We start from the raw sequence: 243,793 nt of genomic DNA, 5'->3' as shown, positions 1-243,793 counted from the left end.
CTAGCCCTGGGTGTGAGGTGCCAGGCCTGGAGAGCATGCGGAAACGTGAGGAGGACACTTAGGAAGGTCTCCCAGGCATTCGGGGGGGAATAAGAGAGAGGGGGGAGGGGAAGACAGCTCAGCTCAGGGACCAGGCAGAGACTGGGTGACTTTCATCATCAGTACCTGCTGCAAAACCAAGCCCCAGGGTAACCCGCACACTTCCTGGGTGTGGTGTTTTGTCCCATCTGGTGGCACCAAGACCAGAGAGCCTAAGAGTCTGCTCTACAGGCAGCTGGCTTTTAGCTCCTGCACTAAGCTCCAGAGGTCCCAGGTTCGATCCCACCCACCAACACCCAAGGTCTGTCGGCATTACACCAGGTCAGGGCCCGGTTGTGCGAGGGGCTGTGACAAGTGACAGAGACCCTCCTGCCCCAGAAAGCGCCTGCTCCGGGAGTCAGAGAGGCCAGGCCTGGTGGTGGGGTGGGGGTGGGGTGCAGAAGTCCCTGCCGGCCCCATTGCAGCCGGTGCTGGATCGGGGGTCTGTGGGTCGCACCACAGAGGGTGTAAAGGAGGAGAAGGTGGCACCTTTACAGATGGGGATGAGGATTTTCCCCACGCACGGGGGGCAATGGGGGAGAGCAGCCAGCTAGGCAGCCCCACCTCCGAAATCCTGGAAGAGTGGGCGGGGCCAACCCGAGCAAAGAACTCGCCTTCGGGGGGGGGGGGGGGGCGGCACGGAGCCAGGAAACCGCTGAAGGGGGGACAGCAAATAAATGGTCACAGAGCGGTGGGGGTCAGGCTCCTAGGTGGGGAACAAGGGAAGTGGACAGGCCGGAGGAGAGAACCCTGGACAGCGCCGGCTGCTGCAGGGAGGCAGCCGAGGAGCCAGCGGGCAGGCCCTGCGCAGGCAGGTCAGTGCCATGGCCTCCTGCGTGCCGATGGGGAAACTGAGGCACAAAGTAGCCGGGGTGTGACTCGCCCCGGGCCAGGGAGCCAGGCAGTGGCAAAGCGAAGGCGAGAAGAGTCCTGGCTCCTAGCCCCGCTGCCCCCAAAGCCGGGAACAGCCCCCGAGTCCCGGCGGCCCGGCCGGGGCGGGCCAGGGCGAAGCTCAGCCCGGCGGCTGCCCGCTGCCCGCCGCCCCTGCGCGCCGTGGCTGCGCGGCGCTGCGCCCCCGTGCGCTCGCCGCTCCATTTCCTCCGGCAGGCCGGGCCTGGGGGGAGCCTGCGCCGAACCCCTCCCTGCGCAGGGGCCGGGCTTGCGCCGCTTCCTGCAGGAGCTGCGCCGTGGGAGCGGCGGGACCCCGGAGAGCCCGGCCCGGCCCCACGCTGGCCCAGAAGGCCCTGCCCGCCTCGCCGCTGAGGATGTCCCGGAAGGCGCCGCGGACCGAGGTGTGCGCGGACTGCAGCGCCCCAGGTGAGGGCTCCGGGCCTCCCCCGGCCCGGCCTGCGCGCACGGGCTCGTCCGCCGCCGGGGGGCTGGGCAGAGCCGGGGGGCAGGCCCCGCTCCGTCTGGCTGGGGACCCCCGCCCGTACGGGGGGCTGGGAGCTTGTGCGCTAGGGACAGAGGGTGTCAGACCCCCCCGCAAGCCGCTCCCCACTGGTGCAGGGCTCTCGGGGGGCGGGGCAAGGGGGTGCCTGGAGCCCCCCCTTGGCTCGGCTCGGGTGCAGAGCAGCTGGGGTCTCTGGGGAGGGGGCTCCCGGTGAGTGCCAGTGCTGTCCTGGGCACTCGCTCCCCCGACACTGAGCTGCAGGGGGTGGCCAGGGAGAGCCCGGGCACCATCGCACCTGCCCCTCTGGCAGCCCCACCCCGGGATGGGGCTCTGCTGCCCGTGTGCCATCCGCAGGGTGGGCCAGCAGCTGGGCTGGCTGGTGGGTTCCACCCCCAGGGACGCCCTGGGGCAGGACTCGGATCCCTGTTCGTGTTTTCCAAACCGAACGGTGCCCCCCAGCCCCGAGCCCTGTTCGGGAGCTGGCCCCAGTCTCCCAGGCAGGATCCCCCGGCGTGGATTTGGTTCGGGGGAGCGTGGCGGGGCAGAATCGGGCCGACACTGGCTCCTCGCGCTGGCCCCGGCCTGGGAGAGAAGGTGCATTTCTCTGCTGTGGTGCCCGGCAGTCGAACAGCAGTGAGGTCATCGGAAGGACTGTGGTATCCGAAGGCCTCGTGCCGAATGAGTGTGTCCGTTTGTCCGTCCATCGCACTGCCCGGCGCTGGGCCGGAGCGCGGCGTGTCACGAGAGACCAGGTCGGAGCTGCTAGTGGTACCTCCCCTCCTGCGACGCTGCCTCCAAGCCATGGCGGCGCAGGCCCCAGGCCACAGGGTCTGTCTTGCCAATGGGCATAGCTGGAAGCATAGTCCCCCATGGCAATGGAGACTTGGGGGTCCTTCCCTTCGCTACAGGAGGGTCCTAGGCCCTGCGAGAGCGCCAGCTAGCCAGCTCAGGCCTGGCACAGATGGGAAGGAAGATCTCCCGTTAGCATGGTGCCTCACGTGTGCCAGGGCGTGTGTGGGGTGGGAAGGGGTGGAGGTGCGTGCCGCAGTGCTTGGCGGTACAGAGCACCGGGGGCTGGCCCTGGAGTCGTGCCCCAGTGTCTCACGCCAAGGCCGAGCGCAGCAGGGATTCCTCACTGTGGAGCTGGGAACCAGTTCCTTCAATCCGTATCCACGTGAGGAAATGAGTTATAAAATCCGGCGGGGCCGCTTCCTGCAGACAGGGGGGCCCGGCGCGTCCCCGGCGGGAGGTGGGTGTGTGCGCCCGTTGTGAGCCTGGCCTCGGGGTGGGCAGGAGCTGTCTGAGTGCTTGGCACCCGGGCACAGTGGCATGTGCGTTCCCAGCCCACTTACAGCACAGCGTGTCTGTTGCCCCCTCCCGTTCCCAGAGGCAGTTCCCCTCCCGGGGAGGCAGCTGGAAAAGGCCAGCAAGCACCAATAGAGGCCCTGTCCTCTGTAGGTGCAGGGTCCCTCTGGGCACCCCGGGGTGCTGAGTGTTCCCGCTGGCCCCTGCAGTTCAGTGGGATACTGCGGCCCTTGCTGGCTCTGGTACTTACACAGCCCCGTGCGATCTCTCCTGCCCCCTGGCAAGCAGGGCTTGTACCCCATCGTACAGCTGGGAACACACACGGCAGCTCCCTGGGGGAGCAGGACTTGAACCCCCGGCCCAACCTCACTCCTGAGCATGAGCTTGCTGGTGCCTGGGTACCCCCGGCAGAGGTGGGATGTGGGGTGCGGGGGCCCTGCCCCGTCTCCTCTGTGCTACGTGCAGCACGTACTTGGCTAGGACGGGCCTGGGGTGTGCGCGAGTGGGGGGCTCTGGGGGCTCCTGAGCAGGTGCCCAGCGCTGCCGACTGCCAGGTGTGGTGAGGTGGGAAGAGGACACCCCCTGCCGGGACCTCCTCCTCCTCCGGCTACGCTGTCATGGACATGCCGGGGCAGGAGGAGGTGGTGCCCAGGGCCTGCCTGGCTGTCCTGGTGCTGGGTAGCACCGGAGCAGGCTGGGGCAGGGAGCGCCAGCTACGGCCAGGCCATGTTTCCAGTGGCTCAGGGTGGTGACCATGGGGCCAGCATCGTCTCCCCTGCAGGGTGGCAGAGGTGGTCTCTGGGATCCTACTGCAGCCAGAGGGAGCTGCATGCTGGCCCCTGGGGGTCCCTGCTGCCCCTGCTCTGTGGCCTGGGCAGCTCGAGTGGAGATCCCAGGCGAGGTGTGGGATTGGCCATGCCGGGCCGGGGGCTCCTGGCCTCAGTCCCCCGATGGCAGCGCGCTCTGTTCACGGTGGCGGCCGCGAGCCCAGAGACACAGATGCAGCCGGTCTTGCTGCCAAGGCCACTTGTTCCTGTGCCATCTGCATGCCTGCGAGGGGGGGGGCATGACACGCTGGCTGCGCAGGGCATTTGCCTCATCCCTCATACTCCTCCTCCGCAGACAGCCAGGAGAGGCTTGCGTCCTCTGGCCGTTGCCTGACACTGACGGGGGCCTCCGTACCCCTTCCAGGTAGCTCTGGGACCCCCCCCCCATGCCGCTCGCCCAGCAGCTCTGCCCCCCGCCCCGGGGAGCAGGGCAGAGGCTGGGGGCAGGGCTGGGGGATGCCGCCTGGGTGCTCCTGGCATGGCGAGTCAGCAGCGCAGCTGGGGCCGGTCCATGGGCCAGGCTCCTCTCCAGCGCAGTCAGGAAGGAAGCATGGGGGGGCCTGCTCCATCCGCAACAGCCAGGCTTCCTCTGCAGGGACAACAGGGGAACTCGGCCCTGGGCCCCGGTGCCAGGGCTGGGGGGAGGCACTGCTGGGAGGCTGGGCTATTGCCCCCCACCCCCTGGCATTCGGCTGCAGGCCCCGTGGTGGGCTGGGTGTCCTGTCACCCCCTGCACCCCGGCAGGCCAGGCCCCGTCCCCATTCGGCAGAGGTGGCAGCCCATGCAGAGCCGCAGGTGGAACCCAGGAGTCCTGCAGTGTCCACTATGCCCCCGTTCCGGCCTGTTATCCAGTGTGGCTTGGCAGGGGGGTTCCCTGCATGATCAGTGCCTGCCCCACAGCGTCTTTGCAGGGCTGTGAGGCTGGGGGGGCCCAGGCCTGGCTGCCTCTGGGGGCCGTCCCTCCCCGCTGAGTTGGTGTGAGTCTGGCTGGGCGGGGCTGCCCCTCTCTCCCACTGGTGAGCCGGCCATGTGGCCATCTCCCACGTTGGCCAGACCACGCAGTCTGAGCCCTGGCAACCTCCTGGCTTCAGCCTCCGATATGCCCGCGGCTGGGGAAGCTCATCGCTAGGACCCTCTGCCAGTGGCGACCCCAAGCTGCCTCGCTCGGGTGGGCTCCTCTGGCCCCCGCGCTCATGAGCATTGAACCCCCTTGGCAGCAGGGCAGATGGCTCTTCGGGGGCAGACACCGGACTGGCCGCAGCACAGGGGTTCCCAGCCTGGCAGAGCACCTGGCCTGGGGCAGGGGCGGGGACTGACGGGGCAGGAATGTCCCCTGCACTATCCCAGGGCTTTGTCTGGCACCCCGCCCGGAGCAGCAGGGCTCCTGGCCCTTCCCTGGACCCCCCCTCTCTCAGGGCAAAGGGCTCCTGGCTTTGCCTGTCAGGGCTGGGCCACCTTGGCTGTCCACCTGTGTTACCGTGTCCCGGGGGGCTCCCCTTTCCCTGCGACCAGCCCGTCCGGGGGGCCCTGCCGACGGGGGGGATGGGTGCATGCTGGCTGGTGCACCGGGAAGTGGGGTGTGAGGCTCAGCCTGTGCCCAGGGGAAGCCTGGCTCATGGGCTCCTGCCTCCCCCAAACGCTTGGGAGGCGCCAGCCTGCTGTTGGCGCTCCCGCAAGTCAGTGGGTCTGGGGGTATTGCAGAGCTGGGGCGGGGGGCTGGAGCTGGCACTGGCACTGCTCCCTCCTCAGGTTCCTTCATGAAGAATTTACCCCCTTCCCATGACCAGACCAAACCTCTTCCCCCAGCCCAGCGCCGGCCGGGCTCTGGGATCCGGCTGGGCTTCCGCGAAGGCTTTGTCCTGGGCTAGTCAGGCCTGTCACGGCCACCCCTGCCAGCCCCTTCTCACAGCTCCCTCTCTGCCAGGATTGGGGCCCGGTGCCAGCGCTGGCTCCTGGCCAGGTTGCTGGGCTGGGCCGGGTGGGGCAGAGCACGGGGGCTCTGGCTCAGTGCCTGAACAAGCGGCTTCCCCAGTGGCTGGTGGGCCAGCCCGGCGGTGGGTGGGCCCGTGGCTGTGCCGGGAGCCTGCGGACGGCCCCTGTGGCTTGTACCTGACTGGCCCAACTCGCTGGGATTTGAGCCCAGCAAGGGGCTCTGAGCTGGGGCTGCAGCTTCCCCAGTGCCCAGCCCGTGCTAGCCGCAGGTGCACCATGGTTCTGGGCTGGGTTGGGTTGTGGGGCGTGGAGCTGCCTTCTGCAGGGCCCGATGCCGACGGGGCCAAGGGCAGGTGGGGGTCAGTGTGGACAGTGTGGCTGGACAGGGGGTGATGGCAGCGCGGGAGCTGGGCTGGGGTCTTTCCCCTGGGCCCCCGTGTTGGACTGGGGCAGCCCCTGGCTGTCTAGATGTGCTGGGGTCCGTGAGCTGCTCCGGAGAGCTCTGTCAGGACCCCAAGGGCTGCGCTCGGGGCTTGGGGGGGCCATGGGAGGGCAGCCTCCCCCTTGCTCTGGCTCTCGGGAGGACACTGTGCCCTTGGCTTGTGACTCTCTCCTGTGCAGCAGCGCGGGGCAGATGCAGGCCTGGCTGGGGGCCGGAGCCACCCGCCCGCTGAGCAGAGCTCCAGGCAGGGCACCGTCACCTACGCTTCTCCGGCCGGCCGTGGGGGAGCCCTGGGCGCGGCCCCCTCGCCCCCCCGAGCCTGTGGGCGGCCTAAGGCAGCTCCTGCCTCCAGCTCAGTCCCTGGCTGGCTGCCCGTGCAGGGTGCTGGGGCTGCGGGAAACCTTGACCTCCTCTTGCTCTGCCCCCCAGCCTGGCAGAGGCTGAGCTCAGACCACCCCCCTTTGCTTTGCAAATGGCTGATTTGAACTTTGCAAGCAGCATTTGCATAACATGTCTCTCCAGCTCCCAGAGCCTGGGGAGGGCGGCCAGACTGGGCCCCACAGGAAGGGACAGAGACGGGGGCTCCACGGGTGCTGTCCTGCAGATTGGAGCAGCTGGGTGTGTGTGGGAGGGAGTAGTGGGTTGGGATTGTGGGGCACTGCCAGAACTGTGGGGGCTGGGCTGTGGGGTGGGATTGAGGGGCAGGGCTGGGGGCAGAGGCAGGGTGAGGATAGAGGGGCCGTGAGACAGGGCTGGGGGGGGGAAGGGCTGAGATAGAGGGGCTGTAGAGTGGGGCTGGGGGCCACTGGGCTGTGATAGAGGGGCCGTGGTGCAGGGCTCGGGGGGCACGGCTGGGATAGAGGGGCTGTAGGGTGGGGCTGGGGGGCACAGGGCTGGGATAGAGGGGCTGTAGGATGGGGCTGGGGGGCACAGGGCTGGGATAGAGGGGCTGTAGGGTGGGGCTGGGGGCCACTGGGCTGTGATAGAGGGGCCGTGGTGCAGGGCTCGGGGGGCACGACTGGGATAGAGGGGCTGTAGGGTGGGGCTGGGGGGCACAGGGCTGGGATAGAGGGGCTGTAGGGTGGGGCTGGGGGGGACAGGGCTGGGACAGAGGGACTGTAGGGCAGGGCCGGGATAGAGGGGCCGTGGGGCAGGGCTCAGGGGGCAGGGGCAGAGCTGGGGGAGGTTCCCGCACAGGACAGCGGGGGGGGGAGGCCCCTGGCGGTGTTCAGGGCACACGCACGTGCCATGGCAGGCGGGGGCTGGCCCTGGCTCTAGTTCTCCCAGGGACCTTGCCGCAGCCGTTGCGACCCCTGGCCTGGCTCTGAGGGAGGTGGCCGCCCCACCCCACAGTTCCCGTGTGACCTGCCCCGTGCCCTAAGGAGAGCCCCCATGGGTGCAGCCCCCAGTGCCACCCTAACCAGGGACTTCCCTTGGCTGCCACCCCCCTTCCCAGGAGCCTAAGGGGACACCCCTGGGAACCTGCTCTGCTCCCCGCTGGACGTGGGGCTGCAGCGGGCTGGCGGGGGGGGGGGGGGGGGGGGGCGCTGACACAGGCTGCAGGAATCAAGGCCGGGCGGCGGAGCCGGGAGGCTGCCAGGGACCGTGCCGGGCACAGCTGGGCCGGCCTGGCATACGGCCGCCAGCACAGAACTGCCTGGGGGCAGAGTAAATGTCTCCTCCTCCCACAGTGCCTGAAAGCCCCTGCCATGAGCCAGGCCCCCTGTAAACACCAAAGAAAGGTCGGGAGTGAGGGGCACGGGCAGGGCTGGGCAGGGTGGGGAGCCTGGGGCTGGGCTAGCAGGGGCTGCGGGTTGGGAGTGAGGGGCACCGGCAGGGCTGGGCTGGGGGTCGGGAGTGAGGGGCACCGGCAGAGCCTTTGCGTGCCCCTTAATGGTCGAAGAGGGCCCGTCTGTGGGGCTGGGAGGGTGGATTCCGTGCCCCCCACCCTAGGCCTGGCTCAGTGGGGCAGTGCACAGCGCCGTGGGCTGGGTGAGGCCAAGCCCGGGACAAGTTGTTGGCTGCTCCTGTCACGAGGGTCTCAGGACCCTGGGGGAGCAGCTGCATGCTCGGTGCCCATGCTGGGCCACCCTGCTCGTGCCCTGCCCTGCCCCGGGGGGTGCCTGCCGGAGCTGATGGCCGGCCCTGCCGCGTGTGAGAGAGCTGGGGCGGGTGCTCCCTGCAGCCAGGCTGGGCTCCCTGTGGCGCGGGCCGTGTGCCCCTCCGAGCGGGGGCAGGGGAGTGGGCTCTGAGCCGCAGTGCACGGCATCTCAAGTGGCCTTTTGTTCTCGGGCCGAGTGCCGGCGCCAGGACAAAGGGCTCCATTCCGGCTGGGCTGGGGGGAGGGGCTGGTGTTCCCATGCGGGCTGTGGGGCGAGCGTGGCACGGGAAGGCTCTGGGGTGGGGCAGGGGCAGGAGGGGGCAATGGGGCTGTTCCCCGGGGAAGGGGCAGAGGTACAGCGCCCTGGGGCGGGCTGCCTGCTCTGTGGCCCCTGCCCGCTGGCCTCCCCTGGAAGCTGGCGGAGCGGTGGGCGCTTGGCTGCCAGGCAATGGGTTACCCCAGCTGTCCAGCCGAGGTGCGCTGAGCCTGGGCCTCGGGGCTGGCCTGCTGGGGGGTGGTCGGGCACAGCTGGGAGCCTGGTGCCGTGTGCGCCAGGCACATGGGAATACTACTGCTGCTGGCCGTTGGCACGCCCGGGCAGAGCTCTGTGGGGTGGAGCTGATCCCAGGGGCCCAGGGAGAGGGCAGGGGCTGGGCTGCTGCCCCGTTGCTCCCCGTGTATTCCCTGGGGGCAGGGGCGAGGCGGGTTTCTTTGCCCACAAAAAGCTGGTACCGGGGTCCGAGCACAGGGCTGGGAGCCATCCCCCCCTCCAGCTGCTGAGAGCTCCCCCAGTGCGCTGCGTCCCGCACCCGGGGCTCCCCACACCGCTCTGTGATGCTGATGCTGCCTGGGGGCCCCCCGGCACCTGGCGCGGCCCTGAGGGAGCGACACGTGGGCGAGGAGCCGGGAATAGCTCTGTGTGTGGGAGGCTGCCGGGTGGGGGAGGGCGTGAAGCCGGCTGGGCTCTGAGCTGGCAGAGCTGCTCTGGGATTGGGGTGCGGGCCCGACTGGGAGCGCTCCCCCCTGTCTGCTGTGAGGGCCATGAGTTCAGCGAGTCACTCGTCTGCCGCGGGGGGTACCGTGTGCGCCGAGTGGGGGGTCACCCCGTTGTGTCCATGGAGAATACGGGCCCTGAGAACGGGGCAGGGGCTCCCAGCAATCCCTGTGCCCGCCGCGACCTTGCAGCCAGTTGTGTCTCTGCCCAGAGCCCCCTGGCGGGGCAGGGAGGGGGAAGCAGGCAGCTTGGGTGGGGGGGCTGAGAGCACATAGCTCCTGGGGGGCTGCGACTGCAGCAGCCCCCTGGGTTTAACCCGGGCAGGTGCTCGACCGGAGCGGCTCTGAGCCCTGGCCTGTGACTAGGCACCAGTAGCCAAGTGGCTGGTTTGAGGGGATGGGCCACGGTGGGCATGGGGGGCCTGTCCCAGGCGGTGCCAGCTGTGCCCAGGGGGCACTGGGCTGCTCCTGCTCGGTGGCTGGCGGGCTGCGTGGGCGTCACTGAGTGCGCACTCAGCCCCTCCATGCCCCCGGGGATGGCTGGTGAGTATATAATTCCTGTGGCCATGCAGCTCGGGGCGCCTGGCTGTGCACTGGGGTCGGGCAGCGGGGGCTGCTCTCTGCCCTCCACCGCACCCCCCTCCAAGCCCCGGGGCCCCGGCAGGGTCGGCCTTCCAGGGAGGCTCCTGGAAGTGATGGTGGAAAACCTGAGGCCTGTCTGAGCCAGCGGGGAGCCCCAGCCGAGTGCTGCCCTGGGGCTGGCACCTTCTGCTCGGCTTGGCCATGGGTGGATGCCCGCTGTGCCCACTGGTGGGTGCGCAGGGCTCGTCCCCCGGGCCTGCAGAACCCAAGCCAGTGCCCCCCTCCCCGGGCCTGACGCCCCTGCAGACCCACACTGCTCCCTGCCTGGCACCGTGCCTGCCCTGCCCCCCGGCTGGGCTAGGCATGGCTCAGCTTGGCCCCCCCATGGGAGCGGGCCCTGGGCAGGATGAACAGTCCCTGCTCCCAGGCCGCCCCAGGCCTGGAGCCAGGTTGCTAGGGGAAACCTTAGGGTTTCCCTAGCTACGGCTGAGCCCCTTAGCTGTAGCTAGGGAAACCTTAGCAACCGTCCCCATGGCAGCCGATGGCGGGGAGCAGCCAGACGGGCCCTGGGAAGCTCTGGGCAGGGGCGGGTGACTGACACCCCCAGACAGCAGGGTGGGAGGGGTAGGTGCCCTGGAGGCGAATAGCAGAGCAGCACGGGGGTCGGGGCGGGGGGGGGGGGGGGGGACAGTGCCTGGGGCTGTCTGGGCTCTGCACCTGGGGGAGGGGCATCGGTGCTCCCCCGCTGGCATATGCTCCAGCTTCTCCCATGCTCTGTCCGCTGGAGCCCCCTGGGGGCCCCCCGCCCATTCGCTGCACTTGTGCCACCCCAGCGTGACACGCCCCAAGCAGCTGCCCCCTGGGCCTGCTCCAGCTCCGGGGGTCGGGGCTCTGCTCAGGCAGCTTGGCCCTCTGGCTGCTGGCCACCCACCCTGGGGCCTGGTGCCTGCTGTGAGTCCCTCGGTGCTTCACAAACCCTAATTAAACCTCACACTGAGACGGGACTTGTCCCCGGTCACACACTGAGTCAGTGTGAGAGCTGGGTAGAACCCAGGAGTCCTGGTTCCCAGTCCCTCTGCTCTAACCACCAGACCCCGCTTCCCCCAGAGCTGGGTAGAACCCAGGAGTCCTGGCTCCCAGGCCCCCCACTCTAACCCACCCCCCTCCCAGAGCCAGGGCATTTATCCCTTACTCACCAGCTTGTCTGGGGTGCTCTAGGCCTTTGTGGCCGAGTGCCCGGCTGGCATTTACCTGGTGCCCACCCTGGGTCTCCTCACCTTTGGGGCGAGGGCCCAAGCGCTCATGAGGAAGGTCCCCTCCTGCCAGGCTGGGCCACCCACCCCAGCCGGTGCCCTGGCCTGGCCCAGCCACCGAGCCCTTGGCAGGTGTTCCCGGTGGGGGCCGGGGTACTGGCGTGTGCCAGGCCTGCGGGAGGGGCATCTGACCCATCTCCTGCCCCTGCAGACCCTGGCTGGGCCTCCATTAACCGCGGCGTGCTGATCTGCGACGAATGCTGCAGCATCCACCGCAGCCTGGGCCGGCACATCTCCATCGTCAAGCACCTGCGGCACAGCCCCTGGCCCTCCCCGCTGCTGCAGGTGGGTGCCAGCAGTGCCCGGGGGGGCACCCCGTGGGCGGAGGGAGGGGCGCTGGGGGTCTGTGCGGCTCCCCCTGCCTGACACTGCCCGTGGGTGCGCTGCCTGGTGCAGCGTCTCTGGGAGCGGCGGGCTGGTGGGGCTGGTGCTGGGATTACTCCGCGTTCCAGCAGCCGCGACTGGTCCCCTCCCGCACTGCCGGCCCTGCCTCGCCAGTGGGTTTGTGCCCACGGCTTGCTGGCCTGAACCCGCCTCCCCCACCTTCCCGCTGCTGGGGTTTGGTTCAAGTTATTTTTATTGTGTGGATTTCTAGTGCGGATAAAGTCAGTGACCTTTCCCCTTCCCCACCCAGCTCTGCTGGTGCCCCTCACTCCCGCCCCGCAGCCCCTGCTAGCCCAGCCCTGGTGCCCCTCACTCCTGCCCCAAAGCCCCTGCTAGCCCAGCCCTGGTGCCCCTCACTCCCGCCCCGCAGCCCCTGCTAGCCCAGCCCTGGGGCCCCTCACTCCCGCCCCACAGCCCCTGCCAGCCCAGCCCTGGTGCCCCTCACTCCCGCCCCGCAGCCCCTGCTAGCCCAGCCCTGGTGCCCCTCACACCCGCCCCGCAGCCCCTGCTAGCCCAGCCCTGGTGCCCCTCACACCCGCCCCGCAGCCCCTGCTAGCCCAGCCCTGGTGCCCCTCACTCCCGCCCCGCAGCCCCTGCCAGCCCAGCCCTGGTGCCCCTCACTCCTGCCCCGCAGCCCCTGCCAGCCCAGCCCTGGTGCCCCTCACACCCGCCCTGCTAGCCCAGCCCTGGTGCCCCTCACTCCTGCCAAACAGCCCCTGCTAGCCCAGCACTGGTGCCCCTCACTCCCGCCCCTCACTCTCGCCCTGCCAGCCCAGCCCTGGGGCCCCTCACTCCCGCCCCGCAGCCCCTGCCAGCCCAGCCCTGGGGCCCCTCACTCCCGCCCCGCAGCCCCTGCCAGCCCAGCCCTGGGGCCCCTCACTCCCGCCCCGCAGCCCCTGCCAGCCCAGCCCTGGCTCTGCAGCGACAGAGCTGAGGTCTGGCTGCTTGGCTCTGTGGGTCGGGGAGGTGCGTGGGGCAAGGGGCGCTGAGCTGGCGCGTCTCTCCCCAGATGGTGCACACTCTGGCCAGCAATGGTGCCAACTCCATCTGGGAGCACTCGCTGCTGGACCCGGCGCAGGTGCAGAGCGGGCGCCGCAAGGCCAATCCCCAGGACAAAGTGCAGTAAGTGTCCCCCGGGGGGGTGGGGCGGGGCTAGCCCGGCGCGGTCTCACCCTGTCCCCTCTCCCCAGCCCCACCAAGTCCGAGTTCATCCGGGCCAAGTACCAGATGCTGGCCTTCGTGCACAAGCTGCCCTGCCGTGATGACGACGGCGTCACGGCCAAGGACCTCAGCAAGGTAGGGGCCCGAGCAGCGGGCGTGGCACCGGGGGGCCTGGGGGTGCGGTGCCCTAGTGGGGTAGTGCTGAGCACCGGGGCCGGATCCCGAAGGGGAATGCCCAGCTGTGGTGGGAAAATGTCCACCCCTCTAGCCCGCCGTGCTGGGCACGGTTGGGGGCAGGGGTCCTCGGTGCCCTCCAGTGGGCGCTGGGGTGGGACTGGCACTGAAGACTCGTGCGTTGGGCACCAGTGGGCCCGGGTTCGAGTCATGCAGTGTTATGAGGGTGTCTGGGGCTGCCCCCTCATGCATGTGGGTTTCCCCCACTGAGACCATCCCAGGGCAGCTGCTGCTGTGAACAGAGCCAAGCCCTGCTGGGCCCTGGGCCGGGGCAGCCCATCAGCGGGCTGGGGGGTGCCAGGTTTTCTCCTCACCCCAGCTCGGCATGGAGCAACCAGCGGGCCTGGATCCCAAGTGCCATTCGCTGCCCGGCCCTGCCCCTCCAAGCGAGGCAGGTGCTGTTCCAGGCCCTGAGACCCTCCCAGGGCTCCTCTCTGGGGCCAGGCGGGGGGTGGGTGCCGTGCCCCAGGGCGGTCCGGCAGGTTCCCAGAAGGGCGGCGGGATGGGAGGGCAGCTGACGCTCCGCTGTGTCTCCTCTAGCAACTGCACTCGAGCGTGCGGACGGGGAACCTGGAGACCTGCCTGCGCCTGCTCTCGCTGGGCGCCCAGCCCAGCTTCTTCCACCCGGTGAGGCCTGGCCGGGTGCCTCTGCCCTGCAGCGGGGAGGGGAAGGGGCGCGGGCTCTGGGCCGGGCTGGCTCAGGAGGGCAGCAGAAGTCTGGCCAGGGGGGTTGTGGTGATGCCAGGTCTCCGTTCCTGTGCTGGCACTAGGTCAGGGATCTCAAACTCGAATCACCACGAGGGCCACGTGAGGACTAGTACGTCGGCCCGAGGGCCGCATCACTGACCCGCCCAGCCCCTGCCCTGCCTCTTCCCACCCCTTCCCCGCCCCCATTCCAACCCCTTCCCCAAAGTCCCCACCCCAACTCCGCCCCCTCCCTGCCCCTATTCCAACCCCTTCCTCAAATCCCCGCCCCGGCCCCGCCTCTTCTTCACCTCCTCCCCTGAGCACAGGGCTCCCCGCTCCTCCCCACTCCCTCCTGGAATGTGCTAAGTGCCGCCAAACAGCTGTTTGGCGGCAGGAAGTGCCTGGAGGTAAGCAGAGGAGTGGGGACATGGCATGCTGTGGGGAGAGGGAGCATGGGGTGGGGAGCTTGGCGGGCTGCCGGAAATAACCCTGCGGGCCGAGTGTTTGAGACCCCTCCACCAGGTGGCTAGGGCAGGCCTGGGTGCCAGGGGGCAGAAGCTTGGCATGGTGCCGGGGTTCCCGGTTCACTGCTGGAGCAGGGGGCACCTCGTCTCAGGCCCGACACCAGCCCCAGGCCAGGCCAATCTCTAGTCCAGTGCCGCACTGCCCGCTGCTCCGGGAGGGACAGAGACCCATGACCATGTGGGGTCTGGGGAAGGCTCCCTAGAAAGAGAGTGGCCAGTGAGGGGGCCCTCAGAGCCAGGCACCCTGTGGTTTCCATTTTCATTGGCAATGGGACAGCTCACTCCCGACCTGCAGCCCCCTGCTATTCCCAGCCCCGTTGCCCCTCACTCCTGACCCGCAGCCCCCTGCTAGCCCGGTCCTGGTGCCCCTCTTGTGGTTTGGTGCGATGTGCCAGTTGCCCTTGCCTGACTCTCCCTTGCCCTGCCCTAGGAGAAGGGCACCACCCCACTGCACGTTGCTGCCAAGGCTGGACAGATCCTGCAGGCTGAGCTGCTGGTGGTGTACGGTGCTGACCCTGGGGCGCCCGATGTGAACGGCAGGACCCCCATCGACTACGCCCGGTGAGTGCCAGCGGCTGCCTGGCAGGGGGACCCCGGCTGGCTGCCCTGGAGAGGTTTCGCACGGACCCTGTCCAGTGATTACAGCAGCCCAAGGGCAGTGCAGGGGCGTCCGCGTGGGTTGCTGGGGCCTGGAGCCTCTGCCGGCCACAGCCTTACACCAAGCGCAAAGCAGCTGAGCCAGTGCCCGCAGCGGGTGACCTGCGGGCGCTTGGCTGCCCTGCTCCTGGTCTGAGCTCTGCCCTCCCCCTGCAGGCAGGCGGCCCAGCACGAGCTCGCGGACCGGCTGGTGGAGTGTCAGTACGAGCTGACGGACCGGCTCGCTTTCTACCTGTGCGGCCGCAAGCCGGGTGAGTGCAGGGGCCGGGGGGAGCCCTGGGCGGGCAGAGAGCTGCGGGGGAGGGGGCCACGCCCGGGGAGGGCAGGGAGCTGGCGGGGGGGGGGGTGGGGTGGAGCTGAGCTGGAGGGGAGGGGCCATGCCCCAGGGAAGGGTCTGAGCAGGGGGAGGGATGCGAGCGGGGGGGGGGGGTGTCGCTGGGGCACAGTGAGCAGTGGGGCAGGCGGGTGCTGCGTGTGGGGCTGGCATGGGGCCCATGGGGGGCTCTTGCTGGAGCTGGGAGTGGGGGGGCTCAGCCTCCGGGCCAGCAGCGCCCAGCTAACCGTCGGTCCCGTTGTTTTTCCAGACCACAAGAACGGGCACTACATCATCCCGCAGATGGCCGACAGGTGAGCGCCCGCCCGCCCCGCTGCTGGGAGACCCTCCCCCACATGTGAGGGAGGAAATGCCGCCACCCTGTGGGCACTGCCGGAATTGCACCTTGCTCCCACTGATCACCTCAGCCGCCGAGGGGCCTGAGCCGCGCAGGGGGTGGGGAGGGGGCAGCAGCGTGGGTCTCCCCTCCCCCGCTAGCCCGCACCTTCAGTGCATGCTGGGTCGGGTCGACAGTCTGGGACCTGGCCCCCCTGCCCCTGAGTGCCCTGCCCTGGCGCGGGGGCACTTGGTCTCCACGGTCCCCCAGGCCTTGGCCCCACTGGGGTCCTGCCAAGGGGCAGTGCCAGCACCCCCATGCTGCCGGAACGACCCAGCCCCTGTGCACAGGAGACGCAGCAGCATCACGCCCCCCCCGCATCAGCGCCCAGGGGCTGGCAGGTGCTGGACTGGGGCAGGGACGGTCCAGCTCCCCATGGACTGGGGCCTGGAGCCTCCTCGCAGGGAGGCAGAGGACCCAGGGCCTCCTGGCAGGGCTGCAGCTGGGGTAGGCGCTGGACTCGCCTGCAGGGAGCACTGGAGGAGAAGGGGGCCCCTGCAGGCCCCCCGGGCCCCCTTTTCTGGTTCCCGTGGCCAGTGCCAAGCCTGCCACTCTGCTCCCCTGTGTGTGTCTCTTGAGTGGTCCCTGGCATGGGCGCAGCCCGTGGGGCAGACTGGTGGCTGTATGCCCCTGTGTCTGCCTGTGAGAGCGCTGCCTGGGGGCTGTGGGGCAGGGCAGGCATGGCTGGTGTGGGCGTGGCTATGACAATTGTGGGTGTGGCCTATGTGGGCATGACCGTGGCTGTGGGCGTGGCATGCCACTCCTGCTCTGACTGCGTTTAATGCCCTCCTTTATCCTGTTCTCCCCTCCGCTGCCTTCTCCGGAGTGCAGGGCGCGCCCCAAGGGCACGGCGCAGAGGTATTGTCCCCTCCGCTCTTGTCTCTAGCGTCCGGGTGCGACGTGCCCCACGCCGCTGGGACCCGGCTGGGCGGCCCCTGCCGCTGGGTCTGGCCTTAACGTGCCCCCAGCTGGTTCAGTCTGTAGAGTGGCAGGAAGGGATTGATAGAGGGGGAGAGCAGGGGGCATGGTGTGGGCTCCCCACCTACCCACAGCCCTGCTGGTCCCCCTCACTCCCGACCTGCAGCCCCCTGCTAGCCCAGCCCTGGGACCCCCCCCACCCACCCACAGCCCTGCTGGTCCCCCTCACTCCCGACCTGCAGCCCCGTGCTAGCCCAGTCCTGGGACCCCCCCACCCACCCACAGCCCTGCTGGTCCCCCTCACTCCCAACCCACAGCCCCCTGCTAGCCCAGTCCTGGGACCCTCCCACCCACCCACAGCCCTGCTGGTGACCCTCTCTCCCGACCTGCAGCCCTCTGCTCTCCCAACCCTGGGATCCCCCACCCACACACAGCCCGGCCGGTGCCCCTCATTTCTGACCCACAGCCCCCTGCTATTCCTTTCCTGACCCACATCGCCCTGCCTGTGCCCCAGGACTAGCCATTCGCCGCGGTGCCTGGTCCGTATGTCGTGGCTAGGTGAGCTGAATGCCATCTATGGCTATGCAGCTCACCCCATTGCCTGAGGGTTTGTGGGACGTCGGCTGGCAGGGGGCACGGCCCAGCAGTGACCCCTCTTGCTTTGTCTCCCCCCGCCCTGGCCATGTGCAGCCTGGACCTGTCTGAGCTGGCGAAAGTGGCGAAGAAGAAGTTACAGGCGGTAAGTGGGGCTGGGGGCTGGGCCCCGCTGTGGGGCTGGGGGGCAGGCCAGGCCTGGCCTGGCCTGACCTGCAGCAGCCGCCTCTTGCAGACCAGCTGCCCTGGGACAGGGCTGATCCCAACCCCTGGGAACTCCCCACCCCCCATGGGGCCCTGCTGCCGAGGGGGCTGGAGCTTGCCGAGACGAGGGGCTGCTCCGACTCCACCCCCCCATATTGCCCCTGCCCCCCGTGACCCGCCCATCTCTGCTTCCAGCTCAGCAACCGCCTCTTCGAGGAGCTGGCCATGGACGTGTATGACGAGGTGGACCGCAGGGAGAACGACGCTGGTGCGTGGGGGGGCGATGCCAGGGCGGGGGGTGATGCTGGTGCATTGGGGGATGGGCGATGCCAGGGCAGGGGGTGACGCCAGTGTGAGGGGCAGAGGGTGAACGATGGTGGTGCATCGGGGAAGGCGGGCGATGCTGGGGCGGGAGCAAATGGGTGATGCCAGGGGAGGGGGGTGATGCCGGTGCATTGAGGGGGCAGGCGATGCCAGGCCGGGGGTGGGGCAATGCTGGGGAAGGGGGGTGGAATGATGCTGGCGCTGCGTTGTGCAGGGATGGGGCTTTGGGGAGCCAGGGATGGGTTTGGCCCAGGCTCTGTTCCCAGCAAGGAGCCCCCCATGCTGTAGCCTGGGCCCTGGGGTGCCATGTGTGGGGCTGCTCCTATGGGTGCTGAGGTGCCCACTCCCTATGGAAGCCAGTGTCAGGGAGTGCCCAGACCCCTCATCCCCCCCCCACGCCCAGCCCAGCTCGGGTCTGGCTGTCAGCCCCAGCCCTGTCGTTCCTGTCCCAAGGGCAGGGCCTTGCTGTCCCAGGCTGGCTGGTGCAGGGGGCGTGCGGCTCTGGGATCTCCCGGGGGCGGGTGTGTTACTGCGCATGGCGCAGCCCTGGGCACTTGGGGAGAAAGCTGCCCCCCGGCGCTCTCGCGTGCTGGACTCGGTGCTTGGCAGGGCAGAGGGGAGCAGACGTGTCCGTCGGGATGGGTCTATCCCCAGGTGCCCCCATAGTGGAGCTGGGAACAGACCCCAGGCTCGATTCACCAGAACACACTCCCCCGGCCGCCTCCCTGGCACAGCATGGCCGGCTGGCAGATTCCTCGGCTCTGCCTGGCCGTTGGGCTCCCAAGGGGGCGGTGGCTCTGCCAGGCGCAGGCGGGGATCCCTCGGTGTCTGGGTAGCAGGATCCCAGTGCCCGGGGCTTCACCCGGCTGAGTCTGGCCTGGAACGCTGCCAGCGCAGCCCCAAGAGGTGCCCAGCCGGGCCTGGTGCTCCCCCCCAGCTTCCAGGGTCACTCGGCTGGGGGCGCTATGGGGGGCTCCAGCTGTGATGTAGCTACAGATGCTGCTGCCCCGAGCTTGGGGGTCGCAGTGTGGGGCCCCGTCACAGAGCGGTCTGCACGGGTGGTGCCAGCGGGCCCCAGAGACCATCCGCCCCTCCCCGGCCTGGTGTGCACTGGAGGGGGCAGAGGTGCTGGGCTGGGCGCCGGTGACCGGAGAGGGCAAGGCTGGTACAAAATGCCTCCGTCAGGGCCAAGTGTCCGCAGGGATCCCTGCCCCGTGCAGCCCCCAGTGCCCGCCGGCTTGCGTGGGGGAGCCAGCGCTGCCCCGGCCGACAGCTCTGCTGTGTGAGCAGCCGGCGGTGGGGATCGGGAGCTGGCCGGGGTGCTGTGGCAGGGTCGGGCGCTGGAGGGCCCGGGAACTGGATAGGCCAGGCCATGGTGCCAGCGCCCGGCGCAGGGTGCCACAAGCCAGCCAGGGTCGCTGCTGCGCAGCGGTGGGGCCCGCCCTTCCCGGGCGCGGGGGAGGCGGGCGCTGCTGGGGCCTGGCTGGGGATGTGGCTCAGACACAGAGCAGCTGGCTCCCTCCGCCCCGCAGCCGGGAGCTGGGCCCGCCCTCCTCATTCCTTGGCAGCCGCTGACGCCCGCCTGCCGGCTGGACTGGGCGGGGGGGCTCCTTGCTGGAGTTCCTTCAACAGGCCGTGGGCTGCGCAGGGCCGCGGGGGCCGGGCAGCCGTTGGGCAGCGCTCGAGGTGGGTCTGGGGGGTCCCACGCAGGGAGTGGCTGGCTGCACCCCTGCTGCTCCTTCCCCCGGGAGGCCCCAGCCGGCAGGGCCCTGGCCGGGGGCTGGGAGCAGCCCTTAGGGTGGGCGGGTGTCTGGCGGGGGAAGGCTGGGGGCATTTCTGGGCTCGGGCTTGCGGCTGGCTGCTCTCTCCAGGGCGGAGCTGCTGCCCTTGCCCCGCATGGCCCTGGGGAGCCCATCTCCCTCGGGGCGGGGGGGGTTGCACAGGGTGCCCTGCAGGCGATTGCCCGGGTGGAGGCTGCTGGCACCGCTCGGCGGAAGAGCCCTGGCTGCTGCTCTATGCTCAGGGCCGACTGCCATGGGGCAGCGCTGTCGGCTGGGCCGCGCTCCCCCCCCCCCACTTCCCAGCAGCACAGCTGTGCCCACAGGCACCCGGGGTGGACGGGCGCTGGGCTCTGAGCAGAGCTGTGCTGCGGGGTGTCCGGGAGAGGGGTGCAGTGAGCCCCCAGCCTGGCTGGGCCGCCACGGGGCCGTGCTTGGAGCAGCCAGCCAGAGCTCGCGCTGGGGTTTGGCATTGTCCCGATGGCACTGCCACATCGCTGCATGGCTCGTGCCAGACTGGAGCCGTGCCCAGGCTACCGGGAGTGCCCGCTCCTCCCTCCGCTCCGCGAGCGGCTGCGGGGCGTGCGCTGCCCTCTCTGGGCCCTGGCCGGGGGCTGAGCCAGCAGCCTGTACGCTGGGGCTCCTTCCCGGCCATGCGGCGAGTCCCAGCCCAGCTCTCAGTGGCTTCTTTGGAGGGGTCCAGCCCCCTGCAGGCAGAGAGGGGGGAGCCCAGCTCTGGGCGAGTTGGCCCAGGCCCCAGATGCCCCTGGCACTGGGGCCTGCATTTGCCTGACTCAGCAGTGGGGCTTCCCCTTCCCTGTGCTGGGGGCTCCTGCCGTTCTGGGGATGCCCCCAGCTGCACGGGTGCTCCTAGCTGGCAGGAGGGGGTGGGGGGGTGCCTGAGCCTACCCCTGGGGGGTGGGCAACAGCAGCCTGGCTGCTGGATGGGCCAGCTCTGGGGCTGGCTGGGGGGCTCTCTGGAGGGACTGGGGGTGCCGGGAGAGATAGCGAGGTCACCAGGACTCCTGGGTTCAAACCCTGCTCTGTCCCTGGCTCGCTGCCTATGCTGGTCCGGGCCTTCTCTGGGTCTGTTTCCCCCCAGTGCTGCGGTCCAGTGTGTCAAGCTCCCGTGGGGCTGGGGCTGCGTCCTGGGTGAGCGTGGGTGGGGGCAGGGGCATCGAGGTGCCCGGTAACCGCTGCCCGTCTGCTCCCTGCAGTCTGGCTCACGACGCAGAATCACAGCACGCTGGTGACAGAGCGCAGCGCTGTGCCCTTCCTGCCCGTCAACCCCGAGTACTCCGCCACGCGCAACCAGGTATGCCGCTCCCCCCTCTGGCTGGCGCTGCCCGCCCCTGACAGGGATAAGGGTCACACCAGCCCCGACTCCTAGGGCCTGGCACCTCCCCCATGCCTTGGGCCAAGGGGCTCAGAGGGTCCCCTTTGCATGATCCCAGCTCTGCAGTGCCCCTCTCTGCCTGCCCTGGGCTCCCCCTTTCAAAGCTCTGCAGTGCCCCTCACTCCCGACCCACAGCCCCTTCAGGCAGTGCAGGTGTGCTCGCTGTCTTGCCCCCGGATCAGCCTGACCAGGCCTGCTTGTGGCTGCCCTGGGTGCTCGGTTCAGGGCATCTGGCCAGGGCAACAGAGCGGCGGGCCCCAGGGGTGCTGCAGCCCATCTCACCCACTCTTCCTCCGCCAGGGGCGGCAGAAGCTTGCCCGGTTCAATGCCAGGGAGTTTGCCACCCTCATCATCGACATCCTCAGCGAGGCCAAGCGACGGCAGCAGGGCAAGAGCCTGGTGAGCCCCACAGGTGAGTGGAGGGGGGGGGAGAGCCCCACGGGGGAGGGGGAGGCCAGGGAGGATGGTGGCGTCCCGGCTGCCCGGGGTGGAGAGGCGGACTGGGCAGAGGCTTTCTCCTCGCCATGGCAACCCGGCTGGGGGGCAGCATGACTGTGGTGCCCCAGCACTGGGCTGGCATTGGCTGGCCGTGGCTCCCTGCCCCAGTGCACTGTGGGTGCTGAGACACCGAGACCGCCGTCTTCCCCCAGACGCCGTCGACTACCCGGTGCGGAGCCAGAGTGACCCAGACGACCAGCACGACTACGACAGTGTCGCCTCTGACGAGGACACGGACCAGGAGCCGCTGCGCAGTGCTGCCCGCAACAACCGTGCCCGGGTGAGCCCCCGCGCTGCCCCCCTGGGCACCCCTACCATCCGCCCCGCAGCCCCCTGCGAGCCTAGCTCTGGGCTCCCTGTGACAGGTTGGGTAGCAGAGACCCCCTTGGGACTGTCACCTGATGTGCTGAGACTACCCCGAGCCCATTTTCCCTGGCACCTTGGCACTGCAGTACCCTGTCTTGTTGAGCCAGACACGCCAGCCTGCTGCAAACACAGCCCAGGTCTGAACCACGTCCCCCAAAAGCTGCAGGTTACCTGAAAACAGCTTAAGAAGTGATCCTGTCTCCAGCACCCAGACACCCAGTTCCCAATGGGGTCCAAACCCCAAATAAATCAGTTTTACTCTGTATAAAGCTTATCTAGGGTAAACTCATAAATTGTTCGCCCCCTAGAACGCTGAGAGAGATCTGCACAGCTGTTTGCTCACCCAGGTATTAATTACTTGCTCTGGGTTAATTAATAAGTAAAAAGTGATTTTATTAAGTATAAAAAGTAGGATTTAAGTGGTTCCAAGTAATAACAGACAGAACAAAGTAAATTACCAAGCAAAATAAAACAAAACCAGACAAGTCTAAGCCTAATACAGTAGGAAACTGAATACAGATGAAATCTCACCCTCAGAGATGTTCCAATAATCTTCTTTCACAGACTAGACTCCTTTCTAGTCTGGGTCCAATCCTTCCCCCTGGTACAGTCCTTGTTTCATCTCAGGTGGTAGCTAGGGGATTTCTCATGACTGCAGCCCCCTTTGTTCTGTTCCACCCCCTAAAATAGCTTTGGCACAAGGCGGGAATCTTTTGACTCTCTGGGTCCCCATCCGCCTCCTAAATGGAAAAGCACCAGGTTTAAGATGGATTTCAGTACCAGGTGACATGGTCACATGTTCTGTGCGACCCCTCAAGCCTTCATTCTTCCCAGCCTGGCTTGCAGGAAGGCCTGCAAGCAAACAGAGCCATCCATAGTCAATTGTCCTGGTTGATGGGAGCCCTCAAGATTCCAAACCACCATGAATGGCCCACACTTTGCATAATTACAATAGGACCTCAGAGTTAAATTTCATATTTCTAGTTTCAGATACAAGAATGATACATTCATACAAATATGATAACCACACTCAGTAGATTATAAGCTTTGTAATGATACCTTACAAGACACCTTTTGCATGAAGCATATTCCAGTTACATCATATTAACACTCATTAGCATATTTTCATAGAATCATATGGAGTGCAATGTCCCACTCCCCCGCAGCCCCCTGCTAGCCCAGCCTGGGGGTCCCCACCCACTCCGGCCCCCCGAGCAGCCCCAGCCAGTGTATCAACACCGTGAATCAGTCTCCCCAGGGGCTCCTTCCCGCTGCTCTGGAAAGGAAGCTGGGTCATCTCTAGGTGTCCTGGTGGGTCCGAGCTGGGGCAGCTGCTGGAGTTGGGTCAGGCTGGGCCCAGGTTCTTGGCCTCTTCTCTTCCTGGCTCCTGCCTGGACCTGGGCCACTGGGTGGAGAGCTCTGGAGGGGGCTGTGGGCGGGCACGGGATGCCTGGAGCCAGGGATGGCACTAGGGGGCCCTGCTCCCTGCTGCCCTCAGGATACCCATGGGGCGGGCAAAGCCACTGCAGCTCGGGTCCTGGGGGGAGGAGCTGGTGGGTGCCTGCTGTGCCATGGCCCTGCTCCTGGACAGGCCCCATTTGGCAGGTGGCCTCCGGTGCCGGTGTGGTGCACAAGGTGGGGGCCAGGACTGGGCACCATGGCTAAGGGGCAGAGTGGCTGGGGCCAGGCCGGCGCGTGCCGGGCGCTGCGGCCGGGGGCAGGCGGCCGGGGGTGGCGGCCGGGGCAGGCTGGGCGCTGCGGCCGGGGGCGGTGGCCGCCGGGGCAGGCGGTGGCGGCCGGGGGCAGGCGGCCGGGGTAGGCCGGTGCGGGCCAGGGGCGGTGGCCGGCGCGAGCCCCGTGCTCAGCCGCTCTCCCCGCAGAGCATGGACTCCTCGGACCTGTCGGACGGGCCCCTCACGCTGCAGGAGTACCTGGAGGTGAAGAAGGCGCTGGCAGCCTCTGAGGCCAAGGTGCAGCAGCTGATGAAGGTGAACAGCAGCCTGAGTGACGAGCTGCGCCGGCTGCAGCGTGAGGTTGGTGCTGGGCACCGTCCCGCCGGCTTCCCGCCCGTGTGCGGAGTGAATTTTGGTCTGTGGCGGTGGTGTGTGGCGGGGGTGGGGCCGAGGGGTTCGGAGTGGGTGCAGGGGTGAGGGCTCCGGGTTTGGGGGGCAGGAGGGGGCTCCGGGGCTCCGGCGAGGAGAGAGGACTCCCCCCGGCGCGCTCTCCGTGCTGCAGCACCGGGGCTGGGCTGTGCCTGGGGCCGGGCCAGTCACACCTGGGGCCAGGCCGGGTCACCCCGGCCTCGGCAGGTCTGGGTCATGGCAGAGTTGGGGCTGGGTGGAGGGATGCCCCAGCCACGGCAGGTTGGGGGCTGGGCTAGGTGGGGGCCGCGCAGCTTACAGGGGACTTAGGTGCCAAGGTGGCCCCGGCCTGACGCCCCCAGTCGGGGTAAATCCCGCTGAGGGAGCACGTCTGTGGGCCAGTGCTGGGGCAGGAGGGGGCATGTCCTGGGGGGGGAAGGGGGATGTCTGTGAGCCAGGGAGAGTGGGTGTGTCTGGGCCCAGTGCTGGGGGGCATGTCTTTGGGCTGGGGAGGAGGGGGTGTCTGTTGATCTGGTGCTGGCAGGGGAGGAGAATGCAAGTCTGTGGGCCCAGGGCCATGGGAGGGCATCTGTGGGGCTGGGAGTGAGGCAGGAGGGGCATGTCTGTGGGCCTGGTGCAGGGGCCAGGGGTGTGGGGGGGAGGGGCAGGGGGGCATGTCTGTGGGCCCGGGGCAGGGGGAGTATCTATGGTGCTGGCCCATGGGAGGGGGCATGTCTGTGGGTCTGGTGCCAGGGGCAGGAAGGGGCATGACTGCGGTGCTGGGGGGTGTCTGTGGGGTCCTGGGGCGGGGGGGGCGTTTGTCTGGGCACGGTGCCGGCGTCTCCACCATGCGCTGCTCCGTCCCTCCAGATCCACAAGCTGCAGGCGGAGAACTCGCAGATGCGGCAGCAGCCGGCCCCCGGGCATGCGGTGCCGGCCCCCAGCGAGCGCTCGGAGCATGGGCATGGCGTGGCCACGGCAGCAGCTCACCGGCGTGACCGACAGGCCTTCTCCATGTACGAGCCGGGCTCTGCCCTCAAGCCCTTCGGACAGCCCGTGGACGAGCTGGTCGGCCGCCTGCAGCCCTTCCACTCCAGCGTGAGTCCTGGGGGGTCAGGGCCACGCCTGTCCCAGGGTGTCCCCTTGCTGCAGCATCCCTGGGCACCCCTTTCCTCACCTGGGTGGCATTGCAGCTCTGTGCACTGCTGCCTGGGGCCCGGAGCCCCCCGCCCTGCTCCGTGGCTCAGGCTCCCACTCCAGGTCTCTGCCACCGGGTGCTGGGGGGAGCCAGCCAGCATGCAGGGCCGAACAGGGGTTCCCCTGGGTCCCCAGCTGCGAGATCAGGGCCCTCTTGACAGCAGCATGGCCTAGAGGGACCAGCCCCCGGACTCCTGGGTCCTAATCCCAGCTCTGTGTGAATGGGGCCTGTGCCGTGCTGGGCCGCACAGCGAGTGCCGATGCTGCTTGTCAGTGGCCACAAGGCAGCTGGACTCCCCACGGTGGCATCTGAGGGGGACAGGCTGGGCATGTGGGGGCTGAAACTCGGTGCTCTGCCTGCCTGCCAGACGGGGTGCTGGGCATGGCACTGACTGGGGGGACTCTGCGCCCGTGGGACCGACTCACCACTCTGGGGCACGGAGGGCTGGTGCAGCCCCGCTGGTGGTGGGGCAGGGCACTGTTGTGAGGCAGCTCCCAGCAGCCTGGGCTTTGGGGGGTCGCTGGGCGCCAGCCTGGGGGTAACGTTTGCTGTGTCACCAGGAGGTGGAGGATGAAGCTGTGTACTCCACGCACATCCCGGCCAGCGTGTACCGGGTAAGGGGGCGGGGGGGCTGGAGGGACTCTGGGACTGGCTTCCTGGGGGGGTCATGCTCCCCCTGCTATTCGTGCGATACACGGCCCCCTGTGCCTGTGTCAGGGGAAGCGAGCGCCCCCCCGCCCCCGGCACTGGCCCTGTGGCGCTGGAGAAGCGTGCATTGCAGTCTGCATGCCCGGCCGGCGCGTGTGCCGGCTCTGTCTCCCCCCAGGGAAGCCCCTGTTTAGCTTCGAGCCCTGCTGCCCGGCCTGTTACGCACTGGGTGGGGGTTAGCTTGGGACCCCCTAGTGGGGCGGGGCCCGAGGGGCTGCTGCCAGCGGGAGCCTCGGTGCAGCCGGTTGGGACGGACGCTGTGGAGCGGGGGGAACTCGTCGTCGATTGGGAGTCAGCCGTGCCTCGTGCCAATGGGCTGTCTGTCCGTGGGAGCGGCTGGAACTGTGATTCTGGGGGGCTGGCACCTTTCGTACCCACTCGCCCCAACTCTCCCTGTCCTCTTGCAGATCCGGAAGGGGGTGTCTGCCTCCTCGGTGCCCTTCCCCCCCTCCTCCCCGCTGCTCTCCGGCACGCAGGACGGCGCCCGCCACATGGTGATGTACTCGCTCTGAACCGAGGGGGAGGGACCGGCCCTGGGGCAGACTGGAGTGGGGGTTAAGCCCTCAGTGCTGGGTGGGCGCATTGTCCCTGTGCCCAACACTGGGGCAGATCCCAGCCCTGTGCCCGGGGCAGGGGAGGGCTCTGTACAGGGAGCCCCATGACGAGGCTTCCATTGCGGCGTTCCCCAGCCTCGCGGGGGAGGCTCCAGGAGCCTACCACTGGGGGGAAGGGGTGTCATGGACCCCGTGGGGAGCCGAGGGTGGAGCCTGCACCTGACGCTGCCCCTTCTCCCCTCTAGACCAGCAAGCTAGACCGGCACGGCAGTGGGACTGACAGCGACTATGACAACACGCAGGCTGGCGAGGCGCTGCTCAGGTCAGGGGCATGGCCGGGCGGGGGGCCAGGGAGCTGCTGCTCTGGGCAGGGGCGGGGCCTGGTGGGGAGGGGCGGGGCCAGGGAGCTGCTGCTCAGGGGAGGGGCGGGGCCTGGTGGGGAGGGGCAGGGCCAGGGAGCTGCTGCTCAGGGGAAGGGCGGGGCCTGATGGGGAGGGGTGGGGCCAGGGAGCTGCTGCTCAGGTCAGGGGTGGGGCCAGGAAGCTGCTGCTCAGGGCAGGGGCGGGGCCTGGTGGGGAGGGGCAGGGCCAGGGAGCTGCTGCTCTGGGCAGGGGCGGGGCCTGGTGGGGAGGGGCGGGGCCAGGGAGCTGCTGCTCTGGGCAGGGGCGGGGCCTGGTGGGGAGGGGCGGGGCCGTGGTGCACTTGGCTGCTCTCCAGGCCCAGTGCCGATGCTGGTGGGCAGAGCGCTGGGAATCCCAGCCAGCGTTGATGCCCAGCCCCCTGGAGCAGCCTGGGGCAGGTCTCCTGGCGAGCGAACGCCTCCCATGGCCCTGGTTCGTGGCCTGCTGCCCCTGACCCAGCTCCGTCCCTGCAGCATGGACGGGAAGCGGTTCCTGGACCTGGGGAAGGACGACGAGTTCCACCACGAGCTGGAGGCCCTGGACGGGGAGCTGGACCCTGGGCTGCCCAGCACCGAGGACGTGATCCTGAAGACCGAGCAGGTCACCAAGAACATCCAGGAGCTGCTGCGGGCTGCCCAGGAGTTCAAGCATGACAGGTAGGGCCAGGCAGGGGCTGAACTGGGGCTGGGGGTGTTCAGAGCCATAGGCACTAAAGAGCTGGGCCCCCCTTTCCTGGCCAGGTTCCCAAGTTCCTTATGGTGGGGGAGGGACTGGGGGCTGGATCCTGCCAGCCAATGACCCCCTGCAGTTCTGGTTGGTCTAAGGGCTCTGCCTCAGTTTCTCTCAGGCTGCCCATCCCCCAGAAGTGGCTGCATTGCTGGGGGGAGGTGCTGTGCCCGGGGGTTGGGGTAGGCTGCTCCAGCTCCCAGCTGCTGCTACGGGCATTTCCTCCACTTGGTGTTGTCTGGGGGTTGGGTGCGGGAGCTGGAGCCACCCGGCGCCCCACTGGGGGTGGGGCTCGTGCAGTGCCATGGCTGGGCCAGGCCTAACGGCTCTGCCTTCTCCCCAGCTTCGTACCCTGCTCCGAGAAGATCCACTCCGCCGTCACCGAGATGGCCTCGCTCTTCCCCAAGGTAAGAGGGGCCTGATTCCCCGGCCACGCCTGTTCTGTGCCCAGCTGCGGCCGTGTGGCTTGGGTTGCACCCCCATCCCCTCCCCCGGCGCCCCTGCCTGGCAGCGGAGCCCAAAGGCCTGTCTCTGCCTTGCTGCAGAAGCCAGCCCTGGAGACGGTGCGCGGCTCCCTGCGGCTGCTCAATGCCAGCGCCTACCGGCTGCAGAGCGAGTGCCGCAAGACCATCCCTCCGGAGCCTGGCGCGCCCGTGGACTACCAGCTCCTGACGCAGCAGGTCATCCAGTGCGCCTACGACATCGCCAAGGCCGCCAAGCAGCTGGTCACCATCACCACCCGCGAGAAGAAGCTGTGAGGTCTGGCCCCCCCCGGCGGGCGGCTCCCCTGGCTAGGACGTGGGGCCGGGGACCAGCCAGCGCAAGTGTCCTTAGTCTGCCCACGGGACCTGAGCACGAGCCATTCCTGGCCCCCCGTGCTGCCAGCGTGGGGCAGAGCGCAGCTCTGGCCGTGCCCCCTCCCCCCACACTGCCAGTGTCCCAGCGTGGGGCAGAGCGTGGGGCAGAGCGCGGCTCTGGCCGTGCCCCCTCCCCCCACGCTGCCAGTGTCCCAGCGTGGGGCAGAGCGCGGCTCTGGCCGTGCCCCCTCCCCCCACGCTGCCCGTGTCCCTGCATGGGGCAGAGTGTGGGGCAGAGCGCGGCTCTGGCCGTGCCCCCTCCCCCCACACTGCCAGTGTCCCAGCGTGGGGCAGAGCGTGGGGCAGAGCGCGGCTCTGGCCGTGCCCCCTCCCCCCACGCTGCCAGTGTCTCAGCGTGGGGCAGAGCGCGGCTCCGGCCGTGCCCCCTCCCCCCACACTGCCAGTGTCCCAGCGTGGGGCAGAGCGCGGCTCTGGCCGTGCCCCCTCCCCCCACGCTGCCCGTGTCCCTGCATGGGGCAGAGTGTGGGGCAGAGCGCGGCTCTGGCCGTGCCCCCTCCCCCCACGCTGCCAGTGTCTCAGCGTGGGGCAGAGCGCGGCTCCGGCCGTGCCCCCTCCCCCCACGCTGCCAGTGTCCCAGCGTGGGGCAGAGCGCGGCTCCGGCCGTGCCCCCTCCCCCCACACTGCCAGTGTCCCAGCGTGGGGCAGAGCGCGGCTCTGGCCGTGCCCCCTCCCCCCACGCTGCCCGTGTCCCTGCATGGGGCAGAGTGTGGGGCAGAGCGCGGCTCTGGCCGTGCCCCCTCCCCCCACGCTGCCCGTGTCCCAGCGTGGGGCAGAGCGCGGCTCTGGCCGTGCCCCCTCCCCCCACGCTGCCAGTGTCCCAGCGTGGGACAGAGCGCGGCTCTGGCCGTGCCCCCTCCCCCCACGCTGCCCGTGTCCCTGCATGGGGCAGAGTGTGGGGCAGAGCGCGGCTCTGGCCGTGCCCCCTCCCCCCACGCTGCCCGTGTCCCAGCGTGGGGCAGAGCGCGGCTCTGGCTGTGCCCCTGCCCCAGCCCCTCCCCCACGCAGCAGCGCCGGTGCTGCCCTATGGCCGCTCCCAGGCGGTCACTGGTTCTGTCCCCAGCCGCGGCGCGTGGCTGCGTGTGCCCCTGTACATAGCCCCTCGTTCCGTTCTCCCGGCCCAACCCGCCATCAGCCAAGGAACCACTAACCGGGCAGCAGGGTGCTGCCCGGGAGCCCCTCCCCGCCCCCCTGTACAGTGTGTGTAGCTGTCTGTGCTGGGCAGAGGAGCCGCAGCCCTAGCGGTCTCAGCCCCGATCCGGGAGGGCGCTGCCTCAGCATTACACTGGAACCGGAGCCCTGCCATGGCTGGCGCCCGGCATGTTCTCCCTGCGCGCGTGAGCCTCAGACCCCCAGCCTGCGTAGCCACCACCTCTCCCCCTGCACGGCTGCTCCGGGGCAGGCCCCTCGCCTCATGCCCCCCGGGCCCTCCCCCACTGCCCCAGGATTTCTCTCTACAGCCAAAGTCCCCATGCCATGGGAGCGGGCACCCTAGGCGGGCATGGTTGGCTCCTACCCCCTACAGGAGCTGGGTGCCGGGGGAAGGGGCGGAGGAGAGTCCAGGCTGGCTGGGGCCTGTACGGCCAGGTGTGTACTGTACATTTGGATCAAATAAAGATGTGACTGTGGCCCTGGCTCCCCCCTGTCTGCCGGCTCCCCCCGGGGCAAGCGGAGCCCCCGGCAGCCGCTCTCCAGCCCTGCTGCTCGTGCAGCCCCTCCGCCCCGCAGGAGCAGCCAGACCCAGCAACTCCCTTAAAACACTTTATTCAGCAGAAAGCGTGAGCTGCGGGTGCGGGCCCCTGCCCCTCTCCGGGGAGCTGGGCCGGGGGCCAGAGGGGGGGTCAGAGCCGGCCCCCAGCTCGTCGGCGCTCTCACTCGGTGCCCCCTGGAGCAGCAGCCGTGGCTGCTGGGGCCGCTGCCCCTTCTTGGGTCTGCTGTGGGCCGACAGGAGCCGCCTCTGGAGACGAGCTGCAGAGACAGAGTGCAGTCAGGCCCCGCTGGAGGGGAGGGGGGGCTGTGGCCCTCAGCAGGTGGGGGGGGGCTGTGGGCACTCACCGGAGAGGGGCTCCTGCCCCGCGTCGCCTGGGGCCCAATAGAGGCTCTGGCTCTTGCGGAACGTGCGGTGGAGCCGGGTGTACAGGACGGCGAGTGTCGGCACCACCAGCAGGAAGGTCAGGGCGCTGGCGGCCCAGGCCGCTTCCTCCGTGCGGGGCGTGGGCACGTAGGCGTGTGGGGCCTGCCCCTCCGGCATGGCTCCCTGCTGGGCCACGGTGTGGGGCTGCTCCCCGCTGGGACACAAGCATCCCAGCTGCCCAGGGCGCTCTTGCAGGTGGGGCGTGCTCTGGGGCCCTGCCGGGCGGTGCTGGACCGTTGCGGGGGGCAGAGCCCCAGGCCCACTGACGCCTCCAGGAGCTGGGCTGGCCTGTGGTAAGGTGTCTGTGGGTGGCAGCAGGGGGGCTGACGGCTGCCCAGCTGTGGCACAGGTGTTTAGGGAGTGGCCAGAGGGTGGCGCTGTGTCTGGGCGATCCCGGTCACCTCTGGGCTCAAGGGTCACCCCACCCCCTGCCTGACTGTGCCCAAGGGCCACGCTGGGTCCTGGGAGCTCTGGTGTCGGGCTCCCTGAGCTGTTCCTGCTGCTGAAGCGTGGCTGGAGGTCTCCCTTGGGCACCGCCAGGGCCTTTTCTAGCTCCTGGGGAGCTCGCCAGGCTGCCCTGGGCTTCCCCTCCACAGCGAGTGAGTGGCGGGGTCTGGGGCACTTCAGCAAGGCCTGGGGGGCAAGAAAGGTGTGTGTGTGGGGGGGGGGGGTCAGAAATGGGGAGAAGCTGCTGGTTCCCCTGTAAGACTAGGGCCAGCTCCCCTGTTTGCCAGGCTGGCAGTGCCACCTTACTACGGAGGGGAAGGGACGAGCCAGGTACAGCTCGCAGGAGGCCTGGGTGCCAGGCCCCACTGCCCGGGGGGAGAGCTGGACTGGGACTCACATCCCCTCCACTAGGGGAGCTGCTGGCTGCTGGCCCCGAGACCCACTCCACGTGGCCGTGTTCTCCTGCCCACACTATCTGCCACCCTGCACACCCAGACCCTCTGGCCGCTTTTCCTCAGCCGTCCACAGCCTCCGCCAGCATGGCACCCCCCACGGCCAGCACCAGGCGCTGGGGCCAGGGGCAAGTGACCTGCCCCTCACAGGCATTGGAGGCTCCAGCCAGATTTAACAAGGGGTCTTAGTAATGAGTTGGGGGGATGCAGCAGCTGGCCATGGGGCAGGTTTTCTAGATCATGTAACGTTTAAATGATATTGGGCATCCAGTCAGGAAAACCCGTAAACACACGAAAGGCCAGGTGCCGTCAAATCCAAATTGGCAGAAAGCTTCTAAATACAATTGCTAATGTCCGTCTGGAGTGCGAATAGTTCTGGTCTGGTAAGTGTGGGAAATATTTAGCCCCAAGTGATATATCAGCAAATACAGTACCTTGCTGTAAACTGGGGGCTAGGGACCTGTCAGCTTATTGGTGGGCCTCAGAAAGATAATGGAGCAAATAATCAATCAGTTTGTAAGCAGCTAGAAGGTAATCAGGTGATCAGTCAAGAACAAATCATGTTGAACTAACCCACTGGCCTCCTTTGACAGGGAAACAGCCTTGTGGATGGGGAGCGGGGACTGGTAGATCTCGACTTTAGTGAGGCTTTTGGTGCAGTGTCACGTGACCTCACAAGCAAACTAGGGAAAGAGCCTAGACAAACCTACTCTCCGGTGGGTGCAAAACTGGCTGGAAAACCGCTCCCAGAGAGTCGTTGCAGTGGCTCTGGGAGGGCAGAACGAGTGGGGTCCCGCAGGGATCTGTTCCGGGTCTGGTTCTGTTCAGTGATTTAGAGAACGGCGTAGAGAGTGCACTTCTAAAGTCTGTGGACGATACCAAGCTGGGAGGGGTTGAAAGTGCTTTGGAGGATAGAATTAAAATTCAAAATGATCTGCACAAACTGGAGAAATGGTCTAAAGTCAAGAGGATGAAATTCAATAAGGACAAACGCAAACTTCCACTTAGGAAGGCGTAATCAGTGGCACACATACACAATGGGAAACGACGGCCTCGGAAGCAGTGCTGCGGAAAGGGAGCTGGGATCATAGCGGACCACAAGCTAAATGTGAGTCAACAGTGTGACGCTGTTGCAAAAAAAGCGAACATGATTCTGGGATGTGTTAGCAGGAGGGTTGTAAGCAAGACACGAGAAGTAATTCTTCCGCTCAGTGGAGTATCGTATCCAGTTCTGGGCGCCACATTTCAGGAAAGATGTGGACAAATTGGAGAAAGTCCAGAGAAGAGCAACAGAAATGATTAAAGGCCGAGAACACATGAGCTGTGAGGGAAGATTGAAAAACCTGGGTTTGTTCACGCTGGAGAAGAGAAGCGTGAGGAAGGGACAGAAGAGTCTTAGGTATGTAAAATGTTGTTATAAAGAGGAGGAGGATAAATTGTTCTTGTTAACCACAAAGGACAGGACAAGAATGGGCTTAATTTGCAGCGATGGAGATTTAGACATTAGGCAAAACTTCCCAACTGTCAGGGTGGTTAAGCACTGGAATAAATCGCCCAGGGAGGTTGTGGAATCTCCATCATTGGCAATTGTTAAGAGCAGATTAGACAAACATCTGTCAGGGATGGTCTAGATCAGCGGTTCTCAACTGGGGGTCCGTGAGCCCTTTCAGGGGGTCCATGGAATGCCACCGCTGAAACCTGGTGCCCCAGTCTCAGTGCCCCCCTGCAGGGCTGAAGCCTCGAGACCCGGTACCCCCAGACGGGGCTGAAGCAGGGAGTGGCACAGAGCTGAAGCGCCCCCCCGCAGCCGAGAGCTGAAACCCTGAGCTCCCCCCCACTCCCCCTGAAGCCGGGGTTGGCTCATCACGGCGCTAAGGGGTGTGGGCTGCTCTCCTGCTCTTGCTGAAGCTGTTCCGCTAATTAAATAATTACCCAGTAACTGGGCCAGTGCTTGTGTCAGGCTCGCTCTGTAGCCCAGGGGTTTGGAGTCTCACGCAGGCTGGCGGAGAGCTGGGTTCGATTTCCCCTCGGCCTGGTCTTTGGGGTCTGGGCTGTACTGAGGGGGGGGTCCCTTGGCTGCACTGATGGGACTGTTCTGCTTTACTTAAGTAGTGTTTGGGCCGGGCCAGCAGTCAGACTCATGCCCTAGTCCAGAGGCTGGGGACTCGTCTAGGCGGTGGGGGATCCTGGTTCTGCCTGTTAAAGGGATTTGCAGGGGGATTCCCGGCCTTCCAGGGCAGGTCTCAACAAGGGGTAGCTCTCTGGCTTTCTCTGTACAATTTATTGGAGCATAAGTTTTCGTGAGCTACAGCTCACTTCATCGGATGCTCATGCTCAAATAAATTGGTTAGTCTCTAAGGTGCCACAAGTCCTCCTTTTCTTTTTGCGAATACAGACTAACACGGCTGTTACTCTGAAACCTGGCTTTCTCTGGAGGATGCTTGTCCCAGAGAAGGGGAGGGTGTTTGAAGAGGGATGTTCCCCTCTGAAGCTGCCTGGGAGGTGGGAGGCCCTAGTCCAAACCCCTTCACACAACAAGGGATGCGGCCGGGGGTCTCCTGCCCCTGGGGGAGTAACCTAGCCCCTGGGGACAAAGGAGGGTGCACAAGTTCTGTGGGGCTCAAAGTTTAAGCAGAGGTGACAGAGCTGCTCAAATGCCTCTGTCCTCAGCAGAAGTGAGACTCGAACCCAGCTCTCCAGCATCCCAGCCAAATACCCTCCCCACCGCCCTCCGGGGGGCTGCTTGTTGGGCACCGATGCTTTAGGCCAATTAACATTTAATGAAGGAGGACAGCACCCTTTGTTTTGGCCTAATTAACATTTAAGTAAAGTGGAACAGCTTCATGAGGCCAGACGGAGGGAGCCTCGCCTCAAGACCCCGCATTAGGGCAGTCACTTGCATGGCAGGGAGATGGCTGCTCAAAGCCCCTCCCAGGAGGCCAAGTGACACTTGAACCAGATTCTCCCCAGCCTGGGTGAGCCCCCCGCCCCCCCCCCCCCCCCCCCCCCAAGTATAAAGTGATTCTCATGGTGTCTGTGACCCAATTATTATTTAATTAAAGTGGAAGAGCTTCAACAAGAGAAGACGAGCAACTGCCATCAGCCCGTCCCTTAGCGCAGCAAATCGGGCTCTCACGTGGGAGACAGCAGTTGTCTGTTCAAATCCGTTCTCGTCAGGCAGCAGGAGGAACCGGACCCAGGCTCACCCCTGCCCCCAGTGGGTGCCCGAACCACGGCGCTAAACCTTACAAAGGAGGCCAGCTCCTGCCTGCCTGCCCTGTGTGGCCTTAGCCAGAGAGACAACCAAGAACCAAGCAGTGGCCCTTGCTCAATGTCGCTGGCAAGATTTGAAGGTCGCTAACTGCAGTCCAAGCCAGCTGCTGCTTTTCAGCCTACGTCTCGCTGGTGTCGTCATTGTACCGGGGTAAGAAGCAACCAGCGCTGGGTCGTGTGCTTACGAGCGGTTTGCTAAGAAGAACAAAAGTGAGAAACTGCCACCACCACTGGCCTCCGGCAGGCAGCCCCGGAAACGTGCCGCTGATCAGACCTATGGACTCATGCTGCAGTCTGGCATCTTCACGGGTCCCCTGTCAGGACCGGAGGGGTGACAGCCAGCACAGGCCATCTTGTTCCTAACACGGTGGTGCAGCGCCTGCTCCAGCAGCCGTCCTCAGCTTTGGGCAGTCGCTGTGAGAGCAGGGCTGCAGGGAAGACGCGCTCGGATGCATGGGGCTGTGAGAGTGACAAGCGCAGCAGCAGGGCACTAGACACGGCAGGGACAGATCTGTGACTGCAAACAGCGGGTGAAGGGCGCTGCGTTCGCCAGGCAGGAGCTAGAGGGAGGGGTTACGTACACGTCGCTGGGCATACTGTGGTCTTCCCACGATATATTCCTGCAAGACATTCTGCAGCCCGTCTACGAACGGGACCGCATCTGACTTTACATGTACTGTCGTCGTAGTCAGCGACAGTGAGAAATAATTCCAGTCGGACCATGTCCGCGTTTCATGAGTGTCCGGGCTGAGCAGAAATCTGTGTTTAAAATTAAATTTTCTGAAATCGGTCCATGCCACAAAGAGTGACAACTATTGAAATGTATTCCATGGCACAGGCACCCTCAGGCTGTCCTGTCCCTACAGACTTTTGCTTTAACCAAAGGGTCCAGGGACATGCACAAACCCCCCTCCTGAGGTGTAACATTTCCCGCACTCTCCAGAGCAGGACTTTGCCGAGGACACACTGGCATTAGCCGTGGTATTGAGAAGATTTCTGCATAATTCGACTCTGGGTCCATGAGGAATGGCCCTTGCTGGGATTTCATGTTTTTGGCTTGGATGCTGGATAACACTGAAAAGTTATGGAGATCGAAAACCAGCCCCATTCTCTGCCTCTGCACCCGCAATGGAGGGGGGGGGGGTGCACTGAGGCCATCAGCCCCTCTGACTGCCCCCCACCCCCTAGCCCAGGCATCCAGATGCTGCAGCCAGCCCCTCCCGCTGCCGTCCCCAGACTCACCCGCTGCGGCGGAGGGTCAGGCTGTGTGGGGCCAGCCGGGCCGGGAGGCTGGGGTGGGGGAGGAAGGCAACCCCTCCGTGCCGGGGGGGAGAGGGGAGCCTGGCCCGTGCTCCGAGGGTGAAAGGGCGGCAGGCCCAGGGCCCGCGGGGGAGCAGTGCTGGGGGGACAGCACCGGGCCACAGCCCCCCACTCGGTGGGGCCCGCTGCGAGGGAGCAAACGCAGAGCTGGCCAGCGCCTTCCAAGCCCCCCCCCGCAGCGCCCCCCCCCACTCTGCCCCAGCGGGTCCAGGGGGCCGGTCCCGCGCCTGAGGCTGCCCGTTACCTGTTGGGGGGCGGGGACGGGGGGGTGGCTCGAGTCAATCCTCGGGCCCAGGGAGCCGCGCACACCCGGCCAGGCGGGGGCCCCTTCGAGGCGTGACCCCCCCCGAGACTCACGCTCCCGGCCCGCCCTGCGGGGCCCCATTGCGGGGGGGGGGGCGCCCGGCTCTGACCCGCGGGCCCGGCGCAGCCCGCAGGCAGCAAACGGGGGGGGGGCGGCTGCCAGCTGGGCACGTGCTCATTGGCTCGGCCGAGGGAGGGCGGGTCGCGGGCTCCAGGGCAGCCAATGGGGGCGGTCGGCTTGCAAGGGGCGGTGCCGCCCCGCCTGGCAGGGGCCGGGGGCGAGTCGGGCCCGGGGGAGGGGGGGGGCGGGGACCCCGCCCTGACAATCGCCCCGGGACTTGGACAGACAGATCTGCCCCTCCCCCCGGCACCCGGGCTGGAGCCCCCCCGGCCAGCCCGAGCCCCCCCGGCCAGCCCCCGCCCCCCCCAACCCCGGGCTGGAGCCCCCCGGCCAGCCCCCGCCTCCCCCCAGGCCCTGCCCCCCCAACCCCGGGCCCTGCCCCTCCCCTCGGCCAGCCCCAGCCCCCCCCCAGGACCCCACCCCTCCAGGGCAGCCCCTGTGATCTGCCAGGGCCCAGGGCGGGCACAGTCTGGTCTAAGGCATGAGGTCCCTTAGGGAGCCCCTTCCCCACCAGCAGGCCTGCCCTGCCCCATGGCTCAGCCCACCCATGGCCTGGGGGGCGATGGGCCGTGCCCTGGGCAGACCCAGCCCAGGCTGGGGGCCTTGTGAGCAGCTCCGTGTGGACTTTGGCCCAGTGCGCCGGGGCCCTGGGTGCAGAGGACTTTGCCCGTCACCTTGGCGCTAGGGCCAGGATTAGCAGCCCCCGGCCAGCACCTCCTGCATGACCCCCAGCCCCGGCGGCTTTTGCCTTCCCCACTCCCCTGGCTGCCCCAGAAGCTACACATACGCCCCATGGGCCGGGGCGGGGGTGTTCCCTGGCCCAACGAAACAGAATTCTCCCTCCTGCCAGGCCCACGGCCCCTCGGCCGCAGCAGTGCGAGGCTCAGGGAGGAACGGGGTCTGTGTGCAGAGCACCCCCGTGAACGGTGCCCACAGACCTCCGCTCGGGGCCCAGGCCCAGAGAAAAGGAAGGGGTGAAGGGCAGGTTCGCAACCTGAGCCTACAAAGTCCCCTACCGACAATGCAGGGTATAATGGCTCCATTTCTGTGCCAGTCCTATGGGGCAGAGGGCTTGGCTATGGAAAATTCCCAGCAGCCTAGACCTCTCCCTGAGAACACCCCCCCCCCCCCCCGCAGCTGGGCCGTGGGGCAATACAGCCGCAGGCCAGCAGTGGGGTTAGGCTGAAAGAGCCCTGCGCTCATCTCACCTGAACTCCAGTGTGGCCCGGTCAATGCACTCGGTCTGGTTACTCCTGCGTGAGCCCCATCCCCTGCTGCCGGGCGGGCAGAGCGCTGACGCTTCCAGGGCCCCAGTAACAGCCCTGCATGGCGCTCATCCACCCCAGGAACTGAGCTGCTCGTTCTCTGCATGAGGAGCGGGGGCCGAGCAGGAGAATGGGGCAAGCTCTCTGCTAGCCACAGCTGGGGTGGAAAGAGGCAGGATCCTCAAGGCAGCTAGCCAGGGCCCTGGGGAGAGCGCCTGGCAGGGGAAGGGTTAACGCTTGCACAACCCCCATCCAATCAGCACACTCGCCCTCAAACAAATCCATTATTTGCTAAGTAACGAGGGGGGCTGATGCAGAGCCCATGCAGGGGGGCTCCGGGAGACACTTCTTCCCCAGCCGGGAGAGGCACCTGATGCTGGCACTAGGGAGCCTTGTGGCCTGGGCCTTGGCTTTAGCCCTTCTCTGCCTCCTAGCCAGGGAGCTCTGGGGGCGAGGCCGGGAGCCGGCGGGTGCAGGCGAGGAAGAAGATGGGGACGATGTCATTAGGGAGGAGGGGCCCGGGGCAGGGCACTGCAGGCTCATCTGCAAACCCTCGGCCCTGGCCCAGAGCCTGCTGAGGAGCCTACAGCGGGGCGCTGCCCTGCAGAGCGGGCGCTGGCTGTGGAGGACCTGGCCTCAGCTCCAGACCATGTTCCAGCTCCTCTTCCCCGCTGCCCACCAGCCGGAGCTGGCCCGGGAGCTCCTGCAGCTGGCCGATGGGGGCCTGGTCGCCCTGGACTGGGTCCTGGGGCCCCGTGGTGCCGGCAAGCGGAGTAGAGCGACCACTGCCTTTGGCACCGCCCCGGTGCTGCTTGTCCTCCCCAATGCCTCCGGCAAGGTCACCAGGGGCGTCCTGCACCTCTGCCTGCTGGCCCTGGAGCAGGGCTACAAGCCAGTCATCTTCAACCGGAGGGGGCACAACGGCAGCCCGCTTGCCAGCCTGAAGCTGCAGGCCTTCGGGGACCCAGGCGACCTCAAGGAGGCGGTGACATACATCCGTGTGCGGCAGCCAGGTTCCTCGCTCTGTGCCGTGAGTGAGGGCTCGGGCTCCGGCCTGCTCCTCTCCTACCTGGGGGAGTGCGGCTCCTCCAGCTACCTGGCTGCAGCAGCTTGCATCTCGCCCGTGTTCAGGTGCCAGGAGTGGTTGGAGACCGGGTGCCCCTGGCTGTATGAGTGGAGTCTGCTCCTGCACCAGAAACGAGGCCTCAGCAGGTGGGTACATTCCCAAGCCCCTCCCCTGCCCTCTTGGCTGCACTTCTTCAGGCTGAGGTGGCAGGAGTGCGGGGCAGTGGGGCGGCCAGAACAGGGACAAAGTTCTTTGGCAGAGCTGGGGTGGTGGGTAGGGGTGGCGGGCAGGGGTGGCGGGCAGGGGTGGCGTAGGGCAGGCTCGGGGTAGATTTGAGGATCCCAGGGGTGGGGTAACAAGGGGCTGCAGATCAGGCTTGAGGGGGACCAGCAGGTCAGCACCCTGGAAACTTGCTTGGCACGAGCCTGCACTTTCACAACCACATTAACTCACGCCTGGCTGGATCGGGTGGCTACGGAGCCCGGGGGTGAGGGGATAAGACGTGCAGAGGCTGCGCAGGTAGCTGGAGAGAGCAGGGAGCGCGCAGGCGGGAGCCGCGAGGCCCAACAGATGAGAGCAGCTCAACAGCAACACTCGCTCCACTGCGAGGAGCCAGCGAGGCAGGGCCAGCTGACAGCCCCTGCAGGTGAGCGTTGGGGGAATTGTTGAAAGCAAAGTCACCTTGTTCCAGTGCTGACGGGCACATTAGAAATGCCCCAGACCCAATTTAAAACCTTCAGTCAAAACTCCCTGGAGCCGGGCAGCAAGGGAAGCTAAGTTCACGGCCTCAGCTAGTCCCAAGCCAACACCCACCAGCCTGCCGGAGTTTGAAATAGTTCTGCTGAAGTTTTATGTCTCCGCCCAGAAACCACCACTCAGCTCTCCACAGAGATGGATCTGCCCTGGGGTAAACTGCTCAGCCCAGCCCCGCTGCGGGCTCCTGGCACCAACCTGGCGTACGACGGACTGTACCGGTACGGCAGTACAGGCCCCGCCTGTGGGACTGGCTACACTGGGATAAAGGTGCTTTGCACCAGCCCGGCTAGTCCCATCGGGGAGGGGAATAAGCTACACAGGTGTAAGACCCCTTGACCCCTCTAGAACTGTGTCCACCCCAGGGCTGTGACCAGAGTGACACCCCAACTGAGTTATCTGGGGAGACTGTGTGCGTGTAGAGCAGGCCCTGGACGTGCTGCGGAAGGGCAGCCACGCCATCTCAAAATCCTCCCTTCTAGCAGAGTCAAGGCAAACAGCTTCCGAATGGCAGCAGGACCCCGCTGGGCCTAACGGCTCCCCTTGGCCAGTCTGCTGCTGGGGGCACCTGACTGGGGCTGATGCTGCCTGTCTGCACCTCATTTCCTTGAGTGCCCCCCCCACCCCATCTGCTCCTAGCAAGAGCCCCAGCTGCAATGCAGCCTGGGAACCATCAATGGACAATTCCAGGAATATGGAGAAGTCCAATGGCGCCGGGGGCTACCTCAGGGGGTGCTAGGGAGGCCATTGGGCCCGCTCCAAAGGGGGCACCTTCTTGGGGGAAGGAAGGAAAGTCACCACACCCTGGGGAGGGAGAAAGCCATGCGCAGGAGCCCAGCCCAGAGGCAGGGGGACACTCGTACTCCTGAATTGGATGGTTATTGTTCTGGGTTGCACGGAGTCCCTTGTCCCATGCTCTGCATGTGGGAGCCAGGGACTGGACAGGGCCCATTGCCACGGGCAGCTGGAGAGCCAGGGATGCCCTGCCCTTAGGGGTAGCGCGGGCGGTGGCGGGGTTCCTCACGCACAGCTTGGCCCGCCCGCTCTCCATGTCCCACACTCTCATGCTGCAGCAGCCTCAGCCTGCTGGCATGGAAACCAGAGCCATGTACGGGAGGCCAGGTGCTAAGATTCTCCTTGTCGCTATGGTTTCCAACCCAAGTGACCAAAATGACAAACGAGCGAGAAACTGCGGAGCAACGCCCCCTCCTTTCCTGCAGCAGGGAAGGGCTGGACCCACAGAGCCCCCAGGCCACCCCTGCCCCAACAACAGCTGCCGTGGGGCCCTTCCGATCTGAACGGGCAGGGACTGCAAAAGCAGAGGCATTAAATGGCCACATGCACCTGCGGCACTAACTGGCTGTAGGTTTGGGTGGCATGGGCTAGAAGCAGGGCACCCTGGACCCAGCTGCACCCAGCTCCCCCGGGTGGGGCCCAGGGAGGATACAGAGAGGAGTTCAGAGGCCTTATGCAGACTGAGTGTGTCACAAACACAGGGGCGGATGCACATGAACACCATGGCCCAGCCAGGCATTTGTAACATGCCCATCACCATGGTATCTAGCACCCCTGCCATGTGGTTGCTTCAGGCCCCCACTAAGCCACACAGATTAGGCACTGGAGGTAGGATTCAGGAGCTCTTACCCCAGAACCGCTGCAGGGCAGTGCCACTAGCCAGCTATGGCAGCCCTTGGACATGCGTCTCCAGCGTGAAACACTTGAGAAACCTGAGAGCATCCAGCAGGGGGCAGCGATGTTCTGGCGAATGAGAAGGACACAGCCACTCCATGTGAGCCGTGCCCTGGCCTGTTGCCTTTGTCCCTCCCAGGTATGCCACCGCGCTGGCAGAGGCGGTGGAGACGGGCAGGCTGTTCAGGAGCTGCTCACTCCGGGAATTCGAGGAAACCCTCTTCTGCCAGACCAAGAAGCACCCCGTCACCTGGGATGCTTACTGGGATCGCAACGAGCCCCTCCGGGATGCGGACGAGGCAGCCGTCCCAGTGCTGTGCATCTGCAGCGCCGACGACCCCGTCCGGGGACCTCCGGCCAGCACTCTCCCCATGGAGCTCTTCCACAGCAGCCCCTATTTCTTCCTGCTGCTGACGCCGCACGGCGGGCACTGCGGCTTCCTGAGGGAGGGACCCTGCTCCTGGAGCCACGGGATGACACTGGAGTACTTCATGGCCGTCGCGGAGTTCTTCCGGGCGGAGGAGAGGCTGAAGGGGCTGCACCGGTGCAGGAGGGGTGTCCTGCAGAAGAGAGAGGCTTCCTCCGCTGCCTGCCACCTCCAGGAGATCTTCAGCTGGCAGAGGTCCTACACCAGGTAGCGCCGGGCAGGTGCTGCGACTAGCACCTCTGCATAGCGTCCCTGGGAGAGGCTGTCCAAGCGCCATGCAGCGCTGTACAGTCACCCCCCCGTTGCACAGCCTTCCCCAGCCCTCTTGCGCGCTCACACCAGGATGGCAGGCGCTGCACACAAAGGCCCTACCGTCCCCTCCCCACAGGAGCAGACCGTCGAAAGCCCACGGGGCTGACATGACTGGTGTGTTCCCACCACATTGGAAATGGCCCAGGCTGCGCACTCTCAGGGCTGGGCACGGCTAACTGATCCTCCCCTTCTGCCTATGAAACTCCAGGAGCACACACACTTCCCAGTGACCAGCCTGAATGTGCTGGGGTGGGAAAGTGCCCCCGCGTCAAAGCAATCTCATTGTGCCCCTACCGCGGGAGGGCGCCGTGCTGCTGAAGGAACAGCATTCAGGGGAGATGTGAAGCCCACACCCTGATCCTCAGGCGCTCTCCTCCTCTCCTCACCTTTCAAAACCTGCAGCAGACGCTCCATGTACTAAAATTACTTTATTACAGTTGATTTTTTAACATTTCCTTTGCTCTGTTACAAAGGATACTTACAAACAAAATATTACATACGACCTTATTTTCTCTTCTCTTATTTTCTGACAACTCGGTAACAGCTTTAAATGCACAATCTATACAATTAATACAGGTTATATATGAGCGCTAATGTATGGTGAACCGGAAGGATACCGGAATACTGACAATATACTGTACAAGAAGCCTTATCAGTTAGTGCTTGTGGCCTTTTCTACCAAAAGGAAAATGCACACCTGTAGACTCACCCATCCCAGCGGGTGCAAACAGACACACCCTGTTTTAACCCTTGGTGATCCATCCCTGTAGGAATTGGGCCTGGAAGTCTCAGGCCTCTGTTCAGTATAATGGTGTGCGCAGCACCACCTACGATAAAGTGATGCCCGGCTCCTGGCCTTGCTTTGTTAAAGCCGTGTTTACACCTCCACTCCCGATGCCCCAGAATGAACGAGCCCTCTACTGGCCAAGGACAGAGGCTGGGGCCTTGGGGAAGAGTTCTTGGTCACGAGCTGAAGGTTGTTAGGGAAATGGGGGGGGGGGGGTGAGGGAGGAGGGGAGCAAACACATTAATTGGTGTGTGTGAGCATCCCTCTTCCCACTCACACGTTAGCAGGCACACAGCAAGGGGTGTAACAATGACCCCACAGGTGATAGCCGAGAGGGACACAGTTATTTTAACTCCCACTACCATTGTGGGAACCTGGCTACCCGCTGCAGCCCTCAAGCCAGCAGAGCTCCCACCGCAGGTCATGGCAGCTGTGCCTGTGTCAGGGCTGTGGCGAGAACACGTGGGACTTAGGGGAGCTTTGCAGCTATCTAGTTAAAGCCAAGCTTTGCCTTCGTTTTGCAACCAAAGGCAGGTTTGTGCTGCTACAGGTGTGCACTTGCCCTCCTCCCCGTGCGCTGCCTAGGACTGATAAGGTGACATTTTCATTTTCTTTTAAAGCAACTGACAGTGGAGCATTTTAGATGACTGGCAAAAGACCAGGCATTCCCCCGGAAGCTGCAAACGGAAAATACACCCCCCCAGGTTCACCCAAAAAGTGTGGAGGAAGAATATCCGAGAAAGTAAAAATGCCAGGTTCAAGTTAAAATTTCTTTTAGTTTACACAATACTTGTGCAAACAACCAAACAGACGCATGCTGGAAATCATGAAAACAAAAGAAAAATTGATATACAAAATTAAACATATAAATAAGATGTCTGGCTGACTGGTAGAAGAATAAATCATTCTGGGTTACAAAAAGATTATACATTCAAGACGCTCCGAACCCAGTGGGATAACTTATGTTAAATTTGTTAATAGTTATGTTAGAATTCTCAAGTTTATCTTTAAAGTCTTCACAATACAAGCAAGCTATTTTTAAAAATATACACTATACACACCTCACACAGCCTTCTCCTACCTTCTTAATGCAAGTTGTGCTACCTCTCTTGTGCACGAAACCAAGGGGGCTCTGACAGCTAAAGTCCTCCTGGCAATCTGGCATTTTCATAACTGTTCGCCTTAAGTTTTAAATGGGTTAACGATTTCCATGGAATAACATAAATAGGAATTTTAGCAACCCAAGTGTTAATAAAAACTTCAGCATTTACAATTTTCAAGTCGGTATAGCGTTTTGTTAATGTAGTATGCACTATATTTGATTTTTCGTGTTAATTTATTTACATCAGACCCACCCCCCATTTCAGTTGGTTTGGTCAGATAAAGTATCCCTCTTCTAAGCAAGCTGGGGTGAGAGCTGAGAGGGATTAGGAGAAAAAGGAAGGTTGAAGAAAGGAAGCAGGTGGTTTTGACTGCCAGAAACCACACCCACCATCCACGCCTCTCCATCTCTGCATTTCCTCCCTTCCTTGATCCTGTCAGTGTCTTGAAGATTTCACATCCCAACAGCCTCCAGGGAAACTTAAACATCTTCCAATGACTGGTCTCTCTAGTGGTCATGAAACCCTCTTTTCTTGTAGACCTCTAGCTCTCAGAGCTATTCCAGGGTTGCAGATTTGCCTACGCCATGAGATACTCAGTGAAGGTGGGACAAGTGAGGTGTGTGAGATTATTTCATTCATATGCAATCCAAGGGAAAAGACTCCCTAATTTAGTAATGAGTGTTGAAAACAAAAACTACAATGCAAGCCAGCTGTAGCCTACATCTCAGCCACATAAGCATCTGCAAGCAGGGCAGTGGGAGTACACCCACCAGTCTGCAAGGAGAGCCTGCTCGATAGCAGAAAACTGTCCCCCATCTCTGCATATTCCATTCCTTGACCACATGCAATTTCTAGGAGCACACACCATGCCTTGGCTATGCATTTAGTCAAGGGAAACTTAAGCAAATGACCATTTCCAATCAAGAATTTGCCTCCAATGCTTTCAGGTGGCCCTAATCTAACACTGCTGCCAAGCCATGCAAAAGCAGCGATTACATACTTCAGTTCATTAACAACTGTGTGCTCATTTCCAAACTCTGCTGAGCTCAGAGTTGCCATAGAAATGTGTTATACTGGCACTAAAAGCAGGCAACGAGCTTCATAAAATTAATTTCTTCTCCAATGGTTTACGTGCTCTTTAGATTATCCTGACATCAAAACATGTTCAGGGGGTGGGGGGAATATGTATTTTCTGTACAATTCTGTATGTAAGAGAAAAGGGTGCTGTTGAAAGGGATAGTGAGAAATTGGGCTTAGTTTATGTGAGTTTCAGCCCCAGAAAAAGCTCCAAGCCAACACTTCTATCCTTTGCACTGTCCACATCACCGCACTTTGCATTTAGACTGAAAGGGCAGAGGTTTTGCATACACGCATCTAAAACCCAGGGGACCCAACTTAAATGGTGAATATAAAAGATATGGATCAATCATGTTTTGTTAGTTCCAGAAGCATTTCCACCTGGACAGCAAATTAAGTCATTATTCCCCCTTATCTCCCCCCGGCCCTTACAATATTTCAGCATGAATCCTTAGTGTCACACAGGCAATTTAAGGGGTTAGATGCAGGCTGGGCTACAGCTGGCAATGACAGTAGCTCCTCTCTAGTTGGCACATACTGTATCTATAAACTTTAGTACAAAAACTTAAAAAATACAGGAACTAGGTCAATTTGTTAACTACATATTTACAGATAATTACAATATTTTCACTCACAATCATTAAACCAATTGCCAGTGAAAATGCGAACGGTGCATGTTCTGAGGTACCCGTACCGGGAGCGGTAAGTCAGGGGACAGGAGACACCCCTGATTTTGTGCACATTGTGTGGTGGTAACTCCCATCTCTCGTTGGCAGACCACCTCCAGACCTCCAGGCTGAGCGTGTGTATTCAGAGGGGCTAACCCTGGGTTTACTAGATGGCAGAGAGGTGGGTAAATGTACCTCCAAAAGCACAAGCATTCAGAGGCCCACAGCTTGGGCCAGCTGCTTGTTTGCTGCTGCTGTATGCGTTATTTACCCAGCCCTCTCTAGCTGAGCCAGGCTTTCTTCCTCCAGCATTTAGCCAAGGGCTGAGAATGGGGTATCCCAGGCATGTGAGTGACTCTGACAGGCCCAACTGGCTGAGTTCTGTTACACAACAGGACTCAGGGTTATCCGTGTCCGTCTCTCTTTTGGAGTAATGTTTTAATAAAACCATTAAGTCAGCTGGCTTCTTCCCAGATCTGACAGCCCCCTGCACCCCTAAGCACAGTCTCGCAAACACTTCTTCACTGGCTCCTACGGAAATGAATCCTGACAGTGCAAACTCAAATGAACACAGCAAGACATATGTCAATCCCAAGTTCTTGCTACAGGCACCAACCTTTCTTAAGGACACAAAACCCACTTCTAAGCTCACAATCTGACTGGAGTCCAGGGGAGTGCGGGACTGGAACCGTCCCATGGTTTTTAAACCAGGAGCATGGACAGTTTTAAAAGAACAGACACTCCTGCTGACAGTTTAGGGAAGCCAAAAGCTTGTTGGAGACACTGAAAAAGAAAGGTTACAAACCTGCTTTCAAGGAACCACACTGCTGAGAGTAACTATAACCCACAAGAACAGGTGTTTGGGGGCTTCCCTTTGGTATGTACACACCACTGCCATGAGCATCCACACACACCAAGAGGAAGACACACCTTATGCGTGGCATGCTGTTATGCTAGCGAGGTCTGAGACTGCAGGAACACCTCCCACTAACAATGGAGATGCCCTTCATATGTGCAACTCTGACCTGACACATGCATGAACAGACCACCTCTCCCCAAACTGCCAGAAGCCTCACTGCTATCCAAGGGTGGGTGGAGTGGGGAGGAGAGATGCCAGGACTCTGCAGAAGGTTTCCAGGCCTAGAACATCAGGTTCTACGGGCTGTCTCTGTCCAGCTGTTACCCCATCACTCAGAGGCCTGCAGTGTTACTTGGGCACACAGAACTGGCATCAAGGAAGAAAATGATGTTGTTCCCATCACACTGTCCACTGGTGGTGGGGAACCAGACTTAGAGACACATGCCCATGCTCTGGAAGGAATGGGTGGGAAGAAGGATAAAGAATGGAGCTAATAACAAGTAACTTCACAGTTTTATCTTATGTTTTGGCCTTAGCTTAATGCACATGGAACAACAACGAAGGTGCAGAGAGCAGTGTTTTTAGTTAGTGGCAGCTGAACCAGAAACGTAGAAGGTTAATGAAGACTATACGGGGTTTGTGATCTTTTGAGATGAACCACCCCTAGGGATTCTGAGCTCAGCCTGTGGCGCATTTCACTCTTATGTACCGCTGCCTTTCCTCCCAGCACACTGACTCCAAGCATACGTCGAACAGCACCAGCAGCTCTCCACGCCACCTCCACAGTGCTACGCAACCCTGCTTTCTGCGCTGCCTTCTAACTGTGCCGTACCCTTCATGAGCGCTCGTCCCTCCTTTCACACGCCCGCAGCAGCTACAGAACCCTCCAACAGCCTGCAAAACACAGGGCAGGATTTAAACCAGGGCTTGCCCACTCCATTCAACCCTTGTGCACTTCTGCTCACATCCTCCCCCTAACACAGCCCTGCTGAACAAACTGTCCTGTCAGCGTATCAGCTGAGGGACTGCTAAGCGCCCTGACAGAAACGCACAGCATGAGTTGCGTGCACACACAGAGAGTATATAAATATATACAAATGAGATAGCATTAGATCTCTCTGCAGAGAGATGTGCGTATGTAACAGAGTAACAGTAGGTACTGATATAATACAATTTATTTTCGCCAACGAAGAGTGGACAGGATCAAGGTTTTGAGTTCAACAGGCCATTCTCCCCTTTGTGATAATAAGCAGTATTATTCCAGTATCCACCACCATGTACTCTGTGCACTGGACTGACAATGAACTGAGGATGTACTGAAAGTACAGCAGCTCTAGTCTGCCCCAAGGCAGGACTTGTAGATAAGAAATGTCCACGGGGACTTCCCCGTTCAATGCTTTGTTACTGCACGGTCCCGTGTTTGGTTTTCATCCCCTTTGTAGTTTACAGGTTAGACTGAATGCAGGTGAAAGTTCCAGTGTTGTGTCCAAGGAATTAAGTGCACAACATTCCATGGGGAAGGGAGAGGTGGCCTCTATTTTCCAGACACCACAACAAACAAAGGTCCCTTGCACTGATTTTAATTAACAAAACCAAAAGAAGTCTAATATGATTAAAGAGGTGAAAAATGCCAACTCTCCTGCTATTGCACCTCTGGACTAAAATTTAAGCAGAGTTTAAGGTCTCTGCAAAGGGGAAAGAAACAAACACACAGAATAATATACGGTAGGTGTCAAGCTGGCACCAGTATTTTAAAATACTGTCATAAAAATTGTAAAGTAATGTACACAGAGACATTTTCCCAGTGTTAATCCTCACATAGAAGATGGAAAACTAGCATCTTGCTGAGACACTGGGAGTAGTTTTCACAATTTACAAACAACAGTATTTTTAAAGCCCTGGTTGGGGCGTGAGTGGGTGGATGGGAGGGTTCAGTACAGCGCGGGGGCGTGACTGGGAGGGAGGGTACAGTACACTGCGGCGGTGTGAGAGGGTGGGTGGGAGGGAGGGTTCAGTACAGCGCGGGGGCGTGAGAGGGTGGGAGGGAGGGTTCAGTACAGCACGGGGGCGTGGGAGGGTGGGAGGGAGGGTTCAGTACAGCACGGGGGCGTGAGAGGGTGGGAGGGAGGGTTCAGTACAGCGCGGGGGCGTGGGAGGGTGGGAGGGAGGGTTCAGTACAGCGCGGGGGCGTGGGAGGGTGGGAGGGAGGGTTCAGTACAGCACGGCGGCATAAGAGGGTGGGTAGGAGGGAGGGTACATTACAGTGCGGGGCCGTGAGTGGGTGGGAGGGAGGGTTCAGTACAGCGCGGGGGCGTGGGAGGGTGGGAGGGAGGGTACAGTACAGCGCGGCGGCGTGGGAGGGAGGGTTCAGTACAGCGCGGGGGTGTGACTGGGAGGGAGGGTACAGTACAGCGCGGGGGGGCGTGGGAGGGTGGGAGGGAGGGTTCAGTACAGCGCAGCAGCCTGGGAGGGAGGGTTCAGTTCAGCACGGGGGCGTGGGAGGGTGGGAGGGAGGGTACAGTACAGCGCGGCGGCGTGGGAGGGAGGGTTCAGTACAGCGCGGGGGCGTGGGAGGGTGGGAGGGAGGGTACAGTTCAGCGCGGCGGCGTGGGAGGGAGGGTTCAGTACAGCGCGGGGGCGTGGGAGGGTGGGAGGGAGGGTTCAGTTCAGCGCGGGGGCGTGGGAGGGTGGGAGGGAGGGTACAGTTCAGCGCGGCGGCGTGGGAGGGAGGGTTCAGTACAGCGTGGGGGCGTGGGAGGGAGGGTACAGTTCAGCACGGGGGCGTGAGAGGGAGGGAGGGAGGGTTCAGTACAGCGCAGCGGCATGGGAGGGTGGGAGGGAGGTTTCAGTTCAGCGCGGGGGCGCGGGAGGGAGGGTACAGTTCGGCGCGGGGGCGCGGGAGGGAGGGTACAGTTCGGCGCGGGGGCGCGGGAGGGAGGGTACAGTTCAGCACGGGGGCGTGAGAGGGAGGGAGGGAGGGTTCAGTTCAGCGCAGCGGCATGGGAGGGAGGGAGGGTTCAGTTCAGCGCGGGGGCGCGGGAGGGAGGGTACAGTTCGGCGCGGGGGCGCGGGAGGGTGGGAGGGAGAGTACAGTTCAGCACGGGGGTGTGCGAGGGAGGGAGGGAGGGTTCAGTACAGCGCAGCGGCATGGGAGGGTGGGAGGGAGGGTTCAGTACAGCGCGGGGGCGTGGGAGGGAGGGTTCAGTACAGCGCGGGGGCGCGGGGGCGTGGGAGGGAGGGTACAGTTCAGCACGGGGGCGTGAGAGGGAGGGAGGGAGGGTTCAGTACAGCGCGGGGGCGTGAGAGGGTGGGAGGGAGGGTTCAGTACAGCGCGGGGGCGTGGGGGCGTGGGAGGGAGGGTACAGTTCAGCACGGGGGTGTGAGAGGGAGGGAGGGAGGGTACAGTTCAGCGCAGCGGCATGGGAGGGAGGGAGGGTTCAGTTCAGCGCGGGGGCGCGGGAGGGAGGGTACAGTTCAGCGCGGGGGCGCGGGAGGGAGGGTACAGTTCGGCGCGGGGGCGCGGGAGGGAGGGTACAGTTCGGCGCGGGGGCGTGGGAGGGAGGGTTCAGTACAGCGCGGGGGCGTGGGAGGGAGGGTACAGTTCAGCGCGGGGGCGTGGGAGGGAGGGTTCAGTACAGCGCGGGGGCGTGGGAGGGAGGGTACAGTTTGGCACGGGGGCGCGGGAGGGAGGGTACAGTTCGGCGCGGGGGCGCGGGAGGGAGGGTACAGTACAGCGCGGCGGCGTGGGAGGGAGGGTACAGTTCAGCGCGGGGGCGTGGGAGGGTGGGAGGGAGGGTACAGTTCAGCACGGGGGCGTGAGAGGGAGGGAGGGTACAGTTCAGCGCGGGGGCGTGGGAGGGAGGGAGGGAGGGTTCAGTACAGCGCAGCGGCATGGGAGGGAGGGAGGGTTCAGTTCAGCGCGGGGGCGCGGGAGGGAGGGTACAGTTCGGCGCGGGGGCGCGGGAGGGAGGGTACAGTTCAGCACGGGGGCGCGGGAGGGAGGGTACAGTTCAGCACGGGGGCGTGAGAGGGTGGGAGGGAGGGTTCAGTACAGCGCGGGGGCGTGAGAGGGTGGGAGGGAGGGTTCAGTACAGCGCGGGGGCGTGAGAGGGTGGGAGGGAGGGTACAGTTCAGCGCAGCGGCATGGGAGGGAGGGAGGGTTCAGTTCAGCGCAGGGGCGCGGGAGGGAGGGCACAGTTCAGCGCGGGGGCGCGGGAGGGAGGGCACAGTTCGGCGCGGGGGCGCGGGAGGGAGGGTACAGTTCGGCGCGGGGGCGCGGGAGGGAGGGTATAGTACAGTGTGAAGTAGTTAGTTTTAATTTTGTTAAAATGGAGTTTGCAAACTGATTCAGAAAGCATTTGCGTCTCTGGAATATTTTGATTTTATATTTATACATATATGTCACAAAGCTTTGAATGTGATATATATGATATCTATAACACATCACATTATATATACACTAATTTACCTCATATACCTCCACTACACAATATGAAGCAATTCCCACAGACTACAACAACTGAGTAATTGGGAAACATCTCTTGAGATCAAACTCATTCGGAAGGTAGGTTCTGTTCCCCACATGTACACACAGAGACACACACATTTATACCAGTTGATCTGAATCAGTTTTTGCAAACTATTTTAATTAAAATATTAACTCATTGGAATAGTCCAGGTCTGCACATGATATACATGTAAAAATGGTTACTACACAATTCTTTTGGATACAAAAAAGCCAATATGTGATAGACATCATTTGGGTCCAGCATTTAGTCATGCTTTACATTACACAAAGAGATGGTTTGAGAGGGAACTCTTCTTGAAGTAGCTCAATTTAAGCCAGAGACTTTGGCCAAATTCAAACCATAACAGAAGCAAAAGAATGAAACCCCTGAATTTTGAAGTACAGTGCCCATCACTGCTGCTGTCTGGAATTATGAGTAGGTGAGAACCCCTAAACATTGCATATTAGCACCATGCTGTGGATACACCCTCCAACCCAAGGTGGTAAGATCCAACATAGGTGTTTGGCTTTTGATTTTTTTTTTCTTAAAACAGGAAAATGAAGGTGATTTTCCTTAATTTCATTTGAACATTTTAATGCAAAAGAACAGCTAGAAGAGAAAACATCCATCCCACACAGAGATGCGTCTCAAGGGGAATAAGAAGTCAGAGAGTTCATCTTTGTCCCGAACATACCTGTCCTACAGGGTAACCAACGGGCGTATTCCCCAGTGGCTCCACCGCCTCATCCCAAACTTCTGCGAACACGGTTAATACTACCAGGCCCTGCCAAAGGGTTAATCAAACGTATTTTGGTATCACGTCCATCTTTGTTCCGAGTGATATGATATACCGAGACACTGGAAATCCTGAAGTTTGGATTCACCAGACATTGGCTAAGAGTTAAGGATCTGGAGTGGATTTTAATTTAGTTAACAAAAGAATGTCACACTGTTGAGAAAACTGAACAGCAGCGAGACACTGGAGTATTTCTATATAAATATGTCACATGGACAAACACATTCGGAAAACCCTGCTTGTGAGCCCTATGAACATGTTAAACGCAAATCCTAGAGTTAGCAGCTAGTGTTTTCTTCAAGATGATTAGTGTGCAAGGAAAGTAATTTACAAAGAATTCTGGCTGGTCAGTCCCCAGGAAGAAAATCTTTACCGCAACCCAAGCTTAATCTACCTATTCTCATCTGAATCTCATGGTGCTGACCTGCCCAGAACTCCCCACCACTGGTACTAGTCTTTCACAACACATTAAGGGTTGAGACGTAGCCACAAAAGTCATTCCATTTATTTTCAGACTCTCTGACCTTTTTAATTTAATTTTTTTTAATTTACTCCCCAACCTCTTTTGCTCCCTTTCAGTAGTACAGCAGCTCTGATAAGAGCCATCTGGAAATAGTGCTTCCTACATGTGGTGTGACATGCTGCCAAATGATCACAAAGTCTCAATGGCCTGTAAAGTTGTAAAGTACTGCGGCAACCAAAATAATACAAAGGAGCCTCACATGCAGCAAGATCTACAGTGGTGATGCAGGTTAGTCAGCAGCTGGTAAAGAGCCATTGGCTCAGCTCCTCCTGGTACACTATGGCAACTAAACATTGAAACAGTTGGCTACGCTCAACGTGTAAACAGGAAATTGCAACAAGCCAAAAGGTAATAAATTGGTGTACGTAGTGTAGTAATGAAAACCCCGATCAATGGCATTTTGTGACTATGGCATCTTTCAAAATACCTCTGGCATTTCAGATTGATTGGCTGTAAGTCCAAGGTTTCTGAAGAACAGAGCAAAAGAACTATTTAGGGCTCCACAAATTATTCTGATGCTTAGCTAAGGTGAGATGTCACAGTATTAGCCATACAAGTACTCTTTTATTATTTATGCTCTTCTTCCCAACCTCCTCCAAAGCATGACACCCCTGCCACCAGCACAGCCAGGGGAGTGCAAAGATGCTAAGCTGGATTTTAAACATTTCCAGCCCTCCCCCTGCACACACATCTACCAGTGTGGTGCCCAGGAAGCTGACCTATGCCCTTGGAGAAAGCTCACCTCATACTGCAATAGAGAGTATGCACTTGGGTGGCAAGGGTCTGTGTTGATCCCTGTCATCTCAGCAAGCAAAGCCTTTCCTCTTGCCCCTCTACTTCACCTACAGTTCCTTTAATTCCTCTCTTCCTGAGGCTACACCTAGAGATGTGGCCAATTTCATGATAAACAATGGGCAGAAAACACAGCTGCTTCTCTGCCAGATAGTGACTTATTTTCAGCCCACCTGGTCTGCTCAGGTGGCTGGTAAGAGGTTTGGACATTAGAGAAGGTTTGAACTCTTCCCACCACTCTGTAGGGAGCGGGTGGTTAAAGCAGTCTGAGCCCTTGTGCAGCTTCAATGCCATAACCGACAGCCAACTTCTCTGACTAGTTGCATATGTCTTAGATCCCCACCCCAGGCCCCCCCAAAACATAAAAATTAAAAAAACAAACCCTGCAGCCAAATACTATGACATCCCAGTTAGTAGACACAAAACAGAGTGCTTTACAAAATGAATACAATACTCCATGGTCACCCAGCATTGCGCTGCAGTCCCACACTGAGGAGGCTGCTGGGATGTATCTGTAGGCAGTTTCTGTTGGCAGACAGCTCTGGTGGAATTGCCACCCGCAGTTCCTGTTTAAGTTATGTATAAGACATGTGTGAACCATTGGATATTTGTGAAGTAACACTTGTGCTCCTGCTCATGCCCTGCTCCGTCCGTCCCCCAGAAGCAGTCCGCCTCAGAGCCTGGGGGCTATTGCGGACCCCTATAGCACTACCTCGAGGTACCCCTTGCATGGGCCCTGAGGGGTGACCCCATGGCTGGGGTCCACCTTGCATTGGATGGCCCCAAGCTTGTGGTGGGCCACCCATGGGATGACCCCAGTGAGGTCCCGCACCCCCAGTAGGATTGTGGGACCAGCCAGAAGCTCCCGGGTAGCTGTGGCTGAACGCCTCGGGGGAGAGATTAGACAGAACCATGTTACTGAAACCTAGCCTCATGCTTTCTGAATCAAAGGCTTCAATCTCGCGGGCTTGACGCTCCAGCAGGCTTCGTATCCGTTCGGTGCGCTCATTCTGCAACGCCAGCATCTCCTCCTCAATCTGAGGGAAGGAAAGAGAAAAGGGAGTCTGTAGGAGCAGCACACCGTTAGAGACACAGCAAGTGCAACCAGGTTCATTGCAAGGCTGAGTTTACATATCCATGGCCTTGCTGTTCAGCCAAAGACTAGATCAGCTGCAGGGGCCAGAGGCATACTCTCCATTATGAATGCAAAACAACAATCCGGGGTTTCTCGGACACGTGGACCTGGGCGCCGAAAAGTGAGAGGGGCTGGACAGCAGGGATGGAACCCAGGTGTGAGGAGCTCCACCATCCTATTTCCTGGTGTTTCACACACTACATCGGGGCTTCTGGGATTCAAATCCAAACCTATGTCTTCACGAGCTCAGATTTCAAATCTAAGATGCAGCAGCAAAATCTACCGCTCACCCCCTGACCTAGGGACAAGGTGCTTCAAGCAGAACGACTGCATGGTCGTCAGTCACCTACCAATCCAACATCAACTGGTCTGAACTGTTGTCAGCTGAACCTAGTGACAACAACTCTCCTCCAGAATGGCAACTTACTAACAGACCTGTCTGCTTTCCCCTTCAGAGCCAGTCTTCCAATTGGTTTTGGCTTATGTTCATCACTTTGACCTTACTCCTTTCCTAAATTGGTTTCTAATGTCTCATTACCCTGCTGCTCTCTCTTACATGTGATCAACGGGGCTTCTTCCCGCTTCAAAAACAAAACAGTAACGTAAGTGGAGATATCTGCATTCTGGGCAGATTATTAGCTGGATGATTTGCAAATGACCAACGGAGTTGGGAGCATCTCCAGCTCTTGATACGACACAGTCTCTCTTCAGTAAGAGCATTGCAAATCACTTTTTAATGGCCCTTGTGCAAGGCATGGACATCAGCCATTTAGGCACAGGGAATATGGTGCACAAGCCTCCTGATGGCCCCTGGCGCAAGGGTGAATTTTGGCCTGCGATTTATTATCTCCTCTTGTGGAAATTCTTGGGGTTAAACACTCAGACCCAAGAATTGCTCCATTATTTCTCCATGCCACGGAGGAGCCATTATTGGGCTTGGTCACAAAGAATGAAGGGAAGGGGGAAAAAAGAAACGGATTCTGCTTGAACTTTGTTTGCATGCCGACATCTCCACTCCTTTCAGCAACAACACTCCCACACGAGAGACTCTCTCTCACCCCAGAGGGGCCCCAGGACTCTCAAGTGCTGGAGATTAACACTCGTTTGCTTGTAAGCATTCTCAGGGCATTTAATCAGGGAATATGTACAGTAGTTTAATCTAGAATTCAGGAAACAATCTGCTCCAGCATGAGTCATCACCTCCACCATTTGGGGTTTGAGATGCTGCCTTCCCTCATTTGCTGATTTCTTGCGGCTTTGAGAAGCAGTGCGGGCCCTGATGAGGTAAAGGATCTAGCTCCCTGTGTAAGGCTTAGGCTAGGTAAAAGCTAGGCAGGTGGCCAGCTCACTCTGCCTAAAAGCCACGGAGTGGCTGGCTGACAGCATATGCCAGGGAAGCACATCTTTTTATAGGAAATTTTTCAGTCCAAAAATTTTAGACCAGTTCTAGTCACTAAAGCACCATAAGCATCTATAAGGCCACACTGTCCTTTACACCACCCTGGCAATATAAAGGAGCCTTGATTTACGCCTCTACCAGCTGCTCTAGGCACCCAAACCGACCTGCCTGCACTACCGGGGAGGGGCACATGACCGCTCTTGTGGCTTCCCTTTGCTTTCCTACCAGAAGTCATTTTTCTGTGGGGAAGCAAAGAAATCTGGAGGGGGCATGAATTCTGCACACGTGCAGTGACGCAGAATTCCCCAAGAAGTAACCTTCAGTGCTGGAAACCCAAGCATCACCAACAGGAGAGAAGTGATTGGGTTAGTTTCACTGTCCACGCTAAGAGGGGAACAAGGAAGAAAAAAAGCCAGACGTGATGTATTCGGGGTCTGTTTCTTATTAACACAAAAAGGGGCTTTACAATAAGTAAGAATGAGGCTCTATATTCTCTGCCCCCCCCCCCCCCCCCCCGGCCCATTTTTAAGAGGCTAATAATCTCTTGAATTTAGACAGCAGCATCCATCTGGAAAAGTGCAAAGAGCTTTACAGCTTTACAGACATTAATGAATTAAGGCCCATCCTCCCTGTGAACTAGGTAAGAAATCACCCCTGTTTTATAAGTGAGGAAAACAAAGGCACACAGCAGGGAAGTGGCAGTGCAAAGTAGCAGAGCTGGGAAGAGAACCTAGGTGTCCTGACAAACAAGTCTTGTATTTCAGCCACAAAAACAACACAGGAAGAGGTCGTTTCTTTAAAATTATTGTTGTTAGTTATGTCTTTTTAACACAGAGGGGGCAAAGGTGCTACAAAGAATATTCAGAGAAGACTGCCACAATGTAATCTTAACTCATTTGCCTGTACCTGGATGGTGAAGCTCACATGGCTGGCTGCTCAATCCCTTAGATATACAACTGCCACGGCTGAGCAGTGCCAGCTGACTCAGGCTCAAGGGGCCTGAGCTAAGGGGCTATTCACCTGTAGTGTAGATGTTCAGACTCAGGTTCTAGGACTCTGTGAGGTGGGAGGGTCCCAGAGCTCAGGCTGCAGCCCAAGCACAAACGCTGTTTGTGAAGAATGACCCTGTTTTGTGAAACACGGATATTCAGGATCCTTAATAAATCTATTTACTCACAACTGTTTGCATTTGTGCTTAGCAAGGCTTCCCAGACCCTGCCCGAACTATTACAATCAATGCAAAGTCTATTTCTATTTCAGAAGTAACATTGCCTTAAATACAACATAACAGATACGCGTAACACTGCAGGTTGACGCCATGGTGAAGGTTGAAAGTTAAAAAACAGAAGTTAGATACAATTCAATTGCACATGTGGACTCGTACATTTCATTGTGTTAAAGCTACATCACCTAGAGATGACTTAGAGGTTCAGAGGGTCTTGCTGGGTGAGGTACTTGAAGCAGCATGAGAAGCATATTATACATCTCGATCTTTAGAATGTACACTCCCCATGTGTACAGGGCAAAGCTCACTACTGACACACCAGGAAACTTACACCATTGGAAAAATGCCAACTGAGGAGGCTGGCTATGTATACGCCTTTGCCTTCATCCAAGCCACATACACTGCTCAATTCCTAGAGCGATGGGCACCATCATACAATAAATAGCGCTCTGCTGGGAAGGGGCCAAAGCTCTATGTACTTTGCTAGAGACAACCAATAAAAATACAGGTTTCAGAGTAACAGCCGTGTTAGTCTGTATTCGTAAAAAGAAAAGGAGTACTTGTGGCACCTTAGAGACTAACCAGTTTATTTGAGCATGAGCTTTCGTGAGCTACAGCTCACTTCATCGGATGCATAGCATATCGTGGAAACTGCAGAAGACATTATATACACACAGAGACCATGAAACAAAACTTCCTCCCACCTCACTCCCCCGCTGGCAACAGCTTATCTAAAGTCTAAATAAAAATAAATAAATAAAATCTAAATAAAAATACAGAGGCATTTTAAAATCGACACTTGTCTCCAGTCCTAAGTCAAAGCTTCAGTTAGCCTGCATGTGGACACATCGCATCACATCATTGTGCATCAAAAGAGTCAAGACAGCCCACAACAACTGAAAGGACAACCCTTTGAGAAACAGCACATTCCCATTTATTCCACATGGGTCCCCATTTTTTTCCTAGGTGGCCACTAATCAGCAGTAACTCCAACCAGGCAGCCCAAGGAATGCAGCCTCATTGTTAGCTCAAGCTTTGCACTTCTCTGCTAGCTGTTAATTATATGCATTGTGCATGTCTGTGGTATACAGGCTCTTGCTGTTTGAACCACTTAATTTCGTTGCTACAACCCTACTTTAAAGGTGGTAAGTGACTGAACACACCACTGTAAAGAGGCACATTAGTTAAAAAAAAAAAAATACTGCAGGATCTCTTGGCCCTGAGAACAGTTCTGACAACAGAAGCCAAAGCAAAAGGATGCCAAGATCTTATCTTTCTCTTCCCTGAATGGAGCTTTGCTAAACGTCCTCTCATTGTAATTGAGGCCAAAAGCCAATTCACAGGGATCTTCCACTCAAGTAGGCTTTGGATCAGGCCCATAACAAATAATTTGCATTGAATTCATTTTTGGCTAACCTGTCCTCCTTTAAATCACTGGCCTAATTTCAGCCTCTAATGTAACTTGATGCCAGACTTTCTCTTGGTTATGCGCAATTCAACATCAGAACACATCCGAACTGCACCCACAAAACCGAGTGACTAGCAACAGACTATTACACACATGCTTCCAAAAGATACATCTCAGACTGCGCCACCAGGTAGCAATAGTTACAATACAAATATTTATTCGAAAGCAGGTTCCAAGAGTACTGCTGTGTTGTAAACTGTTAGTTTTTCAAACTGACATTTTAATGGGAATAAAATAAATGTAACACTGCAGTTTAGAGGCATATATTACACCAGAAAGTCCTACATAGTAACTTAGTTTTCACAGACGTCGCCACTTGTGAAGATTCAGTAACCTGCAAAAGGGCCATGGGTAAGCAGAAGACACAGCTTTCTTAGACTAGTTTTCCCACTGCCCATTAGATGAGCAGCATAATTCAGATGAGTGGTTTTTGCTGGCTGAACATACATTGGTTACTCTGAGAGAAGCAAGCAAGAATAACTTATTTCTATGCCACAAATGTATTAACTGTCAGTCAGCATCAAAGTTACGATGTCTGACAACCCATAGGGGCAAGTCAACAGGGGAAATTCTACAGGACGAAGGCCAGGAGGATATTTCTCTTTGCTGTGACATGCTTAGTACGTGGCCACGATACACAGTTTCACAACCCAGATTTGGTGTAGCACAGGGAGGCATGCTTGGTATGGGTAAGCAATTCTATACCAAGCTCTGGAGCTCTGTGGATTCTCTGTTTTTGTGTCTGGCTGCTCCAGCTTGTAATGGGATTAGGGTCAGACCTCTGGACTTTTTAACTATGATTTGACTATCATGTTTCTTCTCAATGGCTGTCTAACTTTAATCAAAGTCATTTTACGGAGGTATCACAGCTGGGTCTTCATAGACTTTTAATGGAGTGAAGCTGCATACAACAAACATTTCTGTTCAGGATAGCCCCCATCACAAATCTGTGCTGGTGCACTCTACCCTTTCTACTTGAAGTTCACTATTCCTGATACCAGAGAAACTTATAGAAACTCTCCTTTGCTGTGTTACATCTTCCCTCTCCTGAACGTGGAGAGAGAATCCACTGCCCAGGGACAATGGAGAGAACACTGCTTTTCCCCTTCTACCTGAAGACTCACCATCACAGCAGCCTTCCCTCCATCAGTTAGAACTTGATGGAGCCCTGCAGTCCAGCCAGGAGGAGGAGGAGGTCATGGAGTTCGATACAAACGGCTCCCCTTTCACCGCCCAAGGTCCAGGCACACTGCACCTCAGCCCTACTATGTGCCACAGCACTGTCACCCTGGGCAGACCAAGACCCCATTCTCCCTATCGTTATCAGTGATGGGACAAGAGGAACTCCTCCAGTGACTAGTATGATGCCATTTTGCCTCCCAGGTGAGAGAACTCAGGGAAGGGTCAAAACCAGTACTGTAGCATTGTCCCGTTAACATTAGCTTTTCATAGTCAAACTCTTGGAACATGGCCAATGCTGACTGCTGCTCCCAAGGCCCCTCAGCCGCCCTTACCTTCTGCTCCAGGAGGGCCCTGCGAAGGGACACCCTCTGTTCCAGTTCACGCAACTCCCGATCATGCTGGGCCTCAGCCTGCATTTTGATTTTACTCTGATACGCGTTCAGCAGCTCCAATTCTTGCTGCAGCTGCATCTTCAAAACCTGGCACTCCGCTTCCTGCGCCTCATCCAAACGCAGCTGTGAGGAGGAAGACAATAGAGATGTTTCACGGGGGGACAGCCACTCGTGACACACTGTACGGGGGAAAACATTTGTTTTCTTAGCAATACAATTGCCTTCTATTGTATCCACTTTCAGTGAACAGGGAACACACAGTGACAAACGCTGGGGGCAGTAAGATGGCAATGCTGCCGCAAGCTGCACTACAGAGTGGTCTCTGAACAGCTCTGGCCCCCTCCAGGGAGAGCTGAAGGCTGGCTAAATGGCACTAACATCTACAGCTCTCGCTTGTGGGAAGCTTAGAAAAAGAAAAGTTCTCCTGTGTTGCATACAAGTGGCGAAATGGAATGCCAGATTTACTGGACGTTTGCACAGAATCCTAGTTCAAGACGGGAAAGGGCTCCTAGCACATCCCCCTGCCAATGCAGAACAGTAACTAGCAGCACAGCTTAACAGCCTCAAGCCAGTTACACAACCATGAGCTTTAACTCTCCCCATGCCTACACTACGGCCGCGTTACCCAGCGTGGGAGTGCCATTCTTGAGTGCAGAGCAGAGAGGGCAGGAAAAGCTGCATGAGCCCAGATTCACAACAGCTCCCTTGCAAATCTGCTCTTAAAGCAGTGGGCAGCTTCTTGCTTTCCTTCCTGCTCCCCAGTACTCCCCAACACAGGAAGCAATGTCCAGGGCTGCAGGCTCAGGTAGCAACTTACTCGTCCAAACTTCTATTCTCCGCTCCCACAGACTCAGCCCCAGCAGGTAGACACATCGGGCCCAGCCTATGGAGCCATCAACATATCCTTCCCAAAAGCAAGCAGCATAAGCTTCTGATAGGGTTGGAAGGAGAGGAGAGGGTGAGCAAAGGCAAATAAAGAGAAAAATAAATTCAAGAGGAGGATGAACAGGAAAAGGAGATACAGGGGCCACTGTGCTGGGACCTAGAGCAAGCAGTTATGATCAGCTAGGAGCGCACCATCTGCTGATCCGTCTCAAAGGGGTCTCCAAACGAGGATGGTTAGGAGCCACTGCACTAAGGATATGAAAAGAAAATTCTAATGCAGTTACAGCAGGGACCCGAAGTATTATGCATATAGTGAATAGTCATTAGTTAAAATGGCATTTACAAAGCTTTCAACGTTAGTGTCAATATCATTTCAGGTTTATATCTAGAAGTGTTTAACCGACTAAAAGGCCAGGTTGAAGTAGCATATTGGTGCTCCATAAGAAGCAGCTGAATTCAAAGATGCAGGCTTGGTGCAAATGCAGCCCTCAGATTAAAAGGAAACACTTACTATGCACCTCTGTCATGGTAACTCAGGACTGACTGAAGTGGGTAGTGAGTATTTCCTCTGGATTTGAAGGCTGCTTCTGCAGGATTTGAAGGACTAAGTCTGGGATCTGAATCTGGGTGCTGCATGTGTGGCAAAGGAAGAAAACAACCCTGCTGTCAGGGTGACCACAGGTCAAAATGCAAACTGATATGTTGGGCTGAGCATATGTATACTAGGTCTCAGAGGCACTCACAGCTTGTGTTGAGAGCATTTCATTGATGCTGTGATCATACTGCTCAGCTAGGATGGCAAGTTTCCGGGTCTGCTCTTCCTTGAGCCGTTTCAGGACAGCTTTGTGTTCACTCTTTGGTGTGGTCTCCAGCAGGTGGTTTCTCAGTGCTTTGTACTGTCTGGTTTGGATCTTGCATGTGTCCTGAAACTGCTTCTTTATTTGTAGTTCTTTAGACTAGAGAGAAGGAGGAAAAAACCCAGCATATGTCAAAGATGGAAGCAATATATTCAGTGATATTTCATTCCATATTCAAGGGTAGGAGTTCACAAATCCCACAAATGTATATGAATATAAAAAGTGTGAAGAGTAAAGTGATGAGCACACAAGAGACAGAGATCATGCTGCTGCAGCTGCTTTGCCACTTTGGCAGTTACATTTTGTTGGTGTGCAAAACAATTAGAATACAGATGACACTTTTCTACCAAAGCTCCAGACTACATTCAGCTGTCACTACACAAAGGGACCCATTTGCCACTGGACTGGATTCAGTCCTTGGTGTTGCTTTTCAAGAAGACTTCTTGCGTGATAGGAGTAATAGTTATTAGCCGTTAAAGCCTTACTTACACATGGCTGTGCCTGGATTTATTGCTGTGAAAAACGCAAACTAGCAATATTTTGTGTACAGAGAGATCATTTTTTATTTACGATTCAATGAAGGAAATTTGTATTTTAACCTCTGATGCTAGGACCTTACTTTCATAAGGGTTTGCAGTAAAGCATTATCTTACCAAGGAAAATTTTGACCAGTACTGGTTTGGTGACACTACTTGGTTAGTAGGGGACCCAAATTTTATATCTGGAAGAGGGAGTCATCATATGTAGTAGTATCCTGCCTAATCTAACAAAAACTTAAATATACAAGTCCCTCCCCCACCCCCTTCGAGGCACCTGCTGGAGACCTGAGGTCATTCCTATGCTCTCCTTTTGCACCCAAAGCTCTGTGTGTTGTCAAGAAGTGTCAGTTAGCACTTAAAACAAAAGATTAGGAGTCATTAGATAGGGTTAAGTACCTGGATTTGCTTCTGACTTGCTGTGTAACTTTGGGTAAATTAATTCTCTCTGTGTTTCAGTGTTCGCATCTGGTTCATCCTTACCTTCTTCACAAGGGACCTGTACAGTGCTTTGAGATCCTGAGCTGGGAGATGCTATACAATTATTACTATGGTTACCACCCTTCCACCTGAGCACTGGATGGGATTCTCTTTAGCCAAACAAGGAACAGCCTCTGAGATATCACAGCTAAGCTACACGTGGCATTCACTCCAAGGAAGGAAGATTAAACCTAGGAACGCTCCCAGCCCCTGCCAGACTGGAGAAGAGCAGAAAGACTGGGACCAAAATCAGAGGTTTCAGCAGTGGCAACACAGAGCACTGACTCTGAGCTACACGGTCAGTCCCTCCATGGGTGTGATGTTTAAAGGTGCTGGAGCAGTACAGTAGCAGGGGGTGGGAATGGATTTCTGCCCCGTTCCATGGAGAAGCCCTGGCACCTGGACAGGGAAGACAGCTGCTTCTACTAGCACCTCCCGACTGTCAGCCACTCTACTAAGCAGTACTGGAGTTGGTTCAGCTGCCTTAGAGGCAGGTAAAGCACAGCATTTGTGGCTACCTAGAAGGGCCCTGTGGGAGCATAAAATAGCTCGGGCCCTGTTCTATATTTCCTTAATACCTCACTGCCTAAAGGGTTCTCACAACAAAATTTTTGGTGGCCTCAGAGTGCGGCCACCAATTCTTGCCGGTGGCTGCTCTGACAATTTTTCCTAAAACACTTAATTACCTTCAGGAAAAACAAATAAATATGCACAGATCTGTGTCCATAATTTATTTAGGTAGAGGTTTTTTGCAGACTCAATAATAAAAATCATGTACAATTGTTTCTATTCTTTACTGGATCTACACAGAATAGAAACACAAATAAGGTGCCCCCCCCCTTTTTTTCAGACTTGCTAGCTAGTGAGTCTGCTTCTGTGAAAAGTAATATTTGTATGTTTGTTAATATCATTTCTCACAGCATTCTTACTCAGCCCTGGCAAGTCAGGGCACAAATTAAGCCCTGGATGGGGAAGTGAGCAGGGAGACAGCAGGGGTCAGGGATGATGGAGGGATGAGGCAGCAGCAGCAGGAACCAGGGGTGATGCTGGGGGTGGGGGAGGAAGTGGGAGGGGCAGTGAGCCACGGGTCAGCACCTCTGCTGGGGTCCAGAGCCACAGCCCCAAACCCCAAGACCGTAGCCTGCTGCCCACCACCCAGGGCTGAAGCCCAAGCCTCATCGCCCCCAGCAAGGTGGGGAACTCATTGGATGCCTGCTCCTCTGGCATTTGTGGCTCCGGAGAGGGCAGGACCCAACCTCTGCTGGTGGCCCTGGGGAAGGGGCCACTGCTTGCAACACCCCCCCCCCCCCTTGAAGTTACTGCTTAGGAGGCCCTAATCACAAGAAAAGCCTCTGGTGGCCGCATGTGAGAAACACTGGCCTGGTTTCCAAAGAACACCCTGATTCCCTGGTGCAGAATGCCTGCATGCACTCTTTCTATTCCGCTGACACACGTATCACAGAGGGGAAGACGGGACTTTTACTCTTTCTAAATTAACCAAAAGCCATTTCCCTGCACGAAAGCCCTTCTGGCTGCTCTCCCTACCCCTGCCCTGCAGGGAAGTGCTTGTAGGCCATGCATTTCTATCGACGACGTGGTCACAGCCAGGGAGTCACAATGCATTTCTCCTCACTTTCTGTGAAGTTTCTCTTGGACACCAGACTTTATTTATAACTTTCCAATGCAAAGGCTTTAACAACGGGAAACAGAGACAAGGGTAAGGTTTCCAGTCAGGTTTATCACTGGATCATGTTGGCCTTGCATTGTGAGTTACCAGAAAGAGGGTAACAAGTAAGACACTCAGAATAATTATAATAGAGAACTTTTAATTGAAGGATTACTTCTAGTTACCATTCCTTCAGAAGCAGCCAATGATTACAAACAGACATCTGATTGTGAAAACCTTACTGCCAGTATAAAAGGAGTCAGTAAGCAGCAAAGGAGAGCCCTGTAACTTGGGCCCTTTAATAAAGGAAAACGTCGCTGAAGAGAGAATCTAGATCACAACGGCAGCCAATAAAACATGTGCATGCACTGTTCAGAAGTGAGGGAAAGAGTTAATTCTAGTGAACAGTTCCAATAAAGCAAGTATTGGACTTCAAGCAGTATTGTTATTCCAATGGTCTTCACTATTAGTGTTCTGTGTACACAGATTCAGTGCTGGCAAAAGGTGCTGGACTGACTGCTCCGGACTCTGAAGTCCTTTATTAATCACAAAGCAGGTAGAGTACACGCAGCAGTGTAAGCTTCCCACACTCCCTGCCAGCATGCTTGAGCCTGCCCTGTGGGGATGACCTGTAGGGGAGTTCAGTCTCCATGACCCAGTCAGGTCCCTTGACTTCTCTGCTGTAACTGCTAACCAGGGGCCAATTTCAGGGAGGGAATGAATATGGACACACTGTCTGCTCGTGCTGTACCATATCCCCTTGGGGAGCCACAATTCATTGTTAGCTTCAGAAGGATCAACCTAATGCAGCGGCTTCAGTTTTATTCAGCTCATAATGCAGGACTGCTTCTTTGTGAAGTCATCAGCTATTTCTGCGCTATACCCTTGGAGATTCAGAACACACTGATCAGATGGTCCCCTGTGGTCAGCAGTCAGGTTTTAACTATTGAATATCAGGAGATTGATAAATCATTTCTTTTCACTGCAGAAGTACTATTTCCAAGATGGTTATTTTCCAGACAATTTCTGTCAAGAAAACAACCTACAGTTGGTGTGAACTGAGTCAGATGGGCAAATCACGACTCCCAGAGACCTAGAGCAACAAAGGAACCCCATGCTCCGTAAGGCACACGGCATATTCTGCTCTGGGCACAGCTGAAATCCTGGGTGGAGTGAAGGGGTCTCCCTCTGCACAGGACCAGGCAGCGATGTGAAGGGACTTATATCCCATTCGCTAAGCACCTCCCATGAGACAAAGGGACTTGTATGGATGAAGAGATGGGCTTATAAAGTAAATACTAACAGCCTCCACGACAGACGCACGACAGTTCTGCTCAGACACCAGTGTAAGCACAGGACAGAACGTGAGGCGGGTTATCATTAAATTCTTTTCCCCTCTGATGTTGCATTGGTTGATATTTTTTATTTGCATTTGCTTGTCCACCGACACTACTAAGGGGAGCACATCCATAGCCTGTTAGCTGGAGAGCTTGTTCATATTTTATTTCCATGTGCAGCAGCAAAAGTAGGCTTTCAGAATGATTCCTTCATGATAGAAGGGTGGATTATTTTGGGCGGGGGTAGGGACCGGGGGAGGGAGGGGGGGCCTGCAAGGATAAAAATATTTAAAATCCAACTTCTAATAAAATTTAACCCTTTTAAAAGGGAAGCTGAATTGCAGCTGCTGAGCAGCATCTTTTTAAAGAAGTGAGGGATGGTGTAGTAGGGGCCTGCCTGCAACACAAGTACAACCCAGTGATGGGATCCAGTTACTGCCAATACATATGGGGTCACGGGGACCTTAGCCACGTCCCATTATTTACGTAGCTCAACATATATGCATAGCCCCATATAGAACAAAAGCAGACAGGACCAGAGCCTCAGCTGCTATAAAGTGGTGCTGCTCAAATGAAATCAATCAAACTATGCCAATGCACACCTGTTAAGGATCTGGCCCAGAGTGCCTGTCTTGAAAATTTTACAATCGTAATTACGGGAAGAACAACAGATGATTATGGGAAACAATGGGGCGGTGGGTGGGGAAGGATGAAAGTTAAGATAGCAAGATCATCTGGTTGCTTGGGTAAGTAATGCAGGCATTGTGAAGAGTTGCTTTTTTAATAGAATAAAGACATGTACTATGTGGTTATAGGTTTCAGAGTAGCAGCTGTGTTAGTCTGTATCCGCAAAAAGAAAAGGAGGACTTGTGGCACCTTAGAGACTAACCAATTTATTTGAGCATAAGCTTTCGTGAGCTACCGCTCACTTCATTGGATGCATTCAGTGGAAAATACAGTGAATGCATCCGAGGAAGTGAGCTGTAGCTCACGAAAGCTTATGCTCAAATAAATTTGTTCGTCTCTAAGGTGCCACAAGTCCTCCTTTTCCTCATGTAGTTATAAACCTCCTTGAATGACTGAGCTTCATGAAAGACCTTAAAGAAGGAGAGGCTGGCGGTGTGGTGCAAAGGGCTTTAGCCCAGTTACAGAACATGGTTAAAGACCTTAAGGACTCCCATACACCACAAACTGGAACCATGCTGGTGTTTGACACTGACATAGTTGTAACTGTTGGGTAGACCAGCCCTGCACTGCACTGTGCCTGGGAGCACAAAACATGGCCTGTTTACTCCCCCTCCCCATCTCGACCACGCTCCAATATTACGCAATACCTTCAGACTCTTAGGCTGCTGTCGAACTTCCATGACATGCTTACGCCTTAGCTCACGCTCTCGTCGCTTGTTGTATTCCAGCTGGTTTGTGAGCTCAGTTTGGTGCTGAAGCCTGATCAGCTCGCAACGCATCTTCTGGATGGTATTGAGATGGCGGAACTCCAGTTCTTGCATAGACTCATGCTGTCGCAGCAACATGGCGTGCTCCAGATCCTTCTGCGTCTGCCTTTTATTTAACTCCTGAGTCACAGAGCGAGAATTAATTGCCATGAGTTATTTGTGTACCTAGCTTAATTGGGATCACGTTCACTGCAGTGCATTTCAATGGTTCTACCAAAGCACACCCAAAGCAATTTAGATGGTACACCAGGGTTTTTCTGCAACTTACTTTTGGTAGGTATCAGGTATAAAATATTAGGAAAGGTGGTCAAAAAATAAATCACTTCACATTGCTTCTTTCTGTCATGGCTGCTAAACAATTTCAATTTACCACAGTTAAGTCTAAGCTTCTGTCACAGATATCTTTAGTAAAAGTCATGGACAGGTCACGGGCAATAAAGAAAAATTTATGGAAGCCCGAGACCTGTCCATGACTTTTACTAAAAACATCCTGACAAAATGGGGAGTTGCGGGGTCCGTACACCGCCTGCGGTAGCTGGGCAGGCCCCGGCTTGGAGTTTGGGGGCCCCACTGCCCACGGGGGCTCAGAGCTCCAGGATCCCCCGCCGCCTTCGGCTTGGAGCCCCACCACTCACGGTGGTTTGGAGCTTGGGGGGACCCCTGTGGCCTACAGCAGCAGAGAGCTGTGGGGTATCCCCGCCACCCACTGCAGCTCAGAGTTCCCAGCTGCCACAGGCTGAAGTCATGAAGGTCTCTGGAAGTCATGGATTCCATGATTTCTGCGACCTCCATGACAAAATCGTAGCATTAACCACAGTAGAAGCTTTCTAAAGAGGTCTTTAATGCTGTCCACTATTATCCATTTGCTTTTGTTTACACTTCCCTACATAATGTATAGCAGTGAGACTTTGATAATGAATGATCCATTAAACTGGCATGTTGGTTTTCATCACAATGCGCCCATTTAAACTGGTCTATTACAAAAATCACCCTAGATCAGGCAACACCACATCCTGTACCAAGCACAGGGTTTTGGCTACACAGTAGGTGTCCTATATGGTGTATCTGGGACTAACATGGTTCATGGGTTTTTACTCCTCCCCTGCTCTCTCACCTCCCGAACTAAGTCCTGTTCCAGGTTATGGCGCCCGAGAAGCATTCGTCTCTTAAAGCGACGGCACTCCAGCTCCAAATACTGTCTCTGGCGCCGCAGCAAGTTGGCCTCCTCCTCTGCCTGGAAATGCTGAATGTTCTCCTTCTGTTTGGAGAGCCACTCCTGCTTCTCCTTCTTTGGAGTGCTCTGGTTTTCATTCAGCTCCTGACAAGACCAGGATAATTAATTTCAGAATAATCATGTTAAGTTGTTTGACACTGAACAACTGTGCTGATCTGCATAATCAACTACACTTCGGTTAGGCTGTGTTACTTCGTCCTCTTGTGCCCAGATATTGCAGAACTCTCAGCAAAGTGTATGATATTGCATATCTATGGCGATTCCAGGGGACAAGTTGAATTTTGGCTGCTTTAACTGTACATTTTCTTGAGTCTGGCAGTTGAATTTTGGCTGCTTTAACTGTACATTTTCTTGGGTCTGTCATTTTAAGTTAACTTCAAAACATTGGTTTGCCTTTGAGTTTCCTTTAGACAAGTGTAAAAGGATACAAAAGCTTGAGAATAATATATTCTACCACTGATGATGTAATGCTACTTGTATTCGTGTCAATTCCAATTTATGAGGCACTTCTATTGGCCTCTCCAGAGGGAAAAAACCTTTCCATCTCATTCCAGTGTCCAATGCAATGGTTTAAGCTTTATACATACATACAAGTATATGACCTAGCCACTGACATATCACAGCTGGGATGACAATGGGACCAGGACAAACTCATCCGGTGTCATTTACCAATATTGTTTATATAGGCCCTGATCTTGCAAAGCACTTAAGAACATGCTTAAGTGCTTTGGGGCCATTACATAGAGATATTTATAATACATTTAAGTCCCAAGGCAGCACTCAGTTATCAAGGATCCATAATTTACAAAGAAACCGTATAAGGCAGTAAATAGGAGAGATGACTGGCCATGTTTTCAAACTTGGATGCTAAATTTGAGACACCCTTCAATTCAAAAACAACTTTGACAAAGTCAGGAATTAGTCTGTTTACACAAGCTCTCCCTATAATTTGAGAAGTAATACATACTAGATGGACCAGTACTGTTATTAGACTAGTCCCCACATATAAAAGAGTTAATACCACACAGAATGCCACTGTATTTTATCAAGGAGAGTCAACACATCATGGGGCATTGTCCTTTAAATACTATCTATTGTATGACCAGAGAAAGATTCCAACCCATCACAGCTTTACAGGTCTCTCAGACCTACTACTTCCCAGGCTTCTCCCTCCCAGGGAATATCTATGTTGGGGGTTATTTGTTTCTGGATTTGTTAACTGCTAGTTCCAAAGTTGAATCACAGGAGTTAATAGTTTAGAATTAAATGGCTCTTTCAAAAACTCTATGGTGGTTTGATGTCAGTCAGTCTGTAAAAGGAACCAGGAAGTCTGCACCTATAGTTCCCTATGGAGCTGATGAAGATCACGATTTTCAAAATAATACAGTGGTTATTTACCCTAAATAGCTTCTCCCACTCCTTTTACCATCTTACAGAAGTTATTCTTTAGCAAAACTTCAAGAGTTCACCTTCACTGCTCTACACTCCTGCTTATCCAATAGAGGTATCGATAATCCAGTGATGAAAAATTTCACTAATTACAATAGTGAATGGTCTTCTATTTACAAGAGATGCCGCTACAAGATATATTCCATAGTACGCTGCTTTACATCTTAACAGTGAGAACTCTCTTTCCCAAACTACTCTCTCACTCCATAGCATTCTTAAGTTTGTAAGCACCTTGGCGGGCGCTAAACTGGGAAACAGTATTAAAGAATAGACAAACCTGCATTTCAGTAGACAACTATGTGGATGCCAGCATAAAAACACACACTTTGTTTTAAGATCAATGACAAACATTACAAGTGACGTCTTCAGTAAGTGTCTGACTGGAATCACAATACAGAATTTGCCATGATCAGATTAAAATTACTTTGCAACATATTGGCATCTCTTGATTCTAGGAGTTCAGTGTATTAGTACAATTTATCATACAAATACAATTGTATTAGTACAATTAGTACTTTATTGTTCTCGTAACATATGGGTTACCTCTTTGAGCTGTTCTTTACGGAGCTTGTATTCTCTCTTCTGGGACTCCAGGAAGCTGTTCAGTTCTTTCTTTTGCTGGGCCTGAATATGTTGTTGAAATTTCTTTTCTTCATTGGCCATCACTTTAGCCTATACCAGAAGACAAAACCCACTGAATTTCTGTGACTCAAACAGTTTAACAGATCTCCACTTCCATTTCAGACCCCATGCAAATTGCTATTGCTTTGCACCTTTAACATATACTCACCACGCCTTTCAAAGAGAATCAAGACTGTGCAAAAATCTGCTCTCTCTCATTTCTCAGTTTCCCCCCATGAATGCACCCATTGACAGTCTTTACTCAGTGCTTTATCACTTAGACCTAAGCTCTAGCTTACTTTTAAACTAGTAATGAAGTCGACTCCCCTATGACAGGGAAAGCCGTAGAGACACACTCAGGGTAGAATGACACTGTTTAAAAAAAAGAAAAAAAAAGCTGCAGCAGTGAGTCTCAGAGCCCAGGTCTGCAGACTTGGTCTCGCGCTAGGACATTAAAAGGAGTACGCAGACATTCTTGCTTTGGCTGGAGCTTGGGCTCTGCAAGCCGGCAAAGGGAGTGGGTCTCAGATCCCGAGGAGGAATGTCTACACTGCTATTTTTAGTGCCATAGCGCAAGCCTGAGTCTGTAGACTTAGGCTCTGAGATTTGCTGCCCTGGCTTTTGTTATTTTTGCAGTGTAGACATACCCTCAGACACTAGGATGATGAGCATGGTATAAAGATCGATATAGACTGGAATAGTTCCACCCAGTGACCAACGATAACACCACCTAAAGAACTGTCACCAACCATCTTCGTTGGTGGCACTAGTCCATCATGATTTGTTAACAAAACAGTATATTCATACACAAATAAAAGTACGAACATTCTAAGCACAACTGACACATTTCTGTGTAGGATCATTTTATCTGAATTAGAACTCCCAACAGGAGTCATACAAGGCAAGAGTGCTATTCTACTACTAAGATTTCTGGTCATTTCTGAAGAATGCACTTAATTCACTTTTAAAACATACACAAAATCAAGACGACAAAGGATACAGGACAACAGAAAGGAAAATCCTTACTGTAATTCTTTCTGGGCTCAGTATGCTAACATTTAGTACAATGCACTGTGATGCAGGACATACCTTTCCTCTAGTTACATAAACCCCTTAGTGTAAGGAGGTGATGTATTAGCCTTTTTCTAATTATCAATTTGCTTGGCTCCTGAAAACAGACACGTAAGAGACTACAATGTCATCTCTTCTTCAGTGAGGAGAAGTGGACAATTCAATGTAATTAACAAACATAGACCAGTCTCTAAATCTTAATCTCCTACCTCCTTCTCCATGGCTGCTTGGTGTTTTTTAATTAGCTTTTCCATTTCTGCAGCAAAGTTATTGCGCTGCGTTTCAAGATCTTTGTCCAACCTGAGGCGATGCTCATCCATCTCTGCCTTCAGTTTGTTCTCCAGTGCCATCAGCTGTTTCTGGTGCTGCCGTCTCATGCGTTTATAGCCAGACATCTGTTCTCGGAGCTCAGAGTCTTGTTCATGTTCCTGCATTTGCCTTGTCACCTAGTAAGACAACCATAGCAGGATAAAAATTAATGCATCTTAATCTGTTTTTCAGCATTCTTCGATTTACACAATAAAAGGATTCAATAATGATGTGTAACTTTGTTGGAAAGAAGAGCACTCATTTCAGGGGCAGACAGCTAAAAACCGATTTGACTAAGAGAGAGAGCCTTCTCTTTCTACTGTAACACACAAAAGGATCAAATAGGTCCCTACTGGGCTTCTTTTAGTTGTTAACAATGCCTATAAATGAGTGAGAGAGTGAGAGCGCATTGCCATCTTTATTTTGTATTTTAACGAAACACTGTTTTCAAGTGGGTTTCTCCTGAGGAAAAAACTTCACAGAGGTGAAGGGTAGCACCCTGTACTAGCAACAACTTAAAGCGTGACTTTGCTTTCTTTCTTAGCTTAGAGCAGTATTTCTGCAATAGCCGTAATCTCAGCTAAATATAGTTTAACATAACATATTCTCATAAGTCTAGAAGCATTTAGCACAGAGGCCACTATGTGTCTCATTTCAAGGCCTAAACTTTTATAAATGTGACCCCATTTTATATGGTGCTATTCACCTCTCCAACACCAGAGGCACAGAATATGAGACCTCAAATGCATTCAACATTAATGTTTATGTTGGAAAATCATGCGTCCAGTTATAGAGGGGTTAAAAGTTCTCTGCGTTTCACTAGTAAAAATTAAGGAAAGTCATCAATTTGTATTGTGAAAAATGCTGGCTAGTGACCATTTTACAGATACACTTTTTATTTTGCAAGATCTAGAACAGTGTTTCTCAAATGTAGCCACCAGGGGGTTTTCCTGCAGCCACGACAGCCTTCTGGGCAGAAATGCAGGAGGGGGCAAAGCAGCGCCCAGGGACTGGGGGAAGCCTTCAGCCCCCTCCCCCATCTTCAGCCGTGGGACTCCAGGGATGGGCTTCAGCAACTCCAGGCTTCAGGACACCCCTCCCCCCACTCCACCAGCTCTAGTCGTGGGGCACTGGGCTTCAGCAGGGCCAGCCTTACCAGGCACCATGGTCAAGAGCCTGGGGTGCAAGGCTGCAGAAGGGAGCTCATGGCAATGGGGGGAGGAGGGGAAGGAAAAGGTGGAGCTCAGGGGGACAATGAGTAGTCTGGGGGAGGCAGTGGGGGCCATGGGGATCTGTGGGAGACGAGGGGAAGCAGCAGGATTAGAGGTGATGGGGGGCCAGGGGAGGCAGCAGGGGCCAGGTACACTAAAATACAATTGTACATTATTTTTATTATAGAATCTGCAAAAAAACCTACATATATAAATTACAATGATTTGGACATGTGTATGTGCATATTTATTTGTTTTTCCTAAAGTTAATTAAGTATTTTAAGAAAATTTGTCAGAGTGGCCACCAGCAAGAGTTGGTGGTGCCACACTGAAGCCACTAAAAGTTTTGTTGTGAAACCCCCTGATCTATGGCATGGCTTCACAGCAATGCAATAATGGAAACACCATACTGGACTGCCAATCTTATTTCTGTATTAAGGAGAACTGGTTCAGCTGACTAACCTATACGTGCATACAGTGTACACATACAGAAACTAGGGTGTAAAATTTAGATGGGAATACTTGCTTTTGTGGCATGAAACTATAAGCCATTTGATGCTGCAGATTCCCTATGTAATACTAGGCATTGTTTTTGAAAATAAATAAGCTGGGGGTTATATTTATGTTAGTAAGGTAGCTCTAACTATTTTTGTGATAACATTTTTGAGTGTATGATGACACTTCACATTCTGATGAAATCCTAAAAGCTGCAAGTAACATTATAGCTAAACCTCCAAATTCATCATGCTTATACAATTTAAGCAACAGAAAAAACTAAACCTACCAGTGATGCTGTGCGTATAGTAGCAAAGTGCTCTCGATTGCGGTAATGTGACTTGTGGCGAGATACTTGGGGTGGAGACTGTGGTTCTGATGTCCTTGTTCTAGAATCAGACTCTTCTCTGTAATTTTCTTCCTCCTTAACAGTGGGAGAAATATTAACAGTAGAGTGAATAAGGAGAATCCATGTTACTCAGATTGTCATGCTTCAAAGACAACCTTAAGAAAATAGAAGCAAAAGTGCATCAGATGCACTAGTCCTGAAAGGCAACTGCTGACAATAAGCCAGCTGAAAATATAGTATAGAAAACAGAACCCTTGACCCTGGAACTTAGGATGCTGAAATTTCATTTCACATTGTTATGGCTAAGAGGAAAGCGACTTGCTCACCAGTGAGAGTGGAAAAAATAATAAAGGGAAACAAAATATTGAGAAGTTCAACAGGCTACTTCCAACCAGCACACTACATAGCAGATAATATCTTAACCCAGCCAGCCGGACAAGCTCCTTCTTCACAATCATGCCAGATAATGAGGTTAATTTAACTAACTGTAGAAACGCTCAAAGAAAAACAAACGTTTGATTTGCCATGTCATATTCTATACGTTTATGTTTTGAATCTATGATTCATCATCAGGCAATTGGTAATTAACTATGTTATATGCTAATCAACTGCCTGAGGAAAGGCATATATCCTTGTTCTAGATCTTATTAAAGAAAAAATTACAGCCACTCCCACCATTAACTATGAAAACATGAGTCTGAAAAGTGTATCATGACCCCTGTGTAGTAAGAGCAGCATGGTTCAAAAAGAGACTCTGTTGCTGATCCTTCATCATTCCAAGGTAAGCAAGGGAAGTGGTTTCACAGCATGCCATGCTCAGAATGCTGCAATTCTTTTCCTGTGTAACTTGGTTCATTAATTAAAAATTCAGTCAAGTAATGGGAAGCAGGGTGGTTCAGGAACAGTTCTCTGCCACTGTTGTGGGTCTAGTATTTGAGAATCCACTAATGAGGAAGTAAAAAGGAGGAAGAACACTTACAGCTTTTGCCCTGTAAAACAGCACTCAATAAGCCCAGGGCATTCACTAAATAAACCAATTCCCAATGGGCAATCCCAAACTGGTTTTGAAACAATTTAACTAAACACAAAATTGCCATGCAGCTAATTTAAAAAAACAGGCTTTTTAAAAAGTTTTACGTCAGCCTTCTGACGAGGACTTCTTTTGAATGCACATTAATCCTTTGGTACAAAATTTTAAAATCTGCATTACTATGTTCCGAGATAGGAAGCAATGATTTATGCCTCTTCTAATACCAAACCAAAACCTGCACACACTACACCATTCATACCAAGTGAAATCACAGCCTCATTCAAGCTGGTCTGGCTAGAAAGCTAGCACTCACAGGCTTTACATGGATGACAGAGCTATTTGACATCACGGTGTGGTCCCCTTCCATCATGTCGAGCTCACTCTTGTCATCAGAGGCATCTGGAAGACTGTTAACACTACTGCTTTGGCTACTGGCACTGATGGACATACTGGGAATGGACTGATTACTTCCAACACTGTTCACTGTTCCTGTCCTGCCAACGCCATGGTCTTGCTCCTAAGGGGAGGAAAAATAGTTGGTTACCATCTTTAAAATAAAACAGTCCATCGCAACTGTAAAGTTATCAATCTTGCCAAACAATATATTATTGAGATGCCTTTATACCGGCATCCACCTGCCAAGTCACTGCAGCTGCCCACTCTTCAGACATGTGTTACTAAATGTTTCTCCTGCAGGAATGGTGGGGACAGAAGAGATCTGCTGCAAGATTAACCTGGCTGCTATCAGATTCTTTTCAGAAGGGAGCACGCTAGGAAGTTAAACTCAACAGTGAATCAGCAATACTGTGTCCCCAGTAACCGTTTTGACAGCAGTATTATCTTCCCCTAAGAGCAATGCCAGCACTTTTACAATTTACTCATGTCCCCTTTGCAGAAGGAGAGAACTGGGCTTTGGCTCTGGTCTGTGGTTTTACCATGTGCTCCAGAATCTAGGCTTTAATTTTTTATTTATTTATTTTTGAAGTGTGTGTTTCTACCCTTTATGGTTAGGTGAAAAAACCTTCAAAACATGAACCAGATGTAACTGATGCAATAACGACTGCCAGTGGCCTTGCTTAGGTTGCGATTAGCCCTTATTTCAGGGACCAGTGAAGGTGCACCAGCACAAACCCCTCAAGAAGGCAAGGAATGCCAGGATTTGCATCCTGGTTTCAAGTATAGATGCAAGTCCTGGCTTTCCTTTCCTATATTAGAAGTTTGCCCTGTTGTGGCTGGCTAGAATCAAGGGTGGACAAGGCCAGAGGCTGCAGCCAACCTGCAGCAATAACTCTGAGTGACAGGAACAGCCTCCATTCATCTTAATGAGTTTATTCTAAATCCTAATGATCATTATTAATATCCCCACGTTGAGAGATCCATCGTCTCTCTTAGCTCTTCTTACCTCCTCCTCTTCCTGTGCTTCTACTGCAGGCCCATTGTGTGCCTCCTGGAAAAGGAGTTTCTTCATTTTGCGATACTGCAGATTGTCCAGTTCTCTCACTGCATCCTTTGTTCTCTGGATCAGGTCTATTAACACTGTTTCAGGCCGCTCCCGAAGAACAAACATGTGCTGCAGAACACACACAGACAGGTGACTAATATTTCAGATCCCCAGTGCACATACTTTGCCGGAAACTACCTTCATGAATTTTGGTCGTGTTTCTTCCTCCTCCCTAAATAGGTAGAAGAAGAAGGTAGCCTACAGCCATACTAGCTCAGGTTGGGGTCTTATCAGATTTCAGAACCTAGATGAGTTGAGCCTGGTCTGTACTTTGATGAAAGACATCCATGGACTATAGAGATGTTGCAGGAAAGTAGGGTCTGCAACTCAGTTCAGTGGAACTCTTCCTTCAGAGACCTTGCCTAGACTAAGGAAAAGGATGTTTGATTTTAAACAGCACTTAAACCCTGTCTTTTCTGAGTGGTAACACCTTTAAAACACATTAGCTGGTCAGTCAATCACAACCAACTATCATGTTTACTAAAGGTGTTAAGCTCTGTCTCTCCTGGTTGCTAAGTGGCATTTAAGATCTTAACTAACTCTTATTTTTTTAAACAGCCTTTTTCCTATTCTAGACAAATGAGTAACTTATCTAAAACTCAGCATATGGCTCTTTTGGATGAGACATAAAACAGAGGTTTTGAACATTTATGGTTCCCTCTCACTTTCAGTTCTGTAACTGCTGTGCTGCTCAGATTATTAGAAAGACTTACACTCATAGAACTGGAAGAGACCTCGAGAGGCCATCTAGTCCAGTCCCCTGCACTCAAGGCAGGACTAAGTATTATCTAGGCCAGTGGTCTCCAAACTTTGGATCGCACACCCTCAGGGCCAGCTCTAGGGAAGGAGGGGAAAAAAAAAAAAAAAAAGAGAAAGAGCTGTCGCCGGCCTGCCGCCCAAGGCGGAGCGGGGGACAGCCGAGCTGCCGCCGGCGTGCCGTCGAAGAATCAGAGGTCCTTCAGCAGCGCTCCTCCTGCCACGCACCCCCAGGGATGGTCTTGCACACTCCACTTTGGAAACCACTGATCTAGACCATCCCTGACACGTGGTTGTCCAACCTGCTCTTAAAAATCCACAGTGATGTAACAAGACTCTCAATTGAATCTAAATTAGCTCTTTTATTATACCCTGGAGGGAGGAAGGATCAAATGGTGTCTAGGACCCTTAAACAGGGCACACCACCAGGTACAAGTACCTGTCCCCGCCCCCACGCCGTCTCTCACTTGCTGCATTGCACTGCACTGATGGTTGCATTTTGCCAGAAGGTGAATGGAAACTAATCTGTGTGTGTTTGAAGGTGTTTTACCAGCCTTCCAGACGAACTGTGCTCCATAGATATGAGTCAGCATTAACAATACTAGCAGTTTCATTCTGTTATTTTGGAAAGCAGTACTGCAATTTCCAACATTTGTCATATTTCCTACATGTCCCTATAAACTGGCATACAGCTGTTTGCTACTTAGATAGGGAAGGAACACATTCATAAAATTCACCAACGTTTATTTTTCAACAGAATTTTCTTTAATTAAAAAGTGTATTGTTGGAAATAAAACTGAAGTTTAGAATTCTGACATGGCTCGCTACGCTCCCATTAAGCCCATCAGTGGAGAATTATGTTTACTTTTTGAATGGAAAATCCTAGCAAATGTAAAGAAAGGAAAAGCCTCATGATCACTTAAGCATTAAAACATACAAAAAGGTGACCATCTAAACCTGCGCTGTCAGCAGTCATGTGCTGATAGTGCAAGAACTTGGAACATAAGTATTGAATAGAAAGCACCATTACAGTAAAAGATGAAAAATCAATGCCATAGCTTTTACAAGGAGAATGAAAAATTAACCAAAACAAATGCCACTTGATACCGTCAAGGGAGTCCACAGAAGTCACATTTGTGTAAGGCCATCTTAATACCTACTAGTACGTTGCCAAAATAAGTATATTCACTTAGGCATGCATCAGCTCATTGCAACCATTTAAAGACACTTACTGTGTTTCACCACTAGAGAAAAGGAGATTAAATATATACAGCACATGGGAGAGGGGAGAAGGAGAAGAAGCCAGGCAATATAACAGGAGGAACTCTGCAAACAAGTGACACGCATCAGTGTCAAGAAAAGAAATATGTGGGAGAAAAATCCACTTGATCATACTGGAGGGTACATTTCAAATCTATGTATAAAGCACATAGGTGCTGGAACAGTGTAAAAGCCTGCAGGGTGTATATAGCACAGGATGAGGAGAAGTAAAGAAAGATATTTTGCTAACCGATGCACGTTAGCTCTGTCAGGATTAAGCATAGCAACCAAAGGGCACACACAGATTTGATGGTCAGCCTATGGCACTTGCTGAATATTCCATTAGTAACTATGAAGATACGGCTGGATCACTGAATCATCTAGCTAGCTGCTTCAGACACTGAGTAGTAAAGTTAGAAATGCTTACAAAAAAGAGTGCAGTCCACAAAGCTGGTTAGTTCTTTAGCTTAAGGATATTAGGGATAACAGACAAAGCATTGTTTAACCTTGGTCTAGAAGAGCAGCAGGTGAGAAAGAAAAAGAGCTGTAGAGCATTATACTTCATACAATCCTTTCTTTCTAATACCATCCGAAGGAAAAAAAAAAAGACAGGACAAGAAAGCCAACCTTCAGAAGCTCCTCTGATGTAGGCCTGTCTTGAGGAATTTTCTGGAGGCAAGAATCTACGAAGTTTCGAAAATAATCAGACCTATTACAAGAGAGAAAAAAATGTTAACTGAGTTAACTGCTGACTTCTTCATTTTAAACACCTCATTAAGGAACCATCTGTACCAAAATCAACCCCTCCACTCCCTCCCCTCCAAAAAACAAAAACCAACCCCTCAACACTTCAACCAACATATCTAAGTCAAGCCAGACTCTATGTCTCCTCTGTAGATCCTTGAACCTCAACTGCCAAACTGGCTCAGAGTAAGAATGCAAGAATACTGTGCAATTCAAGAGGAAAGGAAATGTTGTACCAGTTATCTAAAGGCCCACATGACTCGGAATGCCCTCATTAATGGTATAAAAACACTGTTTCATTTTGATGGGACAAATTTAACTATCAGATTGAACTATCACACAGGCCTTGTGCCCGCCCTCTGCCCAGGTGAGTTTAACCCCCAGCACACTGCATTAGCACAATACCTATATGTCTCAGACACATCTTCCAAGATGTTCTGAAATCCATTGGCAGCGTGGCCGTACAGGGGTAAGTGAATTTTTCACATCTCTTTGGATGTTGAGTCTCTACATTCTGCCCCTTCATTTAAAACACAGACTTTCCGACAGACGTTACTACTGACATCGAGATGATAGAACTTCAGATTTTCTTTTTCTCTCCCCATCCACAAAAACCCAGGTAGTTACTTGATTTTTTTCTTCCACTAAAGTTTTTTAGCAAATTAAATTCTTGTATTTTTTGGTCAGAAAAAATCTATAAAATGAGCAGAACCTTTTCTGGAAATATCATGTGTGGGCACCTAATCAGAACATCTCTGAGGTTAAAAAAGTTGTAAAAGTGCAGAACGCTGCGTTACAATCCAAACAGCAGGACTGCAGCTTAGCAAACAACACTACTGTGACGCTGGCAGGCCAGATACCAGCTCTTGTCCAGGCTGCAGGCATTAGCTAAACTGGAAGAGACCTTGAGAGGCCATCTAGTCCAGTCCTCTGCACTCACGGTAGGACCAAGTATTATCTAGACCAGTGGTCACCAACCTGTAGACTGCGATAGACTGGTCGATCCTGGAGTCTCTGCCAATTGATTGTGATCTGGCTGCTAGAAATCCGATGGCACAGTGTGGCTAAGACAGGCTCCCTGCCTGCCCCGGTCCCGTGCGCTCCTGGAAGCAGCCAGCAGGCCCGAAGGAGGAGAGGCAGGAGTCTCCGCTATTGCTCCTGCCTGCAAGCACCGCCCCCGCAGCTCTCATTGGCCGGGAATGGGAAACTGTGGCCAACAGGAACTGCTGGGGTGGTACCTGCAGAGAGTAGCTGCATGCAAAGACACGAGCCTCCCTGCCCCAGGGGCCATGATGGCCGCTTCTGGGAGCGGCATGGGGCTGTGGGAGCCTGCCTTACCTAGCCCCGCTGCGCCTCTGACCGGTAGCTGTCCAAGGTAAGTGCCGTCTGGCGGGAGCCCACATCTCTCCCGCACTCCAACCCTCAGCCCTGAGCTCCCTCCCAGAGCCAGCACCCCATACCTGCTCTTGCACCCCAATCCCCTGCCCCAGCCTGGTGAAAGACTGAGGGTGGGGGAGAGCAAGCAATGGAGGGAGGGGGAATGGAGTGAGCAGGGCGGGGCCTCGGGAAAGGGGCGGGGTAGATCCTGGATTGCACTTAAATTCATAATTGATCTTGTGCATAAAAAGGTCGGAAATCACTGATCTAGACCATCCCTGAGACGTGTTTGTCTAACCTGCTCTTAAAAATCTCCAATGATGGAGATTCCACAACCTCTCTAGGCAATTTATGCCAGTGCTTAACCACCCTGACAGTTAGGAAGTTTTTCCTAATGTCCAGTCTAAACCTCCCTTGCTGCAATTTAAGCCCATTGCTTCTTGTCCTATCCTCAGAAGTTAAGAACAATTCTTCTCCATCCTCCTTGTAAAAACCTTTTATGTACTTGAAAATTTATGTCCCCTAGTCTTCTCTTCTCCAGACTAAATAAACCCAATTTTTTCAATCTTCCTTCATAGGTCTTGTTTTCTTGACCATTAATCAATTTGTTGCTCTTCTCCAGACTTTCTCCAATTTGTCCACATCTTTCCTGAAAGAACTGACAGCCTTTTAGCTGGATACAAGACTAGGTCAGCTACATGTTAGTTTTGCTCAAAATAGGTATTTATTAAGAATGTGTTTAGTCTCTATGAAGTGCTTGCCGCATGCATTAGTCTCGCTTGTAATATCTGTACTCCATACTGTAAGAAAATATGTAAGTTTTGTTGTATAACTTTGAAAATGTTTGCTCTGAACTTGTGAATTCAGGCATGGGAATCATCTCCCACCCTGCCCATCCATGAGGACTATCAAAATCAGATGTGCTATCAAGGATCATTGCAATACAAAGGATTAGTTAATGGCCCTGTCCCACTTAGGAAATGCTACCTGCAAGGAAGCTTGTCCTGTGGGTTTTGAAGCTGAATGAAGGAAATAAAATGAAGCCACTGGAAAATTTTCCATCTTTTTTGCTGTTTGAACTCTGAAGAGCCAGAGACTCTAAACTGAAGCCAGAGATCCTCAGGGTTGCCTGATGAATCTGCCCTGAAAGAGGCTTTGAATTGACAGACCACTATAACTATCACTCTTAGGATTTACATGGCACCTCATTTGTGTACAGGTTTGCCTGCTTTAACCTGTAAAGAGTTCTCTCATTCCTTTTTCTTAGTTTGTAATCATTTATATAGTTTATTACAGGAAAGGCTACAAGCGTGGTCTCTGGTGTAAAGATCTAGGATACCAATTGATCTGGGGTAGGTGACTGGTCTCCTGTGCCTGGAAGCAACCCAAATGTGGTGTGATTTTTGGTGTAAGTGATCTTTTATCACTATGTCCAGTTTGTCTGGGTGGCAAAATAGACTGGAGAATCAAAGGGGACTGTCTGTGACTCCATTGTAACACTGTTATAGTGATGCAGGAGTTCACATTTGTTACTGACTTGATGAAATCTAAATTTAGAACACACCACCAATTTGAGGTGTCTGCCCTAAGGTAGGCTAGGCACTCATGGTCATGAGCCACTGCAGACAGTGTGACAATTATTACTAAGTTTTTTACTTTTAAAATGGATTCATCTGTATGTGGATTCAAGAAAATGTTCAGAACCAGGAGGCACAAAATGTGACTATTTTATGGGTGTTGGCAAAATCTATGTAATAATGGCAAATACATAATCAACGGTAGTAGTTCCACAAACCAAGATTTGGGTTTCATAAACTTTGTTTTTAATAATATAAAAACAATCATTTGCTGCTAACCTCCGGGTTTCCAGTGTTTACTGACACATGACTTACCATGGGATTTTATGTTCTTACAGCAAGTCTGTTCCGTTTCTGGACTTGCTGCATTCCTGGTCTCTAAAATATTCACTTATTCAGTGGTGAATTTTGTGCACATAAAATGTACAGTGCACCTACTTATCAGCCTTTCAGCTCACATCTTCCCAACAGGAATCCAGCCATTTCAAGAACTCGGCATGACAAAGCACTCCATTTATAGCAAGTCCCTACAACGCTTCTCTCTCAGTAATACTCACCATTCATTAGACTGTAGTGTAGGGGATTCATTCTGCGCTATGTGATATAAGGCACTCATTGCGTTCATATTAAACAAAGGAGGCTTCCTTTCCGCTATACATAAAAGAAAATAATTTTTATATAGGGAAATAGTCTCACAGTTTTCCCCTTAATTTATTCCCATTGCTTATAAAAACATAACAGTAGGACCACTAGTGCCTGAACATGGGGCCCCAAACCAACCCTAACCCTGCAACAAGATGTGCTGCCATGTGCTCCTACCATGGGTTTTACCCGCACAGAAGATGAAAGCTCTTTGAAGATCAAATGCCTTGTCTTGTCAAGCTTTCAAATTCTGGGGGTCGTCATGGTGGAGCACTCACTCTAAATTACCAAAATATAAATAAATCATCAGTAAGAGCCACTTTCAGTGGCTGCACAGCTACAATATGGGGTCTGGCCGGTTTGTTATACAATTATTTTAAAACCTAGAAGTACGCAAAATCCAATGGTAGCGATGTGGACAAAGCTGGTTACTGAAGCTGTCACAACCATACTTCACTGACTGAACATACATATGTTCAGTCAATAACAAGCTAATTCTTTACTATTTTGAGGGTAGATTCTCTCTGGCTCTCCTTTCTCTTGCAAGCTTGTGTAGTCTCATAGGACCAACACAGTATGAAATTTTAATAAGGAAGGAGATGATCTCACCAAAACAACAAAATAGAAGGTTCGTCAGAATGTTTGCTGAATAAAACTATAAAACTGAAGCTCACTGCAAACATCTCAAGGAAACTGTTCAAATTATGATATTTATACCCAGGGGAAAGTGTAATGAAGAATTTTTTTTAACATAGGATTCAATTCCTATTTTCAGCTTTTTATGTCCCACTGGTGCTTTGGCATACACACATTCTCCTCTCTATCTCCCACCAAGTACTTCACAATAATACACACAATGGATGTCAATGGACACTCTTCCACGTTATGGGATTTGGTAAAATAGCCTCATGCCCCACCAGTTCACCAGAACTCAAACTGAGGGACGATGCCCCACATCAAGCCAAAAATCATACAAAAAAGCAAGCACACTTCATAAGGCAGAAATTCCGTATGCAATAAGGCACAAAAGGGGTGTGGTCACCATGAGCTAACTGCATTCTTGGGGCACTGGATCCAGCCAAACCTTTCTAGTCCACTCAGAGCGTGATTATGTCATGATAGCCACACCTCTTAAAGCTGCTTTATATTGGCAACAAAAATCTTTACTCTGAAGGAGTCTCTTTTATGTACTGGAAGAAAATGAAGTTGACGGCCTGCAATATTAGACAGCATTTTTAGCTAAACTCTGTGGTTCACATGGATTAGTGTATTTCTGAGAATGTTCACCAGCCAATCAGATTGTTCGTTCAATCAATGACGTTTTAGAACAAACAATAAGATATGATAAGGCAGTTAATACAGCCCCAGATACGCTGGGATGCACGAAGGAATAACTTTGCCACTTTAGGGGGCATTGGTATCAAAGTCCTATTATCAAGTTGGATCTTTATCATGAAAATATTATACATTACGGTGAAAAGAAATTTTTATGCACCTGTAACCCTATTAAGCAGACATGCTGCTTTAAGTAGCCCATTCTAACTGCAGTACCACGATTTACTTCCTGGGTGAGGATGTTAATACTTCAACACTGGATTGTTCCAAATCTTCCTTAAGAGATCTTCCAGACAAATTTATTCATGTGTGACAACACACCCTGAATATAGCTATGAAGCTGTCTGTTTAACCCAGGTGGGCAAACAACGGCCTGCAGACCGGATGCAGCCAGCCGTCAAGCTCCTGCTGGGGAGCAGGGTGTGGGGCTTGCCCCGCTCCAGCCAGGGCACAGGGTCGGGGGCAGCTCCACACTGCTCCCGGAAGCAGCAGCATGGCCCCCATCCGGCTCCTACATGTAGGGGCAGCCAAGGGGCTCCGCTCCGCATGCTGCCCCCGCCCCAAGTGCCGCCCCCACAGCTCCCACTGGCGGAGAACTGCAGCCTATGAGAGCTGCAGGGGCAGTACCTGCGGACAGGGCATCATGCAGAGCCACCTGGCCGTGCCTCCATGTAGGAGTCAGAGAAGGGACATGCTGCTGCTTCTGGGAGCTGCTTGAGGTAAGCACTACCCAGAGCCTGCACCCTTGAGCCTCTCCCCACGCCCCAACCCCCTGCCCCAGCCCTGATCCCCCTCCTGCCCTCTGAACCCTCAATCCCAGCTCGGAGCACCTTCCTGAACCCCAAGCTCCTCATCCCCACCCCAGAGCCCGGACCCCCAGCCGGAGCCCTCACCGCCCCACACATCCCACTCCAATCTGGAGCCCCCTCCCAAACCCTGAACTCCTTATTTCTGGCCCCACCGCAGAGCCCACACCCCCATCCAGAGCCCTCCCACCCGCCAATCCCAATTTTGTGAGCATTCATGGCGCGCCATACAATTTTTATTCCCAGATGTGGCCCGGGGGCCAAAAAGTTTGCCCACTCCTAGTTTAAACCAAGCTTCATTAACATAGGAGTCCTCAAGGAAACTTTACGCTGTATACGAATATTGAAGTTAACATTTTGCTTTTCACTTTTAAAGCCATATGTGTTTTGGTACTTTAAGGTCTATTTTCTACATTTTTCTCTGTGTGGATCATGCTTTTTCATTCAAAGATTAACTGACCCCACACCGAGCGTAAACCCTGTAAGTGCTAGAGGGTTTGCTGTTTTTCTTGTCTATAATAATCTCTTCCTTTGTGCAGTGAAAATGCCAGTTCAATTAACACGAAACTGGAAACTTACTCTTGATTTTTAATATCGCACTTACCACTTCACTCTAAAGATCATGTCCTAAAGCCATCAGAACAAGGAAGCAAGCACAAGTCTCCTGCATGGTAACTCAGATCAATACACTCCAGGGTTAAACAATTCAGACTCTCAGAATGAAGTTTAAACATTCTTTTCAGTAGAAATTTAATATTTACACCACAAGTTGGACACGGAGGAAAATCTGTCAGGTAGTCTAGTACTTTTAAAAGAAGATGGCTTACCTAACTCAATACATGTTATTCCAAGAGACCAAACATCTACTTTGCCATCATACTGCCCTTCATCCATGGCTAAAATTACTTCTGGGGCCATCCTAAAACATAAAATTAAATTCTCATAAAATTCTACATTACAATACTCCATAAGCATTTCAACCTAATTGGCCATGTGACAAATTGACTAATTTGAACTACACCTCTACCCCGATATAACGCAGTCCTTGGGAGACAAAAAATCTCACCACATTATAGGTGACACCGCGTTATATCGAACTTGCTTTGGCTCCCCCGTTCCTTGTTCCCTGACCTCCCCCTCCAGAGACCCCCGTCCGTAATCACCCCCAGGACCCCACCCTCTACCCAACCCCCTGCTCCCTGTCCCCTGACTGCTCCGACCCCTATCCACACCCCTTGCCCCCTGACAGGCACTCACTGGCAGTGACGGAAAGCGGAGCAACGCGGACCCAGCCCACTCCACTCTGCAAGCTCCCACCCGCGGCGCTCCGCTTCCTGCCGCCAGTGAGTGCGGGGAGGTTGGGAAAAGGACACCCCCTGCACTCACCTGCGGCGGGAAGCAGAGCAACGCGGCCCCAGCCCGCTCCACTTTCTTTGCCCCGGCCCCATTGCTGGGGGAGTTGGGGAAAGTTCCCGCACTCACCTGTGGTGGGAAGCGGAGCGATGCGGCTGGGAGCTGGCGGAGTGGAGCAGGCTGGGGCCGGGGTGCTCTGCTTCCGCCGTTGCCGGTGACCACAGGGGGGATCCCTTCCCCCAAGCCCCCTCCCCCAAGCGACACGGCTCGGGCCGGGGTGAGGGAAGCAGAGTGGGCTGCTCCCGGCCTCCTGCTAATCCCCTGGGCCACTCTGGGACTGTGGGGCACCCAAAAGTGCCCCCCCACAGCTCCTGCCTCCCAGAGCCTGGGTGGGGGAGCCCCTGACCGCCCCCAAGACCCACTTCTCCGGCCCGGCACCCTTAACACGCTGCTCAGAGCAGCGTGTTGGAGCTTTACTGCATTGTATGCGAACCCGCGTTACAGCGGGTGGCGTCATAGCGGGGTAGAGGTGTATTGAGATGGAAAGAAACATTGCACAGGATATCAGGCATATGCCCGGGTCACTTCAGTCTTGATTTGGATCCCAACTTGTCTGGCATTCTGGAGTTCACCAACCAGTAGAGCCGCACTGGCAAAGCCATGTGGGGAAACCTACACAATGCATTCTTGCCCTATACCCAGCTTTTCACATTTATGAGCATTACAACTCCCTGCTCCACCCATATCTCCAACAGTCTAGTTGGCTAACCAATACTGGTGATGCAACTACCGCATGAACAGAAAAAACAGCTACACTGGTCCATCTAGCCCAGTATACTGTTTTCCGACAGTGGCCAGTGCCACATGTGTCCAAGGGAGTAACAAAACAAGGCAATTTCGAGTGAAGCTGTATAAACACTGCAGATTAGATGTAGAAGATCAAACCATAGAAGATGTCTGCAAAGATTTCTGTTCAATCAATCTGGCCTTTCCTGTGAAAAAACCCTCTTTAGTAATTTGAACAGCCAGATGCCATGAGAACGTTTGACGTTTCAAATCATGGTATTGGTTGAATAAAGCATGCACATAATTGCTTCAGGAGCTTCACTGTAGCTACTTACAGTCAGGGTAAATATAATAGCAAAGTATATACAATTTATGAAAAGTAAATAAAAGTATTATAGACACATAGGAGGGCACTGAACTGTCCTTTCCTTAAAATCTGAACAGATCAAACTTTTCATAGCACTTAATGTTATGCAATGTACATTTTGATTTAACCAGAACTGTACTGTCTCAAAAGTGGATTTTAGTAAGGTCCAAACAAATTAGACAGCCTACCAAAAGATGTTACTTCTTGAAGCCACAGGTGTGTAAAAACTTTTCTTACCAATATGGCGTCCCCACAAACGAATTGGCAGGAGAGGCTATGGAAGCAGATCCAAAGTCAGCAAGCTTCACCTGGCCTGGCTCTGTCAGCAGGATGTTTCCTGCCTTGATATCTCTGGTTATGGAATACAAGCATTACTATTACATCCCTAAAACAGCCACAATGGAGTGTGCCATCATTCACAGGTTCAAGTTACAGAATACACTGACCCCTGTACGAGAGTTTCAGTAATGAGGGGTCCTAGCCTTAATTCTATGCCTGATCTTGGAATCCAGTTTAGTGTCTTAAAAAATCAACTTTAGATTTCAGTGACTTCTAACAGCAACAAGAATTATTTAAATGCCATGACTGCAATCCATCAAAACCATAAGAGATGGCTAGTTCCCCTTTTTACACATTCTACAAAAAAATTTAATAGTTCCAATAACTCACTCATTTTATTCCCACCAAAATGTGACAGGAATCTTTTAAAAAATTATTTAGACTGTTTGACTTCCTTTATTGCCGTTTTTCCCTGTGTGTGTATTCACATAAAGCTAGTTTTTAAGAGGGTTATTACTTTTCTTTATGGGAAAAAAATACCAAGTAACTTTCACACTGAAGTTGCCAAAAAGCTATTTAGCTAACCTATGTGCTTAGTCAGTTTTGGTGTTCTGTGCTTCAAGGGATGAGCATCACCACTGAATTCTACCATATCAAGTGGGAAAAGCATAGCAAATTCAAGTCACTACTATAGTAAACCATAAAGGGATTTTCCTGGCATTTTACAATTATTGTGAATTACTAATTCTAGAAGATATGTACACTGCAAAAAAACCCAACAACTCCACTTACAAATTTTAAATGTCATTTCCATCATTGGGGTGATCAGGTTGCAATCAACAAGATAAATTACCTGCAAGTGTGTGACACAGTAACTTTGTAAGTACTTACCGATGGATCATATTGTGAGAATGTAAGTATGCTAGTCCCTGGAGAGCACCATGGGTAATTGCTGCTATTTCCACCTCTTGCAATGGCTTTTTATGAACTTAAGGGAAGAGTGCATGTGAAATTTATTATTCAAGAAAACAATGCAGTTTACAACGTTCAGTGCATACTTTCAAAAATGTAAACACAGGCCTAGAAAACTGTAAATTCTAGTTTTACAAGGCCTGTGTCCTGCATGAGGATACCCACTTTACAAGTGGTTGATAATACACTGTACAATCTGGAATCAGACGTAACCCTCTAACCGTAACACGGCAGCGACTCATTCTACCCAAAAAAAGGCTATACTGCTAAATTCACATCTAAATTCTTGTCAGCTTTTCAACCATTTTACCAACGGTATTTGAGATGAATATTTAATTTACCATTAATGAACCTCAACAAAAAAATTACAACACAACTTTTTTCCCAGAACTCTCCCAGAGGCCAAATGAACTGCTCTGTAGCTCATCTCAGACAGTTTGACAGGAAGTGAAGGTAACTAACAAAATGCTTCATTTAGCAAACCCTTGCTACTGGGTGTAGTGACACTGTAGTCAATTTGACTACCCCGGCACTAAGCATTGTGCCTGACAGCAAGGGTTTGCAGAATTAAGCTCTGAAGCGGCATAAAAGGAGAATCTTAAATTCAGGGAATACAAACAGATGGTTGAAGACTTATTTAAAGATAGTAAGAGAAGACAAATTGTGTGCCTAGGAAAGCTATACACTACAGAAAAATACTGTAGATATGTAAAATTTTGAGCTATTGTAACATTCCCCCCCCCCCGCCAAAAAATTAAATAACTGAACATTGTAGAACAACTCTGATCCACAATCTGTTGGATTATAAATTTCTCAGTTTCAACCAAAGAAATCTTTGAGACATACCTTCTAGTAAGTCTGATGCCGATCCTAAACAATATTCCATAACAAGCTGTGTGGGGAGAAATCAAAATAATGTATTACAGAGTACCTAGAGATAAATAAATGGTGACTAGATTTCATCGGCTTGTGAACAGTTAGTGATCCAGCATCATTCATGTACTATGAACCCTACAACAGGAGTTTGCCTTACGTTCCGGCTGAAACGACCATCATCTCACAAACCTTCAGAAAAATAAGCCGAGGCCCAAAATAATTTAGGTGTTGGGAAACCAGATTTTACAAAACAATCCCAACAGCTATGTTTCCATATTTTTGTTTAAATTCCAGTGAATTTAAATTCCCCTCAAGATTAGTTATACTGTACATCTTTGATAAGAAAAAGAGAAGAAAAGGGAATTACCTATTGTATATATGGCAAGGGTAGTGTTCAGTGATGTACCCTTAGAACATAAAAGCAGTAGTAGAATGGTGTGAGGTTTACACTAGATACTTTTGCCAGTTTAGAAATGTTGAATAGGGTGTGATTAAAGACATGCTATGCCGGCAAAAGCCCTAGTGTAGATCAGTTATATCAGTATGAAAGTGCTTCTCCTGGTATAGATTATTTTGCTCAGGACACTGGTATAAGCTCTCCCAGCAAAAGCTCTGTCAGTATAAACTGCATCTACACTAAGTGGACTTGCTGGTATAGCATCTTAGCTACATGTGCAAAACTTTCCTGGTGTAGACTAGGTCTAACTGGAGAATACCAGCTTCCAAATATGATGATACAACAATCTAATATTATTCCTAACATAGGGCCCTATTCTACCACCCTTGCTAATGTTGAGCAGTACCATACTATAGGAACAATTCCCATTGAAATGACCAGAATTGCTCTTTTTATAAGGAATCACACAGAGTAAAGAGGGTGGAATAGTGCCCACAGCAAATTACATATAAAAGAGATAAATAGAGTACATAATTACTTATCAGGGATGTGAAAATTATATTCAATAAGTTTATCATATCATTTATGGCTAACCATTTATTTGTATTTAGATTAATTTTGTTATAATTAGATTTCTCAAAAACTTAAAAAAATATTGTCTAGGTCTTATAGTACTATGGATATAGATTTATGAATAGTATTTACACATTAACATAATTTAATACACAATTGTTTTGTAATTTGAACTACTGCAATTTTATCAATGAACTGTGTGATGTGCCACTGAAGTTGTCCTTCTTAGTGCAACTTCTTCCTGTATGTAGATATATTTTTATATATATATATGTAGATATGCAATGAGCAATTCAAATAAAGAAAGGCTTTTTGACTGTAACCCAAACATTGCAGCACTAGTCTAGCGCAGTGGTCCCAAAACATTTTTGTTCACACCCTTCTTACCTGGCCTGTGCCCCCCTAGGAGCCATGGTTGGGAGCGGGGCCAAGGTAAGAGCCAGGGGCCACAGCCAGGAGCAGAGCTGTGGCCGAGGCTGGGGCTAGACCTGAGGCTAGGGCCAGAGTGGAGTTGGGAGCAGAGCAGGACTGGGTAGCGCTCCCTCCCCACCTGCCGTGGGGACAGGTCTGGGGCCCCACTGTGCCCATAGGGGGCATGCCCCACAGTTGGGGGACCACTGGTATTGTGCATAGAGCCAGAAAGTGAAACTGATTATTCAGCCTTATGTCATCCAAAGGGTGTAAAAATGAAAAGGCAAAATAAACAAGTAGCATAAAATGGGTAAAAGTAAATTAGACTGTCCAAATATGGAGAATTTAAAAAAAAAAATCTGTGATAAAACAGTAAGTGATTTTAAAAATCAATTTAATAATGTGACTATCCATTTAAAAGAATAAATCAGCTATATATGGAACATAGTCAAAATGTAAAACACTGAACCACAGATAATAAGCTCACTGGGACATCAGATATACTGTTAGTAAATAAAATTGCCATATTTTTTTCCAATGCAGTGAAAATTAATGAAATGCATTCTTCCTCTCCTCCAAGCAAGAATCAAGTGGCCAAGTACTTGGTTTTTATTTAACAACCCAGCAATGAAATGAGTTGTGGGCACTAATATCAATATACCCCTTCAGGAAGGGAGGAGAAAGTTTGCAGGGTCTCTGACTTGCCTTACATGGCTCACAGAATCCACTGAGCCTGGCTGCACATTTCTAAGCATCTTGGGGACTGCACCTTTTCCTTATCACTCTATGTAGGAGACAGAGATTTTAGGGGTCTTCCCCTACAGCCAGCTGCAGACATGTGTTTACTTAAATTTGCCCTCAATCAAAACAAGAGAAGTGCAGAGTGGAGAGCAGCTTACCCATGCTGTATGTTCACGCAAATAGCAGCCTTTGTATTCTATACTGTTAGGATGCTTTATTCTTTGTAGGAACTTGACTTCCTTAATAATATCCTGCCATTTCTGTGGAAAAGAAAAGGAATAGGAAGAAACTTTACAAAACTGTTACTTAAAAGAAGGGCGAGAGAGAGAAAAAATGACCTAACCAAGATAAAACGGGGAACGGGGGCGGGGGGAGATCTGTATCCTCCTCAAAATATTTGAAGTTTGAAATTAAAAAAAAAGTTATATTAATACCATGACTTACACTGCTCAACTTTGCATAAAGAAAGTATCATATTTTACCATTTTATTTATCCAGAGAATAAAAATGTTAAGGAATTTGATTTTACGGCAAAGATCTCTCAATTAATGTAATATTTTATACACGTACATGCAGAACACAACACCACAACATTTGATATCTGAGCTCTCCTGCGGAGTTCACACTTCATATTCCAAAAATTAAGTTGTCCCTTCTTAGAGAAAACAGTTTTCCCAGCCAGTCAAACACACACACCAGGCTGAAGGAGGTCATGATAGCTGCCATTACCTTCTGTCACTACCAGCTGCCTTAAAGCCAGTCTGGGAGGTGTAAAGACCCAGCCCTGTTAGTAAGTACATTACTTCAGGACAACCTTAATTTGCTACTCACCAACTTTTTGACTATGTTCTCGATATCATTTCTCCTTTATCACTTTCAATCTTTACATATAGCAGTTTAAATTACCTTATTTACTGGTCAGTGAAGAGTTTTCAACAAGCAAAAAACCCCAATATAAAACAGAGTTAAGTTCTATGACAATATATTCTTAAAGGGACGCTGCCAATGTAAAGATTACTTTCAGTCTTCAAATTGTCTATCTGATATTGTTAAAAGTAACACCTCACATTACTGTATGTAGTGTTGTTGTAGCTTTGTTGGTCCCAGGATATGAGAGAGATAATTGGACCAACTTCTACTGGTGAGAGAAAAAGCTTTCGTGCTTACATAGAGCTCCTCTTCTTCTTGGAAGAGCTCTGTGTAAGGTTGAAAGTTTCTCTCTCTCTCCAACAGAAGCTGGGCCAATAGAAGATATTACTCCCTCACCCACTTTGCATCTCACATTACTGTCACTGCATTAAAAAAAATTAAAAGCATTAAAAAATTAGGAAAATGCGACTGAAAAATAAAATTGGGCAAGGACACCGAGGGATGAGTTTAGCACCTGAAGATACTTAACTCAGTTTTTTAACTGACTAGATTTCAAGGTCATAGTGTCCCTTTAACATTGACACAAATAAATTATAAAAAACAACAGCTCTGATGTTAGTCAGAAGCAGAAAAATCTTCCTCATATTAAAATCAAAAGGAATTTCTCCGATTTCTTGGGTCTTATCAGCCCTCAGGTCCAATACCTTTTCTAGGACCAATGCAAGATGGAATTGTATACACAAGGCCTAAAATACAAATACAGTTTTACAAAATCCAGCAATATAAAATCCAGGCTCAAAAAGAGTCCTTTCACACCATGAACAGAGAGAATACCTATAAGACCAGAAAAATACATTTTTTGAGTCTTCTATTTACACGATGACTTTGTACAGTTACACCTCATGCCAACAGTTCCATCTTATCACCTATGCACAGAGTTGTCCAACTGTCACTCTATATTCAAGTAAAGTTCAAATTGAAAAGAAAAACCATCGTATTTAATTTAGAAAGTAAAGGTGACCTGCAAAGGGGAAAAAAAATGGGCTCATTCTCTCTTTTGTTCAGACATAAGGATTAAAGGTAGTTTGAAAGTTTTGTCAAAAAAATGTGTTTTCTTGCTTTTCACATCAAAAATTCAGATTTTGTCTACTGTGAAAACCTTGTGGTGAAGGGGAAACTAATTAAACATCAACAAGTGTGGTCAAATACTACAGAAGTGAGGGCCATAAAAGACAGACATAGAAACAGAGACTAAAGGAGACTGAATCCTGAACAATTGAAAGGGGAGTGGGATAGGATCTACCTAACCAGAATCCAGGATTGTTCCTCTGTGTGTCACTCTGGAGCCTAGAATGCCTGTTGAGTCAGCATGAAGCGATGGAAACAGCTACAAGCATGGCTGAGAGCTCTTTTTGCTCAGCATAACACCAGGTTCAATAATCAGTGGATTTAGCAGTCTGTTACCATCCAATTAAGTTCTCAGCCATTTTGAATTAACTAGTTATACCCATTCAATGTACAGCCACATTACAGCAAGTCTCTACACCATTGGTGTCCTTTTGTTTATTTATAAGGAACGTACAAAGTCCAATCTCTCTGAATGCAGAAGGAACCAAGAATGATAGGAGCATTTTCTTAGCTTACAGCCCCCAAGCCTTTTCAGGAAACACAGGTTCCAAAGTTCGCTCTAGCTTGTTCTAGGGTCACACTGTACTTCCAGGCTCCTGCGTGGCTTTCTTGCCTCTCTCTCTGTTGTCTGTTCTCACACATGCATACCCCTACCCAAAACAATACTCAACCAAAAGCTCCCGAGCATGCGAACCTTCTCCCCCATTTGTCCGAGGTAGGGGTTTACACTAAGTTATGAGGGCGAGTTCACATTTTATCTCAATGAGATTTTAACTCAACCCAGAACAAGGTTTCACCAAGGTCACAACATCTTGCCAAGCATACTAGACCGTTGTGATATCAGAGGTAACAACCAATCATAACCCTCATTCTACAGATAAGTTATATGCAACAATTTCATTGGTTGTATGAGAGCAACTGCACAGATGGTGGATAAGTTGGCCCAAATGCTACACTTGTGCGACAGCATACACAATAAATCCGCCCAACACACACAGCACCTCACAACAGCATATACCTGCACAATCCCCCTGTACAGAAATCAGTGCAATTAGCACACACAAAACACCCAAACATCACTCTGAAACCTAGAGCGTCTGTCGAATCAGCGAGAAGCGATGGAAACAGCTACAAGCCCGGCTGAGAGCTCTTTTTGTTTAGAATATCACCATGTTCAGTCATCACTGGGATTTATGGTCTGTCAATGTCCAATTGTTAAGTTCTCAGCCATTCTGGCTTTTTTTATACACAGGACTTTACGAATTACATCCATGCAACAGTCCTTCCGTTTTAATCAGCTTAATTACAACTTGTTTTGTTAGCTTTTGTAAACACTTACTTACACATTCCTGCTTAACACACTCTTCAGAGAGGGATGTATTTAATGATTCAACCACCCTGTCTCTTCAGCGAAGGAGTGAGGGCTTCAACAGACATTTGGGACCCCTGAGAAGTCCTCTAATACAATTAAAGAAGGCCAGAGTTGACATTACTGATGAATCCAAGGTATAAAAGCAGCATTCCATCCCGCCCCACCCTGAGTGCTGGCTCTGCAGCTCCCACTGGCCAGGAACAGCAGCCAATGGGAGCTGCTGGGGTGGCGCCTGCGGGCGGAGGCAGCGTGCAGGACAACCTGGCAGCGCCTCTGCCTAGGAGCGGCCGGGACAGGTTGTTGCTTGTGGGGAGCCATCTGAGGTGGGCACCCCTTGGATCCAGCACCCCAAAACCCTTCCCGCGCCCCAACTCCCTGCCCTGAGCCCCCTCCCGCACCCAAACTCCATCCCAGAGCTCACACCCTGCACCCCCTCCTGCACTCTGAATCCCTCATGGCTGTTCCTCCGCCTAGGAGCACAGGGACATGTTGCCGCTTCCGGGGAGCCCCGCAGAGCCAGATAAGGAGCCTGCCAGCCCCGGACCAACTGGACTATAAACCGGACTTTCTATGAAGATTAGAAATGCCAGTTTATAGAGCTTTCCAGTTGGTACAGAGCCGGATAACAGAGCTTTTACTCTACCTCAACTGATATTCAGCTATTCAGTTCTGCGCTTCCAGAGGCAGCAAAAACAGGGTCAGTCCAGGCAGGTTATTGACTAAGCAAGTGTCTGTCTACACATGGAAGTTTTACCAGTTATACTTGTAGAGTTATATCATTAGAAACCACATATGGACACATTTATTGCAGTATAAGATTGGCTTTTTTGGTTTAGCTTAAACCCCTTTTCAAGTAAAAAAAGCTACATTTAAAAAACAAAATGAAGCACATATAAGAATGTCCACATGGAAGGTTATACTGGTATAACTATATTGGTTTAAATTCACACTTTAGGTTATACCAGTATAATCTTCCCATGTAGACAAGCCCTAGTAACAAATCAAGAGCACAGCACCACATACTTCAGAGGCCCCTCAATTTAGTTTTGGAACAAAGCATGCTCCTGTTTTACATGGTCTCTGCCAGAGCCAATGAGAAAATCCCATTAAAAACAAAGGAATGCATAACTGATACTGTAGTGCCTTGAAGAGATTTGCCGTATATAGGCTAGATTACAATCTGAGCAAACCTTCCTTCAAATAATTTTTGTTTAAAGCAAAATAGAAAATGTTTTAACTGACTTTTTTCTTCAAAATAAAGAAACACACATCCATTGACGACAATCAGAACCTATTTCTGAAGCATGAACAGTTCACGTCATTCATGTGAACAGAATATTTATAGTTCATTGTAATTAAAAACAGTAGGACAAGAAGTAGGTACAAATTATACTTTCATCAGGACACAGGTAAACAAGTTACTGCAGTAACAGAGTAAAAAAAGAAACATAGGAAGTTTGGCTATGAAATCAGGATTCGAGGCTGGTTAGGAGAGACAGGTATCAGAAACTGCTAAAGAATTAAATGAATACTTCAATTCTTCAAAGTACAGGTGGCAAAGTCTAGGTCTGTTCATGGAAACCAAAAGGTTAGGCGCTATGAGGTCAGGCCAGCTAATCCATCCCTTTGCCAGTGCAGGGCTGCTTAAAGCACAGGAGAACACAGTATAAGGAACAATCTTTTTCTGACTTCGTTGGGCAACAGCACTTGTACTACTTATATAAAACTATTCCATAACCTAATAGATTTCACTATCAGGAAGCATTCCAACCAAGCTAGTCAACTCCAATCCATGGCTTTTCAAGCTTCTAAATTAGAGCTTCAGAATCACATAAAGTACAAGCTAATGATCTCTGCTAGAGTGTTCTAGAAAGAAAAAAATCTGGGGATGCCATTAAAATATTTAATGTTTAGCCTTATTGATGGCTCTTAAAAGTCTATCTTAAGCACAGACCAGAGAATCTCCCCACATTTATGCTGCTTTATCATATTTCCTATTATTCTCTCTCTTTTTCATTCTTTCTTTCAAGATCCTCAAAATTATATTGTTCAGCGGAGACCATTTAGGAAAAGGAAAAATTCTGGCTTGATCTGCTATTATTACATTTTATAGGCAGGCATCCTTCTGAGTCTATGTCTCTATTGTATTCATTGCTATCATTCCTAGCAAGCCTTTATCTAGCAAGCAACAGGGTGGTTTTTTTAAATGGAATTCAGAATGGAACATTTAAGGCTAAAAAGGCAACTCAGCTTCCTACTAAGTCTGAATGCTGTCGCTCTTGATACACACTATGTTTTATTTTACCATTTTGCTTACATATTATGCAGTTCCATAAAATATGGCTCTTCCTGGCTGAGTGAAATAAATCCTGCATAACATGCCAGGAGCGGACTAGTTAGAAGCATGTTGAAAATGCTCAAAGAAACTTATTCTGTTTATACAATGCCCCGATTCATCTTAACTATTATATAAAGATTCTCCCTCAGGATAGCTTAGATTAATTCAAGTCAGCATATATCACAGCAATATGGGTTTAATATACAAGATATTCCACATACCTCATTGGATTGCTTCCCACTATATGACATTTTCTTGATGGCCACCACTTCATTGGTGCGCACATCACGTGCCTGTAACATTAAAACATGAAGTATTAATATCTCGTATCATAAAGAAAATACCCAGTAAAGAAAATAAAACAAACACAGAATGATTTCTCACTGGAATAGAAGTACTGAAAAGGCTTTATCCATTTAATAGTTAGCCTGGATATAGAAAGTTAAAATAATGCATTTCACTAGGGGTGATGAATGTTGGATATATTCAGAAACTAAATTAAATAAAAAAAAAAATCCAAAAAAAAAAAAATCACACTCCTATTTGTGGGACATGATTCTCAACTCATCCCATCTATTGTCTGCATCCATCAGCTCTCTGTAAGTTACTTCTAGACTAAAGAGCATCTCTGTAAATGTGGTTTTTCTGATTTTAAGAAGTAGAATAGATCATCTCTAAACCAACCTCTGCCCTTCCCCACGGCCCTGCCATAAGTAATCTGAACAAGTGAAATCAAGTCCCACTCTCCCATTCCACTCCAAACAGAAGGGAACATACTGCAATATCATATGGCCAAAATTACTCTGATATTTCTGACATCAGCTGCAAATACTGGACACCTTTCTGATGCTGCAGGGAGAAGATAAATGTGGAATGTGATACAAAGTAGATCACATAAATGAAGGTGTTTGCCATAAAGAGACGTACATTTATTTTCAAATTCTGATTCTTGCATTTCTTGTCCAGCATTATTTACAACTTATAAAATCATAGAAATGTAGGGCTGGAGGGAATCTCAAGAGGCTATGTAGTCCAGCCCCCCATGCTGAGGCAGGACCAAGTAAACCTAGACCATACTTGACAGGTTTGCCCAACCTGTTCTTAAAAACCTCCAATGATGGGGATTCCACAACTTCTCTTGGAAGCCTATTCTAGAACTTAACTATCCTTACAGTTAAAAGTTTTTTTCCTAATATTTAACCTGAATCTCCCTTGCTGCAGATTAAGCCCATTACTTCTTGTCCTACCTTCAGTGGATGTGGAGAACAAATTGATCACAATCCTTTTTAAAACAGCCCTTAACACACTTGAAGACTTATCAGGTCCTCCCTCCTCTTCTTTTCTCAAGACTAAACAACGCCCAGGTTTTTTTAACCCTTTCTCAAAGGTCTGGGTTTTTAAACCTTTTATCATTTTTGTTGCTCTCCTCTGGAATCTCTCCAATTTGTCCACATCTTTCCTCAAGTGTGGCATCCACAATTGGATGAAGTACTCCAGCTGAGGCATCACCAGTGCTGAGGAGAGCAAGACAATTACTTCCTGTGTATTGCATGTGATACTCCTGTTAATACACCCCAAAATAATATTAGCCTTTTTCACAATTGCATCACATTGTTGACTCATTCAATTTGTGATCCACTATAACTCCCAGATCCTTTTCAGCAGTACTACTGTCTAGCCAGCAATTCCCCGTTTAGTTTTGTGTGTTTGATTTTTCCTTCCTAAGCTTCATACTTAGCTCTTATCTTTAATGAATTTCACCTTGTTGATTTCAGGTCAATACTCCAATTTGTCAAGGTCTTTTTGAATTCGAATCCTTTTCTCTAATTTGTGCTAGCAAACCCTTCTCATCTTGGTGTTATCTTCGTATGTTATAAGCATGCTTTCCACTCCATTATCTAAGTTATTAATGAAAATAGTGAAAAGCACCAGACCCAGGACAAACCCATGCAGGACCTCACTAAATAAATCCTCTCCGTCTGACAGCAAACCGTTAAAATAACTCATCTTTGTAATCATTTTTTTAACCAGTTTGACACCCCTCTTATAGAAATTTCATCTAGATGACATTTTCCTAGTTTGTTTATAAGAACGTCATATGCAACTATGTCAAAATCCTTACTATACAATCAACACACATCACGTCTATACCTTCCCTGCTCCCTATCCACTAGGTCGGTAAACCTGTCAAAGAAGGAAATGGTGTTGGTTTGGCATGATTTGTTCTTGACAAATCCATGTTGGCTATTTCTTATAATTCTATTATCTTCTAAGTGCTTACAAATTGATTAATAATTTGTTCCAGTATCTTTCCAGATACTGAAGTTAGGTTGACTGGTCCATGAGTCCCCGTTCCTCTTTGTTCCCCTTTTAAAGAGAGATGCTATATATGCCCTCCTCCTCCTCTGGGACTTCACCAGTCCTCCATGAATTCTCAAAGATAATTGCTAACAGTGCTGAGATTGCTTCAACTAATCGCTTAAGTACCCCTAGGATGAGTATAGCACAATAAACGTTAATGGCTCTTCATGTTACAGACTGATTTCCTGTTCTCAGAAAATTTACAATCTAAACTAAGACAAGATGACAATATAGGGAGGGGACAATATAATAATGCTGTCAGTGGGAACCCAATGTGTTCTGAAGTAAAGCTATTGTTTTAATTTTCATTATGTTTTAGCAGAGGCCCTCACAGTCTCAAGGAACAGCACACAGCCTCAAAGCAAACAGGAGAGCATCTTGTTGTTTAGCAGAACAAAATCCCAACCAATCCTCTGCTGAAAGTTCCATACATGGCTAAGGAGGCGGGGAACTCCTCAGGGCCTCTCTCTCATGTGTGTTTGACTTGACCACAAAGCCAAAATAACGGTGTATGTCATGAATTTCAATGACACTAGTACTAAAATACTAACTCTACTAGCCATTTCAATGCAGCCTTACAATGAAGGATCTCCAACAATGTAGAAGGTGAAAGTATGAAGAAAGCTAAATTACCTTACCTGCTCCAATTTCAAGCTACAGTTAACAAAAGAATACTCAAGTTAAATTTCAGGTTACAAAATTAGCAAATCTGACCTTATCACTCAGTGTTGCAATCTATCAAACACAGGCTTCCAGAACTTTCATTACATTCAGGACTCCAGAGTTTGTAAAGGGGTTTCTCAGCCATATTCTGGTACTTTGCCATTCATTGTTGACAGTGAATTCTGAAACCCTCTTACCTCAATGATGAACTTCTGACTAGCTTTTACCATTTTCTTTCTGTTACTGAGGATGCTGCATTTCAGTGTTGAGTCTACATTTCAATCTATTTAAGGTAACTATTAAAAATGCAAAAATTATTTTTTTTACCAGTACAATTTAAACATTGTAACTCCTAGATCTTCTCCAGAGAGAGGAAACTGTTCACAGACCCAACTGTTTCCTCTGCCACAACCACGCCCATTAGTATTAGCTAGGGCCGTAATTTATTAAGCACAAAGCAGATCTTAAGTGAGGGCTGCCGCCAATCCAAAATACAGCAAAAACATGCCCTGCGTTTCTGTTGAAATAAAAGGCAGAAATAAGAAGTAAGATTTAAAGAGCTGTTGTCACCTCATGAAAACTGGGAAAAATATTCAACTGAGAAATAATTCTGCTCATGCAATTTTCTCTATCTTTCTGAGATTTTTATCCACAACACTACTGAGTTGCTGGAGGTGTGGATTTTAACAGGCCAACATTAATACACTCTGTTTCAGAGGGCCCTTGTATCCCCTATTTGGATTCATTATTTGAAATGAACTACAGGTACCAACACTGACAAGGACAAACCTGCTTTGATATTAGCAAATACCAGCACACCTGATTTTTGAATAAGCGGGGACAGGTGGCTCCTGAAGAGTGCCCTGGAAGCCAAACATCTAGCACTGATCTACTAGAAGAAAAACACTATGACCAGGCAAAAATCTAGAAACCTCTGGATCCCCATCCTTCTTGAGAAAATTCCCTTTGCATCACAATGAAATGAACATCTGCAACAGTCTTTGGCAGCCCAACTATCAGTAACAAACTTCAGCCATGGCTGCATCCTGTGCACCTGATGAAGGCACTGAAGGTATAATTCTGGCCCTACTGAAGTCAACAGTGAAACTCCTATGGACTTCCACAGGGTCAGGATTTCACCCCTAATCTACAGCATCTCTGAGGTTGGGACCTTGGAATATAACAACAAAATTCTATTGTGGTTCCATCAAAGGATCCCAATGCACTTAATTAATATCAACTCAGTCTTGCAACAGACTTGTGAGGGACAGAAGTATCCTCATTTACAAAGTGGGTGGGGGACTGACTTGCCCAAGATCACAGAAGTAATCCGCACCACAGCAAGGAAGAGAACTCAGGGCTCCGGTCTCCCAGCCTTTCACCTTCACCACAAGGCCAGACTCTATCCCAAGGAGGCAAAATTCAAATACGTTTTGTTTTTTAAACTAGCTTTAGTTTTATACTTTATACTCTTGAATACATCCTGCTACACTCATCTGACGATATTCTTATTTGTTTCCATACCAGCTGCAATTCTGTTGTTGTGCTACTATCTTTCTGTTTGTCCATATTCCTATAGTGCTTGGGTTTACTACCCTTAAACCTTCAACAAACAATTAGGAAACTAATTAAGAACAACACTGCACAGGTTTCATGTAGCAAGAGATACTGGCGGGTTAACAGAGAGTGCTTAAAATACCACCCTGAACCTACCATAAAAATACTTCCCTTGCCCCACATACTCCAAAAAACATCTAAAATATTTGGCCTATTTGGGTGATTGGCCCGACAGATGACAAATATTCAAGGTAGAACAATTAGACTGGGAGAAAAGAAAATCTTGGGAATATCTGTTGAATAGAGCAATCACCTAGCACACTTATCACAAAGGATTTAAGGTTTATTTGGGTGAGGGAGGAGGGAATCACTGAAATAATCAAATGGGTGAACAGCTACAATAAAAAAAGGGCAAAGAAGATACCAGATTATAGCAGCAGAAGGAACATAGACATAACAAAAAAGAGTCAATATACCCACCTCCTTGCCCTCTCTGGAGCACTCTACCTAGCACTGGTTACTGTATAAAAGAAAGGCTATTCTTGCACTGAAAAGGATGAAGAATTAGGGCAGCAAAGATGATACTAAAACCAAAAATGTAATAGGAAGCCTTGTAATTACTGGGGTGATAATACCCTGAGGTGAGCCAACAGAGTTCATGAAAATAATGAAAGGAATTGTAGTTAAACTTTATACAATGGTCTAAAACTTGGAGAGCAGGATAAAAAGTAGAGGTAGTAAACCTATAGAATAAATTATCACAGATGATGATCAAAAGAGTATGAATCTGAGTGAAATCTAGACCTGGTTTTGGACATGTGGGTGAAGGGGTGGAGTAAGAAGTATAATAAAGAAAAGGAAAACAGAATTAAAATACAATTCAAAGGGCAAGATTTTGGGGATGTATGGCTTTTTCTAGTTCCTAAACAGTTCCTAGATGTGTATTATTATTAACATTCCCAAGCCAAGCTGTACACAACGAAAGTAGATGGGGGGAAAAAAGTTTCTTTACTAAAAAAAACAACCAACCCCCCCCAAAAAACAACACCCACCTTAAACACACAAATATTATTGATAAGTTAACATCAATAGTCAATAACTGCCAGAATCTGAATATGAAAAGAAAAGAGAGCCATGAAGGTTAACAAGCCAGAGAGTTAAAGGCACCCAGTTTCTTTGAAGCGTCTTCCCTAGCCTGGAAAAATCCATATGACATCCAAAACAAAGGCAGTATTGTTATGATGCCACCCAATTTATTAGGTGATCATAAAACCCAGGGCTTGTTTGAGATTTCAGGCATGTATGCACATGCATATTGTGTTCAATCCTCAAGAGAAGGCAAGGTATCAAAGTTCCCAAGAATGGAGTAGCTAGACCAATGATACAAGATGCATGCGTGTGACGCAAAATGCATAACAAAGCTGATGCTTTAAGTACAGCAGCTTTGGCAATGTTCCTTTGAAGTTTTAACTACATTTAACTTAACTAGAGAACACTTTAATAGTGTATTATCCAAGAATTGAATATTGCTGATGGAACACAAGATAATTTTTATTTTAGTAAGGAATTACTGGTTCTGCAAGAAAATCAGAAATGAGACATTCATGCCCTCCCAATCTAACTTCATATACATAATCTTTACCTTAACAAATTTCTTCCCACCCACCAGGTCCATTTCATCTTTTTGGGTAGAGCTTTATGTAATATAATGTCTATCTATAAAATAGCTTCAGATATAAAATTTCTTACAAGAGATTTTCCAGAGCAAAAAAGATACTGTAATCACGTCTAGTTTGTGTGTTGAAGCTTAAAATGCAAAACAATAATAGACAGTAACATACCACACATCTTCTACGGGGCACACTCCTTTATTAACAAAAGACACATGATACACTAACGTTTGAGCAGCATCATGCAAAGCTTACCTTTTGTCGTTTAGGAAGACTGTCTAATCTCCTACCTGCAGTGCATCAGAAGTACAATCTGAACACAGTAAGGTAGAAATCCCTCTTTGTTAATGAACTTTCTGACAATAATGTTTAGTGAGAGAGTGTGTAGAGAAGAGAAGGGTTGAAAAGCTTGGGAGGGTGGGTTCTCCACCATTTAAATTCATGGCAGCACTTGTCATGCTGCTTGAAGGGTGCCCTGGTAAAGGGCATTCAACCCTTAAATGATTTTTAACTTGAAACAAATATGGAGTTCACAGAGATACTGATGTGATGAATGCTCCTCTTTTCTTGCTGTTTGTGCACACCCCTACCACATAGCATGCAGGTGACCTCTAACTATGTGCTCGTTTTGGTTAACCATCCCCTATGACATTTCTGTACCATAATAATATGTAGCGAAGTTGAAAACATTTAAAAATTGTGTCAAAAAGTGGGCAGAGGGGAGAAGTGAGTTGATCTGAAATCTATCTCCAGTTTTCTCTGCAGTGAATTTAATGATATTAACCAATGTTCACCTGTGGCATTTACTTCATTATAAAACATTTGCTCACACGTTCTGTTCCCAGGCAGTGGCAGCTCACAATTTTAAGCAAGGAACAAAATTAAGAAGCTTTTCCTAATTAGTTCATCTGTGCTGCATTAAATTTGTGCTGGAAGGTTCCCAACATGGTCTGCTGCAATTATTAACAATGAATAGGAAGCTCATAAAATACTGACACAAATAGCTCTCTGTAAGAAAATTGACAGGTTTGGCCACACCTGTTATAATTATAAATGAGAAAAGGTTTGCACCGGAAAATGGCTTTTTAATGAAGGTCTCACAGTATGCACTTAGGTTAACAGACAGTAAGTTGCAAATGAAGTAGCTGTAAGGGGCTAAGAGATATCCCATGTCTCAGTTGTGCTATGTAAGCAGAGAGTAGGCAGGGAAAAATCCTGGTCCCCAAAAGCTCAGGTCAAATAGAAATGTTATATGGACAAGTATTGGGATTCCAGTCTGTTGGATAAGGACAGCAGGGGACGCTGAGGCAGTCTGAGTGACACAGTGCAAGAGAAAATGGCTGCGGAGGGGCTGAGTGGCAGATGGAGAAAGAAAACTGAGCTGCACACAGGGGCAGGGGAAGAGAAGGAACTGTATGGAGCAACAGAACTGCACTGCCAGTAAGAAGGGAGGTGCTGAAATGAAGAGGAGCTGAGCAGAGCAATAGAGCTGAGTTGCCAGTCATGAAGAGTGGTAGAAATATGGGCCTTGATGATGTTAGCCAGGTGAGACCAAGAAGAAGTGCACTACTGAGCATGCCCAAGACTGAGCCTCAGGTGAACATGTTCCCTGTTAGTGCTGTGACTAGTATGTGGGGTCTGGGGAATGGAGAGATGGGATCTCGGCTTTTCAGCTGCAGACAGATAGTTTACTGGCAGTTAACATTGCCAGAAAGGTAAGCAGGAGTTTAACTGGCTAACCAAGCCAGAGTAGCTGTAGTTCGTTTTACTACACACACTTGATTACTTGCTGATGCAACACACTCTTTGATTTATGATGGAAGCGGTCTCTTTTCAAGTACTTTGCCTTGCAATTGCAAACTTTGCTGCTGCTAGGCCCTGCAATTTTAATGTGCAACTAAATCCCTGACTACTTCTGATCGTTTGTATTACTGTCATGCCTAAGAGCACCAGTCATGGACCCCGACCCAGCTTTTCTTCTTATTAATACGGTGGTAACACCTAGGAACTCTAGCAAGGGACTGAGGCCCCATCGTGCTAGACACTGTACAAACACATAACAAGACCACCATCCCTCACCCAAAGAGCCTACCATAAAAACCTCAGTGTTTCAGACGAGTTAATTTTCCTCAATAAGTAGTAAAAAGGCAATATCCAGAGTTAAAAATTAGCCAGCTAATATTCACAAGTAACTGTCTGTTCAAATTACTTACAAAATAAACTGCTCCAAAGCTTCCATGACCAATCTCTCGGAGATCTGTGAAGAGTTTTTCTGGATCTTCTTTAAAGAAGAGCTCTGCAATTTCTGGGTCCTTCAGGCTGCCCGCTCGGCTGGTTGATGGCATCCTGCTGGGCAGTTAGCCGACTGACTATCTGGGTTGAAAGAGCTGCCTCAACCCTTGGTTCATCTGTATGAATGGGGCCTCTTCAGCATGGATTACTGTAAGAAAAACATTACAACTTATCACTCATTACAAATCTCAGAGCCAGTGCAAAGCAACTCATTACTGAAGTCCACAGATGAGCAGAGTCCAAATTTCTTGTAGACTAAGCATGCCACTCATAACGAGTGATGCTAACACAGGAGTTGCTATACCAGATCAGTCCAACTGCTACGTAAGTCTGGTATCCTGCCTTCAACAGAGGCCTGCAACTTATCCCTCTATGGAAGGCACATAAAAAATGGGGGTGGGGGGGAACACCCCACCTACAATCCACTTAGCCAGTCATGCAGGGATCTAATGGGAAAAAATTCCTTCCAGGAATACAAAAATCGACCAGCTTATGAAGGCTTAATTCCCCATATGATCTTTCATTTGCAGAGATACAAATGTTAATGGTTATACAATTATCTGCAGTACGTCTCTCAATGACCCCTAGTAATAGTGAATTCTACTGCTTAACTATAGAACCTTCCTTGGTAATAAACTTACTGCCCTTTAGCTTAATTTAATTCAGTATTACCTTCTTTTATTACACCATAGGCTAAAAAGGAGGCACTGATCAACTGTGACTAATTTTCAATACTTCCATCAAATCACCGTGAACACTTCTCCTGCCACAGTTAAATAAGGGCTTGTCTGCCCTTGAAATGCTGCAACTGTACCACTGTAGCGCTTCAGAATAGACACTACTTACACCAACTGGAGGGGTTCTCCCATCAGCCTAGATAACCCCCGAGAGGTGGTAGCTAGGTCAAAAGAAGAATTAGGTCAGTATAACTAGGTCATGCAGGGGTGTGAAAAATCCACACACCTGAATAACACAGCTAATCCGACCTAACCCCCAGTGTAGACAGCGCTACATCAATGGGAGAACTCTCCTGTCAAGCTAGCTGCCGCCTCTCAAGGAGATGAATTACCTACGCCGGTGGGAAAAGCCCTCCCACCGGCGTAGGTAGCATCTTCATTGAAGCTCTACAGCAGTGTAGCTGTACTGTTGTAGCATTTTAAGTGTAGACAAGCCCATACCTTCAGCCTTATCGGTCTCTTCTGATACATAAATTCAAGACCTCTATCTTATATGCCTGCTCTTGATATTTTCTATCACAACCCACATCTTAGAGAGATGGTGACCAAAATCAGAAAGAGTAACATGTGTCTGTCCCTTCAGACAAACTCAAGCATTGATAGGTTTCAGAGTAACAGCCGTGTTAGTCTGTATTCGCAAAAAGAAAAGGAGGACTTGTGGCACCTTAGAGACTAACCAATTTATTTGAGCATAAGCTTTCGTGAGCTACAGCTCACTTCAGCGGATGCATACTGTGGAAAGTGTAGAAGATCTTATTATATACACAGAAAGCATTTGCTCAAGAAACTCCCTGAAAAAGCAAAAGATCAAATCTGCACAGACACACCCCTGGAACCCCGACCTGGGATATTCTATCTACTACCCAAGATCCATAAACCTGGAAATCCTGGGCGCCCCATCATCTCAGGCATTGGCACCCTGACAGCAGGATTGTCTGGCTATGTAGACTCCCTCCTCAGGCCCTACACTACCAGCACTCCCAGCTACCTTCGAGACACCACTGACTTCCTGAGGAAACTACAATCCATCGGTGATCTTCCTGAAAACACCATCCTGGCCACTATGGATGTAGAAGCCCTCTACACCAATATTCCACACAAAGATGGACTACAAGCCGTCAAGAACACTATCCCCGATAATGTCACGGCTAACCTGGTGGCTGAACTTTGTGCCTTTGTCCTTACCCATAACTATTTTACATTTGGGGACAATGTATACCTTCAGATCAGCGGCACTGCTATGGGTACTCGCATGGCCCCACAGTATGCCAACATTTTTATGGCTGATTTAGAACAACGCTTCCTCAGCTCTCGTCCCCTAACGCCCCTATTCTACTTGCGCTATATTGATGACATCTTCATCATCTGGACCCATGGAAAAGAAGCCCTTGAGGAATTCCACCATGATTTCAACAATTTCCATCCCACCATCAACCTCAGTCTGGACCAGTCCACACAAGAGATCCACTTCCTGGACATTACAGTGCTAATAAACGATGGTCACATAAACACCACCCTATACAGGAAACCTACTGACCGCTATTCCTACCTACATGCCTCCAGCTTTCACCCTGACCACACCACACGATCCATCGTCTACAGCCAAGCTCTGCGATACAACCGCATTTGCTCCAACCCCTCAGACAGAGACAGACACCTACAAGATCTCTATCAAGCATTCTTACAACTACAGTACCCACCTGCGGAAGTGAAGAAACAGATTGATAGAGCCAGAAGAGTTCCCAGAAGTCACCTACTACAGGACAGGCCTAACAAAGAAAATAACAGAACGCCACTAGCCGTCATCTTCAGCCCCCAACTAAAACCCCTCCAACGCATTATTAAGGATCTACAACCTACCCTGAAGGATGACCCAACACTCTCACAAATCTTGGGAGACAGGCCAGTCCTTGCCTACAGACAGCCCCCCAACCTGAAGCAAATACTCACCACCAACCACATACCACACAACAGAACCACTAACCCAGGAACCTATCCTTGCAACAAAGCCCATTGCCAACTGTGCCCACATATCTATTCAGGGGACACCATCACAGGGCCTAATCACATCAGCCACACTATCAGAGGCTCGTTCACCTGCACATCCACCAATGTGATCTATGCCATCATGTGCCAGCAATGCCCCTCTGCCATGTACATTGGTCAAACTGGACAGTCTCTACGTAAAAGAGTAAATGGACACAAATCAGATGTCAAGAATTATAACATTCATAAACCAGTCGGAGAACATTTCAATCTCTCTGGTCACGCGATTACAGACATGAAAGTCGCTATTTTACAACAAAAAAACTTCAAATCCACACTCCAGCGAGAAACTGCTGAATTGGAATTAATTTGCAAATTGGATACAATTAACTTAGGCTTGAATAGAGACTGGGAGTGGCTTAGTCATTATGCAAGGTAGCCTATTTCCCCTTGTTTTTTCCTACCCTCCCCCCCCCAGACGTTCTTGTTAAACCCTGGATTTGTGCTGGAAATGGTCCACCTTGATTATCATACACAATGTAAGGAGAGTGGTCACTTTGGATAAGCTATTACCAGCAGGAGAGTGAGTTTGTGTGCGTGGGTGGGTGAGAAAACCTGGATTTGTGCTGGAAATGGCCCAACTTGATTATCATACACATTGTAAGGAGAGTGATCGCTTTAGATAAGCTATTACCAGCAGGAGAGTGGGGTGGGAGGAGGTATTTTTTCATGCTTTCTGTGTATATAATAAGATCTTCTACACTTTCCACAGTATGCATCCGATGAAGTGAGCTGTAGCTCACGAAAGCTTATGCTCAAATAAATTGGTTAGTCTCTAAGGTGCCACAAGTACTCCTTTTCTTCAAGCATTGATGTTTTCTTTAACTGCTATAAGCACATAACTAAGCTATTTTCATTAAGCCATCTCCAATAGCTTTCTACAGAAGAACCTGAAAGTTCAGAAGCCATTAGTATATGGGAAGTGTTTTAAGTGTGCTTTACCTTACATTTATCCAAAATTGATTGGTCATTTTGGACTATGTCTACACTAGGAAAAAAGCTGTACTTTTAATGTGTTAAAATCCTATTGTAGACAGGGCAATTGCAGTTCTAACATGTTAGGGTTTACATGTACCAGCGAACACAAGTTAAAACAACAACTTGCCTTGTCTACTCTAGGATTTTCACTAACATGTTAAAAACTCACATTTTCGCCTAGAGAGGACAAAGCCTTGGCATTGGGAGTTTCTCACAATCCTCCATAAAATGTTACCAACCAAAACAACTATATCACTGGCAAAAAGCTAACATACTATCCCCTTTCTTCTCCAAATCTTTTTGTTCTGTCTAGTCAAGATTGATACTTCCACATTTTACATTTTGTATGTTAAACCTACAGAAGGTTTTTAACTTCATAGCAGACAAAAACAGTAAATATGAGTTTAAGTGTTATGTTTAAAGGTCACTATCCCTGCACAGTTTTCTCCTTTTCTGTCTCCATACCCCCACCTCTCTTCAAATCTCCAGATCTCTGTTGAATCATTGGTTCCCCGCACCGGAAGAGACTCCTATAGAAATTATAGACAAAAATAATGCTCCTTAGAGCGCTTGTGCATAGCAGTATTTTCCTCTAGCCACTGGCAGCATGTGAAACGGACAAAGACAACGTGATCCTTGTTAGTTTCAAGCAACTGCCAGACCCACTACATGGAAAGCACTATTGTGTGTGAGCACAGCCAAGACATACCTAGTTATCAATGCTGCATGACTCTCCAACTTGTCTAGCTAAGAGGTATTTGGGAGATGGGATGCAAGAAAATCCAGGATTTCCATAATGTACCTCCAAATAGCCAGGATTGTAAACATTTGTAATATAACTATAAATGGGTTTCCATGACAGCCCACTCTCAGCACCCAAGGAACAATTACACATGCAGATACCACAGTGATGGATTGAGTATAAGAAATTAGATGGAATTATGAACTGTTGTGCAAATATAATTATGAACGTGTTTTAAGTATGTATTTATGCAGGTGGCATTACAGTGACACTAGTGTCAACCTATTAATTTCTCTGTTCATTTATATTAAAACATATGATTAGCACAGGAATTATATATAAAATGTAGCTCAATAAGATGAGTCAAATGTACAGGAATGTCATGCCTACATCTTATTTATCATCACAGAAATGTAGGACTGGGTGGGACCTTGAAAGGTCATCTCGTCCAGTCCCCTGCACTGAGGCAGGACTAAGTATTATCTAATTTTATCTCTTAAGGTTTCACATGGTAGAGAACAAGAATTAGCTGCAATTTAGTAGACACCTGAAATGGACTTCATTTATAACAGATGTGATAGAAAAGCAAAAAGATCAACAATATTATATTTGATCACAGCTCTAAAAAGAACATGACATTACAAGACAACTGTTTCGCATTTACAGCCTAGAGCCGAACAATAGACAAAAACCATAAGTCAGAGAGGCAAGAGAAAGGAGATGGGGGAAGGGAGCTGATAACCACAGCACACTCAGTATTATTGAAGGAATGTTTCTTGGATCAACTGTAATGATGTCATGTTACATCTTTTAAAAAGCATCAGATTCTTACAAAAAGGACATTGTTGTTCAAAAGCAACTGCTGCAATCCCACAATGCTCTTTCCCTTACATCTGTTAATCAGTGGGTCTAGGCTTGGACAAACCTGCCAATATGGCCAAAAGTCACATGTCCCCTTCATAGTGCATCTGAGAAAGAGAGAGAGAATGAGAACCCTAGATACACAGAGCTGAGACGGATTACAGGGTTGTCCCCCTCAAACTAGCCACTATTCTCATTCTTGGCATGATTTTTGAGTATGCCTGTGAAATGTCATCAACAGGCAGGGCTTTTTACCAGTGCTGAAACTCCCTCCAGGCTGACAGCTTATACAGAAGTGGTGTGAGGCTCCTTCGCTGCCTTACTTCACATAGTAAATGGCAAATTAAAGTGGGTCCAGCAAAAACGTCAGGTCTATTAATCTATTTCAAATACCTTAAAAGAAATTTTCTTCCTTTATTCTCAAAAAGTTTGCCTATCCTGAATCTTGAACATAATTACTACCTTTTATTTAAAGTACATATAATATATATATATTTTATTTAAAGTACATATAATATATATATATTTTATTTAAAGTACATATAATATATATATATATATATATATATATATATATATATATATAAAAAAACAAAAAAACTCATTTTAGTGCAACAGTTACAAATTTATACATGATGTTATGCCTATCCTTGTGTGAGGTTCAAATGAACAAGCACTGCCAAGACATACTAATGCAATTTCCACCCATTAAATAACTTTACATCTTCTTGCTGTCTTTTGCTTTTTTGTACAATGAAATATTTCCACTTAAAAAAAAAGTTATAACGTTAATTTCCCTTTGTCTTTTTCTGAAGCAGGAAGTCACAACACACATCAAGATTCAGCAAGTTTACCAGTTCAAACACTCTACCCCCAAGGGTGGAGACATTTAAATCAGCAATTTAATTCATGATTTAAACCACGAAGTGGAAAGCCTAAATTTAAATAACTGATTTTAATCAAATTTTCCATTTCTATTTCAGTCTTTTTCTAAAGAAAGGTGCATTATTGTTGGTTGATATAATCATTAAAACATGGCAAAGAGTCCTGTGACACCTTACAGACTAACAGACATATTGGAGCATAAGCTTTTTTGGGTGAATACCCACTTCATCGGATGCATGTAGTGGAAATTTCCAGAGGCAGGTATAAATATGCAAGCAAGAATCAGGCTAGGGATAACGAGGTTAGTTCAATCAGGGAGGATGAGACCCTCTTCTAGCAGTTGAGGTGTGAACACCAAGGGAGGAACATTAAAACATGTTACTTTACAACTAAATAGAGCCTTTACACAAGACTTGGTACAACTGTTTGCTACCTACGAGGTACACTATAACTATAGGTTTCAGAGTAACAGCCGTGTTAGTCTGTATTCGCAAAAAGAAAAGGAGTACTTGTGGCACCTTAGAGACTAACCAATTTATTTGAGCATCCGATGAAGTGAGCTGTAGCTCACGAAAGCTTATGCTCAAATAAATTGGTTAGTCTCTAAGGTGCCACAAGTACTCCTTTTCTTTTTACTATAACTATATACATTTACTTAAGCAATTATATAGCTTAATATTTTCAGATTCTTATTAATTGTACAATTTCAGTATGTTAAAAAATGGTGAATAATATATTGCTTATTTCCTAGAGAATTAATTTTTTGCTCATGATTTGTGTCAAGCTGCATTAGGATAGTAATTGGAATTAAACACATAAAACAGTATATAAAATGTATTTTTATGAATCAAAACAAGCCCTTAATACAGTACATGACCTAGAGTGCCATATTTATAAAGCTCAAATTCAAAGGTTAGATGTTTTCCCCTGATTCTGTCTTTACATAGAAAAGCAGCTTTTACCTCAAGGTTTTAGACAGAGGCTCATGGATTCTACATATTTATTTAAAAATGTTTAAAGAGATTAGAACAAGTTTAGGCTGCAACATACTTTATATTAAATTCAGATTTCATTTTAAACAGATTTATTTTTAAAAAGAAAAAAATATAATTTAAATAAAATCAGAAAAATCCAATTTAAATAAAAAATAAATATTTTTATCCACCTTGCTACCCCCTTTCTTAGAACAAAGATGCTTTAATTTTCGGGAGAGGTGGGAGTCGGAAGGAGGAAAGGAGATTTCAGGGAGAGGGTGGAAAGTGTGTATGCATTATTTTATTAATAATGCAAATATATCATAGTACAAAATAGGAGATCACAACTAAATTGCACTGAAAACTGAAGGATTCAATTCTTATGAATTTTGGTACAACAATTGCTATGGTTGTATTCTCTTCATATGAAGTCACTCAAACCTCTCAATACCATTGGTATTTGAAGGCAATTATTCTAATTTTATCTGATGATTCTGATTTATCTAAATCCTGCTGTGCCCAACATATACCACAGCACTTTAATTTTCAAATTCAGGGTCATGCTGCATGCATGCAATCTACTTTTTGCTCCAGTGCAGCACCTCTGCACTAGAACAGCTACATTGGTGCATAAAACCCAAATTGTACGGTATGCCTCATTGGTGATCATCCATATTTAAGAAAAGATATTATATAAAATATTAATGACGACTGGAATGTAATTTAATTTGACAATTCCACTCATAATCAGAGAGTTACTCCAAAAAGTTGATACAATTAAAAAAAAATTATATTCTAATCAAACCAGAGAAGGATCACGGTGGTATAAATTCTGACCAACTCCTTTTACACATACTAGTCTGCACTGTGTTTATTTTACTGGGTAGTAGTAATGTCACTGAAACTGATTACAGGCCAAAATATTTTATCAAATTACTTTCACATGATCAATTAGTAAAAATTGCACGAATACACCCATGAAAGTCCTTGTGTACATAAAATTTTATGCTGCTATAATTATGTTCATTGTATACATACACACCCCTCAGAACCACTGACATCATGAACTTGCAAAATGAGAAAGGGGAAAAAACCACGTTTGGAAGACTTGTTCTCTTTTGTGTTTTCTGCCTGCCTGTTACCCACGTCATCCCTTGCTAAAACAAGACCCCACCCCGTGACTAAGATCCAATGGGATACTTAAAGGCAGTACAAACAAAGCTCTGCATCCTCAACTGCCATATGCGAAGTGTAGATTTAAGCCCTGTCTTATGTAGGCCTTACAACAAAGTTTAAGGACTACCACAGCAGGGCTGTCAAAATTCACTCGTAATGCCTGTATAGACAGAGCACAGTAAATCCATGGTACGCCCACACCTTGAATACTGGGTGTGGTTCCAGTCATCTCACCTCAAAAAAGATATATTAGAATTGTAAAACATACAGAGAAGGGCAACGAAAACAATGAGGAGTATGGAATAGATTCCATGTGAGGAGAGATTAAAAAGTCTGGGACTATTCATCTTAGAAAAGAGATGGCTAAGGAGAGATATGGTAGAGGTCTACAAAATCATAAATGGTATGGAGAAAGTTTAAGTGTTATTTCTCCCTTTACATAACACAAGAACTAGGGTTCACCCAATCAAATTAATAGGCACCAGATTTAAAACAAACATAAGGAAGTACTTCTTCACACAATGCACAGTCAACCTGTGGAACTCATTGCCATGGGATGTTGTGAAGGCCAAAAGTATAACTGAGTTAAAATAAGAATTAGGTAAGTCCATGGAGGATAGGTCCATCCAGGTCTATTCACCAAGATGGTATGGGTTACAATCCCATGATCCATGACCTCCAACTGCCAAAAGCTGGGACTGGACGATAGGGGATGGATCACTTGAAATTGCCCTGTTCTGTTCATTCCATCTGACACAGGCCACTGTCAGAAGACAAGGAAACTGGGCTAGATGGACCATTGGTCTGACCCAGTCTGGCCGTTCTTATCTGACACTACAGTAAAATGCATCTGTGCCGCCCACATATCCTGGGTAATTATTTGCAATATCTTCAAAGTATTAAACGTAATAAACACACGTATCGGGAACAGACTATATTTAGAATTCACCGTAGAAGCCTGTTAATTACATTAGCTGAAATTTCCACATATGTACAGTGATCAACTTTCAGAATCTCACCCAGACTAAAGCCATTGAGAAGCAAAGACCATTAGAATTTATGAAACTGTGCCAAGTATTACTGCATCAAAGGAACAACCTTAGCTCCAGAAGACTATTCAAAAGGCTATAAAGAGTAAAACTCTCAGATTAGTATGCAGGCTTGTGTGTAAATCAGATTAGTAGAGGTACAAAGCAGCACACATTCTCCCATAGATTCAACTTCAAAGAATTAACAAATTCAATTTTAAAAATAGGTATTTGTTAAATTCTGGTGACCATAACTCATTCAAGCCGAGGTTGAGGCACACAAGAGACTTTGTGTGTTGTAAAATAATTTACCATGCTCTGTCACTTCCCGTTTCATTAGGTATCAAACACAGCACACAACATGAGGAAGCTGGACGGACACGATGCCTAATGATGACCGCCGGGATGATCAGCTGAAGATTCCTCCATCACTAAGTTCAAACAAGTCAATTGTGACTTTGGAGTTGGTTTTGTTTTTAGATAAGGGTATTTTATAGTGTGTAGGGTGGCAATAACTTAACATGGGCTACGTCTACACTATGAGCCAGGGGTATGATTCCCAGCTTGCACAGACGTACTTGTGCTAACTTTCAACTGAGCTAGCACATTAAAAATTGGAGTGAAGCCACAGTACCACAGGCAGCAGCAGTGACGGCACTGCCATGCCTTGTCCTACTGTGGCTACCCCACTATTTTTAATGCGCTAGCTGAAATGGGAGATAGCATGAGTATAGCTACCGGAGCTGGGAATCACCCCCCTAGCTCATAGCGTAGTCATAGCCAGAATCAAATCTATGAAAACTGATCTTTACCGTCAGGTATTGGATGCCTTACCACGGCTAAATATACAGCTCACCGACCACACTTAAAAATGAATTCAAGTCGCTAGTCATAGTCGTTAAAAAAAATTGAGCTATTTCTGCTAACATTAAAGATTATGAAGTAAACAGTCCAACAAACAAAACAAAAAAACAAAATACACCACATTGGCCTTTGAAACTGCTGCTCACCCACAGCTTCATTTGGAAATTGGTATTTAGGGTTTTTACAGCATCTAATCCACATATAGCGTCAACAATTACTAAAGTAAAAGCTTAAATAGATGAAGAATGAATTTCATCATACAACTGTCGGAAAAGGGCTTTTGTTTCTTGCATATGGGTCAGTTCCAAGGAGCATATGAAGCAGAAAGTAAATTATACTCTCAACGCACGACTCGCATTTTCCTGAATGGTTTCCAGTTGACAGTGAAAATTACCACCACTATCATAAAGACAATAAACTGGAACTACTGAAACCACTGACTTTTTACAAATGTTTCCTTTATTTTCATGTACGCCTGAAGCTAGAGTGAGAACAAGAATGCTTAAAATATAAACTGATATGTCAAAATATCTATCCATTTCAAATTGGAGATTTAAGGCCTGACCCACAAGTATAATTTAAAAAAAAATGAACAAACTAATAATTCCCCTTTCAGTGCTTTATATCTTTTGGCTATTTATTGATAGATTCTGAAAATGAACATACAATGCAGTAGTTACATATATAAAACAGACAAAAAAATTAAGCTAAAAGATTTAAATTATAGAATGCAAGTTGCTTTTAGTACACAAGTGTGGAGCAGTCGATGTTTCATTTACTTCTAGAAAGGTACTTGAGAATTCAGATTCCTCCATGCTACCACAAAGACACCAACTATTTTAACAGCACAAGTTTTATAACTTATGTCAAACGTCTATAGAAGATTTTTCCCAACATGGTGTCTAACCATGTAGCTCAAGCATGTTTCCTTTTTATCAAGGTTGATGCATCAAGGTAGAAATGGTAACATCTATTTACATTACTGATATTAAAAACCTCAACTCCAATCTTGAAAAGCAAGATCACAACATATGGAAAGAAGAGTCAAACAGCATATCTGCATACAGATAGAAGAGGAAAAATCATAAATGCCTATTTCAAAATTTACTTTCTTCAATTAGTAAGGTTCATATATTTCCCAGTTTCCAAGGTTTCCTGATTGACTGCTGCTCTACAGCACATATATGTGACCAATACACATCATCTGGCTATCTAGAGACCAAAGACTGACTTTTTGTTCCTTACAGTTAGAGGATGGAGCACAAATACTGAGATATATTTCTTGAACTACCTAGTTTCATCTTGAAATGTTTTGTTTTTACTGGTATACAAGCACCCAAGGTATTCCATAGCTTTTCTGATGGGCATGATGGCTTGTAACACAAGAACTGCCATGCTACATCCTGTGATTTATGGGACATGGAGTTGACTTTAGGGAGAAATTCCAGGACGATCCCAAGAACTATTTTGTCCATAAGAAAAATGCTGAAGTTGTGTTCTATGGGCAGAGTTCCTAATTCTGATATTTGTCTGGTTATAGACTGTTAACATAACTGCTATAAAAAACCCCACTTGAGAGAAAGGTAATAAAGAGAAACCTCCCTCAGAAGTTCTAAAGAACGTACCACAATGATATTGAGCACCAATCTGACGTCCCAAGGTGGAGTCTTCCTGTGTAGTTGTTGAAGATGTACGAGTAAGGATTCTTGAAGAAATTCAGTGCCTGCATATACACATTCTTCCCTCTGCACACTCCAGCACACTGAGTAGCGCTGATGTGCATACCTTCAATTTCAGTGCCTTTAAACCCACAGTGAAATTGTCCTGAAGGAACTCTAGAACTGTATATGATGTTTTTGCTGATCTTGGTGTAACTCTGCTCTCTAAAGCAGCATTTAAAATTTTACCAAGATAATATGTTTACTCAATTGATAAAACTTATCTGGAAATGGAAAGAGTAGAGGTTACCTGGCCAAATAGCCCTCCTCCTTTAGTTGCTCCCTGTCAAATGGCAGGCAGCTGGTTAGTCTGCTGCACTCAGGTTGCACAAAGGGGTCTTTGGGGCAGTCAGGAAATCCTTTTTATGTGGCACACACAACAGTGGTTCTAGTGTCATGTTTACTAGATCCAAAATTCAGGGTCTCTGCAATCAGCGTGATGCCAGCAGAATGAAAGTCCTCTTCTTTCTGACTTTCTGTGCATTCCTGGGCAGAATCCGGTACAGCAGGAACACATAAAAGCTCTGGATATGTGCCAAAGCACTCCTCAATGTAGGCTCCTGCTCACAAGGTCCATACTTAGCCTGCTTTGACAATCTACTGTTGGGTTGTTTTTCCCTTTGATGTACATTGCCCAGGTGAACAGGTTGTTCTCCTTGCCCAGCAATAGTATCTGGCCCGCTCCCTTGCATAGCAAGTGACTTGGCTTCCATCTCCATGCTCAGTTACACCATGGCACATATGTGGATGTCTGTCATTGAATGTAAGAACATCTTCAGGTCTTGCAGGATGGCTTTCAGTTTTAGGCAGTTAACATAGCGTCTTCTCTTTGTTAGACCATGTGCCTTGGTCTATTCCTATGCTGAAGTGTGCTCTGCCACCCCCTAAACCGGGATATGTTACCTTTGTTTTGTCTAGTTCTGAGATTTGGAGATCCTTCCAGCATCTGTTGTTCATCAGCTACCACTGATGTGATATGGACACTTCTGAAAGGATGTTGATTGGAAGTGATGATAAGTCCAGGGGACACAACAGGAGAAAAAAAATCTAGAAAGGCACTATGTGGAATTTAGCCCCTGTGGTACTTATGTACAGAAGACATGGGAGGAACTGGATTGGACGTTCTGAAGGAATACTGAAATCACTACATGGATTTTATTAACTTCTGCTTTCACTCCTTAGAAATTAATACTTAGTGTCAAACTGTACCCCACATGAATAATTTTAAATAGCTATGAACTAATGGTTCTCTCAGTTTATCTCAAAGCTATACTGGTACCTCCCTGGTACTTGTATGACTGGTAGAGTGTCCGCTGGGGCCTTGCATCTGGATGGGGGCCAGAGCAGAAGGTCATCAAAGAAGATGCAGATAAGAACTGTTTCCTATCTGAGACCTGCTAGTAGAACCTCCAAGACCTAAATAAACACCCTAGGTAAGGATCTGTACTGGAAATGGTGCCAATTATCAGCAAAACAAATTGCCATGAGATTAGTTTGACCTCAATTGTATGCAAGGTCTTGGAACAAATTTTGAAAGAAAGTAGTTAAGGACATGGAGGTGAATGGTAATTCAGATAAAATACAACATGGTTTTACAAAAGGTAGATCATGCCAGACCAGCCTGATCTTCTTTGAGAAGATAACTGATTTTTTAGACAAAGGAAATTCAGCAGGTTTAATCTACCTGGATTTCAATAAGGCATTTGATACAGTTCCATATGGGAAAGTATTAGTTAAATTGGAGAGGACGACGATTAATGTGAGAAATGAAAGATGGATAAGGAACTGATGAAAGGGGAGACTACAGCGGGTCATAATGAAATGTGAACTGTCAGGCTGCAGGGAAGTTACTAGTGGAGTTCCTCACGGATCAGTCTTGGGACCAGTTTTATTTAACATTTTTATTACTGACTTTGGCACAAAAAGTGAGTGCACGCTAATAAACTTTCGCAAAAAAGAAAAGGAGTACTTGTGGCACCTTAGAGACTAACAAATTTATTTGAGCATAAGCTTTTGTGAGCTACAGCTCACTTCATCGGATGCATTCAGTGGAAAAAAAAATGTATCTGATGAAGTGAGCTGTAGCTCATGAAAGCTTATGCTCAAATACATTTGTTAGTCTCTAAGGTGCCACAAGTACTCCTTTTCTTTTTGCGAATACAGACTAACACGGCTGCTACTCTGAAACCTAATAAACTTTGTGGATGACACAAAGTTAGGAGGTATTGCCAATATGAAGGAGGACTGGAATATCATACAAGAAGATCTGGATGACCTTGTAAACTGGAGTAATAGAAACAGGATGAAATGTAATAGTGCAAAATCAGGCATTTAGGGACTAACAACAAGAATTTTTGCTTTTAGCTGGGGACTTATCAGTTGAAAGTGACAGAGGAGGAGACTTGGGTGTATTGGTTGATCAAACCTGTGATCTCTGCACCTGTTCCAGTTTGAATGCATCTTTCTTAAACATGGGAGACCAGTTAAATGGTGGATTTTCTGTAACTTGAAGTCTTTAAACCATGATTTGAGGACTTCAGTAACTCAGCTAGAGGTTAGGGGTCTATTATAGAAGTGGGTGGGCAAAGTTCTGTGGCCTGCAATTGCAGCAGATCAGACAAGATGATCACGACAATCCCTGCTGATCTTAAAGTCCATGAGTCTATGAGCAGATAAGGATTGGAATGGTGTTTACAGCCAAAAGGAAGTCCCCATAAGATACGGATCCCTCTTGCATTTTGATTTTCACAGAAACTTCAAGTACTTCAGATCCAGAACTGTTCTGTTCCCTCCCAAACTCCTGGGGAGTAGGAAAACAATGGAGTATACGTACTGCCCTCTCTCTGAGTCAGGATCACCTCTATTGCCAAAGTCTAAAGAAGATGGACTACAGTAAGGCTACGTTTTAGTCATGGGTATGTTTAGTAAAAGTTATGGACAGGTCATGGGCAGTATACAAAAATTCATGGCCCGTGACCTGTTCATGAAAATACCAGGGACTAAAACTTTGGGGGGGGCTGGGCTGCCCAGGGGCGCGTGGGTGCTGGGGCCCGCAGGTACACAGCCCAGGACTCCCACTAGTGCTGGGGGTACGGAGCTTTGGCAGGCTCCCTACCTGGCTCCATGCCTCCACCCCAGCCTTCAGCAGCAGCAGAGTTTGGGTGTGGGAGGGGGCAGGGGCATGGGATGGGGTGAGGCGGGCTCTGGGCGGCGTTTACCTAGGTGGCTCCCCAGAAGCGGTAACATCCCTCTCGCTCAGCTGCTAGGCAGAGGCATGGCCAGGCAGCTCTGCACCCTGCCTCTGCCCAGAGCGCTGGCTTTGCAGCTCCCATTCGCTGGGAGACAAGACAAGACAAGACAAGACAAAAGGTAAATAACCTGCATCAAGGGGGTCAGAGTTCTCAACCCCTCTCTGTCTGAGGGTCCCAGGCTGTGACAAGATTAACACAGTACTGAGGGTCCCTCTACCTCTTCAAAGGGTCCAGGTGGCAGAGGCTCTTCAGCAGCTTTCCTGGTAAGCAGCCACTGCTCTATGGGGCTAGAGAGCTCTGTGTTCAAGCTCTGCTTCCCTTCAAGCACCGCCCTGCACCAGGCTTGGATTCTCTCTTTTAAGGAGCCACCCCTCTGCAGGCTGACTGTGCCCAGAGGAGCTTTTTAACACCTTCCTGACTGGAGTGAGCATCTGTCCCACCACAGCCAGGCTGAACAAACAGTGTCAGCGTGGAAGGGCAAGGAGGGGAGGGGAATATGGACAAGTTTTACTTTCAAATGGGATGCTCTGAACAATATTCTGCAGTGTACCAATAATTCTAAGGGGAAGAATCTTTTGCATCCAAACTCTCCAATGGCTAGAGTCTTGAAGCCCAATAGTACAACTTATAATTAGGGAATACAGTTCTCAGGGCAGCTGTAAGACCCAGTCTTCTACAATACTTCAGGTCATACCAGTCAAACCTACAAAATCTTTCAGATGACTTTAAAGGGCAGTAAACGTCACATTTTTTTGAGCAAGCAATCAGGTCTTAGAACTAGTGTCTTCTGAATCAAATTGACAAAACAAAAGTATGATGAGCTTGTGAGAACTTCTTACAAGGTCTGTTCTAATTTTAGAAATGACCAGGGGACAATTGTGTCTGTGCTAATTAGTGAGAGAGAAAGATATTTACAGCTTCTTTTGTAGGGCAGCAAGGTAATAAGAAGTCCTGAAGAGCAATTGTCTTGCCCAATGAAAAGGCTTCAGGTTTAGTGAAATTAATTTTACAATCAGAGAGACACCATTCAACACTTGGAGATGAGATGAACCCATGTGCCATGGTTAGTTGGGTTTAAGGAGACATAAGCAGCATATAGTGATATCTTACAACATCTCCATTCAACTCTGACTAGAGAAAAATACGATAGATAATTTGAGCCAACAATGGCTTATAGATAGGAACCAAGATCCATGGTCAAAATGGAATACAAAGGTCTCAGGTATATCCCAAATAGGGGCTAAAAGAGGACAGATGGATGCCACAGTTTTTAATGGCACTCCAACTAGTCCTATATTTAGACAGACCTTGATTTCCAAGCCACTCTGGCCTACAGTTGCCAACTACTTACCCCTTGTTACACAAAAAGTTTACTAATCTGATCCTTTTATAGCCACTCCCAATCAACTACAGCCAATCCCCTGTGGCTGCTTTTTTTCTTCTAACACTTTTATATTCACATCTCCTTTGATCATAAGTTGTAAGAATTCCAATATATTAGTAGGTTTTACTGCCAGCTTCCTTGTCAAGAAAAGGATACCAACTGCACAATGCTGAGGTGGATCAAAGAGACAGCTCAGTCTAATAAAACAGTAATAATGGACAACCTAACTCCTGGCATATAAACTGGTCAAATGTCAGTGGGATTATAAACCGAGAGAAACATTTTCTTGACACCTTAAACAATTGCTTCCTGGAACAGCTAATGTCTGAGTACACAATAGGGCTGGCTGTTCCTGACCTAGTATAAAGTAATATAGGCTCAAAAAGTAACTATTCCTTGAGCTACTATACAGTAGGGTCCACAATATAATGAAGTTACGTGCCCTTGGGGAAGGAATAATACCAAAACTAGCATTGAGACACGAACATTTAGAAAGGGGAATTTAAATAGAAAAAGTTAATCAAAAAGATCCTGCATTCAGAAGTGAGAAAATTAATAACCTTAAACTGAGCATGAAAGCTAGTTAAGCCTAAACCATAACAGTCAAAGAAGGTATGCAAACTCCAGCCAAAAGCCTAGACAGGAGGGAACACACACAAAAAAGACAAAAAGGAGTCTGGTTAAATGGCAAAGCTCAAGAGATCATTCAAGCCAAAGAGGTATTCAGAAAATGGAAATCCAACCCAAGCAAAGCTAATAAAAAGGGACATAAACTACAGTAGGAAAAAGATAAAACAGATATTAGGAAAGCTAAAAGGGAATTTGAAGATCAAATAGAGACTTAAAAACAAATATGAAATTATTTAAGTAGAAAGCCTGCAGAAGAAGTCAGGTAATCCCCTGGACTACCAGATAGAAAAACAGTAATTAGGGAGGATAAGGGTATTAAAGAGAATCTAAATTATTTCTGTGCCTCAATCTTCACCACCGAGAAAGATATTTAACCCAGACCTACTCTTTTTAGGTAACAAAGATGAGGTTCTGTCACGGACTGGTATGTCAAAAGAGATGGTGCTGGAACATGTTCATACATTAAAAAGAAGCAAGTTGCCATGACCAGGCAAGTTCATGTCCAAAAATTCCAAAGGAACTTAACAATGAAGTGGCTACACTGCTAACAAAAATATGCAGTCTTTCATTAAAATTAGCTACAGCACAAGAGCATTAGATAGAAGTAAATGGTCACTGGTAATCTTCACAAAAATGCTAAGGGTGATCCAGTAATACAGACCAGTAAGTTTTACTACAATTGATTGAAGCAATCATTATAAAAAGAGAACGATAAAGTAACTAGATAGTTATGATGAGCTAGGGACAAACCAGCATGGCTTCTATAGAGGAAAACAGGATCTCTCGAGTCTACTAGGATTTTTTGAGCATGTCAACAAAATAGCAGGAAAAGAAGAAACAACTAAAAGTTTATTTGGCCATTCAAGGCGGCTTTGACAAACTCTTTACAAGACACTATTACGAAAGTTAAATAATCACTGGACTGAAAAGTCAAGTACTGTCATGGATTAGACACCTCCTAAAAGACAAATCAAAATGTACAACTACATGATTAATTTTCAACAGAAGGAAAGATTTACAGTGATGATCCAAGCCCCTGTGATGGTACTGTACAATATATATATTAGTTATCTGGAAAAGGGAATGAAGAATGAGCTGACAGTTTGCACATGACAAAATTATTCAGGTTAGTTATGTCTACAGGCAACTGTTGAAGAACTTAAGAGGAACCTACAAAAGCTAGACAAGTGGACAGCAAAATGACAGACGAAGTTCAATGTTGAAAAACGCAAAGTAATCAACACTGGACGGAATAATATGTTCCAGTACATATAGCTGAATTCTAAATTAACTGTAACTCTCATGAAAAAGACTGCAGACACCACAAAAAGCAAACAAGATGTTACAATGTACAAGGAATGGGTTAGAAAAATAATACTGAAAATATTCTAATGCAATTATATAAATCTGTGGTACATTCACACCTGGGGAGACAAAGTATTGGGACTGCTACATTTAGAGAGAAGATATTTTACAGGGAAAAAGAAGTAGTATTAACAAAAAAGTAAATCGGGGTCCTACTTACCCTCTCAGACTTCCAGAACAAGGGAATATGCAGTAAAATTGAAAGCAGCAAATTTAAAATCAATACAAATATTTTTAAAAAACAGTACAGAATTAAACTGCAGAACTCACTGACACAGGGTATCAAGGCCAAGATTAGTAAGAGTAACAAAAAAGGATTAGATATTTATATGGATGAGAACATCCACTGACAGATTAAACAAGATTTTTTCATGGTGGTTCTGGGACCTTCTCTGAAGCATCTGGTACTCAGAGATAGGATGTAGGACTAGATGGACCATGGGTCTAATTTGGGACAGCAATTTCTATGACCACTAATCTCTTAGTGATCTCAAACAAATATCCTTTCCAATTTCCTTGGCTACGAAAAAATAGTTAACACAGCACTTCATAAGATACAGTAAATGCCAGTTTCTAAGAAAAAGCCTACTGAAAGACGGCACAGAAATTATAACATATTTTACTACTTGCTAGTCATGTGTCTATTTGAAGTCTGTTTCACTACTGTACAAATATGGAAAAAGCTGTTGAGAACAGACTGTTCAGTGAAAGGCCAATTTCTCCATTACAAAGAATGACCCATCTAAGGATCTGAAAGTGCTTTCCCATTGGAAAGTGGATAGTAGAAGGACTTGTGCCAGGGGAGGTGTCTGCTGTATATGCTTCTGTCTTAAAGCAGGTGGATCCGTGAATGGCAGGACATATTTCTATGTCACAAGCAAGGACATATGTACTGTTTACATACAACGAGTTTAAAAAGAAGATTTTGTCTGTTGTATCAGATCATCAGTGTCCATAAGTGGAGTATTTTGAACATTTATAGTTTCACACATTTCTACAACACAGCAACAGTCCTCCTCAGCTATGAACCCTCCAAAGAAAAAGCAGTTAGTCCACCTCAAATTGAGTATTTATCCCTCCTATCCCCCACATAACTGAACAGAACAAGTTGTTATCTCACATGTGGGAAGAGGGAGAGTCAAAAACAAACCCTGTCTTTGTTCTTCTTTTTGTCTAGTGGAAGACACACATCCCTAGTGAGGTTTACAAGGGCTGGATTCTCTGTGTTTTTGTTTTATAAAGTAGTTTGCAGGAAACCTCAAGATGGTAACAAATATTCAATTTTATTGTACAGTTTCAACTACGCTAATTTTATTTGGTTGGATGAAAAAACGTCCTTATGCCAACCAGAACACCCAGCAACGGAGGAGGCCAGTGGTTTACGATCAGAACTTATCCCTGTTAGGCACCTGAGGTACAAGCAGCAAGTGACCAGCAACAGAGAGGGAGAGACTTATTAATACTTATTTCAAAACCATCAAGAATTACTGGAAGGTAGCAGATATCCTAATCTTATATATGTGCTTGCTAACAATCAAGAACAAACACAAAGAAACTAAGACTGCACGGAGGTGGCGGTAGCATACGAACTTTTAAGACATGCCTGTATGGAGAAAAGAGGTTGTGTTTTAAAACGTATTAACAACATATTTTAACTGAGGTGACTATAAAAAGGAGTTTGCACCTCGTGTAGACAGGGCAAACCAGGTACACAAATGTGTTAACAACAGTCAAGCCTGGGGCTCATCTTAAGGTTGACTGTGATCAGTTAACACGTTTCTGAACATCACTTTCCCTATCCATGCTTCCTGCAAGTTCCTGGTTTTAAAAAATGTGTAAATTAAACCATATTGGCTAACATGTTAATAAGGGGGGTTACAATGTAACTCAACCAATTTATTACATGCTAACGGTAATGTGCCTTATGTATCCTAGACTTAAAACATGCTATTAATGCATGTATTAGCTAACACGTGCTAATGTCATACTTTAAAATCCTTGTATAGATGGAGCCTTTTACGCCAATACCCACTTAATGTGAGTATAAAATCCATGCTAATGAGATGTGCTGCAATACTGCACCAGACAAAAGAAATTTTTGGCTGCTTTTACACTTTTGGAAATTTGGTGCACACACTCCTACTCTAAGGATGAAGCTTTGTAATAAGTTTCAGCCTTGAGGAAATTTTTACACTAATGTTATAAACTCATAGGAACAAAAGCTCTGTTGTAGTAGTTTTGGAAACACTTTAGTATGAAGAGTGGACATCCTAGTATGATAGAACACTAGATCAAGTGTGAAATAGCCATGATGACTTGCTTCCTCAGATTCCCCTCACTTACGGGTTTGTGTTTTATTAAGCTACAGCTGTTATCATTTCTTCCTGAATCTTTGTTCTCTCTCTCTCTGGTACTTATATACCCCCACATATATATACCCCCCATTACTGTAGTATCTCAATGTTTTTCTACATTTTCATATATATTGATTTCTATTGCAACACAGAATAACAAAGTATACAGTGATCACTTATTTTTATTACAAATATTTGCACTGTAAAAATGATAAAAAACAGTATCTTTCAATTCACCTCATACAAGTACTGTAGTGCAATCTCCATTGTGAAAGCGTAACTTAGAAATGTAGATTTTTTTTTTGTTACATAACTGCACTCAAACACAAAACAATGTAAAACTTTACAGCCTAAAAGTCCACACAGTCCTACTTCTTGTTCAGCCAATCGCTAAGACAAACAAGTTTGTTTACATTTACAGGAGATAATGCTGCCTGCTTCTTATTTACAATGTCACCTGAAAGTGAGAACAGGCGTTCCCATGGCACTTTTGTAGCCGGCATTGCAAGGTATTTACGTGCCCGATATGCTAAATATTCGTATGTCCCTTCATGCTTTAGCCACCATTCTGGAGGACATGCTTCCACGCTGATGATGATCGTTAAAAAACAGTGCATTAATTAAATGTGTGACTAAACTCCTTGGGGGTGAACTGATTGCCCTCTGCTCTGTTTTACCTGCATTCTGCCATATATTTCATGGTATAGCAGTCTCGGATGATGACCCAGCACATGTTGTTTGATTTACAAACACTGTCCCTGCAGATCTGACAAAACACCAAGAAGGTATCAATGTGAAATTTCTAAAAATAGCTACAGCACTGGACCCAAGGTTTAAGAATCTGAAGTGCCGTCCAAAATCTGGAAGGGACAAGGTGTGGCAGCAGCTTTCAGAAGTCTTAAAAGAGCAACATTCCGATGTGGAAATTACAGAACTCGAACCACCAACAAAAAAACAAACAAAAAAAAAAAAAATAAAAAAAATCAGCCTTCTGCTGGTGGCATCTGAGTCAGATGATGAAAAAGAACATGGTTCGGTCCGCTCTGCTTTGGATTGTTATCGAGCAGAACCCGTCATCAGCTTGGACGCATATCCCCTGGAATGGTGGATGAAGCATGAAGGGACATATGAATCTTTAGCACATCTGGCATGTAAATATCTTGAGATGTCAGTTACAACAGTGCCATGCCAACCAGCAGCATTACCTCCTGCAAATGTAACCAATCTCCTTTGTCCAAGTGATTGGCTGAACTAGGATCGAGTGGACTTGTAGCTCTAAAGTTTTACATTGTTTTATATTTGAATGCAGTTATTTTTTTGTATATAGTTCAACATTTGTAAGTTCAACTTTCATGATAAAGAGATTGCACAACAGTACTTGTATTAGGTGAACTGAAATATACTATTTCTTTTGTTTTTTACAGTGCAAATATTTGTATTCAAAAATAAACAGAAAGTGAGCACTGTACACTTTGTATTCTGTGTTGTAACTGAAATCAATATATTGGAAAATGTAGAAAACATCCAAAATAAATGGTATTCTATTATTGTTTAACAGTGCGATTAATCGTGCTATTAATCACGATTATTTTTTTAATCGCTTGACAGCCCTATTATATTTAAAAATCTGAAGTCTGAATATCACAATGATGGGCAAATTACATGGGGGTAAGAAACATCAGTGAAAGTCAAAATTATGATCAAAAGTTGCAGGTTCTTTTTATAGCAACACCTGCAAGTACTTATAAAACTAAAGAGTAAAATTACTTTCAATGCAATATACTCGGTAAATATATCATCTCTTCTTGCAGAAGGTTCACTAAAATACTAATCAAATCAGAGACTTTTGCATGTCAGTGCTTAACTTCCTCTCAACTAAGAGGATAGTTTAAGATAATTTATCACAGCACATTCAAAAACAACACAAATGAATGCATCAACTGTGGTTTTTTAAAGTGTGTTGCAGGTTTTCAGTGAGAAAATTATCTAGCCTTTTTCTTATTTTGGTATATTAATCCTTATCCTGCAAATATGGAACAAAAGATGAAGGTCTCAATCTACACTAGAGGGATTTGTATGGGGGAAAAAAAAAAGTTTAAACACAATGTCCACTTAAACAGGTACTAGTACACTTTAAAGTTCCAGTGTGGATAGGCCAAAGATGTGTTGGAAACATTTTCAAAAATTATTTTCTTTTACACTGATTCTTCAAATTGTAAGAACCTGGTTGGAAGGAATTGTGTCCCACACAAGTGTACACAGATCTTTTGTCTGGCATAAATTTATAAAGGAAGCACTTAAGTTACCCTAACACACACAACCAATTTTTACAGGATTTTAAGTTAGAAAAAGGTAATTCCAGCTAAGATAGAAACACAACTGTCCTGAATTCTATTACCTTTGCCACAAGGCAATGGTAAAACATCACTGTCTTCCAATAGCACACACCAGGAGCCCTTGTATTTCACATGCTCTTTTTGTACACAAGACCTAGTGAACAGAATCTCTCAGTCCAGTAGATCTCTGGCCCCATACACAAGAAAATGAAGTAAATGAACATCAGCAACTACCTCTTCTCCCACCACTCAGCTGGTATGAAAAGTATTTCACGGATAGGATAGATGGGACAAACATTTTTCATCACCTTTAAAGAAAGCTTGATTGAGTCCTTGTGGAATGTGCTCTCAATCAGCCTTTCTATATATGCTGAAAACAGTGCTGTCATGTCTATACTACCGCTTAAACTGTTTTCAAAGCCAGCTTTTGGGTACAGGTGGAGGAAGCAGTGTTGATAAGCACTGTCAGAAGTGGGTCATTCCTCTTGCGTAGCCACGGCCTTGGAGTGATATATAAACGGAACATGTTGCATAGGAAATAGCTATTGCTACCTTCCAGCACAACCATATTTTAGCTATCACAGATGTGGTTAAAGCTGATGGATGTGCTAACCACCTTTCTTTCAGACTAAATGAACGGAGCAAGTAAGCCCATTTATGGAATAAAGTAGCTGGAAAGAATAGAAGCTGCCGCCCAAGGCAATCAACCATATGGCAAAGTCTGAACAGAACGATGTTACGTGGTCTGAGGAGTTTCCCTAGATTGCAAACACAGAAGCTAGGGGATTGTTTCTGGAGAGAGAGAACGCAACAAAAAAAGCCAGCACACAGTGAGAGAAACTAGTGAAAGTGGTCATGAGAGAGAGCAGGACAGAATTTCTTGGAGCAGAGGACTTGATGGAGGGGCAGACTTGGAAACTGTAAGCAAGGAAACTGTCTGCTGCTGTTTGTTTCTATTGTGTTCAGGGAAACAGGACTTTGTGGACATTCTTCGCAAACAAACAGGACTGCATCAAAGAAATACTTGACTTGTATCATTAATTTTTTTCCTAACAGTCACAACCTGGCGAGGCACCAAACATTGGCTAATCGTTCAGCCAGAAAGGGCAATATATCACCCTTCCCTTAGGTCAGGCGTGGCCAACCTGTGGCTCCGGAGCCACATGCGGCTCTTCAGAAGTTAATATGTGGCTCCTTGTATAGGCACAGACTCTGGGGCTGGAGCTACAGGTGCCAACTTTCCAATGGACCAGGCAGTGTTCAAATGCTCAACCCCTGGCTCTGCCACAGGCTCTGCCCCCATTCCCTCCCTTCCTGCCCCCTCCTCATAGCCTGCCATGCCCTTGCTCCCCCCACCCCGCCCTCCCAGAGTCTCCTGCACGCCACAAAACAGCTGATCAGGAGGTGCAGGGAGGGAGGGGAAGGTGCTGATCGGCTGGGCTGCTGATGTATTCCTGTGGCTCTTTGGCCATGTACATTGGTAAATTCTGGCTCCTTCTCAGGCTCAGGTTGGCCACCCCTGCCTTATATCCTCCAGTTTCCCTGTACTGCCTAGCACAGCTTCCCTGTGTGTAAAGGGGAAAGAATGCATGCAAAGTGGGATGCTTTACTATTAATAGCTTCCCTACCATCCATCCAGTCTGTCTGTCCGGGTATTTCTATGGCCTCCTCACCAGGGTATTTGAACATCTACCATAATTACCATCAAGACCTTCTGGTTGCCACTGCAAGCTGAACCTAAATTTTGTGGCACTCTGATGTGGAAGGCAGGAAATTCTGCAGCAACTTCATTTAAATTCTAAAATTTGAGGGTTTTCTTGAATTAAATATAAAAATAAAACCATCAGGACGGTATCCTGGGGTTAGTCATCGATATTAAATTCAGTTTTTCTGCTGCTCCCAAATTTTTACATTTCAACCAGCCATAGATTTTTATATCGGCTCTGCACGACTGCATCAGAGAAGTTATCATCATGGGAGGCCCAAGAAAGTTCTGGCAGCTGGGGCTTTTGGCAGCTGAGACAGAGTAGGAGGCAATTTGGGATTATGGGATGTAAAAAATAATTGTATGTATGCTAAATAATCAGCAGTGACATAACTAATGCAGATATGCAAATCGCCAGCTTTCCGTTTCAGAGTCCATATCCCACTGATATGGACGGAAAAGATCAGACTTCTCAGAGCTATTGTTTCAAGTTGTCCACAGATTCAGGAAGACAGTTCTGCATTGGCTAAATACTAAAACATGAACCAGCTGTTTTTTCACAAGTATAAGGAACAGAGTTCTTTTTATTTTATTTTTTTAATTAAAGATGAGATTGTGATGCATAGTTCTGCAGAAAAAGGTAGATTCCACACCAATTTTATGGCCTTAGGATCACAGAGTAATCTACAGGTCCCTGACTAATAGTCTCTTTGACTACTAAGGACACAAATCCTGCAGACGCTTAAGCATGTAGATACCTCTACTCACATGACTAATCCAATTTAATTCTGATACAGAACTTCTCATGATAGTAAAATTGCACATTTGAGCAAACGTATGCAGGACTGGGACCTAACTTAGCAGAAGACAAGAGTTTGAAATACAGGCAAATTAAATGTTGACTAAGTAGAATGCAACATTTTAACTACAAAACACCTTTACTCTGACAATATATTTTATTTATGAAAGCAGATGACATTCTGAGAATAAGACAAATTTTAGTAAGAGCTTAGACCAGGGACAGGCAAACTTTTTGGCCTGCGGGTTTCCAAATTGTATGGAGGCTGTCTCCCCACAAACAGCCGGGCATGGCCCGGCCCCCACCTCCTAGCCAACGCCCCCCCTCACCCCCTCATGGCCCCCCTCAGGACTCCTGCCCCACCCAACCCCCCAACCCCCCCGTCCCCTGATGCCCCCCCCCAGGACTCCTGCCCCATCCACCACCCCCTGCTCCCTGTCCCCTGACCACCCACAGACCCCCCACCACTGACTTCTCCTGGCCGTCTCATCCAACTCCCCCTCTCATTCCTGACTTGCCCCCCGGGACCCCTGCCCCATCCAACCCCCCTCTCCTTCCTGACTGCCCCCCGGGACCCCTGCCCCATCCAACCCCCCTCTCCTTCCTGACCGCCCCCCGGGACCCCTGCCCCATCCAACCCCCCTCTCCTTCCTGACTGCCCCCCGGGACCCCTGCCCCAACCAACCCTGTTCCCCGCCCTCTGACAGCCCCTCCCTCTATCCAACCCCCACCCCCTGCCCACCACCCACAACTCCCCTGCCCTCTATCCAACCCCCCCCGCTCCCTGTCCCCTTACTGCGCTGCCTGGAGCACTAGTGGCTGGCAGCGCTACAGCCGTGCCGCCCAGAGCACCGGCTCTGCACCTGCGCTGCCGGGCCACCCAGAGCGTTGTGCCGGCGGCGCAGCGTGCTGAGGCTGCGGGGGAGGGGCTGGGGGCGAGCCTCCCGGGCCAAGAGCCGAGGAGCCAGGCAGGAGGGTCCCGCGGGCCAGATGTGGCCTGCAGGCTATAGTTTGCCCACCTCTGGCCTAGACAGAAAACATTCCAATAAAGAAGCAATGAGATAGGAATAGTTTATTTAATTAAAACATTTTTTTTTTAAATTAGTCACATCTATTGGGGGTGGGGGGAGTATATTGGAGAGACAGACTCTTTACTCAAGCGTAAAATTAAACTCACCAATTTGTTCTGAAAACATCTGTGCAAAGCTAAAGGGTTCCTACCTTAGCAAATACCAAAGTATTCATCCCAGCACAGCTCGCATAGGTATATAAGGTGTTTTCCAAACTCTTTAGCTGTGTCTAAGAGAGACTTTTTTCTTCCGATTTCCCAACTACCTCCAATGAAGCTTCAGCTCAGTTAGCAATGGTGAGAAAGAAGGGCTGGGGGATGGGGAGTCTAGTGTAAAACAAGCATGTAGGCTTGATCACTTCCTTGTGCTGAAGAACTCTTAAGGCAAATTATCCTCAATTTCTTCTTTTGAGGGGGAAGGGGTAAAGGATTCCCCCCCTACGCCCCAAAGACCTATGTGAATTTTGGAAGACATATGAATGCCATGTGCCTCCACACCAGATCTGGGGCCTCTTGCTCCCTGCTACTGTCTCCAGGACACTGCAACTGCATGGAAGTCATTCTACCCCTGCTACCTCGACCATCAACTGCCCCTGGAACCCAACATGAAAGGGAATGGGGTTCCACAGCACAAAGGTGGATCATGAAAAACAGGGCCGGCTACCCCAAGCAGTGAAAAAACCTGTCACCGCTGAATTGCCGCCGCGGACGGCAGGAGAGAGAGAAGCTGCTGCTGAATTGCCGCTGCGGCTGGCGGAAAGGAGAGGCTGCTGCTGAATCGCTGCGGCAACTCTACCGCCCCTCTCTGACTGCCGCCCCAAGCACCTGCTTGGAACTCTGGTGCCTGGAGCTGGCCCTGATGAAAAAGTGAATGCAGTTTAAAGCTACATTAACATTCTTTTGAGAACTCCTCATAAAGCCCGGGAGGGGAAAGAAAATGCACATCTCCTCCGGCCTTCTGCTGCTATCCTTCCATTCCTGGATCACTTGGCATTGCTGATGGCCTTCTACTGGGTCTGGGAGAGGAAAGAAAAGTACTGTGATGGCAAATGACTCCTCCCTCACCCTTCCATCTCCATGTGCATATCCCAAGAGGACAATGGACTCTTCTGGTATCAGAAGGGTTACCCAATCGTTAAAGGTGATAACTGGAAGTCAGACCTGGGGTCTATTCCCAGTTCTGCAACGGACTTGCTGTGTACCTCAGACTTTCAAGGTCAAGTTGGTTTCTCCTATAAAATAGGAATATATATTTATTTTATGATGGGATGGAATTACACGTTAATTCATCGATGTTATCTATAACACCACCACATCCTTATAAAGAGTCTTCATTTGAATATCTCACAAGTGTTTTGCAGAAGTTAGGTGAGATCCTCATTTTACAGATCAGTAAGCTAAGTCAATGAGACATGAAGTGTCATGTCTAATGTCACATTGAAAATCAATGGCAAAGGTGAGAATAAAAATCCAGGTCCAATCCCCAGTGCCTTACTCTAACCACTATACACCATTACATTCTGCAGCAACTGTAAAGTGCTTTGAGATCATAGGGTGAAAGGTGCTATCTACATGTAAAGTACTACTAAGCTTGATCTTTTCCCCCCAGTTGCAGAGTGCCACTCACTCACTAAAGCCAGCAGTACCAATTGTTAACTCTACTACATTCTACCTAAATATTATTTGCACCATGAGGCACATTGTTAAAATCTTCTTTATGGGGGAGTGGATGACTCAGTGATTGCGGTAATGGGACACAGACCCTTTAATCTCTATATAAAGAGTCAAAATTCAGCCCAAGTGAGTGGTGACCAAAAGTTGTTTGAGATCCAGCTGTTCAGAAGCATGAGTGAAATGAGTATGGTGAGATCTATACAAGTCCCAGGAGACAAGCATCCACACCACAAAAACCAATATCGCAATTGTCACTAACTGCCTCCCTTGTTGGCAGTCTCAGCAGAGAGGACAATTTTTTAACAGGCATGTAGACTGAACGATCTCCTTGCCTCTACAGGCTGCCTCTGAAGGACACGGTTGAGGCACAATGGCAGGTAAATTGGGGATTCTTGCAGTAGCACTGCCTGTACTCTACCTGCTCTGAGGATAAATAAAATTACCATCTTCACAATCTCCGAGGCTGTCAATCTGATGCCTTTTATAAATAATGAATTTACATGCACAAAAAAGAACGCTCTTTGTAGGTTCTGAAACGCCATATACAACACCATATCCTTCTTGTAACTGAACAAGAAGAATAATTTCATACCTGGCAATTTGACGCCTCTGTTCTTATGGAAGTTCAGAAGATCAGATTATGCTTATGCTTTCCAGCAGGAACAGACACAGAAAAAACCATGTAGGTTTCAAGGAACATTTCCTTTATTAAGAAAGGATCTATTGGCCAGCTGTTAAAAGGGAATGTCAGGTGCCCACTTTATAAAGTTTTTGGATGTACGATGAGAGAAAAAGTAGAACTTCCTGACACGTTAGGTAGAAAATGAGATGCTGCCCTGACAACTGACCAGAAAAATGTGGGAAATTGCCCCCTAATAAAACATGCAGCTGACCCACGTGCCCAGCTGGATACAGAAGAACTGGGAATTCAACTTTCAGTGCCATGAAACATTATTTATTTTCTGAAGACAAACTGTAAAGAACATCCAAGAACAAAGTAAGGTTCCTGAAAGTAACAGGGAAGGAACATCTCCTCTAATGTTGCTTGCCGCCCATTTGCCCTTATTACAGCGAGATGATTTCTCAAAGACCAAAAATCTATTTTTTAATATTACCAATGACAGCAGTTTGCATCAGGAAGCTGGCATTGTTAGTCACTAGCCACTTACACAGCTCCAAGAAACAGCTTCTTTGCAGATGATTTGGCAAAGATGTTAGAAGAGGATATGATCCAGAGAGACTACAGAAGCTAGTCCAACAGTTCTAAGAACTCTAGTTCTAGAAGAACAGAAGTGTCTATACCAGCAGAAATATCACATGCAAATATAGTCAAAGAACTACCTCCACAAAGCCAGCTGCTGCTAAGCTAATACAGTGCTCCTCCCAGGCACGGGAAGAAGTCTTGGAGCCAAATTAGATGCAGTCTTAGGTTACATTTCTTAGGGCATACGCAGGCTGATTTCTTCTCGCCTTCAGGCAGGTTGTTGGTTCTGGCTGCTCCCCTGAATCTGGCCAGGACCCAAGAGTAATCTTGGTGGAATGGCACTGTTAGTACTACCACGATTCTTATATAAACATTTACGGTGTCCTCTGGTAGAAACTGACAGAAGAGTAACAATGCACCATTACATGGTGCTTATTAAAATACCTCCAAATAAACAGGAGCATAAAGAGGGGGAAACATACTTAAAAAGAAAAAAAAAAAAAACCCTATGTACAAAAAAGAATGGCTAGGTATTTGTAAAGTGCCCGCTACCAGTCGCCAGTCACATCTAAGCTCTGATGTACATCACAATATATAAGATATGCAGCATACACTGCAGGGGAAAAACCTTACATATACTTTTATTTTTAAGAAGTTAATAGCATACATGACAAATAAAATAGATATGTGCTTGTCTGCTTTCTACTAAAGCCATACTGTGTAAAGTAAACCAGACAGCTTTCTTCACACAAAAAATCAGAGAGGGGGAGGAAGAGCAGTCAGGGCGCTCATTTTTCACATTAGAAATTCAGATCTTGTCTCCTCTGTTTTCCTGGAAGACACTGAACTGGAGAATGAGTATAACCACAACACCACAAGCACAAAGAAAGAAAAACTTGAGCAACTGAGAGGGGAAGGGGCTCATCGTCCAGTAGTTTAAAACTCTTGGTTTGCTTGCTTTTGTTAACACCTGTATAACTAAAACATCTGAGACACGCTTGGGAGAAAAATTCCCACTCCAGCTATCTGGCCCGCCAAGAAATCTCCCAGAAAAAACAGGGAAGACAAGACATGATATTCCTAAGAGAAAACAAATTTTTTAAAAAATATTTCAGATTTTCTTCATAAAGCAGGAAAAAATAAAAAGGCACATAACCATTATTTTCCCATGCAGCCACATTAATATCGCATAATAACCGCAGTTTATTTACAGTAATATATTATTGATTTTGTTTTTTATAAGTGAGAGGCTTTTACTGTAACCAAAATGTAATAAGATGCAGAAAAACTAAGCAAGTTGAAATTAGTACAATATTTGAAATCCCTTTTATTTAAAGGCTCCATGGAAAGAAGTTTTTCATAAGATGCAGTTATTTTGAAGAACACCTTTCTAGGAGGGCCTGTAGAATATACAACATGAACGACAGAGAGGTTCCTGAATGGTAGGCATAAAAACAAATTATACACCAGAGAGACAAGTATGTTTTCCATAGAGAAGAGGATTTCATACCTTGCCTGTATTCAACAGACAGAGAGAACCCCCTCCTGCTGAAGTATGCAAACTGACTACACCATGCCACAAGCAGACTTGTAGTTCATGTAATACTTCAAACTGACAGACTAATGTGAGTGGAAAGCTGAATGGCAAAGGTTCTGAATGCTAAATTACTTAGAATAATGTTTATTGTGTTAGTGTCAGAAAGCCCCAGTCGGGACTGGGCCCCACTGTACTGGCCACTGTGCAAACAAAGAGATCAACATGCTCCCTGCCCCGAACATCTTACAATCGAATTTGAAACAAAATGCAACAAGTGAGGGCTAAAAACAAAAGCAGGAAAGGTGGAAGGAGGGAAGAGAAGGGTAAAAAAAAAAAAAAACATACTGAAGTAGCTACTTGAAAAGCATGATGGGTCTAGATCATTTAAAATCTTTTTTTTTTTTTTAATTTAAATATTAATTGTCATCTCCACCAGACATACAAGCTAACCAATCATCTGCTGGCTGACTTAGCTGGCTGCCTGCTTCAGTCAGACTAATATTTCTGTGAGGTCATAATACATTTTATTTCTCAACAGGACAAAACAAATTCAGTCTTGTTATTAAGTTAGGCGCCATACTACAGTGACAGGATCAACCAAACAAGCATCTATTGTTTGAAACTAACCCAGGAAAAGGATTATAAACAGAGGTTGCAGGGTAGACTCTCTCCCTTACCAGCCCACAACTTCCTAGTCCTAGGGCTACTCCTTCCATTGTGTTCTCCCACCAGAAATGCTGGCATGACAACTGGTGAGTCTCAGACAACAATGCAATTACGGATTCATATACCCACAGCTGGTAGCAGTGTTCAGAGGTGGTTTATAGCTCACCTTGGATGCCAGGAGTTTTGTTAAAAAATAAAACAAAACAAAACAAAAACAATCATATGCAAGAGGGAAAAAACTGAACCAGCAGATGCCCCTCACCTCAAAACCAAAAAATAAGCCAACAGACTCAAAACTCAACCACCACCTCATTGCCACAAACACCAGCCCTTATCACAACCCTCCCTTCCCAAAAGCCTGGATAAACAGATGGGCCTTGAAACAGAGTGAAAGTCAACAAATGTAGGCTATTTCAAACCATGGAGGGTAGTGTCAGTTCCAAAGTTGAGAGCCCCTCACAGAAACAGCTTGCTGACCTTTATACCCACAGGCTTTGACTGGAGCATCTCCACTGAATGCCGATGTGGCAGTATAGTACATGGCAAAAGAATTCTCACAAAGAAGTAGGTCCTAAGCCGTTCAGGGCTTTTAAGGGCTGATCTACACACAGGTTTTGTACTGTTTTCATTACATCAGTTTAGAAAGAGTTGTAGTTAAGTAGTACAGCCCTCAGAGTGGACATAGTTATATCAGTATAAAGGCGCATATATTAGCACAGTCTATACAGAAATAACTATGTGTAGACCAGCCTTAAGTCAAAACCAAAACCTTAATGTTCACTGATAATAATTAGGGTGGAACCTACAGCAGAAGAATGAGCAAGGAAATAGTCACAAGGTTGACGTGAAATGACTGGGGAAAGGTTCACCTCCACATGCTCTCAGCAATCCATATAGCTGGCTTCCTGAATTATAGAGCTGACTGTCCTTTGCGAACCGCGGACATTGGCAGCTGCGGGCGGCCGTGCCTGCAGACAGTCAATGTAAACAAACTGTCTCGCGGCCCACCAGCGGATTACCCTGACAGATAATGGACGTGGGCTGCAGGTTGCCCACCACTAGTTTAAGGCCATTAAATGTCTGCTGCTACCAGGTGTGTCACTCTCAGCAACATACCGGGAACAGTGGATGGAACTGCAGCTATGGGGTTCCCAAACTGTGGTGGGGCGTTGCATACCCCTATTTTGACAACAGACCACCTTACACCACAGAGTACAACAATAGAAAGGGCTACTTTTCTACAGTTATGTAAGTGCTAGTGGGCCACCAGGGATGCCTCACTGATAACAATGTAGGCTGGTCAGGGAAGGGGCCTGATGCTTGCCTCTCTAAGAACACGGGACTTTTCAAAAAGCTGCAAGCCAGGACATTCTTTCCTGACCAACGGATTACCACTAGCAATGTTGAACTGCCAGTGATGATTCTGGGGGACCCAGCCAACCCCTTGCTTTGCTGGCTCATGAAGCTATACACTGGCCACCTCAACAACACCAAAGAAAGATTCAACTACTGGCTCAGTAAGTGCAGAACGTCAGCCGAATGTGCTTTTGGTAGATTGTTGGCATTGCTTACTCATTAGACCAGATCTCAGCGAGAAAAATACCTACTGGTTATAGCTGCATGTTGTGTACTGCATACATCTGTGAACTGAAGGGGGAAAAGCTCCCACTAGGATGGAGAGGCGAGGTTGAGCAGCACTCTGCTGAATGTGACCAGCCAGACACAAGGTCTATTAGATGAGCCAACTGCGGAGATGTGCAGCTGAGGGAGGCTTTAAGAGAGCATTTTAAGAGTCAGCCACAATGGAGCTCTCTGTTGCTTTCATAAAATAGCGTACATTAGATTATATACTGGGTGGGTCTTGGCCTTCCACTACGTATTCTGCAATGGTTCGTGTGAATTAATAGAGATGTTCTATTTTTGGAAGGTCAGAGTTTTATAGTATGCAAAAGAGCAGTTAAAATTAAAGTGCAAACAAAAACCCATGAGGTTAATTTTTTACTAGTGCTGTTAAGAGGGTGAATGACAGTTTACAATCCCAAATGAAAAAGACAGTGAACAGTCATCATGTATGGCCCTGTATATTCACCACGGTCCACTGTGACAACTACTTTTCACAGGTTCGTATATGGCAGAAGCACATTTTTCCTGGTACAACTCGTCTACCCTAGTAGGCTTTTGCCAGTATAGAAATGCTCTTAAAAAAAAAAAATCACAACTCTAACTGACATTACTATACTGGCTAAAATTTCTAGTGTAGACCAGTCCTCAGAGTGTCCACACAGGAATTTATACCGGCGTAACTACCTGTATGACCAATAAAACTTGCCCAAATCAACAAAGGCTTATACCAGTATAGATCATTCCTCTTTCCTTACAGGAATAAAATATTTCAACATAAGCACCTTTACAATGCTATGACTGCACCGACACTAGGGGGTAATAGCTGTAGACACACTCTTCAGCCTTCCAAACACTAGAATTTCTCACTCGTGGCTACCACCAATGCAGCTGAACCAGTGGTACAAGCACTAGCACAGACCAGTTGCTGTTATTTAACTACCATAAAAAATAAAGCAGTTGAAATGTCAGGAGCCGGTCTACACTAGCACTACCACTGGCAGTAAGCCATAGTGGGAAATTTTAAGAAAAGAAGTCTAGTGGACATAGCCTCATGCTAATTAGAACACCATGAAAGGTTAACTATTAGTAAATAGTAAAATACTCTTAAGAATATACACTAGATTCACTACATTCACATTTTTGTTTTAGTATCTTATGCTCTTTAGAGTCTCATAGATGTTCATGGTGCTCCACTAAGCACCTGAAAAATCCACTTGTCTACTTTCCAGAGGCAAGTATAAAACTTTCTCTGGCTTCATGCTTCAGGGCTTAAACCAATCTTTGAGCATTAGGGGTTAGAATGAAACCTTCATAAGGAGCAGATTATCCCACATCTGTCCAATGCAGGGTTCCTTACATCTTGCTCTGAAGCATCTGGTGCTGGCCACCGTTAAAGATAAAATACTGGACTAGATGAATGAACCACAGGTCTGATCCCATAGGGCAATTCCTAAGATGGGCTCTAAGACTTCAATTTCTGCCAAAATTAATCCTCCTTTTACCCCAAAAAAGGGTGGTGGGGGGGTTTTCTATCCTCTACAATAATGAAATGTCAATGTATGCAGTGACATCTTCCTGAATCTGCACACTGACAGTCCCAGTACCTACAGCCCTGTGCATAGTTTTTTCCCCAAGCAGCAACAAAATGTAATGAACAAGACTCTGGTCAGTCTCAACAAAGCTAATTAGAAGCCTTCAGGAAGCAGTGCTGCTGCTAAGAATCAGGTCCATTTCTGAGAGATAGCTCCTTCCTCTTCCAGCAGCCAGAGGATCGGGGGTTCTAGCCTCCTAAGATATTTTCCTGGGTAAAAACCCGCTCTCTCCCTGCCCTTTTTAACAACTATGAGTATGAATGGAGGTTAGTGTTCTTGACAGGGCATTGTCTCTGAACCACACTAGTACTCCCTCTCCATCTTTCATACCAGTCTCAAACTAGTAGGTATCTCAAAATTTTCAAGGTTTGCTTTACATTAATCTGTTTTAATGTCAAATTCCCACAAGCAGCTTAATCTACAGGCTTGTCTACACTAGGAATTTTTACATAAGTGCAGCTACAGTGCTGCAACCTCTGCCATACAGACACACTGCACCAGTGCAATTTATCCCTGATAACATATGCATACCAGTGCAACATATTTACATTGCAAGCGGGTTACACTAGTGAAGCAACACCAGTGCAAAATTCCCTAACATACACAAGCCTTAAATTAAATCTAATACAGCAATGGGTGACTGACAAAGGTTGGGGTAAGAGGTATGGGAAAATAAAGGTTACAGTAGTTGGAGATCATGTGATGAGCTTATTGTTATGCATTCATCTTGTGTTTTACTTAACATATTAAAATGTATACAGCCATCTTGACTACGTGGACTTGGCCAATCATGTTATAAATGGATTTCAAAACCATGCTTGCATCAGGTCACTACTACCAAAGCCAAAGCCCAGTTCTGGTACACATTTAACCTCATTCAGTCCCATCAAAAGCATGGATGATCCACCAAGGATTTTAACTGTTATTAAACTCAGTTGCTTTCCAGAACAGACAGAGACTGAGGGCTTGTCTACACTAGCAATTAACAGCGCTGCAACTTTCTCACTCAGGGGTGTGAAAAAACACCCCCCATGAGAGCAGCAAGTTGCAGCATTGTAAAGTGCCAGTGTAAACAGTGCCAGTGTAAACAGCCCCAGCACTGGGAAAAGTGGATGGTGCTCCGAGTGCCGGGAGCTCCACCCCTTGTTGAGGTGGGTTTTTTAGAGCGGTCTCTCTCCCAGCGCTGTGTTGCGACCACACAAGGCATGTTAAAGCGCTGCCACAGCAGTGCTTTAGCATTGCCAGTGTAGACTAGCCCTGAGAGACCAAAGCATATACCTTACACCAACAAGACAGTACAAAAGCAACATGTATTTGCAGAAGAGGAAGAAAAACCAGTGACATTCACATCTCAATAGAGTAATATCCCTTATAGTACCCACAGCCCCCTTTCTCAGACTGGTTTATGTTTCTCTGGGGGAGGAAGTGCAAAGTAGGAGTTAACGTCAGTGACAACTACAAGCCAGGCTAATACTGAAGAGAAAGCATGTTGTACTGCCTCTGAGACCCAACTTCAGAAGCCCCAGTAAAGTATGGTTTCCCAGGGAAAGAGATAGCGCACCTCTCACTGTACTCCAATGGCCTGTCTGTGAAGCAGCATTAGGACAAACTCCACAAATAACCTTCCTCCTGCTCTCTTGGGCTTGAGGGCGGAATAGTCAACAATTAAGAGAGGACTGGAGAGAGAGATCAGCATTATATTCTGAGAAAGGGGAGGGAAAACAGTGATAAGCCAACATGCCTAATACTGTGTAAATGGGAGATCCCTGAAAGGAGCTCTAATGCAATTTAACTCTTGCTGAGTAGGCTAACGGCCCATGGTTTGCTGTTGCCATGGAGTGGCACTATGCCAGGGAAGAAGGGTTTACAGATGCTGAGAAGAACCTATCTAAACTACTTCCCTGCTGCAAGACCCCAGCCCTTCTTCTTTTCACCCTCATCATGTGCTCCACTTTCCCATGCTGCTGGTTCCCAATCCCTTCAAGTCTGCAACCAACAGGAGTTAGGGTGGGTAATCTCAGGAGACCAGGCTGGGGAGTGGGCAAGAAATGTTATAGGAACCAACAACGAAGAGTGGAAAGGCTGATTCAGCAGCAGAAAGAGGTGGGCTGGTCCCAGCGGCCCATCTGCCCCTTGAGAGAGTCGTGCCTTCTGATGCTCGGCCAACGGAGGCAAGCTACTAAAGGCAGGGGTTTTTTTAATGTAGCTGAGGTAAGGGAGAGGCTGAAGACTACTTTACTCACTGAGGTGGTGCTCTAAGAATTATGGTATAACTAAAGCACTTTGGTTTTTCCCAATTTTCCCCCAAAATTCCCAAGTTTAAAAAAAGCCATTTTTCAGGTTTTCCCAATTTTCAACTGGATTTTGAAGTACGGAACTCCCCAGGCCTGGTTCCCCAGTCCAGAAGGAGAGATGGTGGCTCAGTTGCCCCCTCGTAGAGTCTCTGCTGGACGATACAGCACGCCTGCACAGAGGAGGGTAACTTCCAGTTGGTAACTGCTGCTCTGCAATGGGGGAGCAAGATAGGCAGGGAGCCAGGCAGTTGAGACTACCAGACCACTGCAACAACAGGCCCACACGGAGCGGAAGGTTTCCTCAACTGCACCATCGTAATTACCATGCACCCCTTGGTCCCCACCACCTGCTGCACCCCTCCCCACTCCCATGTGTACCGGGCACCACTCCGCCAGCCTACATGAGTATTGGGCATCCCCCATTCCCGCCTTTCATTTTTGTCACCCATTTTCACCCATTTTTAAAATTTTAGAATCAACACTGAAATTCCCAGTAATTTTTAAACAAAGTAAAACCCAATATGAAGGGCTTTGGGTGTAACACACATTGATGATCAGTCTCAAACTGAACTGTAGGTAAATTCTTGAATCCATATAAGATAGCCAGAAGAATTTTTAAATGTGGTTTAACATCACAGATGTACAGCTAAAGTGAAATTAAATTCACAAAACCTATTCACAGGCATACCACTAGAAAACTACCTTAAAATAAGATTTAACTTATCTTATATGTTCTTCAAATGTAGATGTTTTATAGACCTGTGAAGGGGATGGGGGGGGGGAACATGTCACCCTGCACATTATGCCTTACTATAACAAAAATATCTTCATGGCTGTAGATAGTTATAGCCAGTGTCAGTGCAAAGTAACAGCCACAGAAAAACTGCAAGTGTCATAACTTTAGACCTTTTCGATTTTTGCTTCTTTCCTCAGAATCTAAACTTCCATTTTATTTTAAAAAGTAAAATACAATTCAGTTTCTAGTTTTTTCTCTTGTAGAAGATAGCGTTCACCATCTAAAATCATGTGCTGATGCCCCATTAACCCAACCCGAATAAAACTGCCTACAGCCAAACAATACCAGAGGAAAAGTCAGAAACTATTGCCCATTCACATTAATAAAGCGTCACTTTCAGTGACGGGTTGAGCCCATCTATCTATTTTAGGGGTTTTCTATACATGAAAATTCTTCCAGATTAAGGGTATGCACCACTCTTAAAACATTATAACTCCACCGCTGTACTGCTTCAGTGTAGACACTGCCTACTCCAGTGGGAGGGTTTCTCCCATCAGACAAGGTAATCCACCCCCCCCCTCCCCGAGAAGCAGTAGCTAGGTGGATAGACGAATTCTTCTGTCAGTCAATCTAGCACTGTCTACACAGGGGTTTAAGTCAGAATAGCTACATCTCAAAAGTTATGGATTTTTCACACCCCTGAGAGATATAGCTACACTGATGTAAGTTTCTAGTGTAGAGCAGGCCTAAGGTAGGATGTAAACTGAAAGTGGAACAAGAATTTCAGAATAACTATGTGTGGATGCTCTATTCTGGACTAAGAGTGCTTTTTTTCTGTTTTAGAAACCAAACCTAACCATTCTTCCTCTAAATGCCAACATGTTTGAACACTGGAAATCTAAGTCCCTATGTAGACAATAAATTGTACGGTTTTACATAAATTTGTTTTTTAAATCCATATAAGTTAAAGATAAGTTAAATCAGTGGCAAAAAGCTAAAGCAATACAAGTGTAAATCTATTTAAGTATGCCCACACAGGAACTTACACCAGTTTAAATCATTTTTTCAAGCAATTTTAGTTAGATGCTGCATTGGTTTGTGTGTAGACGAAAACAACCACAGACTAGGCCATTTTCAAACTACTTTTACAGTGGTAGTGATGTCACTTCTTCTGGCAAAGAAACCAGGAATTATGAAACTCAGATTCCTCAGGAACTCCCACAACAAATAACTGTTTCAAATTCTGATAAATTACTATAAGAAGCCTTCAACTGCAAACCCATTGCAATAAACTCACCCTTTCAGATACTGATTATCAATTCCCCCCCACCCCCCCAAGATGATCTAGGAAACCTCCTTAGGGTCACCCAACATGTTGAGCTGCTTAGACAGACTATAAGCATCTTGAGACAGGGACAGCGTCTTCCTCTGTGTGTTAATGTGCTCTGAACTGTATGTCAGTACATAAATAAGGAGAACATCATATAGCTGTTTAAAATGGTGATTAAACAGATCTACACTCTTTCCCTCAGTGTTGTACACTTTTTTCCTAAAAAATGCACTTGAACTCTAATTCTATACCCTGATACTCCAATAGATTTTCACAGGGTGAACTGTTTTTGCTTACTAGCCCTTCAAAACATAACTTCCCCGCCACTTTGCCTGAGCAGGAGGAGGTTAGTGGTTCTATGCCCTTTTATCCTTGGGATTTTTCCATTTTGTTTTCCAGTCTCTCCTCCTCTTAAAATCACAATGGAGAATGTGCACCCTTTTAAAAAAACTCCTTCTACAAACTTTGAAAGTAGTGCTTTAAAGCACCCTTTCTACTCAGTTATCTTTTCAGTCTCTTAAACCTGGCAGCAAATAACCAGTGGGTGACAAACTGTATCTACCAGGAGTTCTCCCTACACCAAGTCAATTTAGGAGTGAGAATAATTTGGTCACTAGTGTAGACAGTGCCAATCCATTTTCAATACCCATAATAGGTATTAAAATGGCTCTAAATATACTTGCAGGTAAGCCATTCTCAACCATGGTTGACTGAGGCCATGAGTTATTTGTAACTGAAGTCTGATGTCACCAATAGAGGATTTTTCTAGTACAGACAGGAGCTTGCAGGCTTGTGAAATGAAAGAACAAGTCTAGAGTTAAAGATGGGTTCCCCGCTTTGCGAGGGTAGTCTTATGGAGCCATGGAGATAATATCATGATGCTTAATAACATACTGCTCTATGAAATATGAGGCTAGACCTAGCCCTTATATTTTGGGGGATGGGATCATGAACCACAATATTCTATCTTAAATAGCTGAACAAAGATCCTTAGCTTCTAATATGGGCCTGAATGTACCAATTTACACGCCTATGCGATTCTAAAATAGACAATTTTTTTCTATATGTTTAAGTATAACTTGACTGGCCATCAACATACATTTCAAGAAAAAAAAATTATGACATTTGCCATTGTCTCTCCACAGGTCTTTGTTAAGTTTGACACAAATCTACCCAAATGTCCATTTTTCTTTAATAAAATAACTGGTTTCCACTGTTTGCTAAACACACAACAGAAATATTCTCCAAGTGAACTGTACTGTCCATTCGGTTGGCTTAGGAGCAATGGTCTGCTTGCAGCGGATAGAGTGACACTAGACCTTTCTGAGGAAAAAAGAGTCACTACAACATGAAGCTTTAGAGGTAGAAAAAAATAGACTGCAATTAGCAAGTAATCAAACAAACACGGGCATGCATGCATGCAAACTACACACATTTTGTCAATCGTGAAACTAATCTTACTATACAGCAATGATCTATCTGTACAATCTTTAAAACAAATTCCTTACCTTATCTACTGTTCACTGAAAATATAGATTACAGGAAATGCAGTATTAGGAGACATTTGACAAATGACCTTACTTTATAAAACTGTAATCAGCAGTGTGATATTTGATTGTCTCTCTTTGAACAATCTCATTAATTCCAAAAAGTTAGCGGTGTCTTACAACTTCTGTTTAAAACATTTTATTCAAGTAACAAACGTTGGGGAATTACAGCAAAGGCAAAGATGAAAGTTATATAAATGGGTACAAGAGAGTAAATAACTTTTAAAGGAAATTCTTTAAAAGTTAGCTTACAATGGAATTTAAAGGGAGGGTGTGACGTGAGGTACACTACTGCAATAGTTCAGTTTAGGATTTAAATAATTGTAGGCATACATAATTCTGACCCCAACATCTGGCACTCGACATGTGCCATTTAATTTTAGCTTCTCAGATAATGACCTGTCTATAGGCACTTCCCTTTAGACTCTTATTTTAACCAACAAGCTACATATATTTAAACAAAACTTTCAGAATTAATTTCTCCTTAGTGAGACAGCTACAACACAAAAGAAAAATTCACTCTCTCTAGTTCAGATGTCAAGTTAGGATTCAAATGTATCTCCATTTTTGTGGCAATACATACCAAGAAGAAGGGTTCTAAAACCAGGAGCAAACACACTAGCATAAACTAGGACAATGTTGTGCACAATCTAACATGAAGACTCAAATCAGTTGTTAGTTATTTTGTCCTTGGACATAAGTAACAAAAGCTACAAAACAACAAAAGTTACAAAACAGTTAACAGGAACAGGAACAACTGGAATCAAGATGTAACCTCAAATTTGTTTTGAGAGAAATATTTGAAATCACATATATAGGAATAGGATGGGTTAGTCTGTAGTCATGAACTATGTAAAAACAAATCCACATCCCCAGTACTAAAATATATCCTGATTTTCCATTGCTTTGATAATGTCTTCACTATTACAATGTACTACACACTAGAGCTATTCTTCAGACATTTTAGCCTCTGAACTAGAGTATTCAACAAGATGTACTACCGCACATTAGAAATGGCATTTTGAAACATTTCTTTTTAAACATTCCACAACAACCACCTTTATGCAAATACATAAAACAAGGAGAATGTGACAGATTCACTATAAATAGCATTAACACTAACCAATCAATGAAATTCAAACCTGAAGGTAACATCTCACTCATCTGGCCTTTATGGAGAAATTGCTATAAAGACGCTAGAAATGTGGTCATCAAAGATGAAGGTCACAATTGGTTCAACTAGTTAAAGCAACTGCTCTTTAACCAACTCATTCACTAAAATGCCACCTAATGAAATACTCCAGGCCATGATAAACAGGAGATACAAGCACAATAAATACTAGTTCTCTGCTGGGAAAACAAACAGAATAAGGGTCTCAAACCTAATCGTATTTTTTTCATATTCAGTAAGATATTTAAATCTTGACACTTGACAACATAGTTCTAATTCTATTCTTTTCCATTTCTTGTACCGCACCCACCACCGTGCTGTCGGAGTGCCTGTAATATGGAATGAACCTACTGTATTTTTTTTTACTGTTATAAGGTTGAACCCTAACATTTCCAACAACGTTTGCAGCAAATCAGGTTAGAAGACATCTCTAAATAACTGCTCCAAGAACCAAAAGCAACACCGACACAGAGGTTTCAGAAATCTAGATCCAATCAGATATTTTGATTTGACAGATTGAAATGTTTGGAAAATGTTATTTTACAGGCGGGCACGGTCACTAAGCACAGACACAGCTGAAGGGAAGCAAGAAGAGGTCTTTATATAGGTCACTTTCGCCTAAATCCCGCATCTGCACTGAGCAAAGCGGTATTTACACTAAAAACTCACCACTCCGGGAGGGGCAAGTCTGCAGGATGGAATAAAAGAGCTCTTTAAACAAACAAACAAAGCACCTGACTGTACCGAGGAAAGACTCGTTGCCCCTCACGCCGGGGGGAGGGAGGCAGACGCCGACAAGGGCTGATCCGCGCTCACCACACGCTCCCCCACAGCCACGAAACCATCTAGCGCGCAGGAAGCCAGCGGCCGCCTCCCGCCGGCGCGCAGCCCGGGGCCGCCCTCGGGGCGCAGCCCTGTCTCCGGCGGGGGCCGGCGGGGGGGTCGGGCAGTGCCCGCCGAGGGAAAGGAGGAACCGCCATTCCCGCCCCCCGGGCCGGGCCGGGCCGGGCCTGCCGCAGCACTGCAGTGGCGCGCGGGGGGGGCCGGGGACGCTGCTCCCGCGGGCGGGGGGGGCACCTGCCCCCCGCGCCCCCCCCGGGCAGAGCCCCCCGCCCCCCGCGACGGCGCCAGGCGCCCCCGGCCCTTACCCTCCGTCGGCTCGGCAGGCGGCCCGGGCCGGGGCCGGGGCCGGGCTCGGCCGCTAAGATGGCAGGGGTCGGGGAGCCGAGGCCGCCTGGGCCCCGCCTGCTCGGGAGCCCCGGGCCGGGCCGCAGCGAGCGCGGGGCGGGGCCGGCCGTGCCCCCGGTGCGGAGCGGGTCGCCGGGCCGGGCCGGGCTCGGTGCCGCCTCCCTCAGCGCCTCTCCCGGGCTCCGGCTGCTCCGCGTCCGCCGCTCCGCTCCGCGCCGCCCGCAGCCAGCGGCCCCCGCCCGCCTCTCGCGAGACTTCGCCGCCCCCCCGCCTCCCGGCCGCGGGAGGGGAGGCGGCTCCGGGCGGGTGGGGTCCGGCGGGGGGAGAGGGGGCAGGGTGAGGAGAGGGGGTGTGTGGGGAGGGGGGACTCGGGGGTCCCTTGGGGGCGCGGGGTGTGGGGAGAGTGAGCAGGAGGGATCCCGGGGGGAGAGGGGGCGGGGTGAGGAGAGGGGGTGTGTGGGGAGGGGGAACTCGAGGGTCCCTTGGGGGTACGGGGGGGAGAGGGGATGTGTGGGGAGGGGGGACTCGGGGGTCCCTTGGGGGTGTGGGGAGAGGAGGCAGGGTGAGGAGAGGGGGTGTGTGGGGAGGGGGGACTCGGGGGTCCCTTGGGGGCGCGGGGGGGGTGTGTGGGGAGACTGAGCAGGAGGGATCCCGGGGGGAGAGGGGGCGGGGTGAGGAGAGGGGGTGTGTGGGGAGGGGGAACTCGAGGGTCCCTTGGGGGTACGGGGGGGAGAGGGGATGTGTGGGGAGGGGGGACTCGGGGGTCCCTTGGGGGCGCGGGGGTGTGTGGGGAGAGTGAGCAGGAGGGGTCCCGGGGGGGAGAGGAGGCAGGGTGAGGAGAGGGGGTGTGTGGAGAGGGGGTGTGTGGGGAGGGGGGACTCGGCGGTCCCTTGGGGGCACGGGGGGGGAGAGGGGATGTGTGGGGAGAGTGGGCAGGAGGGGTCCCGGGGGGGGGGAGGGGGTGGGGTGAGGAGAGGGGGGATTCAGGAGTCCCTTGGGGGCGCAGGGGGAGAGGGGGGACGTGGGCGGGGTCCCATGGGGGGGAGGAGGCATGAGGGGAAAGTGGGTGGGGGACCCTTGGGGGGATTGGGGGGGCAGGAGGGTAGAGTGGGTAGAGTCCCATGGGGGGCTCAGGGTGTGGGCGCGGAGAAGAGGCGGGGTCCTATGGAGATAGGTGTAGATGTGACACTGACCTGCCTTTCTCTGGGTGCTGCCCAGGTGAGAGCTAAAAATCGTGAGCCCCAGCTCCCCTGGCCAAGTCTGGGCTATTGCAGAATAGCCACTGCCCTGGGTCTAGCTCAGAGGAGAGGCAGAGGCTAAGTGGCCTGAGCACATGAACTCCTGAGTTCTAATCCTGCCTCTAATAATTATGCCTTTGTGAACTTGGGTAGGTCACTGGATGTCTCTGCCTCAGTTTCCCCATCTGTAAAATGGGAGGGTAATACTTATCTCACATTGGTGCTCTGTGAGGATTAATTAAAAATCATATTGTAGAGACATGCTTTTCTTTTCCTATAGACTAATACCAGAGGAATTTAAACATCTCACTTTTCCCCACGCATGCTGTTTAATTGCTCTGTTTCTCTCTCTCAGATTGAGCAATGGAAATCATTGAAGTCAGTTTCATTTGTGTTTATAGTCTATTTCCCTTTCAGAGTCATGGGGGCAAGTTTTAGGGGAAGGTTTGAAAACCGTTATTTACACTGACACTTCAATGGCAAATTAATGGAAACAGTTCTATTGGACTTTGGGTTTGGAAACGTTTGTTTTTTACCAAATCTAAATCTTGAGTCATGTGAGATGACTGTGTCCCCTATAGTTTGTAAAGTGCTCAATACATATTAACCAATAGTATAAAGACAGTTTGAGGCGCCTTGGCTACGAAATAGGAATTTGTTGCAAACCAAACATTGTTGATAATGCTAAAAAAAACAAAACCACAACTTCCTGTGAGACTCCCTGTAAACTAACTTGTACTTGAAACCCCAGCAGGGGACACTGTCCAACAGGCACTGAGGATAACACCTAATTACCTGCGTTTCCGAGGCCTTTCTTGATAGCCATCGGGTAATAGCAATAATCAGGAATATGCTGGCATGGTACACGCTGGTTCCCAAATTAAATATTTAGAGTGCTCAAGGAGGCAACATCTATATTTTTATCAGGTAGTATTTAACCCTGAGTAAAAACACGGGAAGGGGGGGATAGGAATAGTGGGTATCTGGCGTTAATGGGCCAGATCTTCAGCTGGTGCAAATCAGCATAGCTCCAGAGTTACACTGACCTACGCTATGTGAGAGTCTCACACCATAGTCTTTGATTCCCATCGGGAAAATCAGGGCATATATAGATGACTATCAAAACTTGGTTACTGTCATCACTGCATCATCCCCAGCATATGTTGTTAGAAGCATTGGGATAGGCAAACTGAAGATTAATTTGATCAACCCAGCCTTGAAGCTGGCAGCCATTCCAGAAAGTTTGGATGTCACACATCTGCCAAAGATGTTTGTAGCACATCACCTGACACAAAAGCAAAGCCATCCACATTCCAAGCAACCAGATCTAAAGCACGGATTTTGTTTCTTATATTGCCCAGTCTCCTAAAACATTATGAGCATAGGAGGGTATGTTTTTGGAATGTTAAAAACAACTTAGAAATGATAAATGCTCTTATTGCAAGTGTTACAATAGTAATATTTAGCACTTGTGCAGAGCGTTATCTGTTCAAGGCACTGTATGGGTTTTAACTAACTAATTCTCACAACATCCCTAGGAGGTAGGTATTACTATGCACATTTCACCAATGAGGAAACTGAGACAGTACGGGGAAGTGATTTGCCCATGGCCACACTGAGTCAGGATTAGAAATCAGGATCTCCTGACTTCCAGCCTGGTGCTTGTTCCTGAAGACTGCATTGCCTTTAAAATTCATAACAAGGAGGGCCAAATTCTCATTTGGTGCAGCTGGTAAGGATCTTCTGTGGCTGCTTTAACAGGTCATGGCATGTAATAAACCACAGCATAACCCGTGGACACAAAAGTCATTACAAATTGTGACTTTCTAGAAATAAATGTACACTTAGTCACCTTTTGTTCAAGCCCTGTTAGGCTTCCTCTTGCTGCCTGTATTTGCTTGTGCTACCCTTTCAGATGGTCCTGTCAGGCATCCAAGAGGTTACACTGGTTTAGTTTAATTTGGTAATATACTGATGCAAGCTAATCTGAAAGAAAGAGTTAAACCAGTTTCAGAGTAACAGCCGTGTTAGTCTGTATTCGCAAAAAGAAAAGGAGTACTTGTGGCACCTTAGAGACTAACCAATTTATTTGAGCATAAGCTTTGTGTGTATAAAAAGATCTTCTATACTTTCTACAGTATGCATCCGATGAAGTGAGCTGTAGCTCACGAAAGCTTATGCTCAAATAAATTGGTTAGTCTCTAAAGTGCCACAAGTACTCCTTTTCTTTAAACCAGTTTGTTTGCCTACATTAACGACTTGTGCTAGTTTAACTAGATCAATTTAGTTACACTAGTGTAACTTTTCTAGTATAGTCAAGGCCATTAAGAACACACATCAGCACTGCACAATTGTTTAGGACAGGAAGTAGAGAAGAATACCGTGTTCCAGGGAAAGGGTAGCGGGAATTTATTCAAGACACATTATAATGACCTGAAGTGGGAATTTGGCCAGGATATTGGTGTTAACACCCCTACTTCTGTAGCAGTGCCACAGGTTATTTACAAAAAGAACAGGAGGACTTGTGGCACCTTGGAGACTAACCAACTTATTTGAGCATAAGCTTTCGTGAGCTACAGCTCACTTCATCGGATGCTTATGCTCAAATAAATTGGTTAGTCTCTAAGGTGCCACAAGTACTCCTTTTCTTTTTGCGAATACAGACTAACACAGCTGCTACTCTGAAACCTACCATAGGTTATTTAGTGACTTCAAACCACAGTGAGGTTGGTTTTATGTCTCAGAACAAAGACAGCACCTCCAGCAGTACATCACCCCCTAGTGTACCACAGAGGGGCACTGATTCAGAACCGACTCGGGAGAAAAGGGGCCTACATTCCATAGTAATGGGTGTTCTATAAATACTTTCCGTAGAGGTAAAATTAAGATTAGATTGAGTGCTGGCTGCTAGGGGCACAGCATCTCAGACTGCTCAATCTAGCTCTTCCTGAGAGGCCTCCCATCCAGGTACTAACTCAGTCTGGCCCTTTGTAACAAATTAAAGAAATACCAACCCTAAAATAAATCCAAAAGCATGAATTAAAGAAACTTGGCTATTATAAATTGCTGTTATGACCTGCCACTTTCACTGATTTTTTTAGGGAAATGATCAGCATAAAAAAAAGCACACAGAGCAAAGGGCATAAACAATTAGCCAATAAGTGCTGCTTCAAATCCTGTCAGGGGACTGACATTTTAAACTTTATTCTCTCATTTACTGTATATTGATTAAAAACTAACTTTCACACCTTGTTCATTATCTGTTAATAAAAGCGATGCTGGAGGTGGGTACTTTTGTTTGCTTAGCCAGGATCAACTGTGAAATGCAAGAGAATCAGGAATTGTTTGGCTTTTACTAGCCCATGAAACCTGCCATAATTCTCCACAGTTCAGTTGAGGCTCTAATTACGGGTTACAAGGTTATACAGGAAAAACGTGTTCTGGTCAAAGTGAACTGGCTTGTCATCTCTTTTGTATAAACAAGAGCAAAATACGTGAGTATAACTGCCATGCCAAATGTTTATCAGCTGGAATAAAGGCATCGTGTCAGACCGTATCCCTGTGTCAATCAGGTATGTGGTAATTCCAAGAAATGAAGTTTCAGAGTAACAGCCGTGTTAGTCTGTATTCGCAAAAAGAAAAGGAGTACTTGTGGCACCTTAGAGACTAACCAATTTATTTGAGCATGAGCTTTCGTGAGCTGAGCTGTAGCTCACGAAAGCTTATGCTCAAATAAATTGGTTAGTCTCTAAGGTGCCACAAGTACTCCTTTTCTTTTTAAGAAATGAAGTGACACTTGACCCATTACACATATACTTCCTGCATTAGCCACATCAGTAATAACACTTTACCTTTCCCTTGTGCCTTTCGTCCAATGAGTTTGTCTCACACACAATAATTACAAAAATTAGTTAAGCCTCATGACTGCTCTGTGAGACAGGAAGGTATTATTATCCATGTCACAAAGAGGGAAACTGAGGCACAGAGAGGGAAAATGGCTTACACAGGGTCACACAGTAAGTCAGTGTCTGAGGGATGAGTTGAATCCAGGCTTCCTGTCTTCCTGTTCCGTGTTCTAACCACTAGGTTTACTGAACATTACTAAACAAAACTGGGAAAGAGGTGGACAGTATGATTCAACACCTTTCCCTTCCAGAGTGACTGCTCTGTTCTTGTGTAATTGTGAATCAGCCAATGTGCCATTGTAGCCTGTGGCAGCCAGGATCAATCAGGATCTCAGCAGAAAAGTGTGTTACTTTGCGAGAGCTCTTCACAGGTTTGTTTTTGGAAATATTTTCAAAATTTGCCAAACTAAATGTTGGTTCTTGCCAATTTTGTATTTTTCCCATATGACACACACACTGTTTTAGGGGCTGCTCCTTGTGTCAGCACTCTGCGTGCTCACTAGGAGTGCGTATCAATGCACAGGACGGTGTACCGTGGGTAGGTATCCCAGTGTGCAACCTGCCACTATCCAGCACACTGTCTCTGTTCCAGTCTCCAGTCTCTGTTACCTTAAGCAGTGAAGTTCACAACTGTGACCAGAGCAGTCAGTGCCAGGCATTGTGGGACAGCTGATAGAGGACAGTTAGGGTCAACACAAGTAATGCAGTATCTACACTCACACTCTATCTACAACAGTCCATCGACCGTGGCTCAACACTGCTCAGGGAGGTGGTATTACTCACTGTAACGGGGTGCTCACATCCGTGGGAGACAAATTTAAGTGTAGACACATGCACAATGAAGTTGATGCAAGGCAGCTTCTGTCGACCTAACTTTGTAGTGTAGACCAGGCTTCGGTGGTACTTGAGCATCGTCTCCAACTCTCTCTATGGGAGAAAGACATTGGCTTGTAGTTTCTCAGAGATGTCTCTGCCCATATAGATTACGATATATGTTCTGATTGGATTTCTCCCTGAGGTGATTCTTAGGTCCTCATCTTGCAAGCTGACCCATGCAGGTGGACTCCTGCCCCTGTGTGGAGACTTGCATGGGTCTGCTGTGGATCAGAATGCACGATCAGGGCCTTTTTTGAGCACTCTGTGGTTCAAAGACTGTAATCAGGAAAAACACAACATAAAAAACAGCAAACAATGTATTCCTGATTTTCTCTCTCACTTTATCCAACTTGGTCCCCATGCCAGCCCCTGGTAAACCTCTACATAGCATGACTTTCTCCACCTCATCCTCCGTAGTGATCAGTCTATTTCATTGTATTTATTCTTCTACATGGAACCTATGATAACAGCTGAGTAAAGTCCAGTAAAACATTCACCATTTTTAGATCCATTCAATGCTGACTCAATTAACCATCATGTCTATACAAAGAGTATGGAAGTGTGTCACTGTACAGACACAGTTGCTCCTCTAGAGGTGAGTTTTGTGTCCATGGCCCCTTGACTGACAGTAATCCCCTGCTCAGGGCTGTTCGGCCTCCCCGCCACACACTCTCACTGTATGTAAACTGTTTTGCTGGGATGGCCATAAATGTCCTAGCTGGCAGTTGTATGCTGGGATGCACCACTCATGCCATATCACGGCCCTTCACAATGTGTTATGACAGATACAGACCAACAGTATATGTCACCCTGAGATAAATTAGACCAGATGTTAGAGGTAGCCGAGTGGCTGATAAACATAGTCACAGCTCAGGGTATACCTGAATCTTTAAAAACAAAAGAAAACACTTTGGACTGAGAACAAGCATGGTGAGAGGCCATCCAAATCTGTGTCCATTCAAACCTGTGGTCAGTGCTGAAGAGGCACTCGCTCAGCTGGGATGGACAGGGAAGGAACATTGCTTGAGAGGACTTTACCCTGCAGCATGGCTGAGAAAAGGTGAAGCAGATGGTAAGAAGCAGCACAGAAGAAGCCTTTGCCCTACATCTGGGCACCAGGCAGATGAGATGGGTGGACAGGAGCTGTTCTCAAGAGGCCTTTGGCTGAGAAGGGCCAAAGGTGTCTAATACAATGATCCTGGGAGGATATGTTACTTGCTATAGTTATCCAGTTGCCATGACGTTTTCTTTCCCTTATAAGACAAGTCAGTAAGACAGCTTATGTTAGCTGAGAACTAGTAGGAACAGTTGCCAGGGTGGCACTCTGAAAGGAAGTGAGCGTTAGGAGGAATACATGGGCACAGAAACACTTCCTTGGAAGTTGAACAGAACATCGTTGCAATGAAGCTAAAACAGCCACTTGCAGTAACGTCTCAAGGCACTTCTGTAACTCCCCTCTCTTTTCTGTGCAGAACTCTTCCCAGCCCTACTTTACCCTGAACACCCGTGGACTGGTAGTTCAGGTAATAAAGAGGAAAAGTCTCCTTGTGCCCTCACTAACCCTGGCATCTCTGTTTTCAATCCAGGTCAGCTGTTCTGCCCCCACTTTCACTCCCCGAGTGGTGCTGCTGGTCTGTCAGACGGGAGCTACAATGAACATGTCCCCCCAACAACCCAATCTGGAGCTCCCATTTTACTTTTCCTTTTGAAGAAAACATGCAGTGTCACGTGGTTTGAAACATGCCTCTAGGAGATGGATCTCACTACGCTCTAGATAAACAAGCACCGGTACTGAAAATATGGCCCTCACTCTTCCACAGCCCTGCACAACAAATCTGTGACACATTGCACTCTGCTCTTAAACGAGACTCCGGATCAGGAGCTAGACTGCATACTGATCAACAAACCTGTTGCTACCAACCCTGGCTACTGCAGCATGACTCACCCATCAGTGCCTGTCAGTGCTTGCTGTGACCTTGCTGAAGGCTCCACCACCCACAGATCTGAGATGGGCTGTAGTGGAATCCAGAGACCCCAGACAGAAGTGAAGGACTTGGGGAGCTGAGACTGTGGGAATGCACATCACCAACATCCCACTGAATGTAGCAACTCTGTGTGTCTTCACAAGATACTGCCCTGAAAAGGACAGTGTCCCAGATGTTCTCAGGATCTCTTAGTAGTAAACTTTCCTCCCCTTGCCTCCTATCTATTTGAAAGCATTTGTGATTACTGAAGCAGTAATATGAGAGGCTAGAGGAGAGGGGACCCAAGCAGGGCAGGACAAGCCATAGAGGTTTGAGACCCCTTATTGTATAGGTGCAAGGAAAGGGTGTTGGTTCCTTCAAGGCATCCCTCACTGGCTGAGCAAATCTTTGCCACCAATGTTTTTCCTGTTTGGGTAGGGGAGGTTTCTGGGACACCAGCTGAAGGGGGTAGGGGAGCATAACTAAGGACAAACTATGAGGAAAAGAGGGGGAATGAGCTTGTGGAGCAGTATCTGTGCATCTCAGATCAATAGGGTGGTCATGAGCCATCAGGTGAGAGGCAATAAGCGCTATAATCACGTGGCGCTCTCTTCAGCTATTGCCATTGGGTCAAACATGCAGTTTACACACAGGAGCTCATACACCTTCCCAGAGGCTCCTGTGGCTCACCAGACAGCAGTGACGTCCTCAGACTAAAGGGAGCTAGCTTTGGCATTTCATCCCCAGTGCCCTAAACTGCCCAGCGGGGCCCATAATACGGCTCCTTTGCTATGTGCACAAAAGGGACGCCTAGACTCTAAAAGCAAAAGGCTGTCTTTCTCCCACAGGGACCAGCTGCCACGTGGAAAGGGAAGCACACATGGGTCACAAATGGCAACCAATGGCCCCTGAACTGAGCAGTGCTTTTCAGGGGGGCTGGAACAATTTGCATAGTGGGGGTGCTGAGAGCCATTGAACCAGACTGTAAACCCTGTGTATAATGGAAACCACTTCAAGCCACGGGGTGCAGCAGCATCCCCAGTTCCAGCACCAATGCTGCTCTTTACAGATGTGCATGTGTGTTCCCGTTTTCATCTAGATGGTGTCTATCTGTGCAGTGCTCACAGTGCAGATTTGCAGTTTCATCCATTGGCAGCAACAGTCTATTCCCTAGTAGCCTCCCAATTGCAGCCCTCCTTCAAAGATGCTCACTTCCCATTGGCTCTGGATGGCCTACCAATAACAATCCTGGTGCCTGTCTCCCTGTCTCCAGGAGAACAGGAAGCTTGAGCAAGGGGCATATGAATGCCTCAGCATGCAACCAAAACATTCAAACTGCAGCAGCCTCTTATGGAGCGTTCACTTGGGAAGGTACTTGTGTCTGGGGCATGGCAAGAAGAGCGAGCCCACGGCTGCACGGCTACTTCGGGAGCACCCAGGGACATCAGCTGGGGAAGTGCAATATAGTCTCACTGTAGATAAAGAAGCCAAGAACCGTTGTAGATCTGACTGAGTCCTGGTCACCTTTCTACTCTCTGGGGTGAAGCACAGCACGCACTGCTGAGATCTACTCTTCTTTTTCTGATTGTACCTTTCCCCTTAGGCATCGGGTACTATTCTTTTCACCCCTCCTACATTTCTTCTGGAGGTTGGGAGCGTTGCCTTCCACAGTGGAGATTTAATGCCTTTTCCAGGCAGGGGACAGGGCTAGGAGCTCAGGTCAGAGGTTTAAAGAGCTGGGAAGTGCTCAAGCGATTTGTAATGGGGGTGAAATGCAGCCTTTCACCTCTGTGTCGTTGGCTCCAATACCAGAAGATGTGCAGTGACCAAAAGCTGCCAGGTGTTCAGTGGGCCCTGTGTGAAATGAATTGGCGATTGCAGTCCAGTTCCTAGAAGCCGGGTGTCTATGTATATACAAAACACACCATAAACACTGACAAAATGTACTAGTCCACTTGTTGGCATTCTTGGCAGACAAACCAAGAACTGCATAGTCTATGGAGACTGAACTTCCTTCACCTCAAGAGGTAATCCCTCCAAGACAGGGCTGAGGTACACTGGCATGATGTGGTGGTGGGGAGGAGGTGGAAGGCTCACCCTGTGGGCTGCCCACCTTTAACTGCACTGGGGATCTGCTGATTCACTCATTTAACTTGACTTAGCACATGAAGTGTGCATCCTGATCTCAGTGGCTTAGGAGGGTTTTCTTTCATACTGCTAAACAATGCATGGGGGTTCCAATGCCCTCCTGTCCCAAGCTGGTGCCCCAGTGCTGCTATCCAGGCACAGCTGAAAATAGGCAGACATCTTTCCTGTCTGTCTAAATATCCTGAGTCACAGATTACCAGTTGGAGTTTGTGAGGCAGTTTTTTATTTCTTCCTTTACAACTGCACTCTCTAGAGGTGACACAGGAGAATGGCAAGAAGAGGATATTATGTGCACTTGTCTGACTCTGCATAATTGATGGGAGACTTATTGTTATTATTACTGTATGTGGGGCAAGCTGCATGTACTTCGTTACTGTATGTGCTGGTGTCTTTCCATGCAGACAATTGTCCATATTGGGAGATTCCTTCCGAAAAATGAGCTCCATTGTATTGTCTAGTAAAATGCCTGCAGTGTGGGAGTGGAAATCTGATGTCTTACATAACTGTTGAAGACAAGTGATAACCTGATTTCAGTAGTGCTTTAATAGTGGGACTCAGATAACAGGTGCAATGATGGGTGAAGCATAAGGACCTAGAGATAGATAGATAGATAGATAGATAGATAGATTAGATTAGTGCTTGTAATATTCTATCTCTGTCAAGCCCTGCTCTGAGGAAATGCTGATGCTTTGCATGAACTGACAGGTAACCTGTTCTCTCTATTTTGTCAGACACTCTCACTACATAATGTTTATTATCCTCTGTATGTGAAATCCCAACACAAGGTTGCTGAAGTGTGGGGTGGAAAGAATGCAACAAAGAATGCTTGACTATTCAGTCTTAGTCAAGTACTTTCATCATACAATGCTTAGTAGTGGTGCTGCCCACAGCTCCCCATGGAAAGGAAGGGCCACTGAATGCCATGCTGCATTGGATCCAAAGACTTCTGGTCCTGACACAACGTTACTGGTAATATCTCAGTGTCTCAAGTGCGTTCACTGTCCCTGGCAGACCCACCCCAGTTCTGTTCCATTCTGTTACAAAAAAAGATATATTAAAACAAAAATATTATCCTAGCCATCACATTGTCTGGTTGGCATCAAAACAACCAACCAACAAAATGTTCCTACCAACCTGATCTGACAGTCCTGAACAAGATACGCTCCAATGGCTGATCGATTTCACTAGCATGAAGGCCACGCCATACGTAACGTAGATCAGGCCTGTGGAAAAGGGAGACCAGCTAAAGCAACCTCTGCAGCAAGCCCAAACACCCAACAAAATACAGCAACACTCAAATAAAGAAAATCCCAGATAAGGGAATGAATCTGCCTCTAACAGGTTGGCAGTATTTGCCTGAAACAGTCTATCCTGTTATCAGGAGCTGCTCCTACTAGAAGCGGGTAGGTACATGGGTCGTGGAGACTCCCTGAGGCAGGCGACTTGTCCCAGCCAGAGAGAAAGGAGATGGGAGTGGCTGTCTTAGAAACAAGATCTCTAGGACATGGGCTGAGCATTTCTGAGGGAGGATCCCTCTGACCAACGTCTGTGCAGAAAGTTTGAGCTGAACTTTGTTACCTTATTGTTTATATCTGTGTTTATTCAAACAAACCTCCAGGCCGGGGGTGGAGGGGGTGGTCTGGGCTCTACAGGGCATGTGGACTGTATTTGAGAGCAGGACAGGAACAACACCTGCTCACATTTCAGAGTAACAGCCGTGTTAGTCTGTATTCGCAAAAAGAAAAGGAGTACTTGTGGCACCTTAGAGATTAACCAATTTATTTGAGCATAAGCTTTTGTGAGCTACAGCTCACTTGCATCAGCTCGGTTGCATCCGATGAAGTGAGCTGTAGCTCACGAAAGCTTATGCTCAAATAAATTGGTTAGTCTCTAAGGTGCCACAAGTACTCCTTTTCTACCTGCTCACATTGTTACCTGAGCTGTCCCTGGCTACCAAGAGGGGCGATTCAATAGGAAACACACCCAGTAAAACTGAGCAGATAAAACCTTCCCAAGCCCCAAACTAAGTGATACCTCAAAGATACTGGAACAAATTATTAAACAATGAGCTTGTAAGCACCTAGAGGATAATAGGTTTATAAGGAATAGCCACAAATCAGACATCAGGAATGGTAACATAAAAAAACCAGTAGGAAAACACTTCAATCTCCCTAGACACTCAATAACAGATTTAAAAGTAGCCATCCTTCAACAAAAAAAAACTTCAAAAACAGACTTCAAAGAGAAACTGCTGAGCTACAATTCATTTGCAAACTTAACACAATCAATTTGGGCTTAAATCGGGACTGGGAGTGGCTGGCTCACTACAAAAGCAATTTTCCCTCTCTTGGTATTGACACCTCCTCATCAATTATAGGGAGTGGACCACATCCACTAAATTGGCCTTGTCAACATTGGTTCTCCACTTGTAAAGTAACTCCCTTCTCTTCATCTGCCAATATATATTTGTGCCTGTACCTGTAATTTTCATTCCATGCATCTGAAGAAGTGAGTTTTTTACCCATGAAAGCTTATGCCGAAATAAATCTGTTAGTCTTTTAGGTGCCACCGGACTCCTTGTTGTTTTTATGATATTCGGAAAATACTTTCTAACTCTCAGGGTAGTGAAGCTCTGGAACAGGCTCCCAAGGGAAGTCATGGAATCCCTACCACGGGAGGTTTTTAAGAACAGGTTGGACAAACTCCTGTCAGGGCTGGTCTAAGCTTACTTGGCCCTGCCTCAGCACATGGGCTGGAATAGCTGACTTCCCGAGGTCCCTTTCAGCCTGACGTTCTGATTGTCGCGTTCAGGAGGCAGGTGCCGCTAATGGAATGAGCACCTGCCATGGGATTAGGGCTTTGCTGAGGACCAGCTTCTATCCACACCAGGTTTTTTCCGGAAATTTGCTTTCTACCCAAAGGGCCCCTCGAGCCCCAGCCCCAACCTAATGCCTAATGCCCACTGACATCACCCCCAAAGCTGTGTTGCTTAGATGGGCCATGTCCACACCATGTCTGGACAGCTGACAGGGTCCTGTTATTCACAACCCGCCCAGGCAATGTACAAGTGGTGCTGTGCTGGAGTTTCTGATTCACAACACTGTGGAAATGCAGCTTGTGAGGAGCATGGGTAGGGGCAACAGCAAGCTTTCCCAGGAAAGTCCAGAGGGCAGGAGCAATCAGGTCAGGACAACAGGAGTCTGACCCACAACCAGAGCTGGAATGACTCCCCTTTGGGGCCTACTTCCTCATGGGGCTTTTAGTCTGAGCCCTGAAGCTTACTTCATAGGAGGACAGGAGTGGACCAACAGCTCCACGTTGCTCTAGAAGGTTGAGTCCCACTTTGAAGGAAAAGTCTCAGCCTCGTGGGTTTATCCAGCTGTCCCCAGCCTCCCAACAGGCCCTTTGGGTCCCATCTCACTTTAGATTCAGGAATAGGGCAGTAAGGGTTGGCAAGCAAACCCCCCACTGCAGCGGTAAATAGGCCCAGGGCTAGAGATGTTCCATGATCCCTAACAGCCTCTGCAGGCTCCCCAGCTGCCGGGCTAGAGGAAATAAGATGCTCCTGGCCTGAGCAGCTGCAGCGAGAGGGGAAGAGTTTTCCATGCTCCTGCTCAACCTCTGGGGTCTTCATTCTGTCCCCCAGAAATCCTAGTGGAGTGGGGAAGGGGACAGTTGCCTAAACAGCCTTGTAGGTGCAAGGCCCCTAGTCATCTTGAAGCTGCAGAGAGGGGGCTACCTAACCCCATATAAAGTGGAGTGACTATAGGGTCCCCAGCAAACAGCAAAGGCGAGATGGGGCCCTCCTGGGCTTGTTGGAGGGGCAGCTGTTTGCGGTGACCTGCACTCCCTCCCTCACTCTTCCTCCCCTCCCATCTGACTCACTCCCCTCTCACTCACTCACACACTGATGCACGGGATTCCTTTGCTCCCCGTTCAGCCAGCTCATCTCCCCTATCCTCCTGGCTTCCGGTTCTGCTCAACTCAGTCCCACTTGCTTCTCCCCTCCCCCCGACTCCCACTCGGATTGCTCACAGTCCACACTTGCTGCACAGCCCCAGCAGGCTTCCTCCTCCGGAGAGATCCAGTGTTCAGGCCAGCCGCCCCTCTGCCCAGCGCACTCCCTGCTGGATCTCCCAGACACCAGAGCTCAGTCAGACCAGCATCAGGCTATGTGCAAGGCTCCCCTCCCCCATCCTGCACAGAGCTCCATGTAACACCCTTCTCTCGGCATGCGCTCACCCACCCCGAACACCGGCTGGCCTGAGGCAAACTAAGCTGTGCAAATCCCTGTCCGATGCCTTGCCCACTTGTAAGTGGGCCTGTGCCCCATAGGCTGGCAAGTCAGGTGTGTGCTGGGGCCAGTAGATCCGCAGCACCCTCTGCAGTCCCAGAAGCAGTGCAGGCCAAAGGAGAGTAGGAGCCCGGTCCAGCTTCTGTCATTCCCAAGCAGTGTGGTGCTCATTCCTGAAATGTGTGTGGAGAGCCTGCAGCCCCAGGAAGGGAAGATAAGCCCAGGTACAAGGTCACAATGCAGCCTTGTTTACAACTAAGGTGCTTGTGGCACATGGTGGGTGCAGAGCCTGTCAGCAGCCTGCAGCTTACAGTACAGAGATGGGATCAAAATAGCACCATGACTTTACAGCACAGCTAAGAATAGCTCGCAGGTCAGCCTCCTTCTTAAAGGTAGCCGCGACATCAGCTGGAGCGCGCGAGTTGGCACGGTCAGAGGAGCCGGGTAAACCCAGGGGAAAGGTCTGCATGTTAACCAGCTAAGCAGGATTTAGGAACTAGAAATGCTGAACTATGGCAGAAAGAGACAAAGAGTGCAGCAGGAGACAGGGACACAGGAGGGCAGACCAAGCCCCTCCAGGTTTGTGTCACTAACTACAATGGAGTGTTTTCACGGCAAGCCTTTTCCTCTTGGGATTTTATTTCTGTGATGCTTTGACAGGGCACTTTACAGGCTCCCCTCTCTAGGGCAGCGGCAGTGCACGTGGGTGGGGCAGCATGCAGGCCATCAGTTCTGTGACCCCACCCACTGGTCTGGTGTGGGGCTCTGGGCGACAGCATAGAGGGCACGATACAGAGCCAATCACAGAGTGGGGGTTGAACATACTTCCCATGGGGGTCACAGTCAGAAGGAGAAGCAGCCATTTTTCAAAAGTGTCCTATTTCCTGGCTATTTTATGTATTTCTGTCAGCAAACGAGCCAATCCAACTGGGCTCCTTTGGGAGGGTTCGCTTGCCAAGCAGTGCGTGGTCACCTGAGGCTGCTTTTCACTAAGCGCCATAACTGGGGCAAGTGTGTTTGTTACTTTCACTTGAACAGTTTGTGAAAGGCCCTTGCAGGACCTGCAAAGAGCCATCCGCAGCTACAGCCAATACAAACTGGCTCCTACGCCATGGAGAAGGAGGTGACCCCAGCTGAGCACAGCTCCAACTGCCTTGACAAGCAGCAAGGGGACTCCAGCCAAGAGCAGCCCCCTAGAGCTTCTGCTAGCTTGGACAAGAGGGAGGCAGCTTCTAGCTGAGACCAGCCCTGTGCAGACAGTAGCAGCCTAGCCAGGTAGATGACTGCAGACAAGAGCAGTTCAAGGGAGCTCTTACCAGCTTGGTCCAGGAGAGAATTCCTGACTGGGTCACCCTGGGAGCTGCTGACTCTAGGCCATCAGGGTCCTGGTTTGGGTTTTGGCTGCAGCGATATGCAAGGACCAGCGCTCACCCAAAACAAGTCTGGACCCTGGATGTAAAGGATTCTGCTAATGAGTTAATTAAGTCCAGGCTGAGGGCCTGAAATAAATGGGTTCAACTCCCATGGAAGCTGATGCTCACTTATGACCTACTGCGCTGCTGATCAGTTCAAACTGGTTTTTGGTTTTTTAATCGGGTTAAAACTCTCCAGGGCCCTTTAAGCTGGGACCCAGCTCACTGAGCTTTACCCCAGAGCACACAGACCTGGCCACCTTTCCCAGCCCCTGGAGATAGGCACGTGTGATGGGGATGCCGATGTCCACAGCTCTGGGCATTCTTACCTCACATTGATGCTGCAAGGTAGTGGACCTGCTTGGTGCATTGGTCCCCCAGGTGATGGCTGTGGTGCCTGGGCTTCAGTCTGCTGGCTGGTTCTGCTGTCCCAGGACCATTACTATGGCAATAATTCTTGTGAGTTATTGGCTCCTCTGGATCCCGGCTGAAGGTAGGTTTGTACCAGTGGGAGTCAGGTCTCAGCAGGCTTCCTTACCCATTGTCTGAAAGGAAGCAGAAAAGGCTGAGGCTGGTGTGTGAGACCAGCTCCGTGAAAACAATGTGGTTTCCCAGTAGAGCGTCACAAGACCCTGGGAATGCCTGGTCTGCCCTGCACAATAAACCAGTATCAGATGCAGTGGTGGAACCATTTCAGGGGCCATCTCCTCGGCTAACAAGCTAGAAACAGCAGAAAAACACATTATATAACTGGCCTTGGCTGTAAATTGCAGCACACTAGACTGTCTCCTGCATTCTCTGCAGGACTGCTGGCATTAAAGAAATCCCCTTGCTTTGGAGCCCAGGAGGGTGAAAGGACTTATCTGTGCATAGGGGACTGCATTGCCAGCCTGCATGAGCTGGCAGGAGGGGCCCACGTCCTCCAGGGTAGAACAAACATCCCAAATTTAGGTCAAGTAGGGAGGAAATGCCTTTTTGCCCCACAGTGTCAGGCTGCAGCTTTGAAATGCACCATGCTTATATGGAGTGTTGATTGCCTGTGTGACCACCCAGCAGCGTGGAACCCCTGCTAGAGTACATGGCTGTGGGATCTATGCATACAGCTGTGTGCAGGACATTGTATGTGTACATACAAACTTACAAGACATCACAATGCCCAGGGAGCAGTTGGTTGCTCCCCTTATTCAGCATGGATTCACCAAGGGCAAGTCATGCCTGAATGATCTAATTGCCTTCTATGATGAGATAACTGGCTCTGTGGATGAGGGAAAAGCAGTGGACATGTTGTTCCTTGACTTTAGCAAAGCTTTTGACACGATCTCCCACAGTATTCTTGCGAGCAAGTTAAAGAAGTATGGGCTGGATGAATGGACAATAAGGTGGATAGAAAGTTGGCTAGATTGTCGGGCTCAACAGGTAGTGATCAATGGCTCCATGTCCAGTTGGCAGCCAGTATCAAGTGGAGTGCCCCAAGGGTTGGTCCTGGGGCCGGATTTGTTCAATATCTTCATTAATGATCTGGAGGATGGCGTGGATTGCACCCTCAGCAAGTTTGCAGATAAACTGGAGGAGAGGTAGATACGCTGGAGAGTAGGGATAGGATACAGAGGGCCCTAGACAAATTAGAGGATTGGGCCAAAAGAAATCTGATGAGGTTCAGCAAGGACAAGTGCAGAGTCCTGCACTTAGGACGGAAGAATCCCATGCACCGCTACAGACTAGGGACCAAATGGCTCGGCAGCAGTTCTGCAGAAAAGGACCTAGGGGTTACAGTGGACGAGAAGCTGGATATGAGTCAACAGTGTGCCCTTGCTGCCAGGAAGGCCAATGGCATTTTGGGATGTATAAGTAGGGGCATTGCCAGCAGATCGAGGGACGTGATCGCTCCCTTCTATTCGACATTGGTGAGGCCTCATCTGGAGTACTGTGTCCAGTTTTGGGCCCCACACTATAAGAAGGATGTGGAAAAATTGGAAAACGTCCAGCGGAGGGCAACAAAAATGATTAGGGGACTGGAACACATGACTTATGAGGAGAGGCTGAGGGAACTGGAATTGTTTAGTCTGCAGAAGAGAAGAATGAGGGGGGATTTGATAGCTGCTTTCAACTACCTGAAAGGGGGTTCCAAAGAGGATGGATCTAGACTGTTCTCAGTGGTAGCAGATGACAGAACGAGGAGTAATGGTCTCAAGTTGCAGTGGGGGAGGTCAAGGCTGGATATTAGGAAACACTATTTCATTAGGAGGGTGGTGAAACACTGCAATGAGTTACCTAGGGAGGTGGTGGAATCTCCTTCCTTAGAGGTTTTTAAGGCCCGGCTTGACAAAGCCCTGGCTGGGATGATTTAGTTGGGGTTGGTCCTGCTTTGAGCAGGGGGTGGGACTAGATGACCTCCTGAGTTCCCTTCCAACCCTGAGATTCTATGATTCTATGATTGGGAGAAAAGATGCTTCCTGGGCCTGGTGTACCCTGATGCAAGCGAAACCAGCGTAAACAGGCTGAACCTGATGTCATAGCGTCTGCGCACAATGTTGCACTGCTTGGACTCTTCCACAGCATGTGCCCACGGCTCCAGCAGCTTTAACATCCATGGTTTGTGCTCCCCGAGGCTCAGGGTATCTTCCTTAAACCAAACAGCCCTAATAAAAGGAGGGCACAGGGAGGAAGCTTGCAGCCATGCCAACACTTAGTTTAATAACAAAGGCCACTTCTCAATGATACTATGCTACTCACCGTGTGTGTGGCAGGACTTGACAGCTTCTTGACCATCAGTTCCCCACTCCCTCCGTAGCTTCCACCCAGTCTCTGCAGAACTTCCACCTCCCGCCAGCTCCATAGACTCATAGAACTGGAAGGGACCTTGAGAGGTCTTCTAGTCTAGTGCCCTGCACTCAAGGCAGGACGAAGTATTATCTATTCTAGACCATCCCTGACAGGTGTTTGTCTAACCTGCTCTTAAAACTCTCCAATGACGGAGATTCCACAACCTCCCTCGGCAATTTATTCCAATTTAACCACCCTGGCAGTTTTGAAGTTTTTCCTAATGTCCAACCTAAACCTCCCTTGCTGCAATTTAAGCCCATTGCTTCTTGTCCTATCCTCAGAGGTTAATGAGAACAATTTTTCTCCCTCCCCCTTGTAACAACCTTTTATGTACTTGAAAACTGTTCTCATGTCCCCTGTCAGTTTTCTCTTCTCCAGAATCAACAAACCCAATTTTTTCAATCTTCCCTCATTTGTCATGTTTTCTAGACCTTTAATCATTTTTGTTGCTTTTCTCTGGACTTTCTTCAAACACTATCAATGCAGGTGCTAATATCAATGCATGCAGGTGTCCTGGTTGTGCGGTGACACTCAGCTCTTCTCTTTACAGGAAGAAAGGCTGAGGCACAGGGAGGACGTGACTTACCCAAGGTTACCCAGCAGCTCAGGGCCAGAACTGGGAAAAGAACCCAGGTGTTTGGGCTCCAAGACCTGTCCACTGGCCAACACCACCTCCTCATCTTTTATGCTGGGCTCTGTGGTCTGGGTTGGTGTGACATAAGAATGTCTCTGGGGACACAGTCATTCACTGTGTGTAGTGCTCTCTTCCAGATACAAACTGGGACAGGGGCTTACATCAGGATGGCTTTAGGGACACCGCACAAGAGGTCACATGGTGTACCAAGCTCACAGGGCCCTCAGGGGGATCCGCTTTGCCAGGGTGAGCCCCATGTCTCACCCTCTTTCCGGGGGGCACTAGACGCTCCATGGGAGTGTGTGTTTCCTCCATGCTGGTTGCACGGGGCACAGGCTGTTGCCTGGAGTGCCCTGAAGGCACCTATGAACTCTCACTCAAACCACGTGGTAGAAAGAAACTGCAGGAGTCCGGTGCAAGGCTTAGCGAGGGGAGAGCTGGGGGCCACCATTACAGCCTTCCGTAGCAAGAAGCTCTCGGGAGTCCAAGTGCATTCAGGTCAGGCAACTGGCTTTCTTGGAAGGGCTCATTTGAAGAGCCATTTGCCACACAGTAAAAAGAGACTTTGTCTTGTTTGCATGTTTTCGGACCTTATTGGGAGCTAATGTACACAGCTTTAGCTCACTTCATCCAGAGAGCCTGGGAAGCTGAATGTTAGCAAGGCCAGTGAAGTGAACATGACAATACAGCTCTCCCCACGGCCCACTCCCCCTTCTCAATGGAACTACTCCCCACCCACCCACACCTGCCACTCATCAGCCTGTGCTCCTTTCCAAAAACTGTGTGGCTAATGGGAGGCAGTAGCAACTCAGCAACCCACCTCCTTCCCCACCCCATGCAGACGTAAAGCATCCCACTGACTTTGGCCTCCCGGAGTCGTTTACCCCGGGGCAGAGTGGCTGTGAAATGCTGCTGTTCTCCTAAACACACTGCCTCATGCAATGGGGAGGCCACTTCCCATTGCCCCATGGTGGGCACCTCCCCTCCCCCGCCGATGGGATAGAATTCAGCAAAGGAAACGAGAGGCTGGGTAGCAGGCAAAGCTGCCTGACAGTGAAATCTCTAGAGCCTGGCCTTTGTGAGCATTTGTCTCAACTCCAGCCACCGGCACCCACCCTTGGCGCAGACTCCAGGACAGACAGAGGAAGCTGCTCTAAGCCACAATCTGCACCACTGCAATTTACCTCCGTTTCAAGCAGGGGAAAGCCCTGCTGGTGCAAACAGCGGCTTTACCTTTCTGCATTGTTGCAGCTACGCTGATGGCACAAATCGGGACTAATCCCAGGGCAGCCAAGACCAAGGTTATGGACTAGCCTCCCAAGGGATGCGGGGAGGGCACAGAAAAAGAGACTTGACAAGGTGTTAAGAAAACAATGTTACCTGAGGCCTGAGCTGGCCTAGAGGGGGACCCCTTAGGTCCCCTCTATCTCTCTGGTCCATGACCCATGGTTCACAAACCCTACGAGTCCCCCTCCTGCATACAATAGGATTCCAGAAGCATTGGAGCTATCTGTAGGAAACAGGTGCTTTGTCCCTGCCTCTCAGGAAATTGAGCCCATTTTGGCTGCAGCCGGCTAAGACTGACACAGAAACCAAAGGAAGGAGCAGCAAACACCAGGGCTTCACTGCTTTAATATGTACCGCATTTCCCACCACCTTGCGCCCTGAGTCAGCAATAACCACTCATACCCCACAATATGCATGTGTGTGGAATGAGGCTACATTTGAGCCTAAAAGGAGCAATCTCTTTCCTGACCAGGCACAGTTGGGAGGGATGTGACCCAATGGATTGCCAAAGGGCCAGATTTTCATCCTCTTACTCACGCTGAATGGTACCTTCAGTGTGGCTATCCACTAGACAAGATGCTCCTCAGGGTGAGTATGGGGTCCAGAATCAGGGCAAAGAGAATCTAATTTCTATAATCCCTGATCTGATGGCACTTAAAATAACAGCACGGCTAAGCAAAGACACTGCAGATGTTGGGCATTGGTACAGCCTGCTGCAGGAATGGGGAATGCCCACCACAAAGCCAGCGTTGGCCCTCACCGAAGGTTCTGGAATCACTTGTGATTTTACTGATCAGAGGCCAGAGAGGAAGGGGAGGTGACCCCCAGAACCCCACTGGTGACTGATCAAACCCTTAGAAAGCAATCCTAAAGTGACTGTGCAGGGCCAGGGGTATTTTGGGGTGCAGTGTTTGACCAATAGAATTGCCCTGGCCTATTGGGGCAGATCCTTGCACATTTGTGTGCTCACGAAGGGTCTGTGTGGATCCAATTGCAGGATCTGGGCCTAGGAGGGTAACAGTGGCTGAAACGATATGAATTAATCTGTTTGGCAAGCATTTTGCAGAGCTCTGGATATTAAACCTCTTTTCCAAAAAGGTATTTAGATTGAAAATTCCAGTTGCCATAGCAATGCAATGCTACTCTTTACTGTCTCATTTTTCTCCTTCTATTATTTCTATATCTTAGCAGCCATTAGATAAATTGCCAATGAGACGAACCTTGGGATTTTTTATGGTAAGAATGATTTTTATGTGGTCTCCTTGTTGAGTTGGATCCAAGAGGTCAAGGATTGAATTGTGTATGCTTCCAGGACCACGACAGTGTCTACCACAGTCTAAAGATGCTCATTGATAATCAATCATATTCATATTTAATGGGACTCAGAGAAGTCCCATGATACTTTCCACAAGAGTTGGGGTCTTAAAACTATCAGAGGGGTAGCCATGTTAGTCCGGATCTGTAAACGCGGCAAAGAGTCCTTGGCACCTTATAGACTAACAGACGCATTGGAGCCTAAGCTTTCGTCGGTTAGTCTATAAGGTGCCACAGGACTCTTTGCTGGTCTTAAAACTAGTGTCCTGGCCCAATTCCAATGTTGTTATTTTTCTGCCTCCTTAAAATTCCACTTGTGCTGCAGTTTTAATGGGAGACACAATTTTTCTTCCATTCGTGTCCTAAACTGCTGTGTAGTGTTGCTGTGCGCTTCTAATTAGCTGCTGCACAAAGGTGGCTGCACTTCAGTGGTGAATGATTTCTATGTACAACCAGGCTGGAGATCTCCACCCCAAAATATAGAACAGCTGAGGCTATGTCGGTATAGCTATGTCAGCACAGGCCACTCATGTAGCTGCAGCCTGGCCTGATGGGAAGCACGGCTGCCGGGGTAGGAACACACCTCCCCAGACAACATGCTCTCTCTCAGCAGAGCCGCATCTACACTGGGAGTTTTGTTGGCATAGCGGTCAGGGGGTGCTTTTTTCACACAAAGCTATGCCAGTTATAAGTTTTAAGTGTAGACCAAGCCTGAGGATCCCTTTGTATTTGCCATGTCTCCAGAAAGATGTACCTCTTCCAGGTGCCACTTTTAATGGTAAATGCCTGTATCTAAATTCCTACTTGGGTTTCGGGGTGGGGTTTTTTGGTGGGGGAGGTATCAGTTGGGGTGAGAGAGGTTAAATGACCATTTTTGTACACCAAAGAAGCTAGAATGGTGCAAAGTTCTAGTGCAAACTTGCTGCACTGCTGAAAAATGGGGCTTGTGCTGGTGCGGAATATCCCACTTTCAGACCAAGGGAATCTGCTTGCTGCAAGTTGCTTTCTCCACCAGTGCAGTGAGACTGCACTATGGCTCTCTGGACTGCTGCAGCTACATGTCCCATGTTTAGACAAGCTGAGTGACTCAGGTTTTCTCATGGGAATAATATCTACCCACACATGGGGGACCCCAGGGAATGTCAAGGCAAGTGATGCTGACGATCAAAAACCAGTATGATTACTTTGCTTGTGCATGTTCACACAATGCTCCTTCTGTCGGTGGAGCATGTCCACAGTTGGTAGTCTAGCATCGACAGAGAGAGCAGTGCCCTGTGGGTAGCTATCCCACTGTGCTACTCGCCCCCTTCTGCAGCTAGGAGTTGTGGGAAGGCGGATTGGATAGCAGCGCATCGTGGGTGTGGGCTCAATGTCCCATGATGCAGTTTTTTTGTCCCATCATCCCATGGGTTTCCAACTGCGTTTTGTGGCATTTTTCAACAGCCCCAGTTTAATGTGTACCCACCATTTCCGTCTAAAAGCATGGATCCTGCACAGCTCTTTACTGTTGCCGTCACTGTTATGAACACATCGCGGATGGTCATGCAATCTATCATGAGCTCAGACTCTGAACAGGAATCAGAGTTGCCTGACCTGTTGTGTGCCATGGAAAGAAACAACACCAGATTACTTTTGGCACTCCTGGAGCAGCTGAACAGGGTAGACCATAGCTTTAAGGCTCTGGAAACAAGCACTGAGTGGTGGGATCACACTGTTATTCAGGTCTGGATGATGAGCAGCAGGTGCAGAACTTTTGGATGCACAAGGCACCTTCCAGGAACTTTGGATGCACAAGGCACCTTCCAGGAACTTTTGGATGCACAAGGCACCTTCCAGGAACTTTTGGATGCACAAGGCACCTTCCAGCACTGCGGCACAAGGACACCAAAATGAGAGCCGTCTTCTTGATGGAGAAGCGCGTGGCCATCGCTGTGTGGAAGCTGGTGACTCCAGACTGCTACTGGTCAATCGCAAATCAGTTTGGAGTTGGGAAATCGACCACTGGGGCTGCATTAACACAAGTGTGCAGGGCTATCAGTCGCATCCTGCTACAAAGGACTGTGACTCTTGGCAATGTGCATGAAATACTGGATGGCTTTGCAGCAATGGGATACCTTAACTCTGGCAGTGCCCTAGATGGGACGCATATTCCAAGTTTGACCCTGGACCATCCTGTGATGGAGTACATCAATAAAAAATTGTACCTCTATGGTATTGCAGGCACTTGTGGATCACCGTGAGCATTTCATCAACAATGCGGGATGGTCCAGGAAGGTGCATGATGCACGCATCTTCAAGAACACTGACCTGTACAGAAAGCTCCAAGTAGGGACTTTCTTTCCAGACCAGAAGATTCCAGTGGGGAATGCTGAAATACCCATAGTGATCCTGGGAGACCCAGCGTACCCCTTACTCTCATGGCTCGTGAGGCCTTACATGGGAAACCTGGACAGCAGCAAAGAGTGCTTCAACAATAGGCTGAGCAGGTGCAGAATGACTGTAGAACGTGACTGTGGTAGATTAAAAGTGAGCTGGTGCTGCCTTTATGGCAGGTTAGACATAAATGAGGAAAATATTCCTGTGCTCATAGCCTGCTGCACACTCCATAATATTTGTGAGGCTAAAGGTGAAAAGTTTCCCCCAGGGTGGATCACAGAGGCAGATTGCCTGGCTGCTGAATTTGAGCAGTCAGATACCAGAGCTATTAGAGGGGCACAATGGGGGGGCTATTCAAATCAGGGAGGCTTTGAGGCAACATTTTGACAATGAGCACCAGTAATGTGTTTTTCTACACAGCACTCCGTTATGCTTTGTTAACTTGCCACCTTGCATGACCATTGTGATGATTCCTGACTGGGATTTGCAGTCAGCTAGTCTTTTACAATCCCTTCACCTACTTCTAGAATATACAGAGCAAAGGATAGTTCAACCTCATATAATTGAGCAGCATCAACTCAAAAAGATCACTTACCACTGCTCTCCTCTCCTGCATCAGAGGCCATTGGCCATTATCTTTGAAAACTCATGGCGATCGGGGGAAGTCCCGGACAACTGGAAAAAGGCTAATGTAGTGCCCATTTTAAAAAAGGGAAGAAGGAGGATCCTGGGAACTACAGGCCAGTCAGCCTCACCTCAGTCCCTGGAAAAATCATGGAGCAGGTCCTCAAGGAATCAATTCTGAAGCACTTAGAGGAGAGGAAAGTGATCAGAAACAGTCAGCATGGATTCACCAAGGGCAAGTCATGCCTGACTAATCTAATTGCCTTCTATGACGAGATAACTGGCTCTGTGGATGAGGGGAAAGCAGTGGACATGTTGTTCCTTGACTTTAGCAAAGCTTTTGACATGGTCTCCCACAGTATTCTTGCCAGCAAGTTAAAGAAGTATGGGCTGGATGAATGGACGATAAGGTGGAAAGAAAGTTGGCTAGATTGTCGGGCTCAAAGGGTAGTGATCAATGGCTCCATGGCTAGTTGGCAGCCGGTATCAAGTGGAATGCCCCAAGGGTCGGTCCTTGGGCCGGTCTTGTTCAATATCTTCATTAATGATCTGGAGGATGGTGTGGATTGCACCCTCAGCAAGTTTGCAGATGACACTAAACTGGGAGGAGAGGTAGATACGCTGGAGGGTAGGGATAGGATACAGAGGGCCCTAGACAAATTAGAGGATTGGGCCAAAAGAAATCTGATGAGGTTCAACAAGGACAAGTGCAGAGTCCTGCACTTAGGACGGAAGAATCCCATGCACCGCTACAGACTAGGGACCAAATGGCTCGGCAGCAGTTCTGCAGAAAAGGACCTAGGGGTTACAGTGGACAAGAAGCTGGATATGAGTCAACAGTGTGCCCTTGTTGCCAAGAAGGCCAATTGCATTTTGGGATGTATAAGTAGGGGCATTGCCAGCAGATCGAGGGACGTGACCGTTCCCCTCTATTCAACATTGGTGAGGCCTCATCTGGAGTACTGTGTCCAGTTTTGGGCCCCACACTACAAGAAGGAGGTGGAAAAATTGGAAAGAGTCCAGCAGAGGACAACAAAAATGATTAGGGGACTGGAACACATGACTTATGAGGAGAGGCTGAGGGAACTGGGATTGTTTAGTCTGCGAAAGAGAAGAATGAGGAGGGATTTGATAGCTGCTTTCAACTACCTGAAAGGGGGTTCCAAAGAGGATGGATCTAGACTGTTCTCAGTGGTAGAAGATGACAGAACAAGGAGTAATGGTCTCAAGTTGCAGTGCAGGAGGTTTAGGTTGGATATTAGGAAAAACTTTTTCACTAGGAGGGTGGTGAAACACTGGAAACACTGGTTACCTAGGGAGGTAGTGGAATCTCCTTCCTTAGAAGTTTTTAAGGTCAGGCTTGACAAAGCCCTGGCTGGGATGATTTAGTTGGGGATTGGTCCTTCTTTGAGCAGGGGGTTGGACTAGATGACCTTCTTAGGTCCCTTCCAACACTGATATTCTATGATCATACACACTAGAGACAGACTGTTGGGACTGGCAAGACACCTCCAGAGTGGAAAAGAGGTCCTGACTTGCCGTGCCACCAGACGACCCTGCTGTGTGCTCCATATCATCCTCCAACTCGACCTCCTCATCCATGTCTACGTCCTTGGGGTTGAGTCCATCGTCTGCCACTTCTAGCCCTGCTGAAGCATCCATGGGTTTCTTGGCGGTGGAGGTGGGGTTGCCGCCAAGGATGGCATCCAGCTCCTTACAGAAGTGGCAGGTCTTTGGTGCAGCACCAGAGCTACGGTTTGCCTGCCTTGCCCTCTGGTACGCTTGCCTCAGCTCCTTTATCTTTGCACAACACTGATGTGTGTCCCGTTCGTAGCCATTAACCAACCTGCCACAAGAAATCTGACCATATGTATCGAACTTCCCATGGCTGGAGTGAAGCTTGAATGGTACAGCATCCTCTCCCTACAGTGCCAGCAGATTCAGCAACTCAGCTGTGGTCCAAGCGGTGAGTGTTTGCTATGTGGAGCCGCCATGGTCAGCTGGGAAGATGCGATGAGAGCTCTCCACACCGAGCAAACGAAGTGGAATATCAAAAATTCCGAGGCCTTTAAAAGGGAAGGAGCGGATGACTGCGTCCCTCGGTACAGGACAGCGGAATTCAAACTGCTGACCGGAGCGGTCAGGATGGGCATTGTGGGATACTTTCTGGAGGCCATTTACAGCAACATAACCAAGCAGAAGAGTTTTGTTGGCAGAAGGAGCATTGCAGTGTGTACACCTCCACTGTTCTGTCAACGAAACCCGACATTTGTCAACAAAACTGTGTAGTGTGGACAAGGCCTATGCCAACATCAAGATCCCACCTAAAGACTCCTTTCTCCAGTGTTGCACACAAGAAATGAGTCATTTTCATAAAAGACACCCCAGGCTATTCATTCTTGGGGCATCCCAGTGCCTCCTGACTTTTCTGTATCTGTCTTTTGGGCCCTAATCCTGCTACCAGATCTACATGGGTAGGGGCCCCCTGAAGCCAATGGGAGGCCATGTGTGTGTGTCTGACTGTGTGGCTCTGATTCCAGGATAGGGCCTTAAAATTGTAAGCAACTTGGCAGGGATCAGCTTTAATTTGTGTCTTGTACAGTGCCGGTGCTTAAGAAATGCTAAACAATTCATACAATACAGGAATTGCAATACTGAATCAAATTCAGGGATTCACCTAGTATCCCGTTTCCTACCATGGCCAGTATCTGATGCTTCAGAGGAAGGTGCAAGAACCCTGTAGTAGGTGTTTGTGGACAGCTGATATGCTATGATCACTGCTTAGTATGCTGTTCGTAATTGTTTTATTGTTGCCTTACACTTCCCTCCCCGTCTGTCTGTCTCCTTCTATTGGTTCTTGTTTTACACTCTGATTGTAAGCTCTTTGGAGCAGGCATGGTCTTTTTGTTACATGTGTCTAGCCCTGCTACCGACCCCTGACTGGGTCCTATGGTGCTACTGCAATACCAGTAACAGAACCCCCAGCAGTCAGAAGCTGGTTGATGCCTTGAAGTAGGAGAGTTTATCACCCTGCTCACACCCTAGTTTATATATTAATATTTACTATAATAACTCTGGATATTCTTGTTAGCCATATAAACTGCCACCTTTTTTGGAATCATGCTCAAGTCTTGCCCTCAATTATATCTTGTGGCGAGGAGTTTCACATGCCAATTGTGCAATGTGTGAAAAATTATTAACTTTTATCAGGTTTGAATTTTCTACTTTTCAGTTTCACTGAATGTGCCCTTGTTCTTGTGTTCTCCTAGACTCGTAGACTTTAAGGCTAGAAGGGACCATCGTGATCATCTAGTCTGACCTCCTGCACATTGCAGGCCACAGAACCTCACTATTGTAATAAACTCCTAACCTCTGGCTGAGTTACTGAAGTCCTCAAAACATGGCTTAAAGTCTTCAAGTTACAAAAAATTCATCATTTACACTAGTTTAAGCCTGCAAGTGACCTGTGCCCCTTGCTGCAGAGGAAGGGGAAAAATCTGCTATCCTGACACAGGAGAAAATTATGTCCTGACCCCAAATCTGGTGATCAGTTAGACCCTGGGCAAGTGGGCAAGACGCACCAGGCAGATACTTGGGAAAGAATTGTCTGTAGTAACTCAGAGCCCTCCCCCTCTAGTGTCCCACCTCTGGCCATTGGGGATTTTTTCTTCGAAGTTCTAATCTACCTTCTCTAGACCATTCATAACCTTGTATACCTTTCCTTTCTCTCCTTAGGCATCTCCTCTCTAAGGCAAACAGTTCCATTTATTTCAATCTCTCTTTGAATGAGAGCTTCTCCATGCTGTAGTCATTCTAGTCAACCATCTCTGAGCCCCCTGGAATTCTGCTAAATGAATAAAACAATAATAGTAAAATAACTACGAAAATCAATAGTATTTTTGATATGTATTTGTATTGTGGTAGCTCTGAGAGACTCCCAACCAGGGATTGTGCCCTCCTGTGCTAATCACTCTGCTCTACACACGCAAGTCCCTGCACCAAAGAAATGTTTCATGTCCAACTGTGAATGAAATGAAATGAAGTGGATGAATGAGTGACCTTATAACGGTGTGTTGGAACAGACACAGAGTGTTTGGTTTTCTAAAATATTTGTCTCGTCTTCCAGAGATCAGAGTCCCCTGCAAGCAGCCACTGGTACTTGCCCTGCCCAGAGAGACAGCGAGCCTGTCTTGGTTGCTGCTGCTCTGGGGCCCTGCTGCAGTAGGTCTGTGGCCCTTCTGTGGCATTGTCTGCAGCCTGGAGAGCAGGATTCATGCGGAGTATACCAGGTCCCTTCATGATCCAAGGCGGCGGGAGCCTGGGTGGAGATATAAATCCAAGTCTCTGTGAAATCCTGGACAAGTCACCAAGGCAGAGGCTCAACGGCAGGCTTGGCTGAGGCTGACCTGCCAGCCTGCCTCCTGCATGGCTTCCCTCACGAATCTTGAATGTGGCAGGTTAGACATAAATGAGGAAAATATTCCTGTGCTCGTAGCCTGCTGCACACTCCATAATATTTGTGAGGCTAAAGGTGAAAAGTTTCCCCCAGGGTGGATCACAGAGGCAGATTGCCTGGCTGCTGAATTTGAGCAGTCAGATACCAGGGCTATTAGACGGGCACAATGGGGGGGCTATTCAAATCAGGGAGGCTTTGAGGCAACATTTTGACAATGAGCACCAGTAATGTGTTTTTCTACACAGCACTCCGTTATGCTCATGAAAGCTTATGCTCAAATAAATTTGTTAGTCTCTAAGGTGCCAGAAGTACTCGTTTTCTTTTTGCGGATACAGACTAACACGGCTGCTACTCTGAAACCTTTACAAGAAGGGACATTCCTCAGATCCAGTCCTACTAAAACATGGACCTAGCCACCAGAAACAAATGCCACCTAATGCCTACACAAAACACCCTGGGTCTGATCCTGTTACATGAAGGCCCATTTACACCGTTCTGGCCTGAGGCCTAGAAAAATCAGGTATTTCATACCGATACTTCCCTGTGAAATGCTGATTGATACTGTCATTACCTGTGAAAGAGGAAACGATTTCTAAGCTTTTTGAATAACCCTAATTTAGGGATGAAAGTTAACAAGCTCTCCAGTAATACAGTTAATGGAGTAGTTTTGGAGAGTAAATGAAGAATTGACAACACGGTGGTCATGAGGATACATCTTGAATGTGGTTGACAAAAGATTTGATAAAGTACATGCTGTTCAATGGGTATGTTTAAACTGTTAGACAGGAGAGAGAAAGAAATATAAGTGCCCAACATGTCCATTTCTACCAGCCAAAAAGAGCTCACATTCTCTTTCACATCTGCTAGATCTCTCTGGGTGAGTTCAGTCCCAGACTCCATACACAGGATCCTTCACATTGTCTTTTTTTGTGGCCGCAAATAATGTTCACAGTGTAATGGAGAAATGGAGTTCAATGATACACTCCACTTTAGTTAAGATGGACAAGACTATTACGAAACAGGACTCCAGGTTAGATGCAACATTACGTTCTCTTGTTAATGTAGTAACTGGATCCAGTGAGAATTTATGCACCCTTATCTTCGAGGTGAAAGGCTGCAAGAGCAATCTGGTCCCCATTGCATGACTCTGTCCTGGGCAGATTATACCGGCCTCTGACAAAGATCTGAGTATTCCATGACTCTTGCATATTAACAGCAATTGTCCTGCCAATAAGGTATTTCTGGACTCAATTAAAATGTACTAAATTGAGTCAGCTTGGCTGGATGGGACTTGAGGAGAAACAAGGAAGTGGTGAGCCCTTCAGGAGGAGAGGAGACTGCAGGGGATGAAGCTAGAGTCACCCACTGCAGGGGGTGTTTTGACATTTTAATTGAGGACCTGTCAATCCTGGCTGCAACCCTTATTCCACGTCTACACTACCACTTATGTCGGCAAAACCTATGTTGCTCAGGGAGCTTCTCCCACTGACATAGCTACTGCTGCTCATTGGGGGTGGTTTAATTATGTTGACAGGAGAGCTCTCTCCTGGCTACACAAGAGATCTTACAGCGGCATAGCTGGATCAGTACAGCTCTAGTGTAGATATAGCCTTAGGGCTTGTCTACATTATCCGCTGGATCGATGGGCAGCAATCGATCCAGCGGGGGTCAATTTATCGCGTCTATTCTAGACATGATAAATCAACTGCCGAGTGCTCTCCCGTCAACCCCGATACTCCACCAGGGCAAGAGGCGCAGGTGGAGTCGACAGGAGAGCGTCAGCCGTCGACTTACCACAGTGAAGACTCCGCGGTAAGTAGATCTAAGTACATCGACTTCAGCTACGTTATTCACGTAGCTGAAGTTGCGTAACTTAAATCAATCCCCTGTTCCCCCCACCTCCCCCAGTGTAGACCAGGTCTTAGTAAATGCATTCTATGCTGTGCAGTGCCTCTCCACCTGCAGTACAATGCATTCATCATCAAGGGATCAGTCCTGCCAGGTGCTGAGCAGTCTGACCCTGATCCAGCAAAGCAATGGGACTATGCACATGCTCAAACTTATACACATGCTTACGTGCTTTGTTGGGTTGGGGTCAAAGTGCTCACTGCTTTGCAGCTTCCAGGTCTTGGTGAAATATTGATATAGAATTAAATTATGTGCTAGGGCCATGATCAATATTTAGACACACAGTAAGTCTGATGTTCTAAGTTTTAAAAATGTTAAACCAGAGATACACAAAATATTATAAAGCCAGTAAAAAAAATTGAAACTGGTTAATTTTAAATGCTTCTAATTTGTAATTTAATCAATAAAATAATTTAAAATTTTCACAGAAATTTTTCTAGATGTTTCACAGAATGGTGAGTTTGGAAAGAAATATTTTGTTGTTCTTAGGAAAAAATCACTGGAATTAGTCCCCAGCATTATTTAAAGCAAACTTCCACCGTATGGAATAAAGGCCACCATCTCCATAATTAAACTTTGTTATATCCTTGATACCACTTGAAACAGCTAATTCAGCCCTTATTGATCTCAATTTGCACATTTTTGGACAGTGAATATTCAGAGAAGCAGTGCATTTTAAAGACATGTGTGACATTATTGACATAATCTACAACCATATAGATTACTGTTGCAACCCGTTATATATTTGCAGCACATATTGTATAAAGGTTGTCGTGTAAGGGGTCTATGGAGAGGTTATGGTTTGCTGATTATGATTATGGTGCGTATATGTGTGTATCATTTTGTAGTTGAAGTTATGAATATTGGCTCTATACTGTCTATTTCAAACTTATACTATGCATCTGGGGGACACCCCAGACAAGTTGGTCTCAGCTCTGCCTAGCCTGCTGGATGGCCTATTAAGGACCATCAGCTATACCACTGACCCACTGAGAGAAAGCAGACACGCCTTGGGACTCAGCAAGGTCTGCAGGGACCTGCCTGTGGACAGAACTCTGAGGTTTTTCCATGCCTTGTGATGGGCAGCTGGTCTCTGGGACAAAGAAAGCAGAGACCACATGGCAAGAGACTATAAAAAGCTGCTGCAGCTCCTCCATCTTGTCTTCAGTCATGCTTCATACCTCTGGAGAGACTGTGCTACAAACGGAAGCTCTACACAAAGGACTGAAAGACCCATCCCAGCTGGGGATGTTCTCCAGAGACTTGATTTGAACCTGCCGTTTATTCCATCACTGCTAAAAGCCTGAACCAAGAACTTTGCCATTACTGTATGTCATTGATTCCATTTAACCAACTCTTGCTCTCATCTATATCTTTTTCCTTTTATGAATAAACCTTTAGATTTTAGATTCTAAAGGATTGGCAACAGCGTGATTTGTGGGTAAGATCTGTTTGTATATGTGACCTGGGTCTGGGGCTTGGTCCTTTGGGATCGAGAGAACCATTTTTCTTTTACTGGGGTATTGGTTTTCATAACCATTCGTCCCCATAACGAGTGGCCCTGGTGGTGATACTGGGAAACTGGAGTGTCTAAGGGAATTGCTTGTGTGACTTGTGGTTAGCCAGTAGGGTAAAACCAAGGTCCTCTCTGTTTGGCTGGTTTGGTTTGCCTTGATGTGCAAAGGAACCCCAGCCTTGGGATGTAACTGCCCTGCTTTAAGCAATTTGTCCTGAATTCAGAGTAGCAGCCGTGTTAGTCTGTATTCGCAAAAAGAAAAGGAGTACTTGTGGCACCTTAGAGACTAACCAATTTATTGGAGGATAAGCTTTTGTGAGCTACAGCTCACTTCATCGGCTGTCCGATGAAATGAGCTGTAGCTCACGAAAGCTTATGCTCCAATAAATTGGCTAGTCTCTAAGGTGCCACAAGTCCTCCTTTTCTTTTTGTCCTGAATTGGCACTCTCAGTTGGGTCCCGCCGGAACCAGCCTCGTTACAACATGTAAGGTAGGAGCTAGCTCTGAATGAAAGAGCTAGTAGTGCCACGGACTGTGCCCAAGCTCTGTGCCTGGTTGTGGGACTATTTGTCACCTGGAGTGGATGTGGAATTTGGGGACGATGCCCTCTTCCCTGTGTATGAGGCCTAGCAGACTGGTCACTCACAGACATCAGCAGGAGCAGCTGCAAGGAGGGAAAACATGGGAGAAGAGGGGGCGGGAGGAGCTGAATTTACCATTTCCCCTCCTGAGGAGCTTTGGAGAATGCAGTCCCTGTAGCTAAGTATGTTTAACACATTGTCTAACAAGCACAACATTGTTCACGTTATTGATTTGAGGCTTAATCCAGCTTCAACGGAGTCAATGGGAGCCTGGCCTGGCCCTTATTCCTGAGTCACTGACATTTTGCCAGACTGAGGGCTGAATGGGGAATTTGCCACGGACTGCAGGGAATGCCCCTGTAACACTGCATGCAGTGGCAGAGGGTGAGTGCCAACCTCAGGGCAGACTGCTAGGAAGCAGGGCACAAACCGAAATAGGCGGTGAGTTCGATACTTAGACTCCACCAACCAATTATCATGTGTAAACTCTTCAGACGCTATACAGGCTAACCCAGGCTAAGCAGCTGCGGATCTCTTGCTTATGCTGACAAACACTTTGCCCCTCAGAGTCCAAGCAGCGTAGAGATACCAAATTCCTTTTGTTTGGGGTTTTTTATCTCCCTCCTGCCCTGTACTCTGAGCTGCAAACTCAGCTGGTGGGGAGAGGAGAGGGAGAGAGTCCACTTGCACAACTCATCTTCATGGGGAGGAGAGCAGAACAACAGAAGATTTTGGTCCTATTGCTGACAATATGTAAGGAAATTCCAGTTGCAATGTCCCACAGTACTCTGTCTGGTAGCCCCTAAAAAGAACAAATTTCAACTACCTTTAATATGGACAGACAGATCACAACAAGAAATGCAAAACCTTTTTTTTAAAAAACCAAGTGTTAAGCTGCTGTGTACCTTGTAATGTGTAAAAAGAAACTCAAATAGTGTGGAGGTTTAGCAAAGATCTCATTATGTTTCAGATTCCCCAAATCTCTAATAAGAAAAAATGTAAGTGTGGGAGTTAGAATTATGGTGGGAGAAGTTTTACCACCTACACAACAAAAATGCCCTCTGCTGTTTGATTTGTATACTGTCAACTACGTTTTGTATAAATCACATTTGTAATCTGTAAACTCTGTGGGGCAGTGACGGTCTTTGATAGTGCCCAGTGGGGCCCGGATTCTGATTGGCATCTCTGGGCACTATTGAATTATAACTATTAAAATTATGTATATTAAGGTTGCAAAGTCAAGCTCTCAAAAGTTAGGTAATGTCAGTTTTACGGTTATCTGTGAAAGGTTAATTCAGCCCCCTTGTGTGGAGGCCTTATGATTAAGGCTGCGATTTAGTCACGGAGGTCACGGAATCCGTGACTTCAAAAGACCTCTGTGACTTCAGCCAGCGCCGGCTGGGAGCTGCAGGGTAGTCCTGCAGCTCCTGGCCACCGTGAGGGGCAGGGGAGAGCCCCGCAGCTCCCCGCTGCCACTTCCAGCCACTACAGGAGATAGGGGGGGATCTGCTGCTCCTGGCCACCATGGGTGGCAAGGGGGACCCGCACTGCTCCCGGCCGCTTTGGATGGCAAGAAGGACTCCCATCGCTCCCCGCCCATGCGGGCGTCAGGGGGGACCCGGCAGGGACAGGGCCGTCCCAAGGTGGATGTGGAGCCCAGGACATAGTCGCAGAGTTTCTAATCTGCCGGGGGAGGGGGAGGCTCCCCCCAGCTCTGCCCAGGCCCCACCCCCCTCCATCCCTTGCCCCAAGGCCCCACCCCGCCCTCCTTTTTTCCACCCCCGTTCCGCCCCACCTCTTCCCTGCCCAGTTCCACCTCCTCCCCTGAGTGTGCTGCGCCATGCCCTTGCTCCTCTCCCCTTCCCCCAGCACCTCCTGATGCTGCGGAACAGCTGATCCGCGGTAGGCAGTAGGCGCTGAGAAGGAGGGGGAGGCACTGATCGGCAGGGCCCACTGGCAGGGACGAGGTGCTGGGGGGAGGTGCTGATCGGTGGGGCCCGCTGGCAGGCAGGAAGCGCTGGGGGGAGGTGCTGATTGGCGGTGCCCGCTGGCACAGGCAGGGCGCAGGGTGGTTGCCCCGATTTGCCATACCCAAGGGATAGCTCTGCCTGCCCCATAATGGAAATAAGGCATACATTTTTAACAGTGAGAGTAATTAACCATTGGAACAATTTACCAAGGGTTAGGGTGGATTCTCCATCCCTGATGATTTTTATATCACCATTGGATGTTTTTCAAAAGATCTGCCCTAGGAATTATTGTAGGGCAGGTCTCTGGCCTGTGTTATCCAGGAGGCCAGACTAGATGACCACAGCGGTCCCTTCTGGGCTTGGAATCTATGACAACCCCCAGCCTGCCTTACTTATCTCCCTCTGTTCCTGACCTCCCCAGTTTGCCCTGTCCTCCTCTGCTTCTGTCCCTCCCCACCCTGCTCCTGTCTCTGCTCTGCTACTCACCCCGCTGCATTCAAGTCAAGGTGCTTCTTCCTTCTCCTCCATGCTGCCTGTACACCACCAGAGAGCATTTTAAGAGAAAAGGAAAGACAGTCTCCCTACTCTAAGTTCTAGTACTAAGCACCACAGTGGCTCCTGAGGCCCAGGAACAGCAATTGCAGGGAAAGTAGTGCTAACCCCTGGCGCCCAGAGAGCTGCAATTCTGCCAAATGTTGGTGGATTTCACAATGCAGCAAAAAGCAGCTCTCTAACTCCAGAATGACACCCCCGCTCTAGTCAAATTTCAAAGTCCCCGCTGCAAAGTATTGCTACAATTTTTCAACAAAACCACTATCATAATTGTTTAACCTTGGCAAAACAGCCTATTTTCCTCTAACCGTGTTCTCAGAAATGACAGAATCATTTCTGATGAAGCTTTCCAGAAAGATTTAACCTGAGGCAGACACCAGCATGGAAAATGTCAGCCCAAACAGTTAAAATTTGGCAAAATACAAGGAAATGAAAACTGTCTTTCTTACAGCAGAAAGTGTTAGGCAACCTTAATTACAGGTGTTGTTGCCTGCTTCTCATATCATACTAATAATTTTCGAATTAGATCCTAAAAGGCATTAAACACAAATACAATACTGGAAGTTATAATAATTCACAATTTCAATATAAATTTCAATATCAAACACATTTAAAATATATTTAAATGACAACCTAAAAATATAAAGAACATATGTATATTACTGGTTTTATACTTGAGGGTTGAAGAGTCTCTTATTTAAGAAGCTCTGTCATCTAAAAATACTCCTGCAGCTACATTTTACTAATATAATTTCAAAAATGGTAAAGAATAATTCTGAGTAAGATATATTTTTGGTACTTCACATTTTTAGTTAATTTTAGTGCTGGTGAAAAATGCTGACGAACAGCCATGAGGACTGAAGGCCTCCGTTTCTCCGTTCTAGGTGTAGCATTCTAGGTGCCATGCAATGAAACCATTCAGGTAAAGTTCTGATTAAAAGCAACATAAAAGTTGGCATGACAGACAAGTGTAACCTGGAACAGCATGTGCATTCACTGGCAGAGCTCTGAGCGTAAACTTGTCAGTGTTGTTCTACTTCTAGGCAAAACTATAGGCTTCCAACTTGTCTGGGTGTCAAATTCAGCCCAAATACTTTGTACAGAGTAGTCAACATGACACGAATGGCATGAGAACACTTTTTATTTTGGAAGGCTGTCCCTAAAATAGGCTGTTTAAGGGTGAAAAGAGAATAGTGACGGGGCAACAGGTTTGTATAATTGTTGGTGGTGCCCTGAACAGGTTCAAATCCTGCCCCCCCTCCCGCCCCATCTGCCTAAGGTTCTGGGAGAGAGTTTGGGTGTGGGAGGGGTGCAGGTTCTGGGCTGGGGCAGGGGTAAGACAGGAGGTAATTGTCCTGATCTGATCAGCACTGGTGAGGCCTCAGCTGGAGTACTGTGTCCAGTTATGGGTGCCAAACATTAGGAGTGATGTAGACAAATTGGAATGTTCAGAGGAGAACAACAAAAATGATAAAAGGTTCAAAAACCCTGACCTACGAGGAAAGGTTAAAAAACTGGGTATGCTTAGTCTTGGAAAAAGGAGTCTGAGACATGCCCTGATAACAGTCCTCAAATATGTCAAGGACTTTTATAAGGAGAATGGTGATCAATTGTTCTCCCATCCACTGAAGGTAGGACAAGAAGTAATGGGGTTAATCTGCAGGAAGGGAGATATAGGTTAGATATTAGGGAAAACTTTCGAACTATAAGGATAGTTAAGCTGTGGAACAGGCTTCCAAATGAGGTTGTGGAATCCCCAACGCTGGAGGATTTTAAGAACAGGTTAGGCAATATATGTAGACCATCCCTGCCAAGGATGGTGCACATATATTTGGTCCTGCTTCAGGGCAGGGGACTGGACTAGATGACCTCTTGAGGTCCTTTCCACCCCTATGTTTCTCGGATTCTATGTCAACAAAATAATTCTAAGCCAAATAGTGCATAAATAACACTTATTTTCTTCCTTACTAGTATTGGTAATAACAAGGGATAGATGTTTCCTACTATGTGGAAACTTTTCTCACTAAAGACACTCTCCTTGTAGTTGTTTTCCTCCTTTGTTTTGCCAAATTTTGTGTTGTGCATGATTGAAGAGTTGCACGGGTACTTAAGTGATGAGATCTAGGTAAGAGGGTCCCTGAGTGTTTGAGTGATGAGTTATTGATAGCTTGTTGTGAATGGTGCAAAGCAAGGATACAACATCCTGCAAAGGTCATGTCTGTCCCACACGTAACCATGTTTTGAACTGGTCTGACCTAGCATGTTCACTTACAGTGTTTGCTGAATCTTTGTATATTGACATCAGTGTGAGACTCCATCATTTCTATTTTGTGTTTTGTTTAGTTGGTTGAGTGTGCTTTCATTTGATAATCTGCTACTGGAGTTCTAGAATAAGACAGTATGTCCCAGCTCTCTCAGCCTACTCCTGTAGTTGAATTAAGTTTCTTTCTGAAGAAGCTGTGACTCTGACCAGGTGTGTTGGAGAGCCATTGAACGAAACTGTAAACCCTGCGTATAACCTCTTCAAGCAAGGGGATGTGGCAGCACCCACAGCACCCCTAGTTCCAACACCTAAGAGTCTGACATCTTAAATAAGTAAGTGTTAGTGCAAAGACAATAATTTATAATTTGCTAATTTAAATCCCTGGCTCAATCAATTTCAGTTTGCTAATTTTAAAAGTTATTTAAACTAAATTCTGCTAAAAACATACACCCATGCAACCTCACTGACATAAATGGGATTGCCTGGAAAGTGATGGCAGGATTTGGCTCATTTATGTTTAAATGAGTATTTGCTTCTTCCCAACCTTCCTATTCTTCCTCTAATTTGATCCTGCAGTGAAGTCATAATCTGAATCAGGACATAACATTCAGTTCCAGGATGTGAGATTGTAGAGCTGCAAAATAGAATTATGACAGACTTTTCTGCAGAATCGGAAAAAAGCTTTTATTCAATCCTTAAAGCCTGAAATAATAGCAATGGGAATACAAAAAATGACCGGCCAAATACACTGTTTTGGGGTGAGTTCTTTCCCCCCCAATTTAACTATTATTAGAAAAAAACATGGTAAAATATCCACCCCCCCCTTTCATTTAAACTAGTCCTAAATCAGAACTTTCTCTTAGCAGCAAAACTGCTCTTACCTGCAGTGTTTCATTTCCTTTTAGAAACTTTAAATGTTGATTCTTCCCTGTACAAAGGAAAAATTGGTTAAAACTGCACTCTGCCCTTTTAGAAAATTACACAGACACTACCCTGTGGAGTTTTATAATCCCTCCATGGAAATGAAGAGATTAGCATCTGAATGCAATGCAAAATGAATCCAGAATACAAAATGATTTGCAGGCTTCTTTAAACGTTTGCATTATTTATCTATGTGAATGACTGTCCAGTTGGGTTGCTGGCATTTTCCTTGCGCTTCAGCTCCCCTCCTTCGTTAGAAACATAAACTGAGGAGAGAATCTGCAGTTTGCAAAAGGGGAGGGGAGGAAACAGAGTCGATGCAGAGGGAAACCAAAGTAAAAGTACCAATCGGATCGCTCCAGAAGTGGAATCTGCTTGGCTCCACTGAAACCTGCTTGCTCGCAGGGCGTGTGGAAAGTGCCGTTCGCAGGAAGCAGAGCGAAGGAGACAGGCAGAGCCCATAGTGCTGACGTTGGAGGCCCAGCCCTGGGGAGGTTGCAGAGGGTAAATGGTACGGCGCTGGAGGGGGGGCTGGTCGTGGGCGGGGAAAGGGGCCCCGGACGCTTCCCGATTGCTGGAGAGACGCCGTCAGTCTGCGCGGATCCCCCAGTCAAGCAGAGCCCTCGCGCAGGAGCCACACTTCTCGCCTGCCCCCGCCGGAGCGCGAGCCCGTGTCCGCCCGGCGAGCCGCCCCGCGTCCGCACGGTGCCGCAGCCCGCGAGCCGCTTTCAATGGAGGAGCAGCCCGGCCCGCCCCAGCCGCCGCCGCACCACCACCACCCGCACCACCACCACCACCACCACTACTACTACTACAACCACAACCACCACCACCACCACCTCCCGCAGAGCCCCTACCTGCAGCACGGCGCCGACGCCGGCCCCAAGGCCGCGCCCAGGCCGCTGCTGAAACATGAGCCCAAGCACGCGGGCCCGCAGCCGCAGGACGCGCCGAAGAAGAAAACAGGTGCGGGAGGCCGGGGAGAGGCCCGGGGCCGGGCCGGGGGGGGAGCCGGGGAGAGGCGAGGGGGAGGCGGAGGCCCGGGGCCGGGCCGGGGGGGGGAGCCGGGGAGGGGGAGGCCGGGGACCGGGCCCAGGAGCGGGAGGTCGGGGGGGGGGAAGCCGGGGATCGGGCCCGGGGCGGCGGGGACCGCGGGGGAGAGGGGAACCAAGGCGGGGGCGGGCGGGGGTCTGGCTGGGGCTGGAACTCGGGCCGGGGATCGCGGGGTCCCGGCAGGCGCGCGGGGGGTGGCCGTGACGGCGGAGGAGGGGAGCGGCCCGGCCGGCGTGACCTTCCCGGCGGCGCGGGCCCGGCGGGGGCGGCCCGGCTCCCCGCGGGCGGGGGCTCGGCCTGGCTCCCCTCCCCCGGCCCGGCTGGAACATTCTCCGCGGCTCTCGGGCCGCTTCCTGTCCGCCATGTTGGGAGCCGGGCCCGGCGCGGGGAGCCGCCGGCCGGGCCCTGGAGCCCCCCCCGCGCCGGCCCCACCCGGGCCCGCCTCCCGCCGCAGCGGCCCCTGGCTGGGCCTGGGCGGGGGCGGCCGCTCCGGGCCCGCTCTGTGGGGCCGGCGGCTCGGCGCGGCCTGCGCGGGGCTCGGCTCAGCGGGCACGTTTCCCGCGCCCCGGCTGGGCGCCGAGCGGCGCGGGGGGGCCGAGGGGGTGAGGCGGAGAGAGTGGGGGGGGCAGCAGGGGGCCGCGCGTGGGGTCGGGGGGCGAGGCGGCCTGGGCGGAGGTGGGGCGGCCGGGGGGGTTGAGGCGGAGGGAGTGGGGGGGGGCGGCCGGGGGGCGAGGCGGCCTGGGCGGGGGGCGAGGCGGGGCGGCCGGGGGGCCGCGCGCGGGGCCGGGGGGGTTGAGGCGGAGGGGGGGGGGCGGCCGGGGGGCCGCGCGCGGGGCCGGGGGGGTGGGGGCGGCCTGGGCGGGGGGCCGCGCGCGGGGCCTGGGCGCTCGGCGGCGGCGGGCAGGGCCGCGTGGGGCGCTGGCGGGGCCAGGCCCGGCGCTCTGGGTGGGACGGGCGGGGGCTGGGCGGGGAGGCCGGGCCGGCCCCTGGCAGTAGCAGCACATGGCCCGGGGCGGGGGGCTGGCACGTTGGGGTGAAGCCCGCTCAGCCTGGCTGCAGGGGCCGGCTCCCGCCCAGCGCCTTGGCTTGCAGCGTTTGGGCGGCCTGGCCCCGGGCCTGGGGGCACGGGGCAGGGGAGGTTTTATTCCGCATGGAGGTACTCATTTGTGCAGCAAAGATGGCTATGTTTAGCCTCCCCCCCAGTCCTTTGTGTGAGCCGAGTAGAGACTGGCCCTTTTCCCCTCCGATCCGAGTTGGAGGGGGTGGGAAGGGGAGAGGTACAGGCTTTACCTTAGGTTTGTTTAATGTACATTTTGTTCGAAAGCTCCCCACTGTAAGTGAAGACAAACACTGGGTTGTGGGTTAGCAAGCGATTGGAGGGAAGCACCTCGCTTCTCTGGAGTCAGACCTTCAGTAAGCAGGATTAAGCTTAAATTGATTTTATTAGGGCTCCATGTTTGTGACAGGTTCTAGAACATCACATTGAAATATAAAATTTCAGTGCAATGTGCATTCAAACACCACTCTTCAGGAAACCTTTTGTGCCCTTCAAATGCAGGCAATGGCAGCTTTGCCTCCATGTCTGGAGAAACTGGGGAATTCTTTAGACTCTATGAGAAAATTTAGCTGGTGTTCTGTATTTGCTGAAGGCTCAAAAAGAAATTACTCTGCTAATAACATAACAGCAATAGATTTCTAAGGCCCTGATTCTGTGAGTGGAATCTTAGACTCATTTGGATTTTCATCACAATTAATGGGACTCCACATGGGGATACGGGCCCGCCTGCTCAGATCTGGTTGCAGGATTAGGACCTGAGAAATAAAACTCTCTACAATATGGGGTCTTTCAGTCTCACAGATCTCTAGTGCTTTTTGGGTATATTTTATCACCACTGAAAAGCTGCAACCTCGTGGGTGCAGTAGTTTAATAAATAACACAGAAACCCTACATAATGGTTTAAGGCTGCAAAGTCAAGAATCCCATATTCATTTGAAACTATGGGTGAGACCTTAGACACATTTGAATTTGGCCAGGACACACTGTACATTCTTCACCAGGGCTAGGGTATCATTAATAACATAAGGGGTCAGGACCTTAGTTTTTCATCTCTTGCCATAGATGGCAATTCCGGCCAATGCAGTGCATCTCTCGCCTCCCAGCATTATCCTGGCCTGTACTGAATTAATGCCTCTACTACTGAATGGCTTATTCAGTCATCAGCACCTTTAGAAGTAGGGTACCCGCCTGCCACTACAGACCAAATGTTGTCATTCCTTGGCCTGGTCTACACCTAAAATTTAGGTCAGCCTACCTACATCACTCAGGGATGTGGAAAAATTTTACAGTGTGCAACATAGGTCGACCTAACCCCCACTGTAGGTGCAGCTATGTTCATGAAATAATTTCTGTGGACCTAGCTACCACCTCATGAGGGGGTAGATTTACTACAGTAATCAAAAACACCCTTCCGTTGCTGTAGCATGTGTCTACACTACAGTGATGTAGTTGCAGGTGTGCCTCTGTAGCACTTGTAGTGTGGACATACCCTTGGTTTGTGAGAGCACAGGCTGAGGTGGTATAGTTGTGCTACTAAAAAACCCAGTAACACTGTTGGCTGGTGTTATGATATGACTGTGTGCACAGAGGACATTTTTTTCTTATTGAAGAATTAAAACTAAATGAACCGTAAATTCCCACAATGGTCCTATAATATATAAGAATGTGTGTTCTCATTAGAACTAATGCTGCTCTTATCCCCAGCACAAGAGTGGTTAATAACCTTCACTTATGCCTTCAGGATGTGGGCTTTCAGCATGGCCACCATGACACCACCACTGAGCTTGGAGCATGGGTGTAAGTGGTCCTGCCAAGTGCTGGCAGATCTCTTCCCCTGTCCCGGCATTATTTTGTCTAGCTAGTGTATTTTAAAAATAAAATGTAATGGTACTTGTCCGTAACAAAAACAATTGGCCAAATTAGAAAATGTGATATAAGATCACAGATAACACTACACATTCATTAATTCTCCACACAATACAGCATCAGTATTTTAAGCTTCATAAAGCTTCCTGGGAGAGTGACAGCACATTGTCTCGTTGTGATTAGAAAATCATTCCTTTCTGGTTTTCTTACTTTGCCTGCGAATTAGGTATATGTTGCAACTGCTCTGCAATATCTTCCTTTCAATACCCAGGTAAAATCCTAGCTCTTGTATTAGTGGAAGGAAGGCTGTATTCAAAAGTAGAGATCCCAGCCACTTCTCTGGGAGCTTGATTCTGCTTCCAAGGAAGTCCATGGAAAAACTCCCATTGCCTTCAATGGTGTGAGACTGGTCTTTAAGTGATTTTATAACTGGCAGTCCAGATGGTCCTTCAGAGCATTCATTCCAAATACCTCACTTCCATTAATTGAAAACTAAACTGTGGGTAAGGATCTGATCCTAAATCCATTGAAGTCACTCTGGAATTTTTCTGTTGACTTCATTAGACTCTGCATGGGACTGGGATTCCTAAATTCTATTCTCAAGGAACTGAAGGGAAGAGTCTCCAGACATTTCTCTGGCCCACAAACCACTTTAATGACAGAAAAATAAAAATAATCCTAAAACTTACCTATTTCCCTGTTACAGAAGGTTATTTGTATGTTGGGTGAATAAGACCATCAGCACAGAAATTTGGAATTGTGTTAGCATCTTTCTGCCAAGAACAGTATTTAAACATGGTTCTCCAGAAAAGTGGTAGCTAAAGCAGACTGATCCCCACCCACACAGAGTCCACTCCACACCCACACAGATCACATTGCAGGACTGGGGTCATGGTTTCAAATCTCAGTGTGGCCAGGGCTTTGTTTTTAGAACTTGTATTACTGATGCCTGTGAAAGTTTTGAACACTTAATGGTATGTTATAGTAAAGTTTAGAAAGCTGTTAGCATGCCATGTGCATTTAGTCTTTTCAAAACGTTCTTTTGCTGGCTACCCAAAAGGCTATTAGGGACTTGGACTGTATCAAAAATAGATGTCAAGGTGCCCCAAACCTGCATGCTAATGAGTCTTACACAATCATCTGCAGGTGAGTGTAATAGGGGACTGACTAGGTATATGGTGAAACAAACTATTAAGCAAAATAACTGAATAAAAATAACACCCAAGTTAACTTTCCAATATATCTGGAAGCTGTAGTGTGCCTTTGGACTAATGCCTGTCAAATTCCAGTTTAAAAATGCCCTTCTGAGGTCTTCTTTGGGGTCTCATGGCCAAACAAAACATCTGGAAACATACTTCTGTGTGTTTCTAAAACTTGACAGTGGCAGAATAAGCTTCTCTATTTGAAGTGCATTTTTACAGCTGTGAAGCGAAGACCTTGTATTCCAAGCATTAGCTTGGAGAGAATTTAGGCCGTTCATGTAAATGCCTGAAAACTGGAACTTTAAACTGTTGACACTCTTAATAAAGTCAAAAGCAAAATCCATTACAGTTTTTCTCACTCCTGATGCATAGTGGTCTTATGATCATTCTCTTTATTTTGTTTTATTAAATAGTGATGTCAGAAATCTGAGTCACAAAAGGCCTTATACGGTATCTTATCCTTGAAAAGACTTGCTCTCTGCATGTCACCCTGAAACTAATTTTCAATCCTTGGCTCATCTGTTAGAATTCCATCAATCTGTGCATCGTTGGGTTGAAGTATTTATGGTCAACAATATAAATACAATTACATTATTGGAAAATTTATAGCAGTTGCTGATAGTCACACAGTGTCTTACCTTGTTTAACCTACCTCAGCAAGCTGAGCGATGGGGTTCTTGCAGGAATCTCCATGGTTCAGAGTTCCACAAGATATGACCACATACCCTCGGATGCGTGGCAGCTGTATGCACGACAAGCACTGCAGCAACCCAGCTGCAGCTGTGCCGTTGCAGTGTAGACGCTACAGCAATAAAAGGGGTTTTTCTGTAGCAGTAGTAAAGCCACCCCCTTGAGAGGTGTAGCTAGATGGATGGAAGAATTCTTCCACTGACCTAGCTGCATCCGCAGTTTGGGTTAGGTCGACCTATCTGTGTTGCACGGGGCCTGAACTTTTTCATAGCCCTGAGCGATGTAGCTAAGTTGACCTTAGTTTTAGTTGTAGACCAGGCAGGAGTGTTTAGGATGCAAGATCCCTTAATTTTGAGAGGTTTCAGAGTAGCAGCCGTGTTAGTCTATATTCGCAAAAAGAAAAGGAGGACTTGTGGCGCCTTAGAGACTAACCAATATGGTTAAACGTATGGAGTGGAAGTCTATTATTGGTTAGTCTCTAAGGTGCCACAAGTACTCCTTTTCTTTTTTTAACTTTGAGAGTGACAGTTTTTAGCATAGCAGTTGAAGAATAACAACATTTCTGTTGGAAAATATTTGTTCTGAACTTGCTAGACCAGCGTGTCACCTGCATTACTCCATTTTTACAACAGTGTAACTGAATCAGGCTCAAAATGTTTTCTCTTGAGGAGAACACATGGGTTTTCTTGCATCTGAAAAGTTCGACACACTCAAGCCATATTAAGGTAATTTGAGGTCCCGGAGATGCCAGGACATGGCGGGGGGACCCTTCTGGTCCCACCTGCCCTTGAAGTGGCAGTAGTGATCACTCCACCCACCCCCAAAAAATGTTGGGGGCAACACCATGGATCCCCTTCCTCCTCCCAAGAGCTCCAGCAGGCCCCCCCTTCCAAAGGGGTGGCAGCAGGGAACTCCATTACTTGTTATGGTGGGTGGACTGAGCCCACTGCATTCTTCCCCGGTCACAAATCTAGTCCTCTGTTGATGTGGCGATGGTGGGGCCATCCAGAGCGGTAGGTCTTGGAGTTGTGCACCATTGACGTGCATGCGACAGTTCATGCTTTTCTGCAGACATCAATGCATCAGTTGCACCTGGTCATGTTTTTGAATTTCTCTTTACAACCACAAGGGCTAGAAACCTACTTTTTCTTTTGATGAAAGCTGAGATTCTGACGTAATCACATGATTCAATGAGGTGGGGACCTAGGTAAGGGCCTCTGTTTTCTGTGCCTGAATCCAGATCTGCCAATACTTCCATTTTCCACAGGATGCCCTTTTAATACTGTAGTTTTTCAGTGGCTTGGCCACACACTGATGGAAAAAAGAACAGGAGGACTTGTGGCACCTTAGAGACTAACCAATTTATTTGAGCATAAGCTTTTGTGAGCTACAGCTCACAATGCATCCGATGAAGTGAGCTGTAGCTCACGAAAGCGTATGCTCAAATAAATTGGTTAGTCTGTAAGGTGCCACAAGTCCTCCTTTTCTTTTTGCGAATACAGACTAACATGGCTGCTACTCTGAAACTGATGGAAAAGTTCACCTGAAGAATTGAAGATTGTTTCTTTTTAAAGCTGATAACTCAAGCAGGGAAGTGGTGGGCCTCCTATCGCTTCTAACACTATTCTGAAATGGAGTGAGGTAACATTACAAAGGGAAATTTTCTAAAAGCATTTCCAAAGCTGATGAGCACTGGAAAATGTAGATCACAGGTGGTACTTAGGGAGAGGATGAAGTGAGAGTTAGGGCTGTTTGTCTCTCTCTGTCCTGGGTGCAAAAAACAGCGTTTGAGAAACAATGACAAGGTGGAAATGTAATCAGTGTCTGAATTGGATGAAGTCCTGTTGATCAACAGGGACTCTGAAGTAGCTTGTGTAGTAGTGTCCTAAGCATTCTTAAACTTATCGGAATCAAACCATATGAAAATCCACAATAACATTGCAGTTCTCTTCAGCATTGTGAATAGCCTGATTGCTTTCTGTATGCAAAGGGATATATTATTTTAAAAAATAAGAGCTCAGAGGCCTGCTAAATGCTCTATTGCATGTTAGAGTCCATAGAGAAGTGTTTCCTTCTAGTGGGCTTTATGTGCTTAACTCCCATCATTGAGGTGAGACCATACCCTTTACTTTGACATTAAGTGGTAAGGACCTGCTTTCATATATCAAAGGGTGGACACTTTTTACTCTTTTTTAAAAAGCTGGTTATGCTTAGGGGTTTAATTATAGCTTTTTTTTTTTCAATCAGAAGTTTAACGTTTCACTTTTTAATTCTTGTCTTTTTGTTGTTTTTGCCTGTTTTAGGCTATGGAGAGCTAAATGGTAACGCAGGAGAAAGAGAAGTATCATTAAAGGGCCTGTGTGCTGATGAAACAACCAACCCATCTTCCAGGGTACCAAATGGCAGCCAGCAACTTGTAGACACTAATGTAAACCCAAAGCAGACTGTTAAGGTCAGCACCTTTGGGAAAGCTGGAATCAAACCCAAGAACTTCATTCAGAAAAACAGTATGGACAAAAAGAATGAAAAAATTTATGAGAATAAACTTAGAGAAAATCAATCCTCAGACAAACCAGAGGCAGTATCTATTCCAAATGGTGTTGTAACAAATAGTTCTGGTTATATCACTAACGGCTATGTAGGCAAAGGGGCAGATAACGATGGCAGTGGGTCTGAGAGTGGATATACCACACCTAAGAAACGGAAAGGCAGGCGTAACAGTGCCAAGGGTTGTGAGAACTTGAATCTGGTGCAGGACAAAATAATGCAACAGGAGGTCAATACCCCATCCTTAAAACAGGAACTTGAGAGTTTCAAGACCGACTATAGTGAACAAAAGGGAAACAGAGTTGACAATACTAAGCCTGTTTGGAAGTATGAAGCTGGGGCTGGAGGAGCAGGCCGTGGGAAAACTGGGGTTGGGGAGGTGCAACGAAAAAACTCTGATGCCAAACCTGGGATTAGCAGCAAAAAGTTTGATGACCGGCCCAAGGGGAAGCATGCATCAGCAGCTGCATCAAAAGAGGACTCGTGGACCCTGTTTAAACCACCCCCAGTTTTTCCAGTGGACAACAGCAGTGCTAAAATAGTTCCTAAAATAAGTTATGCAAGCAAAGTTAAAGAAAACCTCAACAAAGCAGCTCAAAACCCATCTTCTCTGTCGTCTTCATCGTCGTCTTCATCTACTGGAGAAACACAGGCCCAAATGCCGAGTCGACTGTCCCAAGTCCCCATGTCTGCTATGAAGTCTGTTACTTCTGCTAGCTTTTCAAATGGGCCCATTTTAGCAGGGACTGATGGGAATGTATATTCCCCAGGGAGCCAGCCACTGCTCACAATGGCTGCCAGTACTGTACCATCAGCCTCTCCTGAGTCAGTACACCAGGACATAAGTGCAGCTTCACCAGCCGCTGAACAAAAGAAGTCTAGCCTTTTTATCTACCCTTCAAATATGCAATCTGTGCTTTTGGGCACAGCACAGGTGGATCTGCCATCTCAGACAAATCAGCAGAACCTGGGGGATATCTTCCAGAACCAGTGGGGTTTATCATTTATAAATGAGCCCAGTGCTGGGCCTGAGACTGTTCTTGGGAAATCAACAGATAATAAAATAATGGAAGTGACATTTCAAGGAGAATATCCTGCCACTTTGGTTTCACAGGGTGCTGAAATCATTCCCTCAGGAACTGAACAACCTGTGTTTCCTAAGGCTTATGAGCTGGAAAAACGGACTAGCCCTCAAATACTTAGTGGTATTATAAAGCCTGGGACTGCTAGTGAGATTGGAGTCTTGTCTTTGGAGCCACATCACATAGGTGACCTGCAAATGGCAGACACCAGTAGCCAAGGTGCTTTAGTGTTCCTCTCAAAGGACTATGAACTAGAGAATCCCTTGGCTTCTCCTACGAACAATTTGTTAGCCTCCGCCAAAGATCAGAGGTACCAGAGAGGCCTAGAAAGGAAAGATAGCTGGGGTTCTTTTGACCTGAGGGCTGCTATTGTATATCACACTAAAGGTAATGGTTCAAGTTGTTTCCTAATGGGGCTCTCTTAATTGGTTTGGGAAAATCCAACCCTGTAAAGGTTGCATCCCTTGATTTTTAAGAACGGCGTTCTTGCTCCGTCTTTGATGGCCATAGCAGAATAAGAATGTTTGTTTTTAAAATACTCTAGCAGTTACTTGATTTATTCATTCAAGCTATGTTAAAGGTGCTCATTTCTCTATTCATGTGGGTAATTTTGTGAGATTTGGTAGAAGTAATAGTTACAGCTGTTTTACCTTTGGTGCATGTTTGTGTCAAACTCATGTACGGTAAGTAGATCTTCCAAAACTTCCTGATGTTGAAGGGGGTGAAAGCTCAGCAATGGACCCACTGGTTTACCTGGTCTGTTCCTCTTGTTTTAAGGCTGTCTGTCTCCAACAACACTTCAGGGGTTGCTCTTAAAAAAATGAGCTAGGTGTCTGATACGTGGCATGGATATTTACAGCCAGGAGCCAATAGAATAAAATGACTAAAATTACCCCTCATTCTTGTTTGGCTCAGAAGTTTCTGGATGTTCACAAGCTCTCTGCCTCTTCTTGACAGCTCTGCAGTTCAGTTAGCTAGGTGCTCCCTTGGCTTGCTGTTGCTTATCTACCTTTTGGGCAATTCCCTTTTATTTTTTGCTACCTCTTCTCACCAACACCCCCTCCCCTTCAAAAAAAGGGTGCTCCAGGCAGCCTTACATGAAGTATTCCTTTCGGGGGAGAGCTGAATGATAGCTGCTCAGAAGTGGGGGACAAGATTTCTTTCATGGCCTAAGTGGAAATTTAATGCATTATGACCTATTGCAGAGAGAGTGCAAAGTTACCTCTCCAAGGTCTTCACAATTCGTTCAGGTGAAGCTTAGAAATCTTGGTGGCTTTGTTTGTTGTTAAGCAACTCAAAAATTATCCCGGGTCAGTGTAATTTCTTAACCCTCTATGCTCTAGTATTCTCACTGGGAATAACAACCTAGTGTCTGTCAATTTATTTTTATCTACACTTTCAGGATTTCTTTTAGTTTCTTTTAGTCATGAAGCAGAGCTTTAGAATTGTGTGTTCCTTGCACCTGTTGAGTCTTGAATCTTGGCCAGCTTTTCAGAGAAAACCAGGAACATTGGGAAGTAGAGTTCCAGACGAGCCTAATCCTGCCATGTCTGGAGATTTCTGCAACAGTTGCAAACTTGGATTTTTATTTTCTTTTTGCTCAGTTTAAATTTATTTTTTAAAGAAACGAAGTAGCCATTCTGTTACCACTGTTCTTTAGATCTCTTCCCTTCTTCGGTCAGCTGGGCAAGACAGTCTCCACCTGAACAGTACTAGCTACAGTGGAGGTGATGAACATTCCCCTCCCCTGCTCTATGGTGGAGCTAATCATTGTCAATGGCAGAATGGGAATGAAAGCACTTCTAAACTAATTGCAGCTCTTCCCTTTCCTTTGCTGACCATCCCCTCCGCCCACACCTGTACACACGCTTTTTCTATTTTGGCCCATCCAGAGTAGTAACTCTGGTCATATTATGATTCTGGGATGTGTTTGGGGTGAGCTGGAGTTCTCTGCCCCAATGTCCTTCTCAGGTGCCTTCTTGATTTCTCAACCTGCCTTCTCCTATACCAATTTCCAGACGACATCTTGGCTTCAGCCTAGAAGATAATGGGTGGATGGCTCTTGTAATCAGTGCCATACGAATCATGTGACATGGGTTGCTGGGAGGAACCTGAGCTTGCATTTACAAGTCAGTACTCATTAGATGCCTTTCCTGGTTTGGGGAGTGGAAACCAAAGTCCAAATTAGAGTGTCTTCCCATTTTCCTGCTTCCTGGTTCATCTGTATGTTGGCATTTGTTTTGAAAGGATTCCAGTGTGATTTGGAGCATATTTTCTGAAGTGCCATTTTATGGATCAGTGGTATGAGACATACTGCTCATCCTGACAGACAGCTGCAAAAAGTAATTACTCGTTAAGGCCATGATATTGCGATCAAATCCTGGTGGGTGACCAGGCAGAACCCAATTGAAATTGGTGAGCTCCACACCAGAGCAAGGGTCTGTCTGCCCACATCCAGTTACAGGACACGGGCCGTATCAGTGATCTGCATGTGTGGATGAAAATACCAGCACCATTCTCTGCTTATGTTCTGTTGGCCTACAGTCAGACCAGAGCACTGACGCAAACAGCTCTAATAAAATGTCTAACAATGTTTTAAGAACAGCAAAATAATGGTAAGTTCCCCATGATTCTGCCACGGTTTGTCTTGTGCAGTTTCCCAGCGTCCCTGATAAATGTTCCTATTCAGTAACACAGAATGATTTGTCTGACTATCTCCCAGTGGTGAGATGCTGAAAGCCTGGCTTTTGTTCTTGCTGTGGTAGTTTGGGGGGAGATTTGTGCAGACTGAACAGTTAGTGTGTTTGGATTTTGGGGGTGGGGGGAAGGGAGGGGGGGGGGGGGAATTGCTCTCTCCTCAAAAGCAAATAATCAACCTGGCAAGAGAGGTGTTGATGGCTCGCTTCTCAGATTTGTCCTCCATCCTAATCTGGTGACTCTCGTAGTTGAGTCTTTGCAAGCTAAAACACAGGATGGTTCTGATGATACTTTCTGTACATGTATGTTCCATCCACGAGTTGAAAGTGCTTTACAAAACGTGAGTAACACTCTCAGCTTCCCATTGAAAGATGTTGCCGTCCTTTTAGTGATGGGGCGGGGGGAAACTGAGGCACGCAGCAGTACAATCACAGAGGCAGCTGGGAATAGCACTTGAGTCCTAGTCCTGTGCTCTAGGCACCGGACAGCTTTGTCTTTCTGGACAGGGTACGCTTTGCTATGCTGTCTATTGCTGGATATGGGAATTCTTGGAGTGGAATGTTTGTACTCATTCACATGTACCCAGTGTGCTTTTGCCCTCGTAAGTTTGCTGGGCGCATGGGTGTCGGGCACTGGAAACATGCTGAGGGTCTGGCAGTACTTGTGCACCTTTTTATTTCTTTTTTGGATGCTTTGAAAGTTAGTTTCATGTCTTTCTCCCTGCTTTGCCTCCAGGCTTCCATTGATTTTTAAGGCAAAAAGGGACTATTATGATCGTCTAGTCTGACCTCCTGCATAGCACTGGTCCTAGAATTTCAACTAGTAATTTCTGTAACAAATCCATAACTTCTGGGTGAGCTAAACAACCTGTCTCTTTGCTGACAACTCGTACGTCTCCTCTATGTACTGCAGTACTGTAAAAGGAATGAACTATGTGCTAAATGAGATCTTACTAGCTAAATATTGTGCCTGGTTGCTACATGGGTGGAGATTGGACGGTCATTTTGAATGGGAGTCTGAATAAACCCCAGACTTGCAGGAAGAGGGGTTGACTATGCAGGGGGCTTCACTTCCCTTGGGATCAGCACTGACCCAGGCATGGCAATGCGTTAGGGGCTATTGAAGTGTCACCTCTTTGTTGAGATTAAACTGGTCTTTACCAATTCTGGTGGTGCCTTGTTTTTTAAACAAGAGTACGGAATATTAGTCCCAGCTATACGGTGGCTGAGGTAACTGCTTTCCGATTGCTTAAATGCTCCCTTTTTAAAAACTTATTTCATATCCTAAACGGTCATGTATTGTATAGTCTTTGTGTTTAAAACAGCTGCCATGTTCCAGGTCAGAGGTGGCTGCATTTCAGGGATCTCTATATATGATGCGTTGGGGTTTTGGGGGGGGTGGGGGGGATGCTATGTAGTAAGAATACTGTTAGTTAAGGGAAGAAGGATTTAAGTCTCATTACAAAATAGTGAAGACCCCAGATGGGGAGAGAAAGTTAAAGTTATATCTACTGTTCTTTCCTGCCCTTGGGTTCTTCCCAGTGCTCCTGCTTGCTTCTTTCTTGGCTTCTCTGCTGCACCCCATGAAGAAACAAGAGCGGTCTGGGAAGTAGAGCACAGCAGTGTGGGCCGGCCACTAGTGGCTTTCACTGGAATGGTGAACTGGGTCACACAAAACAAGAGCTGTGAATTCACCATTTTCTCTTTTGCTTCTGAAAAAAGAGAACAGAGTTTTCCTTCTGTTAGGTCTCAGTTTGACACTTTTTATGTTTTTGTGGGTCCTGAACGTAAGAAAATTCTGAGTCTCCCCTCTCCCTTTTGTCTGTGTTTTTCCTGCTGATCAGGATCCATTAATTAGTAGCTAGAACTGTGGTACAGAGTTACTGAAGATCCACACACAGTTTTAGCCTTCTGCATTGTTTCCTAGACAAAACCAGAACGTAGTATAAATCCCTCCGACCAGTAAGTAGGGACACAATCAGACCACCGCGGGGAAGCTGGTATTAAAAGCCTCCCTCTCCCTAGCTTCCTTTCTAGTTTTGAGCAGGATATTTACAGTTAACATAGTAAATTGAAATAAACATCTAGCCCACAGCACTACTGAAATATGTAACCTGTTGGCCACTGGCAGGCTCTCTGGAGGGAGAGATTTTATGGAAGTTAAGTATCCATCTTTATATATGACAAATTCAGTGAGTCTTGAATCTGACTTTTGAATTTGTCATATAGAATCACATCCAGGCTTCTGTCCCCCATTAGGTTAGGCCCCTCTCGTATTGCCAGAGCCATATGTGTGGGACTTGAGAACTCCATTGAAATCCATAGGGCTCCGTGCAGGTATCTCCATACAGGTCCAATTGTAGGATTGAGGCCTTTGATAACAGGATTCCCGATTTTCCTAGGTAAGTAGTAATTCCATAATCTTGAGCTGTATGACTGGACACTGCTGGAATGCCCTGTCCCAGACATCTCCCAGGGTCACCAGGAAGATGGAGCTCCTGCCTTTCAGAGCTGAGCCCTGGTCCATTGGAATTTAAGAGCTTCATAGAGCAGGGATCTGGAGAGCCTAGGGTTTGGGAGACCTCATGGGAAGGGGTCTGGACCCATTGAATCTCATCCCTATTCTCCTGGAAGGGTTTGCTAGTGAAATCTTTCTGGGTTTGTGGGTCTCTGGGGAGAAGATGCACCATTTCACTTGTCATTGTTCCTGAAAATCCAGCATCTTTCTCCCCCCTTACACACTTCACCGATTCTTGTAGCTTTGCAGTTGAGGTCCTGGAGCAGGAACTTACTACGTATCTTTGTTTAGAGTCGGGGGGGGGGGGCTCCTCCCGCTTTTAAGGAATGGGTTATTCGATTCCTGGTTAAATTCTCCTTTGTATTTCTGGGGGTTACGGAAGCCTCCTCTAGGGAAAGGCGAGTGTGGAAATAAAAGGATCGTCTTGGAGCTGTGTCACTGCTGTAAGTCCTGTGGGGAGCACAGAGACGTTGCAGCTCATCAGCTCATATTATTGTGTCTGAAAAAAGAGGGGGGCTAGGAGCATCTTAAACTTCCAGAGACCAGATGCTTCACCAGCATCAGTACATAAAAACTGATCCCAAAACAGAGAGAATGGAAAGCCGGGAAATCAGCTGCTAGATCAAAGGGACTTAGCCTACAATTCTAAACAGGCTTCTACTAATCGTTCCAAATTATGCAACTTTCCTTTTTCTCTGTCCTTCACCCCCTGGTTATTGTCCTGATGAATTTAAAGGGGTTTTCTGCAGAGGTCAGTTTGTTGAGCTGCCAGATATGAAGAGCCAATGAGTGAGGCACTGAGATAATCCAGAACTGTGGGGAAAACTCGAACAGGTTCATTCTAGGAAAAGCATATTGAACAAAGAATCCAACATTAAGATTGATGGAAGTATTAAGCTCATTAGTTCTGTGTTGTAATTGGCTCTCTTGAGGCAATGGGGAGAGAAGTATTTTTCCTTCATGAAACAGTGTTTCAGCAGGTAAACAAAATGTTCAGATAGTATGGGGTGACTGCATTTCAATGTTACAGGTCAGTTAGAGGAGAGGTATTTGTTCTTACTTAGCATTTAAACCCATTTCTTATCAGAATAGTTAATTCCAGGTTTATGGCAGTCTCTCTTAGACTAATGTGATGAGCTCATAAATTATGTTCATTCTTCAGGATTTGTCAGACTGTATGCTTTGATAACCATTGCTTCAAGATAGCCAGGAATTACAGGACACTTTGCTCTAATCGCCCCCTTCCCTTCTACCTGTCCTTCTTGGGAGAAAAAGAAAGATCACATTTGGAGGCTAAAGGCTAATCTACCCCAAGTTACATCGGCACAGCTGTGTCTCTCAGGGATGTGAAAAATCCACATCCTTGAGAGACTGTTAAGCCAATTTAACGCCTTGTGTAGACAGTTGTGTAGGTTGACAGAAGAGTACTTCCATCAACCTAACTTTCACCTCTCAGGGAGGTGGCCTACTCACAGTGACAGGAGAACCCCTCCCCTTGCTCTAGAAGGGGTGTACACTGAAACACAGCAGCAGTGGAGACATAGCTTAAGCAAGCTGCATTCCTTTTTACATCCTTTTCTCTTAGGGCATGTCTATATCACAGAATTACATCAACCTACGTTATGTTGACATCCAGCCGCTGCAGTAATTAAATGGCTTTTGCTTGTCCATGCTCCACTCCATGTGTGTCCTCACCAGGAGCTCTTGCACTGATTGTACCATCAGCGTGAGACATTGTGGGATGGCTTCTGAAAGCCAGTGAGAGTCTGTGTTTGCACTGACACTATATTGACCTTGACTCTGTGCTGCTTGTGGAGGGGGAGCTAAGTCAGTGGCACGCAGCAGCTACATTGGCGGGAGCGAAATTGTGGTGTAGTCACTTACATAGGTTGACAAAGCTACCTTGTGTCGACTAAACTCTGTAGTGTAGACCAGGCCTTAGATTACAAACATCGGACAACTTTTTGCCTTTCTCATTTAGTCCTGTATGAGTCCGTCTTCCAGTGTCGGACATGCTCAGCTGTAGTATAGCGTTCACGCTCCTGGCCAAATGAAAGCACAGAAGCCAAGAACTTTTCCTGTTTGTTTTCTTTTCATGAAAGAGTGGTGGTGTAAGGGGTTTGAACTCCTCCTCCTCTTCTGATGTAACTGATTTGAATCATTACAGTATTTGATAGTAACTTAATTGTTATATAGCTAGCAAGAGGGGTCGTGGTTTCCAGTTGTCTTTTCCTTTTTCCTTTCCCACCCACTGGACAAGACTGTCCGTAATGGTGGTGATCTTTAGCAGTAAGAAATGACGCATGCACCTTGTCATTTTGAATGGGCAAGTGTAATGCCACTTTGCACTTCCGATAGATGCTTCATTTCACCTCCTAGAAGGCTGCATTGCATTGATGAATAGTGGTCACTTATGGCACCGACCTCTCTCAGGCGGTTGTGAGGCTCAGTTAATCTTGTGTAAAGCACTTTGTGTCATCTGATGAGCGCAGAGTATTGTTGTTATGAGGACATGAAAATAACAGGCCTAGTAAAATTTTGTGGCTGGCTTTGTTACAAAAGGCCTAAATATTATCGAGTTCTCACTGCATGTATTGATACGCAACTTCTGGCCCACAGAGCTTGCCATATAAGCAAACAAAACACCGGTGGGGAAACAACAGTACAAAGAATTGATTGAGGTGGCATTTGGCATGTACCAGGTTAAATCCATTAATTTTGTAGGTATTCTCCCCCCCCCCCCCCCCCCCCCCCCATGCTGCCTAATTTCCTTATTGTCTAGTTCCAGTGTTTGTGGGCCCCACTTCCCATCCACGTCCCGCTTAGCAGTTACTAGCTTCACTCTCGGAAAAGAATTCTTAAAGCTGATTCATTTTATTTTGCAGCATATCTGCTCCTTCCCCACAAGTAATAACAGCCACACTTCCAATATTAAGACACAAATAAACCTCCTTAAATATTTGAAGCCATACAATAAAGACCAGTTAAATGAATAACCCTGTTTCTTTTCAAGAGGACTCAAGATCTGTTATGAAATATAGTTTGCCTTCCTTTCAGAAGTCACATTTTGTGTTTCTTGCTTTTGGTATCCTGCATGTGAATTTGTGTAGGAGAGACTCATTTAAAAGCGCCGTCACTGTATGTCTTTGTTGGGGTTGGATAAATAGAAAATGTGCTTTCTGTTAGTGAGCGTTTGTTTCAATTGGCTCCAGGATGCTTTTATAACGAAAGCTGTATGTTGAGCAAGTAGTTTGGCAATCTCTTTGGTGTTTCTGTGCAGACTTTTGTGTCTCAGGCCTGGTCTACACTAGAAAATGAAGGCATCTTAACTACATTGTTTAGAGGTGTGGAAAAAGCAACGCCCCTGAGTGGCACAGGTAAGCCAACCTAACCCCCAAAATAGACAGTGCTAGGTCAACAGAAGAGTTCTTCCATCCACCCAGCTACGGCCTCTCAGGGAGATAGGTTTCGTACACAGATGGGAGGTAGTGTCTGCATGGTGCAGCTGTAGCATTTCAAGTGTAGACAAGTCCTCGTTCTCTAATATGTTTGCGGAAATGCTTCTTACTGGTTTCATGGTGATCTGAGTCAAATACCATTTCGTATGCCATGCTTCAGCAGGTCTGTGCTGTGAACCAGGAGACACTTTTTCTGGCAGTTATAATTTCACATGCTGTAACTGTCTACTCGTAAAAATCAGAACTTCAGGCTACTTGTAGAGGTTGTAATAGTTGCTGCTATGGGGTGTTCCAGTCAGTCTAGTAAATTTTGAGTTGGGTCGTGATTTGTAAGACTGGAAAGTGGCAAGTGACACATCTCGTTTCTGATGCGGAGTTGGGCCTCTAACTTCTGAGGCTGCATTGCAGCTGCTTCTAGGCCTCTGACTACCAGATCCTTCAGGCCTAATTCCCCTCTGTTGCAACAGTTCTAGTATAGTGCTAAGCCTGAAAATGAAAGCATGTCCTGAAGCTTCACTAACTGTACCGTAGTGCTGCAAAACACTAACTCTCTCTCTCTTTTGCCTTCACAGAAATGGAATCTATTTGGAATTTGCAAAAGCAAGGTAAGAATTTTAAAAAATGAAACAGTGACATAAGTAACAATGAGCTGTTACATTAAACCAAGACCACTTAAGAGCCGAGCATGGTCAAGCAGTATCCTGAGCAAAGGCAGGCAGTGGGTGAGATGTCTGGGGCTTGGCTTCTAAAAGTGCTGACTGCTGTCGGCTCCCCGTGACACTAGCTGAAGATCTGGGTGCTCAGAAGTGGTGGCCGTGAGGACTGTAAAAGCCCCATCACGAAATGTAAAAAGACAAAAGTCAGGCTAGGTCTGATAACTCCTGTAATTGCTGGTGTCAGACTTCACCCAAATATCAATCTTAAACTTTCCTGGGTGTCCAGATTTCAGCTGTGAAATGAAGTTTCTTTTCACTTGTGGGGAAAACGCTAAATGAAGACTGTCACGGAGTCCCCGGGCGATGCTCTGGAACTGCTCCCTACGAAGCCAGGCAGGACTTTGGGGAAGTCTCCTTTCTGTGAGCAGTCTGTCTGCAGGACACACAGCATACTCAGCTTCCACCTTCCTGGGTCTGACCTCAGAGCATTCAGCCTCCTCTGCCCCTCCGTGCACTTCCCACATCGAGTCCGCCCAGGCGGGGTCCTGGGGAAGCCAGAGGGTCCTGCCCCCAACTCCACAGTCAGACGGGACTCTCAGCCAGCCAGTAAAACAGGTTTATTAGACGACAGGAACATGGTCTAAAACAGAGCTCACAGGCGCAGAGAACAGGATCCCTCAGCCGGGTCCATTTTGGGGGACAGTGAGCCGGACAACCACGTCTGCACTTCTCTCCATGTCCCCAGCCAGCCCCCAACTTCCTCACTCTTCAGCCCCTCCTTCTCTGGGCTTTGTCCCTTTCCCGAGCCAGGAGGTCACCGGATTCCTTTGTTCTCCAACCCTTTAGCTCTCACCTTACAGGGGGGAAGGACCCAGGCCATCAGTTGCCAGGAGACAGAGTTTCGGCCATTTATGTACACTGGCCCTTTGCTCTGCAATATTACACCCCCTTATCCCACCCCCTAGAGACTTAAGAAATGCCATGGGGAAACTGAGGCACCCCTACAGTATTCTGAGGAAACATTCAGAACAGTCCCACTTCGTCACAAAGACCTTTGTACTTTTGCTGTATTACTGCACTGATCTGATGTTGGGAGCGAGCACTCATCTGTGTGGAGTCAGTTAGGCTCTTGAATACATTGGCTGGGGGTGCTGTTGCTGGGAGTCCACTGGAACGCTGCCCAGCTCTTTTGTATAGAGGAAGTAGATCACTGACCTGTCAGCAAAGAGGAAACTGCCTTTTAAATTGTGGCAGTTCAGGGAGAAAAAAGGAGGTTTTTTAACAATTAGCTAAGTGTTTTGCTGGTTTGCGGGTCTCCTGCTCATGAATATTTTCTGCTTCAGAACCTGAACGCAGTTTGTTTAAAGCTGAGTTTAATTTTTCTTTTCAGATCCCAAAAGGATAATCACTTATGATGAAGCCATGGAATGTCCAGATCAATGAAGGTAGCAGGACAAGACTGCCTGTTATAACCTTTCTGCAGCGTGATGCTGTTCACAGGGGACAAAAGGCTTTTATGCTCCTTCTAAATCTTCAGTGCAGCAGAGGAACCATAACTAGAATCACAGGATAATATATACAAATTATATATAGTTATTTAAAAAATGGCGACTGAAAGTAATTAGACTTCTTAAGGAATCTGAAAATTTATTTCAGCAGACTTCACACATGATTATTTAATCTCCGGTACTGAATAGGTTTTTTAGTTTTGTTTTTGTTTAAAGAGCAAATGCAAATGATTAACGAGTACAGACTCAATTCACAAGCCTGGTTCTAAAGTTCCTGCTGTCATCAACATGGGCAACAGTGACGGTTGGAGAGGCATTTCCACTTTACAAGGTTTCTGTTTCTTGTTCTGTGACTGTAGTGATACACTAATCACAGGGAAATCGGGATGTTTCACCATCCTTCATCTCCCCTTCCCCTCCTTTTTGTTTTATTTTGTTTGAACCCTGTGCGAATGCTGGAGAAACACCTTGAAGTTTGCAGGGTTTCCTTTTTTCCAGAGAATATAATCTGCATGTCTTGCCAGGAGTAAAACAGCCCATCAGGTGCTGAGAAAATTGTCTTAAAGCATCGTTCTTCTGGGGGGAAGATTGTAATTCTGCAGTTCTGGGATACACGTTGGTTTTACAGAGTTGACAAAACTCCGGTTACACTTTGGACTATTACAACTGAAGAGCTCTTTCACGAGTGTCATTTTAAAAGACAACATGCAAAACAAGCAATTGGTTTAGGCATTTAATATGGAAAAAAACCCTGTTCCCACACTTTTATGCCATTGTATCACTGGGAGCAAAAAAAATATATATATACATAGATATATATATCTATCTATCTCCTGCTATCAACTGTAGGTGCTTCATATTTGCTCTGTCTGTCTCTTAACACTAAATGTGCTTTTTTTCCTGTTTTCACTGAAAACCTGAAGAGAAATTGTTTTTGTGTTCTGCTGACTTTCACCCTTCAAGTATTTTTTTTCTCTTTAGAAATAAGTTTTTAAAAAAAGAAGAAAAAAAAAAAAGGAAAAAGGAAAAAAAGAAAAAACCTATGGGAATCATAACCCTTTCCCATTTGTCCCTGAAAGCAATGGGTGAGGGAATACTGTCCCGGCCATTGGAAATATTCTTTTATATTTTAATGCAGTCTGTGTATTTCTGAGCTCTTTTGCTGCTTCTCATTATATCTCTATTAAAATATATTTTATTACAAGAGCAAAATGGGGTGGGGGGGGTAGGAATGAAAATTTAAAAATCATCAAAACCAAGGACAGCTTTCCGGCAATAGCAGAGAAGGCGGAAGAGAGTGCAGGCTTCAACTGTGCGATCCATACTGTGGCGCTGCAGCGTGTGTGTAGCATGTTAAAAATGTGTTGGTGGTGGGTGGGTTTGTTTGTTTGTTTTTAGTTTGTTTTTAAGGTGCAAAATTCCTGGGGTCCAATGTGGGACTGATCAGTTAATCATTAGTGAAACAAAACAAGTTTTCTGGCCTGTCCAAATTCCATACATATACAACTCTTAAATATTCTTGTATGCTCACAGCTGAGTGCTGGCTAAAATATTTGGGCATTTAGGTTGACAGGAGTTAGCATCTGGTAAAATCAGACTGGATCCCCTGGGGCATTAGGGGAAGGAAGTAACCCCATTACTTTTGCCTACTCTTTGTGCTTAGATGTATCTACTCTTTTTAAAAAGAAAATAATTAGGTATGTAGCATGCGTGTCTTTTTTTTTTTTTAATTGTTTCATGCTTTTATTGAGGTTGTTCCTGAATGAAGCTCTCAGGTTCATAGTGGGACAAAGAAACTTTAATTTTTCCTGTACCTTTTTAAGATTGTTCGCTTTCTGCCATGCTTAGTTTTAAAAGTATAACGATGGATTGCCTACTCCATTTTATGTATTAGTACACTGTATATATATATGACATTATATATATATATATAGTAACAAATAACTTACTGTATCAGTCCAGGTTCAGAAACTTGCGGTTGGCCAGTTGCGGAATGATTCTATTTCACCTATAAACTGTATCACCTTTACAGGTGTTTGTAACTTTCAAATGTACAATGTGTTTACAGATGTGCCCTGCATCTAGTCCTCCCACGCTCCTATTGTTTAATTCTGTTAAGTCTCCTGATTGCTTGCCAAAAGTTGGAATGGCTGTTGGTTCCTCTGTGAAAGAGAACTGATGCATTCTTGAGCTTTAAAGTGTTGAACAAACTGGAAAATATAACTTAAAAGAGTGAGGCGAAAAATGTTTGGGTTTTTTTAAATGTTTCAGGTCAATAGCAAAGTCTCTAGTTTGTTTTACAGGCTTTAAAGTTCCGCTGTATATTTATTTGCCTTGTGTAATCACTTGCCGCCTTAAGGGCTGGATTCCATATATTTAAAAAACCCCTGTTTTGCTTGCACGGGGTATAAAGCTGTGCCCCCCAACATCTGCTTTTACGGAACAGCAATATCTTCTAAATGGAATCTGACCCTTAGAGTTTAGAAATGTGTCTTAGTCTTGCTGAGTATTGAGGAAACTCACTTTAGCCAATCCAGTGCATCTTTCAAATAATGAAATAAGTTCTCAAAAGAAACTGAATAAAATAATCTCTAAATGTTTGTTCCCCCTGCTTTTCTCACACCACTGCCTTGCCCCTTCCCTCGGGCCGTTGGTATTTGATGCAGAAACACCTTCTACAGTTCTCTCCATTTGTGTGTTTTGAGCATCTCGTCTCTTAAAATATTTCACCGTCTGCCTCCTCCACTCGAAAGCTCCATTGGTTGTACCGTTGGCTTCAAGCAGTTAAGAAATTCTCTTTCTGGGAGCCCTGTAGTTCCAGCTTGCTAACAAAGGCAGTATTTCTGGGCAACAGGTTGGATACATTTTATTGCCTAGGGACAGGCAGGACCATGGAATAAACTTCCTTTGTGCTGTTTTGTAACACTTAACCCTCTCTGTGTCTGCAGTCTTTCTCCTTAAGTCCTCACACAATTCTTTACTGAGCACTTATTAAAAAAAAACTTAAGAGTTAATCTGTTTTCTGATTATTTTTGTGTAAATTTATAAAAACAAATTCATCTGTGACTAACTCAGCCCATTCAAACAATGCTATTGTTTACTGATAGGTCTCTTGAATTTTCCTTGGACTCAGAGTATTAGTACTGTAGCATAAACCAAATACAACCTGGAAAAGGTGCCACCTTCTCCCATTCTGGGGACTGAACATGGTGTGTGAGTGGGGGGGTGGGTGCAGGGAGGTGGGACACACAGACTAGGAATTGAATGAATGTGTGTGCAAGCATTTTATTCATGTTTGGAGAACGAACTTTGTATTTATTTTGTGCCATTTGTTTTTATTACACTGAGTAAAATAAGTTTAAAACAAAAGCCTAAAATAAGTGTAGGATTCAAAAGTGGCACTAAGAACGAAATCATGATCTATTTTTTTAATAGCAGTGAAGATACTAATTCAGGTTAAAGGCTTCTTTTAACTTTCTCTTTTGAATGTAGGCCCTATGAGTCAACCTACTCTTCCCCTCCTCTCCTCCCCCGTTTCCCCTACCAAGTGAAGTTTTATATTTATTTGACTATTCCTGCACAAGAGGGGGTGGGGGTGTACGTGTCCTCTCCCTTTCTCCTGAGTAAAATCTGAACCCCCCCCCCCCCCCCCCCAACCTCTCTCCTTTCTTCATCCCTCTAGTGGCAGGTTTCGTTGGGGTATTAGCTGTAATGTGTCTTGCACAAATGAAACCTGAATGTGTACCAAAATAAATACATGGCTGTTTCTCTTTGGTGGACTGAGGTGTGTTTTTGTCCACTCCAAGGAATGGCTTAACAGTTACCCTGTGCTCCCCCCCTCTCCCCGCCCGTGATGAAGATTGCTGTCCTTTCATTGAGACAGCATTGGTCTCTCTGCTCTCCTCATTTGGTATCCCATCAGACTGGCAGGGCTGCGGTTAATCTCAAGTTTTTGATTTCTGTTTGATTTAAGGGGGGAAAAAAAAAAATCCCAGCTCAGTCATTTGGGGATCCTCATTATAGCTGCAGAAGCCAGTTGCCTGGCAGATCTGGCATTCACCTTTGAGAACTACCTGTGTAGTGTAGATGGCTTCTGGTTTTGGCAAGGCCAGGCAGAGTTCTTGTCACTAACCCATTGTGAACCATAAATCTGACTGTTTGCCTTCTTTAATTGCTGCAAACTTCTTTTCAATATGGAAAGGCCATTTTGGTGTTAAATTTGTAACCCTTATGTACTCAATGGCTGGGGGAGGGGACTGGAGAGAGCAGGCTATTTCAATCAAAAACAAAATCACTTCCTGCTTTGATAAAATAACTTCAGAGAGATGGAAATCGTCCTCTCTAACTTTCATAGGCAATTATTGTTTTTCTACCACTTCTTTCAAAGACCATGATTTTGATGCAAATATACCTTCCTCATAAACAGCTGCTAACAGGTAGTGGTGGTGGTAGAAACATTTCTTGATGGTAGCATGGCAGAAAGTTGTTACATGCATAATTATTGCAGGACAACTTGTACGTGGCTAATAGTGTCTCCGTGTGTTAAGGTCTTGCTCTTTCTGATAATAGCGTTTTCAAGAACTTGCTCCAGTGTCTGGTGCTTTCAGTAATCCTATCACTTGGATGGTTTTGTACGTGTTTAGTGTTCGTTTTCATTATTGAGGCTGTGTACAAAGGAGGAGGTGAGCGGGGTTAGGAGAGGAGAGAGCAAGGCTAAATATGATTCAAGCTGCTACAAGAGTTTTTTCAGGTGCACAAGGCAAGATTCGCCTGCTGTTTGCAAGATCTTTGCTAAACCAAGTGTGACGTGGCTGAAGCAGGGAATGGTGGGTGAGTGGATAGAAATCCTGGCTTTTGGCACCATAGGGTTAATGGAAGTATGCCTACCCATGGAAAAAAGTGAAAGCAGTTGAGAACCATGAATCTGGACTGATGCAAGGGATTGGAAGATCTCCAGCTCCTCTACAGACACACTGCATTACACAGCTTCAAAAATGTGCCCAATTTGTATTACACCACCCAGGGTAAAGCTGGCTTCCTTATAGCCCGCCTAAAGCCCTCAAAGTTGTGTAACTTAGCACCATGACACGAGAGACTAGTGGATGTCTGAGACAGTGCAGGAGTGTTGTATTGCAACTCTGCAGTGCATTGCGAGTGACCTTGTGTTCGGAGTGTAACAATTCCCCAGTGAATCACTGCTAGGAGTGTTGGCTTGCTGTTGTGAAATGGAAGTCTCATTAAAGGAACAGAAGTCATAGCTTCGCATTCACTGGGGGATACGGAGTTGTATTTATCATTGACTGTTAATCAGAAAACTTCACATGTGTCCAGGGTTCTAAAGCCATTTTGTAACATAGCAGTATCCCTTTTCTACAGCCTTATTAATGGGTTTAGTAGCTTCTTTAAAAAAAAAAAAAAAAAAAAAAAAATCCATTTCTTTCTTTCTGTGGTATGAAAATTATACACTGCGAACATATGAACGTTCAGCAAATGTCAAACTTGCAGTTTTTCTTAAAAACGGTCTGCTTCCCGCACAGTCTCCTCAGGTGCTAAATAAGGATTCCCAAAAATGGCTACTGCTTTAGGAGGTTCTGCTTTATTCCTAAAATACATATTTTTTTTTGCTTAGGTGTTATAAAGATTCAGTATTTTAACAAGAATGTTTTTGTTTTAATATGTAAATAAGAATATGCCTCTTTAGTTTGGTTTTATCCCTTTTGGGTCTGTTAGTCAAATTTTCATTTATCCTTTTGAGAAGGACTTTCTTGTGACCTTGAAGACATTTCATTAAGTGTTGCATTTAGGAATGAATCTACAATTGTTCACGTCTTGGATTAATGCTACTGCTGCTATCAGTAACTCTGAAAATCAAGAATGTGATGCACTTTTTTACATGACCATATAGTTCTTCTAAGGACGATTTGACCCCCTCCTGTAACACAGCCACTAATTCTGAAGGTAACCTAGAAACTGAAATAACGGTTTGGAAGATGAGCGTAACTGATTTTGGTGCTGAACCATCTATGAGAATTACTATGCAATGCAAGCAAAAGAAAACATAACTTCAAAGAACACTGTGTATCATCCCTCCCTCAGGCTGCTATTGGAAAGGTGGTGCAAATGGCTGAGATGGCACTTTCTCTTCCTTTTTGGCTGGAACAGGGAATGCAGCTAAAAATAACCCTAGGTCAAAGAAATCTAGCTGAAGCATATTCTGTCCGAGTTGTGTTATATTCTGTTTTTTAGCCATGTAGATCTTTGGAAGGAAAATGCTGATCTCTGAAAATAACCTTTTTAATGCTTAATCTCAATGTGAAATTTATGGCAAGGATTCTGCTTTCCCAAAGTTGTGAAACACGCTTAATTTTGCCTGGTGTCTTCTCCCGCTGCTCTCAGGCTGATGGGGGAGCCCAGCTGGCGTCTGAGGTTAGCTGTCTTTTCCCATGCTCCACTAGTGCAGAGAGCCCTCGAGACTGGTCTCTCTGCTTTGTTTAGCTACAGAACAAACATGTGAATGATTACAAATAAACGAAGGCATACAGGTTAGCGAGAAGGGGAGCGTCTCTGGTATAATGGCACTGGCTCATTTGACATAGAAGTACCAGAGCTATTCACCTTTGTAGTTCTCAGCCAGATCACTCACGAGCTGTGCTCTCCTGTTCGACGGGAGAGCTTGCATGCTGTTAAGTGAGAGATTGCTGGAGGAACAAATTTACTTGATCTTTCTGTGTGTAGAAAACTTTTTTTTTAAAGGGGGTAGAAATATTTTTGTAGGGTGAGGGAAAAATTGAGAGATCTGAAATTGTATGTGATCATGCTTCTGAAACATAAATCAAACTGCAATATGGTAGGTAAATATAGAGCAGAGTTTTCTGCCATCATTAGCTTGTCAGCACTGTGTTTTTTTGTTGACTGGTGTTTGCTTTTTTTTTTTAATATAACGTGCCTTGCATGCCTGTTCGATTTTAAAAAAAATTCAAATGATCAAACTCACCAGTCAGTTGTTGTGGAGCTTTGCATTGGTAATTCTGGACTTCTCACCACCTTGTATGGCATAACGAACTCACCCTTCTGCAGTCTGGGATTGGCTATAGTTCTCAGTAACCAGCTGGATCAGCTGTCAAAATGAGGGCATAATCTTAAATTGACTCTGAATAGTGGCTGTCTTACAGGCTTGCGGGAAAAACTCAAATCCTATGATATGGCACCTTTCCTATCTGAACGTGACTCATATTTGTGTGTGTTTAAAGGAAACCTGGCTTGCTGTTCTCCCCCTATTAGCAAAAGAAGGTGGTGTAATGCTTTGTCTACAGAACTGTGGAAGGTCTGGAATCAGCTTCGCTCTGGAATTCAGGTTTTCTGCAGAGGCTGAAAATTCCATTTACTGGGCTGGATTTTCCTCCTGTTCCGCCCCCCCCCCCCCCTTGAGTTTTGTAAAGGAAAAAAGAAAATGCACCTTGCTTTTAAAAAAAAAAAAAAAAAAATGCTTGTTTGCAACCATTGACTCAGACTATTAAACTGTGCAATTATTGTTTTTTTCATTTCTGCATCTCTAGATTCAGTCTCCCTAAAGTGTTTTTTTTTCTGTTTTAAGCCTCTCTGTATTTCTGCCACTGTAAATGTGAAAGCTTGCTTGCATTACTTTTTAGAAATGCATTTTGCACACTCGGGTTTCACTGAAGCTCCATGAAAAGGTTAGTCCTAAGCAGATGAATAAAGCTATGCACATGTTTTGAAAGTTTAATTTGTGTCTCATTACCAGAAGTGACTTATCTGTTCTTGTTTGCATTCCTGTGCTGTCATTGCATACTTAGCTTTACCATCTGAGGGTGTGACATAAGATGGCAGTTTTGTGCTGTCAGTCAACTAACAGAAAACTGGTACTGCTTTTAGTAGCCTGAGATGTTTTTTGTTTGTTTAAAAGCCTAATTTAGAGATTTAAGTAAGAGGGAGAAGGGTGTGGTGTCAGTTTTCTGGATATATCCCTTGATATCATTGAGTGACTGTGTCCTTTCTGTTGTTAAGGACGTGACTGGAGGTGTTACCTCCAGACTAGCTGAGAAGTTGCAGTGAGGGGGAAGGCTGATCAGTTTACACTCGCTGCTTTTCAGTCCTATTTGAAAGGACAGCCCTGATTATGGGATGTTACCTTGACACTAGTTTAACAGAGAACCCCTTTGCTTAGGCAAGTGTGGGGTGGACTAATTGTAAACGGTGTAGAGGGAAAACAGCTTAAAAAACCCATTTAGTCTTTGCCCATAGTGCAAGGCAAGAGACACGCTCAGCTGGTTTAATTGCCGCGGTATGCGTGCACTAAATGGGTGACATATTGGCCATGTTGAAGCTGATGGCAAAAATCCCTTTAATCTCCAGGAAGCCAAGATTTTTGCCCTGTGTCTTTACTTTTGTTTATGCAGATGTGTGGCTGCGCTACATTGGTTTGACTGAACCATCCTTGAAAACTTTTCTGTGATCTAGCCCAGGCCCTTGCTGTGTAGGAGTGGCTGGATTTCATGTTAGAGACTTATCCCAAACAGCTTTCTTCCATGTGCTCCCTTAGCTGCGGCTGAAATTCGTACTTATTTTACAGGAGCTTTTTCCGTACAGAACAGGGTTGCTTTTCTATCTGTCACACGTGTACTTACTGCCTTCAGTGGCTCGGGCACCAAGTGGCTTGGAGGCTCTCAACATGTTTACTTAGGGGAAAATAAAACCACAATCCCTCCTGACTATTTCAGTGTTAATGGCACTTTGAAACTCAACTGCATACTACAGACCCAGAAAGTTGGGCTCATACACGTGGTCTCTCGTGGCAGAACTGCAGGAGCACAGAAGGCGGTGTCTTGCATGGATAGCTGCCTGCGCTCGTATCTGCCAATAGTTCTCATTTCTCTTCAGTTTCCTGGTATGTATTTTAAAATCACAGCAGATCCTGTGTCTTACTTGCTCAGGAGCTGAATTACCTCTTCATGTCTGAGAGGGATAGCCCCTCTCTGTTACTGGTGGGGTAGCTATGTACTACCACACACAATGTTAAAGGTAGTTGTTTTCTTGTCCCCTTCCCAATAATTTGAAATAGGCTAAAATATTGTGTACCCATTTACAGACGTAGACATTTTCCAGATTGTGGGAGGGGTGGCTAGAGCATTTAGTGTAATACGTAAATACCTGCTGTAGCTGTATCTAGTGCAGGCTGTTGCAGCCTTGTATGTTACAGAGTGATGTCATGGAACGTAAGGATAGATACTGTCCATGAGCTGTAATGGCAGAATAGATCTTTACTGAAGATGTCGTACTCCACACTTTAAATGTTTAAAAAGTTACCTTAATTTCATTTATTCTATATTGCACCAACTGGTCTTCAAAAGTTACCCAAATTTACTACTTTATCAGGAAGAAAACAGAAAATTATGTAGATCAAATACATTGACAGACAATAAGTGATGTAAATTGTTGAATAAAAATTTTAAAATTTGTAGGTGTCTGTGTTTCTTTCTCATTCTCTCTCTCTCACAAGGGTCCCTTAAAAAAATTCTGGTGCTGATTACTTGAGTTTTACTCTTGTGCATGATGTTATCAGGCAATGACAAAATGCAGCGTTGTACAAATGTTGATCACACTTTATTAGAGAGAGCCCTTGGCACGAAGATAAGTGGGTCTGTGGATGTAGGCAGAGAACAGAGTATCGAGTTGTCATTACAGAGCTGCCCTGGTGGGTTAGTGCAAGTGTATGCAGCAGCTACCCGAATAATATTGATTCATAGATTCCAAGGCCAGAAGGGACCACTGTGATCATCCCATCTGCCTTCCTGTGTAGCAAAAGCCAGAGAACGTCCCCAACATAACTCCTAGAGTTTTTAGAAAAACATCCAGTCTTGATTTAAAAATTGTTTTGTAATGGGGACTCCACCTTGCTAAATTGTTCTAATGGGTAACTCCTCTCACTGTTAAAAATCTTCACCTTATTTCCAGTCTGAATTTCTTGCTTCAACTTCCAGCCATTGGATCGTGTTATACCTCTCTTTGCTAGCTTGCAGAGCCCACTATCAAATATTTGTTCCCCATATCAGTACTTAGACTGTGATCAAGTCACCCCCAAACCTTCTCTTTAAGTTAAATAGCTTGAGCTCTTTGAGTCTTGCTCGAAGGCATGTTTTCTAATCCTTTTAATCATGCTGTTGGCTCCTCTCTGAACCCTCTCCAATTTATCACCATTCTTGAATGGTGGACACCAGAACTGGGCAAAGTATCCCAGCAGTGGCTGCATCTGTGCCAGAGGTAAAATAACTTCTCTACTCCTACTTGCGATTTCCCCATTTATGCGTCCAAGGATCACATTAGCTCATTTGCCCACAGCATCACACTTGGGAGGTTATGCTCAGCTGATTGTAAACTGGGCACAAGCACAGAGAGTGTGTTTTAATACAGCTAAACGTGCACATCTAGGAACAAAGAAGGCAGGCCATACTTCCAGGATGGGGGACTCGATCCTGGGAAGCAGGGGCTGTTGTGGTAGACAAAGTGATCCAGATCGCTCTCTGGTAATGACCTGTCCGCTTCAGTATGTACCACTCCCTTAATTTTTGTGTCAAGTTTTCTTCATGGTCCTTGATAAAATGCTAAATAGCGTAGGGCTAAGAGCCAATCGCTGCAGCATCCCACTGGGAACACGCGCCCCGCCCCGATGTGCAATGCTGGCCCTGAGCTAGGGGGCCGTGCTGGTCAGTAATGCCTGATGGCCAACTAATGCAGCACTGGTAAGAGGTTGAAGAGCAGGTGGGCCCAGCTCCCCCTGACTTACGTGTGCTGTGCTTTTTGGAGTGCAAGGGAAGGAGGACAGAGCTCTGGAGTCTGTCACTTCAGGGGAGGGGCGGAGAAAAAAGTTGAACCTGTATAGCTGTAGGGAAGCAATGAGTGGATCTGCCCATCTGAGAGAACCGCTAATAATGGGCCGAACATCCCATCTGCAGGTCAGTGGCCAGGAGACCATATCTGCTCCACGTGGTTCGAACACAGAAGGCTTCTGCCGATAGTAAAAATCCAAGTGTGATGTAGCAATATTGTCTCCAGTTTTCACTGCAGCCCTTGTCCACCATAAACCTATATGGAGTTGGTTTTGCAAGGAGCCAGTTGTGCTGACGACCGGCCTGCTGACAGACTAATGGCTGTAGTAGTGTGCTTGTGTGAAGACTGTTTGTTTTCTAGTTCTGAACTCGGTGGTGTAAATCTCAAGACACTCCACTGACGTCAATGGACTTACCTATGTGTAAAATCATTGGAAGGAAGGAGAATTGGGCCCAATGTCTTGACTAGTTGTGATGTGAATTTGAGACTAACTAATGCAAGTTTCAATATCCTTTGTTTGTTCTGAACACTGGAGTGACAGAATCCAAACACCCTGGTAGCATTTTCTTTTAGTGACATTTATTGGTAATTGCAGCAATTAGTACCATGAAGAAACGATGTCCCAACAGCAGTCACAGTACAAGGAAGGAATCTGTCTGTTTTGTAAGGGGAAGTGCTAGCACCATAGGGATCAGTGTGCTTTAGAAATCCGGCAAAGACGCTCTTTAAAGAGGAGAGCCTGCGAACACAAATATCTACTGCTGGACACGCCGAATAGACTGGACCTGGAAGGTCTGGGCATGTGAGCCCCACTCTCTCCAGTGCTTGTAATCTCCACCATGATGGTCGCTCTCCAAAATGTACTGGTAGCCACGGTAACCAGGATACTGATAGCAAACCCAGCTGGAACAAACAGAAGAGTCAGAAAGCTGTTGGACTTGGAAAGGGGAGAAATCCCCATGCCTAGAAATCTAGAACTGTCCTAGGTGTGTCTTGGTGAATTGCCCACCCAAACCCAGAAAGAAATAGAGCCAGGCCATCTGCCTCTAAACTGCTCCGAGAAAACGGGGAGAGGGAAAGACCCTACGTGGCTCTAAAGAAGAAAGTGCTCTTGTTAGTTTCCCAGCTTTATTGTGGGTAAAGCCATTTGCAAACAAACATGAGTTTGTCACCGTGCTCAGATGTGAACCTATGTGCTGCTATGTCCAACAGGACTGCAGGTTGTGACGCTTTCTGGAGTGCGACCTGCCCTCTGGCTGCTGCAGAATTCCTGCTAGAGTTGCAGTTTTTAAGGCTTCCTCTGAGCCCTAGCCCAGGCAGAGCGGTCTTCACCTGAAAGCCCTGGGCTGCCCATGCCCACATGCTGAGGTACTGATGCACTTGAGCAGTGCCACAGATGGACTAAGGAAAGGGTAAACTGCATTGTGCCCCGTATTCATTGTGGTCTGTAGGATGAATTCTGCATGTTCCGTTTCCACAATGGAGATGACCCGTATTTGGATAGCCTTGGCCCTGCCTCCATTAAGGACATTTGCAAGTTGATGGAGTTAAACTGGAGTAAGCCCCTAATGCAGACATGCTGCACAGGCAGAAAAACGGGGTGTACCTAACCCAGTACTGTACCCACGCTCTGGTCAGAACATCTCCTGCAGGTGTGCCCAGGGTGGAGCTGTGCACTCCCTCAGCGGGGCAGGGCTTTCCTCAGGCCTCTCCCTGTGGGCCGCTCTGCTGCAACTGGGAATCGTCACCCACTGCTAGAGATGTGCACTGGGTTCTACGGCCAGCCTCCTGCTCTCACGCCTCTGGTGTGCTAAGCCTGCGTGTCTCACTTACGTGCCACACTGTACTTTCATGGAGCCCACTTCGTTGTTTCCCCAGCCCATGGCCTGCAGGGAGGGGTAGTCATCCGATACTTCCCACTGGCGTCCCATGAAGTTCTCCTTCTCAAAGACGGTCATCTTGGACTCCTTGTGATTCTGGGCCACAGGAATAGAGCAGACATGAGAGGGAAGCCAGTAGCATCTTTCAAACAGATTGTGTGGGGGGAAACGGACGTAGCTCCTAGTGATGGGCCCCTTGCTCCAAGGACTTGCCCTGGGTTCTGACCTCCATTGACCGGCTGTCTCACGTCTATGAACCAGGGTAAGAGATCCATGTCTGAAGCAGAAGGTACAAAAACGTTGCACTAAAGAAAGGGAGGTGCGGCCATATACGTCCCCTGCCCTATTGTTCAGGGGCTAGGATACTGCAATGATGGACAGCCAATGTTTCTGCACTTCCCTTTCCAATCACATCAGACTTTTAGCAGCCTCTGGCTGTAGCTTGCCTTACAATTCTACAAAAACGACCCAGCTAATCCTAGAACCAAGGGGGGGAAATCCTGAGTGCATCCAAAAAACCCCTCGGAGGTGCCTTGCTTGCCCCTAAGGCCTAGCTATGCTGCGCAATCACGCCAACGGTGGAGAGCAGCCAGGAGAACTGCTCAATTGGGCCTCCTTGCTTTACCCTAAGCTTACAGCCCGTCGTCATCTTGGCACTGAGAGCGGTGGTGCTGCATGCGCTCCTGAGAGCTGGGCCCGTGGGCTCATCCAGAACGGCACCTTCATGTGTTGTACATGGTGTACAGAGGACACTTTGAAAGGTTGCGGACGATACCAAGCTGGGAGGGGCTGCAAGTGCTTTAGAGGACAGGATTCGAATTCAAAATGATCTGGACAATCTGGAGAAATAGTCTGAAGTAAAGAGGATAAAATTCAATAAGGACAAATGCAAAGTACCCAGCTTAGGAGGGAACAATCAGTTGAACACTTACAAAATGGGAAATGACTGCCTAGAAAGCAGTGCTGCGGAAAGGGATCTGGGATCATAGTGGATCACAAGCTAAATATGAATCAACAGTGTAACACTGTTGCAAAAAAAGTGAACATCATTCTGGGATGTATTAGCAGGAGTGTTGTAAGCAAGACACGAGAAGTAATTCTTCCGCTCTACTTGGCACTGATTAGGCCTCAACTGGAGTATTGTGCCCAGTTCTGGGTGCCACATTTCAGGAAGGACGTGGATAAATTGGAGACAGTCCAGAGGAGACCACCAAAAATGATTAAAGGTCTAGAAAACTTGATCTATGAGGGAAGATTGAAAAAACTGGGTTTGTTTAGTCTGGAGAGAAGACTGAGAGGGGACATGAGAACAGTTTCCAAGTACATAAAAGGTTATTACAAGGAGGAGGGAGAAAAATTCTTCTTCTTAACCTCTGAGGACAGGACAAGAAGCAACGGGCTTAAATTGCAGCAAGGGAGGTTTAGGTTGGACATTAGGAAAAATTTGCTAACTGTCAGGGTGGTTACACACGAATAAATTGCCCAGGGAGGTTGTGGAATCTCCATCACGGGAGATTGAGCAGGTTAGACAAACGCCTGTCAGGGATGGCCTAGATAATACTTCGTCCTGCCTTGAGTGCAGGACTGGACTAGATGACCTCTCGAGTCTCTTCCAGTCCTACCATTCTACCTAGCTGGAGTGACTGACGAGTTTTTAATCAGAGTGGCTGTATTTACTAACAGCAGCTGAAGAGTGAGTGAGCAATCAGTACTCTCCCGGCTTCTAGGCCAGGCCTCCCAGCAGCATCCATCACAAGGAAGAGTAGGCAACTGTCAGGCTGATTTGCAGCAGCAAAAGCTGGTAAAAGTTTTAGGCTACTTCATTCCAAAAAAGACATGAGCCCTGCCCTGCCCTCTGAGCCCAGGAGGCACCTTTGTGGAGGAGTCATAACTCTGCTTCGCAGGAAGGCAGCAGGCTGCTGGGAAACGCGACGGGGTGAAGAGGCCGGGGAATCTCACTTACAGCACAGCAGATGGGGCGGAAGGACATCAGGCGCTCGGTGTGGTAGGCGTTGCTCCCACTCCAGGCATCCCACCGTGGGTATTCTCCCCTTTCCAAGATAAACTGCTGCCCACAGAAGCTGGTGTGCTCATAACCGATCCAGCTGCAATGACAGAGCACAGCTCCATCGGTCCTCCTGGTGCAGCTCCGGGGCTGGAGTCGGTGCCCCAGACCCAAGCAGGGGGGGAAGCAGGCAGGCCTGCCCTGGCCAGCTGCACCATCGTCTGTGTCCCTCAAGGAGAGGGGGCACAGAAAATCCCTGTGGGCTCCCTCGCTGCCAGAAGAGAGATGAGGCCAGGCGTGGCCCTAGCCTCTCTCCACAATCCAGAGGTCTGCCTGGCTGAAGCTGTTGCTTCTCCTGGCCTGGGTGCCTGAGGGGAATGGAGCACGCATGGCACCCTAGCGTTAGGACAGGCCCTGCTCCAGTAGCCACCGTCACCTGCGTGGGAGGCTGGATGGTACTGAGCGGGGTGAGTTCATGCTGAGGGCCCTCGCAGCTGCTGGGCTAGCTCAGCTGCTAGGGCCTGCCCTGTGCTAAGTGGCTGCTGCCCAGACTCATTACACATCCCCGCGTGTCGTCTTCACGCAGGCTGCCGCGTTACCCAAGACAGAGCAGGGGGAGGCTCCAGGGAATGGACTCCTAGGGCACAGGATGCCCCAGGTAGAGTTCCCACTTTCCCTGGGTTACAGGTGACCTGCACAGGGCTCGGACAGCTCCACCCTCCTTTGCTTCTCGACAAGAGCTTGAAAGGGAGATTTTCTTTAGCTGGTTTTTTACTGCGGAAATACGGGGGCTGTCACGTGCTGCTGCTCCCAGGTGTTGCTGGAGGAGTCCCGAGGGTCTCCGCTGCCTGCAGTGAACCCTCCACCAAAGGGCTGGGGGAGGTTTGATCTTCCAGAGAGGCGCCCTGCTCTAGCGTGTTCATTAGGCATGGGAGCTCTAGGGGACGAACACACAAGATGTTGGCTCAGCTCCTCTGCTGCTCGGGTTTCGCTCTCTTGCAGCACTGTCATTGTGCTAGTTCCCCCCTTGCCCCAACGGCAGCCACGGGCACGATTCCTAACGTCGGAACCACGCCGCCCCCGCCCCGGTTCTCCCAACCGCTCGCGCCTGCCTCTCTCCTGCAGCACAGCCCCGCTTTGAGAGATGCTTCCCCGGTCGCCTCTTGTGCCCATGTGTCCACAGCACACAACACCGGGCGAGTCTCTGTGTGGGGCCGGTACCCATGCTGCCCACCAGAGGGCCCGCAAAGCAGCCGGGAGGCAGCCTGGATGCGACAAGGGAAGGCTGAGAGTCTGAGCCTCTAAAACAACCCCAACCCCGCTGCGTCCCTGCACCTGTCTGCCTAGGAGAGCGAGTGACTCGCGTGCCAGGTGGGATGGGGAAGAAATGCCCCTGGGTGCATTGTCAGGTTGCCCAGGGGCGGGCTGCCGCAGTCCCCTCCTGTCCTCTGTGTGTTAGAATCTCTAACGTGGCTTCCCCACCTCAGCTGGACACAGGTTTTCAAGGCGGGTTGTTGGGCACAGGGAGGGTTTGAGGGAAAACAAGCTCGCCCGAGCACATAGTGTGGTTGGAGGGCTGAGTGGCACTAGCTGTGGCCCTATGCTGCACTGGCATCCTGGTGAATGGCCCAGTTAGTAATCTGCCCACTGGAGGAGGGAGCTGGTTGCTGCTGCCTGGCTAGCTCGTGCCTTCTGCCTTAATCCCGTTAGCCGTGTCAGCCTCTCTCTCCTGCTTCCCCACCCCTAACTGCAGTGGGGTTCTCACTGCTCGGCATTAATGGGCTGGACGTGGCAGAGAAATTGTCCCTCTGCTGTGCAGAGGATTCCCCATTTTGGTTGTGGAGAGGGGTGCCTCTCGCTCCTGGAGCCCTGAGTCTCTCCACTTTTTTCTGCTGTGCACCCGTCTTGTGGACCCACCTTTCTGGGCAAAGCAATCGGGCAGGGGTCTCTTCAGCGTCCGCTGCTGCTCACCTAGCTGGCTGTATTGCAGGCACACTGCTACCAGGCAGAGCATGTGGCCAGCGCATCCTGGTGCCTGGGCCCAGCTCTCCTATACGGCAGCCACCGGGCCGAGCCGGTGTCGTTGACTGCTGGGATCCAAAGCAGTCAAGGGCCCCAGGCCAACAGTCGCTCTGCAGGCGGGTTGGGGGTAGACTGGCTCTCCTGGGTTGAGAGAACGGTTTAGTGCAGGGCTCGCTAAGCTGGGAGGTTCCATTTGGTGCACTAGACGCAGGGCTGGACGGGGCTCTGGTGCAAACGGGGTCACGCTGTCTCTGGGGATGTTGGGAAGGGGAGATGCCTTTGGGCAGGGCTCTCCACAGGCGGCTGCCTTGAGGCCGCGTCGGACCTGGCAGGCCTGGCTGCATAAGGAGGCTGCACCGGGTTAAGCAATTTCAAAGTGATGCGTTCCTCTGGTGCAGAGCCCTGGGTGGGTAGGAGCTGGGGCTCTCGGGGTTAGCTCAAGCTGACTGGGAACGGGATTACGCTGAATCGCACTAACCCACGCTCTAGCCGTTGACTTGCTGCGTCGTAGGTGACCAGAGTGCAGGCCCTGGCTGCAGCGTCAGATCCGCTCTTAAACTGAAGTCATGGGCTTAACCCCCCTCTCAGCCCAGGGTTGTGACTTTCCCCTGTAGACACGGCCTGCGACTGGCTAAGGCTGTCACGGAGGCTGGCAAGGGTTTGCCAGCAGGCTGGTAGCCGTGGCCTAGGATTTGCTCCGGATGCTTGCGGTGGGGGTGGAGCTGCTGCTTGTACATAAAGGACGTAAGGCTTCCAGCACAAAGACAGGCTGAACTGTGTGCAAAATCTGACGCCGTTCCTCCCTGCCCCTCGCCAGCCCCCCGTCAACCCCTTTCTCCAGAAACAAGCCTGCCACGGCTGAGATTGTCCCGCTGTTCACTTTAATGACCTACGTTTCTGTGTTGGTGCCATCTGGGCTTTGCTCCCTCCCCCACTGGGCACAGTCGGGCACTACAGGACCCGAAATGGGACACTCGCTTTCCCCCCAGCTGGGTAAGTGGAGCCCAGGAGCCACCTTGCTCGTAGCCCCTGTGTTTTAGCAGAACGGCCAAACTACTTCTGAGGTGAGACGACAACCCGGCCCATCCGTGCTCGGTCCTCGCCCGCCAGCCCCCCAGAGCCGGGCGGGAGCTTTGTACTTACGCGCCACATTCCACCTTTAGGGAGCGGAGGTTCTCGAAGCCGCACTCAGTGACGGTGGGGCAGGCCGAGGTGAACTCCATCTTCTTTCCCTGGAAGTTTTCTTGGTCGTAGGCTGTGAGCTGAAAGGAAGTCGTCCCCACGTGAGTGTCACTGAAGGGGGGGAGGGGGGCCGTGCACATTAACAGTCCAGGTGAACTGGGTGCTCCTTGAACAAGAGTTAAGGTTAATGCCCCGTCGACAGCTGGACACCGCGGGGGCTGCATCTGCGCTCCTCAGTGCTGACCCACAGCGCCCCTGTTGTTCCAGCTATGGGGCTCTAACACCCAGCTGGGCCTTGCAGCACTCAGGTGCATGAGCGATCAGCCCAGCCTTGGCCACGTGGACACGTTCTTTCTCACCCTCACCTACAGCGCCCTCTCCTGAACCACACAGCTGCTTGTCTCCGGCAATGAGCTCCGGACTCGGCTGGGGCATCCCCGGGCGGGGTCTGGAAGCGATCACAGCCCCGCCGAGCGCACAGAGAGGCGCTGAGAGTAGGCTGCAGAGTAGACAGCCTTAGGCTGCACTTAGAACTCACGCTAGTTCCACTCCAAAGTCTCCAGTGCAAAGAGGATTAGGTGGAGAAAGGAAGAGCAGGGACTTGCCCGGGGCCCTGGGCTGTTTCACAGGATCATCACCTCCCCCCAGCACCATCTGTGGCAGCAGCTTCTTTGTCCACCCCCACAGATTTACACACCTTTTTCTCTTTTTCCTTCTCGCTCTCCCGCCCAGCAGGACAGAGCTGCTCCCCGGCTTGCCAGAATGGTGGAAATACGCTAGCACACCCTTTTGGTGGCAGCTCCATCAGACCTCAGCTGGCTTTGCTCCAGCCACCTTCGCCCTCCCACCATTGGGCTGCTGCGCTTGACTGGCACACACCTGCCCAGCAAGCGACTTCCGAAACTGGGCCAGTGAGCATTCGCACCAGCAGGGCACACGTGGAACTCCTGCCCCTGACTTCTGTGCAAAGAGAGCGGGGTGCACTCGGTGTGATCCGGCAGGGGGGCAGGAGACCTGGGCTCTGCCACTGATGGGTCACCTTGGCCCAGTCATTTCCCTTCCCTGTGGGTCACATCTAATGTGTGGGCAGTGCACACTCAGCAGAGACCTCGAGGCCCTCCATGCTACAAGTCCTAACGCGCGGGACAGCTGGGACGTACCTTCCACGGGCCCGTGGGGCCAGGCAGAGGGTTCGTCTGAGCCATCTTCGCTGTGGGGCTGGTGCCTGGAAAAGGAGGGAAAAGCACAACTCGCCTCACAGTGACACTGGTACAGAGCCAAGCAGGCTCCTTTGGAAAAGCTTTTCTGCATACGGTCGCTGGCGTCCACCGTCCTGTCGTTCACTGGGTCACCCCTCCATTCACTACTGGCCCCATGCACTCCGCATGATCCCTGCAGAGACCAGCGGGGGGCAGCGCTGTTCTCAATCTGAGCGGGGGTATTCCATGGGTGGGTGCGAGAAGATATATTCCATGTCTGGGTGTGAGTGGGAGTATTCCATGTCTGGGTGGGTGTGTATGTGGGTGTGAGTGGGTGTATTCATGTCTGGGTATGTGGGTGTGAGTGGGTGTATTCCGTGTCTGGGTGGGTGTGTATGTGGGTGTATTCCGTGTCTGGGTGGGTGTGTATGTGGGTGTGAGTGGGTGTATTCATGTCTGGGTATGTCGGTGTGAGTGGGTGTATTCTGTGTCTGGGTGGGTGTGTATGTGGGTGTGAGTGGGTGTATTCATGTCTGGGTATGTCGGTGTGAGTGGGAGTATTCCATGTCTGGGTATGTCGGTGTGAGTGGATGTATTCCGTGTCTGGGTGGGTGTGTATGTGGGTGTGAGTGGGTGTATTCCGTGTCTGGGTGGGTGTGTATGTGGGTGTATTCCGTGTCTGGGTATGTGGGTGTGTATGTGGGTGTATTCCGTGTCTGGGTATGTGGGTGTGTATGTGGGTGTATTCCGTGTCTGGGTGGGTGTGTATGTGGGTGTGAGTGGGTGTATTCCGTGTCTGGGTGGGTGTGTATGTGGGTGTGAGTGGGTGTATTCCGTGTCTGGGGGTGTGAAGATCTCTGGGGTACGGAGCACATCTTCCTAAGTGTTTGCACGGCACCTAGTGCAATGAGGCCTCAACCCCAGCCCCAGTCGGGGCGTGGCAGCGTTACCACGCTATAGACATTAAACATTACGAGTGACCGCTCGTCTCCAGGCCATGCAGCCCAGGTATAACCGAGACATCACCTCTACCTCCAGCTATGCTCTGCTGCATCCTCCTGGCACGTATTCCCCGCCCCGTCCACGCACCCTCTAGAGACTTGGCTACTTTGCCCCTCAACAGCTAGCTGCGGTGAGGAAATCATTTCTACTGAAAATGGAAGAGCGTGAAGGAGGAGGCCGATTCCCAAGCTCCTGGGCGGGGTATTAACCTGAAACCTCCCGAACTACCTTGTCAGTGTCTCTGGCTGTCACTCCATGTGTGTGACCGGAGACACTTGGCCATGGGTTGATAGGCCCAAGCTGAGAGCTGTGGTGTATGAATCTCTCTTTGCAAAGGGCTAACTCCTGGCCGTCTTGTTTCAGCGCCTGTCAGCAGGCAGGAAGGAGGCTGTGTCTGCCTGTCTCTTGGAAGAGGAGAGAGAATGGAGGAGGCGATAGGAAAAGTCGAAAATTCAGCCCCAGGACTCACCTAGCTCAGCTTGCACTGCTGCTTCCTCCATGTACTATCGGCCTGCTCCAGCGCCTCTGGTTATATAGCACCCGGCTGGCCGGGGCCCCGGGCCAGCATTTGTAGACCAGTCAGCACTATGCTTTCTCTGATCCTTTCTGCTGATCCTCAGAGATTCCAGCAGCTCAGCCCCATGGTCTGAGCCACGGTCGGCTGTTAATCTTGGTCACAAATGACTCAACGGCTTCGTTGCTCTGGTACTTTCCAGCCTGGCAGCATCATTCTGTCATGAGACAAGCTTGGGGTTTTGTCTCTGGCCCTTCTCTCCCCGCCCCCACTAGGGACACCCCCCATGGTTGCTCAGAAAGGTTCTTGGCATTTCCTTTTTCAGGCCAGGGTTTGACTGGTTTCAGAGATGAGCCTCGTGGAATGGAACAAAGATTTTCCCCAACAAGGGAAGAAAGAAGAGACCACGAGTGAAGGGGGGATGATAACCAGCCTGAAGCACCCCACCCTGCTAGCAGCTGCTGGGAAAGGGGTGAGTCCTGCTGCCAGACCAAGCCAGAGGGCTTGTTACCCGACATGCACGTAAACGAAGGGGAGCAGCTCTCTGGGCAGAGAAGATCGAGGGTGTGGGCTGAGTGACCCTGAGGGAGGACCCCTCTCCATTTATATTAGTACTCAGACAGCCCCCATCACCCTAGTATCTGGGAACCTCACCATCTTTAGTGGATTTACCCCGCAGATTACCCCATGAGGGGGATTATTCCCATGGTTCAGATGGGGAACTGAAGCCCAGAGAGGCTAAGTGACTGGCCCAAGGTCACGCAGGAATCAATAGCAGAACCAGGAACTGAAGACTGGTCTCCCAAACCTCAGGCCAGCACCCTGACCGCTCGGCTGTCCTTCCTCTCTAGGAGCCCCAAAGCAGGTGAAGGCATCAGAGCTGGACATTACCTGGGTTTTGATTTCTGTGTTAATTAACCTCCCTCCCAGTGGGCAGCCGGGGCTCCCTGGGGGTTTGCTGTCTGAGAGCAGCTAGGGAATGGCTCCGGCTGAGGGCTCCAAGACAGAGGCAGCTGCTGGGCACTGGCAGAGACAACGAAGTTCATCACCTCAGGTCCGTACCATTGAGCGCAGGCCTGGTGCAGTGGGAGCGTCGGGCCATGCGCCAGGGCCCTGCTCGCTAGTTCCCCAGCCCAGCTTTCCAGGGCCATCGGCTCACCGCTGCTGGTGCTGAGCAGAGGGGTCTCGCCAGGGTGTGTAACATCCTGCAGCACCGGGGGCCTCCCAGGATCCCTGCAGGCAAATGCCAAGCTGCTCAGGGTGATGCTGAGTCGGGGGGAGGAACGGAACCTGCAGCCAAGCTCTGGGCCAGCACCTGACCTTCAGCTCACTATGGGGGGGGGGGGGGGTGCAGGCTCCCAGAATTACCCTTGTCCTGGTGGAGACAGGGTGGGTGAGGGACCAACTTCTGGTATGGACGGTACAGGCTTCGAGCTTCACAGAGCCCTGCTTCCCCTCGGGAGGGTAACCAGAGCCTCTGAGCTAAAATCCAAGCTGGGCAAATGGTTCGGCATGTGCCGGAGGAGACCCCTTCTCTTGGCGATTTGCAGAGCAGCTCGGGGGGCACTTGTGGGCTGCAGGAGACCTGCTGTGTCTTAGCAGAGCCCCAGCCTGTGAGCTCTCTGGGCAGGGGCTGTCTCTTGTGTGTGCGCGGGGGGTTTGCATAGCAAGGCCCTGCTCTGTGCCTGGGAGCCGGGGCACCGCTGTTAAATACTCCCCTCCTAGCTCTGAGTCCTGCAGAAAGCGTCTCACCAGCAGCCGGGTTCCAGCCTAGCCTGGTGGCCCCCACTCCATGGCCCCGATCCAGCCTGTCCCAGCGCTCTTTGGTAACCATAGTAACCGGATCTCTCTCTGTCCCATCCCTGCCCTGGGGTCATCCCAAGTGGCCTGGTGTGAGTGCGTTTCAACCCAGGCCCAGCCACCGCTGAGCCCTGCAGGCCATGAGTCCCCTGGGCTGGCAGGCTCCTTCTTTCCCTGGCTGGACGGGCTGGGCTCCTTGTGGCCAGGGCCCTGTGCCGGGACATGCCAGGCCAGGCCCGTGTTTGCTGTGAGGCTGCCGGGGCCTGGGGCCTTCTCGCCCTGCAGTGCTCTCCAAACAAGTGAGGTCACGGCAAGCTGCCGGCTCAGCGCTTTGCTCCCCGCGGCACAATGCGGCCGCTGTGACGTCTGACTGCCCCTTTTGTTTGGCTCTAAGCAGTGAGAGGGACAAACAAAAGCACCCCGTCAGCTCCACCTGGGCCTGGCTATTGTCCTAGCGGGGCTCCGGAGGCTGGACTTCCTCCCCTGCCCCTGCCCCTGCCCCTGCCAAGGGGCACACAGGGGCCCTGGCTCTCTGAGCTGCCGTTGCCAGGGGGCTCTGGGCCGAGGGAGGGGCCCTCACCTAGCAGGAACGTTCCTGGGGCGGGGGGAGCATACAGCTATCTTTTCAATGAGAGACTCCCCCTGGGGTGCCCCCAGTGCCCCAACCCTCCCCCATAGTGTCTGCCTCCACCCCTCTAAATGTCCTCCCAGGGTGTCTGCCCCAGGACCGGCTCTAGGCACCAGCCAAGCAAGCACGGGCTTGGGGTGGCACAATTCCAGGGGCGGCGTCTGGCCACCCTTTTTATTTTGCTTGGGCAGCTGCGCTCTTGGAGCTTGGGGCAGCAAAAATTCTGGAGCTGGCCCTGGTCTGCCCTCAAACTCCCACCTCTCCTCAACCCCCAGTGTGTTATCTGTCCCTCAGACCTCCCCCTGCCGTGTCTCCCCTGCAGGGGCTGAGCCCCTAGAGTGCTCCCCCAAGGGACCCTGGTGCTGCTGACCCCACTCCTAGGGCCAGGAATGAATGTCTCGGATGCAGCACATTGCGGGACAGGGGATCTCCCACAGTATTCAGTAAGTTAAAGAAGTATGGGCTGGATGAAAGGACGATAAGGTGGGTAGAAAGGTGGCTAGATTGTCGGGCTCAAAGGGTAGTGATCAATGGCTCCATGGCTAGTTGGCAGCCGGTATCAAGTGGAGTGCCCCAAGGGTCAGTCCTTGGGCTGGTTTTGTTCAATATCTTCATTAATGATCTGGAGGATGGTGTGGATTGCACCCTCAGCAAGTTTGCAGATGACACTAAACTGGGAGGAGAGGTAGATACACTGGAGGGTAGGGATAGGATACAGAGGGCCCTAGACAAATTAGAGGATTGGGCCAAAAGAAATCTGATGAGGTTCAACAAGGACAAGTGCAGAGTCCTGCACTTAGGACGGAAGAATCCCATGCACCGCTACAGACTAGGGACCCAATGGCTTGGCAGCAGTTCTGCAGAAAAGGACCTAGGGGTTACAGTGGACGAGAAGCTGGATATGAGTCAACAGTGTGCCCTTGTTGCCAAGAAGGCCAATGGCATTTTGGGCTGCATAAGTAGGGGCATTGCCAGCAGATCGAGGGACGTGACCATTCCCCTCTATTCAACATTGATGAGGGCCTCATCTGGAGTACTGTGTCCAGTTTTGGGCCCCACACTACAAGAAGGATGTGGAAAAATTGGAAAATGTCCAGCGGAGGGCAACAAAAATCATTAGGGGACTGGAACACGTGATTTATGAGGAGAGGCTGAGGGAACTGGGATTGTTCAATCTGTGGAAGAGAAGAATGAGGGGGGATTTGATAGCTGCTTTCAACTACCTGAAAGGGGGTTCCAAAGAGGATGGATCTAGACTGTTCTCAGTGGTAGCTGAAGACAGAACAAGGAGAAATGGTCTCAAGTTGCAGAGGGGGAGGTTTAGGTTGGCTATTAGGAAAGACTTTCTCACTAGGAGGGTGATGAAGCACTGGAATGCGTTACCTAGGGAGGCCAGGTAGTTTTTAAGTTCAGGCTTGACAAAGCCCTGGCTGAGATGATTTAGCTGGGGATTGGTCCTGCTTTGAGCATGGTTGGACTAGATGACGACCTGAGGTCCCTTCCAACCAGAGGTGAAAGTAAGCCGGTACGGCGTATCGGTAAGAGCCAGTGTGCCGTACCAGGACCGGCTTTCCGAGAGGGCAATTTAAAGCCTTGGGGTAGTGGCGGCAGGGATTTAAAGGGCTCTGGAGCTCCAGCTGCTGCTACCCGCCCCTCGCCAGGGCCCTTTAAATCCCCGCCAGAGCCCTGCCGCCGCTACCCCAGGGCTCGGGCAGTAGGGCTCAGGCGGGGATTTAAAGGGCTCGGGGCTCCGGCAGCTGCTACCACAGCGAAGCCCCAGGCCCTTTAAAGCTCTGCCAGAGCCCAGAGCCCTGGGGTAGCGGTGGCAGCCGGGAGCCCCCACAGCTCCTCAGTGATTTAAAGGGCTCGGGGCTCCGCTGCGGTAGCGGCAGCTGGAGCCCTGGGCCCTTTAAATCACCCCCGGGCCCCGGGGCTCCCAGCCCCCTCTGCAGCTGGTAGCTCGGGTGATTTAAACGGCCCCAGGCTCCCAGCCGCCACTCGCGCAGCTGGAGCCCTGGCCCTTTAAATCTTGATTTAAAGAGCCCGGGGATTTAAGGTCCTGCCTCTTCCGGTTGAGGCCACACCCCCGGCTCAGGACTCCGGTGTACCGGTAAGTTCTCTAACTTACTTTCACCCCCGCTTCCAGCCCTGATATTCTATGATCCCAAAATCCAGCAAGCTCTGATGCAACAGGAGGCAGCTCCATGCTCTGGGCGTGTGGAGGGGAAACGGGGCAGCCTGAAGTCCCAGGTAGGGCCCAGCAGCTCTCAGTACCGCTGGGGAGGAGAACGCTGAGCAGCAGTGTGATCGCCAAGCGCCTGCCCTAAGGGCTGTGGCCTGCGAACCCTCCACCAGGGATGGGAGACAGGAGGGGCAGGGAAGCACCCCAGCACGGGGAGAATCGATTAAGGCTTGTAGGAAGAAGCCAGCCTCAAAGTGGGTTATTACTCCTAGTGTCACAGGACTAGGGCTCAATGGTGACTTGGGCCACAAACCCACACAGGGGACTAAGCCCCTCATCATGCCCACACATGGGCGACACCGTGCACTGGGGCAAGTGGACACTGGGCACCTTTCCTGCTTACCCCGGAACAGGGAAGTGGGGAGTAGGTGGAGCCTGGGCTCTGACCCCCAAAACACCAGCTGGCCCAGCTGAGCTTGCATGGGGTGTGGTTCCGCCCTCCTGGAGGGGGCTTGTCTGAGGCACCCGCCGGGCTCAGGGCTTTGTCTGAAGGCACAATTTAGCGCTCAGAAAGGCTTTTACAAACTGAGTATTACTAACCTGGAGAAAGTCTGCCCCTAATAGGTGAGGAGGGAGAGGAATCTGCTGATGAACGACTGACCCCAGAGCTGCTTGGTCTTAAACAGTCTTCAACAAGAACAATAAAGAACATGCCCGTTTCCCCAAGCGCCCGACAGACAATCACACTGTCTCAGTGAGTTTTAAGGCCAGAAGACTCTCACCCAGCAATTCTTGCACTGAGCACAGACCCTCCGTTTGGGCTACAGCATTTCCTTCCGAACTTCCTCGGGTCGGGACTGAAGGATGTCATGTGACCGAGAACCCCCCAGAACCCGCGGTGGGTTGTTAATGGTTAATTCCCCTCCCTGCTCGAAAATTAGCTCTAGTTCGTTCCAGTCTGAATTTCAGCTTCCAGCCATTCGACCTTGTTCTGCTTTTTGCTGCTAGAATAAAGAGCTGCCGCCGATCAAAAATCTCTTCCCCAGGTAGGCCCTTATAGCCCATGATCCAGTTACTTCTCAGCCTTCTCCTGGGTGAGATAAATCAATTGAACGTCTTTTAGTCTCTTGCTCTGAAGCAAGTTCCCTGAGTCCTTCTTGTAGCAATAAACCCGTTTCTGAACCGGTTCCAATTTGTCAGCATCCTGTCTGAACAATCTCCTCCTTGCTGCTATAGATACTTGTGTGAGATTGCTGCCCTGCTTTGGAGCTCAGATGCTTTTCAGAGCGCGGAAGGCCCAGCGAGTCTCTGGATTTACACCTGCTCCAGAGACCTTCTCCTCTAGTTGAGATACGCACAGTGTGCACTGAGGTAATCTCAGGCCAGACTCTGCCGTCCCTACTCATGGTAAGTAGCACCTCACTCTGCAAGTACCCTGGGGGAGTAAAGCACTACTCAGTGTGAGTAACAGTGGCAGATTCTGTCCCTTTCCTAGCACCTCTGTCCCATATTTCAACCAGCAACATGGGTTCCCGTAATAACAGTCACAGGATGTGGCTCTTTAAGCTGCAGCTTTGGGTGGCCTATATGTGCCAGCAGACTTGGACGAGTCCTCTGCACGCTGCTGGCTCCCTTTTCATATCCGTGACGTTTGTCTGACAGCAACCTGGGAATGGGGATAAAGTGAGTGCAGAATCGGGCCCCCTGGCATTGCCATACCACGTCCGGCCACTGGAGGGAGCGCTAATGACAAGAAGTGAGCTGGTCCCGCAGCGGACACATGCGCCCAGGTGGCCTCTGACCCTGCTGTCTGCAGAGCCTTGTCCCCTGCAAGAGCCACCAGGCTCCCCCAGCGAGAGCGTGGGGCGGGGCGGGGAAGGGTGGAAGCTTTCCCTGATGGTCTCATTTGGGACCGGGGTGGGAGGGGAGGCTGGTTCTTCAGCCTCGAGCCGTGAGGTGCTCAGATCCTGCAGTGCCGGGAGCTGCAGAGGGACCCAGGCTGGGCAGCTCGAGGGGGGCCTAGTCTGCAGCCCTGCCGGGGGACGAAGGAAAATGAAATGCTCTCTGTAAAGCTGGGCTGTGCTCCTAGAGCTGCTGGTTTATTTAGCCTTTGTAGCCAAAGTGAGGGGCTGTTAATGGGGAGCAGACCCAGAGCATCTCCCTGTGATCCTTGTGGCTCCTCGTGCTGCCCATCCATCATCTCCACCAGCTGTCCCTTGCCTCACGCTTGGGGAAGGGGCCGTCCTTGTGCTCTGTGCTGGTCCAGCACCTAGCACCATGGGGCCTGAGCCGTGACAGGGCACCTAGGCACCAGCACCATACAGACAGCAGGGAACAGCGACGGTCTGGAACAGACAGGAAAGGCGACAGCCATCCCGGCGAGAGGCGCAGTGGTGGTCGGTGTGGCGGGCTGGCAGCTGGGCTGAACGCAGCTGCCCCGGCACCATAACGTTTACGAGGGACGCGGGCAGGAATCAGCTACCCCTGTCTCAGACCCTGTCTCCCAGTCTAACCACCTCCACGCTGGGGCTGCACCATTTACAGTTCTCCAAACCAATACAGCTGTGCCTAGGCCAGCCTGAACTCAGGTCACTGCCTCCACCACGCCCCTGCAGGAGTCATGTGCCCAGCCACAGGACGTTTTGGAGCAGCATCTGGCGGGTGCAGGGCACACGCTTGTCCCTGGAACCCCACAGCCCATAGGCTGAGCATGTGAATTCCCCACCCGCCCTGCCATGCTCTCCCCAAGCCAGCACAGCCCCAGAAGCAGCCACACCCTCTGCTGTCAGCTTGCCCTTTCACTGTGTAAATTTGCTGACCATTTGGTTGAATTTCTGGTCATTTGAGTTCACCACGGGTCGTGCCAGCTCGGTCTGGAAGAACAGGGCCTGTGGGGTGTCCCACCCACCCCACAGCGTTCCCCACTTCAGAGGTGAGAGAGTTGCCTTTTCTGCCTGGGGAAGGGTGCTGTCTGCGAGGGCTCCCCAAAGGGCCTGTCGGACGGCTCTCCAGACCCTGCTCCTGCAAGAGGCTCTGCTAGTGCATGAGTCTGGGGGACTTTCTCCTAAAAAGCTCAGCTCCCCTCCCCCCTGTGCTGAAGCCTGACGGGATATCCCAGCCTGAGAGGAGCCAGTCCCTTGCAAAGGCAGGTTCCCCAGGGACGGATCTAAGTTCTGTGGCGGGAGCTGAGGATAACACTGTGATGTTGCACTCGAAATGATTTTATGAAAGTATGCTGATGAGTGTTAATATAATGTAACTAAATATGCTTCATGCAAAAGGTCTCTTGTAAGGTATCATTACAAACCTTATAATCTACTGAGTGTGGTCACCCTGTTTGTATAAATGTATCACTCTTGTATCTGAAACTAGAAATATAAAATATAACTCTGAGGGCCTATTGTAATTATGCAAAGTGTGGGCCATTCATGGTGGTTTGGAATCTTGATGACTCCCATTAACCAGGACAATGGCTCTGTTTACTTGTAAACCTTCCTGTATACGTGTAAGCTGGCAAGTGGGTAATGAAGTCTTACAATGACATGTGATCATGTCACCTGACCTGGACTCCATCTTTAACCTGGAGCTTTTCCACTGAGAGGGAGGGGTGGGAACCCAGAGGGACAAAGGATTTGCACCTTATGCAAAAGATATATAAGTGGGTGGAACAGAACAAGGGGAGGCAGCCATCATGAGAAATCCCCCAGCTACCACCTGAGCTGGAACAAGGGCTGCACCAGAGGAAAGGATTGTGCCCAGACTAGAAAGGTGTCTGGTCTGTGAAAGGAACTTACTGAAACATCTCTGAGGGTGAGATTTTATCTGTATTCACTTAGACTTGCGTGTTTTGTTTTATTTTGCTTGGTAACTCACTTGTTCTGTCTGTTACTACTTGGAACCACTTAAATCCTACTTTCTGTATTTAATAAAATAAGTTTTTACTTATTAATTAACCCAGAGTATGTATTAATACCTGAGGGAGCAAAGAGCTGTGCATATCTCTCTAACAGTGTTATAGAGGGCGAACAATTTATGAGTTTACCCTATATAAGCTTTATACAGGGTAAAATGGATTTATTTGAGGTTTGGACCCCATTGGGAGTTGGGCATCTGAGCGTTAAAGACAGGAACACTTCTGTAAGCTGCTTTCAGTTAAGTCTGCAGCTTTGCGGCCCGTGGTTCAGACCCTGGGTCTGTGCTGGAGCAGACTGGTGTGTCTGGCTCAGCCAGACAGGGTGCTGGAGTCTCAAGCTGGCAGGGAAAGCAGGGGCAGAAGTAGTCTTGGCACATCAGTTGGCAACCCCAGGGGGGTTTCTGTGATCCAACCCATCACAAACACCTCAGACCGGGCTGGGGTTTGCCGAAGGCTGCATGGTACTCACATAAGAATCGTGCTGTCAGAACCAGCTGGAGCCCAGGGCAACTGGCTTTTCTAGATCCTAGGGATCCCCAAAAGGAGAAACCCTTTAGAAGCACAGAATGAATTCACTTCTGTTCTAGTCTCTATAGGTTCTCCTACCCCTGAGCACAATAGTATCTGATGTGATACTTATAAGAAGCACACAGGATCTTTATAGGGAGAAGGCAGCACACCGCATTTATTGAGAATTCAACAGTCAGCAAATGCTTTTCAATCACACCCCCCCATGAACACAGTCCTGCCAGCTGATGTTTAGAGTTACCAGTCCAGAGTCTGGATCAATCTAGCGGCCAGTCAGATTGGTTGCACAGGGGAGCAGGGCTCTGTCGTTTGCGATCCGATGCTCCTGGAGTGTGGCAAGACGAACGCAAAGTCCCATGGCCAAGCACTCTGTTCTTACAATCTTTTTTTTTTTCTCTGTTGAAGTCTATGGATTTTGCTGTGTCAGTTTGTGACCGGTTACTCCTTAATTGGTTTCAGAGTAACAGCCGTGTTAGTCTGTATTCGTAAAAAGAAAAGGAGTACTTGTGGCACCTTAGAGACTAACCAGTTTATTTGAGCATGAGCTTTCGTGAGCTACAGCTCACTTCATCGGATGCATAGCATATCGTGGAAACTGGCAGTTTCCACGATATGCTATGCATCCGATGAAGTGAGCTGTAGCTCACGAAAGCTCATGCTCAAATAAACTGGTTAGTCTCTAAGGTGCCACAAGTACTCCTTTCCTTAATTGGTGTATCTTTTGATGTTAACATTCCAAAACACCTCTGAGAAGGTCATCCTTTCCTGGTTTTGATTTAATCAATTGTCTTGTCTTTGGGGTGCCAGCCTCCACCTCAGGGTTGTCAATCTGCCCTTCCTTCATTATGGATGCGTGTTGATAGTTCTGTGATGTCATTAAGTTTCTTCACTCCTTCTTCCTTGACCATCTAGCTAAAACAATGACCTTCACACCTTATCTTTTCCTGATGCATACATTCCTCATTCACACAAACAGTCTTTCACAGAGACCTTTAAGAATACAAACAGCAGTATTTTATATCAAGGGAAAAGACATTGTAAATTAAAACTTACTACATCTTATAACCAAAACAATTCACAGTGGGGCCCAGGCCTTCAACATCCCTCTAATATGCTTAACATAGACATAGTATAAGATCCTATCTCTTACTAACTAAACCTTAAAAAAACCTAAAAGGGCCTAATTTGTGATGCATGGGAAACAGAATCTCTCATAGTTCCAGAGGGTCATTCCTTTCTGCTATTCAAAAAGGGTGGCTGGCAGGATGATCAAATCATATATTAATTCTTATAGTACAAATATAAAATCCTGCTCCTACACTGAACACCATCCAGCAGTGCACTAAGCAATGCAGCTAGCATCTCTCACGTGTGGTTTGCTTTCTCGTCCGCTCCCCCGGGGGAGGATTGTGTGTACAGTGGAGTGGTTTGTTTTGGAAGGTTTTTTTTAACATACGCACTGCTCTGGGTTTGTGTCAGAGAAGGCCGGTGGGAGCAGGGCCTCTGGGGAGGTTTGGGGTGGCCCTGAGTTCCTGGGGGGTTGTTCCACAGTCCGGGACCGGCCCCGCAGGACGCTCTGTTTGCTGCCCAGCCGGGCTCTGCCCCGGTGGTGGAAAGTTCCACGGGCCCGAGGGCTGGAGTTACGGACCTCGGTGCCCAGCCCGGAGCCGTAGACCCTTCTAGGTACGCTGAGCCCAGGCCGCGGAGCGCCTCGAAGATCGGGCCCGAGACTCGGTATGCTATGGGAAGCCAGCACAGAGAGCTAAATTGCAGCCCCCTCTGGGGCAAAACGCAGGGGCTGCAGCGGTGCACAGCCACCCCCATTCCTTACCCAAGGGCCATAGCTACTGCTCAGCTGGGAGACTGCCACTGATTTCAGCCAAACTGCTGCCTGCCCAGTGCGATCTGTAGGGTGACCAGACAGCAAACGTGAAAAATCGGGATGTGGGTGGGGTGTAATAGGAGCCTATATAAGAAAAAGATCCAAAAATCAGGACTGTCCCTATAAAATCGGGACATCTGGTCACCCTAGCAATCTGCCACAAACAAACTGTAACCCACCGCTAGGCTGAACGGAGACACGGTGCAAGCTTGGGTTACCCCATCCGACACCCATGGACGGAGAAATCCGGGTGCAGCCACAAGGCATGTGCCCTTCCCATTCAGGCATAACCAGCTCCCTGAATCGTACCCAGGCCCCCTGCTCTCCTGGCCAGCCCCAGCCCTGGAGGAGCTGCACCTCCAGCTGGACAGGCGGCTCCTGGCCTTCTCAGCCCCACGCGTCCAAGACAAAAGGAAAGCACAAAATGTAGTGCTGACAAAGGCAGGCAGCTGTCACGGTCCCCTCCCCCACGGCAAGGCCTGTGTCTAATCTGCCTGTTCCATGCTGGGCCTGCTGGCCACAGCCCATCTGGAGGAGTGGCCCAGGGCGTGCTCCCGGCTCTCTGTGGCGCTGACAAGGCTCTCTGGTTATGCCCTTTAATGCTCTGCTCCCTGCTGGGCAACCGCAACGGGGCACTTGCTGCTGCAAATCAGCCTCTCCCTTACCAGTCGGAGGGATCGCGTGAGGGCAGTGACCTGGGGAGGGAAGGCGCTGCCCTGAGAGCTAGTGTGAGGGGGGGAAATGCTGGGATTGTAAAGATGGAACTTGCCTCTCTCCTGGGGCTGCAGTTCACTGCTGGGAGGGGCTTTTCGGAGCCCATGGCCCTGGTCTCAGTAGCATTGGCAGGGCCAAGCCCTTGGTTAATATATTACACAAAATTACCTTCCTTGTCCCTCCGCTCTCCCTAGCATTCAGAGGCGGGCAGCATTGACTCAGGGCCTGTTGCTCTCCGCAACTGTGTTCAGGGGGGTGAACCAGCTGATCCATTTCTAACGAGACCTAGGCTGGACAGAGAGTATTCCAAGGGCATGCAGGTCCCCCCTGAGCCCTTACGCTGGATGGACGTGCACCCAGTGCCTCATTATGCTACTGCAAATTCAGGGGTGCACAACACAAGGCCCAAAGCCGCTCGAGAGCAGCAGCTTCCCATCTTTTGGGGTGACTGCCCCCGAGGGCACTTTCGTTCCGCAGTGGTGGGTGCTGCAGAAATGCCCGTGTGAGAAATGCAAGACGAGGGCTAAGCTGCACCATTCCGCAGCTGTCCTCTGACCGCAACAGAGCTAGGCGGGGCAAGCGGCTGGAGCAGCCTCAGCGTCCGTGCTGGCGAGAGCACGTGCAATGGATCAGGAGGTGGACAGCAGAGACAGGAGCAAGGAGGAGGGCTCCTCCATGCCTGAGGTGGCAGCGGGAAGATGATGGCTGGTTTGTGTTTTTCATTCCCACACCTGGCTGGTCGTGCTGGGCAGGAGCAACGTCCCCTGTCAGTTCACACGGCACCAGGTCAGTTCCACGCTTCCCTGCAAATTGAAATTCAGGTGCAAGCACAAGTGGCAACAGCCACTCTCTGAGAGTTAGGCCCTCAACGGTCACGGACAGACGCGTGCGCAGGGGAGTGGAATTACTGTTTCCTCCAAAACCTGAAAGACAATAACCCCAAAGCAATCCCAGTCTTGTTCTCTGCAGAGGCCCCTGCCTCCCTGAGTTTGCTTGCAGTTTCTCAACCCTGCCCCAGGTGTGGGTCAGGCCTGGGGTGTTTGTTAGTCAGAGGTTATTCCTTTTGCAGCCGCCGGATGTGCAGGTAGGATAGCACCGCATTCCCACAGTTGTTACTCCTGTGACGCCAGGAATGGCACTGGCTCCTCACGCCCGTGCCCATCCAGGTCAATGAGCTTTGAGCTCCTTCGATGAATGGTGCAATACGGCATGCAAAGGGTTAGTGGGTGAGTGTGCAGATGCCCACGTACAAGTGGCTTGGTCCTAGCATTTCTCTCAGTAACTCTCCCTGTTTGGCCGGTCAAGGCCTTTGGATCGTCCAGGCCGGGTAACTGGGCAGTGCGCTTCTCATTCCCATGCGGGATGTCCATTTAGCACAGCTGGGGTGGTGCCTCCTTCGGGTGTGTGATGCACCTTCCCACTTCACTGGTGCCAGGAGAGAGCTGCCAGTCACTGGTGCTCTCTAGGGTGACCAGGTAGCAAGTGTGAGAAATCAGGACACTTTTTTGGGGGGGAGGAGGGGTGTTTAGTTGTGTATATAAAAGAAAGCCCCTAATATCGGGTCACCCTAGTGCTATCAGCAGTGACGTGGCCTGTCTGGTACGCTGTCAGTCTGGCCAGTGCCCCTCACGGCAGCCTCCTCCTCCTGTCAGAGAGCAAGCCGCGCTGCCGGCATGGGGCCGGGGAATTTGCTGTTCTGGTGGATTCTTGCACCTGACTAGCTGAACAGAAGGGCTGATCCCCACTGTACATTCATGTCTGCAAAAACTGGCCCTTTTTTTCCTCTGCAAACCACTGACAATGAATGTTTGAGGCCTTTAGTGATGTGCTCGGCCCGTTTCCCAAGCTGGCCCAGCAGAGGCAGCCTCGCCTCCTGGCCAGCAGAGAGATCATAGAATCATAGAATATCAGGGTTGGAAGGGACCTCAGGAGGTCATCTAGTCCAACCCCCTGCTCAAAGCAGGACCAGGACGGATGTGAAAGGGCCTTAGGTAAGCCGCACCTTTCAGCTTTATTTCACACTCCACGTCAGAGAAGAGACCCTTCTCGGCAAGGCACAGCCAGCCCCGCCCCTCCTCTGAAAGGGGGTCCCTCTATGTCTATCTCAGCATGGCTTTTAAGGGTTACCCCTTCACCTCACTGAATATTGAATGGGTGTTTTTTCATGTATGAGCCGCCCAAAGCTGCTTTAGTGTGCTTGGCAGCAGATAAAATCCCTGTCAGCTTTCAACTACGCATTGGGCACAGGCTGCATATGAAGCTAGAGTCAATTAGATCCCGACTGATCGTGCTCAGGGAGTCGGAATTAACTGCATGGCATAGATGGACATGCACAGACATTACGGGGATGAGCGTCAGGGACTGAACTGTCTGCTCACGTGAAGGCTCAGTCAGGACCCAATTGCTGTCACAATGGCTTGAGCACAACAGGGATTTTGCCTGAATTAGCACTGCAGCCTTTGTCTCTAAATCATTGGTACCCTGCGTGATTCCTTCTGAGCATCTGAACTGCAGAAATCCAGCTCTCTCCTAGTAAACTCCCTCCTGGCAGCTCCACAATCAGTTTCCCAGCGTTCCTGCCTCGGGCTTTGTCTGATCAGAGCGTATTGATTCTTCACATCTAGATGCGCTAAGCAAAGTGTGTTTCTTTGCTTTGGCCCCAACTAGGTTGGTGGTAAATTATTTCTTCCTGGATGGAACTGGCCAGAATCGGAGACCCGGGTCACTTCACAGGGCTGTATAAGAACTGGGTGAAGGGCAAAGAAAGGACAGACAAACAGATCTTAACAGTCTGAATATTTGTAACTAGCTCATCAGCACGGGATCTAGGTCCAAACGTCCAGGAGTCACAGCTATTGTGAAATGTATGTAAGAATGGATTAACTGGTATTGCCATTGGAACACGTTTGTGATAATGCTACCATCATAGAGCCCGTTTCACCTCCTGTTAGACGGATCCTGGCAGAACCCTCAAGGTCCTGTGTTCTCCTGCATTAGCTCATGGATACCTCAGGGACGGATGGCGCATCAGGGACATGAATGGGTTGCTTACTGGCTTTGTGAACGTGTTGGTTTTCCACATCCTCCTCTGTACTCTCTTCACTTGTTCCCCACAGGCTTCCCCACGGGCCACCGGGCAGCTCTAGGTCAGCCGTTTATGGCAGCCCAGCACCACGCCCCTGCCGGTGGGAAGAAATACCTGATGACACTTCTCATTTCCCGAAGCCTCC

At 49.2% G+C, this 243,793-nt stretch overlaps 6 protein-coding genes across 13 annotated transcripts; 3 read left to right on the top strand and 3 right to left on the bottom strand.

Moving 5' to 3' along the window:
• Positions 1-1,117: 1,117 nt before the first annotated feature.
• Positions 1,118-29,572, top strand: GIT1 (GIT ArfGAP 1). 4 transcript variants are annotated; one of them, XM_037880689.2, is made up of 22 exons: positions 1,118-1,395; positions 11,118-11,251; positions 12,360-12,472; positions 12,541-12,646; positions 13,286-13,372; positions 14,387-14,517; positions 14,770-14,864; positions 15,198-15,240; positions 16,155-16,181; positions 16,932-16,980; positions 17,235-17,307; positions 20,359-20,456; positions 20,838-20,949; positions 21,188-21,315; positions 23,282-23,434; positions 24,353-24,580; positions 25,241-25,294; positions 25,796-25,882; positions 26,188-26,264; positions 26,817-26,999; positions 27,413-27,476; positions 27,615-29,572. In XM_037880689.2, the coding sequence occupies exons 1-22, from the start codon at positions 1,344-1,346 to the stop codon at positions 27,825-27,827; spliced, it is 2,307 nt and encodes a 768-aa protein (XP_037736617.1). In that variant the 5' UTR covers positions 1,118-1,343; the 3' UTR covers positions 27,828-29,572. The 4 variants fall into 4 exon arrangements, with proteins under 4 accessions (XP_037736617.1, XP_037736616.1, XP_043387174.1 ...); XM_037880688.2 differs by lacking the exon at positions 16,155-16,181 and having other exon boundaries at positions 1,208-1,395; XM_043531239.1 differs by lacking the exon at positions 25,241-25,294 and having other exon boundaries at positions 1,212-1,395.
• A 134-nt stretch (positions 29,573-29,706) lies between these two features.
• TP53I13 (tumor protein p53 inducible protein 13) lies at positions 29,707-31,648 on the bottom strand. Its single transcript, XM_037880844.2, has 2 exons — positions 30,000-31,648; positions 29,707-29,912 (listed from the first exon to the last, which is right to left on the bottom strand). The coding sequence occupies exons 1-2, from the start codon at positions 30,193-30,195 to the stop codon at positions 29,707-29,709; spliced, it is 402 nt and encodes a 133-aa protein (XP_037736772.1). The 5' UTR covers positions 30,196-31,648.
• Positions 31,649-32,272: 624 nt separating this feature from the next.
• ABHD15 (abhydrolase domain containing 15) lies at positions 32,273-47,546 on the top strand. The gene is given in 4 exon segments (XM_007057765.3): positions 32,273-32,376; positions 37,520-37,586; positions 37,588-38,471; positions 40,907-47,546. Coding segments are annotated over 4 exon segments (1,554 nt in total). The 3' UTR covers positions 41,406-47,546.
• A 3,079-nt stretch (positions 47,547-50,625) lies between these two features.
• Positions 50,626-188,928, bottom strand: TAOK1 (TAO kinase 1). Of its 5 annotated transcripts, none has more exons than XM_037880567.2 (24): positions 188,792-188,928; positions 187,895-187,941; positions 165,039-165,254; positions 160,138-160,226; positions 154,799-154,942; positions 105,330-105,556; positions 97,087-97,158; positions 91,316-91,417; positions 89,006-89,051; positions 88,079-88,175; positions 87,146-87,259; positions 85,230-85,321; positions 82,177-82,270; positions 78,549-78,630; positions 75,807-75,974; positions 74,718-74,921; positions 73,315-73,449; positions 71,220-71,456; positions 69,862-69,990; positions 67,750-67,953; positions 66,516-66,755; positions 61,049-61,261; positions 59,361-59,543; positions 50,626-53,656 (listed from the first exon to the last, which is right to left on the bottom strand). In XM_037880567.2, exons 6-24 carry the CDS (start codon positions 105,459-105,461, stop codon positions 53,195-53,197), a joined length of 3,006 nt encoding a protein of 1,001 aa, XP_037736495.1. In that variant the 5' UTR covers positions 105,462-105,556; positions 154,799-154,942; positions 160,138-160,226; positions 165,039-165,254; positions 187,895-187,941; positions 188,792-188,928; the 3' UTR covers positions 50,626-53,194. The 5 variants fall into 5 exon arrangements, with proteins under 5 accessions (XP_037736495.1, XP_037736494.1, XP_037736496.1 ...); XM_037880566.2 differs by lacking the exon at positions 188,792-188,928 and adding an exon at positions 188,280-188,393; XM_037880568.2 differs by lacking the exons at positions 154,799-154,942; positions 160,138-160,226; positions 165,039-165,254; positions 187,895-187,941; positions 188,792-188,928 and adding an exon at positions 148,833-149,066.
• On the top strand, positions 188,344-217,743 carry NUFIP2 (nuclear FMR1 interacting protein 2). The gene is made up of 4 exons (XM_037880570.2): positions 188,344-188,900; positions 196,106-197,818; positions 206,676-206,708; positions 208,150-217,743. The coding sequence occupies exons 1-4, from the start codon at positions 188,666-188,668 to the stop codon at positions 208,200-208,202; spliced, it is 2,034 nt and encodes a 677-aa protein (XP_037736498.1). The 5' UTR covers positions 188,344-188,665; the 3' UTR covers positions 208,203-217,743.
• A 1,931-nt stretch (positions 217,744-219,674) lies between these two features.
• CRYBA1 (crystallin beta A1) lies at positions 219,675-229,126 on the bottom strand. The gene is made up of 6 exons (XM_007057683.4): positions 228,872-229,126; positions 227,362-227,426; positions 226,163-226,281; positions 222,956-223,097; positions 220,946-221,088; positions 219,675-220,015 (listed from the first exon to the last, which is right to left on the bottom strand). The coding sequence occupies exons 1-6, from the start codon at positions 228,900-228,902 to the stop codon at positions 219,868-219,870; spliced, it is 648 nt and encodes a 215-aa protein (XP_007057745.1). The 5' UTR covers positions 228,903-229,126; the 3' UTR covers positions 219,675-219,867.
• Between the last annotated feature and the right edge of the window lie 14,667 nt (positions 229,127-243,793).

The sequence above is a fragment of the Chelonia mydas genome, chromosome 17 (genome assembly GCF_015237465.2).
Source record: "Chelonia mydas isolate rCheMyd1 chromosome 17, rCheMyd1.pri.v2, whole genome shotgun sequence".
NCBI lineage: Eukaryota > Metazoa > Chordata > Testudines > Cheloniidae > Chelonia > Chelonia mydas.
This window is presented reverse-complemented; position numbering and strand designations above follow the sequence as displayed.

Bases quoted from the DNA above. Each gene is read 5' to 3' on its own strand.
- TP53I13 (XM_037880844.2), bottom strand. From the start codon at position 30,195: ATGCCGGAGGGGCAGGCCCCACACGCCTACGTGCCCACGCCCCGCACG. The intron at 29,913-29,999 runs GTGAGTGCCCAC...CTGTCTCTGCAG, and splicing joins GGGGCAGGAGCCCCTCTCCG to CTCGTCTCCAGAGGCGGCTC.
- GIT1 (XM_037880689.2), top strand. From the start codon at position 1,344: ATGTCCCGGAAGGCGCCGCGGACCGAGGTGTGCGCGGACTGCAGCGCC. The intron at 16,981-17,234 runs GTAAGTGGGGCT...CTCTGCTTCCAG, and splicing joins CGAAGAAGAAGTTACAGGCG to CTCAGCAACCGCCTCTTCGA. The intron at 23,435-24,352 runs GTTGGTGCTGGG...CCGTCCCTCCAG, and splicing joins TGCGCCGGCTGCAGCGTGAG to ATCCACAAGCTGCAGGCGGA.
- TAOK1 (XM_037880567.2), bottom strand. From the start codon at position 105,461: ATGCCATCAACCAGCCGAGCGGGCAGCCTGAAGGACCCAGAAATTGCA. The intron at 85,322-87,145 runs GTAAGAAAAGTT...TTTATGTTTTAG, and splicing joins TTTGTGGGGACGCCATATTG to GATGGCCCCAGAAGTAATTT. The intron at 69,991-71,219 runs GTAGGAGATTAA...CTTCTGGTATAG, and splicing joins AAGCAGCCATGGAGAAGGAG to GCTAAAGTGATGGCCAATGA.
- CRYBA1 (XM_007057683.4), bottom strand. From the start codon at position 228,902: ATGGAGGAAGCAGCAGTGCAAGCTGAGCTAG. The intron at 223,098-226,162 runs GTAAGTACAAAG...CTGTCATTGCAG, and splicing joins CTAAAGGTGGAATGTGGCGC to CTGGATCGGTTATGAGCACA. The intron at 221,089-222,955 runs GTAAGTGAGATT...CCTGTGGCCCAG, and splicing joins TCCGCCCCATCTGCTGTGCT to AATCACAAGGAGTCCAAGAT.
- NUFIP2 (XM_037880570.2), top strand. From the start codon at position 188,666: ATGGAGGAGCAGCCCGGCCCGCCCCAGCCGCCGCCGCACCACCACCAC. The intron at 197,819-206,675 runs GTAATGGTTCAA...TTGCCTTCACAG, and splicing joins TATTGTATATCACACTAAAG to AAATGGAATCTATTTGGAAT. The intron at 206,709-208,149 runs GTAAGAATTTTA...TTTTCTTTTCAG, and splicing joins TTGGAATTTGCAAAAGCAAG to ATCCCAAAAGGATAATCACT.